Below are 273,476 nucleotides of genomic sequence, written 5' to 3' on the forward strand. Positions count from 1 at the left end.
GGGCTAGTTTCCAGAAGCCTTCTATTGACTCAGTTGCCTCCTCCACACGGCTCCGGTGGTTGTTCCGGCTCAGTTTAGTGGTTTCTCGGCCCAGTCTGTGCCTGGCCTGATGGAATGCCTTGATATCTTCCTCCTGGCCAGAGGTAGCCCAGCGCCGTGTGCGGTTAACATTGTTGCGTAGTCTCTTCAGTTCCGGAGGGTATCCTGGGCGGGAGTAGGGTCAGTACAATACATAAACCTTACAAGTTGTAAAGAATAGTGTGGCTCCAATTTGTTGTCACGGGCTTGCACTAGTAGATGCTGGCGAAGTGATATGACACCCTAAACTAGTGTATCCATCGATGAGAATATTCAACCTGGAGAGGAAGAAAAGTAATAAAAAGCCAGCAAGCCAACAAAAGAGGGCTTCATATGTTGCATAGCTAAATTGTGGTGTCCCTAGATACCAGGAAATATAGCTAACTTAGTAAACGATTACCGTCTCCCGGAAAACCATTCCGAAACAATTCTGAGTAACTCTTAAGGCAATAGTTGTACACAACCAGAGGCCACATCTACCTGTTTCAGAGGTTTTCGGCATAGCTCCAAAGCAGCTATCCCTTGACCCATAAAACGGCTCATAGAGTTCAGAGATCCCATCACAAGTTGGGACTTACCCCCTCTTACATCGGACAGCTTGCTATATAGACACACATTAGTCTTGAAGAAAACCTCCAGGAAAGATTCTAGAGAAGGCGATAATTACTCACCACTAGCCAATCCATGCCTTCAGTGATACCCATACCATCAGTTGCAGAGCATGCAATAATTTTCCAACTTCGATTCCGAAGTTGTCCTAGTTTCAACGCCTCTGCTATCTCCTGCGTGCTCTTCGCTCCCTCTAGATCCTGTTTGTTGGCATACACCAGTAGAGGGACGTCACTGTCCTTACGCGTTCCGGTGAAGTCAAGCAAGCAGGAGAGATTATAAGCTGCGTCGTCCAGCCGCCCAACTTCCGTAGAATCAACGACGAATATGACCGCAGCAAATTGATTGAAGTGATCTTTCCACACTGGACGCAACTTGTCTCTACCTCCCAAATCCTAGATAACGGATAGATCAGCAATAGCTTGGTAGACAGATACTTACATGCTAGACTCGGAACATCGAAAGGCATACCCAAAAGACAAAGTGCATATTCGCATACGTCACTGACTCGACGTTAAATCCTACTGTGGATACAATATCAATAGGCCCGGATAGAGGCTCTGCTACTTAGCAACTCAACCAAATGAAATTTTTTTCTTCGACTTACTCTTAGTTGTGTATATAGAATAGTAGTCTTTCCAGAATACCACTTCTCAAAGAGGAAAAAAAAAAAAGCGCGGTAGTTAGCAAGCAGCATCTACAAGAGTCTAGTCTTAAGGGACGAACGACATCTCACATACCTGTCCACAAATGAGTACCGGATGTTGCTTTTTCAGTCCAAGCGAGGACCGTATATGCGATATCAAGGCGCCCATAGTGATGTTCTTGAAAAACAAAAGGAGAGTGAGAAGAGCGCTTGCTACAGAGAAGTGCAAAACCAGCTTTCATCAATTCTGGGCCCCACCCACCAAGACGCTAGTCCAGAAATTGAGTGCGGATCAGTGGACTCTGGTATGCAATATCATAATATGTGAGCAGAAAAAAACAACTCCTCAGTGGCGAACCCCCCTACCTTCTGAGCGAGTTCCCGCACTGCGGAAAACTCGAATCTTATATTTAACTTCACGCGGAATCGATTGATACTACTTTCAACGTTGTTCTCCCCAGTTGTCGCTGACAATGGGGGGTGCAAGGAAGAAAGGGGTGGTCGGAGCCGCGTCTCCATGGCCTGACCACCCATACAATCACAAAGACCACGACCAATGCGCCCATGCAGCTGCCATCCTCACAGAAACGGCAGAGCTGAAGCAAATAGCTGACCGGACCCAGGGACTGCCTCCCAGGGACCTATTCATCCGGTTCATGAGTTCAGTCGAAGACCTCGCAGCAAAGGTGCGCGACCGCCAAAGCAACAACGGCAGCGAAGACCACAACAGCCAGAAAGAGGCGCTCCAACAGATCCAAAATATGTTAAACAAGCAGACAGAGGAGATAAAAACTCTACAGCACTCTACACAGGCCCCCAAAGTGATCCACAGCCCCCCATCATACACTCCCTCTGGCCATGCAAAATCTTATTGGAATGCGGCTCTAGCAAGTCACCTGACATCAACAAAGTCTTCTTTGGTCTCAGGATGGATGCAGGGCAACACCAATAGGCCTGTCAGTACAAATGGAACACTAAGCACCTCTCCAAGCAGCCCAGCAACACCATTCCCGCTGAAAACAGACCTGGAGATCCATATCCAAAACACTGATCGCCAAATCGTTGACCCATTGCGCCACCAGAAAGAGGCCAGGGTTGTGGAGCAAGCAGACCGTGCTATTAAAGAATCAAACAACAATATCATTGCCCACTGGTCAGTCTCTACAGGCTGCATCCTGCCCAGTGGAGACATTATCCTACATGCAGAGAGCCTGGAAGATGTGGAACAACTGGCTAGAGCAGCAAAAGACTGGTGCCTTGCCTTTGGAGACAATGCAACCATCAGAAGGAGGACTTATCGTGTTGTCATGAATGGTGTCAACTGCCAGCTTGACCTAGTGTAACGGGCTAGGCCCGAAAGGCACCTCGAACCATAAACGGTTCTCGATTGAAGCTATTCACAAGAGCGTGCCGAAGTCAGGTGATCGTAGATCACCTGATCACGAGTATATAAATCCACCGCCAGCGTGTCTTTCTTTCTTTCTTTCAACCATGGGCGCCAGGAAAAGAATGGGCCCTGCTACCAGAGCGCAAGATCGCCTGCACTCTATGCGATTGAGAAGTGAGAGAAGACTCAACAAGCACAATGGAAAGGAAGATGCCAGCATGGAGGATGCCCCGGAGGTCTGCGAGACCCCGACCGCGCCTCCTCGAGAGCCCACCACCCCACAACAACCACCAGAACAGCTGAGACGTGAGATACCGATGCAAGCTCAACACTTCCCTTGCAATCCTCCTGAAAACCAGTATCCACCCACACAGCCTGAACGGGATACCCCTCCTACAACTCCGGCCCACGAGTCCCCCCAAAGTCAACTGGGCTTAGAACTCCAAAGCCACATTGCAGCAGCAGTGGCATCGAAAACAGCGCAAATAAAGACCACCGGAGATGAAGTTCTAGAGCTTGTCTCCATGGTTAGCCAGAAGGTCATCGATTGGGAAAAGCAGAGCCTACAGGGAGCAGCCTCCTTGGGCAGAGACATTAGGACCCTGGTCCTCAACTTTGGAAAGAACCTAACAACTGGAGATCCTTCTGAACAGGAGAATTACCACCCCCCGCACCCGGCACACAACAGCTATGCCAAAACTGTTGGATCCCCATATAACGCCCCCAGGCCACAGCCCAAGCTACCCAAGGCCACAGGCAAGTCACCACAACCAGAGAAACCTCTGCGCATTTTTCTCCGCCTCTCCAAGGACCACCCAGCCCGTCAAGCTAGCCCGTACGCCACATTGGACATACTGAGGAAACACCTGGACGGGACCTGTTCTGCAGCCATTAAAGAGATCCAACAAGTGCCCTCGGGCTTGGCAATCTGGCCTAAGGATGGCCCGGGCCTCCAGCTCCTCATGGAACATAGGGAGCTCCTGGAACGCCTTATACAGGGAGCCACAGCCGAAGTTGAACAGAAATGGGCTATCTACGCCCTACCAAACGCGCCCCAGCAGTATAACAGTTATGATGGGAACCAAGTGCCCATAACCGAACAGATGGCTCTGGAGGAATTTAAGCTTCAGACAGGCCTCTCCCCTCTGAAATTTTACCGCTCAAATAAGAATCCGCTGTCTGGCACCCTTGTCATGGCAGTCCCAGAAACTCAAGTTCAAACAGTGCCCAAATGGGTCCAGCTCTTTGGCAAGAACACACCAATCAAGCATAAACCCCCCGGGCCCGCATAGAACAGTGCACACAGTGCTGGGACTATCACAACCCCCGGACCTGCACCCGCACCCCTAGATGCCGCATTTGCAGCCAGAAGGACCATAGTGAAGAGCTGCACTCCCACCATAACCATGAGAAATCACCAGAACCAAACTGTGCCAACTGCTGTGGCCCCTTCCCAGCAGACCACTCAAACTGTCCCACCAGACCTACTATACAACAGGGAGTCATCCAAAGACTAACAAGGTCACAATACATTGCAGTCAGGAAAGCAGGAGCGCGCCAGCATATGTTAAAAGACCAGACCAATGCAAACGAGCCCTCTGAGAACTTGGGCTCATCACCTACAAGAGAACAACCTCTATCATGTTAGATAGACTATCTCATCTACAGATCCTCCAACTCAACGTTGGCCGAAACTGGGAAGCACATGAAACTGCGCTTCAACTGGCTTTTGAAAACAACTGTCATGCAGTGCTAATTCAGGAGCCCTGGATCTTCACAGACCGTTCCCGTCGAATATCTAAACACCATCCATCATTCCACCAACTCGCCCCAATTGAGGACTGGTCAAACAGGCCCCGAGTCCTCACATACATACAGAAACACCCACACTTGAAAGCAGAACTAGTTCCTCTTGGACCACCATCCAGAGACATCCTGGCCGTCCGAATCAACACCCCCCAGAAGACAGCACTCCTGGTTAATATCTATAACGCCCCCCGGAGTGCCGTCGATGAGGGCCAAGGCTTGGAGTCTCTCATGACACAGACAATTCCATCCCTCCCCTGCCTGATAGCTGGAGACTTCAACCTCCAACACCCTATCTGGCAGTCTTCTGCTCAACCTTCTCTCAGAGCAGAACCCTTCCTAGCTTGGGCAGAGTCCCAGAACCTCACCCTAACGCTCCCACCAGACTCACCAACTCGTGGACAAAACATGATTGACCTATCTTGGGCCAATAGCGCTCTGCTCAGCCTTGGGATATCCTCAGAAGTCGCTGCAGACCTCCCACCCCTTGCAGACCATGAACCCATCCTCACAGCCATCCAATGGAGCATAAACAACCTACCCCGGGATGCTCCGCCATTCCGCTGGTCTACCCACAACGACAAGTTATTCCAGGAGACATTACAAGGGGAGAAAAGACATGTGGATGGAATAACCTCTACTCTTCCCCCTTGCCCCTCTCCCTCCCAACTAGATGAGCTTGCACTTAGCATCACCCAGGCAATCTCCACCTCTCTGGAGGCCTCGACCAAACGAGTATATCCCCGGCCCTGTGGCCACAAATGGTGGAACCAGGACTGCTCCAGTGTAGTCAGGACACTCCGCAGGACTGTACAAGACCCAATGTCCACCCCAGAAGGCATTGAGGATGCCAAACGGACCCTCCGCCGTGTTGTTCGGCATAGCAAACGCCAATTCTGGCGCTCAAAAGTTGATGAATTTGAAGAACCCAAGGATGTATTCAATGCGGTAAAGTGGAACAGAACTGAAGGAACTTTACCCATCTCCCCTTTAAAAGAAGGAGACCAACTCCATACCTCTACAGATGACAAGGCAAGCTATTTGGTCCGGGCACTTCTGCAAAAGACCTCATGCTCAGAGGATGTGGAGCTCAACCTGGAACCTATTAGCAACCCTACTCTGCCTTTCCCTGCCATCACAGAGCAAGAGATATATACTGCAGTCGCCAAGCCCAAGAACAGCACCCCAGGAAAAGATGGCATAACCACCTCTATCCTTAGGAAAGCATGGCCCGCCCTAGGCCCCGCCATCTCAACACTATACCGACACTGCCTAGAGCAAGGTTGGCATCCTACTCCATTCCGAGACGCTTCGCTTGTAGCCATTCCAAAGCCAGGGAAGAGGGACCGAAGCTCCCCCCGGGCCTACAGGCTCATTGCTCTCCTGTCAGTTCTGGGAAAGGGACTTGAGCGCCTGATCGCACGCAGGATGGCATGGATTGCTATCAAATATAAAGTCCTCCACCCTCAGCAATTTGGAGCTCTCCCACTGCGTTCTGCAACAGACCTAGCCACAGCCTTGATACACGACATCGAGGAGGCATGGTCACGAGGTCTGAAGGCCTCCATGCTCACCTTGGATGTGCAAGGCGCCTTTGACGCTATCCTATCAGGACGACTGATCAGGCGTCTCCGAGAGCAGGGTTGGCCCACAAATGTGGTCCAATGGGTAGCTAGCTTCACCCAGGGACGAACTGCCAGCCTCCGCTTAGGGAACCATACAAGCCAGACATATCAGGTTCCAGCAGGTCTCCCACAAGGCTCCCCAATCTCCCCAATCCTCTTCATGTTATTCATTGAGCCCATTTTCAAACAGGGCTCAGTTTGCGCCCAGCGCGGCCGCTTTGGGTATGCTGATGACATATGCCAACTTGTGGCCTCCCCTTCCTTGGAGAAAAACTGCACTGTGCTTCAGCACTGCACTGAGGAGCTCAGACAATGGGGAGCTAGAGAAGGCCTCACATTTGACTTCAATAAAACCGAACTGCAGCACTTCACACGTGGGACCAACCATTCCAACCCCACATGCTCTATCCACACCTCTCAAGGCTCACACACAGTCACACCCCCCCCTCCTGGCGGCGCAACGCGTTGGCTAGGCATCTGGTTTGACCGGAGGTTGAGCTTTAGCAAACACTGCAGAACCTTAGCTGCAAAAGCCAAGCAGACAACTGCCGGTGTCAGATCATTAGCCAACACAGTTAGAGGGACTAGGGCACACCTACTGCGACAAGCTACAGTTGCCTGTGTCATTTCAGTTCTTTGCTATGGGGCTGAGGCCTGGTGGCCGGGCCGAAACAGGCCCAGACCCAGGAATCAGGGCTCTGTTTCAAATCGAGTTGACTCATCCCTTTCTTGCCTTGACCAGGTGCTCAGAGATGCTCTCCGTGGTACTCTCCCAGTATACCGGACCACTCCTATTCCAGCCCTCCATCGAGAAACTGCCATTCCCCCAATGGAGATCATCCTGGTCCAGAAACGCACGTCTGCCAGACTGCGTGTTGCCCGACTGGACAACCGCCATCCAGTTCACAGGCGCTTATTCCGAACACGACCCTTTCCTGTGAACACACGTCTAATCCATAATCACTTGCCATGGCTACAGGGGGTAGAACAGACTGACCCTCTGGTATATCCCCCCTGGCAGACAGAGGATTCCAAGACTATCCAAAATATATGCCCGACTCGAGACAGGGCAGGTGAGACCTTTCAACAATGGGCTGACACATGCCCCCCACTCTCCATGTTCCTCTTCACTGATGGCAGCCGCTTAAGCAACAATGCTGTGGCTGGTGCTGGATGGTATGGACATTGGGGTGCTTGGAAGCAGGAGTCCACCTGCGGCCATCTCTGCCTCCCCAGGCATGAAGTTTTTGATGCAGAGGCCACTGCGGCATATGAAGGGCTAAAGGCCGCCTGTGATAGTGCCCAAGCCCCCTACACACAGAATCTGTATGTCCTCCTTGATAACCAGGAAGTGGCACAGCAGCTACAGGGCTCCCCCAGAGGCTCCAGTCAACGAACCATCTTGGCCTTCCAAAAGGTTGCAAATGCCTGGCCCACCCAGTCCCCACGATGTCAGGCCATTCAGCCTGGACAAGTCTATGTCCACTGGATCCCTGGTCATGCTGGCATCACAGGGAATGAACTGGCTGATGAACAAGCAAAAAAAAGGTGCCAGACTGATCCCACAGACCAACGCCCCTCCAGCAAGGTATGCCTGGGCTCACCGGACTCTGAAGGAGATTTTCTGGCGACGATTTCAATCATACTGGATTGAGAATGCGCCACAACAATATCAGGATCTCTCCATCAGCCTGGATAAACGACCCCATGAACTATCCCTTCCCAGAACCACCCTCAGTCGTCTCCTTGCCGCCCGGTCGGGCCATGGGGACTTCGCACAGTATCATGAGCGCTTCAGACATGAAGACGCCAAGTTGGAGTGCTCCTGTGGACGCCCGAAGACCCCCCACCACTTCTACTACTGTCGAAAAGGCCACAAGGCCTCCCCACAGCCATGGGGTAACCGGCAGGTGGATGAGATTCTGCGCTCCAAGTCAGGAACAAGGGATCTCCATGGATGGTTGCAGAGGTCTCACTTTTACAGCACGATATGTCCGGCACACTGACCTCAAACCCACCAACCCCAAAAAAAAAAAAAAAATCTCCTCTTCCTCTCCCTTTTCACCTCCTTCTCCCCCTCCTCCCCCTGAATGGATATATAGTGCTGGTTATTCAGCCCAAGAGTTTTTCAGCAAGTTCCTGCGAGGGAGTCTTCGCCAGTGTATGATAGAATCAGCTTAGCTACCAGATAGGCGGTTTTGCTCCGCCCGTCGTATGTTCCGTTCCGGGATGATGAGGATCTATCGGACAAATAGTTGGCCCGATTACCGAGGCCAGGGGATCTTTATATAGGTCGATATTTACACGTATTTAGATAGTCAAGCACTCAAGCACTTGTTCTACGTGTGGTTACCATAGACTTCAATATTATTCCCTTCGGCGTATAATATACTCTCCATCTTCTGTACGCCATATAGCCTCGTGCAGTCGGATTATCGGCTCCCGATTCCCCGAACCTGAGCTACCCGCTTCATTGGTTATGAGCCCGGGCCTGCCCAAGATATTTGGATATATCAACGCCTAACCAGCGTGCGGCATCCTGGGGGTTCTGTATATCGCTTTACCGCATATATAGACCGACCGATCAATCGACGATTGCGAGCCTCACCCTCGAGACCTTCCCACATGATTAACGGCCAAATAATCTGCTCGGCGAAGCCCATTGAGTCGTGAGAACGCTATCATGGCTGGAAGACCTGAGAACCCGACATTGACGCCGTCGCAAGTGAACGATGAGGATGTTAGGAAGTCTGTACCAATCCGGAAGAAACCAACACAGGAGAAAGGGATCAAGATATATCCTTTTACAATCGACAAGCTGTGCGAGGAAAACGCAAGGTACTGGTTTCATGTGATGGAGAACCAGTTGAAAGCCCAGTTCTCTTGGGAGGCGATTGAGTACTACCATGAGGTAGGAAGGAAGGAATTCAGCACTATTCTGAGGGAGGATGTTGAGTGGTTCAAAATCAACCTGAAGGCAGACATGATTATTGAGCAAGGCCTTCAACCAGTGACCATACTCGATATCAAGGACCTAGACAATGCTGGATTGAAATGGGATCGCCTTAAGGAGATCTTCTTGAAGTCATCCAATGCCAAAAAGGCCATGAAATTGATGAAGATGGCCAATTGGACATGGGATTCCACAAGGATGAACGAGAAGGAAGCATACCGAGAAATAAAACAACTGGGAAAGGAATTTGTTGACATGAACGGTGGTAATAAGATCACCATTGAGGAGCTGGTCGTGCTTTGGTATCTCCGTGGCTTGGGAGATAAATATGCGACTTTGAGAGATACTGTGATGAGCTCGAATGTGACACTAGATGAAGATTATATCCTCAATCGAATTGATGATATGATGCACATGAAGAGTGGGTCAACTGAGAAGGGATCACGGGTCTCCAATCATGGCAACAAGAAGAAAAAGGGGTCCAAATGCTATGTGTGCGGCCGGGCCGGACATTTCGCGAGGGAATGTCAGAGCAAGCATGAGGACAGTGAAAGTGATATAGAATGGGATCAACAAAAGCCCAAAGGTCGACGAGAAGGTCGGCAAGAACATCGGCGAGGAGGTCGACAAGAAAGTCGGCGAGAAGGTCGACAAGGCAAATCATCAAAGCAGAAGGGTCGACTTGCTGGAGAGCAAGACGATGATTCTTCCCAAGAGGAATTGTGCGAGTTCAGTTCATATGCAGCTGAGAGGTCAGAACTGGGTCGTTTCACGAGTGAAAAGGGAAGCCAGGCAAATGGCAGCTGTCCATCAGTATGGTGTTTTGACAGTGGAGCAACAAGCATGTCAACAGGCAATAGGGACATTTTTGAGAAATTGGACATGAAAAGCCGAGGAACACTGACTATTGCAAGTGGAGTTCAAATGCCAATTTTGGGCAGGGGAACAGTCAAATTTAACCTGCCAAATGGCTCTGCAACTGTCCGATTAAGCAATGTCATATATGTACCTGGGTTGACAGAGAATCTTCTATCTTTGGAAGCTCTCCATGTTGCTGGATTTGAATCAAGGGGTTCAATTCGAGGATACACACTACTGAAGGATGGGAAGATAGTTGCTAGAGGACGGCGAATTGGAAAATCGACCTACCTAGATACGGTATCATACACGAATGCTCTGTATGTGAAGCCAGAGCAAGCAAGGAAGTGTGTGGAATTAAATGCAAAGCCTGATGAGAGGACAATATTGCAGCTGCTTAGCAGGCGAGCTGTTAGGGCTGATGATGAAACTGAACAACGCCGTGAGATCATCCATCAACGATTGGGACATCCTGGAAGGAAGCGCTTTAATTGGTGTGTTGAAACCATGGATATGGATGAATTGAAAGTGCGCAAACGAGATAAACTGCTGGATGATGATTGCGAGATATGTGTCAAGGCGAAGCAGGTGAAGAGTCAGAGTCATCTCCCAGTCCCTAGAGCAAGGAGACCGCTCCAACGAGTGTATATGGATTATTGGGGTCCATATGTTGGAGGCGTAGGAGAAGAGAGATACTACCTGTCGCTGATTGACGATTGCACGAGGTATTCATGGGTCTTTATCAAGAAGGACCGGACGTCTAGCTCAGTACAGAATACACTGGAGCTATGGCTGCGCCAGGCTGAGCGAGAGACTGGCAAAATGTTATTGGTCATAAGGACTGACAATGCAAAGGAGTTCCTAGCCCTGGAACCATGGGCCCAGTTGAAGGGCATCCAATTGGAGTTCACTGAGCCTTATACCCCTCCGCAAAATGGAGTTGCGGAGCGATTCAATCGGTTTATCCTTGAAGTCACCAGGGCATTGCTGTTCAATTCTGGAATCAGCAAGAGGTACTGGAAGTACGCGGTAGTTACAGCTAATTACCTGCGGAATCGGACAACAGGAGCTAAGGGTAGTGGTGGTAAGACGCCATATGAGCTATGGCATGGGTATGAGCCAGACCTAACCCATCTGCGAATTTGGGGATGCCGGGTACTCTATCACCAGAGATCGAATGATAAGCTTGAGAGCAGGGTGATGGAAGGAACTTTCCTTCTGTATGGGAAGAGCGACAAACAATATGCTGTATTGCCAAAGGGCGCTGATGAAATTCGATTGGTCACCAATCCAAAATTCCGGGAACGGGAACCTGGATATTTGACAATGGATAAGGATTCTAGTGCATTTGAGGCACCAATGATGGAACCAGCAACCAATGTGAATGATGCGCCAAGGCCAACACCAATGGCTATTGATGTGGAAAGTCAGCAGAGAGATGCTGCACCATTGGGTGGAAAGGAGGCAAGTGATCAGCAAGGTGTCGCAAATGGTCAGTCAAGGGAGACCAATGAATCCACACCGGAGGTGGATGGATCACCGCTGAAATCTGCAAGCAAGGTAGATAATGCGGGTAATGAAGCTGATACTCAGTGGGAAGAACAACGTGAGGTTGATGCCCCGCTGGGAGAAGGACATCAGAAGAAAGTTTTACTTGAAGGGGAGAAAAGACAAGAAAATCTCCCACAGAGTGACACTGGTGCAATTGATGAGCATCAGGTAGAGAGACGACATTCAGGTCGTACACGCCAGCCATCAAGTACATTGATGGAGAGTCGCCAAACTGAGAAGATTTATGGTCGCAAGCGCAAAGCTGAAGGGGAGGACACTGGGAATAGTGATCGTCCAGCTCAGCGCTTGCGAGCACATTTGGCGAGACTTGCAGTAGCTACTGAGCTACTGATTGGAGATCGAGAATATGAGGCTACAGAAGGAGCACGTGCTGCACGTGAGAAAGCTGGAATCCGCATACCGAAATCATACAATGAAGCCGTTAACGATCCGATATATGGCTCAAAGTGGAAAGAAGCTATCCACAAAGAGCTAAGCACCCTAATAGGCTTTGGCACATGGGAATTGAAGCCCCGAAAAGAAGCCGAAGGAACGATCTCATCAACCAGATGGGTGTTTGATGTGAAGCTAGGCCTCGATGGTCGAATTGATCGCTTCAAGGCCAGACTGGTTGTCAGAGGCAATGAGCAATCGGATGATGATTTCGATGAAACGTTCGCACCAGTATTTCGGCTAGATAGTCTGCGGATTCTGGTGGCTATAGCAGCCCTGTTCGGCTTGGAAGCACATGTGCTCGATGCTATAAATGCATTCGCCGGTTCCGATCTCGATAAGCCTAATTGCATGGAAATTCCAGAGGGACTGCAAGACTTTGATCCAGAGGCTACTAGAGGTTTGGTTTTGGAGTTGAAGAAATCACTCTATGGCCTCCGTCAGTCTGCTAATCTATGGCATCAAAAGATTAGCAATTTCCTGAAGAATATAGGCTTTAAATCCATCACTGCAGACCCTAGTATTTTTCTCAACAGCAGGGGTCTGATTATCGCTGTGTATGTAGATGACATAGTGATATTTGGCAAGGATGTCAGGGACATCAACACAGTGAAGCAGAAGCTCAAGGAGTTCCATCCGATGACTGATTCAGGGTTAGTTAGGAAACTATTGGGCATTCGCTTCACATGGGGAAGAGACAGGTCTATACGGCTGGACCAGGAGCCCTATGCACAGCAAATTCTTGAGGAGTTTGGCATGGCTGATTGCAAGCCAGCAAGCACACCCATTGGCCCAAGCGTTAAATTGGAAACACCAGATAGCTCACTGCTTGGACGAACTGAGCATAAGCTATTTCGGAGATTAATTGGGCGGTTGATTTTCTTGGTGATAGCCACACGGCCTGACATTGCTTTTGCGGTCAATCAACTGTCTCAATATCTCGCGGAGCCAAGGGAGGTTCATTTGGCAGCAGCAAAGCATGTGCTTCGATATGTTAAAAGCACTATAGGCTATGGCCTAACGTTTGGTGCAAAGGGGAGCCAAGGGTTATATGCATATGCTGATTCTGCGTATGCCAATTCAGCAAAGAATCGGTCAACTACTGGTTTCGTTTTCTCCATTAATGGGACGCCAATCAGCTGGATAAGCAGAAAACAATCAGTCACTGCACAGAGCTCAACAGAAGCTGAATATATGGCCGTGTCGGAAGCAGCCAAGCAAGCAATTTGGATTAGACATTTCCTATATGCCATAGGGAAAGGGTCTATATTTTGCAACGTTCCGACCACCATTTATGAGGATAATCAGGGCGCCATAAAGATCGCTGACAACCCGGTTGACCACCCGAAGACGAAGCATATAGCCGTACGATATCATGCCATTAGGGACCATATAGGCAATGGAGAGATCCAGCTTGCATATCTCCCTACCGACAAGATGATTGCCGATGGCTTGACGAAGGCTGCCAACCACGTGAGTCAAGGGCGGTTGGTTGAGGACCTGGGCCTTGCTTAATCAAGTAAGGAAAGGATTCAACACATGTGAGAGTTGAAGCGTGCGTCCAACCGCCGCTTATCAAATTGCCAGATCTGTTATTTTGATTGATTTGAGAGAGCGGCGATTGTACGAAGGGGAGTGATGAGGATCTATCGGACAAATAGTTGGCCCGATTACCGAGGCCAGGGGATCTTTATATAGGTCGATATTTACACGTATTTAGATAGTCAAGCACTCAAGCACTTGTTCTACGTGTGGTTACCATAGACTTCAATATTATTCCCTTCGGCGTATAATATACTCTCCATCTTCTGTACGCCATATAGCCTCGTGCAGTCGGATTATCGGCTCCCGATTCCCCGAACCTGAGCTACCCGCTTCACGGGACCCCCGCGGCACGTGATCTTAGTTGACATGTGACCGAATTTCCGACGTAAAATAGCAACTACTACTACTACTACTTCTAGGGCTTACCTCTGGTTCCCTCCTCTCCTTTCCTCCTTCCCCTCCTCTTCTTCTCACTTCTCCTTGTTTCCATATCAAGAAAACTCGAAGATGCCTAGATTGCTTTTAACAGCTGTGAAAACCCAAGCAGCTCCCCGCGCGGGGAGCTACCTGTATTTAGATGATAGATGGTAGTTTAGCTAGGAGATAGGCAGTTCCGATCTGCCCGTCGTATGTCCCGCACCGGGACCAGGGCTTTTCCGCTTCCGAGGCTCCCAAGGAGCCGTGGAGGCGTGGAAAGACCCGACCCTCGACGTTAAATAGAGACACACACACACACACACTACTACTACTTCTTTCTTTCTTTCTTTCTTTCCTTTCCCCAACGAGTTCTTTTGTACATATCTATATATTAGATAGCAAGGCTTCGGCCCATTACACGGTTGTGTGTGGCCTCGCTAAGCAGCTGTTTGTCTCGATTGCTTTCATGGCATTGTTTGCCATGTTGACAATGAACGTCCATAAAGGCACTGAGCTGAACCGTCACAGCCACTTATCTTTAGACTCTCCAGGGTTTTCTGCACAGATATATCTAATTCTGTGAGAATCGGTATGTGGTCTGCTGCATGCATCCAGTCCTGTCGGTCTTGACAACAAACCAGAAGATCTGTAACCTCAGCGGTAGCCCATGCCAGGTTGATTGTAGTCCAGTGGCTACCTCTGCCTGTATGCTTCTCATATGTAATAGTGCCTGGCGGTGTAAGCAGTTCTAAGCCATGGTCTTCAGCTATCCTGATGAGATCATCTGCTTCCTCATGGCGGTGGTTGTAGTCAGGTCAGGCCCACATTGGATGACGGAGGTTAAAATTGCCCACTACCATATGTTTCTGATTGGGATATTCAGCCAGTGCGTTGTGCAGTGCACCAATGACACCAAGTTGGCCTGTCACAGTGTCACGGGCTCGGAATAGTAGATAATAACGAACTGAATTCCTATCTAGACTATTGTAGCCATCGACGAGAATATCGAATCTGGGGAAGAAAAAGGAAGAGGAATTCTATCTACGGGAAAAGGGGCTTTTATATGAGTGCTGTGTGGCCTCGCTAAGTGCTTTTCTTTGTTTGCTCAGGTGGCATTGTTTGTTGATGTCTTTCACTGAGACGCTGAGCCATCACACACAGGGCTGGGGTTATATGCATTATGAATATGTAATTATGTATGGGGCTTATTCTTGTGCGCAGTGTCAAGGTGCTCAGGTCCTTGGTATGATGCTATATCGCCCACTTCGTTGGATCCAGTGCCTTGCTATCAAAGAAGCATACCTGTGGCATATTAGCCACATTAGTGCCCTTGCCAGTAGGCTTGTTCAGGAGGTGAAAGCGGTTTCCAAGCATTTGTGAATAAGTGGTCACTTGGTCTGTGTGTCTGTTGATGTAGGGCTCCTGGATAGCCAGGATCTCTAGGTTGCGCACCTCTTTCTCACCAAAGAGGTGTATCATCACTTTCTCTTGTGATTTCCAACAGTTGGCTTGCAGGATTCGAATTCGTTCAAGATCCATTTTTGATCATAATTCTTCGTCCATTGGGTCTTCATTGGAGTGGTACTGGCTTTGCTCATTGCCAGACTCTTGACCACGGTGCTGGGTTGGTGACTGTATGTGGAAAAGCTTTCAAACACAGATGAGGAACAGAGGCATCTGCACTCCCTAATAATCGAATCAATCCATTCATTATATTACAACAAGTTAATACATAATATAAAACCCCTTATTATCAAGTTGTCTTTAAATCAATACTCTGTGTGACGGTCTCGTTCAACATAAATATATTGGTAGACTATCTCACGGAATACTAGCATGAGGAGGAAAGAAGAAAGAACGCTGTGCGGCCTGTGCCTGCCAGCGTTGAACTATTTAATGTGCGAGGGGCCCTGGCCCTAAAACAGAACAAAGAAATTGTCACGGCGCTCTACTAGGATAATGGAACATCCAACTCATGGGTTCTACCTAGGTAGCTCTCGACGAGGATAATTGACATGAGGAAGGAAGAAAGAAGGTAACGCCATATTTATCAACAAAGCAACAAAGCAAACAGCCACGCCTCACGTGATAACCAACCAACGTGACCAGGCCGTCACAGAAATCAACACAAAGGACTCAAACATGTCATGTGACTTAGCGACCACTCATGCTCCGTGACACTCTGTGACCCCAAACTCTTCAAGTACTCTTACCACACGCGGATGTCCAGTAGACCTGGCAATCTTCAGGGCACATTCCCCTTTATCAAAGCGACCTGGCACCTGATGTAAACCTCTTTCTAAGAATACCCGAACAACATCGGCTTCTCCATACTCTGCCGCCCTCTCCATGAACCTGGAGTAAACAGGATGGACTTCAGCCCCCTGATCCAGAAGTAGTGTCACAGTCCGGGCGAAGCCATGGCAGGTGGCCATGTAAATTGGATGAAGGGATCCACCATTGATATCAGCCCCCTTTTGTAGGAGGAACAAGATCGTTTCATTATGACCGTTGAAAGCAGCAAGTCCCAATGGGGTACTGAACCCCAAGTTAATCTCATCCTCATACTGTCTGTTGATATGGGCCCCTTTATCCAGCAGCAGAGGGATTGTCTCTGTTTTGCCGCAGAATGCTGCATATCGGAGTGTACGGTCCCAGTATGTTTGAAGTGAGCTCCCTGAGAGAGTACCAAAATTTGCACCCCCAATTAACATTTTGAGTATATCAGCATCCCCTCCCATAGCCGCAAAGACGATTGCCTTTCGATAGCTGGAGGATGATCTTGATATGTGAAATTCTGGCTGTAGAAGAAGGTGCACAACCTCTTTATGAGCGTTTCGAGCAGCAGCCTCAAGAGCAGTGCCAGGACAGTCTAGAATATCAGGGAAACATCGCTCAAGGACATCCTTTCCACATTGCCTCTCTACTTTCTGGTAATCCTCTTCAGTGCGGGGGTAACTTCCACCATCAGGATCTGCTCCTTTATCTAGGAGCAGTCTGACAATCTTAAAATGACCTCTCAAGGCAGCATTTCGCAATGGTGGACCAAAAATATTGCTTCTAGCATTCAAATCCACGCCTTCATGTTCAAGCAGATGTTCAACCAATGATATATTCCCAAGATAGGCTGCAGCGGACAGAACGTGCTCTAGTGCATCACACGTTTGGCCATCTCCCAGGCGCATTGAGCGGTCGAATTCATATTCGTCAATGTGGCCAATATAATCCGGGTCGTCTTGACAGGGTGGACTAACTTCCCTGGTTGGTTCTCCTCTTATTACATAACCCAGGCCAGGAACCATGAAGTCGATGACTGCATGCGATACAGCCAAGCGGATTCGTTGATTTCGGCCATCGAGACTCGATCCTTTTTGCTCAGAATTATCGTATTTGATGAGCTGATTGGTGACATGTTTGATGGTACGTGCAAGATAGTCGTCCCTTTCGTTTGAACTGACCACATATTGTAAATATTCAGGGAGAAAAGGCTCTGGATTGGTGAAAGCAAATAAGTGCCTCATAGTGCAGATGGCTCTTGTGACTTCTTGGTAGAAGAACTCTGCATGGATTAGTCTGAGTTATCACAATCGACCACAGGAAATACTCACTGTTGACAAGCTGTAAATTTTTCAAATCACATTCGTAACATGTAGAGGCAACATAAGCCTCAGTGATCAAGTGGAATACCTCAGGCGGTAGGTCGAGGAGGTGCATCTTCACGACAATAGATTGTTTAATTTTGCTAAGCCAAAATTCAAAGTAATTAGTAGGGAAGCAGCAGTTTTGTCAATTTATTGCTAAGAACTTGAGATCTTGCGGCCCGAAAGGGACCGTTGCAATGTGGGTCTGGTAATCCGGTTTGGTTTCTGCCGCCGAAAATCAGCCTTGACGATGGGGCCTAGGGCCAAAATGATAGCCCCCAGGGGCGTAACGTGAGGCATATTGCATGTTTCAAGGAATTATAGAGCTGGAAATAAGCCTAGTCTGATCTGCGGTGCCGAAGAGTCGCTGTTGATGGCCCAAATATAGGTATATAAATTGGTAGGTCTACAACCATTCCAATCAATGCCCATAATCAATAACGGTCTCCATCCAAATCATAATACAGACATTTCTTATCCCCTAGAGTCACAATGCGTTTCAACATCCCAGCCCTCCTGACCAGCTTGGCTGCTGGCCTCCTCATAAACCAGGCTGGTGCTGCTCCTATTCAAGATATTCAGAATACGGATCTCAGGAATTGTAAGATAGATCGACACTGTGGCCATGTGATTCAGAATCATATTTTCTTTGCTAATTTTTGCATTCAGCGAGTTCCAGCCTACCCTTGTACAACTTTGATCTTCCCTATGATAAGGCGCTGCAAGACGGACTCGTCAAACGCAAGCCACCATCCAACAACGACCAACTCTCCTGGAGCGATGCTATATTGACTGGTAAACGCAATATAGCGAAACTGGAAAACCCTGGGACATCTACCAATTATGCCAACTACAAAACCCATTACCATGAAGGTGGTGGCAGACATGCGACGAAGGAGCTCCAGTTTGGCTCAGATAATGGATACTGGCCTCCTGCAGTCCTGGATCTCCTTGGACTCACAAAAGAGGATAAATACCAATCAGTATCGATATTCTCCAATGACCAGATCAAGAAGCACAACCTTCAACGTCCAGTGGCACAGAACGGTTATATTCCAAGTCACGGCCTCATCCTTGCAAAGTCTAACTTCAAGAATCAGGACCATAACGAGGTAAAAAACCAACTTCCACCAGCTGAAATCATGCTGCAAGTATGGGATGAATTAGCTGGTAACAAAAAGGATGATCTCCATTGGATTGTTCGCTCCAATATTGTAAATGAAGGGACCAAATCGATAATCGACGAAGCATACCAAAGGCTTGGCAAGAGTGACAAGCAAATGGTCAAGGTCACCCAAGCGGAACACCTTGAGGTATTTCAGGCATTGTCAGGAACTCCAAACTGCAAGGGTATTTATCCCACATTTGCCAATCATGGCAACACACAGGGCAAGGAAGTGACGGCCCTCTGGATATACAAGGAACCAGGTCAATATTTTATCGCCATGGAGATGGAAAATAGTAGCTGTTAAGCAAAATCATTGTCAGAGCTGATAAGAACCTTAAAATGCTTGTATATAGACTGCGATGTTATTTTTTGGTTTTTTTTTGTGTGCTATAAGTTTTCGGTAACATGGAAATTGGTATATGGAAAGAATGCTCATAAATACAGCAACCCAGAATGATAATATGATGGCAAGATAGGATTGAGGGGAAAATTGAGAGACAAACTTAGGAATAGACCACGATAAAAGAGTGGGTGCCATGGCAGCCTGGGCTCTAATACAGTGCCATGAGACCATTCTCGGCGCTGTCACAGAACGGCGACTGCAGCCGTGATGGCGAGGCAAAGGTGATCCTTCGTCGAAAGACGGAGAAGGATGGGAACGCCCACAATGGGGCCCCTGAAACAAGGAGTCAGGGTCGTGGTGCGTGGTCGTAAACAAATGGCCGTGGTAAAAGGCACAGATCACGTGTTACCAAATGACGACCGGGAATGGCAGCCATTCGGTAAATAGAAATTGTTATGTAACGTATCCGGTAAGCGAGTCGGCCACGCAAGCGAGTCGGCCACATTTGTATTGCATATAAAATGGCACTTTTTGAGACCACAAAATCTCAGCCCATATTCCTATTTATGCTGCTGATAATACAAACGGCCTACTATATACACACCACAGAAGGTCTGTATTATTTTTCAGAATTTTTATTTCTTTTTCTATGGCCTGAAAAACAGTATATTTTTAAATACAACTGTATTTGAAGCCTGTTCTCTGTAATATAAGGAATCAAAAGTTCTGCGAGGTCCTAGGCTTAGTATCTGTATATGTACCATCATATAATTCTATTTTCTAGATTTTAGGTGCTCTTGACATGTTGTTGTTAAGATACTGGGGTCTTAAAAATTGCCATTTTATATGCAATACAGGTGTGGCCGACTCGCTTGCGTGGCCGACTCGCTTACCGGATACGTTAGTAAAATTGATCATATGTATGACTAAATGTTCCAGGGTTCATTTCGCAGAGTAAGATCGACATTACATGTACTACGTAGTAAACCAATCTCAGGAACCATATTTTGTGAGTACAAATGCAAGTAGTTACATATATAGCAGGTATTACCTGCTCTATTACATGATGATCATACAAGGTTTTCGCCGATACTGATTAAAATAATTAAGTCTAGTGCAGGGCTGCCCATATTCAGACGGGTTATGGGCCCAAATTCCTCCCTCCGATAGGTCCATACTAGCCGAACCGCACAGATAAAAGTACTATGGGGCCGGCCTCGCCTCATCCATCCATCATATTCGCCGAAGCTGAACCTTAGTGGTTTCGAGACGGCGGCAGTATTTCCGATACCATTGGCCATTGCGCGATGCTTAGTTGGGTCTTAGCCTGAAGCTCCGTTTACCACGCCATCACTCTCGTCCGTCAGTTACCATCCCCTTTCTCAACCATGTTCAGCGCCATGCTTCGGAGGTGGAAAGCAACTACTCTGATATATGCCGTCCTGCTTTTGATCGTGGGCACGGCGTTCTTTCAGGAACTGTGCAAGGATAATTCATTCAACCCGTCCTCTACATTGAATGAAAATGCCGTCGCCACCGACGCCGACGACACCGCCGCCGACGACACTGCCGCCGCTGAAGACGAATCGGACTTCTGGGAATGGGAGACCACGACCCGGTTCTCTGCCAGGAAGAAGGACATGAAAGAAGAAGATCAAATTTGCGATTCATTCCCTTCCCACATGCTATCGCAAGTTCAAGTCATTTTGAAAATCGGTGCATCTGAACCGGCCGATCGTGTAGATACCCAGATAACTACGGTCACCCGCTGCATTTCGAACCTCCTAATTGTCTCTGATATGGAATCTGAGCTCCACGGACATCGCGTTCATGACGTCCTCGCAGACCTACCGGAATCAGTTTGGTCTAATGAAGCCGATCTGGAAGCCTACGAAGCACTGAAACAAGGCAGAGTAAAGTCTGTCAACAACCAGCAGGGCTGGAACCTCGATCGCATGAAGTTTCTGCCCATGCTGGAAAGAGCATATGATGTCAATCCGACGGCCAAATGGTACGTGTTTCTAGAATCGGACACTTACTATGTCTGGGACAACCTTTTCCGGTTGTTGGATCAATTTGACCCGACAGTTCCATTGTATTTCGGTTCCCCATCGCCGGGGAAACCAGATGAGGGCGAGACTACGTGGTTCGCATATGGAGGCTCTGGATACATTATCTCGGCCGCTGCGCTTCAAAAGCTCGTTCATCGAGAAACGGGCCCTTTTGGAGAATACATTCAGCCGTCGCTGAGTGCGCAATATGCGGACCTGATCAGGGGCACTGACTGCGGCGACACGGTGGTTGGTTGGGCATTGTATCAGAAGGGTATCAACTTATCCGGCGCATTCCCCATGTTCAACCCACATGCGCTTCATAGCGTACCATTCGACGAGATGCACTGGTGCCGCCCAGTAATTAGCATGCATAAGACGAAGTTGGCGGACATGAAAGGGCTGATGAAATGGGAAAATGAACGGGATCGGAGGGTCAGTAGACTCCCTCTTTTGATTATAATATCCGTGATTTCTAACCAGAAACATGCATACAGTATCCCCTGTTGTACGCCGAACTTTTCAACTATACCGGAATGGGAACATTCGACAAACGACCCGACTGGGACAACGCAGATTGGGGCGGATGGCAAGAACCCCCTGAGTCACCATCCCACACTTCACTCAAGGCCTGCGGTGCAGCTTGTCATGACAATGCAGACTGTCTCTCGTACACATACAGTTCAACGAGACACTGTTTCTTTATCAGAACCATGCGGCTGGGAGACAAGAGGCCACTAAACCTTGAGGAACGACAAACAGCTGGATGGGACCTGCAGAAGATGCAAAATTGGATTGCAAACCACCAGTGTGAAAAAGCGCAGTGGGTGAAACCGAGCCTCAGTCGGATCTTTTAGCGATTTGTGTGGATATATTCATTCATTTGCCTTATATATATTCATCGATGCGGATTTCTATTCTTTTTCACTGGTGCTTGTCTACAGAATAATGCGCGATGTTTCTTGCATTCTCAATGTATTCAAACGTAACACACTATACAAAGCTAAGCCTAATCTAGTAATTCATTTGTACATAGTTGGCTACCCTCAAGTTGCAAATGTATACTCTGACAGTTGTGGCGTTGTCTTAGTTAAAATGAACTACAGATACAATGGTTGACTACTTGGAGTACCCTTTTGCGTGAATAAAGTACAATTATTGGAATGACATCGTCCCGTTCTTCAACCTCCCTCTTGTATTATATTTATATCTAACGACCTCATTAGATGCCTTGTAGGACGTACGTAAATATATCACGTACCAATCAACCATGTACAATTATGGAGTACACCCATACCTTATTGTTATGGTATGCGGTAATACAAGTCCCTTATTAATTCCTAGTCTGCGAGCCATCCATCTCTGGCAACCAATTTGTATCCGCCGGAAGTTCCTGGCGCTGCTGTTGCTGCTGTTCTTCGCGAGTCGGATCATCCGGCATCTCAGCGACAGCAGCACCCGTCCCAGTCGCCGCCAATTCGAAAGGCCTGTCTTGACCATGAAGCTCAGCCCAACTCGGCTTCTTTTTGAGAGGCTCATCAGTGGCGGAATCTTCTTTCGCATTGCGGCGTCCCTTATAAGCGACCAGGAAGAACGCAAGCCCTCCAATAGCGGCAGCACCAGCCACTGCACCAATGGTAGCGCCCGCAATGCCACCTTTTGAAATAGAGTTAGAGTCCGTGTTGGACGGGGATGCGCTGGGGGTGGATGAGGTTGTGCCGTTGGATGTTTGATCGCCAGACGAAACCACGTGCTTGTTTTTAAACACGTTGGCCAGATCGGTGCTGTTCCATCCTTTTTTGGGTTCTGTCGCGGTGGCACCGCCGGTTTTTCTAGATATAGGGATGCATTAGCGACGAGGGACCTTCGAAGAAAAGGGAAAAGACCATTTCAAATACCCTCCACCGATAACATCGGAAATACTGGAATGAATGGTGTACTTGTCGTCATCGGCATCGTAATTGGTTTTCCATTGATGCTTGTTGAGGTCAAATATACCGATGCCATTCTCGAAAATGTCACTGTCGCAATTGGCTTGCAACGGTTCATATTCGTTGCCATCCACTGGGACTGTGCCTCCCACTACTAGCATGGTATGTTGCCCTGCAAGTTGACACTTATGTTTGATTCGGAGAGCATTGCTCCCTTCAAGCTGGATCCATTGGAAGGAAGGTATGGAAAGGACGTACACATTCCCATCAGATGATTCAGTGTCGTTGGACGAACCACCAAAGACGTATCTGAAATTTTCCGTTAGAGAAGAGCTCCACTCATTCCAGGTAGTGGCAAACTTACATGGAGAAAGATGAGAGGTCCTGTGCGGGAGCAACGACACTACATCCAGACATTCGCCAACGGGGGATATCTCCCGTGCTTTGCTGAGTGTACCACTCATCGTTGGCAATATCATACACGGAGATATTCTCCATCGAATTCTAAACTTGTTAGACTGTTCATATAGTCAAGGAACAGAAGAAGGTTGGTAGTTCCATACTCGATAATTCAAGTTCATCACAGAGGCGGCCAAAAGATCCATGGGCTGTGCCACAGGTCGTGTGCTACCACCGAAAGCAAGCAATATTCCCTCATCGCCAAAGTTCTCAATCAGATTCATGTATCCGTCGGCGATCGTTCCGAAGTGGTTCATGCTTTGGGTGGACAGGTTGGACCATGTGAGAGTCTCTTGATCAAGCACAACCATCCCAGAGTCAGGATAAGGTCCTGCTCCGTCAGTGCCATAGACATCGGGATCACCACCGGGGTCCAATAAACCGCCCAGATAATATGCCTTTCGATTGACGTTGGATTGAGCTGTGACTCCTTCGCTTAGTCGCTTGACAGGGTAGCCCTTGAACCCATCCGACGTCCATTCGTCATTTTCAATGTCATACCTCCAGGTTGCCAGCGGTGGAACTATGTTTGGCTCGAGGTGGCCACTAATGTAGCCACCGTAGAAGTATAGATTGGACCCATCCGAAAAGGTTGCGCCCTCATTCATCACAGGTGGGTACTGAGCTGGTTTCGATGCATTGAAGGGTTTTTTGATGGTGGTGAACAAGTCCTTGTCATAATTCGTGAATGGCTTGGAGAGATCAATTGCTAGGAGATCGCGGGCTTAGAAATAGTATTCAATTGTGTTAGTATCTGCGCTATTGTTGCAACATGGGGAAGAAAGCGTAAGAAAGAATACCTGCTTCTGCTATGATGCTCTGATTCGAGTAAATATTCCTCACTTCACCACCGTCGATATAGAGGGTTTGGTTATTGATGACAGCTGGAAAGGGCATTGGAAGTTAGTCTACCGTTATCGGCATGGGCAGTTGAGAAAAGTATTCATTGTCCAACCTACCTGAATTGAATTCGCGAGTGCAATATTTCTGAGCCAACCCCAAAGCTGTCCACAGGGACAGATATAGCAGAATGCCAATAAGCATATTGGCACTCTCTAATGCGATACAGACGCGGAATGTATACGCATAAGTTTGTGTACGGCGTAGAATGAGGGTTGGGCCAGGAAATAGTTTGGAAGTAAGAAGTACTAATTATATTCAATAGCAATGCAGAGGGTTCTCGGTATTAAGTCCGCTGCGGCACCAAAAGCAATTAAAAGAAAAAAACAATGGGATTCGTTGACTCAATGAAACGATACTAGGCCCTAAACTAAACCGCACACTTGCCGCTGGCTATTCCGAAAGGGTAAAAAAAAAAAAAGCCTGAAAGCTCAAGGCCCGTGCTCATGTCGTTCCTTCCGTCATGGCAAAGGTTCATGATTCTCGTAGTGTACAGTAACTTTTGCAAAATAATGTACAACTTGTCACAGCGTACTTAAAGCATATGGTATGGAATTGCATTGTGATTACTGAGCTGCTGTGATATCACGCAGCTCCTGAGCCATTTCTGATCCGTATCATCTCGCTTACACTACGCGTGGAGCGGATGAGGGACCTTGTACAGAGCATGGAGTACGGAGTACGGCAGACGTTAAGCGCCAGGATTACAATTACAAGATACTTGCGGGGGTTTCCGGTCCATGAGTACATATCAATTACCAGGTATGGTAGCAGTACGGCTTTTGCGGCGCAGTTCAATGTCAATAAATTAGATCTAGCTAAATCATGTTAGTACGGAGTACTGCGTATTACTAGTAATGTACTTCGTACATATGTACGTACTAACCGAGATGTAGATTAGGATTGTCGAGGGACTCACGGGCCGATTATGATAATCATCCGCAAAACCTCGCTTGACCGTTACTACCTCGGCCCTACGTTCAGGCTACTACCCCTGTGTGCTAAAAGGGTAGCATGCTTCTTCTGAAGAATAGCAGAATTGTTGATCTAATCTGTGTGAGCTATATGGTACCTGTAGATAGTAAGTAATACTTTGTAGATCTACTACGGTACTTACCATTCACGGTCTCAAGCACCGAACGTTTCCCCTTTTGGGGACCCACATGAACAAGTCAAATTAAAGTTCTTAGGCTATCTTATTGGGCGGATATCTTGATGGATAAGTACTAACGTAATTACAGCGTTCCACGTGTTCTCCACTTAAACTGTTTTACAACAACCCGGGTGGTTCCGCTAATGCAGCGGCTGACAGTTTTCACAAACCAAACAGGAAAGTCGGGCATAGTTCGGGTACGAACCGTGGCTCGTCTTCACCTTATCGATGAGTGAGATTACTCAGCAGAGTACCCCGTTGCCGTCTGCAGCGGCGGTGCCTCGTGACTTTTGCTCTTTGGCTGTTGTTTCTCCAACACTTACGCTCATTCTAACATCATTGTATTGTGTCTATATGAAATATACTATATCGCCCTATTTATCCATTGATAATGCGTCTTCGGTCGCTCTCATCGTTTAATTTGCGTTGGTTTGTTTTGGCTGTGACTGCCACCCTTTTCTTTGCCTTTAGCTTGCTCCGGTTATATTCCAACCGCAGTCTTTACTACCACAATGCCAGCAACGATGCCCTGCTATCAGAGGAACCCTACGAGATAGATGAACGAGAGAATCACCCTATCAACGATCTAATTATTAACGCAAATGTGCAATGGCGTTCTCTCCTCAAAAAAGAAACGCACACGCTGGCGGCTGCTGCAGATCAGTATCGTTCACGGCGTGGACGCCATCCTCCCCCAGGATTTGCAGAATGGTTTAAGTTCGCCAAGTCCCGGAATGCGATTGTTGTGGAGGATTTCTTCGATCAAATTCATCATGATTTGAACCCGTTCTGGGGGTTTGAGCCCCGCGAAGTGCGTCGACGGGCAAGAGGATATGAACCGCGCATCGAGGTTCGCAATCACAAAGCTAAGCTCGTGGGAGATGGAGTCTGGACAGACACATGGCTCGACTTGGTGAAAACACTGGAGATATACCTTCCAGACCTTGACATGCCTATTAATCACATGGATGAATCTCGAATGGTGGTTCCGTGGGGAGCGGTTAATTCGTTCATCAACAAGGAGCAAGCTAGTCGCGGACTGACTGAGACAGACAAGACCGTCAGTGAATATATGCGTCTCGAGAAGGAAGTGGATGAGGAACGCTTTGAGCCGCGCTTTCTTGGTCCTGTTGACTCTAGTGTCTGGGAGATGACTTGCCTTGGCTGCGCCCCCGACACTCCATCGCGCAACAGTTTTATCCCCCAAATCAACTTTGCGAACCCGCCGCTGGAGATGGACAACTATCTTCGCTTGGGATACAAGGGCTATGTGAAGAACTGGACACAGACAATGGATCCATGCCTCCGGCCCGAGCTTCAGGCTCTCCACGGGACCTTCATTGAGCCTGTGTCCGTTTCAACAACACATGATGCGTTCCCGCTCTTTGGAGGGTCCAAACTCACGATGAACAACGAGATCCTAATCCCACCGGCAATGTACTGGGCCGACAATAAGTTGTACAACGGAGGCGAAAATGAACACGGTGGTAACAACTGGGACATGAAAAAGGACTCTTTCCTCTGGCGCGGTTCCGCCACAGGTGGCCGCAACAAAGAGGAGAATTGGACTGGCTTCCAGCGTCATCGTCTGCTTTCCATGTTAAACCGAACCTCTGTAGAAGCTGCTCAACAAACGCGTCATTTCGCCAATTTTATCCTTCCTGACTACAATTACTACAACCTCACTACTGGAAAGGAAGGAAACCTCCCCGCGTTGCTCGAAAATCACACAGATATCGGCTTCGTCCACCTCCTTTGCTTCCCTGGTGATGGTGACCCGCACTGTCCCTACACAGACCCATACTTCACTGTCACTCCTGGAATGCCCATGAAGGAACAATACAACTATAAATACTTACTCGATCTGGATGGTAACTCCTTCAGCGGCCGCTACCGCAGCTTCCTCCGCTCTACCTCCCTACCCATCAAAAGCACCATCTACAAAGAGTGGCACGATTCCCGCATACTCCCCTGGGCGCATTTCATCCCCATCGATCCCACATTTATGGATATCTACGGCATCATGGAGTACTTATTCGGTGACGGGAAAGAACGTAAAGGCCATGATTCCATGGCACGCAAAATGGCCTTCGACGGCAAGGCATGGGCTGAGAGGGTTCTTAGACGTGAAGACATGCAGATCTACGTTTATCGATTGCTTTTGGAATATGGGCGACTTAGCGATGATCGTCGTGATATTCTTGGATATGTTCAGGACCATTTTGATGAGGAGTCAGGGTCTCAAAATACCCTGATATCTTGAACGATTTTTCTTTTCCCTATACCTTTTTGCTTAGAAATGGATGCTGGTAATCCATCAAATTAGTTGAAATTAATCTCAATTGCACACATCGAAACTGATCGTGCAGTGGCTGCTTTTTAGCAGCCACGATTCCAATGTACGCAGGAAGGTACAAAGTCCTTGCTTGTGGAATTGCTACATTGGTGCGATAATCATTACATTTAACAAATTTTCAGCCGCCGAAAGCCATCAAACTCCCATAGATTGGACGAGCAGCAGTTTCTCGTGGACTTGATATTTGGGCCGTGCCTCCCCATATCAGTGAGCCTATACTGTCTTTGACTAGGACACCCGACGGGCCGACGAGAGAAACTCACAAAGAATTCATAGTGTCGAGAAAAACCACGTCCTTTTCAGACGCCCGAACCGGCGTCGTGATCCTTTCTAGCCGATGAGCTAGGTCTGATCGTCGCTATATCATGCAACCCACTTGTAAGAGGTCATGGGATGCGCTGGTCCAGGTTGCCTGTGTCTAATGAGGTCCTGGGTCCAGAACCATTCCATGTCACTCCCAAGTTGCTTGCACAACCCACTGCTCTACCAGTTGTATCCTCCCTCGCCGCTTGACAAAATGATACACATGTGTGTATTGGAACAATTCGTTCGAAATGTCATGGGGTGTCACGCGATCTCAGAGTGTTCAAGCTCAGAGCAGAGTATTATCCAATTAGAAGAATATTATATTAAAACCTATTGACACCATTGATAGCAGAATGAATGCTTAACCATCTAAAGCGTATGGCTATAATGTCCCTATTTAAGTACAATGTATGTATGTATCTATGTAACTATTTACGTCGAGGGCGAGTTTCTCCACTGAGGCGATGAGGCTCTGGTCCCGGAGCGGGACATACGACGGGCAGATCGGAACTGCCTGTCACCTAGCTAAACTACCATCTATCATCTAAATACAGGTAGCCCCCCGCGCGGGGGGCTATTTGGGTTTTCCCGACTGTTAAACAGCGGAACGGGCATCTTGGGGTTTTCTTGAAAGGAAACCGAGGGAGGGAAACGGAAAAAAGGGGAGGATGAACAAAAGGGAAAATGGAGGGGACGAGAAGCAAATAGGGAGCCAGAGGTAAGCCCAGCAGTTCCCGTATTTGATGCATTTCAGCATCCTAATGGCGTCTGCAGATGGCTGTGTAAAATTGCGATTTTTCCAGCCAATCCGCGTATGCAGTGAAATCTGTCTTTCTCGTGAGAGTGTCTGCTACTGGTTGTTGGCCCCATAGATGTGCCGCTGCTTTGCGACCCTCTCGGCAGAAATAGAAGTGGGAGGGCTCCTTTCTGTGGCCACATGAGCAGGTCAATAAGGCATCATCATGCTTGAAGCGCTCATGGTACTCTGCAAAGTCACCATGGCCACTCCTGGCAGCTAGGAGGCGACCCAGAGCTGGTCGGGGAAGATGGAGCTCCGGTGGTTGTTTCTCTAGGCCTATCCCGAGGTTTTTGTATCGGGAACGTTTTCTGACCAATACTGTGTAAAGGCATGCCAGTGCACCCTCTGGGCTGCGCGCTTGGTCGCTGCTATTGAGGCAGGTAGTAGGGGGGGGGCCAGGGGAGCCTGGAAGCCCATCTTGGCCTCATTGTCGGCTGCTTCATTGCCTTAAATGCCTGTATGACCAGGAACCCATTTCACTTGCACCCTGTCTGGCTGTGTGTTGGGTGCTTTCAGGCAGAATGGCCATATCTGGGCAGCTTCTTGAAACTGTTTGAAAACCGATTGGCTTGAACCTGTGGGTTGGCCTTGGAACTGCTGTACCACTTCCAGGTTGTCCAAGCAGATGTATAGGTTTGTGGAGTGCTGGGCATTGGGATCCTTGAGGGCAGTCTGTAAACCAAACAGGGCCCCTCTGACCTCTGCATCAAAGACCTCATGGTTGGGGAGCTTTATGTGTCCACAGAAGATCTTGGTTTTGCAGCAGTCCCAATAGCCCACTCAGCCGGCTCCTGCAGTGTTGCTGTCCTTTCTTTTCGATCCATCTGTATAGACGACCATTGATCGTGGTGTGACGGTCCCGTTCAATATAAAATATATTGGTAGACTATCTCGCGAAATACTAGCATGAGGAGAAAAGAAGAAAGAACGCTGTGCCTGCCAGCGTTGAACTATTTAATGTGTGAGGGGCCCTGGCCCTAAAACAGAACAAAGAAATCAACACAAAGGAATCAAACATTTCATGTGACTTAGCGAGCACTCATGCTCCATGACAGTGACAGAATCTCACGCAAGGCTTGCAAGGATGGAGTATTCATGCTGATGATCCCTCCAGTAGATCTGAGGGTTCACTAGTTGATTTCCTATAGAGATCAGTAAGAGAGAGTTCAGAGGGAAGGGGATATAGCTTACTACTTCCCAGATACCGTGAAAATTCATCATGAGTGGTTGTTTGTGGCCGTAGAGATGCAGCTGATGTCACAAGAATATCAACTTTAGAGATTCCCCCTATTAAAGATCGAGCATCTGAAGTTGACTGTGTTTCTGAATAGTGCTGCTGATAGGGTTTAAGGTACTCCCCAAAGGCCTTTTTGTATTGTTCACGCCAATGTGGCTCTCGGTCCTTGGTAGAAAAGAACTCTAGTTTGTTTTGTGGTGCTAGGATTGTAGCGATTGCATAGAATTTTACCATCAATCTCAGCAGTCTTCTTATAAATACTCTGAATCTTTGTTTGTCTTTGTGGACCGTAGGGCAGATAGCATTACTTTCTTCCAACCAACCTTCTTTCACGCAAGCTGTTCCATAGGCTTCTCTAGATGGCTAAACAGGGTGTTGTAGATTGCAGAAACACTATGAATAGTGACCTCCTTGGTCTTTGAGAGGGATTTGTGAAGGTAAGGAAGGTTGTGTGATTGAAAGCAAATAGTCGATTTGTTGCCATTCCTCTTTACCAAGCTTCAGATCAGGATGGCTGTATTGAGAACAGAACTCATCAATGGCAGACTGTAGCTGTTTAGTGTCACGAGCTCAGAATAGTAGATAATAACGAAATGCTATTCCTATCTAAACTATTGTAGCCATCGACGAGAATATCGAATCTGAAGAAGAAAAGAAAAGAAGAGAAGAGTCTATTTACACAAAGAAGTCTTACTCTTATATGGTTGTGTGTGGCCTCGCTAAGCAGCTGTTTGTCTTGATTGCTTTCATGGCATTGTTTGCCATGTTGATGGTGTTTGCCGACAAAGGCGCTGAGCTGAGCTGAGCTGTCACATTTAGCACGACAAAGCATAATATGTTGAGTTCCTGTGTGTCTGAACATCTTGAATTGGAACAAGCTTTGGTTCTTTGGTCTGAAGATCCAGGAAATTCTCTCGGCGTTGGGGACTTTTGATGAAGACTGCTAGCCGTCAAATCTAATATATTATTAGTAGAAAGGATGGTAGAAGAGATAGAATCTTACCTTATCAAGAGTATGCACAATCTCTTGGTTCTCTTGCTGGGCCCTATTAATGCTCTCAGTCCATTATATCTCTTCTCTGTCATTCCTTAGATTCACTTCCATCTGACCAAGAAGCTCTTTTAAACTGAGTTGAATGACATGTGCAATACATGGTATACGAATGGTTAGAATCTGGTTAGGCAGTTCAAGTGATTAGAGAGACTTTTGGGGGCTATTATTATTATTATTTAATCAAGTTTATTGTCCATACCGAGCCCTAGAGCTATGATAGACCATGATCCGTGGACTCGAGGTCAGTGGCTATTCTACAGTCTCTTGTCCCCATAGGTTCCTGAGGCGTTAGCCCCCTTCTGTCATCTTTCCGATCCTTTTCCTCGCCCCAGACCGCCTGTATGCGCAGGGCTTTTGAGCACAGTGCTCTCCTTGTGTTTTGGAGCAAGATGGGTGTGGCCTAGGCTGACTCTCAGCCTTGGGCTACCCTCCCTGCTACCCCTCTCCTGTTCTAACTGCTTCTTCCAGTGCTTCCAGTCCCCATTCGTCATCTCTTCAGGCCCTTTCTGCCGTCTGCTGTAGGTGCGCCCGGGGTAGAGCTATGCTGGCGCTGGCTAGGAGTTGTAGCAATGCCCTTGTAGCTTTGGGCTCTCCTAGGAGTCGTCCTTGTGGGTATTCTTCTGCTGTAGTGGGCCTCATAACTCCGTCTGTCTCCAGGTCCTTGTAGAGCCTGTTTCGTTGGTGTCGCCATTCCCAACATTCAAAGAGAAGATGGTGTTGTCACAACCTGGCTTCTCTCGTGTCGTACCTAGGGTTCTAGTTAGTTGTATTTCGAGACTGGACACTTACCCTAAGTGTCTTCCAAGTAATCGTATGCTCAATGCCCCTCCGGGTCCGGTTCGGTATGTCGTATGCGTTGATGGGTATATCGCCCCCTCCAGGCTCCGTAAGATAGTCAATAAGTAGAAACGGTAAAGGTAACGAATAGAGAAACAAGGCCAACCGAGTACGTATACTGGGTTGTTGGTTAAGTGCGGACGAGTCAGAAACTAGAAGGTAACCAGTGCTTGATTAACTAGATTGATCGCGGAAAGCTAAGCTAAGTACATGAATGAACGTCCTTATATATCCTTCCTCCATATACTTATCCATCTACCTTCAAGAGGTATATCCAGAGTATAGCCAATCAGCGCGTCGTACTTCATATACTCAGCGGTATACTTTTCCAAGTAGTCAGGAAGGTATACGATCACGTGATATGGTCGCTGATTATCATCCCGATCCCGGTTTTCCGTGCGACTATCCTAGTCCTTCCTGCGCCATTCTCTCGTGAACTGTTATCCAATGATTCTATCTTGACCCCATACCATCACGTGAGGCTGATACGTTGGGTCCTGTAACAGGTGTATTGTCTCCCTTGATATACCGCATCCCTCACAGGTTGCATCCTCCCGGACCTGGATCCGATGTAGGTATGTTCCTATGGCTGCATGTCCTGACTTCAGTTGAAAATAACGGCTTGCTAGGTGTCTGGGAGCTATTGCAGCTGCTGGGTCGAGCCGCCAGTTCCTCTGTGGCCTGTATGTTCGTTGACCTTGTTTGGATCGCTGTCCAAGTTCTTTGCTGAGCCATCTCTGCCTTTGTGCTATAATGGCTTCTGTTCGGGCTCTACAGGTGAAGGCCAGGGATATCTCTCTTGGGCCTCTTCCTGGTGGCTTACTGGCTGCCTGTTTTGCTGCCTGGTCAGCTCTCTCATTCCCTTCTATTCCTGCATGTCCCGGCACCCATTGGATAGTGGTTTGGCAACCTCGGGCATGTAGTCTCTTGGCTATAGCATGTGCTTGGATCACTAATGCTTGACCCGGCCCTGGCTGGGTGTGTCGCATCCTTGCAATGGCTGCTTGGGAGTCCAACAGGATAGTGACTGGTCTTTGATCCCCCACTTTCTCTGCTAACTGGAGTGCTCGCACAACTCCCAGAAGCTCTGCATCAAAGACCTCATATCCCTTGCCTAATGGGAACCCCCAGGTCTTCCATGTTCCTCCCGGCTCTCGCCAAGCAATCCCTGCCCCACTTTTGCCATTCTCTAATCTTGATCCATCTGACCAGATTGCTAGCTCTGGAGGGAGAGATTGCGCTGCTACTAGGGCCTCTGGACCTGGTAGCATCTCTATTTGGCCTGGGAACTGGCTACTGGTTGTCTGTGTTGTGCTCTCAAAGCCCCCAGATGGGTCCACTGGTAGAATATTGGCTAGTTGTCGAGCAAGGTGTTGTCCCAGGGACCATCGGCCTCGGTTGTTTCTCTCAGCCCATTGTCGGTTCCCTGGGGTCTGTTCCCCAGGTTGGGTGTGCTGATCCCCTTCCCGGAAGCTCACTGGGTGTCACGGAGCATGAGTGCTCGCTAAGTCACATGACATGTTTGATTCCTTTGTGTTGATTTCTTTGTTCTGTTTTAGGGCCAGAGCCCCTCGCACATTAAATAGTTCGACGCTGGCAGGCACAGTGTTCTTTTCTTCTTTCCCCATGCTAGTATTTCGCCAGATAGTTCACCAATAAACTTCATATTGAACGGAACCGTCACAGTGAGCTCAGAATAGCTGGTTCCACACTGGTCATTTGCTGAGGTCTCTCAGCCAGTTGGGATATGTCCTTAGACTCCACAGTTCTCTTTCTCAGTTCCTTCCTCACTGCTTGCTTGGCTGGGCAATTCCCTACTGTTGCGGGGTGTGGGCCTCCACAGGTGCCACATTTGGCCGGGATGTGTTTACAGGCGGTTCCTGGTTTGGCTGGGCAGTCTACCACCCGGCAGACATGTTCAGTGCCCTCATGGGGCCCCGCGCATATAAAGCAGCACGGTGGGTGGTCACCACAGGCCTTGAAGCTTCGGTGGCCTAGCTGGCAGCACCTGGGGCAGACTGTATCCACTCCTGTTTCCTGTCATGGACTCGGAATAGTAGATAATAACGAACTGAATTCCTATCTAAACTATTGTAGCCATCGACGAGAATATCGAATCTGGAGAAGAAAGAAGAAGAGGAAATCTATCTAGGTCATGAAGAGGTTTTAAGAGGATTGTTGGCGACATGACTGGATGGTGTTTGTGATGTATCATCCATTGCCGTAGTGTTGAACCGCCATGTGAGCTATCATATGTGAGCCGTCACAGAGAGGGTGCTTGCAAAACTCCACGTCAAGATGAAGACACCAACACCACCATCTTCTTCAAGCAGCAATCAATCCTTCTATTTAGGGAAGACACCAGCCAATCTGTATCAGTTGAATCAGCAGAAAAAGCAGATCCAAGACCTTCGAAACCAGTCTCTATCTTCAGTTGTTGCGGAACAGATGCTTGGAAAGTTCATGAAGAGCACAGAAGTTGCAATGCAGGATGCCGTTCTATTAAGACAAGGACTCCATCAGATTTGCACATCAAAAGAGCATCAAAAAGAGAAGAAGAAGATTACACGAGCCTTTATTCAAGATGGAGGGAGCTTAACTGGCTCTGAGGGCCAGCAAAGATTGGAGGAGAGGGAGATGAATGAATCATCGTCATCAAGGCCACGGCGGCCAGCAAGGTGCAGTAACTGTAACCAGGAAGGTCATAATAGATCAAAATGCCCTGTTAGAGCGCAGTAGATTGAATAGATTAAATATGCGTTGATAGATTGACTCAGTAACTTGTATGGTCGGCGGCGGCGGCGACCGCGCCATTCGGTGGTGTGCGCCATTCGGTGGTGGATCACGTTATATAAATTATAGGTATTTCAGGCTAAATCCCAGTATAAAATAGTACCCTCACTGTGGCGCCGAAAAAGAGTCAAAGAGTGGAATTCATGTAAAAGCCAAAATTGTCCGACACTGTACAGGGACCAGCAAACCCAGTTTCACCACCAATCATACTTTTATTTCTCCTGGGCGCCACAGCCAAGAGTCTAGCGCTGAAATTGGGTGCCTATGAAACTACTCGTCTACATTCCATACCAGAAACATATTGTACCATGCCGTATTCACGTGTTTCTCTATTTAACCAGTGATATTTTATGCCTTGCCGCTGTTGTTCCGCACTACTCAATCGAGCCTAGTCAGTGAGCCTCATGAGAGCGGGGTTGACGATGCCAACTCGGCACATTCTCTCTTGCCATCTTGATGACATTTTCTCTTTAAGACCTCATTTATTCTGACTGTTTTTAATCTTCCATCCGCTTTGATTGAGATGAGGGTGCTCCGACGAAATTGAGGATTGAGTTCTCCCGGTCAAGGGAGAGTGGATAGCACCAAGAGCGAACATCATAGCAAACAGCTTACCTGTATCCGTCTTCCATGGGCAAACACTTGGCACTGGAAAGCGGAGAATCCTCAGTGCAAACCAGAGAAGCTAAGCTTCGTTGCGGGTCATGTAGACTAGCCATTTGTCTTTGATTGTATGGAGTACTAACGGCAGCACTATACTTATATTCTTCTAGCAGGCTTTGCTTCAGCAAAAGCAATAGGTTCCTTCTATTAAAGTGGTTTGATGGGTCATAAAAAGCTATAAATATCATATGAGTCATGCATGTGGCTGCGCTGCATTGTGCCCAACACCTGCCCGATGCTTTGCCCACGAGGCTGAGTCGTTCCTTCCACATTATATATAGTCAACGATGTAGCATAACACGAAGATTATCTTGAACATTTAGTGTAGCCGACCAGTCTCAAATTTGTGCCAACACCAAAGGAACGCACGCCTGAAACAAAGTGATCTCTGAATAACCAAATAAGCTGTTTTCAGAGGAATTCGACTCTATTGATACTTTATGCTTTGCGAGGCAATGCCAGGCAAAAATAAGGAATATTATGCCGTTCGTACTGGACGAGTTGATGAACCTACAATATTTTCATCGTGGTATGATTACACTGACATCATGTGAGCATCTTGCTAAATAGTTTTGTAGGGGCGATGCACACCCTCGCGTGATTGGATGCAAAGCAGAACACAAGGCCTTCGACGATCTTCAAAAAGCAAAAGATTATATGGAGGAGAATGGAGTAAAACAGCCTAAACCGGTATTCAAGGAAGGGGCCGGAGAGACTATGCCATTACCAGGAAATGAAGCCTTCTACGCAGTTGCCAATGGCAGAAACCTGGGTATCTATCCCTATTAGTATGTTCGCTTAGCACTAAATGATAAAAAAGATTACTCACAAACAAAATCAGTGGAAAAGCAAAGCCAGAGGTCGATAGATCCTCGGGTGCTTGTCATAAGCACTTCAGAACACGTGCCCAGGCAGAAGCTTTTATCGAAGATTGGAAAAATTCCTATGCTGACGTTTGCCGGAGAGAAATAAAGGCAAAGTTAGACCAAGGATTCAGGTCGTCCAATATGAATCTGGAGTTCGATATCTGGCGAGCAATTTTTGAATACGATATAAGCGAAGATATTACGAAGAAGACTGAGAAGTTGAACGTGAAGGAAGAATAGTGGGGACACTCATGTACTTATCTCAGTTCTTCAAACAACTCCTCAGTGGCGAACCCCCCCTACCTTCTGAGCGAGTTCCCGCACTGCGGAAAACTCGAATCTTATATTTAACTTCACGCGGAATCGATTGATACTACTTTCAACGTTGTTCTCCCCAGTTGTCGCTTCCAAAGAAAGTAGACTCTTGTTGGCTATTCAGTCTATCAAGAAACGCGATGGAATTAGTATTCAAGAAGCTGCTCGGATCTATAATGTGTCTCAGACGACCTTACGCGCCAGAATGAACGGTAGAAGCAGCTCGACAGGATCTTCAGCCAAATTCAACTAGATTAATAAAACTGGAAAAGGAGGCTATGGTACAACATGTTTTAGATCTGGACTTGCGAGGGTTTTCGCCTAGATTGGCTGATGTTGAAGATATCATGAATCTTCTGCTCGCAGATCGCAACGCAGGATGTGTTGGGAAGCGCTGGGCATTGAACTATGTCAAGTGACAACCAGAGCTCAAGACATGCCTAAATCGCCCATACGACTACCAAAGAGCCCTGTGCAAAGATCCTGAGAGAATTCAGGCATGGTTCAATCTTGTATGGAATATGCAAGCCAAGTACGGCATTGAAGATGCTGATGTCTATAACTTTGACGAGACTGGATTTATGATGGGTGTTATACTGCCATCAATGGTAGTGACACGCGCTGATCGACGTGGACGAGCAAGAAGAGTCCAGCCTGGTAATCAGGAATGGGCTATGGTTATCCAGGGAGTCAATGCAGATGGGTGGTGCATCCCGCCATTTATCATACTTCAAGGAGCTTACCATCTGGCGAACTGGTACTCAGAGAGCAACCTTCCGCCAGAATGGGTGATTGGAACCACCCATAATGGATGGACTGACAATGAGACTGGCCTTGAATGGATTCAGCATTTTGATAAATACACAGCTTCCCGCGTGAAGGGTGCATATTGGATGTTATTGCTTGACGGCCATGAGAGCCGCCATTCGGCTAAGTTTGACCAATTTTGCAAGGACAGGAACATCATCACCATCTGTATGCCACCTCACTCATCTCACCTTCTTCAGCCACTTGATGTTGGATGCTTTAGTCCACTCAAGCGGGCGTACAGTCGCCAGATAGAAGGACTCATCAAATCACACATTAATCATGTTACCAAACTTGATTTCCTCATTGCGTTTCGTGAGGCATTCTTTACATCTATGACCAAAGAAAATGTCAAGGCAGGATTCAAAGGCTCTGGTTTAGTACCTCTGGACCCTAAATCTGTTCTGTCGAAGCTAGATGTCAGGTTAGGGACACCAACATCATCTGACTTGCCTCCAACTTCTGCCAACCATTGGGTTTCTCAAACGCCACACAACTCAACTGAAGCGGTTTCGCAGTCTACATTCATCAAGACTTGTATCTCCAGACACAAAAGCAGCTCTCCAACACCAATATATACTGCTGTTGACCAACTTGCAAGAGGGACGCAAGCATCAGCCCATACAATTACCTTTTTGAACGCCCGAGTCCATTCACTAGAGAAGGCAAATCAGGAACTCAGCAAGCGCCGACGGGCAAAAAAAAAACCGTCTGCAACATGAAGGGGTACTTTCTGTAGAAGATGGACAAGGTTTGATTAACCAGAAGGATATTGATGCGCAACTGGAGCATGCAATACGCGAGGAAGGTAGTCGGAAAATACAGACTGAGCCAACTCAGCGACGCTGTAGCAGGTGCGGAAGGACTGGGCATAACTGTAGGACTTGCAAATAATATGGAAAAAGGGTTTATGATATATACTCATGAATAAAATCAATTGATCACTGTGATTTAGTGATGTAATTGATGCTTGAATGTGAGGATCCGAAGAAAGTGCGCCGTTCGCTTATCACGTACCCTTGGGTATGGGTAAATTTACCCAAGCAATATCCTTGGGTATCGGTACGAGACCTGTACCCAAATGGGTACTGTGACGGCTCACATATGATAGCTCATATGGCGGTTCAACACTACGGCAATGGATGATACATCACAAACACCATGCAGTCATGTCGCCAACAATCCTCTTAAAACCTCTTCATGACCTAGATAGATTTCCTCTTCTTCTTTCTTCTCCAGATTTGATATTCTCGTCGATGGCTACAATAGTCTAGATAGGAATTCAGTTCATTATTATCTACTATTCCGAGCCCGTGACAGGTACCCATGCCCAGGTCTAGTCCCTACTCCCAGGTCTGTCCCTACTCTCCTCGGTAATTAGAGCTGGCGATGAATACAGAAGATGAGTTTTTGGCTCAGCTAGATAAATTTATCTCCTATCATTCTATTTGCCGCTTACAAAGCGCTGTGTTGGAATTTAATTATCTTCACAAACTCAGCTGCTGAACCGGATGCTCAAGGGAAGTGCACTAAAATAATGTTGCTTTATGCTCCATGCCCCTTCTGGTGTTTCTAGATACGAAAATTCATCCTTTCAAGTGATCAACACCTTTCTCAAAATTGACTGTAAAATAAGGGACAATCTTATTCAAAAGCTTCCTTAGCTGACTCCAATTTCACTTTTCCATGAAACCACGAGCTGGACTTGATGCGCAATCTTCAAAGGAACAATTCCTGAAATCAAGACAGTTTTGTCACTGAGACAGATGACAATGAAGCTAACAGCTGTTAGTTTGCCTGAGAAACCTTTCCATCCCCTCTGCGGTGAGTTCAACCAGAGAAATCAGAGGTCCACCGCAAGAAAATTTCTGAAGGGAAATTTGAAGATCCTTGAACTGGAGACTCAGCAGCTGTTTCTCCAATGAACAGTGAACAGACCCAGGGAATTGAACAGGCACACTTGGATACACTGGAACCCAAGGTAGGACTCCTTTTCTTGTATAGACAGGATGGGTTCCTTGTGACCAATATCCTCAATATAAACCGGCGTCTTCTTTCCAGGTTGGGTGTCTAGCCCGCGTCATGGCTTAGAATAGTAGATAATAATGAACTGAATTCCTATCTGAACTATTGTAGCCATCGACGAGAACATCGAATCTGGGAAAGAAAAGAAAAAAAAAAAGAAATCTATCTACAGGAAAAGGGGCTTATATGTGTGGCAGCGCTAAGTACTTCCGTCTGTTAGCTCAGATGGCGTTGTCGTCTGGTGAGATGGCGCTATCTGTAACGCTGCTCGTAGGTTCCGAAATGGCTCAGCGGATTTCTCTTTGGAGCGTTAGGAACTCGATTCGCTGAAATTAGTTATGCTGCTCACATCTAGGAGACTGGCGCAGGATACGAGACGGGTCATTGATGAGGAGAGAAGGCTGTTCATGAGGTTTACAACTGTGCTTTCTGAGCACTGGGGTATATGTAAATCGATCGCACACATAGGCCTATATCAAACAACAGATCTGATTATTTTAGCTATGGTACTGATTCTTGGTTCTGGTGAGCTCGGTTGTCTCGAATCCATTCTTCAAGTGGCTGTTTTATAATTAAATCCACCGCTTCCGCTAGGATCCCCAAAGCAACATCCATCTTTGGACCTGAGTAATTCACAGTCGATACTCTGTCACCCCCCTTATACCGGTGAGCCATGAAGTCAAACCTTGACCCTTGCAATTCATCAACCACGGGATTTTGCAACACGCCCGGAAAGTGGACATAATCCCGCATAGCCAGACCCGACCATAATAGACCAATATGAATGGCTTGCAACATGGGAAAGTCCGTGCCCAGCACCTGAAATATTCGTTTGAGGCCCTCCTTACTGGATATTATTCTCGAGCAGTGCAAGCTCAATACACGCAGGCTTTGCTGGGATTTCCGCAGGACTGTGGTAAGATCCTCACCTGTTGCGCGGATCATGTCGAGACTAAGTTCTTGTAGCTGGGGCCAGACCATATCAGATGATAAAGCTAGGCAGCGGAAAAAGGGCACGCCCTTCAAATCATTGCATGATTCAATATGTAATGTGCAAAGGTTGCGGGTGTGGTGGAGCAAGTTGACTGTCCAGTCATGCACGATGTCGTGCTCAAAGGTATATTTCAGGGTGAGGTTCTCAAGATGCGCTCCAAGCGCGATGAGCTGAGCTTCATGGGCAATTTGAAGGCATCTGGGGTCCGGGTTGTTGGGGCCGCTTTGTCCCCAGCCCATGAAATTCAGTGTGAGAGAAGTAACTGGATGACCTGTCTGAGAGATCACCTCTAACATGGTTGGAATTGCATCTGTTGGTTCGAAAGCCTTCAATGGATGTACGACAATTTCGGTGATAGGGGAATAGATCTCAATGGACGTGCAGTTGATGAGTTGGCAGAAGATGTTGCAGAGCTGTTTGACGGCTGGATGATTGTGGAGGTTGACGAGATGACCGGAGGCATGGCGGTCCCATTGGAATCCTTCCCCGAGAATTGTCTCGGTCTTGTCGAAGCCTTTGGTGGTCAGGTGATGTATGCAATGGCGGAGTTGTGGGTCTGTTGAGATTGTTTGGAGTTTCCCTAAGCTGTCAAGGGAGACGTCGGTCTCAATACTGTTAAGGGACGTTCTCCAAAAGATGCTGTATGTTTTCTCAAGGAGAGTTTTGCACGTCAGTCGGAATGCGCACATGTCAGTGGGATTGAGGAAGGATGCAACTGTTTCGACTAGTTCTGATGGTAAGGCACATAATGGAGACTGTTTCCGACGAGAAAGGCTTAATGATTTTAATGTTTGGAGAATTCCTTTTCTTTTGGAAGCCATTATCCTTTGCTTGGAAGTTAGTTGAGTTGAGGAAGAATGCGAGGTTAAGTACTGAAGGATTTCTAGACTGTGTACTGGCTGTGCTAGTAAGTAGTTAAGTGGGGTTCCGCTTAGCTAACGTATCAAGTGGCCTCAGCCCCTAAATATTCACCCCCTGATCAACCAACGGGTCAAAGCCTCAATGGGTTCCAAAATAAGGCTGAATGATCGCCCGTGCTGGAAGCCCAAGTTCACTTGAACGCCCTGTCTACACACGATGGCTATGGGACCAAAAACTGTTGATCAGGCAGACTTGGTCAACAACACCGTCTGTACCGCCATTGGAACTGTCGTAGCCCCCATATCTTCACTGCCATCAGCGATGGTTCTTAGTTTGTCCATAGCTTCGAGGGCTTCATGGATATCGGCCGGCTCAAGACATATAAAGACCGAGTGGAATTCGATAGATTCTGTTCCATTCCGCATCCGAATCGCATTACAATCACACCCTCCTCAATTTGAACCAACTATATCTTGATTATCATGAGGCAGAACAACACTTTTCTGAGGCTATGCATCGGGCTTCTCCTGTCGATTTGTCTCCTAGCATCTCTCATCCAGGCGTCACCTCTTCCACAGTATGTGATTGATCCATTCCAAGAGTAGAAGAACCTATCTAATCTAGCTCAAGGGATGTTTCAGGGCCGACGCAAGCTCTCGAGGCCAGAGGCAAGATCAAAGAGAACCTGAAAACCCTATTTAAGCCAGCCAAGAAGGGAAAATGCAAGAACCCCCAGAATGAGCTCCAGACCACCTCAACATCAAATTTGGAAAATCTCTGGAACAGTATCCAATCCAAAACTCAGACCGGACATGCGGATTCATGGGCCTTGGACCCGAACAAGCCCCAAAGATTTGCCCCAACCGAATTCTTTGGCTGCACCATTGTGACCATCATGAGTAGTCGTGCAGTTGTCATCGGTCACTTTGCGGAAGAAAACCACCGTGAAAAAATATTAACCAATGAGGAAACGGTTGAGAACACCATCATTGAAAGGTTGGAGGACAAGTTGAACGGGAAGCCATGGACAACCGATGCAGTGGCTTACATACTGTATAAGCCTCAGGGACCCTCTGCCCCACCTGGAATTAAAATGATCCAAGATACACTGAAAGAGATGAATTTGCCGGCAGCCAATATCCACACAGAGACATATCGAGCTACTGGAGGGGCCTTGGCTGATACCAGGGGTCCCAAGGGAAAGATTGTGGTGGATTGGACCAAGCGGATTGGAGGAGGCAATCGTATAACATACTACATGCAAGATGACACGCCTGTCTGGCATCGCGACTACGATGAGGACGGGAACGCTTGTGATGCTCAAGCTCCAGCTGAGGAAGAGTGCGGTTAAACTACTGATTGGTAGGCCGCCAAATTTGTGTATAAGCATTGATAGCGCATGTTTCTTGTTACTGAATGTTATTAAAGAAATAAAGAGTGCGTCATGGGTGAAATAGCTTGTGAGTCAGTTATCTTCGGTACTCAACGCTTACATACTATATGGATGAAGTATGGATGAAGACTACTTGCGTTCCTGAACGATTAGAGGACCAAAAACTGCCAAGTTGCTGTTGTTTGGTTCTGTTTTTTCCTTGCTTACATATTTTACTACTATATATAGGGAATTGCTAAGGACACCCCCGACTTTGCTTATCTCAGTTTCTCAGACGGTGAACAGAGCCAGAGAATTGAACGAGCACACTTGGATCCGCTGGAATCCAAGGTAAAACTTCTTTTGCTGGGTAGACAGGACCGTTTCGTTCAATGGACCGACATCTTCTATATAAACTGGAGTTTCTTTTTCGGTTGCGTGTCTAACCCATGCTCGACAACCAAGTATCTCATACCCTATAGACGGTTAGACGAGACGGGCAATCTGATCGGAAGAATAAAGAGTTATGCTACTAACCCTCTGTACTTCTGAGCCATCCCCATCGTCGATTTTGGTCTTCGTAAGTTTTTGGTAGTGACCGCGGAGGTTCTTCCAGTCGGTGTTCAACGAGCTCGACTCGTGGATGCCTTTTAACTTTCGACCCTTCTTTCCTCGCTTGAGTTTGAGACACTAGCCCAAAATTCGGTACATGTTATTATTCGTTGCCTGGTGTAGGGCCTCCTCAGCATCCCGCCACTTTGGCTCGTTGGGTTCCAGTCGTGTTTGGGTGGCACAGTACCTAAACCTTCGTCAGTTGACGGAGACAGCGATGTAGCTCAACGAGGACCACGGACCGTTTCCACCGGGTCTCAATCCGCTCGCGTCGAAGGATGGTTAGATCTGATTTATCAAAATCCTCTGGGATCTCAGAAAGGTCGATCCCAGTATCATCAAGAGGGTCTTCGTAGAGCTCTTCAATCTCATCGGGAAGTTCTGAATTCAAGATTAAGCTGGTCTCATTAGGCCGGGGACGTTTTCGTACGGTCGGGTATCTTCTGGCTCGGTCAGATCAGTCTCGTAGGTGGCATCCAACTGATCATCAGTATCTGTGTTGGCAGTGGTGGTGTTCTCAACACTACTGCTTCTTGTCATGGTAGGTCGGATTTGTCGTGTTCGAGGACGTTTCATCGTTGAGGTCACAGGAAGATGCGGGAGGACGGTGGTGTTTAAAAGGGGTCTGAAAGGGACGGCACTGTGGGAGCGGACGACTCAAGCACTGAATGAATGAATGAGCCTTTTGTCCTGTTTTTAGAATGGTATAAGGAGCAAGCAGGGACCAAAAAGGCAGGAGCGACCGGGGCGACTGACCAACAGGAAGGATAACTGAGGTGAAAGGATGGGGGCCATGGCAGATGAATTGACACCATCTTAGCGGGGCCTGGATCATGGAGGGTAGTGAGGCCATTTTCGGCGCCCTCATTCAGCTTCTGGGGGAGAGAAATGGGATGGAAAGAACGCTGTGGAAGGGAACGAACTCAGATTCTCAGGAACCTGAAACCCAAAGATTGAAGACTGCCCGACGGGCTACAACGGGCCCTAAGTGCCTGCCCGGCGGGCGGTCAAACAGTGCAAACATGGGGCACGCATTATTTATGCTCTCTTTATCGGTAACTAACTAGTTAACTACTTCTGGGGGACTATGCAGGGATAAGTGTCGGGTTGGCGTTTGGGATAAGGCGTTTAACTTAGCAGCTGAGTCATTAAGTTATGCTTCCCAATTAGGAGAAATATGCACGAAATGGGCCAAAACGGGCGGCCCTATGCGGGCACCCTGGGTGGGCGCGGGCGCCCAGTGGCCGCCCTACGGGCTCAAACGGGTGGGCAATGGGCGGGCGGTGCCGAGGTCTAAGTCTGCAGTTCGGTTTGAGGGGCTTGAGTCGGTTCTGTCTTTGTGGGGGTTTTTTAACAGTATTTTCTGGTGGCACAAGATTGGCTTTCTCTCCATTGCATGATTTTTGCTTTGGCTGCTTGCTGCAATGAAAGATACATGAGAACAACCTCTTTCCTACCAAGGCTGCCATGATGCTTGATACAATAGGCAAAAGTTGTTGGTGAGATTGTCACAAAGAATAAAAACACAAACAAATTTCAGCCCAAGCCCGTTGGCGGCTAATTTGTGGGGCAGTGCTTTGACTGATCGCCCAATCCCAACAGACGTGAGAACTCCCATTAGTTGTTTGGGCCTAATGGAAGTCAAACCTCAGCTGGTAAGACTTCAGTCATCGTCTTTTCTCATGATACCTACAGTGACAAAATCATCTCTGGCCAGCATAAAGCCATAAACTATAGTATTATGATGGTAAAACTGGTAATCATGCTCCATCTTCTGGTGTCATTGACAGACCTCACCAAACTCATAGGCCAGATGGGTGGACTGTGGGATCTCCTCATGATAGCCCCACCTTTCTTACTCCCGGAATCTCTCCCGATCCCGAGAGTCTAATTGTATCATACCAAACTGTTACAACAAATTGTGTAATATTACACAGAAATACAATACCATGAGAATAGGGATGGTATCGAAAATATCTATATATGGAATAGCGCGTTTCATGGTAGGGTTCGGAAACCAAGAGTGTCCGAGGGGGAAGCTGATTTCGGGGACTACTGTATCAAGACTTCCGTAAGTTAGACATGGTTTTGTGAATACACAAATTTAGTGATCATGATGTCAAAGAAAGCGGTTCCTTGTGATAGCTTACAGTAGTTGTGTAGGAAAGAGCACCTGTCTTTAGATCAGATATTTAAGACATATTCACCTTAAAGATATGAATGAAGATGATCACAAGTCCAAGATTCCCAAGATCCTTTCCTTCTTTTCCTATGCACCACCAAAGACCAAAAGGCTTTGAACATTGACTCCGCCAAACCCATGCTGGCGCAACAGTTCCCGGCCACGGTGAACAGGGAATTCGGCCACGACCATGATGTTGACATTCTCAGCATCGATGCCAGCTTTTTCTAAAAGCTGTAGCACCGCACAAAGTGTCTTCCCCGTGGCAAGCACGTCATCCACCACTACCACTGACGCGCCTCTGGGGATCAGATCCCGGTCCACCTCAATCCTCTCTTCTGAATTGTCGGATGTTGAAGACGATATATGCGATGTAGACTTGAGGACAGAAACGGTGGGTGGGGGGAGTTTTCCAGCTTCGCGAATTAGCGCCATGGGTACATCGATCCGCGAGGCCAACGCTGAGGCATAGACAAAGCCGCCTGCCTCGCAACATGCTACCACATCGACTTTTGCCCAGTCACCAGTGAAGTAAGTCTGCAGCAGAGATGTGCACAGAGCCAGCCCACCCGGCTGCTGGGCGATGTTGAGCACATGGCGGAATTCGATGCCCGGGCATGGAAAGCCAGGTACCGGGCGCACCATGTTGGTCAATTGCTGAAAGTCCTCGTGGAAGAAGGGAAGCAGGTAGTGTTCAGCAAACCTTTTTGCTGCCTCGTTTCCGATTGCGTCATTGTCAAAAATGAGACTGGGCTGATATTCCAAGGCCGTCAGTTTTGACCTGCCATTGTTGTCCTTGTTGTCGTCACCATCATCATCACCACTCTCACACCCTCGGCGAGCACGCCGCGTCTCTTTGTTAGCTTTGACGCGAATCTCGAGCAGTCTGCTGTATGGCACCAAATGCGACAACGCTGCAACCGGTGCCTCATCTCTCATCCCGGTGATTAACAGCACATCAACATCTACGGCGCCGTACACCACATCTAGAAAATGCTCCTCTGGCAGCCGAGGCCGACGCTGCACCTGGCCCTGGAAGAACGCTGTCAATGCTGGCCGGTGCTGCTCTTTGTAGGCACGATCCTGAAGCAGGCGGTGCAGGTCAGCACCGGTAGCCGCCGCGTATTCTCGCTTGGTCACATCACTAATGCTGACTGCCCGCGCCTTGAGACTTTTGTGGGTGCATGTGAGGAATACAGAGACCCAGATGTCGGCACAAAAGTCCTTACCGGCGCAGCTTTCACCTGTGATAAGAATGATGAGCTTCGGCGCTTTCAGGAGCGGGCAGGCATAAGCCAGCACATTGCGCGGGTCCAAGCTGTGCTTGAGGCGAGCCAAGCGCGGCTGGTTCAGTCCAAAAGCCTTGGCCGCCAGCGCGGCGTCTCTGGGGTCCGGTCCGAGGTCTGCACTGTAGGCTCCGCTACTCACGGGCAACAAGTCCTTGGCGACGTTGTACACCCACCGCACGGCAGCTTGAGCGACTTCGGTTCCATCCTGGTCACGGGGCCAGACACCAGTTACCACGCAGGCAAAGTCCCAGTCTCGACAGCCGAAAGCAGTGGCATCAGCTGCCACATCGCTGACAGTTCCGCCACCTTGCAGCAAATGGAGATAGGAGAGTGGTGAGGGACGAGTCTCAATGGCCGCCACCAAGATGTCAGCGACCTCCAATGCTCCGATGTGTTTTAAGAATAAGCATCGCTTGAACGAGGAGGTCTTGCTGCCGCTGTGCCCGCTGTGCATCCCAGACATGTACATCTCAGCCTCAAACAAGCCGACGCTGTCCACAACCTTAAAATTGTGTTCCGGTCCCAAGATTGTGTCTACGGGTATGGGTGTGGGCGTGGGTGTTTCAGAGGTGAGCCTAGCCGTAGAAGATTCGAACATGGTCACTCCAAGATGCAGTTGGCCTATGTCCCAGTAAAGATACGCGTCTGCAGAACAGTTCTTGGGGAGCTTCCTGGCAACGAAGTTATCAAAATCGCTAAGCTTGAGTCGCGCCTTGAGGTTATCACTTAGTGGGACAACCCAGTTTCGAGTCAAGTGGGTCGGAGCCATGTAAGCCTTGAAAGTGACGCTGACTACGATGCCAATATTAGTCCCAGCGCCTTTTATCGCCCATAACAGATCGCTTTCGTTTTCTGGCCGCACGGCACCCGCTGGACAGTGTTGGCTTGGGACACAGCCGATGCAGAGGACCTGGCTAGAGTCAACGCTGACCACCACAGCACCAATGATGGCATCGCATGTGAGCCCGTACATCCTAGCCAAATGCCCGATGCCGCCTTGTAGCCACAGCCCCGCGCCTACGCTTGGGCGGGACCCCAAGGGCACTGTCATGCCCGCCGCCATGGTCTTGCGGACAATATCCCCCGTTTTGCAGCCGGCCTCAGCGACGATCAAGGGAATGGATTTGGAGCCGGATACTCCACCATTCTCGTCCGTGAGAATGTGTACTTGGTCAAAGGCGCCCATGTCGACCGAAACGACGTTGGACCATAGACAGTGGCCACTGTGACCCCCACCAATGACGATCAGGCTGAACCCGTGCTTCAGAGCCCATCGAACGCACTGCTGGACGTGTTGGACCTCTGTCGGCCTAACAATCGAGGCGGGATGGTGGAGGTGAGCCTCACGGTTTTTAACCATCTTTTCCCCCTTCGACAATGGCACCTGTGCTGTCAGCTCCGGCAACGTGGTCGCATGTCGGGTGAATGCCACCATAACGTTCGGCGCGCTGAACAGGAGATGGTCTGGATGGGCCTCCTCACAACGGCTCAAGGCGCGGCACACCTTACGCCATTCGACTCGGATAGCCCTATCCGCCTCCACACCCTGCATGACAAACCCCGCCAAGAAAGGAGCAAGACAGTCCAATAAATCATCATTATTCGCCATGCTAACGGCTCCGGTAGGAAATGAAGCTGTTTGATGGCACACTAATCCGTCGAGTTGTAGAGTCCCGTCGCGATGGAAAGCCACCACCATTCCGCCTTCGGGCCGCTCAACAAGCATTTCCAGCGCCCGTTCAATGAATCTGGCTTTGGGCTTCATCCCGTACATGCTGTGACAGAACAGGATGACGTCGAACTTTTCGTCGCTTTCACGCGTTGCGGTACCAGCACCGCTCCCTGTGTTTCTGTTCAGAACGAATGGGATTCGATGAATGTCGGGCGGGCTCTCGAGACAGGGCAACGGGGACTCCGTCTCCGAGGTAGGGCAAAGCCATTCTTTCACCTTTGTAGCAAACAGGCTGTTAGGCTCAAATGCAGCGTATCTCCTGACCTTGCGTCTCAGGCGACCGGGAAGATATCCAAGTACGCTTTTTGGGCCGGGTCCGATTTCTAGCGCCGATATATGCGTACGCGAGTCGAAGAGAGGGGCTAGCAGCTGACAAAGTTGAGGGATAATGAAGTCTTGATACGTGATCCACCCTGAATCCTGCACCAAGATCTCGAAGCCAGCGCTGTATTGTGTGTCTGACAATGGCTGCTTCAGGGCTGATCCCGTTGCCGTGGCTTTGTGCCTAAGGGCCGACTTGAGAGAGTCGAGAGTGGCCATATCAGTTCGACATGAGTATAGATGACAAATATGGATAGCGAGTATGGATAGCAAGAATTATTGGTGTTGTCATACACCTCATGCAACAGAAGGATTTATTGGGAGGCGACTAACTAGATAGAGCAGCAGCAGAATGTAGAAAGAAAGTAGAAACGAAGGAAGGAAAGAAATGAAAGAATAACCAAATAAAAACAAAGAAAACTATCTTCGTGCTCCCTAGGGTCCTTGCCCTATGCCCCGCCAATATGAAGACAAAGGAAGCAAAGAAAGCAAAAAGCGTAAACAAAAATCGTCCTGTCAACATACTTCGCCGTGCCATTCTCCTTATTTGCTCAGTAAGAGGCGTTTGCAGATGTCAGCATCCATAATTACTGCTGGCCGTGCTCGCAGGTGTCAGCCGTTGCTAGCCGTCAAATTATTGAAGCCATATGTTGGGCTCAGCCAATACCTATTTTTCCCTTTTGCTCACTGCCCCTTTTGGGTGAACTCTGGTTGGGTACAGATGATTAGGCGCAAAGTGCATGCAGTCCAACATCTGAACCTATTTACCTTACATAATGACTGGCATGTACATCAGTTGCAGTAGCTAGTTCTTGAATACAAATGTAGCTACTGAAACAACACCAAAACAAATCAATAACCAGAAATCTTGTTACATTACTGTCTCACATTGAGTAACGTATAAAACTCTTCTCTTGTCCTTTGATCATCTTGTAGAAGTCCAATCCTGCTGCAAGTGGTGGTCATCGCACCTGTCTTTTGTATTCCCCTCATCACCATACACATATGAACACATTCGACAACCACTGCCACACCCTTGGGCTGTAGCACTTGGTTGATTGCATTGGCCACTTGCTGTGTAAGACGCTCTTGCACTTGTAACCGGCGAGCGAAGATTTCTGTGATGCGAGCTAATTTTGACAGACCCAGAACGCGGTTATTGGGAATATACCCGATGTGTATCTTGAATGTGTCAGCCGGGCCACATATCAACCGTTGATATATATTAAAGATTGGCATACCTTTCCCATAAAGGGTACCATATGATGTTCACACATGCTGAAGATCTCAATGTTTTTTACAAGAACCAGATTCTGATGATCCACCTCAAAGATAGCGTCGTTTACGACTTCATGGATATCTTCCGAGTATCCCTTGGTGAAAAATAGCAGCGCTTTAGCATATCGGTCGGGAGTCCTAACAAGGCCATCTCGTTCTGGATCTTCTCCAATGTATTGCAGAAGTTTTTTTGCTGCTTCTGCCATTCCCTTTTGACTCTCAGGGTCATTTCTCTTGATTTCGTTTCTTTCACTTTCGCCGAGGTATTTGCTCTGTATGAAGACTAGTATTGGTTAATAGGCAACTTGGTTCTCATTCGATTGAGGACTTTAGACAATATATACCTTGGTTTTCCACATTTGTTCCCCTTTCTGCACTGTCGTTTTGAATTGTGGAATTGATTGTCATTCTGATGTTGAAGAAGAGAGAAAAAAGATCAATAAATCAGTGCTAGATGAAATCAAGCTAGTGGTGACGGTCTCACGCAATATGAATCTGTTAGTAGACTATCTGGCGAAATTCAAAGCATGAGAAAAGAAAGGAAAATAAGGCAGGCCTGTTGGCGATGAGCTATCTAGTGTGTGCAAGGGTTTAAGCGAGGCTCAGTGAATGACCTATGCCAAACAGGCTAAAGTAATTGAATATTCCATATGGTGGACGAGTGTTCATGTTCAGTGACACTTGTTTGTGAAGATTGTCTCGAGCAATTTGAAATTTATTTTATCTACATTCAGTTGCTAGCAAAATTTGCTTCACCAGCAAATTGACCAAATTCCTGGAAAATCGAAGAGGTAGGCGGAGTACCCCCTTCAAAAGCTGTGATTATTACTATGAGCAACAAATGTTACATCATTTGAATGTAGACTGATGTATGCTTGGTAGCTATCCCTCATAGGATGCAAATTGTGTAGGCTTCGCCTGCTCCGCCCACCACAACGTAACTATAACCTGATGAAGGTGATGGCGTCGTGAAATTCGCTAGAATAATCAAGCAGCTCTAGGTTTGAGCGGCTAGAATAAACTGATCATCTACTACATTCAGCAACACTGGGGATTTGAAAGATAATTCGTTGCTTCTTATCATATCATCAATAAAATTACAATTTGGACAGTGCAAGTCATGATGCCATTATAACTATGCTTTTATTATAGTCTTTAATATTCAATCGTGTTTAGAAGGTGAAGTAGTAGAGGGGTAGATGTATGCCAGGGGATTATGCTACGTATAATTTTGTGCGCGGTTTAGTACTATACAAACACAGTACCAATACCAAGGATTTTCACGATTCTAACTACAGATATACTAGTTCTTTTAGTAGCTAATTGATGGCCGCCAGATTGTCTATTATTAGGCCCCTAGGTTTAAAGTTCTCACTGTTTTCTAGATCAGAATCCTTCATCTATTCACTTGAAATAATGTCTAAGACGTCCTTCCATGCTATCGTTGTTGACAAAGTGACTAGTTATTAGTATTTAGTAACTTCAAATGTTACGCATGACTTGCCTTTGCAGCCGGCTTTTTGAATCCATTAGCCCCACAGGTAAGGGCTTTTCCCAAAGTGGAAGTTACGATGCCATTACTACTTTACTACCAAAAGGGGAATGAATAATTTTAGACAAAAAGAAAAGTAATTCATACTAAAGGCAGTAATCACTCATAGTACAAAATAAAATGATTTGGTGTCCTTCGCTAATATTCTGACTCGCTCTACTTCTAAGAAGCTCTTAAGCCTAATTCTCCGATTCCCTGGTGCTTTCAAATATCAATTAGCGGTCCTTGTCTCGTTCTCCATTCAAATGCAATTTTAGCATGTATTTGATATAATTTGCCAGTCCAGGTGGCTTTCCTTTTTGCAGCGCTGCAGAACAGTCGACTATCATAGATCGATTTGTGGTTCTTCAGTTCAGTCTAGGGTCCAAAAATTGATATGATATTAATTGATCTATGTATAACTGGCCGATGGAAGTGATGCATAGGGCTCTATTGCCTCATCGAGGTGTTTGTAAATCTTCTCGAAACGTCACAAGATGACGTTTTCCGCAATTCAGTGCCGCTATCATGATACTGAATGGGAAAGGGAGAGGAACGCTTGGAGACATGGACAATTGAGAAACCCAACAATATCTCCGAGACACTGAATATTGAATAAATTATCTCGATGATCCTTTCGATATTCCAGAGACCCTAATTCTAGGGACTCCAAGTCCATTTCGGGAAATTACACCTGCTGCCAAAAAAAACTGGAAAACGTGCTATAGTTATCCTCCGACGAAGGATTAGCAAATTGTGAATTCCGCCTTAGTTATCTTCCTGAATGCGCTGACCATCCGCCTCAAATTTCGCAACAATTGGACCATGCACAGAAAGGCTTTCAAAGCTATGTTTGGCGATGCTAGTTTTGAAGCAAGAAGTGATGGATATCTCGATGACCGACAAGGCAACGCCCAGGCTATTATCGAGGTGAAGCCAGTCACATGAACAAAGAAATCAACTCTTTTCCAAATGCAAGAGAGCGTCCAATTGGTGGCTTGGATCAAAAGTGATGGTGAAAAACCAAATGCACTCAAGAGAGTGTATGACTTCCTCCATCGAACCGTTTCTACTACAAAGTAACATCTGATGCTGATTGAGAGATAGGTGTCTTTATGCCTCACAAGACCGGCATGGGATGTTCCTGACAGTTGCTCAGTACAATGGCGACTCGACTACACCAGGTACTTGGAAGATAAGGATCATCAAAGCGAAATCCGGACTTTTGTGACTATGCATCAATTTGGTCCCTGGAATACATTGGATGCAACACACATGAGCCATCTGGGACCTATTATGCTGGCAATATCACTCCGTGCAGACGATGGAATTGGAAAGAGCAAATCCTGATCAGATCAAAAACTTATTTCTCAGTCTGGAGGTAGTAATAGGCAGTCTGTGAAAGGCATATGGTTAGAAAGTGGCTTTATTCATCTGCTTCATGTGTTAATATCTTTCATAGATGTCTTGTAAGATGCTCGTTAATCTGAGATATCCCATGCATTCAGATCACACATTGAATTCCATAACTTGATCATGGCATGGCAATAGATTGACCCTTCGCGAATCGATAAGCTATGTCCTATATCCCATCTAGAGACACTAGTAACTCCTTCGCAGGACATGACACGAATTAGTTTCCAGCACCAGGCCCTGCATTGAAGAAACGAGTCTTTCACTTATCACACTAAGAAAGAGACCAGTATTTCAAGCTCAACGCCTCAAGCGTTTGAACAATGCCATTAACAAACCCTGGAATTTGCCTCTCACTCTATTCATCTGGTTCGTTGAGCTCGAATTAGTGCTTAATGAAGGGTATGGAGAAACTGGTGCAATGGCCACTCTCACAGCGTGCTTTGACATTTCTTTCCAGATACCAGGTAAAGCGGTCTTGTAGCTGCAAGGGAACCTGCCTTTCCCACAAGAACAGAGTGGCTGTTGTCCAAATTCAACAGAGGTGGGGACTTTGCCGCTTGTTAAGCATTCGCAAGACGGCTTATGGTTCCAATCACAACAGCGCTCAACCATGACTGGTAATGCATGTTTCCATTGGAGGAGTTCGCTTTTATTTGCTGTTATGGATAAGAAGCCCTGTTGTTGAATCGTGTTGAGTAGTGGTACCATTTTTGGAATGGTATCCAATAAAAGCGGCAAGACGGCAACGTCTAGGACAACATGCTGACAGGACATGTCCAGGTGGAGAGAAGACATGAAAATGAGTATGTGGACCCCTCCCTCCTCTGGACTGCCAAATGCCAGAACATCATGACGTCGGACTCCATTCATACCTGTAGAGCATGAAAATAATGCTAAAAGCGAGTCTTTGAAATTTCCCAATCATTGAAGGAGGCATCGGGAACCGTGTATCGCGTCAGACTGACGGAGAAACTCCCATAGACATGAAGCCGGATCCTTTAATGAGTTACTACGAACAGAGGGGATCTCGTTGTACACCATCCTGAATAGAGTGTAGACATGAGAGCATGTTAGCGAGTTGTGGTGTCGGTCAAGGCTTGAGTAGCGTTGGTCGCGTTCAAGCGTATGGTCCTCTGCCCCAAATCCACTGACACAGACTGCAGATGATCGAATCTGCTCACGCTCAGGCAGATCTGCTTCTATGTGTGGTAGTGAAGGGTGCGTGACCAATATCTCAGGGTGAAATATTCCCATTCGGCGGTCTTGCTTAAGTATCTCCGCTGCCTCCAGGTAGAAGCCGCCATGTTGGGCCAGATATTCAATCATGGCACCAATAGACACTCTGCATGACGCGTTCATTTTCAAGATAATAACCCTCTCCCAGCGGTTAGCTCTGCAATTCTGGCGAGAATCACGCAATTCTCTGGTTGCAATTGATCAAACGATCTCACCGACCCAGAGCGAAGGATTGACAGAGCCTCTTCAGTACCGGTCATCTGTCAGTGGATCAAGCAAACAAAACGACGTTAGGGCATGTGATGTACAGCAGTCTGTGCTCGTCTGGCTTGGATGCTGGTCGAATGAGTACGGTTCACACTAGATTAGGGGCCAGTGTAATTATTCAAATATATTCTCTCCCAAATTTGTCCACTAATTACATATTCCTCGAGCAACTTCAGACCGTGTATGCCAATGTTTTCCAGTTTCCCTTTTCTCATCAAGCGCGGGTCGGTGGGGTATCCTGCTGTATCATACGTCGCAACAGTGTGGTCAACAATTCCTCTGTCGCCTGGAAATCAGCGTTGGATGCGGAGAACAATCGTCGTAGCAATAAGTACTTTTGCCTATATACCTTTGCCCCAATTTCAATAACCTCGAATTTTCATTGCACCATTCCTGGTTGATCGAATTGCTCCCAGAGAGCACGTTCCGCAGCCAATTCATCATTGTATCTAGGTACAGCATTCTGAAACGCGGCATACCAGCCCGGCATGTCGAAAAGCCCAAAATGCGCTTTTGTGTATTCCCAATATTCCGGATACCACCCAGCGAATTGCCAATCAACAATTGCAACAATATGGCCATTGCGTATGATGATATTACGTGGGCAAAGATCTCCATGGGTGAAGCAGGTCCGGTATTGGCGAGAATGGCACTGCGTGACAGATTCACCATACATTTTTGTACAATCCTCCAATGGGATTTGTCCGCGGAGAAAAGGATAAAATTCTTCATTGTTGAAAAAGGGGCCAAAAGCATTGTACCCCACACGGTAGTCAAGACATTGTCCTAGTCCTGCTGAAGCAACAACCCCTTTCTGTGGCGGCTCGAGAAGTCGGAGTTGATCGATGTAAGCAGCAACTTGTTTAACAATGGCATGCTTTTCAGTGGATGATAAATTGAGACTAGCCCATATAGCTTGGAGGGTAACCCCCTGGATGTATTCCATTTCGATATGAAGGCGTCCGCCAACGCAGTAGGTTCGATGAACTTTCGGAACAGGTATAGAAGTGTACTGTGCAACGTGTTTCAGGCCTTCAAGCTCTGCCGACTCACACGGGCCTTTGATTATTCGGGTTTCGCTCACTCTCACTACGCTCGGTCCTAAGGAGCCAAAGCGCTTCTTGCCCAACCAAAGCCGAGCTCGAATAAAAAGAGATATTATTCGCTCAAAATATTGGCATGATGGAGATTTTTAAATGAAGGCGGATGTGCAAGTTAAAGCTGGCTATCAAAGGTCAAGATGAATGGGCTTTCTCCTGGCCGGAATCCTGCATCATCAAACAAAGCAATACTCCGCTAACCCATTCCAAAGCAGAGGAATCACTTTCAGCACCCTCAACGCACTACCCGTCGAGGAAAAAATTGCAACAGAAATGGAATCACACCTATAACCCAATCCGGCCTAAAACAACCCGAATAAAACAGCCTAAACCAACACGCTTTCCCCCTCACTCCTCTTCTTACACCCACACGCATCCACCCCCTTCGCAGCCTGCGACGGTGTCCTCGCAAAACTGGGCGGTACATCCAACGCCGGGTTCCTCGTGAAGAAGTTTCTCGGCCTTAGCAACACGGTCATCGGTTCTGCGGGCATGATTGGGAAATCTTCAGGGGATGGGAAATGGGTCAGGCCAAAGGTGTGCCAGAGGACGATGTCGGTGTTGTCGATGCTGTTGGATGATGAGGCTTCGGCTTCTTCGATCCAGGCGGGGAGGCCTTGCGAGGGGTCGCCGGAGGTTTGGGGAACGTGGCGGCCGGCGGGGTAAAGTTGTTCGTCGGAGTCTGTGTGTACCTATTAGTAAGTGATCATTGTTTTTGGGAGGTGAGGGGCTTACACTTGGTAACATGTACAGCGTGTCTGGCGAATCCAGCTCGCTTCCAAGCCAAACCACCCGGCTTGGGGAGGAACGGCGGAACCTCGCGACTGACCAGCTTATAGCACACGGGTTTCTTGCTGTATTCGTTCAACTTGTTCGTGTTGGCAATTTCCCAGGTACGCCCGGTATTTCCGTCATAATCGGACATTGCCTCGCGCGGCGTGGTGTACTTCGTCTTCTTCGCAAAGAATGCATTACCGTATTTGTTCTCTGCGCTTCCAGCTTCACCAGGGCCGCGTGTCGCATCGACCTGGAACACGGTGTTGTTTGGCCCGTCGATGTTGGGATCCAGGCGCAGACAGAATAGATGCTGATGGTTATGCGCGTTAACACCCGGGTACACTTCCGTTCCCCAGCCGTTTGTGTCCTCGCCTGGGTTCAGAGAATACGTATTAAGAATGCCAGTCAACTTAATATCCAATTGCACGGTTCCGTCCTGGTGGAAGATCCAGTACACGCAGTACTCGTAGTTCGCAGCTGTGAAGATGTGCGATATGATCAACTTCCGTCCACGGGTAACGACCATCGATTCGTCACGGAAATCAGTATGCTTGAAGAGAATGCCTGCATCTTCTTCGTGGATACAAATCGCGTTCTTGATAATCGTGCTCGCACCAGCTTTGTTGACGAACGCCGCATCCATGTAGTGAATGGCACCCTTGCAATCGCAACCTAAGGAAAGACTGTTGGTCATGTAGCCACCGCCATACTCTCCAAGATCGAACGCGTGTTTCCGCTGGTGAGGGTGCTCCGGGTTTCCGTAGGGAACAACCATCTCCGCGAGAGACAGACGGTAGAACACAGGACGGACCGTTCCTTTGTCGTTGAATGTGATGTTGTTTAATACGATGCCTTCGCGGTAGTTGAAGCCAACATGGATGTTCCAGTTTTGCCAGTCGATAATTCGGTTATTGATTTTGAAAGAGACGCCTTCGGGCTGCGTGATGTGGATTGGCTTCAGGTCCTTCCGGAAACCACCCTCCCGTTCGATGGCTTCGGGATGGTAACTGTTCGGGGGCGCCTTGCTGAGCGGTCGACGCACAGACGGGATATCAATGTGGATGATCTCCTTGGTCTGGGCATTGTAGATTGGACAGAAGTCTAGCGGGTAGGTATACTGCGACTCATCAACACTAGGCCGGTAGTACATCAACGCCTGTTGTAGCCGGATCCCAGTGCCAAAGCGCTCATCGTATCCAATCGTCCATGCTGAACCTAATTAACACCATCCAATCGCCTTCCAGAAAGAAAGAGGAAACTCACGATCACAATAAACCTTGCCCATATCCTCCCTCGGAATCCCGAGTATCCCACACTGCTCAATAACCCTCTCATCCTTCCTTACAATATGCTCCACCTCCTGCAAATCCTCCATCGTAATCAACGGCTGCACGCCCTCCGTGTGCTTCCAGCTCACAATCTTCTTCTCTCTCAAATCCACAACCCCATCATACAACTTCCCGCTCGCATCAATAGCAACGACGTCAGCAGCTCGCATCGGTCGGGATGCTGTGGAGGGTTCCTTGAGCCAGGCCATCATCTGCGCCTTGCGGGGCTCGTAGAGGCTGACGGCATTGAAGTTGAGATTGCCATACTGGCCACGGACGATGGAGACTGCGATGTCGATTTCGGTGGTGCTGAGGGGGTCGAAGGGATGGGGAGGGGGGTTCGTTGCGGTAACTTGGTGGGCGAGTTGTTGGATGCGGTCGAGGACCATTGTGGTTCGTTTTGCTTTCTTTGCGGGTAGTGACAATGAGGGAAGGAGAAGTTGGGAAGGTCAAATATCGAGACAAAGGGGTATTTATATTACGCCTCCTCTCCTCATCCATGGCTGGATGTATATAGCTACAACGCATACATATCAGTGATAGTAGATAAGACCCGGATCGCTTCTCCGCATTGGGTATAGCGTGCAGTATCGCATCACATCTTCCAAAACGGAAACTGGTCCCTATACTGCAGAACACCGGGTTGTATGGCACATAGCCGCCGGGATGAATTGCCCGGTGGTGCTACTGCTCACTGAAAAATATCATCTAGACTCAGCTGCGCAGGGATAGTCGTATCATGATGGTAATAAGCCGTTTATGTACGACCCATAATACCCCGTGCAGGCCTACCAACATTCAACGGAAGAAATAATCCATTGCCAGCCCTAAGAACTAACACCATACACCCCCTCCATGAACACCTACCTGTCCAAGGCAAGCCAGTGACATCACATCAAGACCACGGGACGATGCCAAAGGCATGGAACGGTAACAAAAGAAAATGCAGACAGGAAATGGCAAGATCAGCACAATGTGCCGTGCTATGTACATGCATCAAACCGTATGGATTCCACGTTGCCCAACCAGTCATCGTGACTAACAAAAGATCAAATGACGACAATCGTCTCAAAAGGAGACAAGATAGAGAAAACTGGAGAACAAAGGACGAAAAGAATCATAAACTCCTCCCACCGGATCCAAACTCAGAATACTTCAACAACGCCTGCCTACGACTTGGCTGCCTGGAAAGCCCCCATAAGTCCACCCCCAGGAGTCAGGGCACTCATACCGAGACTATGGTGCTGAGGAGTGTGCGCATTAGGTGTGCTAGGCGTCCCGGTGGCTGTGTAGATGGTAGCTCCGTTTAGGTTGGGGGTATGGTGAGGTCCCATGTGGTATGTAAACGCAGGCATCTGGCCGTTCAAACCCCAGATCTGCCCCGAGTACTTGTTCTCGTCAATGCTGCCGTTGAAGACAATCTGGCGCATCTTCCAGTAAATTTCTCCGGTGACGAGAGAATCCGACCCAGCCTGATGGGCGATGCCAACCCGCTTAACTCCCAATTCATCGGCAATATCTTGAAGACCGGACTTCTGGCCGAGGTTGGTGAGGATCTGTGCGGCAGTGGGTGTTAAAGGCGTGTCATTCACGGCTTGATTGCGACCGGCGTGCTTCATCAGGTATTTAATATCGTACAACGACGGGAAGAAGATATTAAGGAGTTTGTGGAAGTCCTCTTCCTTATCCGGAAGGGGATTGCAAAGCATAATCTTCATCAGGTAACCAAAGTCGTAACCAGAATGGAAAGAGATCCAGTGGGCGTCATCCAACAAGACCAGACCCGAGCTGATCAGTAATGCTCCAAACTCGAAAGGATCAATTCCGTTCTTGTCATGTGTGGCAAAGTCGATACCAGCCTTGGCGAGCATGGCCGTCGACTCCTGCGCGTACATATCATCTTCCAACGAGAACTTGAAGTTGAATTGCCACGTGCACGGAGCGGGCACCAAGCTGTTCCCGTACGGCTGTCCATTGGAGTCTGTCGCGTTCGGCGGAGGAACCTCACCCTCCGGGGAGAAAAGCGTAATACCAAGCTGGATCATCTTCAACAAATCAACGTTACACCGAAGGGTCTGGTAATGGTAGTCCGCTTTGTTCGTAAAGGCACCGATAGGACGAGCGACGATTCCGGGGAATTCAGTATCCTGCATCACCATCAGATCAATATCGATATCGCTGCACACTACAACACCCCAGATTCAGTCACCGACAACCTACCATACTAATGTACGGATACTTCTCGACCAAATGCCTCAGGACCGCCATCTCCTGTGCCAAGTTATGCTTCCACACATCCCGTATCCGCGTTTTGACCGCCGCCCCGGCCTTACTCTCCAACGCCAACCGCCCATCATGCCCCTGATGTAATTGCTGCTGCTGCATCTGCGCCCCTCTCGCAAACCCCATCTGCGCCGCATGACTCGCCAACCCAGTCCCGCCGCCATCACCACCAGCACCACCAGCGCCTGCAGCCGCCGCCGCTGCGCCCGCAAATCCAGCGACAGACATGCCGTTTGTGATCCCCGCTGCGCCGGACAGCGTGAACGGGTTGATGTTGGTGTTTGGGTTTGCCGCGGCGAAGCCCGGGTGGCCGCCTAGGGAGGGAGGGGGAAGAGCGGAGTTGGTGGATTGGGCGTGGGCTGCTGTGGGGTGGTGTTGAGATTGTTGCTGTTGTTGTTGCTGTTGCTGGTGCTGGAGGTGGGCTTGTTGGAGTTGTTGGGCGTAGGGAGCGCTTAGGCCTGAGGGCCCGTATCTGCCGACAGGAGGGGGCATGGTCGTGTTATCGTATTGTGTTGCGTGGCCAGTTCGTACATCTGAATAACAGAAGAAACTGTAAAGGACTGCGGTCTCGTAGAGATAATCCAGGTAGGCAGACAGACGTGTGAAGAGACGAGGTTCCGGCACCCAAAGGCGGACAAGCCTGTATTCACCGTATCGGGTTTAGCGCGCCAAGCACGTTCTCCCTCTCAACTTCCGTAGCTTCACTTCGCCGTTTATTCCTAGGCCCTCTATACCTCGATTGTCGCAATTGCTGCCGGAACGTGTGCGGAATCACGATCTCCTCTCGTCCTCCATATCTATCCTCTAACACACCACAAAAGCCCCCCTCCTCCGCACCCACTACCGCAACCATGGCCAACCCCACCGGCTTCGACATCAACGAATTCAAGCGCGCCGCCTCCCCCCGCTCCATCTACGCGAAAAGAGACCCCTGGGCTCGCAAGTATGTCTCCCTGGCTCTAGCCTGCCTCCATCCCTTCCACAATCCATGGCGACCCACAACGCAATCTGGATACAAGCTAACAAACACAGCGAAATCTGGAGATACACCGGCCCGTTCAGCCGATTCAACCGCTTCAAGGGTCTTTTCCCGGGTTTCGGGGTTGCGAGCGTTGCGTTTGCGGGTTACTGCGCTTATGAGCATTTCTTTCTGAAGGATGAGCATCATCATGGGGAGGGTCACCACTAGGTGGTTTATTTGAGGGGTTGAAAAGAAGGGATGCAAAACAAAGCAGAACTGGACTGCATTGACCGACATGTGGAAGAGATGGATACCCTGAGATTTATGGATGACTTCTCCGTCCAGGCTGAACGGCATGCTTGTTTGTGTATGCTGGGAGATACCGGGGCTGGTAGAGGGTTATCTGCTACAGACGGCGCTTGGGTGGTTGATTTGTCGGGTGTATATAGTGTATTATGTTTGCATGAATGCTTTTGATTCATTTCATTACAGTCGAAGTGTACAAGTATGACTCGGGTACCCATGGTGGTAACATAAGCATAAGCATAATTCATTCGCATATGGTTGGTCCATCATATCTATAAACAAACCCATAAACCTAACATAAAGTGTTTATTCTTCAAAAACCAACGCAACCCCATCATCACCAGCAGTAACCACTCTCTTTCCATCGCCACCCTGCACAAATCCCATAATCCCCCCACTTTGCTCACCCTCCGAATTCTCCATCAATCCAGCATGACCCTTCCACTCAGTCAACAATCCCTGTCCAGCAGCAGCAGTGCCACCACGTGCGTCCCACCGTCTCACAACACCGTCCAATCCAACAGATGTAAGGAGCCAAGAGCGCGATTGACCAGTTGCAGCAGAGACAAGCGGGGAGGGACGGCCGAGCGGTTGGCCCGTGGCCGGGGCAGAACCGGGAGTCCGGTTCTGCAAGAACTCAACCTTGACGACGGCGGTGGCCTCGTGGGCCTCTTTGATATGGCGACGGACGGCGAAGCGGTGGGCTGTGTCGAATAGGGCGATGGAGCCGTCGACGGAGCCCGCGGCGAGGAGGTTCAGTGGTGGGGAGGAGAAGGAGAGGGTTTCAATACCGTCTGCCTGGGCCTGCAGTGAGGCGAGGAGGGTACCCGCGGCAGAGGCACCGGTCGAGGACTGCGGAGCGGAAGCCTTGGTCTTTGCCTTGGACGACGACGCAGCGCCGGGAGATGAGGGCAGACGCGGCAGACCAACAACCTTGATATGACCCTCTGCACCACCAACAGCCGCAAAGGCACCAGACGGCGCAACAGCAACAGAGTACAATCCCCCATCAACAGCAAACCGCTGATCCTCAGGCGTCAACCCAACAACCGCACTGCTCCCAGCAGAGTACGAAATCCCCACAGCAGCCGCAGCCCCGAACACATCATACACATAGAACGTCCCATCCTCGGACACCGTCGCCAGAAGCTTCCCATCCGGCGTCCACGCACCCGCCGTACAAGACATCGTATGTTGGAAAAACGACTGCACAATCGCAACCGGCTGCGCCGCATCCTCCCCATCAACCCTAAACACCCAAACACTTCCATCATTCGCCCCAATCGCAACAACATTCCTCTTCTCCTCATCCCCCTCCCCACAAGGACACACAGCAACCCAGTTAATCTCCTCTACCTCCTGCGCCTCACCAACAAACTCCCACTTCCTCCCATCCCCGCCCGCAGACCCATCCCGCCACGCACGCAATTTCCCATCCAACCCTGCCGTAACAACATACTCCCCCCGCGGCTCCGTAAACCCAACCGCATTCACCGTATCACTATGCCCATCTAGCCTCGCAATCCCCTCAAGCCCCTTCCTCTCCGCTCGCGGCTGTGGATCAGACTCGTAACTCGCCGGCAGCACGGGCCGTTCGTGTGTCGGCGTAGAATCAAAAATACACGCGCTGTCATCGCCCGAGCCTGTCACCACGATGTTATTGTGGAGTGGGTGCTGGGCGATGCAGAAGATGGAGTCTTTGTGGTGGTCGAAGTGCGCGAGGGAGTCGTTTTGGAGGACAATTTCTTGGGGCTCGAAGTCCATGTTTTGGTCACCTTCGGGGTCGGCTTCGCCTTCGTCGTCGGATTCCATGGGGTGGTCTTCATCACGCTCGACGATTTCTTCGGCGTCTTCGGCGTTGAGGTAGGCGTCTTCTTCTTCGTGGTGGTTGTTGGCGGACATTTTGAGGGTTTGGGGGGTATTAATGGATTAAGAGGAGAGGGATGTGGTTTTGGTTGTTTTTTGGAGGATTCCTGCCTCTTAGATATATACAGGAAGAGTAATTCACAGGATGTTGACAATCAGAGGCTGTAGAAAAAAATCAATACTCCGCTTAGAAATTCAATCTCCCCGCGGAGCAAACACTGCAAACATGCCACCAGGTAAACAACTAGGGATGCTACATTCTTCGCAGAGATTGTAGAGATAACCTGAATCCTCTAATTATATTGAGATTGATTATGCTATTTACAACGGCATTTGCCAAAGCCGAATTGTATACGAAACGACCAAGTTTATATCGCAAACGCAACCAAAATCAAAAGCAAAACAGAAGCAAAGAAAGTCTACAGCCTAGGACCACTCTTCCTCAGAGCCTCCTTCTCCTGATCCCGAAGCAATCTCCGCAGAATCTTCCCACTAGGACTCTTAGGAACAGCATCGATGAACCGAACGCCGCCCTTGAGCCACTTGTGCCGAGCCTTGTGCTCCTCGACGTGCTTTTTGATCGCCTGCGTAGTAGCCGCATCGTCGGGACCGGCTTCAGCGGACTTGACGACAATGGCCTTGGGGACTTCGCCCGCTGCGTCGTCGGGGATGGCGACGACGGCGCAGTCCGCGACGGCGGGGTGGGTGAGGAGGTGGGCTTCTAGTTCGGCGGGGGCGACTTGCAGGCCCTGTGGACGGTCAGTTGCCGTTCTACGTCGTTATTAGCCCGATGAGAGGTACATACCTTGACCTTGATCAATTCCTTGATACGGTCGACAATGAAGATGTGCTCGGACTTGGTCTTGGGGTTCTGGCGGATGACGGCCTCGTCACCGGTGTGCATCCATCCATCCCGGAAGGTCTCCTTGGTGGCCTTGTCGTTGTTGAGGTAGCCCAGGACGACACTGGGGCTGCGGACAACCAGTTCACCGGGTGTGTCGTAGGATTTGATTTCCTGGCCTTCGGGAGACAGGATGCGGACTTCCGCGCCGGGCATTAAGCAGCCCGACGAGCCTAAGAGGAAGTCCTCGGGGTGAGTTGAGCAGACGACAGTCGATGTCTCCGTGAGACCGTATGCTTGCTTGATAGTCACGCCGGGGTAAATCTTGAGGTATTCGTCGACCGTTTCCGGGCCCAGTGGTGCGGCACCAGTGTACAGGCTCGAAACAGAGCTCAGGTCATACTTGGTGCACTGGTCCTTGTTCCGGAGCATGTTGATAATGATCGGAGGAACCTGCGACAAATTAGCCTCTTTCTTTTGTCACATTAAGAACCGTATATACCACAAAGAGACAGGAGATCTTGAAGTTTTGGATCGCTTCGAGGTACGACTTCATTTCGAACTTGGGCAGCACGACAATCTGGTCACCACGGTAGACACCAGTATGGCAAGTCGCTACCAGCGCATAAATATGGCTCTGGGGCAGAAGACCAAGCGAAACATCGGTGTAAAGCGGCTTTCCGGCGGGAGTAACAGATTGCCGCCATTTCTTCTCGTACAACGTGAGTTGAAGAACGTTCGCAATGACATTCCGGTGAGAAATCATAACACCTTTCTGTAACGGCTGTCAGCTTTTGTCCATGTTCTCAACGATCTGGCAACCTACAGGCAAACCAGAAGTGCCACTAGAGTAGCAAAGGAACGCCGTCCGACGAGCAGCCTCCCCAGCGTTCCAGTTCAACTTTTCAACTTTAGGAAGCGACTTGCCCGCCTCCTCAATCTGAGCCAGTGTCTTGTATCCAGGGGGTGTCTTGGGGTTGCCCATTTGCGGCGGCAGATCGATCAGGTAAATCTTGTCCTTTGGGAAATTGGCCAGCGACGCAGCCTCGAGAGCTGTTGGGAGAAGAGGCGTAGAGGTAAACAGGGCCTTGGGCTTTGCATCCTGCAATTGGTACTTCAATTCAGGGCCCGAGTAGACGGCGTTGGCAGGGGTCACCAGACCGCCCAATTGGTGGACAGCCCAGGATAGAGGCAGGGTATCGATCTGTCGCAAAAAGCATGATTAGCTCGGTTCTTTTTCCAGGATGTGGTAGAAACATACCGTGTTGTAACAGAAAATACCCAACACCTTATCCCATTCCGAACCCTCGTTAGGCTGGAAGCCCAGCTCCTTTGCCAATCCGCGAGTCAAATGCTCGACCCGGTCCACGACCTGCAATGCGGAGTATGACTTGCCGGTAAAACCGCAGGTAAAGGGGTCACGGGCCTGATCCAGGGAATACCGGCCGTAGGATTCATTGAGCATGAACTCGCTGATTGGGATATTATCCGGGACTTGAGGGAGCGTGGGAGCCCATGTGGGAGGTGTAAAGACCATGTTGGCGGTGCGGAGATTTATTAGCGGAGATTATAAAAAGGTATGGAGCAGAGCACCGGCAATAACCGAGAGAGATTGGATGGGATAATCAAGTGAAATGTATGTAGACTGTGTCAGAGAAGAGGATGAAGGAAGGAAGAAGAGGACAGAAGGAATTGAAGAGGAGAAATAGCAAGTTGGAGATCTTCGGCAGATGCGATGCGGGGAATCATCTTTATATGAACGGGAAGAAAACGCGCTTACCGGGGTGAACTATATACGGGGCACCGTTACTATGGGCCACTGCGAGTCCCCATTAGTTGTGCCAGTGATGCACTACCAATTCCGCGGCCACTGCAAAATGATTACTATTCGCCGAAACAGTCCTCGGCCAGGCTGCGGATTGCGGAAAAGCGTGAAATAACCGAGGGCGTTTCTTTTAAGAGTTAGTGTCCCTGCACTCCACTGTCTCCACAACCTTAAAGTACTCTGTACTTTCGCAATTTGTCCATATTGGTCACTGACCGTGTCCTTATGCGGAAAAAGAAGAAAAGGTTGATGAGGATGTTCAACAGGGCCCATACTGCCCCCATAACACGGCCGAGATCTTGTTCCTTCATCTCAGGAGAACGCCACTCGGTTACCCGAGGCTTCGGAGTGGGTGTGCTGGGTCGTCATAAGCTCCAAGTTAATTCCGCAGGGTTCTTTGTCCTCTGGCCCTAATGCACTCTTCGCAATACAATTACGACGCGATGTTTATCGTATGCAGGATTATCTATATTAAGGGCAGCATAGGAAGTGAGGTGAAAAACATCCCAGCAAAACGTACGATGGCCAGAGGAAGCGGTCACTCCGCAAAACTTAATGCATTTTGGCCGACAAACATGGCAAACTGTACAAGTACATCATCGTCCAATCCAGGTCTCTCCTCAGGAATGATGGCTCTTGCATTCCAGAGGCACTCTCAGAATTCTCTCTAAGCGACTGTAACAGGAAAACCGAGAACATGATTCGTCTATTTTCGAATGGTTCCAGAAGTAACCCATTGCGGCCGCACTTGTGGAGATATATTCCCGCTCCTCTGAGCACCAAGCCATTTTTAGAAGCGACAATGAAATCAATCGTATCAGTTCAATCCAAGCTCTTATACTTGTGTGTTACTGTGAATATGCATCCTCAATAATAAAAAGTATTATGCAATTCAGTGGTCGAGTGCTCAGTTTTCTTTTCGTCATGATGGGATCAGAGAGCGTGACCAAAAGTCACGAGACCTCACATCTCTAACTTCCTGAGGCCACCTATATCAGGCCATTTCCATCGTGCTCTTAGTTTTGTCACCCTTCAACGACGTTTTCTCCTTTAATTCGATGAATAGAACCGTTTATATAGACATGGCAAGACCAGTTAGGAAGCCTCGCAGTCCATCTGGTCCATCCGGGCCTGTGAGAGCGGGTCGTATAACTAGAGCCCGAAAAACTACTCCGGGTATGTCAGTCTAATATAATCAATATACTTGGTCACAACCGTGCTAACACTTGACAGTCTCACCTATCAAGATCCAAGCAGCAAAGACAGTTGTTGACCTTGATTCTGCTCCACCGGTCGACGGAGAGCCACCAGCTTGGGCAGAGGTTAGTCGCTCCGATTTATATTGGAGTAGTACGACTGATGATTGCTAGACTCGCCCCGAGCTATGCGACGCTCTTCCTTGGTTCCGGTCTGTCCAAGGTGGAGTATATCATAATGGCGGTTTTTGCTGGGGCTTTCTCGTGGATGCAGACTGCGGTATACGTTCTTATATTGGTGACGAGGTCATCATTACTCGAGTGTAAGTATATCATCCTTTGTTTCTAAATCTTGTTTAACCCTTCTAGCGGTGGTGGCTGCACCAAAGATGCGGACGGAAACTTGGTCCTCCTCAGAGACCAAGACGAAAGTTGCTTCATGACCAGCATTATAAATAGCAAGGAACATAATGTTCCAGTCGGTATAATTATAGGTAAGATGTCTATACATGTGAAGCAAAGATGACTAACATTATAGGTAACCGCAACGTACTTCTGGGAAGAAAGCTTCCCCATCGATACAACGTGATGGCCTACTTCCGCGTCACGGATATCTGGTTTGAGAGAATCGGTGGAAAAGCTGGAGGGAAGGTCCGCTTCGAAAAAATTGACCTTGAGAACAAGAGTTGGTGGGCAGAGAAGGATTCCCCTCCACCATCGCCTATTGAGAAGCGGGGACCTGATCTCAAGCCTGAGAAATTGCAGTGCCCAGAATGCTCCCAATTGAGCACCCGGATCTACAATGAAGGTTGGATGTGCCTTCAGCCATCCTGTAAGTCCTTCTGGGCCATGGAAGACTCAGCTTCCCCAGCGTGCCTCACCTTCCACCCGGATTTCCTGAATTATCGTGCCGCTCCGGACCCAAGTTTACAACCACACTACAGCTTGGTCCCTAATTTACTGTCTACCATACATGAGCATGAATTTGGCACCAGCCTCTCACGAATTGCTTGGAGAGGCATCGTATGCCCTCAATGCTCAAAGTGCATATCACGCAGATTCTGGAGAGGCTGGAGATGCACAGATAATGTTACGACTGGGCCAGACTGCAATGCTTGTTCGTTCGAGAAAATGATGAATATCCAACCCATCCCTTTACGCTCAGTTATAGATGATTTCGAGCTGGGTCCGATCAAACGAACCCTTTTCTTCGATCCCAAGTTTACGATTCCGGAAATCGACGATTCATCACTATATCCGTATCGAAAGCTCACATATCGCATACCGGGTGTAGGCTCTCTCACCCATTTTGTCTCGAACAAGGCCATCAATAGCCGTCAAAACGGGCCCAACGATCTCTTTCAGCAGCTTCAGATTTCTGACCTGGGGCTTCGACGATATCCACTGCAGCAGAGCGTCGGTAAGTCTACTACTCCAATCACATCTGCTGCTAAGTTGACCCTTGTCTGCAGTTCCTGGAACGCTTACTGCGCATTTTGCTGTTAACTTTGTAAGTTGCGAATACCACGCGCCATGCTATTGAATTAGCTATTTATTGAATAGGGAATGCCATATAAATACGTGGTTTCCGTGGACTCTAAAGGGTTTAGTGAAGCACCTGATGAGATCTTACGAGCGCTGGGCCGTTTGAGCTGGGCAACTGAGAAATCGGTTGTGGATGCAGGAGATCCGTTTCTCCCACCGAACGAACTGCTTATGCTAGGTTATTTTGAAGACATGAGAATCGGGGTAAGTGCTTTGACTTTGTAGAACGCTGCTTGTTACTGACATGCTCAGTATCATGATGACGGGGAATCATCATTGGGACCTACCATCGCAACGCTTTCATTGGGCGCAGCAGCAACTATGTATATTCGGATGAAGTACAAATACTATCATGGATTCAGCAAAGTGAGAAAGCTTCTCGACGATGACCCCGTTTTGCAGGGTTGCCGGTTTGAGAGTGAACGAAGCACACTGAAGGAGCAATTCAAAACCGGTGAAATTACGAAGGACGCCTACGATGCCTTGCGTCGAGAGGTCCTATTCAAACACGGCAGGAACGGAGAAGCGCCTCCGATTATCAAGATGGTGTTGAATCATGGCGATTTGGTCGTGATGCATGGAGAGAAGCTCCAGAAGTACTACGAGGTATGCACCGTGACTGTGTACGGTACCCTTGCTGACTGTCCAGCATTCGGTGGTTCCCGACAAGAAACTGCGATTTGCATTGACAGCACGATATATCAAGCCCGGTCACGTCGACGAGCGAGAATTGAAGAAGGGAGAATTCATGCTTTCACCTGACCAAGTCTATGACGGAAAATAATCTATCTCAAACGCCATGACTGGTCTATTTATACTAGCTCCCGCGGGATGCCGGCAGCCAGCTAATCTCAATTGCTCTGACCATACCTCGGAGTATTTCCCAGCTAGTTAAGGGATCTCTATATTTTCTTTTTTTCTGATATCACTGTTCTAATAATACCGCACGATTGCATGCAGAGATGGTGGATCCCCGGCCATTTATTGCTGGCTATATCGTTATTTCTACTCCGTATTGTTACTCCGTTTTTATTCCTGTGGCTCAATGTCTAAAATGGTTCCCTTGCTAAATGAGCATCCTGATACGGGCACAGCAGAATACGAGCCATTGATGGAGAGGATGTCCTTGGCAGCGTGGCAGAGGGGTTGCAGTGAGGATTGGCGTGGCTATCTTGACCGTTTGTAGAAATGGCAAGAAGATAATTGAAAATAATGATAGAGGCAATTCATATGGGCCACTGGGATATTTGCCCGACGCAGTAAACATCTATGTAGCGGTACCTGTCGACACACTATAATCACCGCCACGTCGCAGGTACCGGTACTTGCATAGGCATAATTTGTATAGAGATTGATGCTCTTTCTTGTATTTAAAAGTAAATATCGCAGCCACTACCGTTGTCCCGCTCTGCTGGGTCCGCGTCATTTATGTGCACAGCCGCGTGTGGAGGAGACGGACTACACAAGAGAACATCTTGTGGCTGTTATCCCTTCCTCCTTCCCTTTCTTTTTCTCTCTCTCTCTGTTGACGACCTCCGGATGAGGCTCTTCCTCGTCCAGTTCTCTATGATATTCTTTATATTCGGTCCTTACTTGCCCTTTAATTATCTTCAGTGAAGTATCTCTTATCTCGACACGCACGCACAACACACACACCCGAGCCCGATCCCCTCTGTAGGGCGACCGGAAAAGGCCCACGCAATTCTCCCCTCAATCGTCCTCATCCCTCGTTCTTTTCGCCATTCTTCGCTGCCTCTAGTTATTCCTTTCCATTCCGACTGCGCTGAATTCGATAAGCGATTATGTCGTATTCGAGTGGCCGTCAGGCCGCCTCCCCCAATCGCTACGAACTCTATACCCCCCAACAGACCCAACCACCCCCGCTTCAGCGAATGCCCAGTTACGACGCTGGAGACGACGCTGGCTTCTTCAACTCGCCCCGTTTACAATCTCTGCGCACAATGGATTGGGATACGAGATATGGCGGGGGTGTAAACGGTGAGACACAGGGTGCGGATGCCTGGGAGGACCGGTATGGAGCAGGGACCTCCCCTCGAGCCTCTCATGGCCGGAATCTATCGCAGGGCTCGTCTCGGTACCAGTATGCGCCGTCCATCTCGACCTCGCGCCCTTACAACCCCCAGGAATTCGCCCTCCCGCCGACCCCGTCGCAGTTTGGATTCAACAACGTAACCTACTCGAGCTCGGGTACACTCAGCAATGCAGGCCACCAGCCGTACAATCCCGCGGCATACCAGCCAGCCGGTCTCGCTGGGTATGGGGGTTCGCAGAATGTCCAACGCCAGGCTAGTACCATGGCGTCGCCCTATGCACAGACACCCTCGACTCCGCTATCCTTCGGGCTCCCTTCCCAGCAAATACCGCCCCCGCCGCCTCCCCGCGGGCCAGATCATCCCTATGGAAGCCGTCCATCGGTGTCATACTCGGCTGGTTCAGCTGATGGTTTATATGGTTCGGGTGCTGCAGCACCATCGCAACTGGCTTACAGCACGACCTCTGGATCTTCGTTGTCGAACAGCACTGCGTACGCTTCGAGAGATTCGATTACCGCGACTAGTTTGGGTTCAATATCTTCGCGCTCGTACTCCCGTGGATCACAAGGAGCCGCCTACGTACCGCAATCCCCCCGTCGCACCGCACCGACCACCTACAACGAACTACCTCCAGAGCCTCCAGCGCACTCCACCCCCACCGAGGATATCTTTGCAAAACGACCCAGTTTCTCTCGTCCGGCCTCTGGGCGGTCCCTCCCAACACCACCAGGGCAGCAGTCGCCCCGCCGGACAGACACCTTGACGCGGCACCCGCAATCCCGTCCTTTACCTGGTCCTCCAGTGGAGACAGATCTCGATGCAGCGCCAGCCCCTCTGGCTGGAACGAGTGGGATAGGTGATTTACATACTGGACCAGAGGAGGAGATGAACTATGACGACTTGATGAAGGAGGTTGAGGCCGCAGTTATGGACGGGCGGATTGGCTTGGCGGGGCGACATAACTCAGGAGGGTCGCGTTCTGGGCATCCGCAGGCGATCGAGGAGGAGGTTGACGAGATGCTCATTCCATCGCCCCAGCATGCGTCCGACGACAGACATACCAATGGCAACATGGCAACGGGGACGGGACAATACGTCAACTACGATGCATACAGCGACGAGAGTGATGCGGAAGCCGCGGCCGGATTGGCAATGTTACAAATGGCAGAGGAGGAAGAACGAGCGGAGGAAAGTCGCCTGCGCGAACGGGCACGACGGGAGACAAATGATTCGATTTTCAGTGCATACGCAGCCCGTTCCTCGGACCGGGCACCTTCGCCGCGGGACGATCTCTATGCGCACTATGACAATGGTTACACGCCCCAAATGCACTATGGACATGATGAGTATTACGATGGACCCGAATACGTCGATGAAGTGGACGATCACGACAGGGTTGCAGCGGGGGTTTCGGGGTTGTACAGAGACTCCGAGATGTCTACTGATGAGCATGGTGATTACTCTGACGATTATGACTACCAATCAATGCCTACCGAACCTCGCTACTCGATCAACCATGCCCGAGTGGACGCTGGCGGAACTGGCGGCCTTGCAGAACCTGGTGCTTTCACTCGCCGCATGAGCTTTGACTATGGCGATGAAGGTGATGTCGCTCTGTCTCAAGGTGCTGATGTCTATCGCTCAGGTAGTGAGAGTTCCGACAGAGGAGATCATAGGGAATTCTTCTTCCATCCTGGAATGCGGCCGCTGCCGCCTGCACCTGTTGAGCCGATGAACAACGCCACTGTGGCTCCGCATCTGATGCCGGCAGGCACGTACCGTCGCCAGGAGCCAATTGACCCTCCGAGCCGCACGCAGTTAGCGCAGGCTTACACCCCAGACTCGTACGAACAGGCAATGCCTAGCCCGACGCAGGTCCCGCGCTCGACTTCCTTGTCAACCCACCCTATCGGTCCCCGCACCGACCCCCCCATCCGATCCAAGACTGACGCAGACCGCATCAAGTACAAGCAGCAGCAGGAGTTGATCCGCCAGTCACAGTTTGGCGGTCTCCGGGCTGACGCCTTCCCCCAGGATTCCGACCCTGCGCTGCTCGATCTCCCTACCATCCCCGCAGCCCGACGCAAGAAGTTCAACCCGGCCAAGTTGTCGTCTGACCATTTCAAGAGATGTGCGGAGCCGTGGGCACTCAGCGCGGTTGTTGCTTGGATTCGAGAGATGGGCGAGGGTGAGACGGACCTAAAGGAGCACGCTATCGTGGATGCGATTGTGGCGCTCTTCACGCACAAGGTTCCGACAATGAACATCGCCGATGCGGAGACGCTAGCTGCTCGCGTGGTCAAGAACATGTTGGCGGAGGAGGCCTTGATTAAAGATGAGGAATGGGTTAAGTTTGGTAACGGGACGCTATCTGGCGTGCTGTTCCAGATCACAGGGACAGGATGCTACTCGTCGCGATTGCACGAGCAGGAAACGGAAGTGTTTGGTCGCTGTTACTCGCACCACTGCATGCGGACGCTGAAGAAGGTCAACTTGAAGGCGCAGATGATGGAGCCGCAGAAGAAGATCGAGGACTGGGTGACCTTCTACAAGGTTCCCAAGGAGGTATGGGAGTCGTATCCGAAGAAGGAAATCGATCGCCAGAATAACCTGCACGAGATTGTCACCACGGAAGATGCCTATATCGGACAATTGGATATATTACGGGAACTGTATCGTGATCAGCTGGCAGCTATACAACCGTCCATCATCACGCCGAAGCGACTGAACAAGTTCTTAGCCGATGTCTTTGGACGAGTCGATAGCGTGAAACGCGCCAATGAGGACTTTCTTCTCGCGCAGCTTAAATACCGCCAGAAAGAACAGGGCCCGTTCATTGTTGGATTCAGCGATATCTTCCGAGAATGGATCCGGAAGGCCAAGGCAACGTACGTCGAGTATGCGGGTACTTTCCCATATGCCAATTTCCTTGTTCGCCGGGAGTCCGAGCGGAATGTGCATTTTAGACAGTTCTTGAACCAGGCGCGGGATCACAAGTCGTCGCAGCGTTTGTCGTGGGATACGTATCTCAAGGCTCCAATTACGAGGATCCAGCGGTATACGTTGTTACTTTCGACGATTTATAAGAACACAGTCAAGGACTCGGAGGAGAAGTCGAATCTTGCGCAAGCGATCGAGGAGATCAAGCAAGTTGCGTTGGAGTGTGATAACAAGGTCGGTGAGATGAGCAAGAAGGTTGATCTTGTTGAGCTTTCGACGAAGCTGCAACTTAGACCGGAGATGAAGAAAGAAGTGGAGTTGAACCTCGAGCACCTGGGTCGCGAGATTATCTTCCGGGGTGACTTGCAGCGGCCAGGGACGAGAACTCGGTTCCTTGTCGATACGCATGCCATTCTGTTTGACCATTATTTTGTCTTGGCGAAGAGCGTCACGGCCCGTGATTCATCTAGGACAGCCAAGTTTGAGTATTTCGATATCTCGAAACTGCCTATTCCGATGGACCTGCTTGTTCTCGAAAGTACCAATGATGATCCAGTTGTGAAATCGTCTGTCCGTGGTGTTTCCACAGTCACGCCTCCACATGCTGCGCGCGCAAATACAATGGGACCGAACCCTTTAGCACATACCAACAGCACCAATTCTCTGGTCCCGAGTACGGTCCTCGAAAGTCCTAAGGACGACAAGATCCTGTACCCGTTCAAGATCAAGCACTTGGGTAAGAACGGGACGTACACGCTGTACGCCTTTTCCGCCCAGAACCGCGCAGAATGGTGCGACATGATTACCGAAGCGAAAACGAAGCACGCTGCTGCGCTGTATGCCCAGAATGCAGAGCCATTCCGGCTGCGGGTGTTGGCGGACACTGCATTCGCGAACTCTGATCACCACGCCGGGTCCAAGAGTGTGACTATCGAGGGCACGCCGCTGGACCGCGCCATCAAGTCTGTGGAGGAGAAATATGCGGGCCCTGGACCTAGGCCGCTGCCGATTTGCAAGACGAATGTCAACTGTGCTACTGTATTCCAGCAACCGCCTGGGCGGATGATGTGTGCTATTGGGACGGATAATGGTGTTTATTTGTCGGAGTATAATGACCCCCGTGGTTGGGTTAGGGTATGTCACCGCCCCCTTTCTACCGTAGAAAGAAGCTAACAAACCAGACCATCCCCATCGGCCGAGTCACCCAAATCGCCGTCTTCGAAGAATTCAACGCCTTCCTCCTCATCTCCGACCGCTCCCTAATCGCCTATCACCTTGACGTCGTCTGCCCCGCAAACGGCGTCTCCCAACCTCCCAACGAATCCGCCCGCCGCGCCCCCCAAAAGCTTTCCGGTCGTGAAGTCGGCTTCTTCGCCGCCGGCCGCATGAAAGACCGCCTGTTGATCATGTACAAGAAACGCGACGGTCTCTCCTCCACCTTCAAAGTCCTCGAGCCCGTCCTCCAGAAATCATCCTCCTCCAAACACCGCTTCTTCACACACATCCACGCCCGCCGCTCGCAGACAGAGTTCTTCCGCGAATATGACGAGTTCTACATCCCCGCCGAGTCCTACGCTATCAACATGTTCCACTCGTCCCTCGCCATCTCAACACACCGCGGTATCGAAATCCTAACCATCGACAAGAAACAAACCTGGTCCGTCCCGGACTTCCGCTCCGAACAACCAGACACACAAGCCTACCTCTCTTCCATCGCCCAGCGCATCAAAGACCTCCGCCCCCTGGGCATGTTCCGTCTCTCAGACAGTGAATTCCTAGTCGCCTATGCCGAATGTGCCGTCTACGTCAACAAACACGGCGATGTAAGCAGAAGCGTGGTCATGGAGTTCGTCGGCCGCGCACATACAGCCTGTCTGTATGGGAAATTCCTCATCCTCTTCAACGAGGATTTTGTCGAAGTCCGCAACGCTATGAACGGCCGTCTGCGCCAGGTCATTCCGGGCCATAACGTTGTCTGCCTTGACGATGGCAGTAGTCTTCCTGGTTCTGGAGCCGGAATGGGAATGGGGATGCCGGCTGCGGGGCTGGGGAGTGGGCTGATGATTGGTGCCTCGGGGGCGATGATGGGGCATACGGTTAAGATATGCATGCAGCATCCGGAGTACGAGAGGGGGCAGCTTGTGTTGGAGCTGGTGGAGAATGAGGGGCAGAAGGATTAGCCCCCTCCCCCCTTTCCTGGTTTTGAGTTGCGTTGGTGCTTGAGGCTGTTGATTTGCATTTTTGTCTATGTATGAATGAGGCCTGCTTATGTTTTGATGTTTTATTTTTGGAAAATACCCCGCTGCATCTTGTGTCTTGTCTTGCATACTGCATATCTGCATATCTGCATACTGGTACATACATACTTATGTGTATATACGAACTTCTAGAGTTACTGGCAGTTTCGCCTTCTGGGTGCCGCTGCTTTTATGAGGGTGCTCTTGTGAGAAAGATGCACACTGGGGACGCTTTACTCCAGTCCACAATGAGTATTCATAACTATTGTACACATGCGAGTGCTTGAGCTAGAGTGCTTGCTCTATCTAGTTACCGTATACACGCTAACTTCTAATACCTCGCTTGTCTCGTCAACGTGTTAAGAATCAAGTAGGCTCGACGACTTACCGCATTGATTATGAATCTCAGCAACCCTCAAGTTTTCAACTGCATCTCTTTAATGATATTGCCTTAACTATGCTTATTATCACCTTTTGTGTGTTATGACCAAGAGTCAGAGACCCCTGCAAAAACATGACGAGGCTGAGACTGCGATGCACAGCCTTGCAGATCAGGACCATTCCCCTTAAAACTGGCATTCACGGATCCTGTCACAATCATGGATTTTCTACACAACTGCGACATACGACGAGATGGATATGGCATCGCTGACGCCAACATGGCATCCGCGCGTGGATGAGAGAGAAAGCATCGATAGTCGGGAGCCTTCAACAGTCATCCCATCGTCCCACGAAGACGCCGACCGAAATCCTGACAAGCCAATTAAGTCATTGTCCAGCAAGATTAATGACTACTGGATCTGGGAAATTCTATCATGTATTCTCAGTCTGGTTGCTCTGGCTGCCATTGTTGTCGTTCAAGAATGAGGTGTGCTTCTTTTTTCTTTTTTTTTCTTTTTCCCTTCCGGATACCAAATAGGATTTAAATTGACCTGGGCTTCAGACAATCTGCCGCAATTGGTGCCATGATTACGGTTTTGTCCATCGGGGTAGGGCCTTTTGTGCAACAGATGGCTACTGTTAGGAATGCCCGCGTTGACTGATATCCCGGCAGCCACATCCCGAACCGAAGTATTCAGAGATATAGGACCTTTTGGCACGCGGCCAACATCAAACATGATTTTTGGCATTTATAATACCGTATCGGCTGATCCAGACAATACAACCCCCAATGCATTTCATACTGCCGTCACACCGTACTGTCCGACTGGAAACTGCGACATCCTTCCATTTAGAACACTCGCCGTCTGTTCTCAGTGCATAGATGTTTCGCATCTGCTGTCTATGAGGGAAGAAAAGCGATCGTGTGATTCATCATCGATTGCCAGCTTCTTCCTGCCCAATGGCGTGCACCTGAATAGGACCATCACATCCTCAAGCTTGGTTTCGACTGGTACGGGAACGAAACCTCGCCCTGGTATTAAGAACTATGGTGAAAGTGTCCTTCTGAATCGTTCAATTATTAGTATTTCTCAGGAAGCACCCTCGTCCAGTGCGACTGCCAATCATTGCTCATTGTACTGGTGCATCAACACATATTCCACCAGCGTGAAAGACAACAAAGTGAAAGAGACCCTGCTGGATACCTACCATGATGCAGGGGCTCGGTACTATCTAGGGCACCTTGACCTACTCCTACCAGCCAAGGGAAACTCATCAGCATCCATCTTCACTGTCGAGGATGACGCCTCCAAGCCTCTCACCCAATGGCTTGTTGATAAACTTCAGTTCAACAATACCCCTCCAGTTTGGTGTAGTCCGCGTGGCACAAGCATGTTGGAAAAATCAAAAGAAACCGAGTTCGTCCAAGTTCTGTTAAATGCCTCCATTCCTGATTCCTTCAGCAAGATTGCGGCAGGGATCACAAAACATGTGCGAAGCGAAACAAGCAAATTCCAGGAATCAGCGATTGGAAGTTCCGGAATAGAATGGAACTACTCACCTCTCGAACCTGCGCGTGGGACATCTTGGACCGTGCAGACCCAGCTCCACGTCCGCTGGGCGTGGATAACACTTCCTGTCGTGTTAGCAATCTTGACCATGATCTTCCTCCTCATGACTGCATTGCAAAGCAGGAAAAGGGGTCTGGATGTCTGGAAGTCGTCGACTATCCCGCTTCTTTATTCAGGGTTGAACCCAGGCATTCAGCGAGAACTACGGGCGGTTGTTGATCCGATGCAGACGGAAGGTCTTGCATGTCGAGTACGCGTGTGGCTTCTCAAGCCTGAGAATACCAGTGAGACATGGCGACTTGATGCAATGGACAGCATGAAGCGTTCGAATGATGTTTGGCATGAAATATCAACATCTACTTAGCTATAATACTCCCCTCCTAACTTCCCATTTCAATACGAAGTGAACGCCCACTTCGGTAGTCTGATACACTGTAGCCCCTATTGATTACCGAGCTTTCTTTTGGCGACCTTTCAGCACTCCTTAATACCCATATACCACTTGATCTTGGGACTCGAGTCCCAAGATACATACATGAGGCATAGGATATACAATGCCACCAGATACCAAGTGAAAAACGATGTTACCTCCAAAACCCTGGACAACCATGTCGCTGCGCTATGGTATACCACCGAAACTCGAGCTAGTAATCAAGGGAACTACCACTGGCCAACACCAGGGACTAAAAGATCCTCGGGAAAGATAATACATGTAAATTCTGTTCCGACCAGAGTACAACGCAGTTAAGAAACAGGAAGAAATAGGAAAAGAAAATAATCTAAACGACAGAGAGGCTAGATAAACCAACAGCGACAAATTCAACGATGGCACCAGTATTAACATAACAACACTTGAAAGAAAAGAGAATCCAAAAGAAAAGGGAGGGTAAGATTGTGAGTTTGGGAGGGGGAGAGGATGAAAGAAAGGAAAGACGGAGATCTGCAAGAAAGGCAAGGAGAATCACGACTCAAACTCAACAACCTTACTAACAACAGTCCCATGTTCAGCAGAAGGCGACTCACTGCCCTTTGGACTTCCACCATTACTACCTTGTGCATGACTCTCCGTCTTCTCCGCCTTCGCCCCCTGCTCCTCCTGCTTATCATCACTATCCAACAAACTCGCTTCGTCCTTTCCCCGCACACTAACAACCTCCGCCCCCTCCAACAAATCCCGATCTGCCTCGCGCACACTCCGTCGTTCTGGATCCGCGCCGTACGCCCCAGCGCCCCAGCTAGAAATCCCGCCGACGATAGCAGGCGAGGGAGTAGTTTCGCTGCCGCGCAGGTGATGGTGCTCATCTTCCTCGTCTTCCTCGTCGTCCTCGTCTTCGCGGTGTACGGCGCTGCGCTCGAGATCGCGTTGTGCTTCGTCCATGCGTTTCTTGACTTCTGCGGCCATCCGGATGCCGTCGGAGACGATGTTGTCCAGGACACCGCGTAGGCCTTTGCCTGGTGGGACGATGCCGCCTGAGGCGCCGGCGACGGAGACGCTGGAGGAGGCGGAGAATTGGGGCTTGGGGATGTTGAGGTTGGAGAAGGTGGTTAGGTTTGAGGAGAGGGAGGAGGAGGCGATGGAGGCGGGGTGCGAGGGGTGGTCGAAGAGGTGGAAGGAGGTGGGGAAGAAGGAGTCGAAGAATTGCTCGAGAAGTTCGTCGGCGAGGATGACCATGCGGAATGTGGGCAGGGTGATGTGGAGGGGGTTGTTGGGGTCGAGTGCGAGGTTTGCAGATTCTGAGGCGGCGCGGTTGCGGGCTTCTTGGTCGTCTTTTTCGGGCTCTGGGGTGTCTGTTGCTGAGTCGCGGTTGGGATTTCCGCCAACGTCGATTAGATCTTCTTCGTCTTCACCAATGCTGAATGAGCCCAGCTTATCGGCTGCTTCGTCTGCCCTCTCAGCAGTCGCCTTTACGTTCTCAGGATGACTAGGGTCGGCATATTCGAAGCAACGACGAATGAAAGAGCTGACGCTGCCCAAGAACCGCTCCTCGGTAGACAGCTTATCATTATCGATTTGCTCCGCGTCATGACCTCCATTTAGTTCTTCCAGAGGCTGACTAGGGGCAACCGTGCCTTCAAAGCCTCTCCGTGAGAGGAAAAGCAAGGTCTCCGAAATTCTAAGGATACCCTCCCGATCAACGGTACCATTTCCAGTGTCGTCGTAGAGGTTGAAGAAGTAATTGATGTTGTTCATGATATCACGAGGACCCTTCAGGCGAGCCAGTCCATTGACCACGTTCTGCAAACTCAAGCCTTCCGATGGGTCAGTTGCCCATTTGCGGTACAGACGCTGCATGAACTCATGGTCTGCTGGATCAGGTTTGTTCAGAGAGGACGACGATCTGTTGAAGCCCCTAAAGCCCATGTAGTTCGGCTCAGCCGTTGACCCCTTCCTGGATGGTCCGGAAGAGTCAGAAACTGCCCATCTGCATGTGGCGGCAAGGAAGTCTTGGAAGGCGGCATAGTCCATATGCGTTGGACTGGGGCCAAGGCCAACCCGTCCAACCTCTCTGTCGACAGGAGGTCCAAGAACCGAAGTCCGCTCGATCTTCTTCTTTTCCTGGCGTTTCTTCTCTTCGTCAATGACTCTTTTTTTTTGCTGACGGTCGTAGAGAACCTCGTAGAAACGATCGTAGATAACTCCCAGATCATCCATGCTGAGGCGCTTGCTCTCTGGGCCGAGGTTTCGGATAGAAGTACGCTTGGCAAAGCTTTCGATGTTTTCGAGAACAGCGTTCTTGTGCTTCTCACGTAGCTCCGTGACTGTACTGTGTGTGATGCCAGAGAACTCCTTGAATGCAACCACCATCAACTCCTGGAAACGAGTGATAGCTCTGAGCTTGGGGTTCTCAGATCGTGGGTGGGCTGACTCGTCCAGACGGGAGAAGTAAGACTTCAGGACTGAGATGAAGGAACCATCATCCTGGACGTCCAGAAGTTCTTCACCATTGATCCGAAGGATGGCCAATCCGATCTGGAATAGCACTTTAGGACCCTCGAGGAAGAACACATCCAAAACACGGAAAGCAAAGACGAGAGGCATAGAGTTGATGTAGAGGGAAAGGAACCAAGGCAAGGACACGACAGAGAGCTGGACATCCGACTTCCCAAGGTGGTCCCAGAGTATCGGCATTGTCTTCTCAACCAGGGACTCAAATACCTTCTGGTCAAGCAGCGTGCCGTACATAGTTGTGGAGTAGTAGCCCGGTACTAGGCGATCGCAAAGGACAGATAGGAGGAAAAAGGCTTGCGCTTCGGACATGTAACTTCACAAATCAGCCAGAGTTCAATCAACAACTGCCAAGTAGACTCACATTAATAGGGCTGCGACGACGATATTCATCGCCTGGCAGTACCCAATCTCCGCATTGGTCCAACTGTAGGCCGTAAGGACTCTCCGGAGGCGCCCAATACCCTCCTCACTCTGGAAGCCAGGGTACTCGGGTAAACTTCGATTCAAATCCTTCTCGATCTCATCGATGGCCAGTGACTCTTGACCCGAAAACTTCGCAAGAGTCTCCTGGTATAATTTTGGTGACCTCATCCGAAGATAGACAGAACCGGAGGTCAACTCCCAGATCTCTCCTCGCAACCGATTGGGAAGGCCAACTCTGATCAACTTATGGAAGGTTGGCTGTCGAACAAGAGTCACATTCCGACCGTTTTCTAGAGCACAACACCTTAGAACACACTATCAAACATAATGGGGGAAACCGTACCTCTGAAGTATTCACCCCACAGCCTCATCTTACTTCGGTCCCGGAGCTTGCGAGCATCACCGGGATAGCGGAAGATCATGCCCAGTCCAGCATCAGGCGGCTGACGCACTTCAGCAGGGTTACTTTCATCCTGCGTCTTGGACTTGGCGCCAGAAAGCAAGTATTCCGAGTAGCAATCGTTGACTACCATGCGCAAGCTCTCAATATCCTTCATGCACTCCCGCAGCCCCTTTTTCAGACCATCACAGAATCGTTCACAGGCCTGCCTGCTTCCTACCAGCTCGATGGTGAATCGCTGTGGAACAAAGTTCGGTTCCTGCGTCTTGCCCAGTGCACCGTTCCACGTGGTCAAGGCAAGGGAGAAGACGTGGCTGAGACTGTTCAGTCGCTCGACCCGACGAATGCAGCATAGCGGCAGTGTGAAACCATTCCCAAACGGCCCCGTTCCATGCGTTTGTCCGGCCCAATTAGTCGAAGCACTGGGGGCAGCAGAAGGCACAAAGCTCGTGGGTTGGGTGGAAAAGCAGAGGAATCGCTCGCTGATATGGAGTCGGCCGACGTAGCGGTTTCCGGCCCGGTCGAAGTCGCGCGAGCGGTCTCGGTTTGCGGAGCCGTGGGGGATTGGAAGGATTAGTTCTGCGGTGATTTCCTGCAATGGATTTTGAGAGTCTGGGAGACGGAATTGCTGGCGGAAAAGAGAGGACTTGGATGGATTGCGATCCGTCGAGGTGAGAGCGGGAAGGCTGAAGTTGGCCGGATCAATCAGGGATTGGGCCTTTGAAACGATTGACGACCACTGCATCATGGCGCTGGCTGGACAAAGGAAAAGATACTATAGGGAGAAAAAGACAGGCAGGGAATGGGAGGCTGTCGCCAGCCTCTGGTGTTAGTCTGGTGGTCGGAGGAATAGAGGGAGAGGAATGAGGTTCGGCGGAGGTGTCTCGAACTAGAAGCTTAGACGGCACTCGAACCCGTAAGCAGGAATGCCCATATGTGAAAGAAGAAACAAAAGGCAGTCATCGTAGAAGCATGCGCAGCAACCTGACAAGCAAACTGGGGGCTGCGATGCGCCTTGGGGCTGATGTCGACGTAGACGGCGATGGAGGGGAATGCGTGGAGTCCACGTTCCTGACTGCACGTGATCTGTCCACTTTATATGACACGACTTTAAAGTATCCAGGGAGCATATCGCGTCTATTAAGGCTCATAGTTATAAGGAGAATAAAAATATTGATTTACTGTGTCTATTTGACCTAATAGGTTAATCAAAGTGGGTTGAAAGTAAGAGAATCTAAGAAAATACAAAACACCCAGCAGAACCCATAATCCAATACCAAAAGCACCGAGAGAGAAAATAGAAGGTCATGAAAGAGATGTTCAAGGACTATCGCACAGCACAGCCCGGGTTTGTACATAAAAACATAATTTGAATCCGCCTTGGCGATTATTATTCATTGCTTCTCGTCCGAAACGTGGACGCCCTCGTCAACGTAAGCAGGAGGGATATCATCAGACTCCTCCATCAAGCCCTGCTTTTCAGACGCGGTTCCCTGCTCCAAGTTGGCAGTTGCTTGCTTGTTGCCCGAGCGGCGGTAACGCAGCCAGAAAAAGATGACGACCTGGCCGAACAGCATACCAAGGGCACTTGCGAGAAGACCTGCCAGAACACCGAGAACAGCAGGAACAACAATGAAACGGAAGATACGAGAAATGGTGCGGTTCAGGCCACCGTGGTGGAAGTGGTGCATGTGCGGCGGGGGCGACGGACGGAGATGGTTACCGGCGTGCAAAGGACCACCTTCAGCCCAGGCACCGTCGCCGTGGTGGTGGTGAGGACCGTGGTGCATAGGACGAGGGAACGGAGGACGACCGTGGCAGCCCTTGGGTCCAGCGAGTCTAGACTTCATTCCCAGCATGCGGGTCTTGGCGGCAGCAAACAAGTCGCGCATACGGTCGAACAGAAGCTTTCTCAAGCAGCTGGGCTTTCCGCGGCACTGCTTCCAGGACACGCGGTTGGGAGCGGTCTCTTCCACGTCGGTCTTGGCCATGTAGATGCTGCCATCACGGTCGTGAATCAGGGAAATCGCAACGGTATCAAGCGGAACGGGATGGCTGTCGAGGTCGAGAATCGTGAAACGGATCTCTAACAATTCAACCTCCTCTTCAGGAGGGGTAGGCAAAGGCATGATTTCAAGGGCGTAGCCCAGAGGAATCGGGTCGGATTCTTCGCCATCGGATTCGCGACGCTGAACGGCGTTGATAGTGGTAGGTGGTGGTGGCGGGAAAACCTGGTGGCCGTTGGCCAGGAGCAATCCATCATCGACCGAGAAATTCAAGGACTGTCGATCTGCATGTCAGCATGAATTCTGCATAATTTCTAGTGGTCAGTGCAACGCACGAGAGAGGTCTTGAAACCGTCAGACCAGCTGACTTGGCCGTCTCCGTCGACTTCGCGGAACGGACATTCAGTACAAGAGAGTTGAATCAGTTGCTGCTGTGTAGATTGCGCCTCCAGAGGGCTCAGCGCGGAAATGCCATCCTCAGGAGCGATTCCCTGAGTCTCCGGGAGGACAAGCACAGCGCTAGACGGCAAAGCTAGGGCGGTAGCCCCTAATAAGAAAGAACGAAGGAACATGGTCGATAGTGCAGATGAATTAAAGGAGGAAAAGAGAAGATGAAGAAAAATAGAAGAGTAAGGGGTTTAAAAGATGGACATAGGGTGAGATAAGAAAAAAGAGTGGCAGAAGAGGAGACGAGATGGTTGGGATGGACGCCGTTCCGAAGATAGAAGAGGGAAGAGGAGTGGTTGACGAATGCCACTAGTCGTTAATTGGTTGTGCTGCTCGGCGGCGGAGTGGGTGACGCAACGGCCTGCGTGGCGCTAGTCCGTTTGGGGATAGTATGACACCTCAGGCATAATTGTCAGGTGACCTGGCTGAAACTTGTTCCGCCAGTGTTTTGTTAACAACAACAGCTAGAGGATGATACCTCTCTCATTACCACTATTACTACGGAGACAATATGGAAGAGAAGCAGAGAGAAAAATCAAAATGCAATCTATTCTAACACCAATATATCCTCAGTGGCTTGTTCTAAAAATGCATCACAAACACTACACCCAAGGCTAGCGCTAGCCTCCATGGGCCACGCGGTCATTCAAAATTTTCACCACTTGAAAGTTCCATACCTGTACCCAGTCATGCTCATTGCCGTGGCCTCTCAGCATTTCGATAGGGATACACCGTGGGGTCCTGTTGGCTGTCGTCCACTGCCACTGGTCATCGCTCCACCACACGTACACCAGCCTTACCATCAATACTCCGAGAACGCAGCTACACAGGAGTATATATTGCACTAAGCGCCTGAGATGTCCCTCGGCCTTCTGGACGGACGTCGTCATGGGCTCCTCCGGCCGGTGCTGCGCCGTATCATCCTGCTGGCTCGGGGATGTGGCCATGGCCCCGTGGATCTGACCCCGAGGTCTTGCCTTGACGTATTCAACGTCGGTCGGGAGATCAAATTGCTTTCTGAGGGTCACCTCGAGGCTTATTAGTCTGTTTATCATACTGCCCAATAGTATTATTAGCATGTAAAGTAGGTAAAGCAGAGGGTGCAGTGTGCTGATCAGCCGCTTGTGGTTTTCTTCACTGGAACCCGGCTCGAGGTTTCGGGGCATATCCTCCGTCTGAGTTCCTTGCTCAAACGTTTCTCGCTTCTGATATGCGCTATGGTCAAATTGTGTCATTGCATACGAGGCTGTGTGCGTCGGGACATATTTGTCTGTCCAAAGGTGTCTCGAATTCGACGGGATCCCGGAGGGCTGTCTCGGATGATCGACCGGAGTTTTCTCGTGCTCGCTCGTGCTGTTTACGAGTAGTGCGCTCTCATAGATGCTCTTTGCGTCTTCCTCATAGTCAGCGTCACTCTCTAACTTGTTTCTGTCGGAAACTGGTGCTTCATCGTCTACCAGTTCTTGGATAGCGGACTCACCATTCAAGTCTATGCCCACGCCGGGGCTTAGTTCAACAAAACCGTCATCTTCATTGTCTGAAGCGCCCATCCACTCATCCTCCGAGTCGGACATGCTTCCATCATGGATCATGTTTCGTCCATGACCGGGAAAACGGGACTTGTTCGGGTTCAACGAAGAATCAGCATTGTCGCCTTGGGAAGCGTCAGTCTTATGATCAGAACTCTGGTCTTGGATGAAATAAAAACCTTCTGTTTCGCTCTCCAATACATTCTCGAGTTCCGCATCCAGCCGCGTAGACTGCGGCAGGTCATCATTTCTGCTGGGAGCCCTGCTATCATCACCATCAAAGTCAGAGTCGGTTTGCGTATCCATGGCCTCGTGTCGGACCTGCTGAAGCAAATGGTTCGACCTGGAAAGCTGTTTCTCTTTCTGACGGTATGCGTTCTCGCAATCATTCAACGCGTTAGCTATTTCCTTCAATTCATCCTGAGCCGACTCGTATTTTCTCTTGTACTCATCTTTGTCACTGTTAGCCCTCGCCAAGCGCTTCTCAAAATCATCGACTGTTGCATTCATTGCCTTGTCCATCTCTCCTTTATGCTGCCGCATATCTTTCGATTTCTCATTGCAGGACTTGAGCTGCGCGCGCAAAAGCTGGTTCTCTGCCGCGTCGCTCGCGCGCTGCTCCTCTGCCTCTTTGAGGTCTTTCTCCAGGTCTGACTTTTGGCGCTGAATATCCTTGATTTCGGCTCTGCAGTTCTTGACGTTATGTTGCTCCTCCGCTAGTGCCTTCTCCAAATCCTCGATCGCCTTGGCCATCCGGTCGGTGTCTTTCGCAAAGGTTGCCTCGGCCAATTCGAGATCAGATTCGAGCTTCGCGATTCTCCCAGCTTTCTCTTCATTCCCCTCTCTTTCTTCGCTTAGTTCCTGGCTGAGATGATGCACCCTATCCTGAAGAGGATTGTCACTGTCCTTGGCGCTCAAAAAGTCAAATTCTTTAGTCGCCAGCTCCCGTTTCAACGCTTTAACCTGCTCATTCAACTGCTCAGTATCTCTCGCTAATTCACCCTTGCTCCATTCAAGCTTTACCAACTTCCCATCCTTCTTCTCGTTCTCTTCATTGGCCTTCGCAAGCTCTTCCTGGAGGCGCTGCACTTCACTCTGCAGTTTTCTGTTGCTGTTATCGTGCATCCCCGCCAAATCTTCAGGTTCAGACTCGTCGTCAGACACGGCGTAATCCTCGTCGCCGTGGTTGTCAGTGTCCGGCACGTCTTCCATGTCTACGACCTCTGCGTCGTCGCCGTGCACGGAGTCATGGTCTGCGTCGACGATATGCGTGTCGTCTTCCATAAAGCCGGGGACGTTGTGGCGCGAGATGTCGTCAGAGTCGGACATGGATATTGTGGAATGTATTTGTGTTTGGGTCTAGTAAATAGATGTGTAAGTATGTGAACTCGTAAGAAGCTTGTAATGTTAACCAAGATGGTTAAGAACAGCATCCTTTTATATATTGTATAGTGGACAACGAGACATTCGTCTCGTTGTTGTCTTGGGTGTTAGGGGAATATCCATATATTTCTTTGGACAGGCGGACAATGGTTGTATATAATGCATCCTGCATTTTAATAGATGTGCCCTAGGGGCTCGGGAATAATGCTTTGTGGTTGTCTTGGATAGCCTATGGAAGTGTGAGGTTTCTTTGGGAATAGCCGGTAGGCAGGCTTTTATTTAATGACAATACAATGCATTGTTTGTGTCGCAGACAAGTAGTCATGATTCATTGTTCATTGTTTTACTGAATGACATATGCCCTTTATTTCTTGATGCTTTGCCGGCGCTTCACGCTAACATTGAAATCCACCGGTTTTACAAACCAGAAGTTCTCCGTCTCCCAATCTCGCTCTGTATTGACGAGTTCGAAATCAAAGTCCCGCACCAACCGAGGAATCAACTTGGACATCTCGAGAATGGAAATATGTTTCCCCAGACACGTTCGAGATCCGAGGCCGAACTGATTCGTTAGCATCCACTGCCTATCCCACTGGTATTATTAAATAGACTCACCGGCATATACATATCGTTCATAACCTTCAATCTCTCCGGACAGTTTTCTGCCTCAATCCACCTCTCCGGCCGGAACGCCTTCGCATCAGGAAAGATATTCTCATTATAATGCGCAACCCAAGTATTAATCCCAACGACCGTCCCGGCGGGAAAAAACCGTCCACTAATCTTCGCTCCACCAGCAGGAACTTCCCTCCACAACGGCAGCCCAGTTGCACTGTGCATTCGAAGTGCTTCTTTGATGACGGCTTGGAAATACGGCATCTCCTGGCTTTCCTTAAACGTAACTTTCTCACTGCACCGCCCCTGCTCGGTAAACGAGTCGATTTCCTTCCGCAATTTACGCAAGACATCCGCACTCCGAAGACAATGGTACAATATCGCAGACAGACTGATCGCAGTCGTATCAGACCCCGCGATCACATTCGACTGGCCCATCATGAACAGATGGTAATCAGTAACTTTCTCGGGGTCCTTATCCCTCGCCAGAACCATTTTCTCCAGGAAATCCTGCGTTTGTATTCCGGGGCCAGCTTCGGGGTCTGATTTCACCTCGCTATGCCGTGCGATTTTCCCCTGTACGTATTGCATGATGTACGCCCGTCCACCGGCCCCAGACCAACTGAACCGGCTTAGTGGTCCGAAGAGTCGTGGATGCCATTGCGGGTATATACCGACGAGAGTGCTGTACATCATTAGTTTCTGGAGAGCAGCCATGGCGCCTTCGATGTCTTTGCCTTCGTTTAGGAAGCCTGTGCTGTTAGCTACTTGAACTAGAAGAAATAGAGGAGGGGTGGGGTATACCGAATCTCCCACCAAATGTAATGCTCGAAATAACATCAAACGCATAACACTGGAACCAATGCCCCATATCCAACCCCTGCCTCTTGTCCGCGTGTTCCTCAAGTCGCCGCGAGAATATATCTGCGCAGTCATCCACAAACGCCTCATAGTGCACCAACGAGCTCATCGAGTATAACCCCGAAAACCGCTTCCTCGTTTCAGCTGCCATTGTTAAACCACAACCATAAATTTAACCCATCCCATATCCAGTGAAAAGCAAGGCTTACCATGCCGTCTTACATCCCGATCCGGAAACAAAGTCCACCTCTCCGGACTCGGATGCTTCCACCCCTCGTACCAGGCTGATTTGGTGAACTTGGTTCCCGTTCCGTAGATGGTCTTCACGGCGGCGGGATCGGCGATGCTGTAATGATTTGGTGAAATGCGCACGATGGGGCCGTATTTCTGGTGTAGGTTGATGTTATCGGTTTCGAAGTGCGCGGAGCGCACGCGGTTGAAGTACCATAGTTTTGTGAGGCGAGTCCAGAATGGGCCGGGGAGAGTTAGGAGGGGGGAGGTTAGGGATTTGTAGAGATGAAGGAGGAGATAGAGCAAAGGTGGCAGGAGGAGGAAAAGAATGTGCATTGCGGTGGACTGTGGAAGATGTGGTTATTTGTTGGACGGTGTAGGCAATTGACAAGAGATGGGTTTATATACCTGTTGCGCTCGCTGGCTCGATGCTATGCCCATGACAGTGTGGAGATATAGATCTCCGCCTCCACCTCCTCCACCTCCACACTTTCTTTGCCGCTGTTATACAAGAGCCATGTTCTTACAGTAACAATCCAAGACAGTCATGCTGAAGAGAAATTACGATAGAATTCATAAGAAAGCAGACACCGAATTTAGATACATAACTCATTACTGACATAGAGCTGAGAATAACACTAATACATCGAGTGAAGAGCCCAGCAACACAACATAAATTATAACCACAACAGCCCTCACATCACAACAAGACATCACTTCCTGTCCCCCCAAAGCCCAACAATCCCCATCGCAAGCGCCACCCCCGAAACAATCCCCCTCACCAAATGCGCAACCCTTTCCTCCTCCATCTCCTCCTGCACTCTCTCCCCATTCACACCCCCCTCCTCCGCCTCTACAACAACAATATCCTCTTCCTTCTTCCCCTGCGCACCCTTTCCGAACAGACGCGCACAGCAACTCTCCTGCCAAATGCCGGCTACCCAGTTCTTAATCCCGGCCTGTCTGTTGAACCAGTAGTCGACGCCATACGAGCCCAGAGCAGAAGTCAGGCACATCCACACGAGGTAGGGATGTTTGCGGTGGCGCGGGGAGACGAGATAGGCGAGAAGCAGGGTGGTGTTGGCGATGTTGGTGAGGCGGAAAGAGTGGCTGCGGGAGAGGCGTTTGGCTTCGGCGAGCGAGCGTGCGGCGGAGGTGGATGTGGGTAGGAGTTTTAGGGACGGGATTGTCACGGTTGTGGTTGCGTAGGAGAGGCCCTGTTTTTAGTATTAATATGGCATGATAGGGAAGTTTGTGGATTGGGATTGGATCGGATGATAGCTTACGGTCAATAGGCCCAGGGAGACCGTTCCCACGAACTTGGAGACGGTGATGGGGCACGGCATGATGGTGGACTGGCTGTGCCACGCCGAAGCTCTTTGAGTACAGATATGGGAGGTTGATGGACAATAATGTACTCCGGAGTAGAACGTCAACTGGAGGAAGAAAAAATGAGGGACAGCCGGAAGTGACGTCGGAATTAGCTGATTATCCGGCCAATGGCAGACGTCCGATTCCAAGCAAACAATTGGGTTCCGGGATATATTGGGTAGCAAATATGATTGTTCTAGATCTACAATAGACACCAGTCAAGCTCAATTTTAAGATGGGTTGGGTAACTATGGTTGGGATGTTGATGCCTGAGTCATACTTGGGCTTATGCGCGTTCATAATGTGATTACTGATCCTTGCATTATTGACTGCGGATGCATGTACAACGGCGTACCGACAACCGCGGCTTTTCCCCCTTTGGGCAGTGGAGCCGTCATATCAGGGGACTCCAGACTGATAACTTCATGCTCCCTACCTCTATCTATTTTCTATAGTAAAATCCTCCACTCATACCACAAAATGTCCTCCAAACTAGACTACATCAGCGATACCTGGAAAGACGGCATATTTGGTACACCATCCCACCCCCAGCTACCTGTTATGCATCACTAAACTAACCGGTCCCAGCCAACAAGGTCGTCTTCTGCACCGGCGGCGCAGGAACAATCTGCAGTGCCCAAGTTCGCGCTCTCGTCCACCTAGGTGCAAACGCATGCATCGTCGGACGGAACGTGGAGAAGACAGAGCGTGTTGCTAAGGACATTGCCACTGTTCGGCCGGGTGCGAAGGTCATTGGCGTTGGGGCTGTGGATGTGCGCAAGCTTGAGAGCTTGCATGACGCGGTTGCGCGGTGTGTGGAGGAGTTTGGGGGGATTGATTTTGTGATGTGCGTGCGTCCCTTGGATTAGAATTGGGAGGGTTTTTTTGATACTGACATGTGTCAGTGCCGGTGCCGCAGGCAATTTCCTTGCTTCTATCAACCAGCTCTCTGCCAATGCTTTCAAATCGGTGATTGACATTGACGTCCTGGGATCCTACAACACCCTCAAAGCAACCCTGCCGTATCTGGTGGAGTCAGCCAAGAAGCACAGGATTGACCCGAACACTCGTACGTCACCAACCCCCAGTCAATACGCATCCGTACTGACAAAGCAACAGTCAAACCTTCTCCCGCCGGCACAGGCGGCCGAATCATCTTCGTCAGCGCGACGATCCACTACAGAACAATGCCCTTCCAGACGCACGTCTCCGTCGCCAAAGCAGGCATTGATGCTTTGTCGCACAGCGTTGCTATTGAGTTTGGTCCATTGGGTGTTACTTCGAATATCATTGCTCCGGGACCTATTGCGGCGACTGAGGGCATGGATCGTCTCCTTCCCTCAGACGCCAAGCAAGCGTACATCAAGTCCCAGCCATTGGGCCGGATCGGCTCCGTTAGGGATATTGCAGATGCAACGGTCTATCTCTTCGCGGATACTGGAAGCTATGTTAGTGGACAGGTATTAGTTGGTATGCATCAATCCATCCATTTTACGAGCCAAGATCGAAATTGATATACTAATTGTTTTGCTTTAGTTGATGGCGCAGCCTGGCGTATGTCTGCTGGCGGTGGCTCGTTTGGAAAGCTCGAGTACCCCGATTTCCTGTTGTCGGGGGATGCGGTCCCGAATGTGAAGGGGTCGAAGGAGAAGTCGAAGTTGTAAGAATGTTAGATGTGTAGTGGTGATTCAAGAGCGACTTTACTTTATGTTTGGTTTTATTTGTTTGTATGTTTCTGACAATAGATGCGTTTCTTTGTTGCATATATTGGTCGGGAGTGGGTAGGATATGTAGATATATAAACCAGGCTCTCCGCCGATTTGTCTTTGATATCATTGTAAATTGTCCTCGAATGGGCGAACAATCACATACAAGTCCCCAAACTCATCCTCCTATACTCCTCAATCAACCCATTAACATCCTCCATATCCGTATGATCATACCTCTCCCCTGCCCTTCTCTCCCTGTCGCCGTTCCCATATATCCCCAACTCTAACCCATTCTCCTCCCCCTCTCCTCCATCCAAAGACTCAGAAGAACAAGCCAACCTCATAACCAAAATCCGCGCCAACTGCCAAAACTCCGGCGCATATCGCGCAAAACCAATCTGTTTCCACAACGTGTCTGGACGATGCGGGATATGCGAATCTTCTGGTACTCGCTTGTTCCATGTGAGGCGCCAGTTTTCGAGGCCGGTTTGGAGCGGGGTGTATGGGGAGGGAAGAGTTATGAGGGAGTTTTTGAGGTGGAAAATTAGGGAGTGGAGGCCTGGTATTGTTAGTGATGGGTGTTTGAGATGGGGGAGGGAGAGGGGGAGGAAAGTACATTGGACTGTAGTAAAGAGGTTCAACGTTCCCATCTGTGAGAATCCCAGAACTGGTTCTTGTTCTTCCGATGCTTGAACTTGGGGTTGAGGTTGACACATCCTCCGAACCACAGAAGCCACTGATGACCTCTCGCGCCAGAACACGCTATTCGACCATTTCTTCAGCTCAAATAAGCACTCCTCAGCAGATTCAGCCTGGAAACAGGCTTCCGGACAAGCCATATCCATTTGTAGTTCGGAGACGACCATGCGCGGAGGAGAATTGTGAAAGATTGTGAGGGCGGCGTCGAAGAGAAAAACGTATGTCAGGGTTCTGACCATTTCCTCTTCAGCAGCAAACCGTCTCCACCATCCGTCGGATGCTTGCGTTGGAGGGCTTCGTGGGTGAGTCCCTGTTGACAGTCCGATTTCTCTCGCGAGCTACATGATTAGCAAGGTATACTGTGCTATAATGTAGGTGGCGTTGGCATACAGAAACCATCATCGCGTGTCGATACCGTCGCACCCTCCCCTGCGCCTCAATCGAGCCTTCGCGCTTCTGTAACGAGCAGACTAAGTATGCCGTTTGAATGCACTGCAACCTCTTCTTCCATTTCCCGTCCCCAGGTTCAGGTGAATGTTCTGCATAAGTAAACCACTCCTGCCGAAACGTGAGGACCTCAACCGGATCAATCCATTTTCTTGCTCGTTTTCCGTCCTCTTCGTTTGGCGACATGCACGCCCCAATAATAACCATGACGGCTAGTAGTGCTGGTGAGGAATTGGCGGGGTTGAAGAACGGACGATGTACAATAGGACAGTTTGGATACCAAAGAGCCCAGAAAAATGTTAGGAAACGGCGGATGCTAGGCGCAGAGAAGAATTCTACAGCTGCGTGGTTTGTTTCCGGCGTCCAGGATGGAATGGATGCTGTAACGATTGTGGATATGTCGGTAGTGACGGTAGATTTTAGGCAGCTGATGATCTCGGTAGATTTGGGGAGAAGGTTATCATCGTATTCTTCCTCGTTGATAGTGCTCGCTATTGTGTTGTAGTATTCAGAAATCATATCTTGTTTCCGTCGCAGTGTCTCCCGATCAAGAAACGTCGCCATGCCTCGTGCCGAGGTGAAATAGGCGAGATACTCCAATCGTTCCGCGAGAGTGATATCTGGTTCAAGGGATGGCGGATATAACCAGTCTAGTGCGGTGAAATCTAGCTCGGGCGACATGTTCAAAAGAAATTCATTTTCTGGTGTTTGGATAGGTTGGTTGATCAATCCGCCTATGTCCGGAGACCAGCCATGAGGGTAATGATCTGAATTTGGCTCAATAGCATGGCATATTCGTTTCCATGGTCTATTATCATCCTCGGTGGTGTCGTCGGGGCTGGTGAAGAGTGCTTTGCAAGTTCTTTCGTGTCGTTTGAGTGCGTCGCTATGGCAATGTTAGCCATCTGCCTTCGTCGATGACGAGTCGGCAGTACACACCTCCTTTTGAATGAGCGTTTACAAGCATCGCATTCATACGGTCTCTGGTCTCCATCTGCGTGGTGTTAACCTGACGAGTTCATAGTGTGAGGTGCAGTCCATACGTGACGCGGAATGTCGCCGGAGATGATCCGGGCGACTAAATTGTGCGAGACAGATATCGCATTGTAATGTATTCGCCGCCATTTCAATGTCTTGATCCTATGTTGGCGTATGGGTATTTTGAGGTGAGGTCGCGTTTCCGATGTGGATTCCGCCACGAAGCCGGGATAGCCTCGGAAGACGATCAAAGGCAAGAACCATGGTCGTGTATCGCAACCAACGGCGTGATGAATTGTTTTCGCTTTTGTTATTGGCGATCTTTTTTGTGGAAGGGCTCCCCACAATGTGCCGGTTAACTTGAGAGATTGGTAGGTATAGGCCGCGTGTCGGATTTACCGGATTTGGTAGGGATGAAGCTATACAGATTGTTTCTACAGTGTATGCTTTTCAGGGGTTGATTTAACGGCGTGACCGTTGGAATGGTTTGTCTGAAAGTGGTATTGTGGGTGTTGTGCTATGTGACCACGCGCGTTCTACCATGTCCGCCCATCTGATCTCCAATCTTGAGATTCAGTATTCTCGTAGACTTGCAATTGAATCCTAGTGCATTCTGCTGGCTATGCAGCTTTACTCATTTCCCTACTTGGAAATGTGGACCATTAAAGGGGAATGAGACCCCCTTTTACATACCAGCCATGCTATGCCGCATCCAGTCAAGGAGGTCTATTCTCCAGAGCAAACTACGCGATGCAACGACCTCATTGCCAACAGTATTGTTAACATCCATAATGCCCAGAAATGATTGCCGACACCCTATACAAACCCCGGCCCCGGAGAACTCGACGATTCCGGCTGCCACGCCTTCTCCACGCGCTGATCTCTGTCTTCCTCGTATGGAGCGCGATTGAAACATATTCCCTGTCCAACCATTTCGCCCGGATCGACCGCGCCGCCGAATACCAAGACCATACTATGGCCTCCTCGGCACGTATATTCATCGCCAGCATCCACTGGAACGACGAGGAGGTTTTGCGCAGTCACTGGAATAATGCGGTTCTGGACTTGGTGAGGGCGTTAGGCCCCGACCGGGTGTTTCTGAGTATCTACGAGAGTGGGAGTTATGATAATACCAAGGGTGCGATCAGGGAATTGGATGCAGATCTTGAGGATCTGGACGTCCCAAGGAAGGTCGTGTTGTCGGATGTGACGCATGAGGATGACATCCAGGCGCCGGATGCGGAAAAGGGCGAGGGTTGGATTGATACTGACGAGGGAGAAAGGGAGTTGCGACGGATTCCGTATCTTGCCCGTTTGCGGAACCAGAGTCTGCAGCCATTGGAGGAGTTAGCTCGGGTTGGGGTGGTATTCGACTCGGTTCTGTTCTTGAATGATGTCGTATTCACAGTAAGTTCTCTTTCGCTTGTTATTGCCAGCGAACGAACCGGGCTAAGGATGTTAATGTCAGCCCGGGGATGTGCTGGAATTACTCGACACCAATGGAGGCGACTATGCAGCGGCCTGTTCGTTGGATTTCTCAAACCCGCCGTCATATTACGACACCTTTGCTCTTCGTGACTCGCACGGCAACGGCCATGTCACGCATTCTTGGCCGTATTTCCGATCCTCAACGTCCCGGCGAGCAATGAAGGTCCTCGCTCCGGTACCGGTCTCCAGTTGCTGGAATGGAATGGGTATGCTTTTCCACACTTTTTCTTTTTCTTTTTTTTTTGCACGCTTTTCTCGGCGGAGAATTAACGGACGATTAGTGGCCATGCCAGCCCTTCCCTTTTATGAGCACCTCCGCTTCCGGGGGATCTCCGATTCCCTGGCCCAATCGCATCTCGAAGGCTCCGAATGCTGTCTTATCCACGCCGACAATCCCCTGGCGCTGCACCGCGAGACCTTTCTCAATCCACGGGTTCGTGTGGGCTACCACGGCTCCGCTTATGATGCCGTGCACCCTGTCACTAAGTGGCTCTCGCCGTGGCAGATCTTCAAGGGGCTGTGGGCGAATCGGGTGCTACGGTGGATGACTACCGATGCGTTTAAGGAGTGGAGAGTGCGTAGTCGGGTCCGCAGGTGGGAAGAGAGCGATGGGTACGGGGAGAGTCTTGAGCCGGGAGAATTCTGCTTGATAAATGAGATGCATGTGTTGAAGCCGTGGGGTTGGGCGCATGCATAGTGTTTTGTAGTTCTGCAGTAATTGATATTCATGCAATCGTCACTGAATTGTCCTGCCTGACATCTGACACCGACAGACGGACGCTGTATCCGGCGTGGTTGATATTCGGCAAATCATCGCATGACAGCAACCACACTTCTTAGCAGTTTTTCCCCGCAGATCTGCAATCTTCATATAATCTCTTGTCTCCTCTTCAGATTTTACTTGGATTCTCATAATTCACATTTTCCGTCACCACAATGGAGCCATCACCCCCGAAAGACAAAAAACGGAGTCGCATCGAATCCAGTGAAATCGAACCAAACATCGCCGAAGAAACCCTCCGCGACTCAATCTCGCTCTACCCAAAAATCATCTTTTACTGCATCGGCCTTAGTTCATCATTTCTACTATCTGGCTATGACACCGTCATCGTCGGCACCGTAACCGCCATCCCGCGCTTCCAGCAGGACTTCGGCGAGCCCTTCGAAGACCGCCACATCATCCCATCAGTATGGATGTCACTATGGAGTGCGCTGGGTTTCATAGGATCGATCATCGGTGCAGCAGCTGCAGGACCATGGCAAGACCGCTCTGGCCGCCGCTGGCCACTAGCATGGGGCAGTGCGATATCGGCGGCAGCGATCGCGATCCTGTACATCTCGAATGTCCCCGTGGACATCAACACGCGGCGCGGGGTGTTCTTGTTCGGAAAGATCGTGCAGGGTTTCGCAATCGGTGTTGTGACCGCGGTCACGCAGACATATATCTCGGAGACCGTGCCGACGAGTCTGCGTGGGCCGACCATGGCGCTTTTCCCCACGTTCACGCAGCTGGGGCAGCTGGTAGGTGCGATTGCGATTTATGTGTCTAGTCGAGATACGTCGAGTAATTCGTATCTTGTGTCGTTGGCGTCGCAGTGGCCGTTTTCTGCGGTGCCGTTTGCTATGGCGTTGCTTGTTCCTGAGTCGCCGGCGTATCTTGTGCGCAGGGATAGGAGTGCTGCGGCGTTGCGCTCGGAGAGACGGTTACACATTTCTAAGATAGACGTGGATGATGTGGTTGAGCAGTTGCAGCAGTCGGTTGGGTTGGATAGGGAGTGGGCGCAGGAAGTCACGTACCGGGATTGTTTCCGGGGAGCGAATGTGAGGCGGACGTTGATTGTGGTGTTTTCGATGGTGATTCCGGTGCTTTTTGGATTGCCGTTGTTGTCGAATGCGAGTTACTATTTGCAGGTTGTGGGGATGTCGGATCAGTATAGTCTTGTGTTTTTGATATTGGGGATTGGGCTGGGTTTACTTTCGAATGGAATTGGGGTTTGGATTACCAGTCGAATTGGGAGGAGGCCGTTGACGCTATCATCGCTGGGTGTTACGACTGTCTTATGGCTGAGTATGGGTATCGCTGGTTGTTGGAACAGCGTCGTCACCATCTGGTGCGCCCCCCACACCACTCTATTCACCCATTCCGATGCTAACGAATCCAGGTATACCGCCGTAACCCTAATGATGATAATAATAATCTGCAGCCTAGGCGCCTGGCCCGCCTCCTACGCCATAGCCGGCGAGACATCCTCCCTACGCCTCCGCGCCAAAACCCAAGGCCTGGGCATCCTCTTCCACAACCTTGCCAACATCATCTTCAACCTGATACTGCCGTACATCTACAATCCGGATTCTGGAGATTTGCGCGCGATGACAGGATTCGTGTATGCGGGTTTTTGTGTGCTTGCTGTTGTCGGGACGTGGTTTGGGGTTCCGGAGATGAAGGGACGGAGTGTGGGGGAGATTGATGCGATGTTTGAGTTGAGGGTGAGGACGAGGGATTTTGTTAGGACGAGAATCAAGTGGGGTTTTTGGTGATGTTGTTTTATGCATAGTGCACGTGGATATATTTGGATTGTTTGTCTTGATTTAGCTTCGCCCGCAGAGAGAAACGCCTTGTTGAAGCACCACCTACTGCCCCCCCTTACTTAATGAGCACCATTGGCCATGGATTACAAAAACATACACATACTGGGCGGGATAAAATGAACTGGGTGAGATAGACAATACTATCTCGATTGCAAATTACTAGACCAACAGCGAAAGCAATTATGCATACAAAGCAGCCAGAGTGAGTTAATCTTAGCCGGCCAAACACGTCCATATGCAGTCTGTGCAAGCAGATGCGCAGGGATTGCTGGATGGGAGTTTTTGATTATCTGGAATCAGATGACATCGTGACTGTGCTTTCTATATCTCGGGATCTCTATGCATCTATTCGGCCTTCGATTTATAGCACTATCTCCTGGCAGTGGGATATTGTCCCCCGAGCATGCATTCCGCGCTTACTGCGGGCCATTCTACAGTTCCCAGAGCTAGCCCCAATTATACAACATGTCTCAATCTTGTCGTCTTTGGAACATTTTTGGAAGGAAGGCTGGAAGGATGATGATCAGGATGGCCAGGATGAGATACTTTGGAGTCAAGATCTTGAAAGCTTCAGTGATAGTTAATAAAGTAGCACAAGATGCATAATGACTCTTGATGTGTGGACGCGCTAGGGAGCATTGATGCAGTATACGATGAGATTCAAGCCATGGAAACATCATTAATTGGCGCCAACGACATTGCAGATACTGGTTCTGTTCTTACGCGCGTTGATAGCAGAAAACAACGAGCCAGGAGGGACAAACTTCTTCATAGCTCTATCCAAGGAAGCTTTGGCGGAGTATCAAATTCTAGATGACGACAAACAGAATTCCATGAATCCTGCTTGGGTGACTTTTAACAGGATGTCAAGAGGGAGGGAACATAATGATGCTGTGGTTTGATTTACGTTCCTTACGAATTCAGCGAGTTGAGAAGGGAAGTCTTCCCTATCAGTGAAACTGGCTAAGGGAACAATCTTGCAATTAAAGGCCCATGGATCATAAGAGAGTAAATCTCCATCTGCATAAGAGTGACAAACAAAGACATACTGACAAGGCCTCTGACTCAAGTGGGTTTACAGGATGAACGATTGACCGCCGCTTCTCAGATACAATGTCGAGTGAGTATTATCATCGGAAGCCACACTGGGCGCCTAGGGGTTCCATGAGGTCAGACCCTGAGGGAAAATTTCTGCATTTCATGATTCTCACGACGGAGATGACAGCTATCTGCTTCGCGAAGTACTGGCCATTCTTGCTATGATGAGGAACCACATGGAACATCAAACTTTCAGGAAGCATTCCATTATTCCAGTATGTGCTACTGCTTTCCTATGATTTATGCCATTCTTATGCTTGGGACAGGTCATGCTCTTTTCTTTCATGAACATGAATGGCAGAATAATTCAGGCTGATCATGACGGCCAGAACATTGTTTCAGAAAAAGCAACCTGTTCGAACTCGCCAACAATGAAACAGCTTTCTTTGACTTGTTCACACGATATCTTGCTAGCACGCCAGTGGGAGAAACCAGGGATGTCCCACGGAAACTGAAAGTATACCCAACCATCTCAGCCAACTGATACTAATACACCAGATAAAGGCTTTGCCGATCAGCAAATGAAGTCAAGTGAGTGATCTAGCGAAGCGGAGTCTGTGTCCTGTTGCTCTTCCTTTCGCCTTCGAAGTCGGAAAATAATGGACAGATTACCTAGCGGACACGCTTCGTAGGGAAAGCGAGATTAATCAGAAGGGACGCTGGTAGCACCTACAAGCATGGCAAGTTGTACGACATTGATATTAACTGTGTATTTGTTATCACAAGGCATCATTATTCGCATGTTATATGAGAACGATTGAGTAGCGCCTAGGTACCGGCGCTATGTTGCTCTGTGCGTTGTATATTTTGCCCCTTCAAGCTAACGAAACACTAGCCCAGAAACTATCATCTCTTGCTGTATTACGATAGGGAGAGACCTCCTTACGCTTACATAGCTATACAGTATTTATTTTGAGAGTATAACGTAGGCAACCCTGCATATGACCTATAACATCCAAACAACATTTAACCACCTCCATCTCCATCTCCATCCCCATCTCCATCCCCTATACATACCCTCTACCAAGTATTTTTCCCAATCCCATCTCAAACAAACCAAAGCCAAGCTGTTCTTCTCCCAAAGCCTCCAAAATGAACCTGAACGCCCTCTCCCTCATCACGCTCACCCTGACCCTAACAATCGCGCACGCACTCCCCTCGGACAACGGCATTGGCCCGATAATCATCGAACCCGTCGACGAGCGAACAAACCGTTTTGTCGGTCCGGGGTCGGATCTTGAGAAGTGTGGTTCAGATACTGATTGTCAGTTTTTGTCGGTACGCAACGCTGTTCTTGTTTCTAGAAATTAGGGTGCGAATGCGCTGATGACTGATGGTTGACTGCAGTGCGCTGGGGGTATGAAGCCGAAGTGTGAAGTGGAGGCTGCTATTCCGTGAGTATTGCTCTGATATTTGGGGTGTGGGTTTGGCTGATGCGTGGTAGGTTCTGTCGTTGCAAGTAACCATCTAGACTTGATAGACGAGATTAAATATTATCAATTTGCAAAGCTATATACAAGTCCTGCAAATTATACATTCCAAACCTCCCGACTAATTACATGCACCTCGCCCAACGCCTTCTTAACAACGAGCACCAATTCATCCACAACGCCCAGGAACCGCACATACGAACTAACCGCCACGCAATATTTCCGATAGTTCTCGTCCCGGACCAGATCCACGCCCAACTTGAACTCCCCTGAGCGCTGCATCCAGTACTCATACGATCTTTTAAGCAGTGGTGTTGGGAGAACTTCTGGCAACGCGTCACCCGTTTTCAATGCCTGTTCGACAACGCCCAGGACGGCCATTGCATCGCCTATTTGTCTGTGGTCGAGGATGCCGAAGCTATGCGCGAAACGGGACTGCAAGTCCAGCGGTAGGGAGACGGAGAGGAAGAGCAATCGGCCGAGGTTCTGGTTCAGCTCGTGGCAGATAGATTGCACCTGGTGCAGTGTCTGAGAATCAAACCGAGAAGATGAAAACTCGAAGCGGAGAAGAGCAATGGGGCCGGTTAGGGTGGTGAGGTTCTCAGCGAGGTCGATGGAGATTTGTTCCGCGATTTGGCCAGTTTCGCGGTGTTCAGGATGCCCCCAGCAAGTGAGGAGAAGGGCATAGTGGTCAGACAGGGAACGGATGGCGTTGGAGAGAGTGTGAGAGATGTGTCGGGTAGCGGATGGTGGGCGGGGGAACAGTTGGACAACAGTTGCTGCTGCGATGCCGACGAGGACGAGGACAAGGCGGCGCCAGAAGACGTTGTAGCCCACACCTGGGTTGCCGTATTGGGGAACATGTCTATCATCAGTTAGTTGCTGTCTATGAATTGTAAGCGGATGGTACTCACGTATCGTCGTAGCTGTAGCCAACAGTCAACACAAACGTTGCAGAACACATGATGGTCGCTTGCAGCAGAGCCGGAGAAAAGAACAATCGACCCCACATCAACACTACAATGATCGCCCCAGTGATAGCGGCCAATCCATAGGGATTACCATCTCCATGACCCGACCCAATATACCATGCCACCAAACCCAGGACACCACCAACAACCGTTCCAATTGTCCGGCAAACAACCGAAAACGTAAAGTCCGCCATGTACACCAACATGGTTGTCTGTGCCATGATCAGTCCCCACAATCCCTTTTCGCGGTAGTAGAAGCCCGCACTCGTAGGAATCACGGCAGGAATGCCCAGAGCAATGGTCACGACGACCATCCGCAACGCATACGACCCCTCAGCGCTGATGAACCAGTGGTACGTTCCCAGGAATGCCTTTGCGAAACCGTTCCGCTGGCGCGGTCGATATCCCCGACTAATTCGAAGTAATTGCTGAGCTTCGTCGGTGGAGGTTGCATTATTATCGGGATCGGTCATGGCGGCTTGCTCTTCGGGAATAGGAGCAACAGCATTCTTCCGGGATATCCACGCCGCAGCGTATCTGAGGCTCGTGGGGAACCAGAGTCGTGTCTTTGGGCGTTCCCACAGGAGCGTCAAAGTATGCGCCAGTAACCTATCCAGCGCATCGGTCACTGAAAGCAACCGTTCCTCAAAGACCATGCCCGTCATGATTCCCCGGACGGAATGTCCCACCAAGGCGTCCACCGGCTTCAGGTTACCCTCTCCATCAAAGATCGCCCCATGTGTTTGAATCAAAGCTTCAGTAGTGTTGGTTGCGAATGCGGACCGCGCTTTCCGGAGAGACTCTAATATTTTCGGGCCCTTATCAAGGAGCTTCTCGTACTGTTCACGAGACCGTGAGGGAATCCAGCGGTTCTTGTTGACAAGATGAATACATTCCACAATTGTCGTCACTGCATCCAAACAGGCAGGAAGGATCTCCGAGCTGGATTGTTTTAGAGTCCGGACGTTCTCCGATTGAAGACTTTCATGCTCTGGGCTTTGTATGGCCTGCATGAGTTCAAGACTGTCAGTTAATTGCCGGCGACCAACCTCCCGTAGTCCCTTTTCATCAATATCATGTTTGTCTGATGGCATCTCTTTCAATTTCTGCAGCTTGGCGTGTCCACCCACTCGTGCGATGTGAAACTCCAAGAGAGATAAACTTGACAACAACATATTCCGCACCGGCTGCTGGAGACTCTTGATATCCTCCGGACTCCAGCGACCGATTGAGAAGTCCAACGGGAGGAATCCGATCGCGGGTTCCAAGGCCTTATAGGCTGCGATAATCTGCCCTTTGATCTTGACAAGGTCTTCGAGCGAGTAATCATCGCTTTCTTTGGACAGGCTGGTTTGCGTATAATCAACAGGGTTTCTAGCAAGTTGAATGAATTTCTCCATTCCCAGCAAAACTGTAGATGAAGTAGACTGAGGAAAGAACAGGATAGACGACGCCAAACCTAAACCGACACCAATGGCCGCCGGTTCAATCAGTGTCTTTGGCAACGTGCCCGAAAATGACGGCAACATGGGCGCAATAACCAGAAATAGGTCCGAAATTATCGTCCCAAACACCTGAACCAGCGCGAACTTGGGGTTCTTCGCGCGCAAGCGTGCCTATTCCATCTTAGTACGCGCATGCAGGGTCTGGCAGGGAAAAAGCAAACATACCAAAAAGTAGATAAACAGACAAATCATCACAAAATAAATCACAGTAACCCGCGCATCAAGCATAAACCCATCAAAAATGAGTTCCTGCTGAATAGCAGCCGCAGGCTCCCCCGTCGCATTCGCACGAGAAACAACAGTCTGCTGCAATGCCTGCAACCGTGCCTGAGTGTCCGATGCAGGTCGCGCCGCGAGAGCCGCCTTCATCGTGATAACTCCCCAGGCCCATGCGAGACATATCCCGAGCAGCATGGTGACGGTGGCGAGCATGAAGATGAAGACGATTCCTGATGGCGGGACGATGAAGATTACCAAGCTGAAATACCATGTTAATAATGCGATCGCGAATTGGGAACTAAAGGTGCGCACCAAGCGAAAAACGTCGCTTGGCCGATGACAGCCAGCGAAGGGCCGATGAATATCAACAAGGTCGCCACCCATGCCGCGACGGAGCAGCGAAAAAGCGTCTGCAGATCGCGGGCGTTGAAATGGTCAAGCCATGGGGGTAGCTTAACGCCATTTTTGGGCGCATCTGAACGCAACTTGAACATTGGGGGTGCATGTGGATGTGTCAAGTAGGGGAGAAGAAAATCCGGAGAGGGAAGATGAGATTAAGTTGAGGCTGAAAGGCTGGATCAGGAGAATTGCCGTTTCCGGAAGGATCCGCAATTTATTCGGGACTATCGCGATATGTCAATAGCGCTAGATTAGATCGAGATTGGAGAACAAAATAACGCTCAATAGATGCTTCTACTATGGTTGTATGTTTCACAAGTGAGACTATAGCGTACTGTTCGAACGCCTACTCTTTATGAACCCCGGAGTATTACTGTAGAAACTCTGGACCGGAAACATACGGATCAAGCAAAAACAGGCTGAATCTTCCCAATCGCCCTATTTCTCAATCTCTCCCTCATCAATTCCCCATACATACCCTCTGCCCACCGACAACAGACCCCCCTCGTATCCTTCGGATCAATAATCTCCTCCACCCCAAACGCATTCGCCGTCCGTACCGGATTCATCAACCTCAAATACTCTTCTTCCAATTCTCGGTATCTCTCCTCCTTCTTTCCCACCTTTTCCGCCTCGCGCAATTCATGCCGATGGCCTACTTCAATACCCCCGTCTAATGGAAGGGAACCCCATTGCCCGGAAGGCCAGGCAACTTGCATTACCGGGTCGCGGGAATCAATCATGACGCCGCCTGCGACGCCGAAAACGCGACGGGTTATCACATTGAAGATTGGGGTTGTGGTTGTAAAGTAAGCTTTGGCGAGCTCGACGCCCCAGCGCATTGTGGCGCTTCGTTCGGCGACGGTACCGATGGCGTAGCCGGCTACATGAGTTAGCATTCCATAGAACCAGAGGGAGAAATTATAAGAACGTACGAACATCGATGAATTGCAAAATAGGCAAATTCATCACGTCGCACAGTTTCAGCAATCGGGTCAATTTCTGACTCCCAGCTGCGTCTAATGCACCACCGTTCACCTCGCAGTTCAATGAAACCACGCCTACCGGTCGACCACCCAGTCGCGCGAGTCCTCCAATCGCCGTTCTGCCCCAGAGAGATCCGATCTCGAACCACGACCCGCGATCCACCACGCTCGTGATAACCGTGCGCGGGTTATACATGCGCGCGGCCCGACGGGGAATAATCTGGCGCAATCCCAAATCCTCACGATCTTCTGGATCCTCACATGCAATTACAGGAGGTGCCTCCGTTCCAGTGTTGGGAAGATAGCTTAGTACCGTGCGTAGCTGCTCGTAGCATTCGGCTTCATTGGCGGCCAGGTTGTCGATTGTTCCGTTTGTGCAGTGAACCATTGGTCCTCCCAGATCCTGGAAATCAAGTCCCTCTTCGAAAGTTGCGCCTTCAACTACCTTAGGCCCTGCGTTGAACAATGCCCCTATATCAGCTGCCATGACGGAGAAGTGGCAGGATACAACACGGGCAGCTCCAAGACCAATCTGCAATCATCAGCTTCCCAACCAACCAGTCTTTAGAGCTTGAGTAAAACGCACAGCAGGCCCAACAACAGCCCCCAAATTCGGAATTCCCATATTCAACTGCCTCACCACATGCTGATACATAGGCAAATGCGGAATATAGCTCCACCCTTCCTTCCTAATAGTCGTCACACTCCCACCCCCCGAACTCCCATCTACCAACTTAACAACCGGCAGCTTCAACGCAACAGCTAGCTTCTCCAAATAAATGGTCTTCTCCGCTGTCGATCCATCCGCGTGTCCACCACGGATACTAAAGTCGTCGACTGTAAGTAAAACTTTGCGACCCCGGAGCTTGCCCATTCCTTGTACATTATTACTGGGGATGAATGACTCCGGTGTTTCGCGCATGGGGCCGGTCTTGCGCCATTTTACCGTCCCTGATATTGACCCGATTTCTTCGAAAGTATCGGTGTCTAGGAGTTGGTTGATGCGTTCGCGGACCCAGAGCTTGCCGGCTTGTTTTTGGCGGATATAGCCTCTGTTGTTCGGGTTTGGCGTTGAAGCTATTTCGCGGAGAGCGTTGATTTGGGAGAGGACATCTGAGTAGTCTGCTGGGAGGTTTGAGGCGTTTTTGGATTTGGATTTTTGGTTGGGCTTGATCTGTGAGGAAAGTTTGGTGAGTCGATCGTTGGCTTTCCGGGATGAGTCTCCCTTGTTTGGGGTGTCGTCGTCTGCCATATTTCCTTTTCTTGATTTATTCTATTGTCTTCATGTCATAATGTATCTGTCGCAATGCTTGGAGGTGATGTTGAGCATTGATGTAGACATCTCCACGTTCCGAGGTCCGACGAGGTCCGAGGTCTGAATACCCCACGGGGTAACCGATGCCATCTCTTCCCAAATTTATGCTCTGGGCCATTGGTAAATACTAGCGCGTACGCCCTCCTAGAATCAAAGCTATTTGCACTGAACAATGGCACCACAACGACCCATAAAGCGACTTCTAGTCGCAAACAGGTACATCACCAACACCACCCATCCAAGCAACCAATACTAAAATCCGTTGTAGAGGCGAAATTGCCGTGCGCATCATCCAAGCGGCGCGGGAACTATCCCCATCAATTGAAACATTCGCACTCTATACACCAGATGACCGGTCCCACTGCCAAATCGGGCGGCCGCATCATACGCTGGAGATCCCCTCCGTCGCAACCTATCTAGATATCGATCTACTAGTTGATCTAGTGAAACGGCATTCCATTGATGCAGTGCATCCGGGCTACGGGTTTCTCAGTGAAAGTGCGGAGTTCGTGCAGCGTATGTGGCAGGATGCCCGTGCGGTCGTCATTGGGCCGGGATGGGAGACACTTGCGAGGACGGGGGATAAACTGCAGGCGAAGGAGTTGGCGGCGGAGTGTGGCGTGCCTGTTTTAAAGGCCCTTACAACACCTACGGCTGATTTGAATGAAATCAGGTCGTTTGTGAAGCAGGTCGGGTTTCCTGTTATGATCAAGGCTGTTGATGGAGGGGGCGGCCGAGGAATTCGGCTGGTGTGGAATGATGGGGAGCTTGATAATGCCGTTGATCGTGCGATTGGAGAGTCTCCGTCACGAACAGTATTTGTTGAAAAAGCTGCGGTGGATGGCTTCCGTCATGTCGAGGTGCAGGTGGTGGGTGATGGAACAGGAAATGCTCGGCATCTCTGGGAGAGAGATTGCAGTATTCAACGTCGATTCCAGAAGATCGTCGAGTGTGCACCTGTGTTATCAAAGAACAGAGAATTTGTCAGCCGGGTGATTGATGCAGCATTGAAGATTGCAAAGACAATCCACTACCAGTCACTTGGGACATTTGAATTCCTGGTAAATGACCAACGGTCTGAGTTCTATTTCCTCGAGATCAACCCGCGACTTCAGGTTGAACACACTATTACTGAGAGTATCACCGGTGTCGACCTGGTGCAAACGCAGCTCCTAATTGCCCAGGGCCACTCCCTCCATCAACTTGGACTGGATTATGTCGACCTAAAAGACTTTCCTCCAAGGTCATTTTCGATCCAACTTCGACTATGCGCGGAGGATCCGAATAACAACTTCTCTCTCGGGATCGGAAAGATTACGGAATTCTTCGTCCCGAGTGGCCATGGTACCCGGGTCGACACACATGTTGACACAGGATATTCGCCATTGATCGTCGGCTCTAACTTCGATAACCTCCTGGCAAAGATCATCGTTACAGCCTCGAGCTGGGAAGCAACCGTTCGGAAAGCACAACGCATATTGGCAGACACGAGGATCGCAGGTGTCACTACAAACATTAACCTCTTGCGGGGGATTGTGGCTCACGGTGATTTCATGGCCGGGGCAATTGACACACAATGGCTGGGGTCGAATCTAGGACAGACTCTCCAGCTGGGTGAGACGGTGTCTGCATCCCTCCGGAAAGACAGTACACTGTCTTCACCTGGGAGCCAGGCCATTTCTATGCCATCATCAAACCTACTATTCCGCAAAGGCGATGCGTGGTCCATCACGCTCGAACCTATTCAGAAAGGATCCTCCCAGAAAGGGCAAGAAACCCGACATCACTTGCAACTATCCCGTGTCCTGCGTAACGAATTCCCGTTTTCACTTACGGCAGAGATCGAATATACCACCCCAGCTCAATCCGCTACACCGTACCGTATGCAACTAGAATCGACCTCGACCTCAGCGTCGGCCCTCGTCTCTTCGTCTCATCGACGCGCGGATCCCAGAAATCCGGCGCATATCGCTCTCCCGCTGTCAGGCAAGTTGATTGAAGTTCTTGTGTCAGAGGGAGACCACATCGCAAAAGATCAAGTTGTCGCTTTCCTAAAGCAGATGAAAATGGAGCTGGAAGTTCGCAGTCCGCGTGCTGGAACGGTGAAATGGGCGTTTGAAATGCAAGGGGACGAGGAAGACGTGGCCGAAGGGATATTGCTGGCGGAGTTAGAAGAGGCCGAATGGGGACCTGTCGATGTCCGGGGGAAGTTGTAGCACTCTTTCGACGTTGGTACTTGAGTTGAACAATTTGAAGAGCCCAAAAATATAAAAAACAAAAACACGACCACCACGGGGGTCGAACCCGCAACCATTGCTTGGATCCAAACGTAGGAGAGCAACACTCTACCATTGAGCTAAGCGGCCGATTTGGACTGCAGCGCCGTCAATTTTCGTCATATCACCATTTTGCATTGCAGCATGCAACGCCGAATGCATGCCTAGATAAATTCATTCGCGAGCATGTATGGCTGTCGGTCGCAGCGGTGATACCGAAGACACGACGATCAATCAATTCAGGAATACTCCTAAGAATAAGTAGAACTGCATGACTCAACGACTTTATACATGCTCGCCTGTCTCCGAGTAAGTCCGTAAAGTCCGAGATAACAATGCATCCTCCAGGCAGTGACATGTTTTCTTTCCCTCATTCTTTCTCTGTTGGGTTAGTTGCTCATGCGGGGTTAAAAGAGACCGTAATGGAGTATTCGATCGTATGTAAGTACGTCTGTTTGGTGTGGTCGGATTCGCGTACTCCAGGACATATAAACCCAGGCTGTCTCAGTTGGACTCCGTCAAGCAACTATCAGATATCTCTACCATATTAACGGCATATCAGACTAGCCCATCGCCCAACATGCCTCAAGTCTGGCTAGTCACCGGCGCGTCCTCCGGCTTCGGTCTCGAACTCGTCAAGATAATCGCCGGCAAGGGTGATTGTGTACTTGCGGCTTCGCGAACCCCCGAGAAACTATCCTCTTTAGCCTCAGACAACGTGAAGCCTGTCCTCCTCGACCATACTGAGCCTCTGGACCTGATCCAATCTGCCATCAAGGACATCCTAGCCAGCTATGGCACCATCGACACCATCGTCAACAACGCCGCATACGTCCAAACCGGTATTCTCGAAGAAGTCTCACCAGAGGACTCCCTACGCCAGTTCCAAGCGAACACTCTTGGTCCCCTCAACCTCTACCGTGCCCTCCTACCACATCTCCGCGAAAAGGGTACCGGAACTCTCGTCACCATCGGCTCCATGGCAGCATGGTACCCCATGGCAGGTTGCAACTTGTATAACGCATCCAAGGCTGCTCTTCGCTGGTTGGCGATTGGACTGGCTGGTGAGGTCGCGCAGTTTGGTATCCGTCACTGCCTAGTCGAGCCTGGATTCTTCCGCACAGGGTTGTTGGATCCATCTGCCAATATTGCTGGGACTGATAAGGAGAGTCGCCTTGATGCGTATGCGGATTTGAATTCAACGATTGAGACTAACTTCGCGGCGTTTAATGGTGCGCAGTTGGGTAATCCTGTCAAGGGTGCTCAAATCATCTATGATGTGGTGACGTCGTCTGGAGTCGCGGCAGGAAAGGAGCTACCTGAATTGCTTCCGTTGGGAAGTGATGCGAGCGCTGAAATTTCGAAGGCTGCGTTGAAGGTGCAAGCATCAGTGGAAGAGTGGAAGGATATCAGTGCCCTGAGTGACATTAAGAGTGACATTCAGTAGTGATTCTGCTGATTAGATTGTCAGGATAATAAACTACCTATAGTCCATGGTTGACTGACCCGTAGAGTCATTTTTTGACTACCTCTGAGCACCCGTCATGGAACTGTCACGACAACCGGATTCCCTAATCCCTATGTCTCCGTAAGGCAGTTCTACAACTTGATGTGCTCTCCAAGTACCAAACTTCTCTGACTCGCTGCCTGTGGCCTTGATCGAAGCCGATGGGATTCTTATCTGCAATAGCTCATTAATCAACACCGCCCTTTCTGGACATTTTTAGTCTTAGATGTGTTTGGTTGTGCGGTGGGCATTTGTGCTCTGATGTTTCTGTGTATGAGATCATAAAAATAATGTATTAGATCTAGGCAACCAATCAGCTCGCATGGCTTAGTTGGTAAAGCGCATGACTAGTAATCATGAGATCCTCGGTTCGAATCCGAGTGCGAGCAATTTTTGGCCTAATTTTTTTATGCTGCCTTCATAAAATTCGAAAGGCAGCACTTTATGCCAGGGAAAAGTGTCAAAGCTTTTTTGTATGGTCGTGTTTTCACATACCTTTTCGTAGAGAATTAGTGTTATCCACCGATTATAGAATGCTAATGCATATACATTCATCGCGGCTCTACGCACTTAAAATATCACATTCTCAAATGCTTCCTGCAACCCTCTATCCTGCAACCACGCCTCCAAGGCCTGCATATCACCCCTGTTGGCTCTCTTTCCACCCCGTTCGCCCAGCGAATCCGTGATCTCCTCCATCCTCGAGAACACCCTCTGAACATCAGTCTCGCGAAATCTCTCGCTGACCTTTTTCTGATGACTAGGGATATCCCCCCATGAGTGTGTCTTGATAAAGCTCATATAAGCATCAATATCAGTCGATGCACCCTCGAGACACAACATGCCTGGTTTTCCCGCCAACACGAAGCCTGTGAGAGAATAGCCCGGTGCGTTGTTGACCATATCGTCCCTTTTTTCGCGAGTCGACAGGGATGGGAAATAAAACCATACTCTCACGATTGGTCCGCAACTAATTATGGCCTCGGTTTCAGCAGACAAGGCCTGCTGGGTTTGTCTTTCAAGAAATTGCGAGGCTTCTTCTTGGATGTATTCAAATGCGCCAAACAGGTCATCCTGAGGCATTGCGGCAACTAACCCAGCTACCTCGGCTTTGGACATCCATTCCGGTTGTCGTAGCGAGTAATTTAATGACGGTGGCTGGTCAATTGCTGGATTCTCGCATTGCAATGGAATTGATACGTTGACTTGGATCGCTTTCTCACCATCTGCGATTGGTAAACATACAGCGAGCAACAGACTTGATGGTATTCCAGAGAGCTCTGAGGCTGGATCTTGGCACCAGTCTCGGAGTTTTTCAATGCATTGAGTTGTGGATTCTGGAATGTCAAGCTCTCCTGACGACGGGAACATGGCCGTAAGGAGGTCGACAGTAGACAGTTGGCACTCCATGAGGTCCGCCGGTAGGAAGGATAATTGTTTTTGTGCCATTTTTAATATTCAGTCTTGCTGACCTTCAATTGATTGAGATCACTTGAATGTGTATCAAGCAGCTTTTGTGGTCTCCGGCCTCGGATATCTCTTGAATAGGGCGGGCCAATGATATTCCGCGGCTCTTGCCTGAGGCAGGAACCTTAATCGAACCACATCCTGCAATCGAAACAACAATACATACATTCCTTGCATGGAATCCTCGTGGAATTCACCACGATGCAAGCGAGGTCTAGAATGACTGGCGGCCCAACCCGAAAGACAATGGTGACCTTACCGTCTTGGTGCATGGACCTCTGTTATATTAAGCACGTCATTTCGTCTTTCGATGAGGGTTCGACATGCGGAAAAAACATGACTTTGTATGCCATATATATACCATTATGTAGCGCTGGCACTTGCATTTTAATCCGACCATTATTTTCACCATATAAACTGTGCTAGCTGTGCTAGAACAACACAATGACAAAAGACACGCCTGTCTCAGTATCCTCCGATACGGATAATGTTTCAACACAACCACCACCAAAACGAACATGGTACCATACCACCCTCTTCAATGCCTTCATCATCGGTGGTGTGGGCTTTATGGCTCCGGGTTTATGGAATGCAATGAACTCGCTAGGTGCCGGAGGTGCGGAATCGCCGTTTTTAATTAACGCGGCGAATGCGTTGGTTTTTGGTCTGAGTATGTCGTTGTCCTTATACTGATAATGTACACACAGTGCTGACATAGTAAAGTGGGTTTCCTGTGTCTTTTTGGTGGCCCAATTGCCAATCGAATTGGCCTCAATTGGACCTTGTTGCTGGGGGCGGTTGGATATCCGATTTATTCGTACGTACCCTGTACTCGGAGAGCCTGATTGAGTATGACATGCTAATAATTAATAGGGCTGCATTATATACGAACAACCGCTATGTATACATAATTGCTTATCTAAAGGTGATGGAGATTGGATACTAATAGCTACTAGGGAAATGAATGGTTCGTTCTTGTCGGAGCAGTGGCCTGTGGGTTGTCGTAAGTATTATCCTAGCCTAAGTCTCTTTATTACAGAAACTCACAATGCAGCGCCGGTCTTTTCTGGGCCTCCGAAGGCGCCGTTGCTCTGGGGTATCCGGAGCCAGCTAAACGCGGTAGATACATGAAGTGAGTACTTTCCTGCATACACAGTGTGAAGAGCTGACTAACGGAGACAGTATCTGGCTTTGGTTCCGCACGGGTGGCCCTATACTGGGTGGTGCTATTGTGCTTGGGAAAAATAAGTGAGTCATACTTGTCTTCGAAATACCGCTCTGAACGAGTACTTACAATTACAGTTCTGCAAACGCAAAGAGTAAGGGAAAGATCGATCCGAGTATGTTGAACGCTCTTTTACCTATTTTAAGTATGTTAATAAAGTACAGAGACATATCTCATCTTCGTCGCATTGCAATGTCTTTCGGCTCCTCTAGCAGTCTTCCTATCACCACCCGAGAAGGTCCAACGCAATGATGGAAGCAAGGTCAAGATCATCATCCAGAATTCATGGCGTGCAGAAATGCGAGAGCTGTTTAAGCTTTCCATGCGAAAGGAGGTTCTTCTACTATTACCGGTATTCTGGGCCGCCTATTTCAATCAATATAGTTCAAGTACGCATTTGACCTTCCCTTCAGCCGCGGACAAAACTAACTCGACCAGACTTTGAAACATACTATTTCGGTGTTCGAGCTCGCGCTTTGATTGGATTTGTTGGTATGTTTGAGTGTCCTTATCACCTAATTGGACAGTTGTACTAACTTCGCCCAAGTGAACTTCGCAAACCTCTTCTCATCCGGAATCATCAGCCGATTCTTGGATTACCGAGGCATTTCGACCAAGAACCGTATTATCTACAGGTCAGTTGGCTATATTACATCCCATACGACACGAATACTGATTCTGTTAGTTACTTCTATGTTATCATCGTGCATATCATCGCCTGGGTGTACGGCTGGGTGGTTCAGGAGCAGTTCACTGCGACTTCGCCCGTATACGACTGGTCTGACAAAGGCTTTGTAAAGGGTCTTTTCGTCATTTTGCTTTGGCGTAGGTGCTAATCCAAGGGTCCAAATTTGATATTAGCCAATCGCTAATAAAGATTATAGAATTCTCCCAACAAGCTCTGCAGAACTGGCTGTACTACCTCGTTTCAACAATGACGGACAACATTTCTGAACTATGTATGTCAATTGAGCGACCAGAAGGAAAAATATCATGACCAAGAGCTAACGAATGTGCCAGCTCGACTATCCGGTATTCTCCGTGGCCAAGAGAGTTTCTCCCAAGCCGTCTCGTTCGGGCTGAATACTCGGGATTGGCATGGAGGCAGAGTTCCTCTTGCCGTGAATACGATTCTTCTTGGTATATACCTTTGCTCCACCAAAATTTGAGGAACATGTACTAATTGGCGTGACTAGGACTCGCGGTGCTTCCTACTTGGCTGGTTGTTCAGGGGCATACTCCTATTGAGCATGATAAGAATGAGGCTAGAAGTGAGAGTCGGGATGAAGAGCGGGGGGTTGTGCAAAGTGTTAATGTTGCTGGGAAAGGGATTTGAGCTTTGTCAATAGTGAATGTCAATCGTGTTGAGTCAAAAGGAACTTGTTCATTGTATAGATCCTTGCAATATTCGTCGTCTGACAGATTGTGGGTTGCAATAGACGTATGATTAAACACATTCCTTGGCTCCGAATAATGTGATTGATGCTCACGTTTGTCCGAGTTTGCCCTCGAACATCTGCAGACATATTTATACGATATGCAACTGGGCATGAGATAAAAAATTGCGAACGGTGGATTACATTATCCATTTCTTTTGTCTTTTCTCGAGCATTCTCACACCCCATGCATGCTTCACTGTCGCATCCATCTTAGTGTTCAATTTCGACTCTGTGACTCTCATCACTAAATGAGATGTCGCGAAGACACTGTGCTGGCGACTCCGGTACCTATCTTACTGATGAGAGGAGTCAAGTTCGAAGAATCACTAATTGACAGTTTGAGTCAAATCGCCAAATTCTGCAGGTCACTGTTGGGAAAAGCTGAAAAATTTTGCGCTCAGAGAATGCCATTGAAGGATAACTGTATCTCATTAATACACCGAGAAGACTACCTAAGCGACGGGTCAGCCAACAACAAGACCATCTCGGTTTCCATCGGAACATCTGGTCCAATCCATCATGAATAACGTGGGCCTATGACTGCAGTACGAGAACTTCCGCACGAATCATACGCCGATATCGCGCTAGCCGACTTTTAAATCTCGTTGATTATCTAGTGAACTACCGCTCAACACAGGTCCGCGAAAGTCTTCAGAGCCGTAATATTCGTGCCCCGACAGCAATCCGTGGTGTGAAGATCTGCTGCTATGGCGAGATCAAGCTTCATGGGAAGGATACCTTCGTTTCTGTTGATGTTGTCAGAGCTACGCGGATTGCACCCGGCGACGGGGCTATATCACCGATTTCTCCCCGTCCTGGCATGCCTCTCGTGCTCTGGAAAGATACAGACCTTGAGTTCTGGCTTGATCCTCTGGGATGGCCAGAGGGAGCCATTACGGCAGCCGATAATCCAAATGTTGCATTTCTGATGATGGAGACCGATCCTTCAAGACCAGAACGGAGCTTGGCGCCCCCCTAGTGCAACATAGAAATCGGAAATGTATTGGTCTTTCGTGAAGACAGAAAAGATCTCAACCTAGACGATGTATCAATTATGTGTCACTTCAGCAGGTATAATCTGCAGCGCAGGTCCGAGGATACCATGGTCTCAGACCTAAGTTTAGAGGAACAGCTAAGAGTTTTGGAGTTTATCACATGGGAGAACGTGGTCAAGCATTGGAAAAGAACGATAGTACTGCCTTGGGTGAGGGACAATCGGGGCTGAGCGAGTATGGCTAGGGTGAGCTAGCCTGGCCTCGGAGATCGACAACAGTGGAGCTGGCCTTGAAAAGTATTAAGATAAGCCAAGGCAATGGAAATAGGCAGGAGAAACAGATAGAGCATATATTGCACGTTCATGCCAAGCGTAATAAACAATCATGAAGCATTCCTAGTGCTATTGCCCACCACGTACGCTACTAGGCTGCACAGCCTAGTGTGGCGCGGCAAGGCTGACCTCGTCGATATTTAGTATGACTCCGTGTCCAGCCTGACGTGCCATATTGCAACTTCAGTGCTACCATGTCCCCTTTCAACTCGCTAGGAATCGAATATGCAGTCTCCCACAATCCCTCAGAAAAAGAACAAGTAATCTTCGATTACTTGATCACATACCTCCCTGCAGACTCCTCAATCACACCCGAAGAAGCAGTCCACCACATCAACACCCTCTTTCCCGAAGATCATGATGCCACGGGAGTCAGCCTCCTCTATCAGTTCTGGCAGTTGGTGTACTGTATTGGGTCTCAATTGGATTACCAGCAGGAGCCCATGCAACGTTTTGTTGCCCTCCTGGAGGCCCTCGAGATACTACCGGACATCCTCCAAGGGGGTGCGTATCCAGGCCGGAATAGTCATGCAAACAGAATTTATACCTGTTTGGCCTTTGGCGAACAGTGGAATAGTATGTTTCTGTCGCATTTTCTGTCATCCGGGACCACTAATACGGAATGACTAGGCCTCCGAGACAACAAGGAACCCAGCGCCAAGTCCGCACGTCACTGGCAGAATATGAACGGGTTGCAGGCATATATGGGCACACGCGGGCTTGGTGACAGCAGCTTATACGCTCTGGAAACCATCAGCATGGCTCTGGAGGACGAGGAAATGAAAGAACCACAGGTTCGAGCCGCAGCCACTTGGTTCACGTTGCGCGCGCTCTCGATTTACTGGTTTTGTCAGAAACGGAAAGGTCAACATTGTGATAAGCGAGGGGCTCTATGGACGGGCAAGCCAGAAGAAGGCTATTCGATTGCACGATGGATGTTTTGGCGGCGGCGGCTTGCAGAGCTGCGTGATCGTCCGGATGTGGAGGAAGAGACGACACACATCTGCAGGGATGCAACGCAGGCGATGGATAAGGTGTCTAAGCAGGTGAACAGCATCCGTATAGTAGAAAAATTTATGGCATTGTTACAAAGGATGTTTGATCGAAAGGAATGATTGCATGAAGTCCAGAACGGATGGATCTGTATATATATTGTCAGCTGGACAGGATATAAGAGTCTTACTTTGATTGTTGCCGGTGGCTCGACAGTCTGAGACCTGAGTATTCTTGGTATGATAGCATCTGATACACAGTGTATTTGCCGATGGTAGGGCATCCTAGCATTGTTGGGACACTCACCTCTCCTGTTCATGGTGCGTCTGTTTTCGGTCCCATGCGTTTCACAGAAAGCATTGGTTAGGAAGATCTCATGAGAATGTCCGAATTTATCATTGCTATGATGATCATATTGCAGCACGGAGGTCAACAAGTGGCTGCGGATGGTAAGGCTTATTTCCACTGGGGTAATTATAAGCGCCTTGAAACTGCGCCAATTCTTGGACTCCCTCCTTACCAACCCTCCTACAACTTCATCTCACACCGATAATTAAGATGCGCTCTCTCGAATTCCCCGCCTCGAAAATGACTAGCGCGACCTACCTACTGAACGAAAAAGTTTCGCCATCCTAAAAGAATATCACCAGCCTGACAGTACAACTGCGCTCGAAACAGCGGTCACTTACCCAGCTACTAACCGTATACATGAGCAAGGACTGAATAATGCTATTTAAAAATTTATTGCATTTGTATATTTTATCCTGGAACCATTGACCAATCTATATCTTCCAACCAGGCCCATTATCCAAGACTAGTCTACAGGTTAGCCGACAACGCCCCCGAAGCCTTGGCTGTATAAGTCGCAATCAAATCCATCAGCGCCGGCGACAAAACATCATACGTCTCCAACCCATTCTCCTTGAATTTCCCCCTAATCTCCCCCATCCCCTCAGGCCGATATCCCTGCTCAATAATCGACGACACAAATCCCGCAAATTGCGGCTCCTGCCAACCCTTCGTATCCGACAACTCAGCATGCACGAAATCCAACCCCTTAAAGGGATGATCCTTCTCAATGCGCCCGTACAAATGCACGCCACAGTCCTTGCACGCGTTACGGATGATGCTGGCTGTGTTGTCGACAGTGATGAGTTTCTGTGGGTTTGCGGTCACGCTCAAAGCGTCGCGGGGGACGACGCCGACAATTGAGAATAGGGAGCCCGCTGGTTTCCAGCATTTGGAGCAGCCGCAGGCGTGGTTGTGGGCGACGTTGCTTTTGAGGGTAACTTTGACTTTGTCTGATGGGCAGTGGCAGTAGAGGTCGCCGCCGGAGAAATTGGGGTCGCCTTTGGTGATGCCGTTGTCGATGAGGGGGTGAATGGAGGGCATTTTGAATAGATTCTTGTAGAGTGAGAGTAGACTTTTGAAATATGACTTTCTGATATTTTGGTAATGGACGAATTGCTCTTGTTGACGCGGATTTGGCGAGATATATAACGAGTAGGTCATACAAGCCAGTCCACCAATCCTTCCCCTCATGAGGGGTTCGATGTGCGAAGGGCAAGCATTCTTGTGTTTTCCGTAATCATGGTATCTGTGCTATGGCATGGGTCCCCATACCGAGACCGGGAAGAGATTCCACCGGTGCGGAGCACCGATGGACAGCCGTCTTGCACACCCGGGCAGCCATGGTAGCAAGCAGAATGCGGAATATTTCCTTTTCGGACGAATTTGTGTTAGCGTCTTGAAGTGTTCAATGTAGAGGTGCTTATATCGGGAATGTGAATTGTTGTCGAAATTGGCTATGAACGAAACTGGTAAAGAATCACATCATGCAACGAAAGTGTAGAACATCGAAGGCGGACGTCCTTCAATTTATAATTTAACTGAGACTACCAAGGTACTCGTCAAATATCTACCTTGGTAGACACCTGTATGCAATTTAACTATTCGCTATTTGCAGATATTTTAACACGCTTTTCAACGACAATCTACGCCGTATCAACAACACATCGAATACAATCACCCTGCTTCATCTGCTCAAAAGCCACGTTAATGTTAGCAAGAGACTGACGATGAGTGATAAATTCGTCGACCTTTAGATCGCCATTCAAATAGTCTTCCACGAGGCCGGGCAGTTGAGACCGGCCCTTGACACCACCAAATGCACATCCCCTCCATACGCGACCAGTAACTAGCTGGAAGGCTGTTCCATATTAGCTGTCAAGCCGGATAAGTACCTGATTACAGGGATAGGGGCTTTCTTACGTCTGGTTTTGATTTCTTGCCCACTAGCAGCCACTCCGATGACGATACTCTCGCCCCATCCCTTATGGCACGCTTCAAGAGCTGCCCGCATTACGGCCACATTCCCAGTGCAGTCAAATGTGTAGTCACATCCACCATCTGTCAACTCAATGAGCTGCTCTTCAACGGATCCTTTGACCAGTTTATATGGATTGACGAAATGCGTTGCTCCAAATTTGAAAGCCCAGTCCTTTTTGGCGTCGTTGATATCGACAACAATAATTCTTCCAGCTTGTTGTTTCAATGCACCCTGCACAACTGACAAGCCAACGCAGCCAGCCCCGAAGACTGCAATGTTCGATCCTTTCGTAATCTTTGCAACATGTGTTGCGGCGCCATAGCCGGTGGTTATACCGCATCCCAAGAGACATGACCGATCTGTAGGACATGCCCTTGTTACGTTGACTACAGAAATATCTGCAACAACCGTATATTGCGAGAAGGTCGAGCAGCCCATAAAGTGCAGTAGGTCTTTCCCACGGGCCCTGAAGCGAGATGTGCCATCGGGCATTACACCTTGTCCTTGAGTGGCGCGGATTTTACCACATAGGTTGGTCTTGCCGGATTTGCAGAACTTGCACTGCCCGCATTCGGGAGTGCTAACGATGTTGTCAGAGGCCAGGTCGTGTCAAGGGGAGATGAAGCATACTATAGAGCGATAACGTGATCACCAACTCGAACATTCGATACGTCCGGTCCTACCGACTCGACGATCCCCGCACCTTCGTGGCCGAGAATCACGGGGAATGCACCTTCTGGGTCTTTCCCAGAGAGCGTGTAGGCATCTTGGGCCAATGTCAGCCTTTACAGTTCGACTTAAAGATGTTTTGGCATACTCACCTGTATGGCAGACGCCTGTGTGGAGGACCTTGATGCGAACCTCATGGGCTTTTGGCGGTGCGACTTCGACATCTTCGACTGAGAGTGGCTCCCCGGCAGCCCATGCGACAGCGGCCTATGCCGGTTAGCGTTTGTTTCTCCATGTCCTGATCCAGGACATGTCAAGTGTCCATGTCTATAGGACTCTGGTCTCATACCTTGCAAACGATGCTCTGTATATTGTCAGTCCTTATTTCCTCACACCACAGCGAAGGCATCGCTTCTGACATACCTTTCCCGCACTGCTAGCCATTATGATACTGGGATATCGATGAATATAGATTGAATTATGTTCAACGATCAAGGACAACAAATAATCCAAAGAGAAGCAAGCAAAAAGGCCACATGTCTTAACTCATTTCCCCTCCCTCACTTTTTTTCCTTTTACGGTAAAACAAATGCATTGCTTATCGATGTGGGGTGAGGGGTGAGGAGAAGCGATAACCATGCCAATATTGCCATTGCAGTGATACAAGCACACCTTAGCTCATACTATTTCGTGCCCACATCTCCTCGGTACGAAAACAGCAGAGGATAAGAGAATATAGTAGGTCGTCGGATCGGATAACATACCCGGCTGCTGATATCGAGCTAGTATTAGTTCGGGCCCACCGGGTATGACATTTCACTCCTCACTGCTGATGCGGGGATCTCGGAACCGTAGCCGCGCATCTTGTATCGGAGTACTAGACGGAGAGACTCTCAAATCACTGAATATGAACAATGCCGTTGTTTTTGCATTATTGCACAAGCGAAACCCGGCATTGCATCATCATGGTTAGCCAACGCATATCGTGAATTGTTATGGGTGTAATAACTACAAGCCACTGCCGCAAATATGTATCCTGATGGACAAATTTTCACTCATTTTAATCCCATCGGGAAGGTTTGATCTATAATCAAAATTCAATTGGAACACATTCGTGTACTACCTGCCAGGTATCACTAGCCATATTGTACTTGTTCCGCGAGAATCGCAAAAATCCTGATCAAGGTCTGTGTTCCACTTCGCGGCGTCTTCTTCCCTGATTACTGGCGGAATGCCCTCTCTTGGTCAAAAGACACCAATGGGTTTGATACGCGCTTCTTCTGGCACGAGAACTTCTGTTGACATACCCGTTGGCGAAAATACATCACTGCTCTTTGCTCGGCTGTGAGTGAGATAGTCAACGAGTGCATCCGTTGATCCCGGCGTCGTGGAATATGTCAACTCTTGTGCTTCATTTATTGCTGATCCATACGTCTCTTCTAACATAATGACCTTTTTGCCAAAGGTTACCAAAGGAGGTAAATTTGTAAACTCCCTGGACTTGAGGCGCACGACGAAGCAGGTCTAGTGCCATACGTCGGATCCCAGCTTCGTGGCACCTAAGACAGGTGTACCAAATGGTAAGACCGACGCTGATTCCAATTGTGAATGCTGGTTGTGTGCCGTTTGGCTGCGTGTAAGCATCTAGAGCAACGCTCGATTGTTCGACTATTGTTTGGAAATTTGGTAGATAGACATCGATTAGGACTCGTGATGGCGATATGCAAGTTTCGAGTATTATAAACACCGTCTCGTGGCAATTCCAGAAAAGAGCTATGGGTGAGCGGTTTGTTCTGGCAATAAGCTGCCTTTTGAGTGTAGGCATGCCATCAATTTGGTGAAGGCATGTGCCAACTCTTGAGCTTGGCTGATAGAGTCATTTGTCGATTTATCAATTCCAGGGGTACGTGAGAAGCGCTAGTCTGGAATACATGCTCTTCGCAAATGCTTTCAAGGAGCTGGGCCTCTTTGGATAGCAGGACAATGGCATCCTGGGCAGATTTGAGAGAGACGAATTCTTGCGTCAGAACATGTTCATTTTCTGGCAGTAAATAGGCCACTGGAGCCCCAGAAGCTGTAAAAGCTATTGCCTCAAGATGAACAAAGATTGGGACGATTATATCCCCTAACAAAAAGGCTTTATAGCTGGTGGCATGGCACCGGAAGCAACTTGAGCGTGCAAAGCCAGAATGAGTTGCACACCCTGACCATACAGCCGCAAGGCCTCTGTCGTAGCACCCTGCAAAAACTCGATGGAAATAAACAGTACATAGCTGAAAAGCCCAACATCTCGGTGGTTCTGTGTGAGAATGTCGGGATTCTTCGGCCGGCAGGGACAAAATCCGGGAATGGTTCAGGGTCTTCAAATAGTGTGCTGACGGAAATGATAGCGTCCCACGAAGCAGGCTCACTTCGGCAAACTTGTGGAACGATAGTGCGCCAGAAATTACCATCTAACCCACCACCAACGAATGACGCGGCATGTTGAAGGTAGTAAGCGAAGGCGCGACGCTCGCACCATGCTGTGTTCGGGGATGATGAGGGAGATATCGTGGAGATCGTGGCACCAGAAACTGTGCATTTGTACTCGCACTTGCACCCCGTACTAGTGCATCGATTGCAGTTTGGCTTCTCTTCTCCGCGTTTGACTCATCGAGCTCTATAACGCGCTTTGTATCGCACTCTTTCTACGGAAGAATTGCTAGTACATACTTGCAAGAAGAGCGCCACATGTTGTTTTAATGATGTTTGTGAGAAGTAGTAATACGAGCAAGTGATAGGGGATGTCCAGGTCAACCCGCTAGGATAAACACTTGGCCTGTATATCGGGGAACACTTTTCGCTATATTTATTGCTGTCTTTTACGATAGGTACATGCAGAATTAGGCCACTTATCAAGGATTTTTCAACAGTCCATAATTAACCACATCAAGAACCCTTTCCTTAACTACTCCAAATTGGAGAATGAAAGGATTCATCTCCACTCTCTGTCCACCTAAATAAGAACTCTATAGCGAGACGGCTCTTGGTATTGTCGCAGTAGCATGGATATTCCAGGTCATGTTTTCTCAGAAGAATTCAATAGATTGATTATATCCCCGCTTCCCCATTTGGCTGCCCGTGTGAGCAGATTCTGCCCTTTGACGTTTATATTCGGATCAGCGCCATGATTCAATAACAGCTCAGCAATGCCCACATTCCCCTTCGCTGCACAAATCAACAACGGCGTCTCGCCCTTCTCATTTGAAGCATTTACATCTGCTCCATGGTCAAGCAATATCCAGGCCGCTGAGAGAAAATACTCACCGAAAACAACAGACAAGAGGGGTGGAAAGTAACCAGGCCCTGTGATGTTTACGTCTACCCCATATTCCAACAAGAGCTCAATGACAGAGACGTTAAGATACCATTGCCTGAGCACCCATGGAAGCAGATATTTTGGGCCCTTCGGAGTGTGAATAGGCGCGTTTGGATCTGCTCCGTATTCAAGCAAAAGCTTTGCTCGTTCATAATGATCGTCTCTTTCCCAGTCTGACAGGGCCTCGAAGAGACATGTTATATCAGGGCGTGCACCCCTGCCGAGAAATTTCCTCGTCAGATTTTCGCTGCCCTTTCGTACCACATGGAACAGGACTGTTCGATTTTCCTTCCCGGCCAATTCCAGGTTTGCTCCTCTGTCAAAAAGTATCTCGAGTGCGTCGAATTCGTGGTGTTTTGCCGCGAGCAGGATCGGTGTGTCAAGACTACGACTCGTCTGGGCGTCAATTTCCGCACCCGAGTCAAGCAGAAGCTTGACAACGCTCAAATGGCCAAGCCGCGCTGCCCAATGGAGGGGTCTCCAGCCGGTGCTCATGTTAGGCACTTCAGTATCAGCTCCATTTTCAAGTAAAGCCTCCACAGTCTCGAAATTTCCCTTACGAGCCGCGACAATGAGCGCCGTCCGCTCCAGTTCATTTTTCGTGTTGACATCCACACCGTGTCTCAAGAGTTCCTTCAAGGCGGAAACACGATTGCGAGTTGCAGCCCAGAGAATCAGTCGTTCTGGCTGGCCCGCGCTGTTCACACCCATCGATTTCTGATAAGCCCCGAGTTCTAGCAGCATTTTGGTGATCCCGGGTTGATTCCACATAATGGTTTGGGTAAGTGGATCTTCAACCCAGTATTCCCCTCGATTATGCTTTTTAATCGACGGGTGTCGGTCGAAAGGATATTCCCTCAGCCAGGTGAACGGCCATGGTCGGGGATCAAGAGAAGTGCCGGCTATGACTGACTTGCGGGCTGTAGTGGCATTTCCATATCGTGCTGCCCAGTAGAGGGCATGGCCTTCGTGGTGTTTGGCGTTGTATTTGTATCGATACTCATCGAAGATGCGATATAATCGATTGTTGACCTGGTGGAGACTGTTCAGGTCACTCTCGGAGGTGACATATTCCCCTATGCTTAGGAGAAGCTCATCGGGAAGATCCAGGATACCCATGTTCCGTGTAAAGGGAGTGGAGTTTGTTTCCAACATGGCAGCTTAATCCCATTTGTATTCTTTGGTGTGGGGCAAAATAGATGCCATCTCACAATTAAGGAGGCTGGTACACAGCCTCATTCCTTCTTTGTCGTCCGATGAGTAATTGAAATTATGTCAGGGAGTCGATCTAAAAATTGAATGTCGAGTAAAATCAATCGGCCACCGTGTTTTCACAATGAAATTGGAGTTGAGAAACCATGAGGCAGAGAAGGGGAAAAAACAACGTGGAACCTGAATTCCAAAGGCGTGGGTCATTTCCAGGGCATGCACTATATCCCATATCCGCTACATCCCAACCTTCAGATCCGATATATGTATGAAATGCATAGGGGAGCACATTATTTTACAGTCCTGACTATAACCTCCGGTGTCTGTGCTGGCATATTGAGTAAAGTAGAAACTCCGGCTTGCGGAGTAGCAGTTAAATGAGGGTTGCCTAGTACGCCGTTAATTTCTCGACAAATTGTAGAATCTCTTCCGGTTCCTGACAACTAAGCAAATCATTTAGCTAATGCACCAAAGCATGAGAAGTGTCTTGTGGTCTACGACTGTCTTACAGACACTTGAAGTCTAGTGTAGCGTCCTTCATACTGAGATCTCAACAGGACTTTCACACATCTGACAGGCAACTGATGAGATAAAAGGCGAGGTCATTCTCAGGCTTTAACGGGACTTGATGACCCGGGACGTTATTATTTCAGTGCCATGCATTATCCCACATGCCGCAGTTTGCATCTTCCAAACATCTTACTCTCCACTAGCTAGCTCGAGCCATTGACCGTTGGCTTCCTGATCCCAACTAGCATTAGACTACTTGGCATCAGCAGACCGCAAAATCAATGCTTCCTTCCCATAATAGGTGTCGCTTTTGCTCTTCTCTTTTGATGTCGTGCTAATTATGCAAGCGGCAAACTGCGGACCTCAATAGCTTTCCTGTCAACGACATTTGCAGATAGACACCCAGACGTGCCGCAGTTATGGAATGCTTTTGGTGTTGCACTTATTTGACCCTTTTGTGCTTGGCAAAGGGCCACTTTCTCGATTCCAAACGGTCTTAAAACAACACGAAGACTAGAGTTCCCAACAAAGGCGCTTGCTGGAAATTGAACCTCAATGACGTCTCAAGAGTTTCCTACAACTGATTCGATCACTGAAACTTTGGAAGTGAGAATGTTCCCATAGATGTGGTTTGGAATCAGCGGGTAATAAGTCTAGCCCTCTGGGAATTGTCTTCGTATTCAATGCCGTGAAAAAGCGTGCCAGTTAAGTTGTCAGTGTGCTCGTGTTACTTGATGTCAAGTTTATATGTTGTTGTTCGTATAATGGGAAGGCTTGGTTCTATCCGAGCCTGACAGAAAACCACGTCCGCAAGCGGACATGGTTGACCTCATGCTCCATGGACAACTCCAGATGACACAATGGGATTGAACTCTATTGTAAATAGTGCATGGAGTCTGTTTAGAAGAGAAAAATGTATATATAGCAAGAGAAATCACGGCTAGGAAATTTTTATCACTCATTCCCAATTCACTTTCACATCCCGGTCACTTTAACCACCAATTTAAGCTTAGTTATTCTTATCCCATTATTCTTATCCCAACTCCAAATGAAGTTCTTCAGCGGCCTCTCTCTCACCCTGGGTATCTTGGCCAGTGGAGTGACAGCTTCACCTCCCGTTGGGACTGTGACAGTCCAACTCGCCAATGACCAGTCCGGCGCCAACGCCAATGTCAAAGTCCCAACTGACAACTCGCCCCACCCCATCGGAACCCTCTGGGCGCACACTTCTGTGGCTTCAGGAAGCGTTGTTTCTGCCTCGAGCGCCCAGCTCAATCAGTTCAATCAGGATACTGTGTGCAAGATTGTGCAAGCGCATTCACATGTGGATGCAACCTTGAATTCGAGACAGACTTGGGTCTCGCTGACTGATGGTAACGTGATGGATTTGACTCATGGATTTATTGTCTGTCACTAGCTATTGACTGAGACTATCCATAAGACCTGATGATGGGTTGAGGATATGTATTAATTTATGGTCGATTTGTTTATTTAGTTGGTTATGCATAGTTATATTATAATCACATATTAATATGACTAATGTTGTTCCCTTCTGTTGATCATTCTTGATAGTCAGCCTTAGCCGAATCTACTGAAGCTTTGCACCCGGAGCTAAACCTCGCACACACACCACATCAACAGCCAGGTTACTAACGCTAAATACTCTGTACTGTATTACCCTCCATCCGTTTTCATCCTTCATATATCTCCATCAAGCAAACCTCATAATTCAACTATGAGTACCCTCTCCACTGATGATGAAGACGAAGCAACCATTGCTGTTACTATAAGCACTTCCTCTCCAACCTTCTTTCTGTCTCCAGACTCACCAATTTTTGAGATCTTTGTCCTTTTTGAGATTGCCCAAATAATCCAATCCACACGCCCAGGTCAATCAATCACCATGGCCATCGATGATTGCGGTCGTGGCGCCGTCAATCACCAGCATTGGTCACTCAGCCATCACCCTTAAAGTAGAAACGAGAACAGGGCAAAAATAACTGGCTTAAGTACGGCGGGGAGGATGGGATGCCCTATTGTCCTGGTCTTATGTACTGCTCTTGAGTAGAACCAGAATATGAGCATAGAATTGGGCAACTAGCTGAGCTTTCAGCCCTCAAGGGTATGGTAGCACAGCCTACTACAAGGCTAATCAGAAAGATCCCACCAATTCCCTAATATAAAACCAGATCTCATCTCCCACCCCAGCTCCTCTCCAACCATCTCAAGCTACCAAACACCACAGCACACATCCCAAACGTCAACTCATGTCCCAAATTTGCACCACTCCCAACCAACGCTGCCACTGGTCCAACATACCACGCAACCTTCATCCCCAGCGCGGCACCCACGAACCCTCCCAGGAAAGACCCGATAGCCGCCCATCCAAACGGTAGTTTCTTCGGATCGTCCCAAGCATCCAGGTCATAGCCAACCGAGCCATGGCGGAAGAAAACATGTTCCATCGCCACAACAGTGATGTGGATAACGGTCCAGTAGCCGATGACACTCAGGAAGGTCTGCAGCGTGTCACGGAAGTAGACGGCAGCGCAGCAGCCGACTATAACCGCGGCGACAAATCCGAAGGTAACGAGGACGATACGGGGGATGCGGAGCGCCCAGGGTCCAAAGTTCTGCGCGTGGAGAGCGAACGAGTAGTTGTTTGGGATGTTGTTCTTTTGGGCTAGGTTAGCTACATTATCCAGGTTTATATATACATGATTAGGTGAATGGGGGAAAGGGTATATACCGGGACAGCACTCAGCGCCCCCAAGACCATCAGGATCTTGCCGAACCCGCCAGCGGGCTCCAACGCCATCTTCAAGAGCCCTCCCACGCCAGCCTCGTTATATGCTGGCTGCCACCCAGTCCCAGTGATGGTGCCAGTGTACAGCGCAGCTCCAAGGCTCTGTACGAGGACTGATGGCACGAATATCCCCACGTACGTGGCGCCAAAAATCTGCCATCGCGGCGTATCCACCGGCATCCGCACGTTGTAGTCGGCAGCACAGTTGACCCACGAGACGGAGAAGGAGAAGATGACTGCCATGAAGGACAGGATGGCAGCTGCGTGGTCCTCGTGTGTAGAGAATTTCTTTACCTCTGCTGCGGTGAAGTGCTTTGCACCGGTGCCTGCAGCAACACACCAGACGATCAACAGTGGAATCCAGATCACGCTGTCCAGGTAGTGAATCCAGGTAATACCGAGGATACAGACCAGCCAGACGGTCATGCAGATGATGATGACGCCCGCCCAGGTTGGGCATTTTCCGTCTGAGACGGCATCGAGCACTGCGGCGCCGGAGATGCTGTTTATGGCGTTCCAACCGGTCGTGGCAATCATGGAGAAGACTACGACGAGGAGGTTACCCCAGTATCCGAAAGAGTATCGTCTATATCCTATTGTCAACATGGTGTGTTATTAGGTGGAAGTCTAACTTACGAAAAAGTGGTCATGCGCAGCCCCGTTAAGCCGAATGCTGCTGTCCAGGCGGGAAGAAGATCACTGAAGAGATTCATGATCAGGATTACAATGAAGCTGTCCCAGAAGGACAGGCCCATGGAGCCACCGAGTACCCCGGTGTTGAGTGTCGCAACGGCCATATTCGCACTCAGCCTGTCACATAAATAAACCCACAACTCAGTTATGAGCAGGGGTCATACCAGAAAGTGCACGCATTCCAAAATTTGGTCGTATTCACTTGCCGCTCCTCATCTGTCACCCGCTGGATTCCCCCTGTTTCGATCGAAAGTGTCTGCATCCATGATGCTTCCTTCTTTTCGGATGTGTTCAAGGCGGGTACGCCCTTCTGAGGGGCCTCCGGGTGTGTTAAGACTAACTCCATTGTGAGCGATAGAAATAACCCACATAAGCAGAGAAGCGGAATGTACCCCATACTTCCATGAATTGATATACATGAGTCTCCGCGGTATACCGATCGCATCATCACTGCATATCTTGTCCCATATCTATGGCGTGCTTCATCGTGGTTTGAATTCCTATCTTACCGCGGAGATGCCGCGGCATGCCGGTCGATTGGATTAGGGCACGATATTCTCAAATTCGGCTCGGATATTTAACCAACATTATTCCTCTGAAAATACTTTTCTGTCGAGTCACTTGTTAATTTCATTTGAATTTACGACGAATACATTGAAAAAAAAAAAAAATGGAACAACACACCCTTCGCCGCCGCGGCCTCGCCCTCCGAGGCGTCGACCATGACCGCGTCTCCCCCGGCTACGTGCTCTACACACCGCTCACCTCTCGCACCGTGCACCTTGTCTCAACATCTGGCGAAGAATTGCACCGATGGACCCTCCCTTACCGCGCGGGTCGCCACGCGCGGATCCTCCCTGACGGCAACCTTGCCTACAACGGTGTGCACCCAGATCCGCCGAAGATGTTCCCAATGTGGGCAAAATACCGCGGCGGGGTTATGATGCAGGTGTCACCCAGCGGGGAGATTCTGCGCGAGTACCAAGACCCACGGGCTCACCACGACCAGAACCACCTCGACGACCGGACCCTGCTGTACACAACCCTGGAGTCGCTGACCGCGGACGAGGCCGCGCGTGTGCAGGGAGGTATACCGGGGAGCGAAGCACCGGGCGGAACAGTATACGCCGACTGTATCAAATTGGTAGATCCCTGGAGCTCATCAACCCGGTCGTCAGCAGCGGACTTCGAGGGCAGCGGGACAGGCGGTGCAAAGCTGCTGTGGTCGTGGCGTGCGATCGACCATCTGGATCCGCAGCGCTTCCCTCTCCTCGCGGACTATCCGCGTGAGCACTGGCCGCTGATTAACAGCGTATCCTTTGACTCCGCAGGGAACATTGTCGCCTCGCTGCGCAGCACCTCCGGGGTCATTATCATCAGTCGCCAGACGGGCCAGATCCTCTGGCATCTGGCCGCACCAGTGGTGAGTCAGCAACACTGTGCACATGAGCTCTCCTCGGGCGATATCCTAATTTTCGACAATGGGGTTTACCGATCTGGCATCCCGGTGCCGTTTTCACGGGCGATAATCGTGTCTCGCGCGACAAAAGAGATTGTTTGGGAGTACAAAGACCGCAGCACGGGAGGGATTGGCTTTTTCACGCCGTTCATGGGATCGGCGCAGAAGCTGGCAAGCGGGAATGTGCTGTTGTGTGAAGCTGCCACGGGCCGGATACTTGAGGTCACGGAGACGGAAACGACGGTATGGGAGTTTGTTGTGCCACAGTTGAATGATTATAAAGGCGTCATGGCGGAGCGGGAATTGCACGAGATGGAGCAGATGGGCTTTGCGTATCAGAGCAATGCCATCTTCCGGGCGTACAAGTATCGACCGGAGGAGGTACCGTGGTTGAAGGCAGACTGAAGGTATGGGTAAACAAGTATCAGAAGGAATTTGCGTCAATGTATACATATCTTATATTTCGCACTAGGACTTTCTTAGAGTGATATCGTTCGTCTTCTTACTTCAGGTCGAATGAATGTATTTCTCGTCTCCATGCTCTCCAACCGGTATAGAAAACTCATCCAGGGCTAAATCCCCAACTCGGTAACAAATCCCAGTTCCCATCCGCTGTAGGCTCCACCCCCAGAAACTCCGGAAAGTAACTCAATAAGTCCCCTCCAAGCCAATTATCATTCTGTTCGGGACGCTGTGGTTGCTCCGCTCCAGGCCGCACCTTCTGATGGACCCTCGCAATAACATGTCCTAGGGTATGTGCAGCATGGCAGGGAAGCCCAATGGATTGGAGCCATGCCACCAGCCTGAGGATCAACGAATCCAATTCAGCGATATTATGGTTCAGGGACAGCTGCTCCGCGTACCCATTTAACAAGCGGCAAATAATAATCGCAGCGAAGGTGATCATGTGGTAGATGTGGTCGCTTAGATGGCGCGTTCGCTCATCGGTCGTGTCGATTGCCAGGTGGATAATATGCGTGGAGTGGCGAATTATCTCCGAAAGCACCGATTCACGGGCTCTGGCGGTTTTTGTTTTGAGGGATTGGTCGTAGAGAAGGAGATGGGCGAAATGAAAGCCCATGAGGAGGAATTGCGCGCGTGGTTGCACTGCGTTGTTAGCATTGGCCCTGTCAGTCTGTGGTTTGGTAACATACACAAGACAAATTGCCACTCTTTCTTCCAGTCTTGCAAACGAGCGAGGGACTTCAATAGATCAAGGGCATTGCTGGAGATGTTCTCGTAAACAGCCCAGTAGAGATATATCTCCGCTACCATGCGCAACTCGTAGTTTGTGGCATGGTCAGAGCCGAGAACGGCTCGACAGCGTGCTATCTGGGAGGCATGCAACATAGACTGGCGGCTCGTGCCAACGCAGTAGTGAAGATGCACAAGACATAAATGATTCCAGAGACACCAGTTGTCAAGTGTTGTTTTCGAGAGCTGTGTGGCGGGTCCAGCATTATTTACTGGATCGAACAATGGGCTGGATTGGCTGTGCTGCAGGGAAAACCCACTTAAGAGCCAACTATCAATGCTCAGCGGCACTTGGCCCACGGTTGTGGACCACATGGAGAGTACGAGGGCCGCCTGGAAGAACTCGATCGGCTGAGGCGCGACCAGCAGGGCAGCCGAAATCAGCGACCGGGCATATTGGTAAAGCTTTGGGGCGAGGCTGTTTGCCAGGGCCTCGGTCGTATGTCGGACAGCGATCAAGAAGCAGGCACAGAGGAGCAACGGGGAACGACTGATTGTCCTGAGTAAGGCTTTAGGATCGCCTTCCGAGTCTAACAGGACCCATCGGCCGTAGTGTTCTAGGAAGCTGTGTGGCTCAGTTTCAGATCTACAGGCTGTCATATTGTCGAACTCACATGGTGAAGAGTGATAATGCTAGATCAGGCGCTATTAACCCGTCCAGTCCGGCAACCTGGGAGCTGGTATCAGGTGACTTGACCCCAATATCCGATGCAAGATCTCGGATTACCATGACGGGGGGAGCTGATGGATAGTCTGATTTTGACAATGTTCCTGTGCCATTTGAAGACAATGCAGCTACTGGAAGCGTAGGGCTGGGGTGGGTTGTCGGCTGCGTTATACTAGTTGAGTCCTCTCCCAGTCGCTCTAGTAGAGCACCGATGGTTTGTTCAAGCCGAGCTAATCTTGGCCAGTTTAGCTCGGGATCCTCAGCATTGATAAAAGTCCACGAACCTGGCGTCGGTATCATTGTTTGCAACTTCCGGGCCCCGCGGTGGAGTCTGGACAAACGAGCACCGCTGGCGAAGCCGTTCACATCGAAAACACGGCCTTCCAGGTACCCCCGATTCGTAACATCGCGTCTTTTGCTTTCTGCATGAGTCACAGGCACGTGAGGCTCGACCTCTATTGGGAGGCATTCTTAGTCCGCTACAGTCATATGAGTATGAAAACGGTGATAGGGAAGAGAGTAACTTATATCGCTATTACTGGGGAAGATGGCGTCAATTGATAAGATAGGAGATAAGATAAGCTATGTCGAGCATGAGTATACAAAGATGACATTCGTTATATTGTACAGTAGACCAGAACATGAGTGTTTCTTGAGCGCTTTGGCTACGATGCTCGATAGAACGTCTTGGACATGATTCGGAATGAATAGAGGGAGAGCTCCCGTTGAGAAAAGTATTGAACATATCAAACAGGGCATCACTGGATATTCCTGCATGCTCAACATCGACCCTGTTGCAGCTCTTCATCTATCTGGCTTTTGCACACATATTTAAAGCGGTATTACTGCAGAAAACAAGACCTGTAATAGCTCAATGTATTAAATACCTGGCGCCAATTGTATCTTAGGTAGAATCCATCTTCAGCCAGCCACTTTGCAGGGTTTCTCTAATGATCCACCGAATACAACACAGAGCGTCATGTGAGCATTGAGGTCACTAGGGAATTTATGGATACAAAAGTCCAGTAAACACAGCAAAGATCATCCAAATGTTCAATTGACAACACTTCAATTTTTTCAGTTACCCCCCACCCCCTCATTACATTTACGCGATTGTTTCCCAATATCCAACATCAATATCCCTCCACCCAAACGCAATGGGCTACACAGAGCGGGCTGAGATCAACTGGATCAGCGAGCATTCTCCGATACCCTGAATGTCAAAAACGGTGCAACCAATTGGTCAAAATTGCTTCCTTTCCCTATCAAAGCCTGTCTAGTCTTCTCGCTAACCAAAATCCAGGGGAAATTTCTACAAGAACATCAATCATCTGGAAATGTCTCCCCAGTAAATCAACGACATTATAATTCCTCCAAGCAGTTTTGCCATTATCGGCGCCTGTGGCCGTGAAGACTCACCTAGTGGAACACAGGGCAGCGTTGAGCTGTACAATGGCGGCAGCGTAGAATCCAATTAACATAGCGCTGAAACGTGCTCAGTGCATTAGCTAATCCAACTGGTGTTACAAGCCATTCAAACAGTCCAAATCGAGTCCGGAAAGCAGTTAGCCATTCATCACCAGCAGTAATACGGATCTTATGAAAAGCGGCGATAACATTCAGTTTCGTAAACCATCTTGCCTTTCCAACTCTCTCTAGCGTTTCATTGATTAGAGGCAATGAATAGCGATCCTTCTTTGTGATAGCATTCAATGCTCGATAATCAACACAGAATCGTAATCCTCCACCAGGTTTCTTGACAAGCAGTACTGGCGCTACAGCAGGTGAATTGCTAACACGTATGAAGTTTTTTCTCCAATAACTCTGTCAAGGTCTCTCGTAGGACAAGCAGCTCATCTCTCGACATATTGTAAAGGGGGCCCCATGGAGGTTATCGGCCGTGTCGATGTTGAGATTAAAAAGAATTGAGGTATGTGGTTCTGATCGTCTAGAATGATCATACATGCTATGATAGACTACGGGTCTACACGAGTATGCGTCAATTTAGTCAGATACCCAACTTCACGTTGGGTATACTCAGTCAAACATTGCACTTGAGTAATTGCATCCACTTGTTCCGATGCATCTACGTGTGTTTGAGTTAGTTTATACAGGGGGTATGAACGGGGAAAGTCTCTCTGACATGGCTAAGGTGAGCCATAGTGTGCAAATTCCAATAACGATAGAAGATCATCACAATGTTGAACTGGTGGCTGTGATCCCAAAAATGTTCGTTCTTTCATGTATGTTTAGTTTGTTTTTCTCCACAAGCACGGCACCGACAAGTCCCCATTGACATAATTCTTCAGCTCATTCCAGCCACTCGGTGGGTGATCGATCTCAATTGTGAGCTGAACATAATAACCGATGAGCAGTGGGATAGAATCTACCGGCGAGTGAGGCAGGGTAAGGTTCAACCAGCCCCAAAATCGGACAGCGGCTGAGTTTTGGAATTAGGCCTTGGTGCGTAAAAATGTAGAGTTGATCCTGAGCACTCTTCAATAGGAGTGAAGCTCTGGAACCCTTCTGGAGGTCAAATCTCTGCGCTGGTTGGTTGACTGATGCCAGTCACCATTCTTATTGGCTTAACTCCATACTCACTTCCCATTGGTGTAAAGCGAGACTGGGGCTAAGAGTATTATATATCTCAACCTCGATATCTTCCTGCTAATCTGCAATTGCTTCAAAATCGAATCCTGCCAAGGCGTAGGGCTGAAATGGAGCAACCCGATCCATCCAAGATTCCAGATTCCCGGAGATCAACACTCGGAGAAAAATCCTGGATCTATTTTTCACCGACGCCGCGGAATCATATTGAACTGCTGCCTAGACAGTTATGTCAATCACTTGTGAAAAACTATATGAAGGATCATTTTCCACGATAAAAAAAAAATACCAACGCCTATAACCATCATCCCAAACCATGTCCCCAAACGCGCTGGAATCCCGGCAGGGATACTTTGCGCACATCCTCCGCGAACTCGGCCTCCTCACTGTCTCCCAATCCCCATCCGATGTCAAACTGCTCATCGCACAGCGCTTCGTCCGGCTTTTCGCCTATGGCGGCTCAACTCTCATCCTGGCCTCTTATCTGTCTGCCCTGGGCATTTCCGATGACCGGATTGGGCTTTTCATGACCCTGACTCTGGTCGGGGATGTGGTGATTAGTTTCTTCCTCACCCTTTTTGCGGATCGAATGGGGCGGAAGGCGGTTTTGATTCTTGGGTCCGGGTTGATGGCGGGTAGTGGGGTGGTTTTTGGGTTGTTTGGGGAGTTTTGGATTCTTTTGCTGGCGGCTGTTTTTGGAGTTATTAGTCCGAGGTAAGTTTTCCTTTTATTCCAACTAGAGTGACTCAATCGAGGGCAGTGGTTAAATCGCGATAGTGGAAATGAAATCGGTCCGTTCCGCGCAGTCGAAGAATCAACACTCGCGCATTTAACACCGGACGATGTTCTTCCTGACATCTTCGCGTGGTACTCGCTACTTGGTACCGGTGGTACGGCGCTAGGAATAATGACCTGTGGATGGGCTGTCCATTTGTTGCAGGAGCTTAAGGGCTGGGAGTTTACTGCTGCTTGTCGGGTAGTTTTCTTTATTTATGCTGCGCTTGGTGGCCTGAAGCTTCTGTTCACCTTGGGGTTGAGTGGGGAGGTTGAGGCTGTTGCTAAGAATCCGACGGAGGAGCAAACTGCCAATGAGACGCAACCTCTGCTTGGAGATCAGTCTACGTCTTCCGCTCAAGCGCAGCATGAGAATCCTTCGAGGAAGGGTTGGTTCGGTATTTCTCTTGACAAGAATCTCATTCCGTTGATCACCAAACTATTCGGGCTGTTCGCCCTGGACTCGTTTGCTTCCGGATTAGCATCGATGTACGCTACTCAACCCTTCCCTCTGAACTATACTAACAACAGACAGGTCCTGGATGACATACTTCTTCCGCAACAAATTCTCCCTCCCAGAAGGTAACCTCGCCTCCATCTTCTTCACAACCAGCATCATCGCCTCCATCTCAATGCTAGTCGCATCCTCCATCGCCAAACGAATCGGCAACGTCAAGGTACCCCTCCTCTTTTCCCCATTAACTCTACTCTATACTATTGATAAACTAACAATGAAAACAGACAATGGTCTTCACCCACTTCCCCTCCACCATCTTCCTCTCTCTGATTCCTCTCCCCAACTCGCTCCCCCCATCCCTAACATTCCTGATCCTCCGCGCCTCGATGCAAAATATGGACATCGCTCCTCGCTCCGCGTTCCTGGCCACCGTTTTACCGGCAGACAAGCGAACGGCGATCATGGGTGCTGTGAACGTAGTCAAGACCTCGAGTCAGAGTGTAGCGCCGTTTATTACGGGGGTTCTAGGGGCGAGAGGGCATCTGGGGGTGGCGTTTTGTGTGGCGGGGTTGTTGAAGGGGATTTATGATTTGGGGATGTTGGTTTGTTTTGCGGGGAAGGATGGGAAGAAAGATAGGGGTGGGGAGGAGGAAGGGTAGGCTTGAGGGTGCGTCGATAGAGGAGTGGTATCATTTCGGCAGAATGGAGTTGACCGTTGGGTATTGTCAGTCTGGGTATGTATGAATGAAGGGAGTGGCAGCGGAGGACAGAGATAGACAGACTGTATATATATCAGAGCTTTAGATCTATTTCAAAATCAATTTGTGTATGTCAATCCACAGTACCAATTTTAAATGCAACATCCATAACATCATTATCATAACCATGTCCAGAGTGTCAAAATTACCCATCCCTCTCAGCCTCCGGCTGACTCTGCCCACTCGACAACCTCGGATTCATCATCGCGCACGCAAACCCGATCATCGGCACGCACAAACAAGCTCCCGCAACACAAAGCACACTCTCCACATGTCCATAGCTATCGATAATAGCAGACCGTATTTCCGTGCCAACAGGGTAGCTCGGAACAACCTCGAACGGAGAGTTGTATATCTCCCGTGCAAGTGTCGTGTTTGATTGAAAACTCAAGTTCGATTCGAGTGTTGGAAGGAGATTCTCGGACCATATTACCCCTGAAAGACAAGTTCCTAGTGCATTCCCAATATTGAAGGACGCGAGGTAAAGACCCGTCAATGCGGAGACGTGTTTGTGGCTCGTTGTCGCTTGGATAGAAGCTTGTGTTGGGTACGCGCAGAAACCCGCTGCAAGACCCAATAGGATCTGTGCGCTGAGCATTCCGGTTGCTGCGCTTTGGGACGTACCGCTGTTGAATTTTATCAGGAGGATGAAAGAGATCAGGAAAAGGACTGTTCCCGTGACGATGAAGGATTTCAGTCTTCGCACGCGGAAGATAACCACGCCGATGATTAAGCCGCTGATGACGCCGAAGAAGGTGAAGAATGAGGAGACTTGCGTTGACAGCGAGACGGAGAAGTCGAATGCGACAATGAGTACTGTGTAGAGGTAATTCCCCTGCACGGCCCAGGCGATGTTGAGGAGACAGCGTACGGCGAGAGCGGTTCCCACGCCGCGGTCTTTAAGAAGGTAGCCTGGGATGAAGGGGTTTTTGGCGCCGTATGTTTCCCAGTAGATAAAGGCGGGTATGCATAAGCAGCCAAGGATTAATGGAGTGATAATGCTGGGGCTGCGCCATTGAGAGAGTTGGCCCTCTGCTAGGGTGAGGGGTGTCAGGATGAGGATCAATACGGCCATCATGATGCTTATACCGATGATATCCAGCTGGTGATAGATCTCGACGGCTTTTACACGGAGTGTCGACTGGAGAGTTTCATCATGGCTATCACCGCTGGTCTTGCCATAAAGACTCGTCCTGTATAGCCCAACCAGCAATGGAGTCGCAGAAACGGCATATACAGGTGCCCACATGCCAATACCCCAGCGCCAGTCCGTTATTTTCAACGTTGCAGAAGCAAGACTCCCACTGATCCAGGTGTTGAACAGAAACGGTAGCGCGGGAACATAACTGAAGAAGACACGGGAACGCATAGACGTGATATCGGCAATGATTACTTCAACCAGCAAAATGATACATGTATATCCTGTCTGGTATAGTGTCGCTCCAGCAATGAATGCTTGAATTGAGCACGCTGTGCTCTCAATAACAGTTCCGATAATATAGAATACAACCGACACCGCTATAAGCTCGAACCGGCCAAAAACATCAGCCAATTTGGCAGCAGGGGGGTAAACAGCAGCCGCGATGACGCTCCTCAGTACATTTATCGTCGATAGGAGCGTGTGTACGCCGAAACTCGATGCTGCATAGGACTGATACGTTGACCGCAAGAGACCATCCAGACCATAAGACCAGCCGATGATGAGGATACCCGTCAATATATATCCCTGTTCCATCGCGGAGAGTCTCGAGGAAAAAGATTCGATACGGGCAACACCTGGTGCGCTGGCACCAAGTAGATTTGCGTTGCTCTCTGGTTCGTAGTGCTGGTCATGATACCTGCTTGAGTCCACTCCGTGCTCAATCAAGGGTGTGGTCTCGGATAATCCCACATGTTGTCCCAGTGTTTCTGGTCCTCTCTTATCTGGTGAAGTCTCCATCCCGTAGCTGTGGATAAATCCAGTCGTACCAATACCCGCAAGAAACACTTCCCTTACGGAGAAACAGGCGGTATTTGTAGGAAAAAGAGCGGCAATTCGGAAAACAAGGGAGTATGCGACCCACACCATGTCAGGTGGGGGATCAGATAAGATGACTCGGCTATGCGGAAGGGGTTTCCCGACTGGTACAGGGTCAAGTGGGCCATGATGCTGTCTTGCGTCGAAAAAAACCTCGTGTTTGATTACAGGCAGTGTGCTCCATGCTCTTCAGCGATAAATATGAACATTGAACAGGATTAGACATGCACATCACTACTAGTATTAAAATTAAGCATTATAAGCATTATGCTTTTTAAGAAAAAAAGTACCAGCAAGAGATCAGATAGTCCATTGGTCTATCACAGCATCGTTGGTCTAGTGGTAGAATTCGTCGTTGCCATCGACGAGGCCCGTGTTCGATTCACGGACGATGCACTCTCTTTTTTTCTTTTCTTTTTTTTTTTGCCTCTCTCCTTTCTCCCCGCACCCTTCAAACTACACAAATTGTAATCTACATGCTTTGACTCCCTTTTTACCTTCCATTAAGTCATCGGAACGAACCAAATATGAAAATCAACTCATGGTTAACAAGTGTATTCTGTACGCACAGATCCGCATCGGATCTCAAAGAGATCGCCGGGACACGTGGGTACAGGACGTCATCAGCTGAACTCGATCTCCCTCTTCCGTTTCTCCCCCTTCTCTTTCTTGATTTACATCTTTTGAAATACTGAGAGCATTATTACAACGGTCATGATGGACTCCCTCAGCCTGTACATGCTCACCTTCAACTGCGCGCGAACCCCCGTCGACATAGATCTATTCGCATCGCATTTCTTCGACGCTCTACCCCACACCGACACTTCAGCCGACGAGCCCCTCACACCCCCCGAATTGATCGTGCTCTGCCTCCAAGAAATCGCTCCTATTGCCTATGCCTTCCTCGGAGGCTCATACCTTGATACTTACTTTAATTCTTTCCGACGTGTGATCGATCAAGCGGTGTCGAAACGATGGGACGGTACGACCTATGATGTTCTTGTGAGGGACAATTCGGGTATGACGGGGCTGCTCGTTTTTGCTCGCTCGGATATTGTCGATAAGGTGTCATGGATTGATTCTGCCCGTGTTGGGTTTGGGTTCCAACAGATGGGGAACAAAGGTGCGGTTGGTGCGCGGCTGGGATACTCTGCGAATGGGCAGCCTGGAAATACGGTGGATTTGACTTTCGTTGCGGCACATTTGGCTCCAATGGAATGGGCCTGGGAGCAAAGGAACCGGGATTGGAGAAGTATTGTCGAACGTTTGGTCTTCTCCAGAGAGCAGGACGCGAAACAGAAGAACGTGGAAGCTGGAGGCGACTCTGAAGAGAGCGCTGGCCTGCTTCAAGGGTCAAGCGCTGAGAGAGACGGCAAAGATGGCGGGGTCTTCATTCCTACGACCTACCTCTTCCTTGGCGGGGACTTGAACTACCGCACATCCAACACCAGCCCACTCAAAGGAGACCATGCCCGATTCCCTCGATTCAACGCAAACCCATCCGATCCCCAGCACTACTCGCAACTATTGAAGGAAGACCAGCTTACGCGGGAAATGCGCAAGGCTAGATCCTTCCAGGGTATGTCGGAGGCCCCCATCACCTTCCCTCCGACGTACAAGTATACATCAGCAGCCCGCAAATCCGCGCGGGAGGCGATATACAGCGGAGACCCAAAGATACAGGAACAGATTTGGACGAGCAGCCGATGGCCCAGCTGGTGCGATCGCATTTTATACTTGGATACGCCGTCATGGATGAAGGGCAGTCGAAAGGTCCAGCCCCATAAGTACGATGCGCTACCTCTCTTCCCGACATCCGATCACCGTCCGGTGGCGCTCTCAGTTTCTGTGCCGTTAGATGCGATCCAAGTCCCCAGAGATATCGACCATACGAACGACGTACGACTCGCTGCTCCGTTCGCCGTTGATCCCGAATGGAAATCTAAGCGAGATGCCGCAAGGACTAAGGAACTCCTGGTCGGCTACTTGGCGTACGCTGGGTGGACCTGGGAAGGGAATGGATACTTGCTTGCAACAATGCTTGGACTGTTTGGAGTGTGGCTCGTGCTTGGATCGATGCTGTATAGCTAAGATTGCGATAAAAGCGAAGGTGTTTCAAAGAATGATCCTGGACATCCCATGCAAGCTTATGGAATGTGCTATATTTGGGTGCGAATAAACAATCCCCGGATCTTCAGCCCGATTCATTGAGCCTTGTCCGATGGGGTCCGATTCATGCCTTCCACTGGAAACTTCTCGAAATCTTTGATGAGTTCTTGAATCCGTAACATGGATCAAACATTTCCACTCTTCGGGCAAAAATACGATTCGTACGACTTGTTCTGAGGCGTTGAATTGTTCTAGAAGTACAGAAATGAACGAAGGACTCTACCGAAATCCCCGAATTCGAAGTCCAAATTTAATCCTCACCAACTTGAATCATCATCCATCCACTATCCTTCTAGTCAATGCTATGACAACCTACATATTGGCAAATACCAAAACCAACAAATAAAATCGCCCATGAACAATCATTGAGCATGCCTCGAGGATCATGAAACCTAGCCCACCGCACTGAAACACCAACCGAAAAAATCTCCGACTGACAACAACCTGGCGCAAAAATCACCGAGTGTATCATCTATTATCGCGACCGAACGGACCAAGACTTTTAATCTTCAGACGTTTGCGGCGGATCTCAGCTAGTTGGTTTTATTGTTTGATCATGGTTCTTTTTGATTTGGTGCGCGCGGCTAATTAGATGATCCTGTGGGATGTAGTTCAGACTCGCTTATCGAAACGACCGAGCATGGAGTTCGTTTAGGTCGTATTCAGGTATATTAAAATTAAAGTGTTTATGATATGATTCGGGGATATTAGGGATTAGGGGACTATCTTATGGTCTCTTTAGTAGGCTATATCTAGTATTCATATGGTGCCATACGCAATGATAGATCTACCTTCTATTATCCGTCAAGTGAATGATTGTAGAACAATCTCGTAGAGCGCTCATGTGTGAATAAATGGACTGATCCTCAAGCACGCTATATAGAACTCAATCAAGCCGCCATGCCCCTATCAGCTTCAACATCCTCTCTGCCCGTTGCAACCATGATACTTTAGTGAGCAGCAATACCGCTCTACAGGTTACTCAAGTCATTCAAGTCCAAAAAGTCGGGAAAACAACTCTTCTCTTTTTACAGAGCCACGTCTCAGCTACGAACAAGGTCAACCAGATCTGGAAAACGACCAAGAAGCCTTTAGCCACAAAGACGGCGCATGTGGAGGACAGACTGAGTGCGGCAGTCTAGAAACAGGAGAAGCGCGACGAAGCAAAAACTCCCGGATTCAAGTCCATCAAAACAGAAGAGTGGAATACTCTAGCAGAGAAAGCTAAGCATAGCAACAGTACATGGATGGGAAAGGATTTTGAAATGCAATGCATGATCGAGAGCTGCTGGAAGCAAAGCTCAGTAATGGATCTGCCGATTTGAAGACAGTATCCATCGCTTCTCCCCAACGAGCGCAGCAATTGGGCTGCACTCATTGAGTTTGGGCAGTTTGTATCAACAACCGGTCGCGGCCGTTAACTTGCCTTGTTCTGCGGATTGAGCAATAATCCGTCATCTGTATTGACTTCTTTGCTCGCATTCTTCGAGTGAAAAAAGCACATGCTAACCATACTTCGATGTGCAAAACTGTTCTTCTGATAGAAGTGGGTTTTTTGATATCTTCTTCGCACACCAACAGACTACAAAGTACTACTCAAATACTGGGATAAGGACCTGGTCGATGGCCATCTTTGATTATTGCCGGTAATTAAGTGCCGGTGTATTCAGCCATCCGAAGCCCCTGGTATACGCGTTGACGAAGTGGCATCGCAAAAATAAGTGGTGCATCTTCAAACAGCACCTACAAATACGAGTCCCATCAGCAAACGTCTGATGAAGAAAGCTTCCCTTCACCGCAAAGCTTGTACTCGGTGTCTGGCCTCGAAGTGCGTGGCATCAACCGAATACCATTACCAAGAGATAGAGGCAAAGGACTCACCGTGACAATAACTGGGGTCGATGAGAGACTCCATCGAAGCTTTATTGTTATGGCGTTTGAGCGTGCTTGGCTAACAAGTCTTCGCACATGCCATTTTCCAGAAATAGGTTCGCAGAGGTACGAGTCGCAGCAAGACTATTATTCTGACTAGAAGAAAGGATCCGGTATACCGCACCAGGGGCTTGCGTCTCATTGGGGTGACATGGGCCCTTGCCATGCGAGGGCTATGTTGCTCAAATAATAACCGAGTCGACAGACCACCGCCTCTTCCTTCTCTTCACAAGAATATCCGGTAAACGCTGAGCGAAGGACGTGAAGCCACGACATCCGAACATCTCGGGCTGCTGTGTATCTTTGGCAACAAACCACACTTCATACTCTTTGATATCATGGGACTGCTACCGTCCTCATTGGGTCCCGTTCCTGCTCGCACTACGAAAGACAACTTCAAGTTAGCACGTCCTGTTTTCTTCAGGTTTCTAAATACAGTTAGTGTCAACATGACCTGAAGATAGTTATATGTAGAATCAAAATCACCAGGTTCTCCTCTCGCCTCCAGCACTCAGCTAGAGCCCACATAACGTCAACAATGCCATCCAAAGACGCAATAATATCGGACCTCGAAGCCCTCGCCCTCGGGGACCCTCCAACCAATTCATCGACATTGAAGGCATGCTCGAACAACTCGGCGATCGACGAAGGGAAACAGATCAGGAAAAAGCAGATGAAAGCAACTACATGTCCTTTAACAACATCCCTCTAAGAAAATTCGCCGCGATCGAGACACTTATCGTCAAGATACCGACGGCGAAATGTGAAGCAGCGCATAGAAGTTTGAAGGTTTTCTCTCCATACCTGCAAAGGAACTGGGTGTAGAAGGTGGAGAGTTCTGTTCGACGGGCGCGACGCCGTATACATATCGCTATAGATCGCGCGCGCAAGACCGCTCGTTAAAGAAAGGCGACTCACCATACAAGAACAGACGTCTCTATCGCAACGACGAAGATTGGCCGTATCTCGTAGAAGCAGGCAATTCAGAAAAATCCCTCGACCATCTCAAAGCCGCCGCAAAGTAATGGATAGAAACTTCGCAGGGCGAGGTCCGCGTCGTCCTGATACTAGTGGTCGATCAAAATAAAAAGAAGATTCGGATTTTGCGCTATGCTCCGCATACATCATCTTACATGGCAGGGTTCATTGCCGATACCAGGATTGACGTCTCTGGCAGGGTCCCGAGGATTCATGGAGCGCCTGTCATGATGGATTACGAGAGGGTGTTTTGTCGTGAGCCTGCTTCGCATGATCTGTCGTATCTTGTTGTGGAGGATCGGGAGTTGAAAACTTGAAGGAATGGGCGTGCAATGTTTTGTTGTGAGCATCGACGGTTCAACGGAGGACTTGTTCAATGACAGTTGTCATGTGCTCTCGCCCGACCGGCGTCTTCTCAATAGAACTTGACGAAAAGTTTAACACGGAATAGCTAGCTTTGAATACAACTTTTTGTATACTCAAGTCGGAGCACAGAGTAGGTGTAGCGCTAACCACATGCAGTAGTCCACTCCCTACGGTTCCTGCAGACAGCGCGCTCAAATAATGCTCCGCAGTTATGGAGAAGAGCTCATGTACAATTGCATCATGATTGACCGTTGAAAGGAAGCGAAATGATTGGTTTTAATCCGCAATCCCGCGCCTTCCGACGGAGGACAAGGAAAGACAAGGAAAACAAACAAAAAGAGGGGCAACTCCTGAAATGGGCGAAATTCCAGAAAGAGGTTGAAACTTTGATGGTGCGACAAACCGTCGGGCCCATGCGAGGCGTTTGCTTGTTGCTGTTCAGGAGAAAGTGGGCAATGCTAGGCTTTGTCAACCCGAAACCACGGATGGAGTCACTGCTGAATAGGAGGTGGGACTGCTGTAGTTATGGGATCATGGGATGAGGAACAGTTGGACTGTACGAGTACTACATAGAATTACTACAGTACTGTGATTCCGTGCTTACTTGTACAGAATCCCCCGAGGTTCCAGAGACTCCGGATCCTGTACTTGATCGTCCAGCAAACCCGGGGCAAAAAGAAAAAAGAAAAAAAAGTCTGACAGGATTCCCGATTCGGGTCTCCTCTCTCTCTTACTGTCTCCCTTGACCCATGTCCCCATGTCAGATCACACTGGCTCCGGTGCGACTGCGACTATTGGCAATTGAATCGCGAGGGAAATTTTTTATTTTATTTTATTTTTTTCAAGGGGGAGGGAGAGTGTGATTGATGTGCTGCGAGTCATTACGATACGATCCCGGAGTCAGACCCAGTTGATATCCAACGCGCCGGGTAGTATTATCATTCTGGCGTTGCTGATCCGACGTGTCCGGAGAAGAGTACTGTACATAATCAAACAAGTTGTCCAGGATACAGATTCGGATTCAGATTCAGATTCATTCGGGATTAAGGAACAAACATGACATGCAGACAGCAACACAGACATTCATCTTTCTCTCTCGGATCTCTCATGGACCAATCCAGAGCTCCGGGAACATCGGCGTTTCCACTAAAGGAGAAGAAGGGGAAAGATTGATATGCCCCTAGCCTAACGGCCAGTCACTTTTGCCCGATTTTTTTTTTTCTTTTGTTAATTTTTAGCGGCTAATTTGATAATAATTATTTCGCATTATTATTCGATTATTCCGGTGTGATTTGTGTTGTTTCGACCCGGACTCCGCCTCTGTACTGTATACCCACTGGCTGCCGGCATTGATGGATCCCAATGTGAAATTTCTTTTCTGCTAATTCTCCTGCCTGGCACTACGCACTAGCCACTAAAGGGATTTGACTTTGGCCTGGAATCCCGCTGTTTCCTTCTAGAAACCCCGTTTCGGTGGGTTCTTGTCAGGCCCCGTCGATATAAATCTCTGGTCCCTTCCGGCCTTTTCTTTCTCGATTACCGTTTCCCTTCCCTTGGTTTCGTACGTCGTTCCTTGACAGCAGTCTCTTCTCGTCATTCCTTTATTATATTCTCTACTCCCAAAAAATCCACGCCAGTCGTCTACTTTCTCGCACAACTCCCAAGTCCAGCAAGTGTCGGTCTATCTATCGGTCATCGGCATCGGTCTATTTCCACTGCTACTAGTCTAGCCTTGTGGTGTTAATCTATTATCTGCAAGAAATCCAAGCATCAGCCTCGCTCCATACAGTTTACTAGTCCGACGTCATTTCTCCTATTGCGGCTTGGTCTACCTTTTTTTTTTTTTTTCTTGCACCGATTTGGGCTGTGTTTTTCTCAACATCTTTCACTGTCTACCGCTTCCACTCCTTTAATACCATCAATCAACCCTAAACAACGAAAAGGCTCCCTTGACGGGATCTACGATATTTATCTACGACCTAATTCGTTTCTTATTACCAAATCCTACATCGCATCATCATGTACTCCTGCGCCAACTACCCCCGCGGATGCCGTGGCCGCGTTAACGTCGATGGAGGAAAGTGCGCTGACTGTGTGGTATGCATTATTCTTTATAATTAATCTCGAAATCAAGACCAAATCAAAGAAAGTATGCTAATGAACGCAGAGCCTCAAACTCCGTCGCCCATCCGCCTTCTCATCCCCCTTAGCGCAGTCCAGGGATTACCGCAGAGCTCTCCCCTCAGAGATCTTAAGAGACTCTCCATTCCGGGAAGCCCGCCTTGAATAAACAACAAAATAATGAGTCGATGAGATTCCTTTCCGGCGGGATACACGACGACCCAACCGATATCCTACAGGCTAGGACCCATTTGCCGAGTTGTGGTTCTTGTTCCGTCAACGACTTCGATTTTCGTTCTATTCACTGATTCGCTATTTGCTACTACTCTCGCTTTTTTATTCATTATTTCACTTATTACCGAGATGCATCGCCGGGAGTTTATTCGTTTCAGTCATTCGTTATACATATTTCAGGGCGGCTATCTTCTGGTTTTCATTTTGGTTGCTTCTTTCGGATCGGTTCGGTCTGGGACCTGCACTGTTGTTCGGTGCTAAAGAAAAAATCTTTGAGGGGGAGAAGGAAAGATTCTCGATTGATATCGGGAATCGCAAAATCTCGGGTTCATACTGGTACATGGGGTTGGAAACCTTGAATCTGCTGCTGGCGAGCAGTAGCGCATGCTGTTCTATTCTATGGACATTCGTTTTAATTCTTGTTATCAAATTTTTGTTGCATTTGCTGGGGTTAAAGTTACCATACCCCATTACTATAGCCATCTACATACCAGCATCTATTGAAACAAGTCTTCGCTTTTCATGCTTTGACAATTCGGTGACCCTATATCAATTCTCCATAGCTACTCTGGATCCTGCATAGAATATAACCGAAAGACTGCTCAGGTGAGACATCAAACTTAGATCCGAAACCGTCTCCTCTCCTGTGTCACTTGTCTAAGCGGTTCCGTATTCATCGGGCCTTTGCATTTCACTTGTAGCTGTCTGTCCCTGTACACTGCAAGTACCTTTTTTTCCCGTTGCCCTGCAGATCAACAGCAAATACCGCATCCTCACCGTCAGATAAACGACACGGAGACCCCGAAGTAGCCCGGCAATAAGCCGCCACAGCCACAATTCGCATCGCCAGCACAATTTACTTCCAGGGCTTATCATTGGTCATGTTGATTAAAGGTGGGGGTGTGGCTTGTGGCGGTGTATGCTAGCTTTGTGGAGATGGAGATGGGATGGCTGTGCAGCTAACCGAGCCGATCGGGACGGAGAGCGGCACACACAGCCACAGGTAGCTTTTGGTATGGTCTGGTTGTGGTTACTGGATGGAGTAGGTGTAGGCGTGTGATGTACTTTGGTGGAAGGACGGATGGATAGCATAGCATAGGCTGTCGCATATACGCGATACGCCAGCACAGTGATAAGTGCTTTTTCCTTGCTTATGGGTGAGAGTGGGATGTGTGATTTTCGGAGAGACAGATGGGATGGATGCGCGATGCGCCCAGATTGTACTTTCGTAATGGCAAATGAACAGGGCATGGGCCTCTTCTTTATGGAGTGTCCCATGCTATAAGCGCGAGTTCATAGCTCCACCCCAAACCTCCCCACAGACCCATTGTGCACTCTTCGTATGCCGACTCCAATACCGTTCATCTTCTGTAGTCTTAGTCTCAGGCCCTTTCTTCCACGATGCCAGGACGGCCTTCGATGAACGGCAATGAGCCAAGATGGCTATGTCTTTTTTGGTCTCCATTCTCGTCTTCGCTTTCCCGAGAAGGGTTTAGCTGACCCAGCACCTCGAAAATGACCAGTTGATTACGCATATTCTGGTCCACGCAAGAGGGGCATGTTCCCTCTCGAGGCTGGTATTCCTCATAGAAGGTGTGGTATAGTTCCATGCTGAAGCCGAAGATGCATGAATCAATCAGGTCGTAATGTAAGAATGTTCTAGTCCTCGTCTTCGGGATCGGGCAGAAAGATATAGCATTTCTTTGTGGTACACGTCGTACGACAATCAAAATGTAGATAGACGTGTGTGGTGAAATGTGCACTCAGAGATGTGGATCTTAATGGGGGGCCTTTTCTTCACCCCCAGAAACCTGGTCGACCAGGATACTTTATCGTCTGGGGCAAGGACGGTAATATCCATTTTGGTAATTTGAAATCAACCTTTCCATCAGAGTCCCTAGTTGAGGGAAGAGGCTTGATCAAATTCTTCACAGACCCTAGTCTGGGTGATCCCTTGTACCGCCGCTCGAGCACCTCAATCAGCAGCTCTGGATACCCCAACATCTTCATATTTGATATTAAAACCTAAGAGATAAACTCGAACAATAGCCCATCCCTTAGATTTATATGCCTCCGAATCCCCACACAAATCGGCCCTTCTACCTCTACAAGACCCCCCTTGTTGCAAAAGGTACGGATATATTCTCTGGAATACCAAGAATACAGACCCCTGTACCTTGATACTACGGTATTCCGTCTTTATCAACTGTTAATGTCTTTCTGGAGAACTTTGCCGCCTCCATCAAGCGTGCTACCGTCGATCTGAAGGGGTGTCTTGTTCGTTGAGATTGACATAATTATGGCTGCTGATAAGGAAGATTTGCATCAGAGTGGTGGTTGTTGAATGTAGTCGAAGCATGCCGAGGCTCTAAATATCGGTGGGTTCATGGAGCCTGGTAAACAGAGTAATCTACAAGATGTCAAAGTATATCGTCGATTTACAGTCAAGTAGATCAATCATTCCGCATACTGGTTAATGCGTGCAGTACCTATAGGCGTAAAGGAATGTATTTATACTGGTAAGATATACATGTGCTTTTGCTCTGTACATACGGAATACGCTGTGGGTATCAATGCTTTCAGTCGTCGGTATAGAGTAAGACAATGTGATGAGAGGGATGCATTGAAGCTGAGCACTGCGGATATAGTGATTAGAAAGTCTCCGAGAAATATTCGGGGATTAGACTATACATCACGGTGACTGGTTGCTAGGAATAGAATCTGCCGGCAAACTAGCCGGGCACTTTTTGTATGGCCGCTCCAGTGTCCATCGGTCATCCTCAACGCTCTTTTCTTCCTCCTGACTCTTCAATTCTTCCATTCTTCCCTACCCTTCTGCCCGTCTGGTTTATTCCCGTGATCAACCTTTTGTCCTCCGTCGTTCTCGGGCTCTGCTCTGCTCTCTAGGCCGTCCTTGCCGTCCTCGTGGTTGCGTTGCTGGCCCTCCTCGTTCCTGTCACCTTGAGGGAAGTAGAGCCTTCCCAGTTCTTCAAATATCATCAATTAATCACGCATGGCCCGGCTCACTCATGGCTTGTGCTTCCCTTCTCGACAGCTAAATTCCTCCAGCTTTCGGCCGTATACTTCCTTGACAAAATGCCTAACACATTCCTTGCCTATATCTAGAACGAGAAGACGTTTGTGTCTTTCGTTGCACAGACTGACAAGGTAGTGTAAGCCCGCTTCGAAGAGCTCATCTTGCTACACGGAGCCGGTCGTGGTATGGCCCACGATCAGAACACTATCTGGAGCGAGGATGGTGGCATCAATCTTCATAACTTCTCCCCTTCGATATTGATCTAGGTCAATCGTCGGAAAATGGCACTTTAGTCCTCCGTCAGGCCCCGTGCTAGATGGCAGAGGATAGATAATTATTCTCACGGACCCAGATTTGACCGGGCCTGTGTTCCAACTGCGTTCGTACAACTCAATATCCAACTTTGGAAAGCCCAATGTCTTCACGGTTGGGACCAGCACTTGTGATGCGGAATCAAACGTTGGAGAATAGTGTATATTAGTACCTCCCTGGATGTCCACACAAATTGGCTCCTTGTTCCCAGAAAGCGCCGCTGCATGGAGTAGATACGGATACAACGTCTGAAATATCATGAACACTGACACTGGCGTTGTATGTCCGCTATAAACCTTCACTGCTGCACCATCGATCCTGGCAGGCGGGTAGAAAGACAGCCTCGTCTACCCGATTTTTGCGCTTTCAACGATGCTGTTGTTTACTTCTGCATGAGACTCAATGGCAGCGACATGCGCGTCTCTGAGGCTTTTCTGCCCAGGTCGTCTGATGGGGATCAAGTGGATCGTGAGAGGGTGGGAAGTTACGGCTGCTAGGGTGACGGCGTTGCGGATGACCTGGCCACCGCCCTCGTAAATGCTGCCGTTGATGTAGATGTGGCTGCTTCTGGCTGTTGGCTTGCCAGGCACTTCTGTATCGAGTGGCTTCTTGTCCGTGATCAGGGGCGTGGAGCAGACGTGGGTATCGAGTGGTTTGGTATTCGCGACTGGTGATACGCTCGAGGGGGCATCGTGAGGACGTTTGGTGTTCGCGATTGGGTATGATAGAGTTGCGAGCTTTGGATGTTGTTTGTTGTTAGTATAGCTGGACCTTCGCTTATCGGACAGTGGACTCACTGAAGTTTGGGTGGCCTGAAATGGTGAAACCGCTGGTACGGGCTCTGTTCATGAAGGCATTATTGCAAAGCAATCGATGATTATGGTATGCCGTACACAGTAATCAAAGAATGAATAAATATCGAAACAGTGAATTCCACAGTCAAAATATCAATTGAAGAGCACAATGCCTGGACTTTGACAGTCTCTTTTAGTTTTCTTGACGGGCGGTGTCAGGCCATGGCAGAACGTACTTGCCCTAACCGAACGCCCATTGTTCCTTCCTGTTTAGTAAGTCCCTGACAGTTCCTTCCGTGTCGACATACCAATTGCTCTCCATTTCTATGACAATACCTCTACCCAGCTTCATCGATCATATTGCTTCCATTCTATCCATTTGCATAATTTTGGCAATATGCTTCCCTCATCTCTCAGCGCAAGAGACCGACTGAGAAGAACAAAATCCACCCGTTCTATCCGCAGAACCCGCCAACCTTCATTCTCCTCAGAGCCCTTCGATCCCGACCTCGCCAGATCTCAGGCCATGGCAGCCGCTACTCAAGCCATGCGTCGCTCCAACAACCGATCGTCGATGGACTATAGACGCTCTTACGATCGATTGGGTGGCCCTGAGAACGTGGCTGTTCCTTCACGACGTCGGCTAACAGAGACTGCGTCTCCAATGGATGAGCCGTCGCCAAACCTGTCAATGGCCTGCTATATGGAGAACCAGGATACCTACCCCGCTGCTTTGCCGCCGATCAACGAGTTTGGGGGACTTGATGGGCGCATGGCCAGTCAGCCGTCGTCATATCGGAAGCTGAGAAAGGCCAAGTCTATGTTTTCTACGAGGCAGCGGGCAGCTCCTGTTCCTTATGGCGGGATTTCTTCGGAACAATACAGCAGTCCGGTCGCCAGTCAGGAGGGGTCGGCTGATAATGCTCGTCCTCACGGCACGCTGCGACGATCGATGTCTTTTCTTAAGGGCGGGAGCCAGCGGACTCGATCAATTCGACATGCGAAGAGTCAGGATGTTGCGATTCAGTTGGCCCGTACACAGTTTGCTCAAGGCCGCAAGCCGTCTTTGACTACGCTGAGGCCTAGGAAGGAGCAGAAACCGTTTAGAAAGTCTTTCCGTAACCCTAGTGAGTCTATCACGGAGACTGGTGGTACGCCAGTCAGCGAACGGTCCAAGAACGGCGGTGCGATTCACGGCAAGGCACGGTCTCTGTCTTCGTCCATCAAGAAAGGATTGAAGCGTGTCTTAGGACTTTCGAAGCCTGCTGAAGAGCAAAGCCAAGCACCGGAGTCGCCCGTTGTCCAAAACCAGTGGAACTATGCGCATTCTTCGACTCCGTCCAGCGCCAACCAAGACTACGTGCCTGACAGCGACTACTCTTATTTCAACAGTCCCGAAGAACGATTTGTCAGCCCTGCCCGGCCACCTACTCTGCGTAGTAGCCGCAGCTCTGAAAGTCTTGCTACGTCTCGATCGCGTGTCACAAGCTGGGCTGACTCGACCGTTCCGAACACTGTCACGACTAAGAGGGCTGGCGACATGAATTCATTGTCGATTATCGATGAGAATGGAACACCCGGTGGCAGGTCTAGAGCGGGATCTCCTAGACCCAATACATCTATTGAAGGTCAGCGGTTGTACTCTGCGTTGATGAAACACATTGGTAGAACCCAAGCGGAAGTTCCTGACGAACAAATTGTGCTTGGTCGTGTGAAGGAACATCGTCCGATTCCAGAGCGTACTTCGTCGCTTCGCAAATGTCGTAGCAAACAGACCATCCGCCAGATTCCGAGCGACGAATCATTGCATTCTCGATTGTCATATGCCACGGCCAACGGCGGCGCGATCACTCCTCAGCGACTAAGGCCACGCCAACCCAAATGTCATGTTCAACATGGATCGAGATACTCTCAAAACAAAGAAGTTGATCGACCCGACGATACTTCGAGTGTTCGCAGACAGCCGCTGGGCTCACTCTACGAGGCTGGAGAGGATTCCGACGGCGCTGGGAGCGTCATTGTTGATCGGTCGAAGAACGTTGATGCAGATTCCCCTAGTATATATTCCCGCACGACAAGTGGAGACTCACCTACAAGGAACGACCAAGCCGCTGGCCGTATTGTCGAAGCGAAAGAGGAACCAGGAATGGCGATGGTATACGAGAGCCAAAGGACTGTGTACAGGTCTCCGAAACGGGCAGCTCGTTCTGGATCTACTGCAACTGTGCAGCCGAGTGCTGACTGGCAGAAGTGGATGAACTCGCAGATTGCGAGGATCGAACATACTCCAACGCGAGAGCATTACCGAGAAGACGCGCAGATTCACGATGATGATGAAACTGATGAAATCAATGCTCTCACACGTGGTATGGGGAGCGGCAGCGACACGGTGAAACGCTTCAATCCTACCATCAGCCTTAGCGATACTGGAGAGTTTTCGATCAACATGAACGCCCCTGCGACGAACAACTTCTCCCGACCGTTCAGTCGATCTTCAAGTGTCCGCAGTACAACAAAATCCCAGAATCAATATGCCGCAGACCACAGAGATCTGGAATGTGGATCCTCGCTGTCGCTAAGGACTAGTAGCCGACACCAGACCCCCGAGTCTCCTACTCCGAAAAGAAACACGACAGAATCTCCACAGCAGAGAATGGCCACAAGGCAGTATCGTCGTTACCAGACTTCCCGGATGCCGATGGGTCGCGATGCCAAATCAGTACCCTTCCGATCCATTCGCGACCAACGGGGCTACGGACCAGTAACAGACGAGAATCATTCCCCGATCTCCTCCAAGAAAATGGTTGATAGCTTTTTGGACAGCCGCCGGAGACCGATTGAAATGGAGATGCCGGGCGATGATGGTACAGGGGCGTTCATTTGATCTGGGAGATTCGTGTTGTCATACTGGGTATCTGTAACTTATGTCTATTCTTTCTGTTTCTTGTTAGTCATTCCCTTGGGTTGGTATAGTATGAGTACTCTTAGTCTGTTAGATAGTATCGAATGAAGCATGTATTCTATTAGTTTGAAGCTTTAGGCAAGATGTCGTGACCACTATATCTAGCATCGACTGCACAGAAATATCATTCCAGTAACGCCAATCTATTAGATCCATGGTATATTACCAGTAAATAGCAGGTATCAAAATCAAATCTATATCCCATTCACTGCACATAATTCGCCGGAAAATACCCCTTCACCCCCCTAAGCTCCCCCTGCCACCAATCATTCGAACTCGCCGTCTTCTCAATAACCCGAATCTTATCACCCTCATAAAAAACCAAATCATCCTCACTCTGCCCCTGAAAATCATACAACGCCGTCACCAAATGAACCTTCGGCTTTGGCGGAGGCGGCGGCCTTTTCTTCGTCGCGGCCGCTGCTGCCGCAGCGCCGAGCGAGGAGATCCGTTGATCGATTGAGTTATTGCAGACTGGTGCCTGAGGTTTAGAGGACGAGGTTGTAAGTGCTGGTTTGGGGGTTGTTGGCTTTGACGCGGCTTGGCGGGTGAAGTAGTCCGCGCTTGGGCCGGCGGGGGAGTAGCCCGTGCTCATTGGGGTTGTGGTTGCTGAGACCCCAGAGATTGATGATGCTCTGGAGGAGAGGGCTGGGGAGAGGGAGGATTTGGCTGTGTGGAAGGATGTTGTGGAGAGGTTTGAAGAGGAGGGTTTTGGGGTGAGGGGTTTTGGTGGGGAATTGGAGTTGTTGTAGTCGGGGGTGTTGAATGTTGGGATCGTGGATGTGGAGGGGATGCGGGAGGGACGATGGGGTTGGGTATTCGTGCTGGTGCTGTAGACGGAGGGCGATTTGGGGCCTGTCTCTGGGGACTCTGGGATGGTGTATGTTGTGTCTATGCTGTTGCGGGGCTGGCTGAAGATTGTCTGGGTGTAGCTGTTTGCGGGGCTTGGGGGACGGGTGCTGTCATTGTCGTAGGTGGTTCCGGGGGAGAGGTAGTCGTTCGCGGGCGGTGGTGCGCGGAGGGAAGGGGGGCTTGGTGGGTTGTTTGTGTTGGCAGCGGTGCTGCCTTGTCTGGCTTTGCCGTTGATGAGACACCGGAAGTTTTCAATTTCTTCGCGAACGGGAAGGTGTGATTCTTCCCATTCGAGGATGACTTGGTCCATGGGTGGTGGGGGAGACATGAATTGGTAGTCTTCTGCAAAGGTATGCAGGATGGTGTAGTAGTGTGCCAGCATGGTGTTCTGGAGACGGATCTGGACGGCGAGGATGCGTGGGAGCAGAGAGTAGATTGCTTCGAGGATTCGAGGGAGACGTTCGCGGAGGGTGTCGTCTGCGCGATTGTACATCTAGAGGTCTCAGTATGGATCCATTACTCCGAGCGATTAGGGGGTAGTACATCTTGGGCGTTGACCAGCTCCTGCTCTGTCTTTGCCATGTTGGCATTGTCCCGGTCCGATCGCTTGGGCTTCTTTGCGTAGCCATCGTATTTCGATTGGTAGTGTTCGTAGTCCAGCTGTTCTAGTTAGCCTGACTCATACCTCGTACAGGCCGCGAAGGCATACCTTGCGATCCTGACGCTGCTTGATGGTCTTCTTCATTGGTGTGATATAATCCTTGGCCGCTCTGGCGGGCCTAATCATGGAATCATCGACGGCATTGAGCTCTGCCAGGAGGTCCTGGCGTAGCTGGACATAGTCCTCATGGAGTTTGGTGGTGCGTGACGTCACATCATCCGGGGTAGTGGAGGTTTGCAAGCCTGAGGTATTCCCGGGGATGGGAGCATACAGCGATTTGAACTCGCTGACGACACGCTCCTGATGGTTGAGAATAGCTGACCAGCCATCGCGCCAGGCGGAGGTGTCCTCGATCAGCTAATATCCGGAGTTAGTATCCAGGGAATCCAGGCACCAAAATTTTCGGTTATTGTCAGCAAAGTGGGTTGCGTACCTTGGACAGCAGGTTGTCGGCCTCGTTGAAATCGTGAAGAAGGATTCCGACATCGTTCTCATCGGCTGACCTCTTCCTGAGCTTCACGAATTGTCTGTTTAACCGGTTCATCTTGACGGGAACCCCAGATAGAGGGGTTGCGGGGGTGAGTCAAAGAAATCAATAGACAATCGACTTCAATAAGAAAGTTGAAAGAAACAAAAAAACAACACCTCTCTTATAGTGGAAAAAGATGGACAAAATAAGGAGAGAGAGAGAGAAAAATGAGATGAGATGAGGGGATGAAAGAGCGAGAGGGTTTCAGCCTTGCGCCCTCAGCCTCGAGCGATGACTATCCTTGCCCTGCCGAGTGTTTGACCATTTTGCAGGTATCCAGCGTTCATTCTCCTATGAAATACTCGACTGAAAGAGGCTGTACCTCGTATTCCCACTCTTTGCAAGGGTCTGAGCGACATTTCGACTCGAAGGATCCACGTCGCTACGATAGTTCGTTTCATCCGGAATATTTTTCTTCTATCGTCGCGGATTGATTGGTAAAGGAACATTTGAATGCTGTGCTTACAGGCTTGGCCATGGTTAGGTGTCAGGTACATGTCAGCGTCCGTGGATTCGTTGGTCGAGTCCCTGATTCGTTCGTGTCTAAAAATACACATAATTATGCGCATAAGATAAGCATATGCTTGTAATCATAACTGAAGGCTTCCCATGGTTCCGCCGGAGAGCCTCAATCCTTAATTCCGCGTCTTCTCCGCGACAACCTTCACCAACACCTAATGCCTAACGCTTAATGCTCTCCAACTCGTCCCCCGGGTGCACTTGACAGCTGTCATGTCATCATGGTTTCCGGTTCCCCCAGCCTGACCGTGCCTTTAACTCAATCCACCGCACAGGTCCTGAAATTCCGATGCTTGTTCACCCACGATCTCCGCCGCAAGGCCAAACGCTGGCAAGATGGCTTCGTTCGCTACCACACCTTCAACAAACGCGTTATGGTCTTCGATGACCAGGGAAATTTCGTGGGTGATCTACATTGGCGACAAGAGGAGACGATCCAGGATGGGGACGAGTTGGAGTTGGATAAAGGAGTGTTGATCCAGGTCGGAGAGTCCATGGAGAAAACCGAGACGGATTTATCACCCCTGTTCGAGAGGAGGAAGGCTAGTCAGACTTCGCCGTCACAGCCGTCGCAGTCGCAAATGAGGAATTTTCCGACGCGATTGTCCCAGCCGTCGTCGCAGCCCTCGCGGTCTTTGAACGATCTCTTGGGCATTAGGCGGACTCCGATAGAACGGTTCAGATCGCCCCACGAACAACGTCCCACGCCACGACCGATTCAAATACCAGAAGAATCCAGACCCGCGAAGCGACAAAGAACAGTCCCTTCGCAACCTGCACAACGCCCAGCCGTGATCGACCTGTCTGGGCCGTCTTCCGTCCGGGCGCCCACAGCCAAAGAGCCAACAAAACCGACTTCACGACCTGAGCGCGCACAACCTCCACAACCACCGCCTACAGCTCCCAATCGTCCTACACCTACCCCACCAATCACACAACCACGAGCGGGAAAAGTACCAGAAGAACCATCGCCAGCTTCCATTCGACCTACACCTGCCCAGCCAGCCACAGTACAACCCCGAAGGAATCCTCCACCGGTATCCGCTCGACTTACACCTACACCAACCACGTCCCATGTTACCAGATCCGAGCAGACACAAACATCTGAAAATGCACGGCCCTCCGCGCACTCCTCATTCTCCAGCGACTCGACAGCGGCCACCCCGAGAAACACACTCCAGCTGTCGAGAGAAAAGCCTCGTAAGAAGTTAATGTACCGTGCGCTGTTACCCGACCAAGCAGACGCGTCGGAAACGTGGCCGTCGGAGCAAAGAGAGCCACAGTCAGTATGTGACAATGTGGATTCCCGCGAGGATGGGACTAACCGATTTAGGGAGGCAGCAAAACCCGTGGATCCGGGTCCGGTCTCCACTGATGTGCAAATGACATCGGGTGATTCCACTCTTGACGTCCTGGCCGAGATGATAGAAGACTCGCCATTTGAGTCGGATGTCGAGAATGAAACCAACGCTGTAAAAGAGTCTTCGAATCAAGCAACCAAACCAGCGCTTCTTAAAAACAATCTTCCACGACCAGCTCCACCAGATCCATGTCCGGAAATCCCCCCTGCTGCAGTCAACCACGCTGCACGCTCTATAGCAATCCCGCCAACACCTGCCAAACAATCTTCGCGTGGTTTTCAGAAATCCTATTCAGATCCTTCAGCCTTTCACACCGTCAATAGCATCCAGTCGCGTCAATTGCCATCAAGCACACTTGAGCTGCTCGCAGAGGATTCAGACGAAGATGAAGAACGAGATGAAGAACAGACACGGGATCAAGTTCAAGAACAAGGTCCGTGGACGGCTGAGGCGTTGGATCTATTTGATTTCTGGCCGCCGGAGAGGCCTAGGCCTGGTTAACATGTTTTTTATGATATCACTGTACTATATGTTTATGTTCTCTAATGATAATGATACCATAATCCCAACGTTATCTACATGTTTTCATCACACACATTCCATCGTTAAACTCCAACCAATGTCCGTAGACTATTTCTTAACCCAAACCCCCGAAATATACGGCAAAGCCGACCACCCAAAAGACCTCTCCATATCCACAGCCTCCCACCCTCCATCCCCCTCCGCAGCCCTCTTCAACGCACCCTCCGTATCCCGAACCATACAACAATCCCCCATAAACCACCGCCAGCCCAAAAGCTCGTACACACCCTGCGCGATTCTCGCAATGAACGACCCCTTCGGCGTTCTCCACGGATTAACCACATGCTCCGCGACAAGTAACTGTCCACCAGGTTTGAGCAGGGCGTACAATTCCCTCGCGCGCTGCTCTAGATCAGGCACAGAGCAAAGCACGCGCACGCAGATGATCGTATCAAATACACCACCCTTTTCCTTAATCCGTCGCATCTGTTCCTCAACACCACCATCCCCATCCATAGCATGCAATAACCCCACCCTCCGCAACTCCGGAAAAAGCTCCCCCGCCGAAACCCCACACCCAAGAACATGATACTTCCCATCTAACCCCTCCATCGACGCCCTCGCGCTCAACTCCCCATGTAACCCCTTACACGGCTCAGCCCCATAAATACCCTTAACATCCTCCCGTCGCGCAGACAGATACGGCATCTGCGTCCCCGTCCCGGGACCAACATCTAATACTGTCCCTGAGACCCGGGACAGGAGTGGTGGGATTAGCGCTGCAGAGCCTTCGAGTTGGGCTGGGTTTGATCTTGTTGGGGTTGCTGTTGCGCGTTAGTATACATGTTACTTAGATATGTAGATCGAGTGGGGGATTAGGAAAGGAGTACAGCTAAATCCCAACCAAAAGCGACTGAAAGCTTCGTCGCGGAGGGTTTGGGGGTGGATAAGGAGGGTTGATATTTGGCCGCTGGGGATGGATTCGAGAAGGACGTGGATGTATGCTATTTTTTTTTTTAAGTTAGTTTTTTATATCTAGATGATGGTGAAATGGGGAGATACCTTTTACAGCCATACTGAGGATCATGGCTGGTTCGGTGAGGGATTGGATGCGGTCTTTTGTGGATGGTGTGGACATTTTGGGCGTATTATTTGTGGTTGGAAATCGAGATCGTGTTGTGGGTTGAAGTGTAGATTAGAGTGAAGATGTACTCCGTACGACGAGGTTAAAAGAGTTGCAAGAAAGGATCAGCGGGAAAGTCTCCGATATGTCACCGATCCGAGATAATGCCGATAAGATTAACCCTAGCCATGGGACCCTCAACGCCGAATATTATCTCTAATTCCCATTTTATGTTTCAGAGAATAAGTTATATTGGTAAGGAAGGACGAATGAAAATACATTTTGTTGACAGAACTAGCACGTTGTAACATAAACCGAATATACACGTGTAACTTTTCTACCCGTTCACAAAATCAGAAGTAGCAATTAATATACAAGACTCATTTACGTATCTTCCGAATCGAATTTACATAACCGTCTTATCCTTAATATTCGACTCAAGAGGAACCATGATATCGAAGCGGTCACGAGAGACAGACCTTGGCCTAAGAAGACGGAGACAAAAAGATGTATAATGGGAGAGCCACCCAGCACAAGTACGCAGACGAATACTGAATATGACAGGGTCGATGGAATTCATAGCAGCCTTATCCACCCTCTCGACCAAGCACAGTTGTGACTTGGTTGCAAGGAATGAAATTGTACGTCATGTGATGAGTGAAATAGATTTGATTTGAAATCAGAGGAATTCTTTGTGCATTGAAATTTTAATCTCTGTTTTCTGATCGTATGGAGTGGAGTTCCAACCTGGCGGGCTAGTTTAAGATAGAGAACCAAAACTAAATATTTAAAACCGAAATCCCCCTCTTCCTTCCCCGCTTCAATTTTGCCATCAATTTCTTTTACTACATGCACACCATGGAATCTTCCCATGAAAACAATCTTTTTAATGAAGAATATGAAAATGAAGACTGCCGCTTGGCCATACAAGGCAAAAGATTCCTAAAATGGAAGAATCGGAAGATTTTCCTTACTGTATTTGGTACCCTGAGACGGCAGCTGAAGAGACATATCGGGCCCTGGCTACCCGCAGATCTGCATCCTGGTTGATTACCCAGAAGCATAGGACAAGGTCGACCTGGACCCAGACCTTAACTTGATACGCGATGCGCGAGAAAGCCACAACCCAAAGTACCTCCACGATCTTGAGGCCAAGATCAAATACCGTGGATGTTGCGAGTACAGCGAGCGTTAAATAAACCAGATCGAGCCGCGACACCGCATGTTCGAGTATACTGCCACCTGTATTGATCCCGATGTTGCGGATAGACCGCGCACCCAGTATGAGGGGATTCCTTACAACGGGAAGCGGGTCAGTATGTCTCATATTGAAGTGAGTGTGGCGATACCGGACGATTTGAAGACGTGGTGTCAGGAGCTTTGGAGTCGGGAAAGGGAACAGTTTCATCTTGACGAGTGTTATGACTACGGTGGACACAAATGCTTGGTTCAGAGTGGTGATCCTGAAACGTGCACCCTTTCTTTTTCTTTTCTTTTTTCTTTTGACCTTTGTAAATTGTATTCGCAAATAATCGCAAGTCATCTGGAGACGTTTCCCCGGAATTCAGAGCAAATATACAAACACAGAAAGTCCAGCCATGCCGCATAGACACTACAATAAAGTAATACAAAATGCGCTGGACATGGACAAGGCGTCGTGCATATGTTTAAATAGAACAATGTATATATTTGCAGCCAGCTGCAAGTCGTCCATTAGTTACCCTATGCAAACATGCATACATGTCCCTCGCGTTGACAACTCTAAGCATCACGAGTCCTCCGCCTCATCCTCCTCTTCACTGCTCACCTCCTCTCCAGCAGCGATAGCCTGCTCACGCCGCTTCCGCGCGCGTTCCCGCTTCTTATCAAGCAACTGGCTCAATTTCTTGGCCGTATTGAACACACCGCCCGTCCCCGCACCGCAAGCCGCGCAGGATGGACTCTTGCGGTAACGCTGCAACGCACACGATTCGCAGAAATAATGCCCGCACTTGGTGACGATGGGGTTACTATATGGCTTCCGGCAAATAATACACGCAAACGGAATACTTTCAAGAAACTCGTCCTCCTCATCTTCGTCGTCCTCTTCGTTATCATGCGCTGCCCCACCTTTTCGCGCCGATACTACCTTGCCACCTAGCTGTTTGCCCTTTGTGCCGATTTCCCAGTCGCGGTCTAGTTCCCAGCCTTGTTTGTAGTCTTCACGGGCGTGCAGAAATTTACACGAGTCGCCGAAACCGCAGAAGCCGGTCTGTTTCCAGTCCTTGCAGACGTCGGGCGCAAAGTCCATCACGGTGATTGTGCGGATATTCGTAGGGGCTTTGATGGGGCCGAATTGCTTGTTTGGCGCATTGGGGTTCTTCTGGATGAAAGACTGGTAATTCGCCGCGCCTTTGTAGGTACCAACCGGGGCTGCTGATGACCCCGGCTTGGGCCGGGTTGTGCCTAGCAGATTTTTCTCACTCAGATCTTCCTCATCGTACCAGTTGGACTGTTTCGTCGCGTCGTTTGTCTGATTCAATGGAGCGGTCGTGGTGGCGGTACCGGTAGGTTGCTCGTCTGCGGCCGCTACTTTCCTGCTATTCGCATCTGTAGCTGACGATGCCGTTACGGCGACATTCTTGCGACGACGCTTGACCTTGCGACCTTCTTCATCGTCGTCTGAGGTGAAATCGGAGTCGGAATCGGAGGCAGCGGGTGGCGGCGACTCGGGCTTCTTTCTGAAATTGGCCTTGGCCTTGGCGGAGCGTTTTTTGAAGGAGAATTGGGGCACGTCGGACGGTGGTGCAGCAGCTGTTTCCTCGGTCATGGTGAGGGAGAGTGAGTTGTGCTGGTAAGGCTGGTATTGATTCGCGGCGATCAGAAGATAGTTTGTACGGAAAAAGGGCGTGGCGATAGTGCCATTACATCAGCGTCACATGACCCGCCATCACATGATGGACAAACAGCGCAAACAGCGTAACAGAGCCGGTGGGACGGTATCGGCCATCCATACGCGTATTCAGGAACAGAACCAAACAAACATACGGATCACCTTGACTAGAATGATAGATCCATTCTCGAAGACAGATGAATGACAATCGTACATAGCTCTAGTGCCTGAACTACTACCCCGTAAATGCACAATAGTCACGTATCAGTAGAGTCCTTGGTCTACTATTGCCCGCACGGTCCCGCGCGCTGGTCTCATCCTCTTTCCGTCCCTCGTCTGTCTCTTTCGCTCTCTCCCTCTCCTCTCTTCCTCCATCCCCTCTCTCTACTCTATACTCTCTCTTCTTCTTTTCATCTCTATCTTCTCATCTTCTCTTTATCTCTTGTGTGTCTTTCTCTATCTTTCTCTATTTTGTTTTTTAATTGTTTAATTTCCCCTCCCCCCCTCCTCTGTCGCAGCGAGTCGCTTCGTCCCGTTGTGAATCGGACAGGCTGCCTCGATCTGTTTCTCTCTCTCTCTCTCTCTCTCTCTCTATTTCTTCTTCTTCTTCTAATAATCTCGACGATTCTCATTTGTCTGTCACTCATTTTTTTGTTTCTCTCTTGTTTAATACTACTGATATCACCTGCATGGCGTACGCGCTGCCCTTACTTGCCGCTCCGTTCAGCTCGTAAGCGCCTCGGCTTTCTCGCCAAATCACTGCGACGACGACTTCCAACCGATTCCTGCGTCTGTCTTCCGCCTCGCTGAATTGTCCGTGGTTGGCCTGTACGCACTGCCTCCCACCTTACGGCCACAACGTGTTTTGCTGTTGTTGTCGTTGTTATTTGCGTTTGCGCTGCTGTCGTGGATCTCGCCTCCCCCAGACCGGAAGAGCCCCTGTTAACGACTGATCTCTCTCCGTCCTTTTGTCTCCCTTAACCCGCAGCTTATTACGGTTTCAGTTCTCCGTTCTTATTTATCTGCCTCGTGGCTGCGACTTGCGCTTCCTTTACGATCTTTTTCTTCACTTCCCCACTCGGTGTTTCCCGTGTCTTTATCGTGGGCCGACACCGACAGAAAAAATCGCAACCACTTCGACCTCGTTTTTAGCGGACCGGTTTCGCCCCCCAACGGTAGCTATTTTTAAGCTTGTTTTTACTGTCGCACATACAACCCCAGACGCATCTCACCCACCTCTGGTCGCTGGACGGCTCGTTACAACATTACCCGCTGAGGAAACCCGGTACACGAGGACCCTTGGATCGCGAATCGACACAGGTCGGATGATGACCGTGGTTTGAAAAGTGGAAACAAAGAATACGACTACGAACATCGAGGCGACGACTGTGCGGGAAACTTTCCCTCTCCAACGGCGGCTGTAATCCTCGACCACAGGGGATCACGGACCGTTTGACGGTACAGAACTTGTCTGAAGATGAGCACGTCTTTGTACGGTAATGGTGCGGAGGATGGATCTCCAACGGGGGGTGGTTTCGCCATGAATGACCCTTTTGTGTCTAACCCAGCGGAGGGCACCGGTCCTCGCGAATCGCATCGCTATTCATCGTTCGACACCCAGCTGTATAGCCTGAATGCTGCGTCGCCAGCACAGGCCAAGCGAGCCCTCGAGGCTCACCTGGCGGAAACGGAGCGCAGGCTCGAGGAGGCGTCCAAACTGGGAACCGCCCTCATCGAACAGCAACGGGAGCTCGAGGACAAGTTGAAAGAGGTGGAACAGCATGATGAAGGAGAGATCGGACCGGACTTGCGCCGCAAGCTCGCGGATTTGGAAAGAGAATACAATGAAATTGGACGGGAGTCAGCGCGGGCCTTCCTGGGTCCTAAGCGCATGGGTGCTGACGGCCATTTGGGAACTCCCTCTGCAGACTCAAAGGTACTGACCGCTTTCCATGCGCACGCTGAGAGGTCTACTCGAATCGCTAATCATTACTCTTGTTTTTATAGTCGCCGCTCACTGCCACCATGTTTGCCGACCAAGCTACAAATTCGCCCAGTAAAGTCAGTGTCCCTTCACGAAAGCAGCGCAACCAGCCATCCAATCGCGTACATGATATCGAGTTCGCGACAGAGATTTCGACCTCGCTTCTGGCACAAGTTCGACAGCTGCAGGCTTTGCTCGCTGAGCGTGAGGATGCCCTCAAGACCATCAACCTGGAGAAATCACGCCTTGAACTGGAGGCTGAGGGTTATGCCCAACGCATTCGCGCACTGGATGAGAGTGAGGAGCGCTACAAAGACGAAAACTGGGCCCTTGAAACACGAACGCAGGAGCTCATGGCCACAATTCGGGAAGCAGCTGATCGCGAGACCAAGCTGAACAGCAATCTGAGCGCCCTCACCAACGATAAGGGCTTGGTCGAGCGCGAATTAGAGGACATCAAACAGGTCAACGCGAGACTCGTTGAGGACCACATGATGGCCCAGAAAGCCAACGATGCTGAAGTCCACCAACTGCGCCGGAACCTCACTTCTGGTGACGCTGAACGGGTTGCCATGCAACAAAAGCTCGAGGAATTGAACTCGCAGAATGAGGAGCTTGCCAAGGCTGTGGCGATGCGTTTGCGACAACATGAAGAGAACACTCGCCAGATTCCTCAAGACAACGACTCGGACGACCAAGGCAATGAAACGCCCGATAACTCGCCCCCACCGTCCCCGAACAAGTTCACTCCTCGCCACAACCAGCTAGAGACGGAAACCCTGCGGAGCTCCCTGGGTCATGCTCATCGGATGATCCAGAACCTCAAGAGCACCATCCATCGTGAGAAGACCGAAAAGATCGAATTGAAGCGTATGCTCCAAGATGCACGGGACGAGGTGGAGCAGAAACGTCGCGAAGCCGCCACAGCCGGAGGTCCTTCCAACAAACGCCAGAAGACCAAGCCTGAGAATCTCAGAAAGGCCCCACGCCCGGACCTGCTTGGTGCTGGAAGAAAGGGCAAGACGGAGATCGAAGAGGTCCAGGAATCCGATTGGGAAGACAAGAGCACCAGTTCCAGTCCACCTCACAAGACTCCACCCGGACCTGGCCGCACCCATCCTGCTGAACGATCGTCCGATGAACCTAGCGACTACCAAACCGCGACTGAGGCCTACGACTCATTCGATACTGCCAACGAGCGGGAGACGACAACTGAGAGCGAAGCTTTCCAGACTGGCGTTGAGAGCATGGCCGACAGCTCTGGCTCCGACACCGAGGAACTCACTGAGACCGAGGAGACGGTCCGCCGCACCCCACGTAGTCGTGGTGGTCGCATGTCTTCGCTGATGATGGGCAAGACCCGGGACCGCTCTCCCTACCACAGCACTGCTTCGACGTCGACCAGTGAAGACGAAGATGCCGGATTCTCCTCGCCGACTCAAAACCATACTCCTCGACACCGCCTTCGTATGAAGAGAAGTATGGTACGGAAAGTTAGACCATCTGGTGAGGCGCCTATGGCCTTCAACAGCCGACCCTCGAGCGCCCGGAATTCCCCCGCGACAAGCTTTGTACAAGAGGAGCCAGCGGCTCCCGAAGGACAGAGTCTCTTTGCGGAGCTGGCTGAGCTGGATGGTGACGAGAGCGAGGAGACCGTGGATGCCAACTTCGGACAATCAGCCTCTTTCGATGCTACTTCTCAGGCTTCCACTCCTCATATGGCCCCTGCTCCCGACTCGCGGAGACCATCTGAAGCCGCCCTGGATGCACCAGCCAAGCCGACTATGGTTGACTCTGGGGTGATGACCGACCCCTGGGAACCGACACCCGCTGAGGCTGGCACGGCTTCTGTGGCGGCCGGTGCTGGTGCCGTTGGTGGCGCTGCTCTTGGAAGTGCTGCAACTGCTGCGGATTCCGAGACGACAGGGAAGTCCAAGGAGATTCCGGCAATGGCCAGCTCTGCAACGCAAGGAACTCTTGAAGCAGATGGTGAACAAACCTCGACGAACGTGCAAATGTCAGACGAGCATGCTACTGAGGCAGACGAATTAGAGAGAGGCGTCTCTGCTTCCGAGCCTCCTCAGCTGGAGCTCTCTTCGATCTCTACTCAAGAGACTGCGCCAGTGTCACCGGCCTTCCCTGAATTGAGCACTTCATATATCGTTGGAGGTACGATGGACCCTGTCGAGCCACCCGCGCCGGAACTCCCAGAGATGCTTGTGTCATCGATCTACTCGCAGTCCACGGAGCCTATCCAACCACTTGCGCCTGCAATGCCAGAAATGCTTGTGTCGTCGATCTACTCCCAATCCACAGAGCCTATTGTTGCTAGACTACCTGAGCCTGAGGTCTATGTGCCGGAAATGGTATTCTCGTCAGTCTTTTCGGCAGCCACTGAGCCTGTTGTGGCAACTCTTCCCGAGCCCGAGCCACCGGTTTCCCTTGCGGACCGTGGTACAGGGACGGATCTTCCCGAATTAGCGGTATCATCCGTCATGTCGGAACAGACCGAGCCGATCCCGGCTAAGCTTCCCGAACCAGAGCCGGCACCGGTGCCTGTCCCAGTTCCTATTGAAACAACTGCCAACCATGGCACTGCTGAATTGGCTGTTTCCCCTATTAGCTCCGAGTGTACTGAGCCGAAGATGCCCACCAATCGTGACGTCCCCGCGCTCGTGATCCCCGAGTTGTCATTCTCCACCATCCGTTCTGTGGAGACAAGCCCTGTCGAGTTCCTGTCAAACGGAACCGGCGCTCCCGCACCCATCGTGTTGGATGAGGAGAATGTGCCCCCAGTTGAATCACGATATGTCTCTTCTGGTGTCATGGCTTCTGAGGATGACAAGCCTGGAAATGCTGCCAAGGCCACCGGCGAGCAGGCACGGCCGCTGAGCGCAATCTCTGGCAATGCTACACGCACTCACCGACGGACGAAGTCGAACCTGGCAGACCAAGGTGCTCAAACAATTCTGTCATCCAAGCAGATCGATCAGCTGCTCATGGACCGGGTCTCGACCCGCCCATTGTCGCCTCCTGACAGTGATCGTACGAAGGAGTTGGGAGTCTCGCCTTTTGCGACTCCCAAAGCAAAGACACGCCCTACCCACCGCCCATCGGCAACTTCCTTGCCAAGTGGATTCCGGCGACCTGACAGCTCTGCTAGTCACGTCTCCAGCACTCACAGCCACCCGCCTCTGCCTGCAGATCACCGGGAAGCCATCTTGGCTGCCGAGAAGTCGGAGCAACGCCCGGTGTCCCCCAGTGTTATGGGCCCGCCTCTTGCTCCTGCCTCCGCCTATCGCTATCACGGTACCCCGTACCAGCGTCCTCGCACTCCCAACGAGCAAGGTGTCCAGGCCAGCTCTTCCCGGGCGACTTCTTCACGGTCGAAATTGAGGCGCGAAAGCCAAGGCCAAGTATCGCGGAGATCATCCGTTTCTTCGTTTGCTTCGGAGATCGAAGAGCGCTTCAACATGTACCCCAATGGTGGTGGTGCTATGCCTCATGGCTATGCAGAGGGCACCGATCCTCGCATGATCCAAGCGATCACGCAGACGATGATTGGTGAATTCCTTTGGAAATACACGCGTAAGAACATCTCTGGCGAGATGTCGAGTACCAGACACCGTCGTTACTTCTGGGTCCACCCCTACACACGTACTTTGTACTGGAGTGAGTCGGACCCGCAGCACGCTGGTAAGAGTGAACTCCGCACAAAGAGTGTCCCTATCGAAGCTGTGCGAGTCGTTGCCGATGACAACCCCTATCCACCGGGTCTCCACTGCCGGAGCTTGGAGGTCGTCAGTCCTGGTCGTCGTGTGAGGTTCACCGCTACCACGAGCCAGAGGCACGAGACTTGGTTTAACGCGCTGTCGTACCTGTTACTCCGCAACTCGGATGAGAATAGCGAGGAGCCAGAAAACAGCATCACGCTGGAAGACATTGACGAATTCAACCCCGGTTTCCGGGCCAGCTCGCACCAAACTCAGCGCATGTCGTTCTCTTCGTCGCAAAGCCGGACGCTACGCAACAACCCTCCACCCAAGCAACGGGCGGCGTCCGCCATGTCGATGCGACAGGCCACAACACCCGGCCGGGAGTCCCCAGCATTGAGTGCGCATTCCCAGAACTCACCGTTTCTGGTGCCAGACCAAAGTCGACAGGGCTCTTCCTCTCGGCTCAGCACGATCTTGAACACGACGATCAAGGGGTCTTTCGGCCGTAAGGGACGCCATGGGTATTCGAGCTCGAGCGTCCATGATGGAAGCGTTAATGAACATGTTCATGAGCATCCGAGCATTGACGACTTGAGGCAGACGATTGAGAGGGAAGATCGTGAGATGGACGGTCTTGAGAACGTCCGCGCATGCTGTGATGGTGAGTTCTATTCTTTCTCTTCGATTTTGGTCAGCTGAAACTCATAATCCTAGGCAAACACGATGTCAGCTCTCTCTCTCGGACAAGCAAATATAGCCCTCGCGTTAACCGGATCCATTCGCATCATTGATTCGACTTCGCGACTGCGCCATGTATTGAAAAGTTTCTCAACGAGTCTCCTTTGTGTATGTGTGTGCATCTTTTGGTCCATGCATCATCGCTTCCATTCACCTTGCACTTGATACATTGCGGATTTGCAGCGGATTTCCAACTTCACCAGCGCGATTAGCATCTTGTTCTGCGATCGATTTTGTTTTATTCTGCTTTTGCTTTCACCGCTTGGGTGACCGATCATCCACCCCGGCACTGGCACTCTCAAAACTACGCCACACTGCATTATTTTTAATCGCGACGGAAATCCATCCGTCATCCATTGACCTTCCTTCATTTTTTTTTTTCTTTTGAGTGCCTGGTTTCTTTTCTCGACAGCACTTGTCATTCATTCTTTTCCTTCGAAAACCTACCGCATGACTTATTAGACTCATTTCGTTTCCTTTTCCTATGTTAATCGATACATTACACTACACATTGCCAGCTTGACTTGAACTTGACACATCTTCACTCTTGCTTAACTCTTGAGACTGGTCTTGCATTTCGTTCACTTTCATTTGGAATTTTCTTTTTTTATATTTTATTTATCTCGTTTTTTTTTTTATAAAATCGCGAGTCATCTTGCTTGCAATTTTGTGACTCTTGTGCACTGTGTACTGCGTTCTGTGACAGAGCAGAAATTTGTAATGACAGTCAGACTGGTTGATTCGATTGATGTGACTAGGTGGTGGCTTGCGGATGCTAAGCTATTTGGCAAGTTGAAAGAGAGAGTGAATATACAGATAATGGAGCAATCGATAAATATTTCAGGATATTCGTTTGTATGCACCGTAAGCTATTTCTGCGTTTAGATAAACCACCCAATGCAATAACAGCGGTCAGATCACACTTTCTTGATATTCCATTCCTCGATAGTATGGCGTAGAATACTAGGTCTAACCCCCAATGTTGCCAGACGTTCATCTCTATGGTAGGCACTCCGGACCCTGCGATGTTCAGCGACTGTCTGCGGAACCAAAAACGATGAGAATCAATATGTACTTATATTTGTTTGAGTTTGCATCTTTCATACGTTGAATCATCCATACAGCTCTTCCTTTCGCTAAATCGAGCTATTATCGGACGATGGATTCGGCTGGAGCACCGCCATTTCCTGCTCGCGCTCTGGTTGAAGTATCAGTTGTAGCCCTTGTAGTCCGGTAAGAGAAAAAGAAAGAAAAGGGAGGGGGGGGTGTTAAACGGCACATGCCCGAGGCATAAAATATCTTGGTTTTGTTAATAATATATCGACATGGAGAGAGTGGGAAAAATACCAATAGATATGTGATATAAACCCTCTTGAAGTGAAGAACTCCACAGCACGAGCCTTGAAAAAGCCACATGTATTCGCAGGCTATCGAGTGGAGAATAAACAAAGGTTCTATATAAGACAATCACCTCAAAGCAGCTAGCTCTTTTTCGACATTATTCAGTTTCTTCTCCATAGCCTCATAACGTTCAATTTTCAGGCCCTTGATTGTCGTCTCCCATTGGTTCAATTTTGCCTGAATCTCCTTATACTCAAGGATATCCTCCGTCACCAGTTTAGCGTTCCGTATACTCTGGAACGTCTTTTCCAGGTTATGCGATTATTTCTGGAGCTCCTTGTACTTGGAGGCGTTCTCGCCATTATGTCCGTCGGTTTCGGATTCAGTTCCTTGATGGTTTCTCCCATTCACCCGTCTTCGCCTCAACTTCCTCGTATTTCAAAGCTGTTTGTTTGATTTCCTCTTTTGTCGCGCGGGGCTCGCTTCCCTATGAGAGTCCAGTATCTGTGCCATGAACGCATTTAGCCTGAAGAAGTGTTATAGACATACCAGAAGAAGCTGACGAAAGAGCGCCGGGGTCAAGTATACCCCGACACGGTTGAAATCAATGGCGATTGTAGGGTCATCGGAGACGGCGTTGGCCTTGTATTCATTATCAGCCTATCCTTCTTTGCGATTTGAGAACGGTAGAATATACATACCTCTTTGACTATTCGGATCGTCTGAAGACGGCAATCACGCCGTGCTTTCTTGTAATGTAACTTTGATATCAAGGCTTTCGGACTCTGCGCATCATGGATGCAGTCGACGCAAGGATGCCTGCGTCAGCACCAAGCTGCAAACTCTCCATATAGTAATCTCCGTATTTCACCTCAAAATCGGAGAGATTGTAATTGCATCGAGCCCTGCGAGTATCGGCCAGAGCATCCAGCGAGAACCGGAGTCCGTCGATGTAGATAGTCCCCGTACGGCTTGAGGATCGAATAACGTTAGATGCTTTCATATCCTGTATCGTATTAGTCCAGGTGTCTGGATCAAGCGTAGAGGAAGAAATTCGCACCCTTATTATCCAAAGCATCTCTATTATACTTCCCACTCACAGTCACACCCAAAACCTGTCCACTGAGTCCCACCTTGCCTGAGATACCCATGTGCTCCGACCGTGCATCCTCGCTTGACATAGTAGCCTTATGAAACCTCGACGCAGCTCCGACTTTCTTCCGAAACTTGATGTTCTCTTCGAGCGTCTTGTCTGATATAGCTCGCTCAACGGTGAACGGCGCATGTGCTTCTTCTCCCTGCAGCGTGGATGTTTGGCAGCCGGCGCTGAGAGTGGCTAGTGGCTATCTGGTGGTGCTGGCTGGCCATGGGAAGGAGGTTTGGAGTAGCGAGAGAGAGGTAGGGTTGTGTGGGGTCCTCGGGGAAGTGGTCTGCCATGGGGGGCTTCGTAGTTGGGGGCATTGTTTTGTGGCTTAGTACCTGCTTTATTGAATGAACTTCTGTCAGTTGAACGGGATTGGCGTCCTTATGTATTTGTCGCCATAGTGGGGACGACTTGTCGACTAGTCACCTGACTATCCATATCGGAATATGTTGTTGTCACAATCAGAGGATCAAGTAATGATTTTGAAATAGATATCTTAACAAGCGAATACGCAAAAGCTATAAAAACAATACTAAGCTTCGTATTCTTTTCCAGCCTCTTCGTCTAAGGCACCTCTCACCTATGGCTATTCTTGAACTCATGCGGGTCATCCTCCCCGGTCCCATTCTCCTATTCAGCCATGCCGTTCTCCATCAAAGATTCAACAACAGCTTGGGACCGGACAAATCTGACATCGCATTCACAACTCTCAGGAGACGAGAGTTGCGGTCGTGTAGCACGATTGTGTAGTCGAATTTCTCTCTTGCTAATCGCGTAGCGGGGTGGGAATTCAGGAAGCAGGTCCGTTGTAAAGCTTTGCGATTGACTGTTCCCAGATAAGCATAGAAAAAGGTTGGGATGTTAAGGATCAACCCTGGCAAAAACGGCACGGCGGCTGTTACACAATACCAAGCCATTCCAGAGAACTTTGGTCATATCAGAGATAAGAAGATAGAAAGATGAGACAGTATTTTCAGAACTCAAGGTAGTTGGATGATATTCACTCCATGTTGAGTACTGCTACCTGAGTAGCTGGATCGGAAAATGTCGTCTTCGTATACGGGGTAGCATCGAGACTCAGAATGTTGTACACGGTGGAACTAGGCAGCTGTTTGTACGTTATATATATCGAACGTTTGCTTTCAAATCAACATTCTGTTTCGCTTTCGCATATTCAACTAATTCCAAAGTCATAAAGTAGCCATTTTATCAATCAGATGCTGCTTATCTACAATGCCGTCAGCACCGGACGACAATGTCACTGAAATAATGCAGGAATACCAGCCGTACCGTGCAAGAGATCGCTGCTGACTTCTTCGTTTGGTTTATCAGCAAGCAATGCATCGCCACGATATCAACAGGATCAGCAACAATCCCTGACGAAACGATGTCTCGACAGTGTCCATTACTGGGCAGAGCGCCAAAGTCCCAAAGCCCCGGTTAAAGCCTCCCCTAAATCCAGTTAAAGCTGAAACAGGCTTTTAATTAACTCCCGCTAAGCCGTCAACGCGTGGCCGGCGGTGGAGACTCGGCGGTATGATTTGTGGGTTCTCCTTTTTCCGCCTCAGTATTTAAAACTAACTCTTTTAAGCCTCACGAACGCGCATTTAGTGCCAATCGTCGTTCCTTAATCTGACTTACCCACTGTTGACGCTTTTCAGTGGCCGTTCCGCTTTCTTGATTGCCTCCCGTCCCGTCACGCCTTGGCTGTTCCGCCCTCACCTTTTCTCTCGCCCCTCGCCTCCACGCTCTATGATTCTCCGTGGTCCTCTCCACTTTCACGATTTCCGTTCTCTTTCTTCTCCTTATCGCATGAATTCGTCAGTACCCTGATTTCGACCCCGGCACATGTACCACTGCGTTGGCGGACTGTCTTGATTTTGCGACGTCCGAAAACACCTCCGGTCATTGAATCCGGACCCGTTGCATCATGCGATGCGGACTACGATTACTATGCTGCGGTTTACTAGTCATCTTCGTCCCGCTATACCTCCTCGAGCGGCATCTTCACGATCTGTATAATCAGTATCACGCTGGAGATTATGTGGTTGATTGGTGGAAATACAAACAACCCAGCTACAAGGATGTGGCTGCGCAGACGACTCCCGGGGATAAGGTGATTGTCATGGCCAAGTTGGAAGAGGAACAGACGAACTGGGTGGAGGAAGAATTGCCGGAGTAAGTGTTTCGCAAACTCCATCCATCGCACTTGCAAAAATATAATAACGCGATTTTTCAAAATAGCTGGCAACGTGCGATCTACATTGTGAACCCCTCGAGCACCGATGAAGACATACTCACAACACCCGTGAACAAGGGCCACGAGTCCATGGCCTATCTAACCTACGTGATCGACCACTACGACAAACTTCCCTCGACCATCGCCTTCCTCCATTCCCATCGCTCCGGTTTCCTAATGGCATGGCACGTGGATGCGCCACTCCACGACAACGTCGCCGCCATGCGCGCCCTCCAAACCCCTTTCGTCCAACAAAACGGCTATGTCAACCTCCGCTGCAACTGGAACCCGGGTTGTAAGGAAAATCACCGCCACAACAAGCACATCACGGAAGAAGTGTGGACGGAGGTCTTTGCGGGAACGAGCACCCCTCCGCTGAACGCTAGCGAGTCGGCCAGCATTGCGACTGATTTGCGATTTGGCCAGGATCAGAAATACATGCTGATGCCGCAATTCGTCGGTACTGCTTGTTGCGCGCAGTTCGCTGTGTCAAGAGATCAGGTGCACAAGCGTCCGAGGGAGGATTATGTCAAGATCCGGCAATGGATTATTGATACGGATAAGTCCGATGCTGTTAGTGGACGTGTTATGGAGTTTTTGTGGCATGTTATTTTTGGCATGGAGTCGGTTTAGTAAGTTATTCCTTGCATGTTATACGACGGCCAGGTCTCTAACAATCGACAGTTGCCCCGACGAGGAACTCTGCTACTGCCAAGTCTACGGACAATGTTAGGCGGCCCCTTTATTGCAGCATGATGTATCATATTGTCACTGCCTGTTGTCTCTTTTTCTCGTCATTATTTTCACATTGGGATATTATATTGGATAGGCGTTGAAGAAGGATCTATATTTTATCTCTTTTGTCATACATACACCGGATACCCGCCACTGCGCCTTGTACATTTACGCTCTCTTCTATCAGACCCTAGTGCGTTTCTCTGAGAGCAGTTTCGGATATAGTCAATCATATACATATTATGCGGATATAGGATCTTGTTATATTGATATAATACAGGGAAACTTTGCAGCTAGATACTCCCCTTTCAGACCGTCCCAGAGGTGCAACTTTGCCGTCAGGCCGTAGTGCGTCCCAGAATAACTTTCATATCCTCTTCAATGGCAGATTGCAGATGGGTTTCATCGAACTCAGGCTTCCAGCCCAGCTCTCGCGCTAGATCAGACCTTGCTCTGGCGCTGTATCGCAAAAAATTCGTCAGAATACGAGCCTCGTCTCGCCATCAAGCAATGAAAAAAAAAAAAAAAACCACTTACTTCGAAGCAAATACAGTCTCCGTAAAGACCGGATTCCCACCCAACCACTTCCCAGCCGCATCCTCCAACGAAACATACCTCACCTCCTCACTCTCCAAGATCCCGAGCGCACGTCCAACCCTCCCAATCCCCTCCGCAATATCCACCCACCGATGCTCTCCAGCAATAGTAAAATAAACCCCCCTCTCCCCAGCGGGCATATTCTCCCCAGCCAAAACTCTCCCAACAAACAACTCATATAACCGCCCCAAATCAGCAACATGCACATTCCCCCACCGCTGGCGCCCATCACCGACGACCTCCGCGCGACCCGCCTGCAAAGCTCCGCGGATCATAGCGGGGATCTGAATGGACTGTTTGTTGAACAGGCCCGTGCCGATGCCGTAAATCAGCGGAGACATGAGGATGTACGTGGGGACGTTTAGGGCACGGCTTTTTTCGACAATGGCGACATCGCTGCGGCGGACGGGGAGGTTTTCGGTTGACTGGCGGGACTTGAGGTAGGCGTAGATATTTTCGGTTTTGTCAGAGAAGATGCGATCTTCATTTTCAATATAAGAGCCTGTGATGGGGCGGTCGGCCATGCTGCCTGTTCCTGCGGTCTGTGGCGCGTTAGAGGATGTCTGTCTCGCTCGTGAGCAATACATACATGTATGAAGAAGACATCCCTCCCTGTATCTCTCTTCCTAGCGCCTAAGCCTGCAATCATCGCCTGAATTGTCTCTGTATGCAGAGTCGACGCGGTATGAATGACCACTGCCCCCAGGTGAGATCATCTGTTACCCACACCCAGCTTCTTAGCTTGTAGAAGTCATTTTCTTACTATCATAATCTTTCGCAAATCTCTCCATTTGAGCAATATCGTCCAGGCCGTTGCATAGCAAAGCTTTGACATCTGCCTTCTCAAGGACCTGCATCTGCTCTTGTTTGCGGACCAAAGCGGTGATCTCGATGCCGTTCTTGATGGTTGAGTTTTGGGAGGTTATCAGAGCTGTGAGGACAGATCCTCCACTGGTTTTGTATCAGTATGGGTTCGTTCTTGGTTTGGATGAGTGGCATACATGTAGCCGGTGGCTCCGGTGAAGAGTACCTTAACTTGAGCCATGATCTCCGGAATTGAGGAAATATGGGTAATTAAAACACTCTAGAGAATTGAAAATTAATAGTCAATTGATTCCTGGCTTCATATATTTTCAATATCTCATGTTTTGATTTTTAAGCATGAACTTTTTGTCAGCACTTAATGGAATATGTATTCCGTGACATCGTACACTTCTGGGAACTTCTAGTTACAACCGCAACAATTAGTTAATAATTAAGTCAATAAATAAGCAGATATTATAGAAATATCCTCAATACAAATATTCCACTGCCCCTGAGTCCTCTTTTGAATCATTGCCATCATTCGATTCAATTCAATTCCCACGTCTGAACAACCATGTCCCACCTGACCTACTACAACTACGACGGCGTCGGAAAGCGCAATCGCGCACAATACAAGTACAGTCAACCCGTTCGTATAGGCGATCGCATCGAGTGTTCTGGACAAGGTCAGTACAATCCAGCCTGTACAGTATATGCCCTCTGACTAATGACCGAACAGGTGGATGGGATCCCGCCACTGGCGTATATTCATCGTGAAATCAACGCTCAGATCGATCAAGCCTTTGTCGATGTGGAATTGAACCTCAAGGATGCCGGGGGAATGGGCTGGGAGCAGGTGTTTCGGGTTAATTTTTACCATGTCCGTTGAATAATGAGGCGTTGGAAGCTATGATTCGAAATTTTAAGATATATGCCTAATCATCAGCCTCTGGACTGTTGTTGGGGTGCCGCCTTTGGGCGAAGATGATATACGTATGGAGATTGAGGTTGTTGCTCATGATCCTTAATAGATTGTTATTGTAGGAGGCTTGCGTCTTTTTTTCTTTATTCAATGTCATTACTCGTCACGATAAAATCCTGAAAATACGTTGCTCATTATAGCAAAGCCAAAACCCAGCCATTACGCCTTCTTCTCGAAGTACTCTTCGACTCGATCAACGAGATCCGCCTTCTTTCCGGCAGTAGAGCGGCCATGGTTGGTGAGAAATTCCTTGAGGATGGGTAGGGTGAGCTACACCAATAGCGCGTTAGTAACAAGGCCCGAGAGAGTTATGCAGAGACGGAAGCGCACCTTAGCTATTGTTCCTTTCTCATAATGCTTCAGGACTTCATCCTCAGAGCCCTTGGGCCCAGCATCTACCTTCGCTCTCTTCGTCGCGTGGCCATCTTCCGCCGCCTTTGCGCCTCGCTTGACGAAGGTTGTTTTGGCGGAGAAAGCGGCAGCTAGGTCTGCGTATTCCTTCTCCCATGCTTCAATGTAATCACCAGCGCGCTGGGAGAGATAGTGTTAGCCCACTAAATCTGGTATGGTATCTATAAAACGCTCACAGGTCACTGCTTACCTTGTTTATCTGTTTGGTTTTTGGTTTTGTTTTGTCTTCAGGCTTGTCGGGCAGGTCTTCATCCAGCGCAAGTGCTTGTAGGATGCGATAGTGCCATTGGAGAGCTGGTCTAAGTCAGTATATTGCCACAATGCATGAGAAGCCACTACGCGTTGGATACTCACATGGGTTGGGATATTTGAGGGGCTCATAGACTGCCTTCGGGAGCTGCAACTGCTGGATGACAACACGCATCTTGTCAATCAGCGACTCTGGCGCAGGCTGCATAGTCGTCTCTGGGTTCTGTCGAACGTCATCTGCGTAAGGAATAGGGATAATCCACATTCCTGGTGGGAACTTTTGCACGTCGCTCTCATCTAGCTTTTCCTCGCCAGCCATCATCGCACCGAGAACGGGCGCTGCATTCTTTCGAGGAATGAACCAGACAAGCGCAACCTTCTTATCCCGGAGAAGCTTCTGGTGCAAAGCAGAGAAGACTCGTGTCGAGCCTACAAAGTCTTCTTCCGACGGGTAGATAAATGTCGGGTGCTTCACGTTGGCCCAGAAGGGCAGCGCTGAAAGAGGTTTGAAGCCGATAATACGGATGACCGGGTCACCAAAGTTCCGCAGTGTCAGCTGCTCTTCAGGTGTGAACGTGACCTGCTCGCCTCCGAATTTGTATGCCTTGCGGATTTCTTGCTTCTCGACCGTGCGTGCAGTATCATCTGCAATCCGAGTCGAGATTCCCTGGGCAATCTGAGGCTCTTCGCCCCCGAGCCAAACATAGCAGCTTCTGTGCGGTTCTTGGCGTTTGAAGAGCAAATAGCCGTTCACGGAGATTTTAAAGCCAGGTCCGATTTCGAAGGGAATATTTGAGAAAGCTGAACGGCGAGGAACCGACCTAGAGTTGATACTCGACAGAAGAGAGTTGAGAAGCGTGATCCCGTCTGCCCCTGCCATACTGGTTTTCGTGTCGGATTTAAGGTAAGCAGGAGCTTCTGGGTCCGTAGGAGAAGTCCTGTAGATGATATCCTGGGGAGAGTGAGTGCAATATCATCGCAGGCGATCAGGCATTCTTACGTCATAGAATTTGGAACCGTCGAACTCTTGCTCCGAAGGAGAAATTGGAAAGAGTTCAATGGTTACCCCGAGGTCGTACAAGTCCTTTGCACGGACCGTCGCAGCAGACCGCAGAGACTTGTTGTTGCTATGGGGATTGTCATTGTCCGTCACTATGAACAACCGTCTAGATAGAAGGTTAGGGGCCTTGGAGGTGAAGATCTGGTTTGCACAGAACAATACGTTGGCCATAGATACCTGCTCCGTGGAAGGTGCAAGGATATCTCTAGCTTCATCTTCACCCTCAGCAAGTGCTCGTAGATCCTTGACTTCCCGCGCTGATGGGACGTCTAGATCCGTGAAAAGGTAGCAGTGTGGGTATGAGAGACCTCCCCGGCTGTTCTCATCCTCATCATAGAACTTAGACGCCTGCGTTCCGTACAACAAGACTCCTATCATATCATGTGGGTTGGAGATAATACGCTGCTGCATCAAGTGGTACGCACATTTCAGGGCTGCGGTCGTGGGTGATTCCTCGGTGGACTGCTTGGGGTCTGAAGAGGAACGGGGCGTAAGCATTGAGTCGCTGACTTCGATCGCGAATAGAACGGCATCTTTTACGGATTTGTGCGCCTAGTGCAGACTATCAGCATTCGACCCCAACCAAGCTGCTGCGAATGGCGTATGCTAACCGACTCATCAATCTCCTCTTCCTCCTCCTCCACATAAATCCCTTCGTCGCGCTTATCGTCAGCCATGTTGCGCTACCAGACGGTGCTCACAGAGACGGATGGTGGTGGTTGACATGGGGATAAACAGCCCCGTATATAAACGCCATGGGGGCTCTGCTGCCTATTTCGTCACGGGACACGCGATGACCGACGCGGCAGAGACACGAACGTCATGTGACCGCGCCAAGACCTGATTACCGTCACTTGTCTCTGATTGGCTGATGGTGCTGCTCCGTCATCAACCCGTTCTGGACTTCATCTTCAGCTTTCCGGCGGTGCCATACCATAAGCTATTATTGATCTTGTTGCCACTGGATTCTCTGGATTTAAAGCTGGTTGAGCCTTTTACTTTTCAATTACTACAAACACGTTGTCTTGCCGCAATTGGCTCGACTCCAAAAAGCTAGGTGGCATAAACAGACTCGACTATGGCTTTCCGCCCTCTTCCCCGGGCACTAAACAGTGCTCTTTCGGGAGCACACCCGGTTACTAGGAGTTTTCTAGGCCAACGAGCAGGTTTGGCAACCGCAGTTCCCCCAGTGACGCAGGATGCGACATCGTCAAATGGACCTACTGCCATGGTTTTCATGAACATGGGAGGACCATCAACGACCGATGAAGTGGAAGCCTTCTTGAGCAGGTTATTTGTATGTTTTCGTGTGGGAAAGCTATATTGGGGCAATACAGCTGACTTCAATTTCTCTCACAAAGGCCGACGGTGATCTAATTCCTCTCGGACGACTTCAACCCTATCTCGGTCCGCTTATCTCAAAGAGAAGAACACCGAAGATCCAGAAACAATATGCAGAAATCGGAGGTGGATCGCCGATCCGGAAGTGGTCTGAATATCAATGCACGGAGATGTGCAAATTGCTAGACAAGATTAACCCCGAATCCGCCCCGCACAAGCCATATGTCGCATTCCGCTATGCCGATCCTTTGACCGAAGAGATGTACACCAAACTGCTTGACGATGGGTTTGGGAGAGGGAGAGGAGGACGTGCAGTCGCCTTTACACAATACCCGCAGTATTCCTGCTCGACCACTGGCAGTTCGCTTAACGAGTTGTGGAAGTGGCGGAATCGTTTGGAGGGCAAGCGTGCAAATGGCGATATGGACCCCACTGGCACGGTGCAATGGAGTGTCATCGACCGCTGGCCAACTCACCCCGGTTTGGTTGAAGCGTTTGCGAAGAACATTGAGGCTCAACTTGCGACTTACCCGGAGGAGAAGAGGAGTAGCGCGGTGTTGTTGTTCTCGGCGCATAGCTTGCCTATGAGCGTCGTAAACAGAGGTATGAATGAAATACCCGGCATTTTTATGGACGGCTGGCTAATGCAACCATAGGTGATCCTTACCCGGCAGAAGTTGCTGCCACTGTCCACGCGGTCATGCAGAGATTGAACTTCAGCAATCCCTACCGTCTGTGCTGGCAATCCCAGGTCGGACCGTCCGCCTGGCTTGGTGCCCAGACAAGCGATACTGTCCAGGAATACGTGAAGCGTGGGCACACTGACATCGTTCTCGTGCCCATTGCATTTACCAGTGACCACATTGAAACCCTCTACGAGCTGGATCTCGAGGTGATGGAAGACGCCGGCCACCTTCCGGGCGTCAAGCGAGCGGAGAGTATGAACGGCAACCCGGTCTTCATCGAGGCTCTTGCAGATATTGCGAAGACCCATCTACGGAAAGATGAGAAATGCTCCATGCAGATGACTCTGCGCTGCCAGGGTTGCCGCAGCGAGAGATGCTTAGAGCAGAAAAAATTCTTTGCAGGCGAACAGGGTGCTTCGCTTGTTTTGTGAACAATCTTTTATCTTCTGATATAATCATCTCTTTTGGGTTTTGGTGCATTTGATATATCGATACACCGCTCGTTTGGCGTTCTTTACTGGTTCATGATGCTTGAAAACGACATCCCTACACATATCACTTTCTTCTCTAACTGTATATTTTTCATAGCATACATATGATCTTCTGTCTTTGGCCCATCTTAACTGTCAAATAAAAAAATGGTTTTATCATCTTCATCACTTGCTATTGAAAAAGACCATGTACAGCACAAACTTAGACATATAAAATGGTAGCAATGCAAGAAACGATTTACACGGTATTCAATCAACCAGAGCAAACAATCAACCACTCTGTAGCTAAACATTCATCTCGGACTAGACAGTCATCAGTGTACTTCGGCTGAATTAAACGGAAGGAAGTACTGATTGAGGTACCTGATCAAACACTTGGCCATACATCTGCATCGCAGAGATGCTTTGGTTCTCGATTCCTTTGCCAAGATGGTCTTGCCTAGGTAGGGCATCGCTGATGACAATTGTACCGGGTTCTTGCCACTCTTTGACGAAAGTCATCCAGTGATATGACACAGGTGCATATCTGTACTATGATGCCATACCCCGCTCGTCTGCCGATATAATCCATTCCTTTAAAATACTTTCATCCAACAAACCAAGTTTTCAATCATTTGCAGTGGTATCTTCGCGGGCAGTTCGTCCTTTGAGACGTTTTCCAAGTGTTGCATGAGAGATATCAAAAGCACCCGCTGCAGCACGTATACTTTTAAATTGACCGTGTTTAAAAGCGTCAATTGCAAGTGAGATACGGCCCTCTTTTTTAAACGACTCTCTGCGCACCTTTGTGGCCATTTTGGTGGGCTAAAAGGCTCCGTGATGGTAGAGGAATGGAGGGTCGGAGAAAATGAATCCAGAAAGATATATATGTGAAAACTGCTATTTCAAACAACAATCATACCCTTTCAAAATTTTGTCTCAGGCTCCCATTTGAGATATAAATTATCTATATATTTAGAAGTAACGTGCATGATAAGCGGGTGAGACAGATAAGTGAGTGAGACACTTGACCGCACCACCATTAAATAAAACTAGTATATTCAACTCTAACACCAAAAAACCAATCGAAACTATTCAGAATCATTTTCCTCAGAGGTCCCTACATCTTCTTGACAGGTTTGGATGGAATGTCCTGGATTGCCGCATCTTCCACAGCGCCGTTCTTTCTTCTTAGTCCTCCTTGAGCGACCAGTATTTTGACATGTTTCCTCTTTAAGTTGTGCCTCTACATCAATTTGGGTCTGAATGTCTTGTCCTTCAGCTAGAGTTATACTTCCTCCTTGTTGAAGACGTATTTTCTTAGCTCTGCGACGTTTGCTAAGCATCTTGTTTTGCTCTCAAAGAATCCAATTCTCTGACTGCAGCAAAGCTATCTTATGCATGATTCCTTGCGCTCCTTTGGAAAATCGGTCAATAGTGTTATAAATAGACATTGGTGAGCTATTTTGATGTTGGGCAATTCGATTCTTTATATATTCTGACTGTGAGGTCGCCTCTGTTGGGTTGTTTGGTGTCCTAGAAACCCAAGGAGTAGGCATCTTGGGGACCCCCTCAATAGGTGTTGGCGTCTGTGGCTTCACATCTAGCCTAGAAATCACAGTCTCTGGGTCTAAAGGCACAAGTCCTGCCCCTCTAAAACCACCTTGAATGTTTTTTGCTGTCATTGAGCTCTGAAATGCAGCAAAAAATGCAGGCAAAAAATCTTCTTTGGTGATGTGTGTAACATGAGAGCGCATTAGGCTCTCAATTTGCCAACCATATGCTTTCTTCAGAGGGCCAAAGCAACCAAATTGAGAGGCTGAAGAATATGTGATGAATGAGGAGGCATACAAAGCGTGATAATGTCATTTTCCTTACAGAAAAGCTTGAAGTTTGTAGAGTGATGACTCTCATGCCCATCTAAGATAAGGAGACGATATTGACCTGTAGAATGAGGCTTAGTATATTTGTCGAAATGCTGAATCCATTCTAGGCCTCTCTCATTTGTCGTCCAGCCATTTTCAGATGTAGCAATCACCCAATCTTTTGGTAATGGGCTCTTATCATACTAGGTTGAGAGGTGATATTTACCCACAACAATGATGAATGGTGGGATCATCCATCCTTGTGAATTGATCCCCTGGATCACTGTGACCCATTCACGGCCTCCAGGCTGTGATAATTTTGCACTGGAACATTGGTCTGCATTGGTGACCACCATGCCTGTAGAGATAATGCCCATCATAAACCCTGTCTCATCGAAGTTGTAGATATCTGATTCCGCCACGCCATACTTTGCAATAGTATTTCATACAAGTGCAAACCATCCACAAATTAGCTCTGGATCATCGCATAGAGCTCTCTTATAGTCATATTTTCAGAAAAAGCGCATATTGAGTTGTGGTTGTCACTTTACAAAGTTTGAAGCCCAGCGCTTGCCAACACATGACGCACTGCATTCTCTGAGTAGTCGATTGGCCATATCTTCAACATGGCAAAGCCAAGGAGGGAATGCTCGTGCATCCAGGTCAAGGATATGTTGAACAATTACTGTCTCTTCTAAGGCAGTGAGTTTCCGCAATTTAGGCTTGATATCGCGCTGTGATGCCATTCCTTTGAGTTGCCGACTCAGAGTTGCATGACTGACTGATCAGATCTTTGCAGCAGCTCGGGCACTTAAATTTGGGTTGCTTCAGATAGCTTGGACAGCTAAGATTACTATTTTTGTTGGTGAGGGAAAACGCGGTTGAATGTTTGGTGATCGCGTCGCGGCGATTTGGTGTCTCACTCGCTTATCATGCACGTTATTGCAATGTTATGATGCAAGTTAAGATACTATCTGCCGAACTGTTTGGTGTCGCAGTCAGTCAAATATTCTACTGTGAACCCAAACGGTTCAGTATCTGCTCTAGAAAAAAATTACTATGCTGTAACTATTTCAGTCCAATATAAGACAGCAATCTCATTTCTAAGCTTCCATGTTCATTACCCTCCATTTCTTTCCGGTCCTAAGAATTCTTCAAGAAAATCTGCTTCCTAGATGGCTCCAGCACAGAAGCTTGATAGTTTTAGGATCCCCCTAGCATTTGTGAATTTTTCTTTTCTCAAGAATAGTTGCACTTTGTGATATGATAAATATAAAATAAAATTACTAGATTGTCTATGCGCGTTTTGAAGTTGGTGAAATCGCTAAGGAATAAAGCTTTAAATACTGACGCTCTTGGTTGAACGACGGTGCTATAGACCCCTGGTGCTCAAGTATATATTTCTCACAGGCTGATCTCCTGACACCACACATTCTCAAGTCTCCTAATTCCATTGTCGACCAGCAGTACCGGAACCTTCCAGCATATCGTAGGACAGAGTTTGTCTAGTTAGTTTGTGTGAATAAGTCATTCATATATTGGTCCATATCAGAAGTTTGGCGTGCCTCTTCCTCTTGTAGTGAATGATCAGGTGTGTATGGCTCTTTTCTCATCCACGCTGTCCATTTTTCAATCACTGCTATAGCCTCCGTAGGTGACACCTCAAACCATTCCTGATGTGTTTTTAAGCAGCTGTAACAATAAATAATAATTCGGCGATGTCTCAATTCCGCATGACACAATGCTTCAACACGGCGGGCTTTTGGAACGCGCGTTGCCTTATCAGCAGGTATTGGAAATAATGGTATTGGTTGCCGGTTGCAGTCAAAGAGCCACTCTTTGTGGCGCCGCTCGATGGGGTGAATAGTGTATCCAATTTTGACAAAACCTTTGTTTCCCTCAACTTCATAGGCATAAAGGTAGCCCTTTTTCAGATCATCATCATCCAATTTTCTTTTCATCTGTTTTCGTATCTCATTATATGAAGCCTTATGATCATCTGGCTGAATGCTTCTTTCCACAATGTCGAAAGGGGTCGTATCATATCGGTCTGGGCAATGCACAACCGGTCCTTTGATGGAATCGGTAAATGGAGACGGTGGCATTTTTCGATTCGATTTTTTTGTGGATAATATATCCTTTGGTTTAGTTGAAACATTTCGTGTCAGCGGAGAAGCTCGAGTGGAATCGTGTCTTTCAGAACCCTCTATGGCGTTGCTTTCCTTCAAATGCCCTGGAACCCAACAACCCATTTTACAGATGTCCTTAATCCTGTCTTTCCACGATGTCAACCTCTCTGATGAGGTCTGCTTTGTATGAAGATGACAAAACATATATGCCTCAAGAACCTGAAGAGCGCAGTCCAAACTGTCCTCGTTCAGGCAGACTTCGGCCTTGGAAATTTCTTTGATTGTTTCAGTACAATGCTGGACATTTAGCCCTCCAATCCTTTTCCTGCAGCGCTGTTTCTCCCGCGTAGTTCCTATACACTGAGGGGTAAGTCGACCAAAGGAAAGTTCAATTTTCCTTTTGACTGATGTGCTATGCGAGGCCAGGTCCGGTCCAGAAGGGAAGACAGCCGTCCATTGATCCAGCCGTATCTGCTTTGCGTACCCACGTCTGTGTTGAAAGCAATGCACAAGGTCGACCAGCTTCTCCAAGTTCGCTTGTAGCTGGGGGGATGACTGATTGAACGCAGTCATTGATTGGATGTGGATATCAATATCGTCTCTGCGATTTTCTGCTATGGGCCGTTTGCATGGCCTTTCATCCAAAGTAAGACCCCCACACCTCCATCCGTCAACGCCAAAGGAAACCTTCAAGGCTGATGCTTCAACCTGAACTGTTTTATTTCTCGAATTCGTGCCCGCCAATGAGGCAGCCGCCGACGAGCCTTCTTTGCCAAAATCCTTCACAGCTACAAGAAGATCGCTCTTAGTTCTAAGCGGCGAGTTTGGAGGGCTTGGATAAGCAGTTGGAGTCGTGGTTTCTCGGTCATCAGGAATACCGATGGTATCTGACGGTAAAGTATGTGATGTTTCTCTGTTCGAATTCATGACCAGAAAAAAGATGTAGTGATGCAGTTTATGCGAAGTGAGCCAAAGCCTCTCAGTAATGGTTTAATTCTTTTGAGGCTGCAAGCCGGACGCCTGTGGTGTGGAGAGACAAAATAGGTGCTGCAACTTGAAATTTTAAGGCAGTGGTGATCCTGAAATGAGGCAGTGTAATATAGGGACGTCCAGCCGTCTATCGAGGATGAATTATACCGTAATCAAGCTGGGGAAGATGAAACACACAACGCAAGAAGGGTGTTCTTATCTCCTTAAGGGCAGAGCTGGCTGAATGGGGCAGATTGTGAGGGGATGACGTGGGGTTTGGCATCAAGGTGCGGGGATGTTTGTTAGGGAAACAAAAAAACAAGCCTTTGGGGTGACACTGCTTTCGCATCTGAGTGTCCCCCCGGGCCAAACCATTCTTGAAGCTAGAAAGCCGACTGGAGATACTAAATCAGCGACTTGACAGGCATACCGACCTGGTCAATATGGCTAATGCGCCATCACCGGCTTCATTAGCCGAGGCGGTCATATTGATCAGCTCGCCTCCTTGTCAGGACTGCATCGTATTCAAGGACAAAGTTAGACCTAGACATGGGTATCCATTTGGGTACAGGTCTCGTACCCATACCCAAGTTCTGTTTACCCATACCCAAGGGTACGTTTATACCCAAGTCTACACAATTTTCCTGCATAAAAATCCTTAGTCACTAGCGTGTATTTTTCTCTGTTCCTATCCCGTCACAGCATCAACGATTATCATACAATCCAATAATCTATCTCTCTTCCTCACCTACCATCTAGAATATTACAAAAAGAAAGCTACAAATAATAACCTACAGCGTAAATTAGCCGTATTTTAATTTCAAAGTATTTCCGGTCAGTGGAAGTCGGTCGATTTAGAAAGTGGTCTTTTCGCTGTGTATTCAGTTAGAATATATATTTTCTACTCTATGGATAACATAGTACTACCATATTTCGATTAACGCTTGATATATGCGTGACTTATCTTAAAAAAGCCGAGAAAATTCTGTCAGTGTCTAGGATCATAGTAGTAGTAGTTATATAATGTGTAAATACTCTGCCAGATACGATTTTTACATGTTATATCTTATACAAAACTAGTATATACAGCGCTCGAACGGGTTGAATATTTTTTTTTTTAAAAAAATACTCAGAAATTGCTCCCCCTCGGAGCGTTAACCGCAGCTCACAGAGAGTACCTACTCGGTGGCACATTGGACCGGAGTAGTGGAGCATGAGGGGCTGTCCAGCGCAGACCCCGCCCGCCTTGAACCCAGCCCTATTCTACGGAACACGATCGCCGCGCAGCCAGGGTAATTAATGTTTGAGATGGTTCTCGGTCGTCCCAGGACACATGTCGAGCAGGAGAGGCATGGTCAAGGTTTATAACAATACGGCCTACGCGCTGGAAAGTATGGGAGTGATTATTGCCTTTGTTTTGGTACGGCCGCTTTCATTGATTCGGGCGACTGCAAGGACGATGCCACCCTAGGTAGCATGGGCTTGCTTTTCGTTCCGCTCAAGATCTAACATACAACGTGCGACATCCAAAACAGTCTCTTCAAGACTTCGGAACTCCACTCCTAAAAATTGTTTCACTTTGGAATTATCGATGGAATATGCCCCTGCCGGTAAGGAGCGTGTCCCTGGTTTCCCAAGCGGCGTGCGTTCACTCAGTTCAGGGAAGTGTGATCGGAGAATATCGCAAACATCCTGGAAGTCAAATTGCCTGGCGCACACCACAAACCGTTGGTTGCCGGCCTCTGGGACAGTCATGGCTCTGAATTGGGCATCTGCAAGATCCTACAGAATGTTGGTTAGATCAAAACCAGTGTCAAGCTGGGCGACTTACTCGGACGTCGACATAAGTGTGTACCGGCATGTACGGCACGGGAGCATCCTTGGTCGAGTTGAAGCAAAGTTTCCACAACCGAGAATTAGATTCGTTCAGGTCCCGGATGCTTGTGATGGAGTGCCGCAAAGGACCAAAAGTCGCCGGCGGAGATAATGTGACCAAGTCAAACGCTGGCTGTTCTTCCTTCATAAACTTCCATGCTGCGTAGAGAACACCGTCTTAGTACTGCCTCTGCTAACAGCAAGCAGAACAATCGACGTACCTTCTCGTTCGGCAAAAAGCTTACTGGCCCTGTATGCTTTCGACGGATCCCCGTGCACTGCCTCTTCCCATGTAACTGGATTCCAGTCCGCTTCTGTATAAAGCCTTGCTGGGTCCGAGACAAGGTTGTCGTAGTCAATCACGCTGGCGCAGCTACCGGTCCAAATGACTCTTCTCACGCTCGGGGCATTGTCTTTCACGGCTTCGAGCAGGTTCAACGTCCCCTTGATCGCCGGCTCGAGGAACTGAAGATTGCTCCCCACGTTCGTGTACGTGAACGGGGATGCCGTATGATAGATGGTGTCAAAAGAGGGGGTGCCCTGTACCGCCATGTGGTATGCTCCGGGTGCGACGATATCGGGGACGATTGTGATAGATATCTGAGATTGCTGCGCGGCGAAGTCCCTCAAAATCTTGTCGCCTTTTTCTTGTGTTCTAACAGCGCAGCAGACAGTGCAGCCATGGCCAAGAAGCTGGGTTAGGATGTGAGATCCAATGAAGCCGTTGCCCCCGGTGAGGAGGACGCGACGGGCCATTGTCAGTGTTGAATCCAATGCGAAGCGAATCGATGTTTAAGATCATTAATAACCGACTCGTTCCTCTGGCTGAGCTGGCTGACAGCTATACTTAATCTTCTTTAGCGTGGACTCGAAGTCCACCCCGACAGTCCCGTGATGCTGTAACACACATTCCAACATGAACAGATGTCAACCTATATAAAAGACGAAACGTACTGTGGGACTACATCACAGCGACCATAAAGACCATCTAGGAAAATTGTACCCTCAAGAAAGCGAGACCGAGTTATCTCCTAACTCCGGCTGCTTGTCTAGCCCTTCCCATCATGATAATCTCAGAAAACAAATGAGGCTGGGCTTCATATACCCTGTAGGACAAGGATAGCATACAACAAGCGCCGGACATTGCACGGTCTTAAGTCAGTATAAAGGATTCTACTCCACCAGTGGGGTAATCCACTGATCGACTCGGCGGAGAAGGTTGGCTTGATTGACACTTCAAGATCCTTCTGAGGCAAGGGGCGTCTTGTAGCATGCTTCATTTGGAATGAAGTGCGTTCTTTTGGCGGAGGTAGCTTCTTATCTCCCCTTATCTCCTAGCTCCGGGGCTTCAAAGGATGTTGATTGGTAGGCTTTGTAATTGAAGTAGGTAGTCTAGCCTAGCACAAAATCAAAACGAATAGAGTTTCATTCCGTGATTCGGTCAGCATCTATCCACAAAACCTTAGGAATCAAGATGGTAGACACCGAAGATATTGACCATGCTTCGGAGCAGCGGTCGTTTCATGAGAAAAATTCCTCGGAAGTCCAGAATACGAACGGAGCAGAGCAGTCAGTCTCAAATGGCGATGACGGCGAGTACCCCACAGGCTTACGATTGATCTTTGTGGTGGCTGCTTTGATCCTGGCAATATTTCTAACTTCATTGTTTGTGAGTTCCTCAAGTTCTTGAGAAACCCATCAAGGTTGAGAAGTTCTAATAAGCACCTTCACCCTTAATAGACAATTATTGCCACGGCTATTCCGCGGATCACCGACGACTTCCATAGTCTTGGAGATATGGCTTGGTATAGCTCGGCCTTCTTTCTGGTTACTGCTAGCTTTCAAACAGCCTGTAAGTTCCATGTCCTTTCTGTTCTCAACCCCGGCTAATAGGAATGGATAGCGGGCAAGGCGTATGGCTTCTTTAGCCTGAAATACGTTCCTGCTAGCCATCTTTCTTTTCGAAGTTGGGAGTTTGATATGCGACGTCGCCCCTACTCCATTTCGAGACGCTTCGCTTGTAGCTATTCCAAAGCCAGGGAAGAGGGACCGAAGCTCCCCGGGCCTACAGGCTCATTGCTCTCCTGTCAGTTCTGGGGAAGGGACTTGAGCGTCTGATAGCCCGCAGGATGACATTGATTGCTATCAAACATAAAGTCCTCCATCCTCAACAATTTGGAACTCTCCCACTGCGCTCTGCAACAGACCTAGCCACAGCTTTGATCATGATGTTGAGGAATCATGGTCACGAGGTCTGAAGGCCTCCATGCTCACATTGGATGTGCAAGGCGCCTTTGATGCTGTCCTACCAGGACGATTGATTAGACGGCTCCAGGACCAAGGATGGCCCGTAAATGTGGTCCACTGGGTAGCTAGTTTCACCCGAGGTCGAACAGCCAGCCTCTGTCTAGGGAACCATATGAGCCAGACATTCCAGGTTCCGGCAGGACTCCCACAGGGCTCCCCAATCTCCCTGATCCTCTTCATGTTATTCATCGAGCCCATTTTTGAAACAGGGCTCAGTTCGCTCCCGGCGCGGCCGCTTTGGATATGCTGATGACATATGCCAACTTGTGGCCTCCCCTTCCTTGGAGGAAAACTGCACTGTGCTTCAGCACTGCACTGAGGAGCTTAGACAATGGGGAGCTAGAGAAGGCCTCACATTTGACTTCAGTAAAACTGAACTGCAGCACTTCACACGTGGAACCAACCATTCCAACCCCACATGCTCTATTCACACCTCTCAAGGCTCACACACAGTCAGTCACACCTCCCCTCCTGGCAGTGCAACGCGGTGGCTAGGCATCTGGTTTGATCGGAGGCTGAGCTTTAGCAAACACTGCAGAATCTTGGCTGCAAAAGCCAAGCAGACAGCTGCTGGTGTCAGATCATTAGCCAACACAGTCAGAGGGACCAGGGCACACCTACTGCGGCAAGCTACAATTGCCTGTCTTATCTCAGTGATTTGCTATGGGGCTGAGGCCTGGTGGCTGGGGCGAAACAGGCCCAGGCCCAGGAATCAGGGCTCTGTATCAAATCAAGTTGACTCATCCCTTTCCTGCCTTGACCGGGTACTCAGAGATGCTCTCTGAGGTACTCTCCCAGTATACCGTACCACCCCTACTCCAGCCCTCCATCGAGAAACTGCCATTCCCCCGATGGAGATCATCCTTGACCAGAAACGCGCTTCTGTTAGACTGCGTGTCGCCAGACTGGACAACCGCCATCCAGTTCACAGGCGCCTTTTCCAAATGCGATCCTTTCCTGTGAACACACGCCTAATCCATAATCACTTGCCATGGCTACAGGCAGTAGAACAGACTGACCCTCTGTTGTATCCCCCCTGGCAGGCGGAGAACTCCAAAATTATCCAAAATATATGCCCCACTCGAGACAGGGCAGGTGTGATCTTTCAGCAGTGGGCTGATACATGCCCCCACTCTCCATGTTCCTCTTCACTGACGGCAGCCGCTTGAGCAAATCAGGTGCCGTAGCTGGGGCTGGATGGTATGGATACTGGGGTGCATGGAAGCAGGAGACTGTCCGCGGCCATCTCTGCCTCCCCAAACATGAAGTGTTTGATGCAGAGGCCACTACAGCTACTGAGGGGCTGAAAGCTGCCCTCAATAGTGTCCAGGCCCCTACACACAGAACTTATACATCCTCCTTGATAACCAGGAGGTAACACGACAGCTAATGGGCTCCCCCAGAGGCTTCAGCCAGAGCACCGTCCTGGCCTTCCAAGAAATCATGAATGCCTGGCCCAATCGGCCCCTCAGATGTGAGACTATCCCTCCTGGACAAGTGCATGTCCGCCGAATCCCTGGGCACGCTGGTATCACAGGAAATGAACAGGCCGATGAACAAGCAAAGAAAGGAGCTAGACCTATCCCACAGACCAACACCCCTCCGGCAAGATATGCCTGGGCTCGCCGGACGTTGAAAGAGGAATTCTGGCGGCGATTTCAAGCATTCTGGGCTGAGAATGCATCACAGCGGTATCAGGACCTCTCCATTGGCCTAGATAAACGACCCTCGAACTATCCCTCCCCAGAGCCAGCCTCAGTCGACTCCTCGCTGCCCGGTCAGGTCATGGAGACTTCGCCCAGTATCATGAGCGCTTTGGACATGAAGACGCAAAATTGGAGTGCTCATGTGGGCGCCCAAAGACCGCCCACCACTTCTACTACTGCCGGAAGGGCCACAAGGCCTTCCCACAGCCATGGTGAAGCCGACAGGTGGATGAAATCCTGCGCTCCAAGTCAGGAACCAGAGATCTCCATGAATGGTTGCAGAGGTCTCACTTTTACAGCACAATATGCCCAGCACACTAACCTCAACCCCCGACATGAAAATCTCTTCGTCTCCCTTTTCACCCCTTTCTCTCCCCTTCTCCCCCTGAATGCATATAGCCGTTCTACAGCCCAAGAGTTTTCGGCAAGCACCTGCGAGGGAGTCTTTGCCAGCGTGTACGATAGAATTAGCTTAGCTACCAGATAGGCGGTTTACGCTCCGCCCGTCGTATGTTCCGTTTCGGGACCCCGCGGCACGTGGCCTGTTTTGACACACACGACCGTCTTTTCCGACGTAAAATAGCAACTTACTTACTTACTTACTAGAGTAGAGTAAGCTCTGGAGACACGAACAGGAGACAGGGGTGTTTCTGACAAACTGCTTGACCCTTCATCTGCCAGAAAAGGTTAACGAGGGCACATTCTTGGTTATCGGAATGGGCTATCATGATGGATACAAAGTCTCCGATATCTTAGGTCTTGGTGGTTTTGAAGACTCAGGAATGGGAAACAGAGGGGGGGAATGGCTGATGCAAGCCTTTGAATAATGACCACTCACTTTTAGGAGCTATCAAGACTCTTTTCTCTCGAATTTAATATTTGCCCTCATTACATAGCACTTATAACCAGCCATAACGTCTTTCTGTACTTCTCCATCATCTGGGCCATATGCAACGACAAGCTTGTCTTTGTTGTCAGTGATATTGCATGAACGCCCTTTGAACGTCATCAACATGTCCTCCTTTATCTCGAAACATTTAGCTGATATCCTCTCGGATTCCCCGCCAAGTGCCCTTTTCCCAACATCAGACATTGCTTATTCGGTGATAACAGCCGAGTGGCAGTCTATTGGCGGATTATATCAACGGAGGTAAATTGTGACTATCTTGAATATATCTAACTCAATAATGCGAATATCCTGGACTGTCAGTTGTCAGTATTTGCACTTGTACCAGTTTCAAGCGAGAGACATTTGACGCGCTGATATTGAGAATAACCTACCAACCGATTTGAATATTTTCTTGGTATCACGGCAACGTGATGTTTAAAACGGTGGATTTCGGTGTTGCTTTGACTGAGATGCAAAGGGCGATGGTGCTCAGATTTTGCGGACTTAATGACATTGCTAACCGTTGATGCCCAAGGCGTTGCTGGTCGGTCTGACCGCTGTGCACGCGTCATTCTGGCAATTAACTAGTGGACCTACAGCACATTTGTCAGGAAAGACAAATTGAGTTTTCCCATTGTATACAAGTACACAATTTATCTTGACTGAAAATGCTCTACAAGTAGTTGGTATGTTAGAAAATGCCCACTACTCTGAAAATTATGAAGTTGCTAAAGTCGTTTAATGGGTCGATCTTTTTCTCTGTCTTGTCATATCTGGCTTTTCAGCTGTTCTAATCACCCACAATAGCTGGATTTTTCAGCCAGCCTCCGTCTCGGCGTGGACATATCACAGCTGAATCGGGCTTGGCCAATGGTCCCCGAATTTTTCTCAAAATAAAAACAATTCGTGCAGCTTCGAGCTGAACCCACACCGCAATATGCAATAGTGGACGAACTTTAATGTGATCCCCAATATAATACAAGGTGAATGCTTGTAGGGTGGTAGCTGGGGTATCAAGTGCAACCTGGAAGGGGGTATAAGAAGGAGGCTTATCCTTCACCTCTTGATCGCCCTTGACTAAGTTTCATCGGAATTCAATACAAATCCGATTGTTTGTGTATTTCTGCATAGCATTGGACGAACACACTTTTATATCCCCATAAACCCTCTATTGACGTTGACACATACCCAATATGCCGATCCTTTACTTTCCTCCAGCAAGGAAGCGACTTTTCGAATCAACATACTGTCCGCCCGATTGTATGATCCCAACTGGCGACACTCAGGCTTACAAGCTTGCTCCACAAAAGTTTCGCTGGGTCTACAACAAGCTCACGGTCGCCGAGCTACAAGGCCTTAAATGTGGGCCACATGCAATTGCGCCAGATGAACAATATCCAATTTTCAGTAAGCCCTTGTTGAACCTCTGGGGCTTGGGGACAGCTGCACGAGTGATTGAAACACCAGAGGAGTACTGGCAGACCATTATGCCAGGGCACATGTGGTGTACTTTACTGTCCGGAAAACATTATAGCACGGATATCGCCGTCGCTGCAGGGAAACCCGTCTGGTTCAGCCACTCAATAGGCGTGCCGGGTCCACGGCAAACATTTGACTACTGGGAGGTCAACGTCGCAGTAGAGGATTATGTACAGGCGAATCTTGCTGCCTTTGTTGAGGCTCACCTGAGTGAATATACCGGGATGTTAAACGTGGAATCAATTGGGGGGAAGATTATCGAGATCCATTTGCGGTTCACCTCCCAATGGCCGGATCTATACGGGCCCTGGTTCCTGCCTTCCTTGGTGGGCCTATACTGCAACAAAGGTTGGACAGGTCCTGAGACACAAGGACAAACGGGCTACAGTGTCGCACTATTCGATGATGAAAAATATGCACCTGTTGGCACTACCATCTCATCGGAGACTCTACAGGAAATGGAAAAGGCTTTTGATGTCAGCAGTATAGTGGTGGATTATGATCCTGCGGTTCCCCTGGAATCGTGGCCCAGGCCTGCAGGCGGTTTCAGGTTAGCAGCCATCAATGGGTTTGACTTGGAGAAATGCATGGTCGCAAGACAAATATTCCAAAAGTATCTGCACGATATGTATAACAACCAGGAGACTGTGGATGTCAAAACATGGATGAAGGATGGTACTCAGGTTTTACACGAGTATGTTCCCGAGTCTACGGCTGCTTTATCTTGAAACTGGCCACTAACTGTCTATAGGCAGAAAGTAGTTGCGTTCGACACGCTAAAAGCTAACGCCACACACTAGCCTGCTGATGAGGATCTATCGGACAAATAGTCAGCCCGATTACCGAGGCCAGGGGATCTTTATATAGGTCGGTGTTTACACGTATTTAGATAGTCAAGCACTCAAGCACTTGTTCTACGTGTGGTTACCATAGACTTCAATATCACTCCTTTCGGCGCATATTGAACTCTCCATCTTCTGTACGCCATATAGCCTCGTGCAGTCGGATTATCGGCTCCCGATTCCCCGAACCTGAGCTACCCGCTTCACCTGCCAAGGCCAGTCAGGCGTGTGGAATTTGGCCCGTGCACGCAAGCGCCACACGTAACTCAGGTTATAACTCAGGTTACAGGTGAGGTTGTAGGTCGGAGCGCCCCGCGCTAGCGCTCGGAGAGCCCCGGAACGCCCTTACCGAGTCCCGCTAAATCACATGATCCACAACACTGAGCGTGCCCCAAAATTACACCTTCTTTCTTATGTTGAAATCCTTCATCTGCCTAGTGCCTACACAATTGATATACAACCCCCCTTCCTGCCGTCATAATGCCTTCTACGCTTGCAGATGTGGTAAGGAAATATCAGCCATGCGTTTAAGAAGCACTTAACAAATGCATATTAATGAAAGAAGCCCGCGTACAAAGCCTATCTTGACCGTGTGCCCGCTGGAACCCTGTCGCTACCTCTGATTAAGGAGGTATGAATTAAATGTTACTGAGATGTTTGGAAGGTGCTAACAAGTGTTTAGGGAGAGAATGAGGAGACTATCATTCACGTTGATGAGCTGTTCTGTCGTGTGGAAGACTGTATTCGTGGAAAAGTAAGTTATTACCACTTCTTTATTTTTTTCTAATGCTAAATATGTACTTAGAAAGCATTTCCTGGGACCAATGACCTGCGTTACCATGTGAAACACTATCATAATGTTAATGTTGCGCGTCCTGGAACCGGACGGCCAAAACCAGAGGCAGTGAAGGCAGCAGTTAGTAAGTATATTCTAAGTACTTCACAGGCACTTTGCAGGCACTTACAAAGGATAACAGAGTTTTTCAAGAATATTATTGAAGGCCCTCCTTCTGAGCCTGCCCCCAGCCCTTCAGAGTCCACTTCTCCTGAGCCTACCACACCCCCTGGCCATACCAAGCCGCCATTCCCTCTCACGAAGAAAGGCACTGTAAGTACATTCAAAGCGCTTGTTTTATACCTTTTTGATGTCTGATAAGTGCTTAGGTATCATGTGCTGCCATGCAACGTTGGTGCAAGGACAATGGCCATGCTGTTCCATGTCCTAGTTGTGCAGCGAAGGGATTGAGAGCAAAGGGTAAGTAAAAATATTTTTCTAAACGCTTGATATATGCTTATTAAGTGCTTAGACTGTTGCAAAAATGAGGGGCATTGTGATAACTTTAGTCTTTTTGACCCAAATTCACTTCCCACTGATGCAGAGTAATAGATCGCATTTGTATTAGATCTATTTACAGAATGGATGATCTATTAGCTAGATAAAGAAAGATTCATAAATCTAAATCAAAATATTAAGTTATTCTTTAGCAGATAGAAATTCAGTATAAGCTCAATACATATATTTTTGATAGCTAATAGACATATCATGATGGTATCACAACTAGACCACAGATCTGAGCTAACATTATTGAACCCTTTACTGCTTTAGTGATTCATAAGTACTTTAAGACTGCTCTTCTAGTAATTAAATATAACTAGTGGAGAGCAGTTATTAAGTGCCTATTAGTTGGTAATTCATCACATATTTTTAAACATTAAAAAAGCACTTTGAAAGTACATAGCAGACCTGAGTAATATTCTCTTTGCTATTTTTTGTATAATTCTCTCTCCCGTTCTAAATTCTGCAATTCAAGTTGTCGAACCTCAGCCTGTTCTCTTGCAAGCTTTACCCGTTCTTGTTCAAGCTTCAATCTTTCTCTTTCAATCTCAACTTTTTCCTTTTCAATATCAAGTTGAGCCTGTTGAACTTCTATATTTGCAGAAGCAACCCGTCGAAGTGCTGAGGAAGAGGACCTTGGTACTTAATTAGTATTTTTATGGTGTTTATTAGGTGCTTGATTAATGCTTACCGGGTTGGAGTTCTTCCACGGCTTGAGGATTGCCTTGACCATGATCGTTCACGAATTGAAGATTGTCTTACTGAAGGTGATGATTGTTCATTCCTTAAAGATGGTGGTATTATACCAGAAGTGCTTGGTAATTGAATATTATCATCATCCATAGTAGGTGAACTGAATGAGTGTTGTCGCTTGCGGGAGACTAATATATATAAATTAGGACAAATATTAAACACTGGTCAAGCACTTTTTTAGTACTAGCTAGATACTAATGTAGTACTTACAATCCCGTTGCATATGACGCAAATAATGGGTTTCCATATTAGTTGTCCGATTGGCATGAAATATACTGAAGGTTTCACGTCCAAGATACTGTTGAATATCTCGCTTATCAAGAATCCAGGCACTAGGAAACTGTAAGTACTTATAGATTATTAGGAAGATATAAACCAAATACCTTTTTACTGCAGGCAGTAGTAATTGCTGTCTTCCAAAGGCATAGGATTTATTATGAGTTTGCTCTGCAGTATTGGTTGAGTTTCGGATAAAATCCCAATGTTCAGATGGAATTAATGAGCAGTGCTTATTTAACCCAGCTGCAATTACTGGATCTCGCTTGTGTTGTGCCCAGTGGAAGACATTATCAGCATTATCAGTCTCATGTGCTAGTTTTGTTGTCAATAGAAGTGCTAACATAGCATTTATCAAGTAATAATCAGTACTTACCTTGCAATAAATCAAGTAATTTGTAATAGTCGTCCATACATTTACAGGTTAATAAACCTGCCATTCTTTGACGGACTCCCTGCTGATTGGGATGATTTCCAACAGCCTTGACAATATTTCGATGAAAGTGGACCTGGCAAAAGACTATAGTACTACGAAGATGTTCTTCAGTAGTACGTGAAGGATCAAGCTCATATAAGTACTTTCCAAGCCCTTAAGAAGCAGTATGTTAGCACTGATTAGGTACTATAAAATTTCACTTACCACTAGTTTGTTTATTATCCATGTCACAAATAATTCCTTGAAAGCCTTCTTGATGGATATGCCAGAAGCAAACTGATTGTCCAGTCACATTGGCAATAACTTGAAAGACTCTTTTAAAGAGTCGATAGTATCCAATTGGGCTCTCTTGATTGGTGAACACTCGAACTAAGGTAATAACTGAAGTGATTTTTCAATGTGTTAGTGCTTAAAGGGTGCCTATCAAGTACTAAGTACTTACTTTTGCCATGATTTGGTAAATAAGTTGTAAAAACAACTTCATTTAATTTAGCAGCCTTGAGCCGCTTATAAGACATATCAACCTCAAATGACTTGAGTGTTAAAAGGAGCTCTAATTGCTCCTTCAATGCACAGATTAACATAAATTCACTGTCATCTTGGTACTTTGCCTGAATATATTCCTAGAATACTAGTTTAACACCCTGGAGGCATTAAAGAAGCGCTTGCAAAGTACATACCTTGATCTGAGGATTGATCTGCATTTCAAAGGCAACTCCATTATAGTGCTGCCCTTCAGGAAAATGTAAAAGCTTCTGTCTTTGAATTATAGCAGTAACCCGATCAGTGTTATTCAAACTTTGATGAACATCTGCTAAGGTAAATGCATTATTATCATGGCAGAACTGCTGGAGAGCAGGGGACTTCAAAAATGTGGCTAACAATTGTTTAGTACTTTTTTTGTAATAGTCAAATGCCTTAGAAGCACTTACATGTTGTCATATCAGGTGTGAGGGTATTGAAAATGATTTTTTCAAGACACTGAATGATTCGTGCTGGGGTCTTGGTTAATGGTGGTGGTGGATGTTGATGAACACCTTGTGAAAGAAAGATATAGTAAGGACAGGTTTTTTGATCAATAGGAAGCAGTAGATAAAAATAAACTTCACAGCCTAGTTTAAGTAAGGCTCCAGATCCTTGTGGGTGGTTAATCCCTGCATAAAGTGTTTAGAGAAGCACTTTATATGTAGTAAATAAGTATTAACATACCACATTTTAGGCGCCTTGTTTTTTGATGTAGTATCATACTACATTCTTCTGGCATGGGATTGATATTATTGTCAAATAACCCTTTTAGGAGCTCAACATTCAGTTGAGTTCCTAGAAGCCGGCGGTAAAAATGATATCGAGGGTTGTTAAGATAATGAACACATCCAACAAAGGGTATTAATTCACCGTTCACATCCTAGTCATATCAGATAAGTATCTCGTATGTGCTTGAAAAGTATTTGATAAGTACTTACTGGTTCCCGATGGTACTGAACGCCTGGACTACAGGTATCAAGTTGTTGTAGACATCCTTTTTGCCTTTCAAAACGACTCAGAACTGAATGATAAAACCTAAAAAGACTTAGTGCACACTTTTCAAGCACATAAATAGCACTCCCTAAATATTAGTATAGTACTCACGTGTAAGTGTTCCTTCGATTTTGATCTGGCTCAGTCAAATCAACAGCTTGTTGTGCTTGCCGCATTTGAGACCAGATGCTATTATTATATGATGTATGAGTGATTGATTTCAAATCAGAAGATAGATATTCACATATCTTTACTCCTGAACATTTCAATCGAACTTTTAGCACTGGGGCTCTTAAAAATGCACAATATATATTTTTCCTTGAGATCTCATCTTTAGAGTATTGCACCTGTCAAGTACTTAATTAATATATTCCAAGCACTTAACAAGTACCTTTCACAAACCTCATCAAGAATTGTCTTAATACCATCCTTTCCGTTTAAAGAGTCTTTCTTCTCAACAATATAGGAATATCCATGGGTGCTTGTCTTCGGATAATCAGGTAAGCATGTAGTATATTCAATATAGTCTGAAGCAAGACTATCTGGAGCTCCCTCTGTTAAACGAATTAAAGGGACTTGATGCTATGAGTAAATGTAAGTACTTTATATAAGTACTAGGAATCTTTTTCCTTAGCACGTACATCAAGATCTTCTGCATTCAGAGGAGAGTTCGGAAATGAAGCCATGATGTGATAAATGCTTAAGAAGCGCTAGATAAGTGCTATGAGGAAGATCAGGTTTTGATGAAATAAAAAAGGAGGACAAGATTCAATTACGATACTAGTGGTACTTGAAAGGGCTCGCTAATGGTAGTGGGTCATGTGATTTAGCGGGACTCGCTAAGGGTGTTCCGGGGCTCTCCGAGCGCTAGCGCGGGGCGCTCCGACCTATGTACTCGTTACAGGTAAGCCGCCCCTTGGAGAAGGTCGGGTGCCCCCAAACTGATCATGTGATTAGGTTAGCGGATCACATGTCCGGTACCACTTATATTTTTAATTACAGCGCAAGTAGGCTTTTCAATACATAACAGACTTTATTTACTCCTAGCAAGTAGTAGAGAAAGTTTCGAAATCCATAATGAAACTTATAAAGTACTTGATGAGTGCTTGATGAGTGCTTGAAAAGTAATGTAGAAAATCGTCGGCTAGATATAAGGAAAAGTGAATGTGTATTTCACTGTATACATGACAATATTTAAAAGGTGAGGTGCCTCGTTGTGGGTTGCCAAGACCTGAAGCGAGCGCGGACCTTTTTCAAGGGGCACCTGACCTGTGTACTCCACGGTATGCTTAATGGGAGAGACGATGGGGGGATTACTAATAGGATATCCACTCCGCACGGCACACATATGTATATAGAGTCGTCCAAGTGGACATTCGTCCTTTTCTTCTTCAACGAAACCTCTTGTGTTATAGCTAGTTATTAGCACTGCAGGCTTAGCCCCTAACAGAACCTGAATAATAAACTGCTATGACAACTGGCTAGGAATGGGCCATTGCTGGCACGGGGAGAGTGAAAGACAGAGGAGAGCGCTAGAGGACGTGCAGTGGGACCAGGTTATTGAGGGAAGATGCCTGCTTGTGGGAGATTTCAACGCCAATAGCCCACTATGGAACCGTCTTGCAAGAGCCCGAGTGAACGCTGGGCCATTGGAGGACCTGACAGACAAAACAGGCCTCTATGTCAGGGTGCGGGGTCAGGTGCAGGAATATGGTAGGGATTGACGAACAGATTAAGCTACAGGTCAGGCTATCTACAGGTTCATAGACAAGACGCAGCTCGAAGAGCTGCAACGGGATCGCGTTGGCGCAGATAGATAACTCTGTGGGTCACGTGCCCGGTCACGTGCATAGATCATGGACTAGCACCGTGACAGTACTCCCCTCCTCAAGGCCGAGCTCTGTCGAGGCCAGGCCCAGGCTTGTAGGGATAACGGCGATGGTAATTTGCTACGATCTCTTGAGCATGCTCCAGGTATGAGGCAGGTTCTTCAGTCAGCTCATCATAACCAGTCCATTTGACAGTGTACTTCAGGCGAGGTCCTCCACGGCCTCTTCTTTCCCAACGGGAATCCAAGATGTCTTCAACTTGCCATTCTTCGAGTCCATCAACTTCAACAGGTGGTGGGGGCTCTTGTCTTTGGCCTGGGGCAGGATTTCTGGCAGCAGGGTGAAGTAGGCTGACGTTGAATACTGGGTGTATCCTCATGCTGGCAGGCAGGTCAAGCTCATAAGCATGCGGACTGACAATCTTGGTAATGCGGAATGGCCCTAAGTTCTTCCAGTCTAGCTTCTTCTGCGGGCGAAGGGTCCGGATATTGCGAGAATCTAGCCATACATACTGACCAACTTGGTAACAACGGGCAGGTTGTCTCTTCCGGTTGGCTTGTTCCTCCTGGCGAGCCTGGGCAGATATAATTTCTGTACGAACAAACTCAGTGATTAACTTCATCCGGCAGGCGAATTCCTCTGCATCTCTGGTGGGCTGGTTGGTAGGCTGGACAGGTTCAAATCCCATTCGCGGATGAAATCCATAGTTTGCAAAGAATGGGGAAACACAGGTAGTCTCAGAGCGGGTAGAATTAGCAGCAAACTCCGCTAGTGGTAGCCATTCAGACCAGTCATCTTGCAGGTAGGATACATAGGCGCGGAGGTATTGTTCCAGAACAGCGTTAGTCCTCTCAGTCTGGCCATCAGTCTCAGGGTGATATGCAGTTGAGAGCAAGTTTGTGATTTGCAGGCGGCGCATCAGATGTTTCCAGAATTGGGCAATGAATTGTGGTCCTCGGTCTGATACAATAGTTCGTGGCAGGCCATGGAGTTTCCAAACATTGCAAGTGTACAAGTGGGCAACTTCTTCTGCATTGCAGGTTCCCTTGCATGGAATGAAGTGTTTCATTTTTGTCAGTCGGTCTACTACAACCAGGATTGCATCATACCCATGGCTTGGCGGGAGATGTGTGATGAAGTCCATGCTAATGTCTTGCCAGGATCTTTCAGGAACAGGCAGAGGGCGCAGGAGGCCTTGACGGGCTTCTCTGGATGGTGTTATACGGCGGCATGTGTGGCAGTTCTGGGTCCATTGCTCAACATATCGATACATTCCAGGCCAGTAGTATTCTCGGGACATGAGCTCATAGGTTTTGGATCGACCAGGGTGTCCTGCAGCTGGCTTATCATGACATTGTCTCAATAGCTCGGCTTTTAACTCTCCATGATCTGGAACATAAAGTCGATTTCGGAAGAAGAGATAGTTGCCTCTTCTCTGGCAGTCAGCCAAGGTGATCTTAGGGTGTTGTGTGGCATTCTTGTCCAGGGCTTCCAGGATTGACTGTACGGTCTCATCGAGTGGGTATGCACTGTCCAGCAGATTTTTGATATCTTGTGGTGGTTCTGGCACATTGTGATTGGTCTCATCAGCGAATCTAACTCTCCTGGTTTGAGCAGGTGTTCTGGGCGAGTTCACAATAGGGTTCTCAGCAGAATGAGCTTGGGCTCTAGTTGTAACATTCAGGGTAACGGACGAACTGTCAGGTGCAAGCTCAAGGTTCTCTTTCTTCAGAACAGTCTGGCTTTGGTGTAGCAGGCGCTCATCCCCCTCCTTAGGGAGATCCTCTGACCTCCTGGTCAGGGCATCAGGTTTCACTCCTTGTTTGCCTGGGCGGTAAACAATCTTGAAGTTAAAACGGGACAGGAACTCAGACCAACGGGCCTGTCGACGATTCAAGAGCTTGGTTGTCATGAAGTATTCCAGATTCCGGTGATCAGTGATAACTTTGACAGGAGATGGGGTTCCTTCCAGCTCAGGGCGCCATTCTTCAAAGCAGCGGATAATAGCCAATAACTCCTTATCATAGATCTCATAATTGCATTCGGTCACTGAGTGTTTCTTGGAGAAGAAAGCCACAGGGTGTAAGACACCATCATCATCATACTGAGACAGGACTCCGGCAGAAACGTAGTCAGAAGCATCAGTTTCCAGAATAACTTCCTTATTCCAGTCAAACGGTCTAAGGACAGGTGCAGTGGTGAAGGCCTTTTTCAGCATATCAAAGCTCAGCTCACAGGTAGTGTTCCATTTAAACTGGATGCCTTTCTTTGTCAGGTTCACTAGGGGTGTAATGATCTTGGAGAAATCCTTGATGAACCTCCGGTAGAAGTTTGCAAAGCCAATAAATGCTTGGACATCAGTCACACAAGTTGGGGTTTCCCAGTCAACAATAGTCTTCACTTTGTCAGGATCCATGCGTAGGCCTTCTCGGCCAACAATGATACCCAGGAACTTGGTCTCAGGCACAGCAAATTCACACTTGGACAGTTTGGCAAAGAGGCCTGCATCTCGCAGTTTCTCAAGAACCAAGCAGACATGGCGGGTATGCTCCTCACGGGTCTTACTATAGATCAGGATGTCATCCAGATAGGCAGTGCAGAAGGTATCCAAGTAGTCTCGCAGGGTGTCATTCATAAATCGCTGGAATGAAGCAGGTGCACCAGTCAGACCAAAGGGCATCACAAGGGATTCAAATAGCCCTAGTCGTGTACGGAAAGCGGTCAGGTATTCAAGTCCTTTCTTGATTCTCAGGTTATTGAAGGCAGAAATGATATCAATCTTGGTGAAGTATTTCATCCCTTTCAGGTTGTTCAGGGTCTCCTTGGTCAGTGGTAGTGGGTAGCGATCTTTCACAGTGATGGCATTCAGGGCGCGATAGTCAACACAGAACCGGAGGCCTCCTCCAGGCTTCTTCACAAACAGGACGGGTGATGCAGCAGGTGATGAGCTGGGGCGAATAAACCCTTTCTTCAGGTTTTCCTCAATCCATTCCTTCAGGGCCTTCAGCTCTTCTCGGGACATTGGGTACAAGGGCCCAAATGGGGGTACTTTCCCATCTTGCAGCTTAATATCATGGTCATATGGGCGGTGGGGTGGCAGGCGCTCAGCCTCCTTGGGTGAGAATACATCTGCAAAGTCTTGGAACTCAGGCGGTAGTTTCGCCATTGGGTCTTCTTCATCGGGCACAGGGTTCAGGGCAGCTTCAATATCATCAACGGTGACAGTAAACAGGCGGTAACTCCTTCGGGCATAGGCACAGCAGGCAGACATGGATACAGCAGCAATATCTCGGCGTTTCAAGCGCTCAGGTCGGGGAGGCAGGTGTTTTGGGCGGGTCTTTTGTGGAATATCATGTAAAGCTTGTATCTTTGCAGGTCTCATGGGCATGTTGCAGTGTTCCTGGCAGTACTTGCTATCAAACAGGACAGTATGCTCAGCAAAGCCAATTCAGGGATCATGGATCTTTAACCAGGGGAGTCCTAGTACAACAGGATAGTGCGCTAGCTGTGTGACCAGGAAGCAAGCCCTTCTCTCTTGGTGATCGTTAATTCTCATATGCATTTGGGCATAGTGGGTGATTGGTCCACTCTCAGCTTCTTGGCCGTCAAAAGTCTCCAGGCGGATTGGTTTTTTCAGTGGCAGTAACTCAAGGCCTTGGTCTTGGGCCCATTCCTTATCAATAAATCTCTTTCCTTCAGCACCAGTGTCAAGCATGGCATAGCTTAGCAGTTCTTTTTCATGTCGGGACAGGGTTATGGGCAGAATCATCAGGTTTGAACGGTAGGATTCCTCTTCAACAGTTAATCCTTGGGTGGCAGCAGCAGAGATACGGATAGTGCGCTCATTCATCGTCTGGTCGCGACTTAGGCCAGACTCACTCCTTTTGCTGACAGGTCTGGAGATGGGGAACGGTATCGTTCCAACACAGGTGTAGGTTCTGGGCTTGAAGGGGAGTGAGAATGGGGTGATAGATAGGTTGGGCGGACTCCCACAGGGCGATTATCAGGTAGTGGGCAGTTTCGGACCAAGTGGTTTTGGAGCCACAACGGAAGCATTCCCCACGATCTCGACGGGAGGTTGTATGACGGTGAGCAGAAGACAGATCCATAACATCAGTATTGTTTTCAGCAGGCTGCAGTGTAGCAGGGAGTTCAGTGGGTCTGACAGGGTTGGTGGGTTTTGTAGCTGAGGCATAGGTTCGGGCAGCAGGTGGAGAGTTATTCTCATAGTGACGGCGGCGGTTTTCCAAGTCTTGCAAGAAATTGGCAAACTGGTGATATTCACGGTTTGGGGGTTCATTATGCATGAGCATTCCTCGGAGTTCTCGGTTGATAGCTTGTTCCAGCAGGGTAGGCAGAACATCTTCAGACATTTCCCCTTCTAGAGCGAGGCGCTGGAACTCAGCAAAGAACATACCAAACTCCTTGTTGGCTTGGCGCAGGCGGAACAGTTCATTACGGGCATTGTTCACACGGTTTGGGTCACCAAAGGCTCGGTCCAGGATTTTTAGGATTTCTTCATAATCCTTTAACTGGCAGATTCCTTTCTTGATATATGGCAGAACTTGGGCATATGGAGCCCCTCTCAGGCGATTGGTAACATAGGTCATGCGGCTTTGCGGGGTGGGATAACGGTCATGGTTGACATTCATCTTCTCATGGATTTGGGAGATGAATCGGCGAAGATCCTTCCGGTCACCTTCAAATCGGTCTGGGTCAGGTAGGCGTTCAGAGAGTCTGGCAGAGCTGGTAGATGGGGGATCAACCGACGCAGGCGTTCCCACCGGAGCAACTGTGTGTATTTCAGCAGTGGGTTCAGGAGTTCGGGCAGGTGTATTAACCACAGGAGTTGCTAGGCGTAGTGCTTCATCCTTTTCCTTCAAGGCTTCAAGATATTTCTGCTGTGATTCCCGTAGTTGTTCCTTCTGATATTCAATGATTCCCTGGTCTCGGGCTTGGTTTTTCTCTTGTTTGAGGTGTAGGGCAGAGAGTTCTTCCTTCAGGCAGCTCACTTCCGTTTCAGAGGCTTGAAGCTTCAGGCTGGTCTGATCAGCTTGTCCTCTTGCTTCAGTAATAGCAGCCTCTGCCTCCTCAATATACTCATAAGCAAGGCGACAGTATTGAAACCATTCAGAGTGGTGGGTTGCGGCATGTTCAGTGAACTCCTCTAAACTGCCCGGCAAGAATGGTGGACGCGGGGCTGCAGACATCTTCAGGCGTCAACTCCTAAGGGTAGGAGCTGCGTAGTGTCAGGGTGCGGGGTCAGGTGCAGGAATATGGTAGGGATTGACGAACAGATTAAGCTACAGGTCAGGCTATCTACAGGTTCATAGACAAGACGCAGCTCGAAGAGCTGCAACGGGATCGCGTTGGCGCAGATAGATAACTCTGTGGGTCACGTGCCCGGTCACGTGCATAGATCATGGACTAGCACCGTGACACTCTACATCAACTATGAGCTAGGAGTCTCCACTCGACTGAAAAGAACTCCAAGGATATCATTTATCGACTTGTCTCTGGAGATGTGGAGTGTTGACCAGGAACATCCAACCAGCTCAGACCATGAACTGATAATCATGGAATGGACCTCGCTGGAGCGAATATCCACAACATCCTCACAAGATGTAACAGGGTGGCAGATTCAGACGCTTCAAGCCAACCCAAAAGCCCTAGAGGAAACCAAAGGGGATTGGCAGACAAGAACACAATCTAGGGCCCTGTTTGGGAGAAACTTGCTCATCAGAAGACCTAGCTGGGGAAGCCATATGGATCCGGGAGGCCCTGACAGCAGTACTAAATCAACATGCAAAACAGCTACGGGTGACTTCACTATCAAAACGCTGGTGGGGAACGGAGATTAAAGAGGCCCACAGGACCTAAAGTCAGGCAAGACAGGCATGGCAGGGACAAGAGATCTCTACAACAGAATTGAGAGAGGTCCGCAACAACCACTATCGAGCCATCCAACGAGCGAAACGTACCTGCTGGGAAACCTTCTGGAAGGGGCAACAGACCAGCCAGGTCCAGGAGATACCGCTAGATGCTGGCAGGCTCTGGACTACACAAAGCCCAGGACGGTGACAATGACTCCAACGCTGCGCGGGCCCCAGGGTCAACTTGCCAGCTCCATTGATGGGAAGGAGACCTTATTCGTGAGACAGCCTTCCCCCAGGCGCCAGGAGATAGCCAGGAAGTTGAGATCCCCCAAGGGTCCTGGTATGGCCGGGTGGATGAGGAATTAGTTAAGCGTGCTCTGCTTCACCAGGCGGTCCGGAAGGCTCTGGGAATCGATCGGCTGAACTTTCGGGCTCTCCGGCTCTTGTGGGAATGGGTTAGCCCCAGAATTGTTGCTCTAGCCCGACAATGCTTCCGGTTGGGTTCTACATCCACCAGTATGGAAGGTGGCGAAGGGCATCCTGTTAAGGAAACCCAATAAGCCAGACTACACAGCTGTGAAGGCCTACCGGATTATTAGCTTACTAAACTGCTTAGGGAAGGTAATTGAGAAGATAGCAGCAGATGCAATTGCCCACCACTGTGAGACTATGGGAGTACTACACCCGGGACAGATGGGCAGTCGCAAGCAACGGAGTGCAATTGATGCAGTGGCATGCCTGATACAGAACACCCATGAAGCCTGGAAGCTCCAGCAGCTTGTGGGAGCGATGATTCTTGATGTGAAGGGAGCATTTGATCATGTTAACCCAAGCCGACTGGTGACCCGGCTGATCGAATTCGGCCTAGACGGAGATCTAATCTGATGGGTGCAGTCTTTCCTGACAGACCGATGGGTCCAGCTGCAAATTGACAACACACAGTACCCAGCACACCTGATTGATTTGGGGGTGCCACAAAGCTCAAGAGCACTGTGCTCGAAAGCCCTGCGCATACAGGCGGTTTGGGGCGAGGGAAAGGACCAGAAAGAGTATAGAAGGGGGTGCAACCTCAGGAACTCATAGGGACAAGAGGCCAGAAACAGCTACGAGCCTCGAGTTCATGGAATATGGTCTGTCATAGCTTTAGGGCTCGATATGGACAATTAACTTGATTAAATAATAATAACACTACATCCTCAGTCCAGTTGGCCTTTGAAATTTAGGAGGGCGTATGTTTTAGTATTGTGGATTGAAAAGAGTTACCTATTGATACGAGTACGACGCCTACACATCGAGAATACGAGCAAGCCATGTTTTTGATAGAGATCAAAGCCGATTTAATTGTATTACTTACCAGGGCATGTGGAAGTGATGAGTGGATCGAAGCTCTGGAAATACTACACTCTTGTTACGCGTACTTGAATATGATCAATTCATGCATTTAGGTCGAAAGGAAGCACTTTATTCCATTTGTCTTACGTCTATATCCCTGAGACTCTTCTTTCCCTGAATCTGTACTGCAGCCATTACGGACCTAAGTATGACGACGCTACTCAACATCTAGGCCTGGGCAAGCCGCAATTTGCATCGCACTCATGGCTCGAACCAGTTGAAGTCTGATAAATTGTTGTTGTAGATATCCTGCATGTCCTCCATGCCACGGATGCTAATCAAAACACGCAAGATCGTCGTGAGTATCATGATCGGTTCATTGATTGTGAACCGCCGCAGACACTGCAGCATCCCAAGGAGCAGAAAGTCCACGGGGATGGCCGACAATGAATCCTACACCCGCTTCTTCCACCCAGGCGGTTGTCCATCTGCGAGTGATGCCTATCATTCACAAACCAGTGGAATTACATCGAGGTCCTGGACACATCTCGCTGGGTCAACCACATACATCGATCATCTAAATATCTAAATACAGGTGTCTGCCACTGGTCGGCGATCCCATCAATGTGCTGCTTAATCTCGGCCCTAGCGGCAGAAGTAAAAGTGGGAGGGCTTCTTTCTGTGACCGCATGAGCATGTCAGCAGGGCATCATCGCGTTTAAAGCGCTTCAGTTCCAACACCGACTATGAAGATGAAGGAGTTACCCCAGGGCGCCTTGAAAACTCGGACTCTGTGATAATGGTGTGGATGATGATGCGCCTCAGTATGCGACAGTGTTCCAGCGACACCAAAATAACAAGCAGAATTTTAGGAACTGCGTGGTTTTGCCAGCTTTTTTTTTTTTTTTTGGAAGCCTCCACGTTGAATTTCAAGACCAACTGAGACACAACCGGGTGTCCGCATGAGCCCGAAATGATGATTGGAGTTGAACCTCCATGTGTTAGATTCTGGCTGCCATATGAGCTGGGGCGTGATAAACGGGTTAGGAGAGAGAGTTAGGGAGGCATTGAGAAAGGCTAAGGGAGTGGACAAGGAGTTCAGAAATATACTATGCCCCCCCTCTCTCTCTCTCTTCGCGTGCTTGTTGCTGATTCTTAGTGGAGGATTTCTATGAGATGCCCGCACACCGCAACGGTTCGACAGTTGGCGGATATTCTAGATGAGGAGTACATGGTTCAGCTGCACGACACACCCACGAGTGGCAAGACAACCTTAACCTGTTTCCGCATATAACAAACTCCATCATCCAGTTGAGTGTGTATGATGCCAGCAAAGTCTCTGTTGCGGGTTCTTCATCTTGGCCAGTACAGGTCCAAATGTAACTTTATTGGCGGTAAAATGACTATAGAAAGCCTTTGTTATACTATGTATTAGGATATCCTTCTTGTAAGTAAGATCTTTTCACTATGGAGAGCGTCCACTCAGTGTCCATCTTAGACACTTGCTACTGAGCGTAGGATAGTCTCAAAATCTCCCAATAATTCGAAGTATGTATGTTCCTCATCCGTCTCACTTCAAATCCCGTGTTAGGTTACCGCATCGGGTGACGTTCACCCTCCATACGGACATACTTTATACGAACACGACAGCCGCTTGGTCGGATCCACAAGACCTAAAAAGTCACTACAATACCCACTTGTGGCCGCGGGACTATGCGTTACTCCACATGCTCTACCAAATATGCAAGTCGGGCTGGTCTGTAGACCTATTGGATCCCACGTTCGTATTGCATACCAGGCCAGACTAATACGAGGTCCTACAATTAGCGTATCGGAGCTATCTCGGTGGACCACCGAAATGGCCTAGTCATATACTATACCATGATAAATTGTGTCCAAGTTATGGAATACCCCTGGAATTTTCGACATGGTTACCACGGAGTTTGACCAGCTTGGTCGGAGGCGGCGATGCCCACAGCAAACCTAGACCGAGGACAAGAAAATACAGCAAGCCGAAATGCCAAATGATTACTTGGATGCTACTACTATCGGCACTTGAAAGCTTTCCACGTGCCTCGGAGGCAAAAAGTAATCTTTTTTTTTTTCTTTTTCCATTTATATACTACGATGAAAAGTCTCTAATCTGAGTGACAGATCCATTTTCTTAACAACTGTCTCTTAAGCAACATCTCCCTCCTTCGCTGCCTCGCTACACCTATATATTTGTTTCTTGCCTAGAACGCGTCTGTCATGGCTAACGATACGGAACAATATGTCGATTTCCAATTGTACCGTTATACACCCTCCCTTGTTGCGGCGGTTATATTCATCGTCCTATTCGCCTTGATATCCATGTACCACTTCTACCAAGTTGCTCGCTCACGGTCTTGGTACTTCATAATTTTCATCCTAGGAGGAGTTTGTGAGCAACATCCCCATACTACTCTATCTGTTCAACAAGCAATATATTGACGGTTTCTTCCAGTTCAGGTTATCGGCTATGTATGCCGTGCATTGGCGCACTATAACAAAGAATCTATCCCAATCTATTCTGTTGGGACAATCTTGATTCTCCTTGCGCCTCCACTATACGCTGCATCCATATACATGACCCTAGGAAGACTCATCAGACACCTCAAGGCAGAGTCCTTAAGCCTAATCCCGGTCAAATGGTTAACCAGCATCTTCGTGACGGGTGATGTTATTGCATTCGTTGCACAGGGCGCAGGTATGTATATTCTTCTGATTTTGCCATTATCACAGTATTTATAAAGCACTCTCAGGTGGCGGTATTATGGCAAGTGGAACCATAAGTGCAATGCATACCGGCGAAAAGATCACAATCGCAGGACTTGCTGTTCAGCTTGCCTTCTTTAGTGTTTTTATTATCGTATCTACAATATTTCACTATCGCAATCGTCTATATCCAACAGCTTCACCTGCCTCTGCATCCCTCAATCGGCACAATGCCAGCTGGGAAAGTGTGATGTTGGGATTATACGTTTCTAGTGTTTTGATCCTTGTGCGGTCAATATTTCGCTTGATTGAATACGCTCAGGGAAATGATGGATATTTGATCAGCCATGAAGTCTTCATGTATGTGTTTGATTCGACGTTGATGTTTCTCACCATGGTGGCTATGAGCTGGTTTCACCCGTCCAAGGTTCTCTCTCCTTTGCCGAAGGCTCAGCAATGTTAAAAAAAGGAGCCATGCTCAACAAGCACTGGATTGAATCATGTTGATAGACTGTTTTAGCACTAGCTTTCTTGTGTTTTACTGTAGTCATGTTTAGACTCATTACTACTTCTTATTCTCAGTCATGCCAAGTCGCTGCGTCTCCGATACGTGGAGTTACACCTACAGCCAGTGATATACAAGCCCATGTCACCTAAAAAAGTGAGGGACAACGACACACAGTGAGTAAAGATCGCTGGTATAGCAGACATGAAAAACCAAATTACAGTAATTGTTAGCACTTGACCTCTCATGCACTTCTTCACTGCCACTGCCTAGGCTATATAGATAGTTAGGGAGGTCTACCAACCTGGCCCTCAATCAACTATGCACTAGTCCCACGTTCATATGGGTAACGCCGGGGCGTAATACTTGGGCGTTATAGACTATGAATCGCTATCGAGGCGCTAAGTCTTTGATTAATACTAACGAGGAATGGTATCTCTATATTTGTGCGATGAAGAGTTCTTAGCGAGGGTTTTCGGCATTGTCACTCAGACTTTTACCGGTGGTTGCTTTAGCATTCAGGTTACCGTATCCGCGCCGTGATGGCCTTGACTCTTGGTGGACGTAAAGCCATATCCTACAAAGACCCAGAACCTTGTATGTACGCCAGCCTGAGCCCCTGAGGGATTGTCTCTGTCACAGTGAAACATCGAACCTGGTTGTTCGTGTGTAATGCTCTCTGCAGTCTTGCTCAACAGCTATAGACTGTGGAGCCCCTATGTCCTATGATGGAGCTGAACGAAGATGTACGAATACGAGCGGGGCAGTGATCCTTCTGGAGCGATCGCAATAGGTATGGAGATTCGAAAAACCAGACCCATAGACAAGGTTCCCTCTGCGCAAGCATAAAACAAAAGCCTTATATACTTAAGCATACTCCTCGACTACACCCGTCCCTAAAGGTTGGGCGTTCTTAACATTCGGCATGGCACGTTGGAACGAAGAGACAAAGAATATGCACATATACGCCGGCAGTTAAAACAGGCAGTAGGTTACGAGGTATCTGGCAGGGATTTGATAGGGAAAGGAATCAAGAAAGCGTAAGTTTCTTGTTGATTCATCCTCAAAAGGTATATATACTGCTGATCTTAGCCACACATGCATCGGCGCAAATTTAGCATAGCGGGTTACGGCAGACCCTTCATCAAGAGTAGGCTCCCTGGGTTTCCACGGCGCTGATGGTCTCTGCATGACTGTATATCCCAACCCTATGGACCATGGAACTAATATCACAGACGATCGACATGAATATTTGCGCCAGGGTACGTCTGTGAAGGGGGAAAAATACTTCATAAATTGAGTGGTGCCAATCCGACCAATCACTTCGGTCTCATTTGATCACGACCGCAGCACTTCAATTGGCCATAGCATGAGCGCCACCAAATGATGGTCGTTCATGTTACGGACGAGATGGTTGATTTTTAGAATCTCCCCTTCCAGCGAGCCGTTCAAGAACCAGCGGTCGATCAATGTATTAACCAGATAAAAATGGGCAGCAATCGTAAGTGAGTGCCCATACACTACATTGCTTTGCTTGCCTGTCTCCAACAAAGCAATAAAGCCACTGGGAAGCAAAACTGGCCAAGATATTACAGCCGACTCTTCAAAATTTATTTGAATGTCGGAGTCATCCGGCTGGTCTTGCTCGCTGACCGAGCAATGCAACACAGAAATAATTCGAGTATATATTGACTCCAAAATGTCGATCGCTTTGATCTGTTCAGTGAAGATCCCATCTGAGGTCGTTGATGACGAAAGAGATTCCGGGGACCTTACACAGTAAGATGCATTTACAGGAGCAAAAGAAGATATCTGGGGGAAGGCCTTGAGTTTGGAGATTGCTCGACTAGCCCCTTGAGCAAATTTCAAGAGGCGTGGGGAACAGTTGCTGAGTGAGAGCGGGGACGAGGTAAATGGTAGATCATTCCAATACTCATCGCCATGTAGGAATAGCACCATTTGCCGGAGACGACTAGCCTTTAGTCTTGGCCATTCGTCAGTGATTACTGTTGAGACCCCACAGATCAGGTGAAGCCAGCTGAACTGTATTGACTGAGGGTTTTGCATTTCTTCCATGGGACCTGCAGAAGGGACAGCATGAACAACCATGACAGTTGGGTTGAGCTCGGGGACTTGGAGAGAAGCGAAGATGAACGCGACAAGGATAAGAGAGCCAGCATAGACCACTTCAGCGCTTGCAGATGAGATTTCACTCACAGCTTCGCGAAAGCCCTGTAACCCTCTCTGATGATGCTCAATCACAATCTGTAGGTCCACCGTATCCGAGTCGCCATGCTCTACTCCCTAACGCGCGCGGCTCAGTCGGTGAGTAATCATGTGAATGCCACCTAAGGCCAAGAGTAGATGCATAAGATAGCGGCTTTTGGTTGCGAGCTCGGGGATAGCCCGCTGCCAGACCTGGCTCCTCCTTGAATGTAAGGACATTTGCTTAGATGTATGCAGATGATAGAACTGCAGAAGTTGGAGGTTTTCCATACCCAGAGAGTCCTGCGGCGGTTGGAGAATCCTGGCTGATGGTGACACGTCCATTGCCAATGGTCACGGGTGGGACTGACATCGCTGCGAATCGCCCTCTTCAACTGGCAAGTCCTCATCCTGCGCTTGTGATGGGGGAAGGCTGTAAGCACGTCACGATCGTTGTTTGCTCGGGGGGTTGGAGGAGCTCTTCGTCTTGAACGTAAGGGTCGGTGGGGAGGGGGAAGGAACATGGTTCATCTTGCGAAGAACATGCGCCGCAAATCGGTTGGACTTCGTCACACTGGTGGCGTGGAGAGAGAATCAGTTCTGCAGCCCAATTTCACTGGTGGATCAAAAGAAGTTTATGCGGACTTTAACCCTTCGAAGCTTGCATGAGAAACACCCATTACGAGATTTTGTATGACGGGCGCGGTGTCTTCTGCGTGCACGCTGCCCATCAAAAGCTGCCTCGCCGTGAGACGGGGCGTGTGTCAGACCTGCGCCCAACATTGCGCATCAAATGGAGTACACCACCGCGAGATTAATGTCTACTCAGATCTTAACGAGCGCGAGGAAAGACGGCGGTTGCGGTGACATCAGAAGAATACAGCGGACCGCCGCGACTGCCAAGTGCACGTTTTTGGGTCCGCTGTCTATTTCCGGAAGATGGGTCATGATAGTCGGGATGGACGGATACGAATACGGGTGGGTCGACTACTCTACGGAGTAACTCTGGGTGACGGCGGAAAAGACACGCTTGTTATCAATCGATTCCGCGTGAAGTTAAATATAAGATTCGAGTTTTCCGCAGTGCGGGAACTCGCTCAGAAGGTAGGGGGGGTTCGCCACTGAGGAGTTGTTTTTAGTGCTGTGAATATATATAGGGTCCTACTAGTGCCACACCCCCCTTCGTTCCTGCCACACTCTTTGTCCCGCTAATGCCACACCCTCTTTCCAAAAACGGCATAATATAAGTCACATGCTATGAAAGCCTCTTGATGTGAGACATCTCTGACGGCACATATTAGATAGACATATTAAGACATCTACTCAACGCTATTTTCTCAGTCACCTAAATGCTTTAATTGCCTGGTTTTCCAGCTTATGAGAAGCGCAATTCAGATTTGAATACTTGTTACAATATGAGTATCACACTAACAGTCATATCACTGCTCTACTCCTTCCCCTGTGACCCTGTCATACACTCCATTATCAAGCTACTTCTCTCCCAATAGTTGACTTCTTCACAGCTCTCCTTGTCCTCCTTGTACTCCACGCCCACGTCCACGCCCACGTCCATGTTCACATCTCAGGTTCAAATTCTCATCAGCAAGGACATACTCATGCTGTGAGGGCTCTCTCTGTGTTGATCATCAGGCTCTGCCTGTGTTTGTCACGGGCTCGGAATAGTAGATAATAACGAACTGAGTTCCTATCTAGACTATTGTAGCCATCAACGAGAATATCGAATCTGAAGAAGAAAAGAAAAGGAAGAAGAGTCTATTTACACAAAGAAGCCTTATATATGGTTGTGTGTGGCCTCGCTAAGCAGCTGTTTGTCTCGATTGCTTTCATGGCATTGTTTGCCATGTTGACAATGAATGTTCATGAAAGCACTGAGCTGAGCCGTCACAGTGTTGATTCACCAGTCTCAGTAGAGGATGTGACAGCTCAGCTCAGTGCCTTTATTGACATTCACTGTCAACATGGCAAACAATGCCATGAAAGCAATCAAGACAAACAGCTGCTTAGCGAGGCCACACACAACCATATATAAGACTTCTTTGTGTAAATAGACTCTTCTTTCTTTTCTTTTCCTCTTCAGATTCGATATTCTCGTCGATGGCTACAATAGTTTAGATAGGAATATCATTTCGTTATTATCTACTATTCTGAGCTCGTGACAATTCTTCTTTTGGGCCTCTGCAGTGTCATTACCAAAGACAGAATGCAATACTTCGCTAGCCATGATAGGCCAGACTTTTGTTAAGATATTTTGATGGATATGCCAAACACATATCACATTTCTTGCCAAGGGGAAGACCTTTTGGATTGCTTGCATCAGATTTAGTTCCTTGTCTGTCAAAATGGTCATTGGATGGCGGATGCCTGTTTTCTCCATGAGAGCAAGCAGACAACCCAAGAGGAACTCATAACTCTCTTCTTTCTCATTTGCAATGAAACCAAAGCCAGCAAAAAATGTCTTATTGCATGCAGTGGACCCTACAATATCAAGCAGCGGCATCTTGTACTTGTTTGTTCGATATGTGCAGTCCATGAAGAGAACACTTGGATACCGTCGAAGAAGCTCGAAAGATGTCTTGTGTGTGCAGAATACTGCAGTCAAGACATGAAAATCATTTGTCTGATAATGGATGAACCAATCCCCATTATTTGGGACTGTATCAAGCAGTGCTTGGACTGGTGTTTTCCCATCAAGAAGCTCATGGTGTATTTTCTGGAATTTGTTGTAGATGTCCCGTGGTTTGATTGCAGATGAATCATCCTCATTGTATATGGCAGAGAGGACTTGGCCAGTATTCATGTCTGCTTTAAGTTGAGCCTCAACCTGAGAGCCTTTTTCCTCCATCTCCTGACAGTGAAGTGTCGGATGGGTAGAGGGAGGCGAGGGATGATGATTATGCTGTGAATCTGTCAAATCAAGATGCCATTCATTCTCTTGTCCAAGCTGTAAGACAAGTCTGAATGGACAGCCCGCTAACTTTGTCTGCCCTTTTCGAACCCGATGATCCTCATCAATCTGAGACCTGTACTCCCCTCCATGACTGCATTGCAGATATACACAGTGTAAAACATTGTCTGACTTGTGCTTCTTTGAGTTCTTAGTTGTCAGTGAGTATCCATGACAGCTAGTGAAGTCATTAAGGAATCTCATTGCAGCGTCTCGGGAAGGAAAAAGTCTCATTAACAGGTGGAGGTGGAATCTGGGTATGCAGTTCGCTGGGGATGATGATGGTGGATTCTGATGGCTCATGATTGTCGCCGTCATCAGAGCTTTCATAACTGACAAGATTGAAGGCCATACTGGGCCTGGTTTGGCTATCACAATGGCTATACGCGATTCTTTGTTTACTGCTTTGACACTGAACCCTATAATCTTACCCTAGCACTAGTACGAAAATGGGAATTTATAGCACATGACTTATATATTATGCCGTTTTTGGAAAGAAGGTGTGGCATTAGCGGGAAAAGAGTGTAGCAGGAACGAAGGGGGGTGTGGCACTAGTAGGACCCTATATATATACTTTGGCTGCATGATTCGATTTAAACTGGGAGAAAGATTTATACGGCCAATAAAAGCTCGAACCTGCTTCATTTAACTAGAAATAAACATGCCAGGTCATAATATATGTGGATGAATCTTTCCCTGATTTTTGCTATTTTTTAGACAATTTTTTTCATGGCGTTTTCGCTACGAAAATGTTTGATGTTTTAACGAAGTACTCTTCCGGGGGGTTCAACTTGAAAATTGAGGTTTATATTTAGCCAACCGTCTCTTATCGTAGTTAACTCCAGGTCCAGGAGGATGCAACCTGTGAAGGATGCGGTATATCAAGGGAGACAATACACCATCTTCTCTTTGAATGTCGGGAATGGCGACACCAACGAAACAGGCTCTACAAGGACCTAGAGAACAACGGAGTCATGAGACCCACCACTGCAGAAGAATATCCACAAGGACGACTCCTAGGAGAGCCCAAAGCTACAAGGGCATTGCTACAATTCCTAGCCAGCACCAGCATAGCTCTACCCCGGGCGCACCTACAGCAGACGGCGGAAAGGGCCCGAAGAGATGACGAATGGGAACTGGAAGCATTGGAGGAAGCAGTTAGAACAGGAGAGGGGTAGCAGGGAGGGTAGCCCAAGGCTGAGAGTCAGCCTAGGCCGCACCCATCCTGCTCCAAAACACAAGGAGAGCACGGTGCTCAAAAGCCCTGCGCATACAGGCGGTCTGGGGCGAGGAAAAGGATCGGAAAGATGATAGAAGGGGGCTAACGCCTCAGGAACCTATGGGGACAAGAGACTGTAGAATAGCCACTGACCTCGAGTCCACGAATGATGGTCTGTCATAGCTCTAGGGCTCGGTATGGACAATAAACTTGATTAAATGAATAATAAATAAATAAATGGACAACTGCGATAACACTTGTTGCACCAGAAAGAGGATCCATTATCAATCAGCGTTTCAAAGCATAGAAATCTAAGAAATCATGTGTTGGAAGGATGAAAAAAAAAATAATTCTCGCACCTTCAGGAGGAGTAGGCGTCAAAGTAAGGCAGAACTCAAAACTGCATTCTGATTGGCGCTTACCCGAACCGATATTGGATTTGAATTTACCACGAATTTACCACGGAGAGTTGTGTCCAAAGCCGACACAGTCTTCTTTTTTTCCGTCACGCCATGGAATTTGTCATGAAGCGCGCAAACGTATGTGGACAAGAAGGTCACCTAATATGTTAAGACAAGCCTCGCTATATTACCGACTAGATCATGGCTTATGCGTAGCAGCTTCTTGCAACATTGCATTGCCATATGGTTCTTTATATTAAGGCCGAGTCCCTTAACAATACGTCTCCGTGGCGCAATAGGTTAGCGCGTCTGACTGTTAATCAGGAGGTTGGAAGTTCGAGCCTTCCCGGGGACGACTTTTTTTTGCTTTTTCTTTTTCGTAGCTGTTTAGCTAGCATAGCAATTGGTTTGATGATTTCTTTCTTTTCTTTTTTTTTTCAGGGCATGTTCAATAGAATCTACGGTTATACAGCGACGTCTGGATGGAATTGCCGATCGATCAACGATGCAAGATTTCTATGCCTTCTAACTATAAGATCATGACGCAAATTCCTCACAACCAAATCCCATAATTTAAGCACCCTGCTCAGGAACAAGCTCCTCGAAGCGGCGCAAGTCCATCTCCTTCTCAAGCAGAGGAATCACGTAGGGGTCAAAGGTCTTCCAGTAGGGGTTCTCAAGGTGGTATTTCTGCGAGCTCTCGTGGAGATAGCGCTCGACGATGCAGAAGTCCTGGGGGTCGTGGACGGACTGCATGACGAACCACGAGAGGGTTTCGTGATCCTTGGAGTAGACGGCAGAGGCTTCGAGGAGTTTGGCGTGGAGCTTTTGGATGGACTCCTGGTCGGGCTTTGCGCGCATGTCTGGTTTAGGTCAGTATGGAGTGCGAGGTGTTTGGAGGGTTTGGTGGTGATGGAAATGGAAATGACGTACGAACGACGATGTTGTAGACCATTTTGGCGGTTTAATGTGTGTTATTCTTTTTGTCAATTGAGCTTGAAATCGGGGAAGGTGGGATGTAGGGGTCGATGGAGGGGCAGGTTTCTTATATGGTTTGAAGCTACGGAGTAGACTCGCCCTACCATGGAGTAACTGACTGGAACATTGTGGGGCGATCCAATTCTGTGTTCTCCGATGAGGTTTTTTATGATTTTATGATGCCAATGATGTCGTCTTGCCTAGGTTGGGCTACGGTGAAACGCGGGACTGGCGGGTATACCTCGGAGTATTGGAAGTTTACAGTTGTATTGGCGAATCGGATGGGGAACGACAGAACGTTATTCGCGCATATGCAGAGCTATCCGGGGTGCTTTAAGTCTAGAATGGATTTTTGCGTTGGAGAAAAAGAAAAATGGGCAAAAAATAACGTCCCCGGGAAGGCTCGAACTTCCAACCTCCTGATTAACAGTCAGACGCGCTAACCTATTGCGCCACGGAGACGTCTTCTTAATTTTCGGCCAACCAGAAAAATTATATGTTTTCAACTTTTTAAGACAAAGCTATTGTTCGGAAGGCAACTACATCCTTGTGCTCCATACGACAATACACAAAAGAGCGCGTAATTACAACACGTAACGAATTTAAAAATATCTCAGTCGAAAAATGATTGAGCACAATGCAAGCCGAAACCCCTCAGTGGCCTCCTTAAGAGTCAATATGCAAGTCTTACGCGCAGATATAAATGAGATGCTTTCACCATGGAACAAAGCGCATGGACACTAGAGGATTAGCATACAAAACAACACAATCGTCACCAAAAAAGCTGAATGGATGAAGGGGGGGGGAAGGAAAGGGAGGAACCAGAAGGTCAGAACTCTGTATATAGCCATCGAGAAGTCGACTATGCTCAGAATCGGCAAATCGACAAGTCGCCGAAAAAGCATCGGCCAGCACTGATCGGTATTCTCTCTGATTAGACTAGTTTTGTGGAATTTGGATTATCCTCACATTCAAGTACCATGATGACTCCTGTTCTTTCTCGATCTCGAGCACTTCCAGTCCGTCTTGCTTTCCCATCGCGCATTCGACCGTCCGCATACTCTATCAATACATACATTCGAACGCCCCGTTTAGCGTACGCGCCATTCCAGCTCCCAAATTACTTAGCACGAAATCTAGAAATATAACCTAGTCAGCGATGCTTCAGTACCCCAACCCCCGAAATGCGAATACAAAAATCGTCAATGCCCCCCAAATGGCCGAATCTATATTTGAGGGCGTCCTCGCCTCATACACCAAGCAAGTGGGCGATCATGTCGAAATTGACGAGGAGCTGGCTTCACTTGAAACGGATAAAATTGACGTTGCGGTGAATGCGCCTGATTCTGGAACAGTAACTAAGTTGCTAGTGCATGGGGAGAAACAGTCACTGTTGGGCAAGCCCTCATCGAGATCGATGAGAAGTAAGCCTCATCAGCAAAAGATTTGAAACCACAGAAGATTAAAAAAACCTTCTGCGTAGCAATATCCAATAGGACAAAAGCAGGAGAAAATAGAAGAGGCACATGTACCACCGAAACAACAACAACTGATGGCGGCGGTATCTTGTCGCCATCTCAGGAAGAATCAATGCCCGCATACAGAGGCAGCCGTGCTGATAGCAAGGTTACTAATATCTCCATATCCCTTAGTCAGTTATGCAATGCTCATTGATCGTTTCCTCGTACCAGGTCAAAATGACAGGAATGCGCATGCGCACAGCGGAACGTCTAAAAGAATCGCAAAACATCACCGCATTTCTCACGAGCTTCAATGAAATCGATATGTCCCAGGTCATCACCATGCGGGAGCAATATAAGGAGGAGGTTCCCGACAAGCATGGAGTGAAGCTTTAATTTATGGGCCCGGTGGCTCGTGCTTCTGTTCTAGCCTTGAACTAGATTCCGGCCATGAACGCTGCCATCGAGAATGACGATACATTGTCTTTCGCGATTATGTCGATCTCAGTGTCGCTGTTGCTACGCCCAAAGGCCTTGTGACGCCTGTTCTCCGGAATATCAAAAACAGGAGTGTTGTGGGCATTGAACAAGGGATTGCGGAACTGGGAGAAAAAGGTATATGCTCGGGTCACCTCTTGATCGCAGCTCAATAACTCATTTCCTTACTCAGGCCCGCGACGGAAAATTAACCATGGACGACATGACTGGCGGCACCTTCACCATCAGCAACAGCGGAATCTGGGGATCTCTTTTCGGAACTCCCATCATCAACATGCCGCCAAGCCGCGGTCCTTGGTATATATGGAATCCAGGAACGGCCCGTTGTGGTTAATGGCCAGGCAGAGATTCTACCGGTAGGTCCAAGCCTTTTCTTTCGATAATCATCTTCCTGCTGATTTGTGTAGATGATGTATACCGCGTTGACGTATGACCACCGACTGATTGATGGTCGTGAGGCTGTTACCTTACATTGGTGAAAAAGTATTTGGAGTATCCGGCTAGTATGCTTCTTGTTTGAGATTTTTTCTTGAAGTCGTAAGGTAGCGATCGAATTATTTTTGGGGCTAAATCTGTATTTTGCATATAATCTACGTGAAGATCCGGCATGTCGTACTTAGATATACACATTCGGAAACCGAGGGAAAAAAGAACCACCACCTCCGCGAGTAGCGATCCATCCACAATTATAGAATGGTTTCATTCTTTCTCCTGGTATTCGTACTCCTCATATGTTGTATTCGTTATTCTTACTGTACTATCTCCAAAATGTAAATATCATAGAATTCAATTCTCTTCAATTGAGCAATACGGAGGCGCGGAGTCACAAGACCCAGAAGAGTGTCTTCAAAATTCCGAGTATATGCGTCAATGACTAGCAATACAAACCATTCTCGGCACCATTGGTACTCCGTAGTCCATTGTAATTGCAACTTACTACGATGGTGCCAAACTTACCAAACTGGGAGACTACTGACACTGGAGCTACACAGCCAATGACTCACAATCTATAGTACTTTGGTTACCATCTCTGACTTCTTTCTTCTATTACCTTCAACCGTCGCTTCCTATAATTTCCCTCCTTCAACATGTCTCAGAATATCAGCGTATTGGGGCCCCCCGAGCGTTATTGAAAAGCACCCCTCACAAAATCAAATCCGTTCACCACATCCACCAGCTCAGTACCAGTGACTAAACCATTTTATGCAGGTAGAAATTGCTCTTCTTGGTTTTCCATTCATACTGAGAGCGGAGTCGAAATTCTCCTCCTGGATGTGACGTCCACATGGGACGCCCGGGAGCAATAGAACCGAAGTGGAAGGCAAAACTATTGCTTTTAAGCGTTAAATATTCTACACTGATCTCAGAAGAATCTCCTCAACGGGTTCGGATTGGCCCAGAATGGGGCCTTTCAGGTTAAGGGCGATTAGGTCTTCGCAAGGAGCTTGGTCGAGCCAAGGTTCATAATCTGGCTTGACGAGGCATTCTAGAGTATGATCGTAGGCTAAAAGTTTATTGGTTTCTTCATCAGTTAAGCCGGAGCCAAGTCAGGTTCGTCAAGAGCTTACAAGTCTAGAGGTGACCTAGGACCTTTTTAAACCAACCAAGGCTATCCATCCAGACAGTATAGGCCTTGAAAACAGGTCTTTTGCCCTCAGACTTGCCAAAATTAGCAGATACTTCCAAATATAGCTTAATGGCCGACAGCATTGGATTATCTCTTTCCGTCTGGATGCTGTATAGAAAAATCTTGAAACTTTGCACCTCCAATCCCTGAAAAGTTGTACCCGGGCCAAATGGAGCACGAAAAGAGGTTGGATTCAGGTCAGCCACATATTCTAGCCATGTGATGATGTGATATAGCATCCCGGATACCGAATTCACTTTGATTGTGACCCCAATATAATCGATAGGAATTAAGAGGCATAGAGATGGCGCTCACTCAAATACACAACACAGGTGGACTGGCATCACAACTTTCCCATCAGACCTACATGGCAATCATTTTTACAGACAACCAGGCGGTGATACAAGCGTGCTCAGCCCCGGGAAGGTCTTCTGGCCAATATATCCTGAGCGAGATTACACGCACTGCATCTCAACTACAGGAACACGGCTGGGATATACGGCTGTATTGGCTCCCGGGTCATGAAGGCATCTACGGCAATGAGTGTGCTGACGCTCTTGCAAAAGAAGCTGCTAATTTCCCGGCACCCAATGGTGTGGAGGAGCTCACTCTCATGGCTAGCACTCGAAGAGCCCTCCGCATAGAAGCAGCAAGCGCATGGAAGTCTGAATGGGCTACCTCCACCCACGGGAACTCCCTCCGTCGTTTATGGAAAGAACCCTCAAAAGCACCAATGCAACTATACCAAGGCCTACAAAGAGCCGCCACATCAGTCCTCATTCAAATGCAAACTGGGAAGATTGCGCTAGCTAGTTATCTTGGTACCTTTAATGCTATGGAATCGACTGAATGCTCTTGTGGACGTGGTCGTCAAGATATACGCCATGTTCTCCTCCACTGTACAAACCAGGCAGACCCCCGAATGCGCCATCTTACACAGGGGTCAAGGCGGGAGTTGGATTACCAGGCCCACCTAACACGGCCAGACCTGGTACTGAAGGCAGTGCGCTTTATGCTTGACACAGGCCTCCTAGGCCAGTTTCAGACCCTACCAACCACATACCGAGTCACAACAACGGACTTGGGGCAACCGGCAGCATAGCGCAGCCGAGGTTACGCGCTTGCAGAAGTAAGGAAGGAAACGAGATAGTATCCAACAGGCCCATGGAACTTCGTGGCCATGGGAACAGCAGTATGAAAACAGCAGCACGAGACATACAACATGCGGAATAACATATCAGGATGTATGTAGAGAGGCGACGATGTACATAGCGATTACCACTACGGCGGCTTACCCGGCCGCCCCGCAGGACCTGCCGCCACTCGGCCTATAGGGCTGACAGATGCGGGTATGAACAATAATAATAATAATAATAATAATAATAATAATGTAAATGATATCGTTCTTCCCTTCGTTGCTGTGTTTTAGGAAAGTGCTGTACCACTCTGTACTCCGTACATAGTAGCGTAAAAGTGTCACATTATTCTGCGAGTGAATCCCAATTGGTAGTGGTAGTAGGGTGTGTATGTATGTATGTATGTATGTATAATTCAGTTCACGCATGTGTCAGCCATATGGGCCGATTGGCAGCAGGTCACTGTAGGTGGCTGGGCATGGCCACAAATTTTTATCTATATACAGGATATAGAGCCCGTGGTCTTCTGTACCCGATTTGCAGACTGTCTCGTTTTTAATATACAGACAGATCCAAAGCCATTTCCTTAACCCACATATGGGACTCGTCCCTCATTGCGGATACACCTTTCAAAAACGGGTCGAGAGGTAATAAGTATATCACAATATCCTTAGGCCATGTCAGTACATGACTTTGTCTGTATTCCCCTCCCATCCAGCTCAGGCCCGCCCTACTTTGGTAGGGCGCGACGAGCGACCGTGGTGAATAATGGCCGGTGTAGGATTCGAACCTCGGTCACTCCAGTAGACTCTTAAATTCTAGTAAGGAAGCCCCTCAATCCCTACTGTCCAATGAGAGCCACTGTATGTGACCACCCGGATGGCGTTCTACCACTACGCCATCCCGGCCTCTAATATCGGGGTATAGTCACTGGGAATTCGTCTAGATATAACCTTAACTGCAAGTGGTTATTAGGGTTAAGATAACAAACTGTATGGTCAGTATCCACTGATCTGAATAACAATGCGCCGTTGGGTATACCGCCCTGCCAGGTTCTGTGAGACAAGTAGAATCAAGTAAGGCAGCAAGGTAGCGATAGCGCCTGAAGTAGCGCCAGCAAATATCCAGGCATCTCAAGATCCTATCGAACCCGAGCCTGAGCTTATGATGGATTCCCAGACCTCTCTCCAAGCCGAGGTGGATCAACCAGAGGATGAATTCACGCAATATCTTGCTGAAGGATAGCACATCTAATCCATTATACTATGCTAATGCTAACTCATCCCCTAGGACTTACCAAGGGGCACCCTCGTCTCTTTTGGAAAGAGCATGAACACGTGTATACCGTGCTTGCAAAGATAGCGCGGGGTATCCTCTCAACGCCTGCCAGTGGTGATGGCTCTTTAATTGTGCTTCATTTCCTCGGAAATCATTGAATAAAGAGCTTGGCCATCATTTCAGCCAAAATGCATTGAATAAAGAAATAGTTTACAGACTGATTCCCTCGTAAATCAGTCTGCTACACACTGAATACTCCAAAATACTGCGAAAAATGCATAATCTATGCAGTTTCCTCTAAGTCACGAGTCTTGGCATATTTGTATTGCTATACTGTCGGTGTCACGGTGCAAGCCCGTAGGTCGTGCACGACACTAAGCACTGTCCCTCAGGAGATCTCTCTTCCCGCTGAAGCCACTCCTGTTGCAGCTCTTCGAGCTGCGTCTTGTCTATGAACCTGTAGATAGCCTGACCTGTATCTTGACCTGTTCATCAATTCCTACTATATTCCTGTACCTGACTCCGCACCCTGACAGTCGGATATCTATTGGATGCTGCCGCAGCCTAAGTCTATACCTCACCCGAAAGGGTGCTAGAATTCCGTATATGAATTATTTTAATTAAAATAATATGGGAGACTAGAGAAAAAAAACAACTCCTCAGTGGCGAACCCCCCCCTACCTTCTGAGCGAGTTCCCGCATTGCGGAAAACTCGAATCTTATATTTAACTTCACGCGGAATCGATTGATACTACTTTCGACGTTGTTCTCCCCAGCTGTCGCTGACAATGGGGGGTGCAAAGAAGAAAGGGGTGGTCGGAGCCGCATCTCCGTGGCCTAACCACTCGTACAATCATAAAGACCACGACGAAAGCGCCCATGCAGCTGCCATCCTTACAGAAACCGCAGAGCTGAGGCAAATCGCTGACCGGACCCAGGGACTACCTCCCAGGGACCTATTCATCCGATTTATGAGTTCAGTTGAAGACCTGGCAGCTAAGGTGCGCGACCGCGCCAGCAACCATGGAAGTGACGACCATGATGGCCGGAAAGAGGCGCTCCAACAGATCCAAAATATGTTAAACAAGCAGACAGAGGAGATAAAAACTCTACAGCACTCAGTGCAACCCCCCAAAGCAACCAGCAGCCCCCCTATGTCTAGCCCCTCTGGCCATGCAAAATCTTATCGGGATGCGGCTCTAGCGAGTCACCTGACATCAACAAAGCCCTCGTTGGTCTCGGGCTGGATGCAGGGCAATACCAATGGATCTGTCAATACAAATGGAACACTAAGCACCTCGCCAAGCAGTCCAGCAACACCATTCCCACTGAAAGCAGACCTGGAGATCCATATCCGGGGCACTAATCACCAAATTGTGGACCCACTACGCCACCAGAAGGAGGCCAGACTTGTGGAGCGAGCAAACCGTGCTATTAGGGAATCAAATAACACTATCATTGCCCACCGGTCAGTCTCTACAGGCCGCATCCTCCCCAGCGGGGACATTGTCCTACGTGCAGAGAGCCTTGAGGATGTGGAACAACTGGCCAGAGCAGCAAAAGACTGGTGCCGTGCCTTTGGAGACGATGCAACCATCAAAAGAAGGACTTATCGTGTTGTCATGAATGGCGTCAGCTGCCATCTTGACCTAGCAGCCGCACCAGCTCGCATTAAGGCTGATAACCTAGGGCGTCTGGCCTCTGCCCCCACAATGATCACATATACTGGATGGCTTCTTGGCCCCCGTCACACTGCAGAACACAAGCCAGAAACATCCAAGCTGATTGTTGAGTTTGATAATGATCGAGCTGCCAACATTGCCATACTGCTTGGTCTGGCACTTGATGGCCGTGACCACCCATGTGAATACTACGACCAGACTCATCGGATTCAGCAGTGCTTCAACTGCCAAGCATATGGCCACATAGCCCGAAACTGCAAGCGACCTACCTCATGTGCATACTGTGCACAAAACCATTCCTCTCAGAATTGCCCTACAGCAAGAGACCGCACTAAGGCTCAGTGTGCAGTCTGTCAGAAACAGAACACTAAGCGAAGTGAGAAGGTCTCAGAGGACCACTTTGCCTTTGACTGCAGCTGCCCAGCTCGTGTGGAGCGGGTGGAGATTGCACGCCAAAACCGAGCAAATGGACGTGGATGGTATGAGAGTGCTCCAATCTCCCTTGGCTCTGAAGCCCCTTCGGGGGAGAGACAAGGCCAAAATCCCACCCCTGCAGAAGCCACAGAGCACCACACCCAACGCCGCGGCCCAGGCCGACCCAGGAAGAGCAATAAAAGACCTCGCACAGAGGACGAGCCTGAGCTAAACAGTGTTATGGCGGATACCCAACTAGAAATGGAGACAAATGCCCAGACGCAAACTTTACAGCTCAGGGAGGGCCCTCGCCAGCAATCTAGAGCAAGAGCCCTCAGTGCCCCAGGTACTGGTGCTGTTCCAAGAGTACTCAGACAGACTCGAAACCGACACAAAAGCTACAATCAGCACCATGGTCAAGAGTCTGGTGATGAACGAAGCCAGTTTCACTCCAATGAAGACCCAATGGAGGAAGAACTGTAAACAATAATGGACCTTAAACGAATTCGAATCCTGCAGGCCAACTGCTGGAAATCACGTGAGAGAGTGATGATACACCTCTTTGGTGAGAAAGAGGTGCGCGACCTAGAGATCCTGGCTATCCAGGAGCCCTACATCAACAGACACACAGACCAAGTGACCACATATTCCCAAATGCTTGGAAACCGTTTCCACCTCCTGATCAAGCCTACTGGCAAGGACACTGATGTGGCCAATATGCCACGGATCTGCTTCTTTGTCAGTAAGGCACTGGATCCAACGAAGTGGGCGATAAAGCACCGTACAAAGGACTTGAGCACCTTGACACTTCACACAAGAATAGGCCCCATACATATTCATAACGCATACAATCCCAGCCCTGTGACAGGCCAACCCAGTGTCATGAGAGCTCTGCACAATGCACTGGCTGAATATCCCAACCAAAAACATATGGTAGTGGGCGATTTTAACCTCCATCACCCAATGTGGGCCCGACCTGACTACAACCACCGCCATGAGGAAGCAGATGATCTCATCAGGATAGCTGAAGTCCATGGCTTAGAACTGCTTACACCGCCAGGCACTATTACATATGAGAAACATACAGGCAGAGGGAGTCACCAAACTACAATTGACCTGACATGGGCCACTGCTGAGGTAACAGATCTCCTGGTGCGCTGTCAAGACCGACGGGACTGGATGCATGCAGCAGACCACATACCGATTCTCACAGAATTAGACATACCTGTGCAGAAGTCTCCAGAGAAGCTAAAGATGCAGTGGCGAGAAGCTGACTGGGACACCTTCCTAAAGACACTGGCTGCAGACCTCCAGCCTATATGCCCCCTAACCACCACCAAGGAGATAGATGCCACAGTTGACCACTTGATTAAAACCATCCAGCAAACTGCGGAGACCACTGTCCCTACAGCCAGGATCACTCCCTACTCCCGCCCAGGATACCCCCCGGAATTAAAGAGACTACGCAACAATGTCAACCGCACACGACGCTGGGCTGCCTCTGGCCAGGAGGAAGATATCAAGGCATTCCGTCAGGCCAAGCACACACTAGGCCGAGAAACTGCTAAACTGAGCCGGAACAATCACCGTGCCCGTGTGGAGGACGCAACTGAATCAATAGAAGGATTTTGGAAACTGGCCCGTTGGGCACGCCGTCGCGGAGGCGTTCAACCAACCTATACGCCAACTCTTCACGCAGGGAATCAAACATATGAAACTCCAGAAAGGAAAGCACAGGCACTGCGGGAGACTCTATTTCCCCCGCCTCCTGAAGCGGATCTCTCCGACATCCCTGGTTATGAATACCCCGAACCACTACCGATGCCTGCCATCACAGAGAAGGAGGTCTGTCAGGCAATCCAACGGGCTGCGCCAAACAAGGCTCCTGGTCCTGATGGTATACCGAATCTGACCCTACATCGCGCTCTAGCCATTCCAGTCTTCCTAGGCCATCTCACTAACCTGTTCAATGCTTGCCTGAAGTTGGGCTACTGCCCAGAGCACTTCCGAAAGTCAACTACAGTGGTATTGCGGAAGCCTGGGAAACCTGACTATACAGACCCAAAGGCGTACAGGCCCATCGCACTGCTCAACACAGTTGGGAAAGCATTAGAAGCAGTTATTGCAACTCGCATAAGCTATATGGTCGAAGCGTACAGTCTCCTACCACACACCCACATTGGTGGCCGTAAAGGACGATCATGTGAACATGCTATTCATCTCCTGCTGGAACAGGTCCATGCATCCTGGCGTTCTGGCGCATTGGTAGCCACACTGCTTACCCTGGATGTTAGTGGTGCATTTGACAACGCTGCACATAAACGCCTGATTCATAACCTCCGAAAACGAAGGGTTCCAATCAGTGCTGTTAACTGGATAGCAAGCTTCCTCCGCCACCGCATCACAGATATTTTACTAATAGAAGGTGCGACGGGCCAGTTTACCACGGACACAGGCATACCTCAAGGCTCACCTCTCTCTCCAATTCTCTACCTGTTCTACAATGCTGATCTGATCGACCAAATACATGAGGCTTACCCTGGAAGAGCTCTGATCACTGGCTACATTGACGACATATGCATACTTGTCTGGAGCCGGGCTGCTACGACTAACTGTCGACGCCTTGAGCAAATACACAAAATAGCAGAACAGTGGGAAACCCAGCATGCCTCCAAGTTTGCCCCAGCAAAATATGGTCTGATACATCTGTGGCGGAAGGTCCGAGGCGTTCCTAGACCCTTGAGCTCAACCAATGCTTCAGTCAAAGTGCAAGGGGTAGAGGTTAAGCCAGTGCCTACCCTTCGCTACCTCGGTGTCCAGCTAGACCAGCATCTCACCGGCATGAAACAAGTTGAACACGCCCAAGTCAAAGCAACTGAAATGATAGCAGCGCTTTGCTCCATAGCAGGATCAACCTGGGGAATCACCCTATCCCATCTCCGCCAAATGTACACAGCAGTCTTATGGCCGCAGATTACATTTGCCTGTTCCACATGGTTTGTACGGGCTGGATGGGGCTTCAAGGCGGCAGAAAATGCTGCTAGGAAAGCCATGGAATCTATCCAGCACAGGGCCCTCTATAGGATTGCCGGCGCATTTAGAACGACCTCTCGAGCTGCTTTAGAGATATGTCTCAACATACCTCCTCCGATGATTGCATTGGAGCGTGCGGCTAAAGAATCATATCTCCGGGTAGCCACCTCTCCCCTTATGACCACCCTCATTGAGATACGCCGCTCTGGCCAACGACCAGCACCAAGGAATGCACAGGAGCGACGCATGCGATGGTTTACCAACCCAGACCAAGACCCCCTGACATCTCCACTAGAACAATGGGGTCGGCGAACTGCAATCTCTCAGGACAGACTGGAGGTTATACACCCACATGTGACCTCACCATGGTGGTCAGGTCTGGAATCCCACATAGCAGAAACCCGCGAAGATGCCTTAGCAGCTCACCAAACCGCCTTACATAGCGGCGCTGACATCATTGCATACACAGATGGTAGCATGACAGAACAGGGAGTTGGAGCAGCAGTGGTTTCACCTCTAGGGCGCCAGGCAGTTCATATTGGCTCCCCAGCTACTCATACTGTATATGCAGCGGAATTGCGAGGCATAGAAATGGCTCTCACCCAAATAGGCAACACATTCAGACCGACATCACAACGTTCCCATCGGGCCCATACCGCAATCATCTTTACAGACAATCAGGCGGCAATTCAAGCGTGTTCAGCTCCAGGAAGGTCTTCAGGCCAATATATCCTGAGCGAAATTACACGCACTGCATCTCAACTACAGGAATGTGGCTGGGATATACAGCTCTATTGGCTCCCGGGTCATGAAGGCATCTATGGCAATGAGTGTGCTGATGCTCTCGCAAAAGAAGCTGCTAATTCCCCGGCACCCAGTGGTGCGGAAGAGTTTACCCTCATGGCTAGCACTCGAAGAACCCTCCGCATAGAAGCAGCAAATGCATGGAAGACTGAATGGGCCGCTTCCCCCACGGGAACTCCCTCCGTCGTCTATGGAAAGAGCCCTCAAAAGCACCAATGCAACTATACCAAGGCCTACGGAGAGCCGCCACATCAGTCCTCATTCAAATGCAGACTGGGAAGATTGCGCTGGCCAGCTATCTTGGTACCTTTAACGCTATGGAATCGACTGAATGCCCTTGCGGACGTGGCCCCCAAGATACACGCCATGTTCTCCTCCACTGCACAAACCAGGCAGGGCCCCGAATGCGCCATCTTACACAGGGGTCAAGGCGGGAATTGGATTACCGGGCCTACCTAACACGGCCAGACCTGGTACCGAAGGCAGTGCGCTTTATGCTTGACACAGGCCTCCTAAGCCAGTTTCAGACTCTACCAACCACATACCGAGTCACAACAACGGACACGAAGCAACTGGCAGCATAGTGCAGCTGAGGTTAAAACGCTTGCAGAAGTAGGGAAGGAAACGAGATAGTATCCAACAGGCCCATGGACCTTCGTGGCCATGGGAACAGCAGTACAAAAACAGTAGCACGGGATATACGACATGCGGAATGAGATATCAGGATATGTGTATAAAGGCGACGATGTACATAGCGACTACCATTACGGCGGCTTACCCGGCTGCCCCGCAGGACCTGCCGCCACTCGGCCTATAGGGCTGACAGATGCGTGTATGAACAATAATAATAATAATAATAATAATAATAATGGGAGACTAGACGGAAAGTTTTCAATTAGTACATCACTTTTCTAGGTAATATTCATTACACCTGTACTTTTGCGTTTTCAAGATTATAACGTACTCCACACGCGAATGTAACACACGGGCGAATGTAACACGAAATCGCTCCGCCGCGATGTTAACTCCAACATTTCCACCAATGCACTAAAATTCCATTAATACTATTCAGAATCATCTTCCTCAGACATCTCTACTACTATCTGACAGGAACGCGCATTGTGTCCGGCCTTTCCGCAATTGCCACAGCGCCGCGCGCGTGTCTCAGTCCGTGGTCGCCGACCAGCCCTAATGCGTGTTTCCTCCTTTAGTTGCACCTCAACCTCCATTTGATCCCCTAATTCCTGAGCTTCCAGTATAGAAAGCGACCCTCCTTTCCTTAGACGTGTTTTTTTAGCCCTCCGGCGTTTGCTAAGGGCCTCGTTTGCCGCCCGAAGATCATGAATCTCTGCTTCCATCAAATCCATCTTATGCATTATTCTCGTCGTGCCTTTCGCAAGGATGTCAACAGCATTCAATATTGATGTTGGAGAGCTATCTTGGTGATGAGAGATTCGGCGTTTTATAAGGTTTGTCTGGGATGATGCTTCAATTGGGTTATTTGGCGTTTTAGAGACCCAGCTATGGGAGGTACTCGGTCGTGAATTTGATGGTGTTGGCGTTTTGAATCGGACATCAAGCTTAGATATTACCCTCTCAGGGTCAAAGGGGATAAGTCCAGCCCCTCGAAAACCACCTTCAATATTTTTTCCTGTCATGGTGGCTTGGTACGCGGCGTAAAATGCAGGAAAGAAATCTTCTTTGGTGACATGGGTAATATGCGCCCGCATCAGCCCTTCAATATGCTTACCATAAGCAATCTTCAAAGGGCTAAAGTATCCGACATCAAGAGGTTGAAGGATATGGGACGAATGTGCAGGCATACAGAGTGTAATAATGTTGTTATTCTTGCAATAAAGCTCGAAGTCGGTTGAGTGGTGACTCTCATGGCCATCAAGGATCAGGAGACGATAACGACCGATTGTTCGGGCCTTTGTGTATTTGTCAAAGTGCTTGATCCATTCCAAGCCGAGTTCATTTGTTATCCAACCGCTTTCTGATGTAGCGATAACCCAATCCATTGGTAGTTGATTATTCTGATACCAAGAAAGAAGGTGATATTGACCTTTGACAATGATGTATGGCGGGATCGCCCAGCCACGAGCATTAACTCCCTGGATCACTGTGACCCATTCGCGATTGCCAGGCTGTTTTGCTTTTGCCTTGCCATGTCGTTCAGAGCTTGTGACAACCATTGTAGTCGAGATCACTCCCATCTGAAACCCAGTTTCATCAAAGTTATAGATATCTGCTTCCTGGATGCCATACTTCGCAATTGTGTTTTGAACAAGTGTAAACCAACGACCAATAACTTCTGGGTCTTCGCATAGAGCCCTCTGATAGTCATATTTCCGATTGAAACGAGTTGTGAGCTCTGGGTGCCGTTTGACAAAGGTGCTAGCCCAGTTTACCCCAACGCGTCCCGCGTCGCGCGTTGTGAGTAGTCTGTTGGCCATATCTTCCACACCAGACAACCGAGGAGGAAACCCTTTGGAATCTAGATCAAGTATGTGTTCGACAATTGTTGATTCCTCTAGATCAGTGAGCTTCCGTGAATTGGCTGATATATTGCATCGTGATCGCATGCCACCCCGGCGGCGACTAAGCTTCACATGATCCACGTGATAGATCCTGCCAGCGGCTCGAGCGCTTAGATTTTTATCATTTTGCATAGCTTGAAGGGCCAATATTACTTGGCTTTCATCATGTTTCTGAGGCATCGTTGGGTGTGGTGAAATTTGTAGTAGAAATCGGAAGTCGCGGCGGAGTGATTTCGTGTTACATTCGCCCGTGTGTTACATTCGCATGTGGAGTACGTTATCACATTACAAGCCCCTGAAAATTACAAAAAAAAATCTAAATTATAGTGACCTTGTTCTTATATTTACATATTCTATGGCAGTAACAGTTTCCTACATATATTGGTAGTTGAGATATTTGAGCGTTGAAGGGTGGGTTAGTTAATTCATGGTAGACTTTCGAATACGAATAAGAGAATTCCATATTCGACCCCACCTCTAAGCTTTAGCGTATTCGGGAGTATTAATGGCGCCGGGTTGGTTCTCCTGCTCATATAGATCCCGAATAAGGGATAAAGATCATACACTTTCGGCATGGGCTTGGGTGGCGACCCCCGAAGTGGGCCGCTGGGCTGCTGGTGCCTTGAACTGTAAGAACGACCTCAGCATCCAACCGCTAAAGACAGATTCGTGGTTCCTCGAATCAGAGGGCGTACTCGTTTTCGTATAGATACCAGAGCCGTCGTGTTCGTAGCCTGTTCCGATATCATAGTAGGGCCGATATCATAGTAGGGATCGAGCCACGGGGTGTCCACGGCGTTGATACCGCGTCGTCATCGATTTTCTCACGATGACCTATAAAAGCCCTTAGGGATGTTGAGATACCGGTCACACATCACTCACCGTTGAATACTAGGGAGACAGAGAACAGTTCGTCAGCCAGAACCATGAAGTCCATTGGTGCCGCCTCACTCATCGCGCTTCTCGCTGCTACCGATGCGTTCGCCTGCACCGGAACCACCTCGCTGAGGGAGGAGGCGGGCAAGAAGGACATTCTCATCGGGTCCGGAGCGATCAATCCAACCTACCTCGACGATCCTCAGTTTGCGACCGTCCTTGCCCAGCAGTTCAACAGCCTCTCTCCCGAAAATGAGATGAAGTGGTCGTTCCTTAACCCGACCAGAGGGCACTACAACTGGGACACAATCGACCGCCTCGTTGACTTCGCGGAAGCCCACGACATGGTGGTCAAGGGCCACGGGCTCATCTCTAGCTGCTGTAACCCTGACTACCTGCTCAACATCACCGACCCCACAGCGTTTCGTGCTGCGATGACGGCTCACTTCAAGGCGGTCATGCACCGGTATGACGGCAAGGTAGATCGGTGGGACGTGGTCACTGAAGCCCTCAAAACGCAGGGCGGCGGCCTGAATGCCAACGACTTCTACAAAGTACTTGGTCCCAGCTACATAAACGATGCCTTCCGCATCGCCCGGGCAGCAGGCCCGGACGCCAAGCTGTTCATCAACGAGGGTCTCGTCGAGACACTCCCCGGCAAGCGTCAGGAACTCTACGACCTGGTCTCTGGACTCGTGGCGGACGGCGTCCCGATCGACGGAGTCGCCCTGCAGATGCACGTCACCGAAATAGCCCCGAAACCGGGCGTGATCACGGACATGGTCAACTCTTACAAGGCGCTCGGATTGGAAGTGACGATTGCTGAAATGGATGTCCACACGCTTAACGCTACGCTCCAGGCCGATATCTACGGCGCCGTCGTTGGCGAGGCTCTAAACGCAGGAATCACCGACATTAGCTTCTGGGGCTTCACGGATAAGCACGCCTATACCTGGCTGCCGGGCGCAAAGCCATTGATGTTCGATGAGTCCTACCACGCCAAGGGTGCGTTCTACGCCACTCACACTGCCCTAACGAACTTCGTCAGCGGGCCTTAGGGAATTCGAGTACCATCGAGCCATCAGAGATTGCGCTTTACTCGACTGCGGTCACAGCCCTTAATGATGTCGACAAAGAGAGTCGCGATCTTACTAGCGCGTCCGAGGAATATTCAACACTCCCGAATGCCTGATTTCTTCCATATTCATAAGGCTCTTGACAGCCTTTAACTTACACAACTTTACTAGTTAACTTATTCTTATTATTATTTAATCAAGTTTATTGTCCATACCGAGCCCTAGAGCTATGACAGACCATTGTTCTGAGTACTACCCTAGGCGTAGCCTATCGTTGTACAACTCTCATGGATCACAAAGCACTCAAAATGGGAGGGACAGACATGCACTTATAGCTTTATCGAAATCGAGATGCCCAGTTCATTTATTACGGCCTACAGATGTGTACACTTGCTTTGCAGTTTGCCACTCAAGCAAGATTCAAAACGTCAATTTCTGGCTTGCATCATTCAATGTGACACCAGGAACGGGGTGGGCATTTGGGATGATGAATATGGCGCTATGGTCAAACTAGGATCAGACTGCCCGCAGAAAATATATGACCGGGTGAGCAGCTCAGGGTGCACATGACTGATCACTGAGCGTGCCCTGAGCAGGCCCTGGGTGCTCACTGGGTATTGACTGGTGACAGAAAATACTCACTGAGCAAGCCCCCGAGTACCTCATAAAATCCGTGGCATCCAGAAGGGGATAGTTCCACTGGCTCTAGAAAATCAAGTTCGTATAGCGACATACACACATACATACATACACCGATATTAGATCAAGTTGGGATCTAGCTGCGCTTTCTCCGTAATGGGCACGCTTGCATGAGTCGCCCGAGTAGGTGTGAATGGTATGGATATAACTAAACCCCTAAGCCTATATATAAAAATGACTCATATCATGATAGGAATGGCTTTTCAAATGAAGTTATGAGAGGACATGAATAAATAGTCTAGCGAGAAACAGACAAACAAAATGAAGAATGGGACGGACTGGAAACGAAATATGATAGCCTGGTTAGGATAATGAAGGGGAATAAAGACAACAGCTTTCTCACACGCCAGAGTATCCGTCATATGTCTTGATAGCTTGTTCCTCTGGGATGCGCGTCAATTCATAACCGGGGACACGAACCAGAAGTTGACCAATTTCATGCGGATGAACAACGTTGAAGATGATCATGACGATGAACATCAGCGCTGCATCAAAAACATATATATAGACCTCATGGTGCAGAAGATACCCGTTATTTCCCTCGATGTATTCAGCCAATCGAAAGATGGAGCGGACCATGATCAAAAGGCTCGTCACATAGAGCACGTTCAGATGTTTGCGCCAGGGGATGTCTGGAGAGCAGGAGCGCGGAATTGGGAATTTCTTGAGCTTCCAGTTAAAATGGGTGGCCGTGATGATGAAGAACCCAAAGAAGAAGATCTGAACGAATAAGCCAACGATGATGATGTGTTCGCCGTTCTTTAGACTATCCAGGCCTCCACTGCTCTGTATGCCGCCACCTAAATCTGATCAACAAACTGGTCGATGCTACAAGTCATCATTATGAAATGCCTACCAGCTCCTTGCAACAAGAATGAAAGCACGTCGCCAGTCACAAAAATCTTGGTCAACCACTTCTTCTTCAACAACGAATGTGATTCGGCTTGTAAAACCAGGATAATGCGACCAAGGAACATGTATATCGAGGCCGCTAGGAGAGCCGGTGCGAGCAAAAGGAACAATGTCTGCACAATATAGGGTCCCAGTGTCCAATCTGGGCTTTCCTTGCTGGACACGGCACGTCCAATATATCCGACAATTTCAACTAGGCAGATCAGCACGGCTCCAGCCTAACAAATGTAACAAGTGCACTGACAGATTCCCCCGATAACAAAGGGGATGAAAAACCACATGCGAGTCTTGAACAGTTGAAAAATATGATACCCCGTGGTGCCCATAAAAAGCAGGATGAAAAGAACGGCGCCGCCCATACTAGGATCGTAGCGATAAAAGGCAAAGACAGCGTCGCTGGAATCCCTCGAGTTCAACATTTTGGCGTGAACAACAAGCGAGCTCAAAACCGATTCACAAAAGGAAGGTAACTGGAGTTCCCAGACACATGTAGCCAAGGATACCGAAGTAGGATAGAGTGTGTAGGTGTGAAACTGTAGAAAAGAGCGGAAAGCCTCCTAGAAGGACAGAGAAGAATCTTGTTGCTCTAAGAGACATATCCAATCTTCTAGTTGAGTGTCTTATATGACACCCAACGGGTACATTGGCTGTGAACAAAAATAGTTAGCGGATCCGCACTAGCAAAATAGAGCAATACTGTACCATGTAGAGGTTTGTGACTACATAGGCTAGTTAATGCTAATCGACCGATCTAGGAACGTCCAATTTGCATTGCTGCCAGACCGAAGAATACGAACACGGGTGGGGTGGTGGATCCGTGGGCACTAGGCGCCATCGACTATAGGTTTAAGAAAGCTAAGCACTATGAGCGACCAAAAGATCAGATCAGAAGCCGTGCTCGTTTTCGTATAAGTTTGGAGTCATCTTGTTAGTACAATCAATCCGCATCAATTCCGAATGAAAGTCCATGGGGTTAAAATAGGAAATAAAAAAAATAAAAAGACCCTACTCCGGCGTGGCGAAGAACAAAGTTTAGAATCAGGGGCTGGGGTTATTTGCACATATGATTGTTCACTAGGCCCGGTCTCTTGTTCGACTTTGTCTTACCGAGAAGACAGGATTGTCGAATTTCAATCATCCTCTTGACATTTCTATGTCGTCGATTCCCCCTCGACTATTCGCCTACCTCATTGAGACCGGCAACCTCTCTGGCCTTCGCCTGTAGAGCCCGAACAGAGGCCATTACAACACAAAGGCAAAGATGGCTCACTAAGGAGCTTGGAAAGCGATCCCAACAAGGTCAACGAACATACAGGCCACAGAAGAACTGGCGGCTCAACCCTGCAGTGGCAACGGCTCCCAAGCAGCTAGCAAGCCGCTATTTTCGACTGAAGTCGGGACATGCAGCTATAGGAGCACACCTACATCAGATCCGGGTCCAGGAGGATGCAACCTGTGAGGGATGTGGTATATCAAGGGAAACAACACACCATTTTCTTGCTGATCTTACCTTGGTCATGTGTCGGCAGACGGATACACTGTTTGAGTATAGCATCGACAATAAACTTTGCACCCAAAGTCAGAAATGAGGAAGTCGGGGTAACTATTTTTCTGAATCAGGTTCAGAGTATCAATCTCGGGGTGGTGATGCCGCCTGCTAATAGCACCGCTAACTCCACAAATTCGACTCTAGCACCTAATTTCCACTTTCCGGTCACTGGGCTTTGGAAGTGACGAGAAGAACATACTGCGTTATCCATTGCACCTGTCCCAACCACTTGGCTTCAAGATCTCATTCGCCTGATCATCCACGCGGAGAGTGAAATACACTACATATTCTATGCTGCTTCTAGCGCTCGCCCTAGTGAAACCCATAGACCAGGTTACGCACCGGCAACCATCGTGAGTGGTGGCGATGGGCCATTCACAGGTATGTGACTTCGTATTGCCCTGTGACTTCGCTGTATGTATGAGACCTTGGACTGACGATTCGCTTATAGGGTCTCTTATAGGAGTCTATGCGACTAGCAATGGCGGAAGTGGGACGACTTCGTCCTACAATTCTCGTTGGAGACATCAGGGCATTAGGCAAGCGATCGCAGATGGACATTATGAGATGGCTATGTAGATCTGCGGACTGTCAAACCCACAAGCGAGCCGACCACCCACCACAATTGCAAAAGAAAGCCTTTTTCCCAATTCAAAATTCGATTTAGTAGCTTATAGAAAGCCAAATTATTAATGTGATTGGGACATCGCATTGTTTTATCGCGGATACTGATTCTGGAGATACTGTCAATATGGCCTTTTTAGTCTAGTTCCCACCTTGTATTGATTTCAAATTTTCCCTAGACCAGTTAGGTACTCGCAGCACCCGCCAACCTACTTATCATTCCTACTGCAGACACAGAGAAAAGAAAAAAAAAGTATGAGAGACAAAATATAGCCCTGTGCCATAATTGGAAGACACTACTAGAAGCTGTCCACTCTTGAAAGTACACGTTTTCGTCGATGATTACGTGACGAAGTAACCATAATATGCAAAACTTGAGGCGTATACCTAGTGGGTGGTCAAGGATATCTCTGGCCGAATATTATAATGACCCAGCATTGCTAGATAAACTTTCTTTACGATATGCGCATCGCTTTCAATCCAGCCAATATGACCGAGAATTTTTCCCCTCACATTCCAATGGAAAAGCCTTCTGGAAGGCACAGATCTGAGATAGGAAATTCAACCCAACCTATATTTAACTCCTGGCTGATCATCCCAACGTGACCGCAAATCTTGGCGGTGCACCCCTCCAGACAAGGAACTGGGAACTCCATAATTAGTGGAAGTGCTGCCGGGGGACATGGAGACGGTAATGACACTTTATCGTGAACTCACCGGCGGGCTACACCGCTACAGCGTATGACCCATCAGCCTGGCAATCCAACTTCACTGAATGTCCGAGGATTGACTGGCGTTACTTTGATGCTCAAGACGTCTCCCTGCTCTGCGAATTTAGCTATGGCTTGAACTACGCCGGCCTTGAACTGGCGCAGCCAATCCGTAGTTAGTTATCCGATCTACGAGCCAAAGATTCAAGGCATACCTCTCGGCATCGAACTGCATTCACCCAGGCGGCACCCAGTGCATATCCCAGAAACTCGATGACAGTATTAAACAGATGTCATTTCATCATTGATATCATCATGTCCAAATCATCATCGCAACGAGAGACAGGAAAAAAGGTAGTACCGTTAGGAATGTGAACCCCTCGGGATGAAAAAGACATTGCTCTACTCTTGGCGGCCACCGTCCGCCGTAGCTTCCGCCTGGATGATCGGCGCACTCGTCCCTTAACTCCCTTTTTCCCTTGTACTCCTCTACTCCTCTGGCCTCCCTTTCTCCCTAATTGCTCTCTTGCACTGATAATACTCTCATTTATATGACCATGCTGGTTTCGGACGTGAGACATGCCTCATCTGTGGGCGAAGAAGTAGCAGCCCCCAACAGTCAAAAGGCGCGGAAAAGACACCGCATGCGCCACACTAAATCTCGCCATGGGTGTTTGACGTGCAAATCCCGAAGGGTTAAAGTAAGTTTGCATTCTTGATCTGCTTCATCTAGTTGCCGGTCCTACACCTACGGCTATTTACTGACCTACTCTGGTCGTCTCCCTACAGTGTGATGAAGCTCGTCCTGTATGTGGCGCCTGCTCTTCTCGTGGGGAGCCATGCTCCTTCCCTGACAAAACCGGGATTCCCTGCAAGCCAAACAGCCCCTCTCGGATGCGAGAAGCAGGGCCACGCGCCCGGAGTGGCGGTGTTCCCCATGATCTACAACCCTATCTAGAACCATTGGAGGCCGATACAGCGGGGACTCCCCAGTCAGTAAACGAGGACCTACTGGAAATGGGCAATCTCCTCATGATGCAGTTTTATCATCTGCACACAGCCAAAAAGATGTCCGCAGATCAAAAACGGGCCCGGGTCTGGCAGCGGGTGATTCCCCACCTCGCCGGAAGGAATCGTTATCTTATGCACCTGCTCCTCGCTTTGGGTGGCATACACATGATCACAGAGCGGCTGAGGCACAGGACTGCTGAAGAAAGCGACTTGTCTGAAACAGTGGATCTTCGGGCTGTTATGAGGCATCATCAGAAAGGGCTAGAAGACTTCAGAGAGGATATGGCGCAAATATCCAACTCTAATGCTGAGGCTGTCTACGCCGGCTCTCTACTTCTGGCTGGATTTATCTTCGCATCCCTCCAGGTCCCTGAGCTCAACCCAAATGTTACAACTGCCAATTCGGTCTCTGTTCCCCATGGTCCGACCTTAAACAGACAATTTCCCCAGACATCTGACAGGCTCCAGCTAAGCTGGCTGCATCTGATCCGAGGGGTCTCGAGCGTGATCCAGGATCAATGGTCAACCTTGAAGGCTAGCTGCTTGCGGCCAATGGCGCTTCACTTCCACGGGGATGAGTACTGGAAAGACCTGCCTTTTGCTTCCTCCTTGTCCCGGCTCAGTCATTGTTCACCGCGCCTGTTGGTATTTGTTCAGGGAGCTAGTCAAGCCATTGCAGATCTGAGAACCTCCTGGGCCGCCACTTGGCTTGTCAGTAACAATGGGTCCGACTTAACTGACTCACCTACGTCTCTTCCTTCATCAACATCTGATGGGGCAGTTGACGAGCAATCAAGAACTATTGATATCTTGGAGAAGTTTTATTCGCGCATCATTGAAGCCGTGCAGTGCTCAATCAATGAGCATATTTTCCCAGACGAGTCTGACATTCAGGCCAATTTTGAAGAAGCTACAGTGGTCTCTTGGCCTTCTCTGATTTCCAGTGACTTTATCAGCTTGCTTGAGACTCACGACCAAGTGGGTCTTATCTGGGGACATTCCTGGGCCATCCTAGCTCATTTCTATGTCATCAATACGCTGATAGACCGCTGGTACTTGAAAGGCTCCTTTGAAGGGGAGATCCTCAAGATTTGTGACTCTGTCTGTAGTTCATTCAATGCTCAATTGGGTCAGCTCACAATGTGGCTTGTGAAAATTGTGACCTCATGACCAAATCCAATGTATCGTCTGACTTATTGAAATTGGCCATGCCAATAATCAACCTGCTTCGTCCTTTCACGGACCCAGCTGCGCGCAGAGACCTGCTAATGTGTCCTTACGGAGGATACGCATGGTGCATATCCAGCCTTGTGTTCTTTCATTTTTGGGGCACTTGAACCTCGTTAAACCACTCAACGTTCATACTACGTGATGGAAGCAATCAGGCCCTCCGCTATCTGCACTATAAAATGCCTTGGAAATTCCTTGGTGTTGAATATAAGGTCTCTCCTTGTTATGGGCTAAGCCCGTAGTGCTAATGACTAGCTATCACACAAAAGATTTCGTTGAAGAAGAAAAGAACGGAGGTCCGATCGGACGGCTCTATATACAAATGTACATCGTGCGGGGTAGGTAGCCTGGTAACCCCTCCGATCATCCCTCCGAATACCATATCATTTATTCTACAGGCGCAGCCTGTGACACTCCTGTCTCTCTATTCCCACTAGGAGATCACCCTTCCCGCTTGGCTTTCATTCTGGCTTTATTCTGATTGCGCCCGTCAGTTGTGTTCATTTACTGTTCCAGTGTCCACCATGCCTGAACTAATATGGGTTCATATCGAGGCGTGTGGTGTGACTGATCCACGAGAAGATTGGACCTGTAGCGGGATCTCGCGCAAAGGGGAATCGTGGTTCCAATGGGATGTTTTTCCGTCTACAGAAGAGATAACATTGAGTACAAAGCGCGCAACCCTCAGCATAAATGGAGATGATGCTGAAGATTAAACTTTTGCTTACCCAACTGTCACAGGCTACTGTAGAAGCGAATGCTGAATAAGGAAGTATGATTGATTGGTTGTTCCTAGAACGAATTGTAGCTATATACACATTGGCAACAAGGGGGCGGGGCCGCCATGACAGACCAATCAAATCATATCACAGTATAAGAGAGCCAATCGGATAGACCACTAAATGGAGCGCTATATCAACCTCACTCCGACAGATGACTACGCGAGATCGACCCCAGGGGCAGGCGGTGCCCATAAACAGTATGCTCCGACAGTAAGTCCCATGATCTGGTGCCTTGGTACAGCGAATCAATTTCCCGAACGCCATCCTCGACACGCATATGCAAGCCTTTGCTGCAATGCCAATTCTGCTAAACGTGTTTGGTTACCTGTGTGTATAACCTATGCAATGATCGCTCCTACAGGATGAGTAAGCTCGGATCCAATTTGCTTGAATCTTGCTCCCGAGTCTCTGGAAATGATATATTCAAAGCAAGTCATGGTAATCAGAGCGAGGGAGTCGGCTGGTCGAACTGCTGTAGTTGTCAATATGGCATTTCAGTATTAAATATTAATATATAATCCCGCCCCTCGGAACTTCAGTGCTCCTTGCCGAACTTGGAACGTGACCACTTATTTATATTTGACCGACGCAGAAATATGAATCAAAACCTGGGAATTTCATCCCAACGAGAAAAAGCCACCATATCAGGAGAGGTGAGCACAGGTTTTTGAACAATCCCAATCAGCGAAAATTCGTAAAAAATTTGCTATGTTCGGGGGTATGCTGCGGCTTGGGCTAACATTCCTTTCCCAGACTGTATTCACCTCTGCCTAGCCCAGTAAGTGTGAATAGTATCAATGGCAGCATAAGCCAGAGCGAATTCGATCTTTTCAACTCATCAAATGGTGAAGACCCCGGAAGTCTGGCATGGTCTCTTCATAGCCACAGAGGCGATGTACAGCAAGAGAACCATTTGTACTCCATAGAGAAAGTGGTGGAAAGGCCATTGCGAAGGCAGCAGCAAAGGCGTAGGAACAATTTGCTAGGACATTTTCTAACGTTCGTGTAGCTGTAAGCCGAAGAAGAAAATTCTTTCACTCAGAAAATCTAGATCTCGAGATTGACTTCGACTCATCGACCGGGAGCTAACCCAGATTTAGAGAAGATCCGGAGCTACCAGGGATTGAGCCATGAATTGCCTAGTAAGAGGAAAGACGGCTGCCTGCCACAACAAGTTAGTCTCCGTGGCGCAATAGGTTAGCGCGTCTGACTGTTAATCAGGAGGTTGGAAGTTCGAGCCTTCCCGGGGACGACTTTTTTTGTCTTTTTCCCCTCCACACATCTTGTTTTTGGCCTTCTTTTCTCCTACAATATCACGTCCGGCAACACTTCTTTTTATTCAACTCTTTTCTTCGATTTATTTTTATTTTCTGATATTATTCACTTCCCGCGAGGCGTGATCCGGAAGGGGGCAGGCAGTGACCAGTGACAGTTACATACGAACTGCATGGCAGACCAAGCAACCTTGAATGAAAGCCCATGTTTCATCTTGAGCAAGAACACAGAGGTCATGGTATATCGTCCGCCATATCCTTATCATATCTGATTAACGCACTTTCCCGGACACCCATATCAGGCGATTCGTGGTCATTGCGATAACAGCCGCTAGCGATGCGTCCGTCCTCTTTGCGAGTCTCATGGGTACGACATAAAAGACCGAACATTGATACGGGTACTCCTTTCAAATTGGAACTCAGGGCGGCGGAATGGATTCGATTATGGGCCACTGCTGGACATTTCCCGCGTCGCCCGTTCGCCGGAATTGAGACCCGGATAAATTGACATGGGCGGGGGAGCAGACCTATCGAACACCATCATATGTGTCCGATCGTGCTATGATGCCCCACGATCATCCAGTGCATGTATGAAGACGTTCCTTTATGCCTTAACGGAGCAGGCTAAGATCATTCGTCTCCGTGGCGCAATAGGTTAGCGCGTCTGACTGTTATGCTCAAGGGCTGTTATCAGGAGGTTGGAAGTTCGAGCCTTCCCGGGGACGATTAGGTTTTTGTTTTTTTTACCCCTAAGGGTTTGGGCTGGTGTCTCTTTGCGCTAACCCATACAAACCCCCAGGCTTGCGTTTGTTCATGCGCGCAAAGGTTTTCCAATGAGGCTATCCCAACGCTTCGTCCGCAAATCTTAATATTGCTCGGCTCGAGTGCCATGTTATCAACGACCTCAACTGTTTACGGTGATCGCAATGGCCATTATCGTGCTGACCATAGTGAGGTTTGAACACTTCGACATGGCCACATAATTCCACGTCCGGAAAAACACCGTTCGCTCAACCTGAGCTTTCCGTCGCCCCTGGAACAGGGACCGTATGTGAATTCAAACTTACCACAATGCCATTCACACATCAGTTCTGTATCACAACGGGATATCAGATGTGCTCGAATCGTCGTTTTTTGATAGTAGTTACGAGGGTTTTTAGAACGTGACAATGTCATTGAAGAGTTTTTTCGGATGACGTTTTTTTTGTACCACACCTTGGCTGCATATGCTTCGTTGGCTGTAACACTGGAATTAGAATCTCAACTATATATCTCTCAATAAGCGAGTGTGTAGAGCAAACGATCTGGGCTCATATCAACGTTATCTTATCGATAAATTTTATCGAAAGAATCGAGATCGCCGATTCATCTTGAGCTCACCTCCGTTAGCTTTTCATCCTCCTCACTTATTTTCTTCTGCTTCACATCCCAGTTGGTATTCCGGATGAAGCTGAATAAAGATTAATCTATTGAAAATCTCTCAAATTGTTGTATAAAAAGCAATGGAGAGCGAGGCACCGTTCACCGTGGGCACTGACGTCGACGCGCAACCGCGGTCCAGACCAGCTAGCACGAAGAGTCCAGTACAAGTGCATGTTGATTCCCAAACACCTCTGCTACAGGGAAGCAGTAGTCCGCCAAGCTATGAAGAACCGAGACTCCCAGAGGATACTTCGGATGCGCCCGTCACAGAGCCCAGGAAATCTTGGAGAAGTGCCAGTGTGAGTAAGACAGCCATTTCAGTCGGTATTCGGTGCTGACCCAGTACTCAACTAGATCTTCTGGCTACTACCATTCCTCTTATTATATATGATCGGTTTTGGTGGGACAGTTGTACCGAAAGTCAACCTGATCCTTACGCTGCTTTGCAGAGACTATTTCGCGGAGAAAGCGGCCAAAGATCCAAACTTTACATATCTTCCAGTCCTACTAGGTGATGATAACGCGCAGTGTCGCATTCCCGAGGTCCATTCTCTCGTGGCCCAATTCCAATTGTATTTGAATTTGCTGGCAGGAATTTTATCGGCTCTGGCTAGTCCTAAACTAGGTCAACTCTCAGACCGCTACGGCAGGACTAGAATAATCGCGCTGGGCACGCTTGGTGCTGTACTGTCGGAGCTGATTACCGTTATTGTGGCAGCGAAGCCAGAGACTGCGCCGGTGAACTTGCTTTTGCTGGGTGCAGTCTTCGACGGGCTGGGCGGCTCTTTCACCGGGGCTGTAGCTCTGGTTACTTCATATGCTTCAGATTGTTCTCGTCCGGAGACGCGCAATGTGGCTTTTGGGTATTTCCATGGGGTTTTGTTTACGGGAGTTGCGGCTGGCCCGTTTCTGGCAGCCTTGGTGTTGAAACAAGGTGGCCGCGTATACGATCTCTTTTCTGTCACATTGGCGTTCCAGGTACTCTATTGCCTGATAGTATGGCTGATTGTCCCTGAATCTTTATCAGAGGAGCAGCAACAAATCGCTCGAGAAAAGCATCGGATGAAGCGTATGCACGAGGAGACCAATTGGATCTCTCGCTGGAATCCACTAACCCTCATCGCACCTCTTGCAATCTTGGTGCCACCCGTTGGCCGGCCAAGTACCTTCTTTCCAAACCGCGGAGGCGCAAGTCGAGACCTGTGGAGAAACCTCGTTCTTTTATCCACCATGGATACGGCAGCGTTTGGAGTGGCACTAGGCACCGCGCAAGTGGTCATCATCTATGCAGAATACATGTTTGGATGGGGCAACGTCGAGTCAAGCATGTTCGTCTTCATTGTCAACATAGTCCGGGTGGTCAACCTCCTACTCATCCTCCCACTTGTGGCCCGAGTATTCCGCAAGCCTGCGACCGAAGAACATTCGGTTGCGGGCTCAGACATGTTGGACATCACCCTCATCCGCCTATCAGTTGTGTTAGATGTCATTGGATATGTTGGCTATGCTTTGTCCAAAAATGGTTCCGTGTTGACATTCTCGGGCATCATTACAGCATTGGGAGGCATGGGGTCACCCTTAATGCAAGCTTCGCTGACGAAGCACGTTCCGAAAGATCAGATAGGGCAAATTCTCGGGGCTATCGGCTTATTGCATGCCATTTCTCGAGTTACTGCTCCGGCGCTATTCAGTCTGATATATAGTCTTACTGTAGGAAAGTTCACCCAAGCAGTGTTCATCTGCTTGACCGGTATATTCGGTCTTGCATTGATCTGCAGTTTCTTTATCAAACCACACGGTACGTGTGCCTTCCTCTCATTCTTCTGCCACTTCGCTAATGTCATTCGCAGTGTATCTTGACATTGATGATGATGTCCCTGGTGGCAATGATGACGTCCATGAAGAGGAAAGGGAAGATGATGCCCTGCTGCGTGCTTAATGCACCTATAAAAACTCATGGCGGGCCATGTAGCGACTTGTCGAACTAACTATGTGTATTCTTGCCGTTGTTATAAGAAGTGCGATCTCTTTTAGATATCTACAAGAATGTCATGAACAATGAAGCGGTTAGATGAAAGGGTATCGACATAACATCTTATGCACTTGCACTACATGCATAATCCCAAAACGGAATAGTGCCATCGTATGATTTTACGGCTGGCGAGAGATCCCACTCCGCCACGCCGGGCAAAGTTTCCGACACCAAAAAATCAACATTGATCCGATCACGGCTAACCGCACGATCCAATTCCCTCCCAAAACCCTGAGAAATTGAAATCTCGCCAATGCACTATATCTGAGACCTGTATGAGCCCGCTGTCCGCGCGGTTCACAGGTCCCTTTTCACCCAATCATGGTCACCAAACCGACAAGCAGCACCGCCGGCACTCCGGCCGTTCCGTCTCGAAATGCCCTTCGGCTCCTACGGCGATTAGCACTCGCTGGCTCGACGGTGGGGAGCTTCTGCACCGTGGCGGCGATTACATATGATATGCACCGGAGGGTCCGCGTTGCAGAACGGATTGTTGAGAATAAGCGGGCACTGCAGACTTCCGCGCCGAATTACGATGCGACTTCTGCGGCGAGACGACTGGCCAGGATGATGGAGGCGGCGGAGGCGGGCGAGTTTAATGGATCTGAATCGGTGAGGGAGGATAGTCGGAAATTGCATGATGGTTTTCAGGTTGATTCTCCTGTCAATGCGGGGTCGCATGGCCTGGAGATCGACCCTGCTATTGAAGAGCTTAAGGCTCTGGAAAAGGAGGATACATTACCGGAGGCTACGCAGTTGGATAGACCGGATACTTACTGGCAATACCCGAAGCGATTACGATTCAAATATACGAACAAAACGGGCTTTGGGAGTGTCGTTAAAAAGCCGAACACAGACCGAATAGGCATGAAGGAGCTCACGTCTTCAATTGAGGAGGGAACGCCTGCCGCCCAGCAAATGCAAATCCTATTGGATCACGACCGGCCAATCGAAGCCGCGCAAATATTCCTGGAAGCTCATCCCGCCTCGCTGAAAGGTATATCGACAGGAAGAAAGGAGCTTGCGAAACGAGCATTCTACGTCAATTGCAACCAGGAAAACGTGTTCATGGCAAGGAGTATCTTTGAGCGGCTGGAGGAGGTGGATCAGAACTCGGTCACGCCACGGATGTGGAACGAGCTGTTATTTGCGCTGGCGAAAAAGGGGTCCATTGAATCCACTGCATCCCTCTTCTCTCGGTACCGGACTAAGTTCCGCCTTCAGCCTGAGATGGTGGACATTGTCCTCCGGTCCCTGCTTGAGTCCCACAGACTTGCGACTGCGAAATGGCTTATAATGAGAAACTTGCATGTGGATCGTGACTGCGGGTTGTGCGGTGCATACCTGACAGGTCTTTGGAAGAAAACGAGGAGCATTGAGCTCATGAACACACAACTGATGAAACTATTGGCTGCCTTACCAAAAATAGACAAGCCGCCTACTGACAAGCTCTTTAATCCCGTGGTCAAAGCATATATCGAGTTCGGCCGCTTGGGTGATGCCGAAGCTTTAGTACAGAAAATGCTAACCACATGTGATCTGCCACTTAACTGTCGGACTATGGGTTTGCTGGTGCACGGGAGGGCTCTGCGGTGCGATTGGGAAGGTGTTGAATATGGATTGCAAAAAATGCATGATCTTGGATTAACCAGACGACGGTTCGACTTTGTTCGGATTTTCGATCGCATATTTCTGGAGTATTGGGTTTCGCATTCGGGACGGGAGATCCGTGATTATGTCTTCCGTTGCATCGACAAATTTGATATCGTGCCGGATCGAGTCCTATACAAACACATTCTAGAGGCTTTCGTGGAGAAAGGAGATAGGGATATGATTGCCGAAATGATCGACATGGCGCGTGAGCGATCCTGGAAGATCAAGGTCAATGAAGAAGAATTCCTCGAAACGTTACGGGCTCGACGCTTGGCACTTGAGGATAGCCCGGTAGGATTCTGGCAGATGCTCCAAGCAGCGCGGATACGACACGGCCAGGCGGCTGCATCACAACAGATACTTGGATACGACCAGCGATCCTTCCCGTCACCAGAAGTGAACAAGCTGCCCTTCACGCAGCAACCAATGCCTTGGTACGAACGATCACTTAAGGAGGTAACGTCGTCCAGGTCTGTCGATCAGTACCAGAGGCTTCACAAGCAAATGTCGCATTTCATGCATGCAGGCAAGATGGCGGAGGCTCTGAAATGCTTCAACACTGGCAAAAAAGCAGGATTCCACATGAAGCAGATTCACTTGGAACTGGCGGCAATTGCAACCTTACTCGAGCATGGCATCACTGCCACGCGGGCCTTCATCGATGTTGAACGTCAAGGCCTCCCAGAATGGTCCAACCCAAGATTCTTCACTCAAATTATGGAGGTTTCCGGTACAGCAGAGAGCGAACAAGTGAAAATGGCGATTTTCCGATTCTACCAACTCTGTTTGATCAACAAGAAGATGAACCTGAAGCACCATATCACAGTAGCCACCAGCCGGCGACTGATCGTTCTGGGAAAGCCAGACATCGCTCTTGATCTCCTCACAACGGTTTACATGTCACGATACCGAGCTTTCGCAAAATTTGACGGTATATGTCTGAAGATGTTTATGCGTGTTTTTGCCGAACTAGGGAGCCTTGCGGGTATCCGATGGGGTATTTTGAGTGGTCTTGCGCGGCGTGGTCCGGTTACTTGGGACTTGGTTGTTGAGGCTCGTCGGGTATTGGGTGCTTTGCATCGGGAATTCAGCGCTTCTCCGTCGCCAGCGAAAACTGAACAGTTGGAGTATTTGGATCACATTGCCGATCTGCTTGAACAGAAGAGTGAGAAGGATATCAGCAAGTCGGAACCCGAAATAAATCGCGAGGAGTCAGCACCAAGACAAGACAGACTGGACCGGCCTCTTGATGAAGCAAGTCTCTATCGGAAGGAGAATATCCATGATATTCTCGAGGGATGGGATGAGAAGTACGAATTGGAGTCTGTTTTGCTGACCATGGATAAGTCCGGGGGTGAAAAGAGGTCGAATGATCTGGGGCAGAAGATACCTGCTTGTTAATGAGAGAACAATCGTTGTCTCTCTTATTTATGTCATTATTCAACTTGTATATATTCGTGAAATTGTACTTTTAGTGTACTATATAGGTCAGCTGACCAACCTAAAAAGGAAGATCATACAATGTCAGTTCCTGGATGCCAAGACCGCCTCTTCACATGTCACGCCACTTAAAAAAAGTTCCTATGTTACCCCCTTAATCCGACACTCCAGAAGCCATCATCTCAATTCCTTTCTTTTAAAACTATTTTTCACGAGATTATGCTCCAGTATCCGTCATTCGCTCGCCAATCCCGTTGACCGTTAACCAATCCTTCCCCCGACCATCTTCCGCAACATGACCTCCGTGGTCTCGAACGGCCACGCAACTCCTTCGAAGCCTGTCATCAGCCACGCTGAACAACGCAGAGTCATCCATCATGACGCAGACGTCTTAATCGTGGGCGGCGGAATCCTCGGCTGCGCTCTCGCAGTAGCTCTAGGCCGCCAAGGTCGCAGCGTCCTCCTCCTCGAAGCCTCCCTGAAGGAACCAGACCGCATCGTGGGCGAACTCCTCCAACCCGGCGGCGTACACGCACTCGAACAGCTAGGATTACGAGATTGTCTCGATGACATTGACGCGATTCGCGTGGAGGGATACTACTTGACATACTTCGGAAAACCAGTGACCATCCCGTATCCCCGACAATCGCCCTCCGAGCCGGTCCCCGAGGGCCGCTCGTTCCACCATGGCCGATTCGTGATGAAGCTTCGTGAGGCGGCGAGGACGTGTCCGAATGTGACTATTGTTGAGACGAAGGCGACGGAGTTGATTACTTGCTCACATACCAAGCAGGTTCTGGGTGTGGAGTGTGTGAATAGGGATCAGAGGCGGGATTGCTACTTTGCGCATCTCACTGTTGTCGCGGATGGGTATGCATCGAAATTTCGGAAGCAGTACCATGCGCATGCGCCACGGGTGAAGTCACGGTTTTGGGGGTTGGAGTTGATTGACGCGAAATTGCCGATGCCGCATTTCGGACATGTGCTGCTTAGTGATAACCCCCCGATTCTGGTTTATCAGATCGGTTCTAGGGAGACGCGGATTCTTATTGATGTTCCTGAGAACTTGCCGTCTGCGTCGGTGAAGAATGGGGGTGTTAAGAATCATATGCGCAATGTCGTTCTGCCGTCGTTGCCGGAGGGTATTCGGCCGTCATTTCTGGCTGCGCTGGAACATGGTACGCTGCGGTCAATGCCTAATTCTTTCTTGCCAGCGTCGACAAACAAGACGCCTGGTCTGATGATTCTGGGTGATGCGTTGAATATGCGTCATCCTCTGACCGGTGGTGGAATGACGGTTGCTTTCAACGACGTGCTGTTTATTCGCGATCTCCTCAGCCCGGAGAAGGTCCCTAGTCTATCAGACACCAACAAAGTCCTCAAGCAGTTGTCCACCTTTCACTGGCAACGCAAGCAGGCATCATCTGTCATTAATATCCTTGCCCAAGCCCTTTACTCTCTTTTCGCTGCAAATGGTACCCTCCCCTCAAACCCATCCATACTGAAAACATCACTAACAAAGAAAAAAAAGACGAAAAGCTCCGCGCCCTCCAACGCGGTTGCTTCCATTACTTCCAACTCGGCCGCGTCGAAGGCCCTGTCAGCCTCCTAGGCGGTCTCGTCCAGCGCCCCCTCGTCCTCTTCTGGCACTTCTTCTCCGTGGCTTTTCTCTCCTTATGGCTTATTATCCGCGACGCGCCGCTGTGGAAGCTGCCGCTCGCGCTGATTCAGTGTGTGCTGGTGTTTTGGACGGCTTGTGTGGTTATTTTCCCGTATATGCTTATTGAGGCGTTTTATTAGGCAGGACTGGTTGATCTGGGTTTGATGGGGTTAAGTGGTGTATTACTATCACATATCGTGTTTTTCTTGCATGGTTGTTTGTTTAATTACTAGTACCTAATTTTATTATACATGATAGATGTACATAATCAAGTGTCAATCAGTGTCTTTGATGTCAGTGGTCAAACTACCCTCATGCAACTCGCTCATATTATGTCGATTCCTCACTGTCCCAATCAACCACCTCACGAACTTCTCCGTGATATAAAATGGCGGAAAACGCCCATCACCACCATCTCCACACTTCCCGCTCTCAACTATCTCCTTGAATGTATCCGCAATACTCTCTAGAATGTTTAGATCTTCTTCAAATGTCTCCGCGGAGTTTGCGGCAATCATATACCAGAAGAGAGTGATGATAGAAGTTAGGAGTGATTGAGCGTGGATCCTATTCACAAAGTTAGATTCCAGCGGCTTGAGTAATAAAAGTGGGGAGGGAAGAGAGAAGACTACCAGAAATTACCTGGCATGATGAAATGCCTCGTCCGCACCATAAACAACAACGTCGATCTAGCCGCTTGATGACACAGGTTCATACTCGATGACAATAACGGCGACTGCACTGCACCACTACCACTACCACCATCACCTCCTCTGGTGGCGGTAGTACTGGCAGCACTAGCGTGAATCCTCCCCAAACAAAACCAATACTCCAGATGAATATTATACCCCCTCAGACTCATATCATGCAGCAAAATATCCGGCACATCCCGTCCCATCCCGGATAGAAAACTATCCAGCGGCAGAGTAACCGGGAACGCAGCCTTGAATTCACTGAGTTCCTGATCTAGTTCGCGGATATGTTGCAGTTTTCTCGCCTGTGCTTCTGAGGATTGCGCTGGATGTGTTGGGGCATTCTTTGAGTAGAGAAGTGTGTAGATCTTGGATTTTATTAGCGACAGACGGAGATCAGATGGGAAAAGCAGCTCGTTTGGCGACAGCGGCTTTGAGAGGAAACGGTGCGTTGAAGATTCGGAGACATATGTGTCTGGTAGGGAGAGAGTGCAATCGCCATCGTGGATCAAGGGGGGTTGGAATTGTCGGAGGGAGAGGTCTTTGTCGATGAAGTAGATTAGCCAGAAGAGGGCTCGGGTGTGTTGCTTGTTCGTTTGGTGGTTGGCGCGTAGGTTGTAGAGGACGCGGACGGACATGGAGAGCAGGAGTTCTGCGAGTTGGGCTTGGCCGGTGGGGAAGATGTAGAGGGCCTGTTGTCGTTAGACCATGGTTCTTGATCGTTGTGGAGGAAGTTTACCAGTAGAACTAAGCTCTCCAACGTTCTTAGATTCTCACTGTCCATCATTAACTGCGGTATCAAGCCCAATGCAGTTTGTATATACGCATCAGGTTCTGCATCTGCGAATTCAGGTTCATGCCTGTGAATCCTCCCAAGAAGCGCTGTCAACGCAACCGGACGCGCTATATCCGCTGCCTTCATATTATTCCCAGGTTGACAAATGATACTCGGATCAATGTCCGAGGATAGAGTCTCCGTTTGAACGACAGGAAAAACAGAGTAAAGCCCCGTTCTCGAGAAATATTCAATTGTGCGCTGGACTAGCTCCTGCGGAGGCCATTTTGGGAGAACGGTTCTTGATTGATGCGCTGGATATTGTGCTCTGAATGAGTAAGATACCTGGTCTAGGAATTCGTCAATGTTGAATATATAACCCGCCCGGTGAATAGCAGAAGAGAATGTTGGGTCACAGTATGACAGATGTTTTCGAAAGGCCTCTTTTGCTGCATCGAAGCCGTACGAATCCAGCCCGTCAGTCGAGCCTGGACCTGGCCATGCCGTTGGACTAGGAATTAGCCACGGAGTCTGGCTCTGATAGCGCGCTCGCTCTGCTCTTAATGCTTCTTGTAATTGCTGTACTTTGGCTGTTGTCTCCGCCAGCTCCCTATAGCCATTAGCCCAGCGTTCCTTCCAAGGAAATGATACGGTTCAATTCTCACCTGCGGATATCCTTCCGCTGCCTAACTCGCGGCGTAAAAACACACTCCACCCTCGCAAGCCTACAGGTCTCACATGCTGGTTTTTCACCATCGCAACGGACCTGTCAGCATCAGTACAGCGCACATTTTTTCCTCTCTGTTGGTTGGTTTTGAACGTACCCTTCGGTACCGACATAAATCGCACGCCGTCCGCGCTCTGCCCCGTTGGGAACCAGCACCAGGGTCCCCGTCCATGAAATAAATTACTCCCAATTACAGCTGGAATCGAGAGTAGTATGCAACGTTGTGGAGATATCTCAGCCAGGTTTTACTCCGCAATGGGTTAGGGGTTGGTTTCCGGGGGAGCCGTCACGGCCAACTCAATCTAACTTTATCTTGACGGGGTGGTTTGGCTTGGCTCATCCGCGATTCATGTTCAGTGCCATGATGATATTTTTCAATATCTTCAAAGAAATTCGAGTCTGTTCTGGGGTAAAACAAATTACGCAAAAAGCTTTAGGGCACGGAGCTGTTACGTGGATATAGCCACGCGTAACTGTAAACAAACGTGATTGGTCAGTGCCCTTTGGTCACGGGACTTTTTGAGATTTTGATGATGAAGCGGGTAGCTCAGGTTCGGGGAATCGGGAGCCGATAATCCGACTGCACGAGGCTATATGGCGTACAGAAGATGGAGAGTATATTATATGCCGAAGGGAATAATATTGAAGTCTATGGTAACCACACGTAGAACAAGTGCTTGAGTGCTTGACTATCTAAATACGTGTAAACATCGACCTATATAAAGATCCCCTGGCCTCGGTAATCGGGCCGACTATTTGTCCGATAGATCCTCATCAGATGAGATTGAGATCTCAAAAACATTCTTGAAGATGATCTTGAGATGCAACATTTTTGAGATGAGATGAGATTCAACTTTTTGATATGGTATCTATATCTCATCCCAGCCGGTAATTCCGCCTTTTGATAGGTAAATGGCTTATTCCTTGCAGTAGACAGTTCGGCCACTTGTTCGCCGCCACCGCACATATCATGCGCATGCGCATTAAGGCCATACACGTAGGCGGGTATACATCATGTGAAGGCACAGACGACGCCTGTCGAGCTTTCCGTTGCCGGAACCAGAAGAACAGCGCAATGATCGCCACAGCGATCACACCGGCAGCGACGCCAACCCCAATTCCTACTTTTGCGCCCGAGGAAAGCCCTGCGGAACTGTCTGACCCGGCAGAATCTTGCGATGGAGAAATGTCCTGGGTTGCTGTAGCAGAGGCTGTGGCGGGTACGCTATTGAAATCAGTCAACTGCCACCGGATTTCGATACCAAAGGCATTGAAGTAGCCGGGAGAGCTCATTTCACCCGGGGTGCTTGTTTTGGAGCCATCTGTACCAGACCAGGTGTATGTATATTTGGTGGTAACATTTGGAGCAGGCCCCCAAACGCACACTTCTGTCCCCAGCCCACTTTGGGATCCGGTCGTCAACGGAATCGGGATACTTGTTGTGGTAGACATAGATTCCCGTGCTTGGTATAATACAGGGACCGGACGAGTTCTGGGAGAAGAAAGAAGGCAAAACAACCTGCATTGCCAGTATTCTTTGGATCAGGATCACAGTGCACAACATTCCTTTGAGCCCCTAAATGCCCGTGCAAGTAGCTTATTATAAGGTTTTACGATATCCGAGTGCTAATTAGATCATATTAAGCATGTCTATTATGTCGAGAGATATTTTAGGGTACATAAATTCAAGTATAAGTTGTGACGGTTAGCGGGGCGCCAGAAACGGCTCTCATTGAACCACGCTTCTGCCGAGCCCTACCGCCTGCTGTCGACGGGAATACCATTGCCCTTTGCGGTATGGCGTCTACTGTATCAGGGATAGCGCCGCCTCAACACATCCATTGCATCTATAAAAGCCCGGCATCTCCCCCTCAAAGGACCACGCACTTTCTCTTCTCTTTTTCCCTCTCCTGTCTGCCTCGCCCGGTGCACTGCCCTCTTACCAAGATGCCGCGTTACCCGACGATTACCCTTTTCCAGTATGGCGCCGGAGTGGCCGACGGTCATCTGAATGATTGAGACATTGAGACCTTGTTACTGTCGCTTCATTGGAAATCGACCTATCCACATCACCCCCCTGATGCTGTACTACTGCTTATGATTGCAGTAATGGGCCCTTTCATGCTTGGTCCGCCAACTGATCAGCGACTTTTGAGTTTTTGGCTGTTGCTTCCGGCCATGCATCCTATTTGGGCTTTCCCTTGAGGACACCTGGATGCTCAGCTGCCTTGCTAAAGTCTTTTATCTCAAAACCTCATGGTTTACCCTTCGGCCAAGCTCCTGAGTTTCTACATGGGATAGGGAACTTCCTGATTATCCGGCATCCAGGTCTGGCTGTGAACTGGATGGCAACTCTCCCCCTCCACAGCCGTCTTTCGACCCCACCAGGATCAATTCATTTACGTATCGTCACCCTGACGTTGCCCAGCCGCCTCTTCTCATATGTGCCCGAGTTCCAGTTCATATTCGCGCAGACACGGCTTAGGACTGCTGTGCCTCCTCCGACTATCTGTGTATCCTTAGCCATTATTCTGCACATAAGAATACTGGTGGACATACCACATAATCGAGTGTTTTGTTCTGGCTAGCGAGACCGAACGCGGTGCTAAATCGTGTCTCATGGGTGAATTGAGCTTGTGTCTCTAGAGACAGGGAGATGAGAAGAGCGCTGGATTGTAAGAATCCTCGCATTCTGGGACGCCTGGAATTGCTATTACTGATTCTGTCATTATTGTTGAATATCAAGTGCCAGTCATGTTATACTATTCATATTCAGGGGTATGCTCGGGGTTAGTCTGGTCCCGGGCTGGTCCAGCCAGGATGCAGCTATCTCGTCTTATAGGATCGCTAGATTAATCACACTACTGTATGCGCTAAAAAAATCCACTGATTGACCTCGCGGCCAGACGAGGAAATAGTGCTTTTTTTTTTGTTCAGAACTTCGTGTTTTCGATACTTCGGAGGGGTTAAGCGGCGTTAACGGAGTTTAAAGGCCTTTTCCTGATCATAAATAGAGCAGTGTTCACGCTCTCGAGGTATGGAGGACTAATGTATGTACTTTTCCTTGCGGCGCAGGCGCATGAGCAGGTAAATGGCTATTACCAATCTCTTGATGAGCGCGATCCAAAGCAGCCTGAAGCGCTTAATGCTTAGGTTGATTGAACTTGGCTTGTGTAGATGGGTCAGGAGTCCATCCAGCAGGTCTTGAGGCAGGATTCACGTATGGGCAGCCAGTGAAGCGGTGGTTGGCGCCACATAGGCAGTTGGTTCGTTAACCAGCACGTTTAGGAGCCTCGCTGCTCGACGATCCATTTCCTTCAGAGCGACCCTGGAAGATGCCAAATGCATTGTACTACTTCCGGGATTGAGCTTTATGGATAACGTATTGTTGTTCAAACTGGTGGATCTCGTTTTGTAAACCTATCTGATCCTCAGAGCAGTTAATAGTTGCGGCACCCCGGTCTGCTTGAGCCGGTGCACTGCCTTAGCTACCTTGTTGTCGAGATAGAGGTCGAGCGGGCAAATATTAGTTTCCGCTTCCATAGTTGAGATCGGGGTTGCCATATATGCTCCTGTGATCGTCCTCAGGCAATCATTCTGTCTTGGCCTGAGTTTAGTTGCGAGTCCCCTCGGTGTGGAAGCACCTGCACTCTTCCCTGGCTGGTGCCACGCTAAAGCCCCATGAACTAGAGCGGGTAGAAAGACCATCTTGTAGACAAGGCGTGCCTGTATTAGCGGGAGGCCCCAAGTAGAGGCGGAGAGACATGTCAATGCTCGGGTTTGGGATCTCAGTTTTCGTGCGGGTCTCCTCGAGGTGACTACCCCATCAGAGGGCTGGGTCTAGCCACACCCCTAGGATTTTCATAACCTGGGCAGGCGTCTCCGTTTGACCACTAACCGCGATTTCCGCTTCCATATTATAACACCACCGCCGAGAGAAATGCATGAGTTCATATTTCTCAGGGGCGAAATTCGCCCCATACCGCCTCGCCCAGTCCATGCAGCGACCGTGGGCTCTTTCTAGGTGTCTGCAGTTATCCTCTGTGAACCGCCCAAAAGCAACCATGTTCATATTGTCGGCAAAGCCAATCCGGTCGAGCCTAGAGTCATGCTTCCCACACTCCTCGATTAACTCTGCGTTATAGAAGAGGAAGAGAATCAGGGAGATAGGGGAGCCTTGCGGCACGCCCCCGGGTAGCAGAAAGTCATCGGTTTCCTCGTCGTCGAAGGCAAGCGTGGTCCGTCGCTCTAGCATGAAGGAGTTTACCCATCCACAGATGCTTCTCGGGACCTTCCTGCTTCTTAGTACGTGGATCAGACGCTCCCGGGTCACCCTATCAAAGGCTCCAGACATATCTAAGGATAGCATGGTGGCCACAGCGCCTCAATGGAATTTGTTAATACACATCATCTGTATATCTCACGACGACTGTACGAATACGACTGTAGTTGATGGATTACAAGGGAAATTGTATCTTAACGAGTCATTGAATTCCTAATCCTAATTCGAGAGCACTGACACTGTTGGGTAGAATCCACAAGTCACATAGTCCTCTTGCAGGCAGGACTTGATGCATAAAAAGGCCTCGATCATCTGTCTACATAGTATATTTCGCTGACTTGAGGTTATCCCCAAGATGAATTACGCTACTATTATCCTCGAGTGTACCAACTTTGTGTTGGTGGTGGGGAGGGACACAGCTGTCGTTAGAGACACTGTTCCAAATGCTGCATCTCGAGCGGGATGGTCGACAGGGTCAGGGAAATTCCATCCGGTTAGAAGGGCATTCAAGCCTTTAGTGGGAATCTCTCCATTTCAACAAGTCCTGCCCTCTCAGGGCCTATAGTCATTATGAGTACCTCCGCATCCCGTCATTGTTCGATCAATGTGGTTTATTAGCGCATCTGTCGGACCGTCCTTCATCACTCTGTCTTAGCAATTTGACAACAACTAGCTATACCACCGTATTTCCCTCCTACAGCCACGTGAATCTAGTTTTCGATGCAATATGCTTGACGATAAACCTGCAGTTTCTAAGTACCCAGTTTGCTCCCTACCAGAGCGATTGAGTTATCGAATTTGAGTAAATGGGGGACAATTTATCCGAGAGACACATGGATGGAGCTTGCTACCGCGTACTTGCTCATTGCGCATGCTGTTGTACAATTAGGGGAGGTCTGTCTTCGATGGTTTAGTGCTTGCATCATCAGTTCGACGCTCTACGGCCGAGGTTGTCTTCCATTTTGGTGAGAGGTTTCATGGAACGTCGTGGACGCGTGAAGGGCAAGATGTTTGGATGCAAAAGGTGAGCGGATGAGAATTTGTAGGACTATTCCTAGCCAAGAACAGACTGGCCAGCGTAAAGTTGATTCCTGTATAAAGGTTGTATATCTTTGGTCAATTTGCGATACAATAGCTGATAGTATTCAGTTCAATCTCTCTGCTTCAACCTGAGCAATCCGTTCCAGGGCAATTCTAACAAGCTCTTGTGTCCTCTCATCTCCATAGCCAGCTTGAGTGCGGACCAAGCCCTGTTTCCAAGCATGCCACCTATCCAAATCAAACCCTCTTTCCGGGGGATCATGGAGATCGTAAACCCGTCCAACTTTGCAATTTCCCAACATCGATCCTGCGGCATATATGAACCACAAACATGCCGTTCGCACAGCAGATTTATACTGATTTTCTTCCTCAAAAGCATCACGGCATGCATACAGTCCATAGATTGAGAAATCCATCCTGTGTGTGGGTTTGCCGTTGCGAGTGATAGCAGCAGCAGCCGTGCTCTGCGCAATAAAGGCAGTATTGTTCTCCCACTTTTCTAGCTCCTTTGGCGTGTGGGAATGATGATGGATAACTGAGAGTAAGTGTTAGTGGGTGATACATATGTGTATATAGTGCAGGATGCGATAAGTCCCCTTACAGGAATTACACATGTCAGCAGCATGCATCCCAAAAGAATGCAAATCTGTCCAAAGATAACCGAAATTCCCACATCCAACCTTCTCCCCCGTCCTCGGGTCGGCCACGGTGACTTTTCGAATCCGTGAGACGAAATCAAGAAGCTTAGTCTGCCGCGTTGGTGCAGTGTTTGCGGCGATATCGATAATTAAGACACAAATATTCCAAGCAACATCGCTGTCGAAGTTGCTTCCGGGTGTGTCATTTTTGGCTAGGATTTCTGTTGTGGTCAGGTCAAGGACTTGTTGTACTGCGTCTGCTGCCGATGCATCTGGATCCGTGACGAGATTGTGTAGGATCTTGAATTCTTGGGTCGGGACTAGATCGGGGTCATATTCTTCCATGATAGATACTGCCTTAAAGATAACAATTGCCAGAAATTGAGAAATAGACAAGAATGGGAGCCCAAGGACTTTTGGTCGTTATATACGATATTCAGCCCTGCACAGCCTTGCGGCGCGGCGCTAGACCCTGATTAAGCAGCCTTATTGTTAGTTACTACTACTACTACTCCTCCTCCTCACCCTTTATCCTTTCATTCCTCATCTTCATCATTATAGCCTGTTAGAGACATTGAATACACGAGAATACTACCCAATATCTTCTAGCTGAACAACACTGCTTGCTTCGATACAGAGAGGCAAACATCCGCCGAAGATGCTCTTGCCTCATCAATCTCTTCCCTTAGCGACGCAATTTCTGCTGAGCCTCCCTCAGACCCAGATCTAATCAAAACAGCCACAGAGATCTCACTTAATCGACTCAAGGATTACATACCCCGCAAAACCCCTGATGACACTGCAGAGGTGCTCAGCGCGTTCATAAACCACTTACCACTCCATGGAAAGAAAGTCATGCTTCACTTAGTTCGGGAAGACACACCTGACAATAGACCCTATGACATTGCTCTTCATTTTACAACTGCTATTCTAATACCAAGTAAGTGTTCAACCTGAGCTGCTTGAAAAAATCAGACTTACAAATGGTTCTCAATAGTGAAGGCTAGTGGTGGCAGAACACCAAATGTGTCGCTCTCACCATTTGAAAATGCAATTGAAGAACGTGACTCCTGGGTTGCAGCGATGTTGGCTTCGCCCACTCGGAACGACCAGAAACGCCTGAAGGAAGTTTGCCTGATGAGGGATGGGTATAAATGTGTACTGACTGGCATCTGGGACGTGACCTCAGTGGAATCAAAACCTGAACTCAACTCCAACCTGCCATGCTCACCAACGCAGCTAGTGCACATTATTCCTTTCAGCCTCGGGTATTATTCAAACAACGCTGGTGAAGTAATGGCACCATCCTCCCAAGGTATGATGACAGAATGCTGATTGTCAAAACACAGGAAAAAGATATTGGTCGACTGGAATTTGCCTTGCATTCGACGGTTAATTAAACCTATATAACCCCATTTTGAGTTTATATTAACATAAACAGGAAATCGCAAATACTTACCACGTTGAAATATATCCCAGATTTCAGAAGTCGCCACTTTCAACCTTCTTGCCTTTGCCTGATCAAGACGGTAGAAGACTGGTCCAATTTACCACATCTTCTAATGAAGAGTTGCCACATCCCACGATTCTCAACACCCACGCTGTGCTAGCGAAGATCCTTCACGCGTCCGGAAAGGGGGAACAAATTGACAAAGTCATGAGGGATGAGGGACAGCTGCGCTGTATGGCTGCTGATGGGAGCACAGACATACTTCAACTGTATGTTGCATGTGAATTATCTGTGCAATGATTTGTACAGCAAAATTGCCCAAATTCGTCTCGAGGTATTGATACCTCGGGTAGAAGATGACACATGTTATACGTGTGCGTTCTCTTATATTATCTTTTAAAGGAATCACTGATCTCCGGCCTTTAACACTCATGGGCGTGGGTTCATTGTTCAGATTCCGATCGCTCCTCGCACTTTTGCACGTCAACTGTCAATTTCTAGATATCTTTCCATCTACGAAATATGTTGAGATGATGGCTATGAGAGCCCTTTCCTGTTCTCAAGGTGTATTGTCCGTCGGATACGGCTATTATATTATTTAATCAAGTTAATTGTCCATGTCTCGCCCTAAAGCTATGACAGATCCTATTCCATGAACTCGAGGCCGCAGATAACTTTCAGACTCTTGTCCCTATGAGTTCCCGGGGTGGGACCTTCTATAATATGTCTGGTCTTTTTCCTAGCTCCAAACTCCTGTATGCGCAGGGCTTTCGAGCAGAGTGCTCTCCTTGTGTTTTTCAAGGCAGAGTGGGTGTGGCCTAGGCTGACTCTCAGCTCAGGCTACCCTCCCAAGGCCAGTTTACTGAGGCGAACTACTCTCTGGTCCATACTAAACAAATCATTTGAAAGCGTGTGTGAAAGGAGAAAGTCGATTCCATTACATGCATAAATGCAAGTTCATCCATCCCATCCCATCCCATTCCGTCTAGGTTAGCTCAAGCTAACCCTGACCCGACCCGACTCCAGAGGTCCTAAACACATCGAGGAAACAAAATACAGAGAAGAGAGAAAGGAAGAACACACCAAGGCATTTCTATACATAACCACAATGCCCAGTTCCGGGAACCTGGAGCTGACAATGTAACCGGCAGAGAAGGCAGTCGAATCCGGATCAAGAAGTAAAAGCGTTCAATACACACAGATGCAAGAAAATGGATTTTCCGATTCCAGTGCAAGTAACACAAACCCCGGGAACAAACAAACGAAGTGAAAGCAAACATGATATCTAAAAATGCCAAAAATAAGACAAGAATAAATGTGTAATGAGAAAAGGTTGATAGCATGAGAAAAAGGTACAGGAGAAGCAGAAACGAAAAAACGAAGAAAGAAAAAAAAAAAAAAACACCGTCACTTCATCTGGTATCTAAGATAAGAAGTCGGAAAACGCAAAGACACGCAAAACAGACAGGTATCCTGACAACAGTTCGCTAGGGAATAGGGATATATGGTTATTGATTTGTGCAAATAAACGCCGATATGTATGGATGCCATTCAAATGAAACATAAAAATGAAAAAAAAAAAAAAGTCAGGGGATCAACTGCCTTCAATGCCGTATTATTTCATCTCAATTCAATTCTCCTGTTCACTGCTCGTCGTGGTTGTTGTGTTGGAGGACTTGGCCCCGATGTTGATCGAAATCTTCTTGGGTGGTGCGCTGACGTTGCCGGTACTTTGCGTGTTTCCCTTTTCTATGCTCCTTTTTCGTCGCAAAAACCCTGAGCTTCCCGAGTTACTGCTCGTCGAGCTTCGTCGTTTCGGTCCGCCAGAGGTTAGCTTGACTAATTCGTCTTCGTCTTCCTCTTCACGGCGACGCTTCTCTGATAATCGTTCAGGGGGTGGCTGGGATGGTGGTGTTGTAGGTCTGATTTCAGGAGATTGTGTAAGGTGAGGCTCTTGCCTCGAGGGCTTTTCTTCTTGTTTCTGGGCTTGTGTCGAGTCCGATTGTGTATCCATCGCATCTTCATCATCGTCGTCGGGGTAGTCAACTAATGGTTTGGCGGCTGGAAGAGGTGGAAGAGTAGGGGCATTCTGCGCGGCATCGGAATTGGTTTGCTGCCACTGTAGCTGATTAGCATACCATGAAAGATATGACTTCATGATGTGGCTCACCTCCTCCTCATCATCTGATGTATTAAAGTAAGCTTCTTCGGCAGCATCCATCTCCCCAACTCCTGGCCACCGCTGTCCATTAGGCTGCACTCTCGGTGTCTGCACTTCCTCGCCCCGCGCAGACAGCGTGAACTCAGCGTCAGCCCCGTAGCCCTGCATCTGTTCGTACCGGTTGACCAGGTTGATGAATGTATCGACATAGATGATGCTCAGGAGCTTTTCGCGGTATTTCTCAACCACGTGCACAATCAACGTTTTGATGTTTTCCCTTCGAATGCATTCGAAGAGTTCGAGACATGCTGAGTTTAGAAGGTTGTCACGGGGCATCGTCTCACGAACAATGTCGAGGATAAGGCCGAATGTGTTGTGACGTGTCAGAATTGCTTGGTAGAATGTGTCGTGGAGGCCAATTAGGCCGCGGAAGAATTTCACGGCAGCTATGCATAGTTAGACATGTGTCATTGAATCCGTAGCTTGTGTGCTCACCCAGTTTGAGATGTTTCTGGGGCACAGTGAGCAACTGTGCTATCCGTGGTGCAATGGCTTCGGTTTGGAGAACATGGCGATTTCTGAACATGTCTTGGCGAATGAAGAAACCAAGAATATCAACAAGATGAGCGTATAATGCCACTTCGTGGAACGTGAGGTCATGAACTAGGCAACTTATTAGCTCTCTTCAATCGCAGTTGTCAGTATAGGAACATACAATTAGTACGATGCTCGAGATTCCCCATCGGCATAAACAACTTCTTGGCCGATTCATCAAAATGGTGTTGTACAAACGCATCAGAGAGAATGTTGTTGGGACGGAGTTTGGCAAAGTAATCGGGGCCAGCCCGACCCATCGCATCCTGCATGGTTACTTGAGGATCAAGCAGGACTTTGATGGCATCTGCCAGTTGGTTCTTAACGCCAAGGTCGGACTCCATATGTAGCAGGTCAATCAAGGTATCCGTGAGAGGTGTCTTCTTCTCGTTGACGGCCTTGAGCATATAGCCGCGCATCAAGATAGGATCATGGTCGAGCAGCGCCACCAGAATGTCGATACCAGTCGTTCTCACTGACGGTCGTGGGTGTTTCACAGCAAAGGCAATTACGGCGAAAAGGCCATGGCCGATGAAGTTGGCGTATAGACTTGCGCGGCCTTGAGGCTGCAAGTTCTTCGCGATGACCGCACATTGGTGGAGGAATTGTACCGCGTCTTCTTTTCGCCTCATGTCTGGGTTCCTGGGGTCAAAGACCGAAAAGAGCTCCTTTAAGAATGCCGCATTCGATTGGATATGGTTCACGATTTCGACCTGGTTGAAGAAAATCAACGAATTGAGGACGGAAAACGTCGGGTCGTCTAGAATCCGTGCTAAAACGACGTCCTTCAAGTATTGTAGGCGCCATGTACAACGGATCTTCTTGCGTATGATAGGGTCCTTGATCGGAACGACTTCCTTGAAGCGGGATTCGTCTGCGAGGTATTGCCGGTGGTTTGCTTTATGAGTAGGGAACTCGGGATCGTCTGGAGAACAGTCAGTACTAATATCGAATTCCATGATGACAACACGCACATTCTAGAGCTCCAACAACTCCGAGGATAAGAGGATCGGCAACGACATTTTCGATGATAGTGTTGTCATTAAGGAGAATGACGGATTTCATGATGCTACAAAGGCGATGTAAATCGGGTAAGCTTTCGAGGTCTTCTGCGACGGAAACGAGAGGGATCAATTTGGTAACGTAGTCGTCGCGGATCACGATTTTAGATAGCGTATCTCGACCGGGTTGCGACATGCTGGCGACTCTCATAATCTGTTCAATTTCTGGTAGGTTCCCGAGCTCCGGCGCGGGTAGCATGACCTGGTGGTAGCTATCAAGGTCTTCTGATAAGTCATCTAGCAGATTCGCATTAGCCAAGAACCGCGCGACGAAAAAAAAAAGCAGCAGGTCCTACCTGTTGTTGCCACACCCATATGGTGTTGGACACTGTGGACGAAATCCCTTAACGGACTGTCAGCCACCCGAATCAAACCCGTCCCAGCAGAATTGGTCTTTACCAGATAACCGCGCAGCCTTCAGCTTCTTGAAAGCTCAGCGCCATATCCGTCCCGGTGGGCTCCGTCCATACGATTAATGTCTCTGTAGTCGCACAACCATCAGTAACTCATCATGTGAAGCACGCCGTCAAGAACAACAAAGCACACACCTTGCTGCTTCTGATACCCATCATCTCTGTTTATTTTCGTTTCCAAGAGCACCCGACCAGGCTCATCTTCAGACTCGACGAATATTCGCGGTTCATCCTGCAAAATTTTCAAAAAGCCTGCGTTAGCGACTGACCATCTTCCTCGGAGAAAAACAAGCGCGATCACAGGCGCTGTTGCGCGAATGTCTGGGGCAAGCGATTCTTACTTCCAAGAACTGGCCGGTGCAAAACCCCGTTCCCCGATCAAACCAGTCATTATCCCTGAGTTCGTAGACCTTGACGCGCTTGCGAACGCTGGGCGGTTGCGGCTCCAGCGCCATGATCGGGCAGGGTGGAAGAAGGGGATGTGGCAGTGTCTCGTCACTCCGGGCTCGATGTGAGTGTACCGGTGCGAGAGGAGAGCGAATGAGCGAGCAAGCGAGTGGGAGGAGGGAGAGCGACGAGATCGGAGGAAGCGAGAGCGGCGGTCGCGGGCGGTCGCGAGGAGGTCACGGGAGACGCGAAGATAAGCGGAGGATAGGAGAAATAAATGAAGCGATATAGGAGATGGCGGAGGTTGAAAAATGGGATGTTGATGGATGGAGATGGGGGTGGAAGTCGGGCGATGGGCGGTGGTGGTGGACGATGATGAAAGATGTTTGGAAGGGTTTGACTGCGATGGAGATCAGACACCAGCCAGACTCTCTCAGGCTGAGGGCGGGCCACCAGTTGGCCTCGGCGGGAATATTCAGAGAAAAAAAATAGTTAAATTAAGAAATACCAGTGAAAAAGCTGTGAACATAATTATAATAATAGAAAGAAGAATATCACACGCGACCGCAGTTTGAGAATCATCCGGAGAATCACCCGACCGTTACTCGCAGAGAGAGCGCACTGTGCGTGTTATTGTTGTGTATCTTAAACGCTGGGCAGCTTCGAGAATGTTTCTGACACTGCACTCCGCGATCTACAAGCGCAAAGTCAAGTTTCCAGTGATATTTTTACCCATGTTTAACTGGCCTTACCGGGGATTTCGTTAAGGGAACACTAACAGGGGGGACGGGTATCCCGAGGCCCGAGCAGTTTATGGTTATGGTTATGGTTAAGCTGCGTTGTTTGGTCCAGGGCTCTGTACTTAATCTCATTCATAGGGGAAAGCCTCACGGTCAAAGAATGCTCTTTATGCGTCCTCATCCATTCCCATCCATACGGTGTGCATGTTCCTCCATACGTATAATATGTACAAGTATCTGCTAGAAAGATTCCAGAAGCAAGATGAAGTCATTCCGGCAGAACTTATCATGTGACCATACTCAAACAAGCCTCTTTCTTGACTCAACCAGATCAGGAAGACTGCAGACTCGACCGAATCCTGGCGAGTCCAGCGAACGGTGATTGTCAATGCAAAGACGCAAAGCGGCTCTTCGCATGCATCTTGTCCTGTCCGTGCTTGCCTTACCACCTTATTTACAAGGCAGAAACAACTACAGGAAATCATTGGCTATCGGCCATTCCCGCCAGCGGGACCTTATCTGATAGGCCAGAACGATGAAAGACTGTTATTATTGGCCTGAGAGGCCCCACAAGGCCTCGGCTTCTTATCGATGACGGAGCGATTCCCGATAGGGAAAAGTGCAGGTTGGATCGAGATTTCTCCTCTTTTGATTTTTTTCTTCAGCCATTGGATTTTGGGCTGTTGGAATTGGCTATCGATTTTGGATTTATACCCCTCTCCTTGGTTTTTCCAGCGCTGTCAACTTCGAGAGCCTCCAGCTCATCGCACCTGTCGGCGTTTGAAGCCTGCCGTCTTCCCCGCTTATCCGCAGACCGTGTGGTCACACCTTGAACTCCAGATTGCGACACAAGAATAGTACAACGAGCGTACAATGGCCGATTCCAAGGACCAGATCGCTGTTCAGACTACTTCCGCCGGACCCGACACCACCCTGTCGCCGCACCTCACACCGAAACAAAATGCCTCGGTGGTTGTCACCGCCGCGGAGGGAGAACCAGGGACATCTGGATCTGGGTCTGGAGATGGAGGGGAAGCAGAACCAACGGCAGCAGGGGACCAGGTAGACGAGCAGAAGAAGGGGTTTTTGGCATACTTCAAGACAAAGGAATTTTATATCACTTTGGTGCTGGGGTGAGTTGTGTCAACCAGGTTCTGGTCATGAAGCGCATACTGATAATGGGATAGACAAATACTGGCGATCACCAACACATCAACGAGTACATTCACAACACTACTGAACCTTCAAGGGACATCCATTCCTGCCTTCCAAACATTCTTCAACTACGTCCTGTTAACTCTCATCTTCACCCCGTTCACAATATACCGCTACGGCTTCAAGCGCTGGCTCCGCGTCGTGTGGTATGATGGATGGAAATGTACCTACCACCCAATATACCCTCTCCTCAATAATCTAGTCTAACAAAGCAAAGATATAATCCTCGCCTTCTGCGACGTCGAAGGCAACTACTTCATCGTCCTCGCCTACCAATACACAACCATGATGAGCGCCTCCCTAATCAACTTCTGGGCCATCGCCGTCGTCGTCATCGTCTCCTTCATCTTCCTCCACGTCCGCTACCACATCACCCAAATCGCCGGAATCCTGATCTGCATCGGCGGCATGGGCGTACTCATCGCCTCAGATCACATCACCGGCGGCGACGGGGCAGCTTCAAACGAACTAAAAGGTGACCTCTTCGCCCTCCTCGGCGCCACGTTCTACGGTCTCACGAATACCTTCGAAGAATACTTCGTCAGCAAACGCCCCATGTACGAAGTCCTGGGCCAAATGTCCCTCTACGCACTGATAATCAACGGCGCCCAAGCCGGCATCTTCGACCGCGCCTCCTTCCGCTCCGCGCACTGGAACGGTAAAGTCGGCGGCTATCTCACCGGGTACACCCTCTGCCTGACGCTATTCTACTGTCTCGCGCCCTTACTCTTCCGCCTTGCCTCTGCGGCGTTCTTCAACATTTCCATGCTTACCATGAACTTCTGGAGCGTGTGTATTGGGATCAAGGTGTTTCATTATACGGTGCACTGGATGTATCCGATTGCGTTTGTGATGATTATCGTGGGGCAGTTGATTTATTTCCTTGGGAGACGGATGTTGGCGGAGGCGAGGAAGCCGTGGCTTGGGAAGGATCAGGAACGCGGTGTTGATGGATTGTTTACGGCGAGGAGGAAGATTGATGCGACTGTTGGGAGGGGGGTTGTTGCTAGTTCTGGTTCTGGTTCTGGTCCTACTGGTGAGGATTTAGGTCAGGGTCAGACTCGAGATGAAGGTGAGAGGAGGGATGCTAATATCGTTTGATGTCCGGATATACCAGGTTTACCACGTTTCATTTATTCAATGGATTTAATATCATATGCCCAAGATACCAGTCACTGTCCAATGTATATCCAGAATACAATAAGTAAATAGTAGTGTAAGGCAGACACCCATGCAACTGCAACAACCGATTCAATGCCAAACAGCCCACCGCACCCCTTTTTTACACGTAAGAGACTTTGCCTTTGCCAAAACCAATAAACAATAAGCATCAAAACCAAAAGCATCAAAAAAGAAAAGAAAAAGAAAGAGAGAGAGAGAAGACAAATCCTTTTTACCCAGTCCCAGAAAACTAAATCTAAACAGACGACGAAAAAGCACACCTCGGGCAACCAGACCCGAACATAAAACACCGGAAACTCACTCCCAAAAGCCCGAGAGACAAGACACCACTCACAAGCAGATACAGGCTGCGGAGACAGTCCAAGAAAAATAAGTCCAAGATCCAAAATAAACGACAGATACAAAAGATCATGCACATCACACAAGACGTGAAAAAAGAGTAAACAAGGGAATACCGACTCCAGAAACCAACAGGCCAAAGATAAACCACGTTCCCATCGTCAGTAAACCAACCATGTACGAAGAATGAAATAGACAAAAAAACGCAATTAACCCATTTCTCCACATATGGATCAGACCCAAACGATAAAAGATCCCTTCATCATCTTGGTCGTATATGTACCATGCTCCTTTTGGTATGTCAAGCATAAAAAATGAAAATCGTCAAGTCAAACCTTTTCTCACAACGCCTCATTGGGGAAACGAACTCATGTTGAAATGAATGGATGCTGAGAACATGAAGGATATTTTTTTAACCCCAAACAGGAGCTTGAACGCCGAGGCCGTTCTTGGATCCCCACACTCCGCTGCCGTTACCCCAGCCAACTGGGGCACCGGTAGCAGAAGCAGGAGGGATGCCAGCCGACGAGACCGAGTGATCGTTGACAGCATCACCGGCTGTGAAGCTGAAGCCCAGCGGGGAGGGCAGCGGTGTGGTGGAACGCTTGGTCAAGCCAGGGTTGGGGACGGAGCTGGTCGTGGGGATCGGCCGCGAACCGATGGGACCCACCGAGCCAATGGGACCGGCGGTGGGCTTGGAGGTGGCTGTACGCGACGGTGAGTCGGCTCCACCGGGGGACGAAGTGGATGTGACTGGCTGGTCTGCGGGATTACCAAAAACGGGGTTGATGCCGGAGCTGGGGGACGAGGTGCTATTCGCGCGGGTTGGGGACTGCAGTGCGGACGCAGCGGTGGGAGTGTGCACAACTCCATCGGTGCTGGCTGGGCCCGGGGTATGGGCGTGGGACAGACCGAAGGGATCCACACCGCGGGGGGAAGGGCCTCTCACGCCGGTGGCCGAGGAAGGAGTTCCGGTACCGCCCTGGCTGTCAGGTCGCGAAGCGTCATCAGCGTAACCGCCCGCAGAAAAGAAGGCGGGACTATCATTGCCGTACAGGGCTCGGTGCTGGCGAGCAAGCAGATCTCGACGGCTTTCTTCACTCATCGCGGCGGGACTCAGAGAACGTTCGGGTTTGTTGTTGCCAGACATTTCGGAAAGCAGGCCTTTGGAAGACAGAATAAGAATTAAAACCATGTTCAAGAAGAGAGAGAGAGAGAGAGAGAGAGAGAGAGAGAGAGAGAGAGAGAAAAACAGAGAACCAGCCAAAAATGCAAGAGGTGATGTCGAGTCACACAATGTATTATACAAAGCAGCCGAATACACAAGATGCACGGGAAAATCGCGGGGAATATCAAAAAAAAAAAAAAAAGAACGGAGTGAAAACAATGGTCATGATGAAGAAAATGCGCTACCACGTACTTCGGTTGTACTGCTGCTCCTGGTGGTAATTGCGGAGTTCCCTTTCACGCTGTGCCGCCATCCGACGCTTCGCCTGCATCATCTGCTCTACTTCATTGGGACGACCTTGGAATCGTTGAGGCGTGTAGAAGCCTTGGGTGTTGGGGTGGGGGCGGGCGCCATCGAACTCGCTGATAGAGTGGTGACGCGAAGCCATGGCGCTGGCAATGCGAGTATCTGTGAAGTTTAGAATATGTGCCAGGTTAGGTATATCGACTGGGACAGAAGAGGCATACCGTAGTCGGCATAAGGGCGACCCATCATGAGGGGCATGGAGTCCCTCCGCGGAGCAGTCCACAGCTTGCCGCTCTTGACGAGGTTGTCAACCGCCCGATCGACCTCTGTGTGAAGAGGACATGTTAGCCGATATGTCCGAGAATACCTCCAGTATAGCCGATAACCAAGCCAGCATCACGACGTATGTCTTTCGAGACCAAAGAAACATTTCACATCATCGGATTTTCAGACCGAAACCATTTACCGAGGATCTGTGTAGGAGAGAATCGGGGCGAGCTTATGCATACCATCGAACTGGGACGAAAAGGCTGGGGTATCCTCGCGCTGGGAGATCGAGCTGGATCCTAACAAGCGAAACGAGTTTGAGTGTCTGACCGTATATAATTCGACCATGATACCGGACCTACCTGACCGAGAGGGAGGAACCGGCTGTTCCCAAGAAACCTGGCGCGCGGCGGGAGCCTGCCAACCCTGAGGCTCGTAGTACGACATGGCGATCGTTCACGGAGGATGTAAGAGGAGGAGGAACGAGGATTTAATGTAAGAATAAAAGATTCGGGGCGGCGAAGGGAAATCCTGAGAGGAAAGAAAAATAAATACAGCGTCAGTCAGCGTGGCCAGCGTGGAACGGAATCGGAGGTGATAAGCAGCGATAACCGAAAGGAGAAATGGACACGACAGAAGAGTAATGATATTCAAAAAGACATGATAAATGGTGAAGAGAAGAAAGTGGGAGGTGAGAGGCGATGGCGACGAGCGATGACGATTTATGGGGGGAAAATATGCCGAATTGTGCGCACCGCAGCAGTCATGAGCTCTTCTCTCATATAGAATTCCCTGCTAAGAGGCATCTGCACTGCAACCACCGTCATAATGGCCAAGGGTATCATGTCATTGGCGCCAGACGCACGGCCGTCGAGATGACCGGGATTGCCGGAGATGCAGATATAAGGTAGAAAAGAAAGTGAAGACCTACCAAAGAGCGACGCCTATCTACCACGAGTCAACGAGGCAGACTATGAACCGATTGGAAGAGGATTGACCGGACAACAGTCAATCCAAGATTCCAAAAAGAAGAGGGGGAGGGAAAGGGAGAAGGTGGAGGAGAGGAGAAAAGGAAGCAGAGCAGCAACCTTGGAGGAGGAGAAGAGAAGAAAAAGAAAATTAAGAGGGGGAAAGAAAGTCGTAATAATAATAATCAAAAGATACAGTAATACGAATTGAATCCCCAGTAATTAATGATACACCGGGAAATGAATCAATTCTGTGAGCGAAGAAGAGGGTAAAAAAAAAAAAAAGACACACAACAGAGTGGAGCGAGAAAAAAGTGGGAGACACAAAAAGACACAGGGAAACACTCGGAATCGGGCTACCGTGCGCTACGGATTCTTCCGTGGCAGTAGGAGATATGGATGTGTTACTATCGATTGATCTCTTTACTCTGTAGGAGATAGTAAAGATATTCTAGTCTAGTCTAGTCAGTCAATTGTTACATTCAAATCGAGAACCCGATACCATGGATGCAATGTTTATATGTCTCCGGACAACACTCTATTTGTACTCCCCTTTTGGTACGAAGACTAGGCGTAGACTCAATCTGTCACTGATAACAATGACCAGTATGATGCCAGTGTCATATTGATATTTACGAGCCTTTTATGAGGGCTGCCATAATATATCCCTCGGTGCTCAGGAGGTGGGGTCGGCGATATAACAAATTTAAAGATACAATGGTAAGAATACCACTGACAGGACAAGCACCTAGATAGACCGATTAAGGTCCTCACTGGATGATACCATTGCTGCACTCCATCCGGATCCCTGTCCAAACAGGAACAAGTTCTGTCCTGTACAGACCACGTGCAGAAGTGGATGCCCTAGGCATGTGCGTATACCGATAGAAGTACTCTATAGACATAGAGATACTCCGTACAGTCGACATAGTCAGGCATAGAAAAGTGATAGAAGCAGTATGGAACAAGATATGCTTCTTATAGATATTTACCCCGGACAATGAATCCCTCGAATACGAGTATCCCCGATCTTTATCGTTGTTCTTTATATTGACCGGACTCTCAGTATATATGGCCCTGTATAAGAGCTGAAATAAATCTCGATCTCTCTATTTCGTACTGCGACGTAACTCCTATTCTGTTTGATGTTTCCTCTCTGCCCTCGCACTGTTCTTTCCTTACTGAATCTGGTTCCTGGACAGGTCAGCATTCATTCCCTGTATCCGAATCATTCAGGTTTCGGCTTCTTTTATTTTTCCTGATCTTTTCCTTGGACTGTATAGCTTGCTTAACATCTCTAGATACTTTTCCTGTGTCTCAATTCTCATTTAAAATTAATTAATGGCTGACCACTGATCGTGCAGACTAGCATTAAATAAACGCGAACGTGGGCAACGGCGGATCGACCGCAGAGCGCATCCCCCGAACTCCAATCACCCTTTTCCTCTCCTCTTCTTCACCTCTTCGCCTTTCGCGGTGTTCTGTTACTGCTTCTTCCTACGACATTCCAGACCATATTTTCAGCCGAATTCCTTTTTTCCCACCCTCCCTATTATCTCTCCGTACCAAATACCTTTCTTCCTCCCCCCAGCGGGCG

General features: G+C 48.9%; 79 protein-coding genes and 7 non-coding genes across 86 annotated transcripts; 43 read left to right on the forward strand and 43 right to left on the reverse strand.

Annotated features, from left to right (window-relative positions):
• Positions 1-652: 652 nt before the first annotated feature.
• On the reverse strand, positions 653-1,502 carry ACHE_21262A (uncharacterized protein; the record flags this gene model as incomplete). The annotated part of the gene is made up of 5 exons (XM_043275326.1): positions 653-679; positions 750-1,082; positions 1,159-1,245; positions 1,295-1,339; positions 1,428-1,502. The coding sequence occupies 5 exons, from the start codon at positions 1,500-1,502 to the stop codon at positions 653-655; spliced, it is 567 nt and encodes a 188-aa protein (XP_043134326.1).
• Positions 1,503-1,806: 304 nt separating this feature from the next.
• Positions 1,807-2,676, forward strand: ACHE_21263S (uncharacterized protein; the record flags this gene model as incomplete). The annotated part of the gene is made up of 1 exon (XM_043275327.1): positions 1,807-2,676. One exon carries the CDS (start codon positions 1,807-1,809, stop codon positions 2,674-2,676), a length of 870 nt encoding a protein of 289 aa, XP_043134327.1.
• Positions 2,677-2,824: 148 nt separating this feature from the next.
• On the forward strand, positions 2,825-4,012 carry ACHE_21264S (uncharacterized protein; the record flags this gene model as incomplete). The annotated part of the gene is made up of 1 exon (XM_043275328.1): positions 2,825-4,012. The coding sequence occupies one exon, from the start codon at positions 2,825-2,827 to the stop codon at positions 4,010-4,012; it is 1,188 nt and encodes a 395-aa protein (XP_043134328.1).
• A 4,822-nt stretch (positions 4,013-8,834) lies between these two features.
• Positions 8,835-13,481, forward strand: ACHE_21265S (uncharacterized protein; the record flags this gene model as incomplete). Its single annotated transcript, XM_043275329.1, has 1 exon — positions 8,835-13,481. The coding sequence occupies one exon, from the start codon at positions 8,835-8,837 to the stop codon at positions 13,479-13,481; it is 4,647 nt and encodes a 1,548-aa protein (XP_043134329.1).
• A 2,612-nt stretch (positions 13,482-16,093) lies between these two features.
• ACHE_21266A (ankyrin repeat domain-containing protein) lies at positions 16,094-17,642 on the reverse strand (the record flags this gene model as incomplete). The annotated part of the gene is made up of 2 exons (XM_043275330.1): positions 16,094-17,487; positions 17,537-17,642. The coding sequence occupies 2 exons, from the start codon at positions 17,640-17,642 to the stop codon at positions 16,094-16,096; spliced, it is 1,500 nt and encodes a 499-aa protein (XP_043134330.1).
• Positions 17,643-18,061: 419 nt separating this feature from the next.
• Positions 18,062-19,041, forward strand: ACHE_21267S (uncharacterized protein; the record flags this gene model as incomplete). Its single annotated transcript, XM_043275331.1, has 2 exons — positions 18,062-18,170; positions 18,239-19,041. The coding sequence occupies 2 exons, from the start codon at positions 18,062-18,064 to the stop codon at positions 19,039-19,041; spliced, it is 912 nt and encodes a 303-aa protein (XP_043134331.1).
• A 1,427-nt stretch (positions 19,042-20,468) lies between these two features.
• ACHE_21268S (uncharacterized protein) lies at positions 20,469-21,988 on the forward strand (the record flags this gene model as incomplete). Its single annotated transcript, XM_043275332.1, has 2 exons — positions 20,469-21,566; positions 21,629-21,988. The coding sequence occupies 2 exons, from the start codon at positions 20,469-20,471 to the stop codon at positions 21,986-21,988; spliced, it is 1,458 nt and encodes a 485-aa protein (XP_043134332.1).
• A 476-nt stretch (positions 21,989-22,464) lies between these two features.
• Positions 22,465-24,565, reverse strand: ACHE_21269A (uncharacterized protein; the record flags this gene model as incomplete). Its single annotated transcript, XM_043275334.1, has 6 exons — positions 22,465-22,963; positions 23,030-23,371; positions 23,427-23,566; positions 23,626-24,245; positions 24,322-24,405; positions 24,481-24,565. 6 exons carry the CDS (start codon positions 24,563-24,565, stop codon positions 22,465-22,467), a joined length of 1,770 nt encoding a protein of 589 aa, XP_043134333.1.
• A 1,400-nt stretch (positions 24,566-25,965) lies between these two features.
• Positions 25,966-27,837, forward strand: ACHE_21270S (uncharacterized protein; the record flags this gene model as incomplete). Its single annotated transcript, XM_043275335.1, has 1 exon — positions 25,966-27,837. One exon carries the CDS (start codon positions 25,966-25,968, stop codon positions 27,835-27,837), a length of 1,872 nt encoding a protein of 623 aa, XP_043134334.1.
• Positions 27,838-36,059: 8,222 nt separating this feature from the next.
• Positions 36,060-36,725, forward strand: ACHE_21271S (RNase H1/viroplasmin domain-containing protein; the record flags this gene model as incomplete). The annotated part of the gene is made up of 3 exons (XM_043275336.1): positions 36,060-36,148; positions 36,198-36,407; positions 36,461-36,725. The coding sequence occupies 3 exons, from the start codon at positions 36,060-36,062 to the stop codon at positions 36,723-36,725; spliced, it is 564 nt and encodes a 187-aa protein (XP_043134335.1).
• A 3,408-nt stretch (positions 36,726-40,133) lies between these two features.
• On the reverse strand, positions 40,134-41,315 carry ACHE_21272A (uncharacterized protein; the record flags this gene model as incomplete). Its single annotated transcript, XM_043275337.1, has 1 exon — positions 40,134-41,315. One exon carries the CDS (start codon positions 41,313-41,315, stop codon positions 40,134-40,136), a length of 1,182 nt encoding a protein of 393 aa, XP_043134336.1.
• Positions 41,316-41,969: 654 nt separating this feature from the next.
• On the forward strand, positions 41,970-42,838 carry ACHE_21273S (uncharacterized protein; the record flags this gene model as incomplete). The annotated part of the gene is made up of 2 exons (XM_043275338.1): positions 41,970-42,064; positions 42,118-42,838. 2 exons carry the CDS (start codon positions 41,970-41,972, stop codon positions 42,836-42,838), a joined length of 816 nt encoding a protein of 271 aa, XP_043134337.1.
• Positions 42,839-45,740: 2,902 nt separating this feature from the next.
• ACHE_21274A (uncharacterized protein) lies at positions 45,741-49,214 on the reverse strand (the record flags this gene model as incomplete). The annotated part of the gene is made up of 1 exon (XM_043275339.1): positions 45,741-49,214. The coding sequence occupies one exon, from the start codon at positions 49,212-49,214 to the stop codon at positions 45,741-45,743; it is 3,474 nt and encodes a 1,157-aa protein (XP_043134338.1).
• Positions 49,215-56,149: 6,935 nt separating this feature from the next.
• CAO1 (peroxisomal copper amine oxidase) lies at positions 56,150-56,943 on the reverse strand (the record flags this gene model as incomplete). Its single annotated transcript, XM_043275340.1, has 2 exons — positions 56,150-56,505; positions 56,559-56,943. Coding segments are annotated over 2 exons (741 nt in total), but the record flags the coding sequence as incomplete, so codon positions are not given.
• A 2,154-nt stretch (positions 56,944-59,097) lies between these two features.
• ACHE_21276A (CCR4-NOT core DEDD family RNase subunit POP2) lies at positions 59,098-60,703 on the reverse strand (the record flags this gene model as incomplete). Its single annotated transcript, XM_043275341.1, has 2 exons — positions 59,098-60,075; positions 60,149-60,703. 2 exons carry the CDS (start codon positions 60,701-60,703, stop codon positions 59,098-59,100), a joined length of 1,533 nt encoding a protein of 510 aa, XP_043134340.1.
• A 359-nt stretch (positions 60,704-61,062) lies between these two features.
• Positions 61,063-61,400, forward strand: ACHE_21278S (NADH dehydrogenase [ubiquinone] 1 beta subcomplex subunit 3; the record flags this gene model as incomplete). The annotated part of the gene is made up of 2 exons (XM_043275342.1): positions 61,063-61,154; positions 61,244-61,400. The coding sequence occupies 2 exons, from the start codon at positions 61,063-61,065 to the stop codon at positions 61,398-61,400; spliced, it is 249 nt and encodes an 82-aa protein (XP_043134341.1).
• Positions 61,401-61,784: 384 nt separating this feature from the next.
• On the reverse strand, positions 61,785-63,380 carry ACHE_21277A (WD40 repeat domain-containing protein; the record flags this gene model as incomplete). Its single annotated transcript, XM_043275343.1, has 1 exon — positions 61,785-63,380. The coding sequence occupies one exon, from the start codon at positions 63,378-63,380 to the stop codon at positions 61,785-61,787; it is 1,596 nt and encodes a 531-aa protein (XP_043134342.1).
• A 383-nt stretch (positions 63,381-63,763) lies between these two features.
• ACHE_21279A (acyl--CoA ligase) lies at positions 63,764-65,722 on the reverse strand (the record flags this gene model as incomplete). The annotated part of the gene is made up of 5 exons (XM_043275345.1): positions 63,764-64,093; positions 64,150-64,638; positions 64,688-64,960; positions 65,012-65,389; positions 65,447-65,722. The coding sequence occupies 5 exons, from the start codon at positions 65,720-65,722 to the stop codon at positions 63,764-63,766; spliced, it is 1,746 nt and encodes a 581-aa protein (XP_043134343.1).
• Positions 65,723-67,068: 1,346 nt separating this feature from the next.
• Positions 67,069-69,535, forward strand: ACHE_21280S (uncharacterized protein; the record flags this gene model as incomplete). The annotated part of the gene is made up of 9 exons (XM_043275346.1): positions 67,069-67,186; positions 67,244-67,332; positions 67,381-67,529; positions 67,576-67,700; positions 67,745-68,626; positions 68,679-68,716; positions 68,770-68,955; positions 69,004-69,357; positions 69,401-69,535. 9 exons carry the CDS (start codon positions 67,069-67,071, stop codon positions 69,533-69,535), a joined length of 2,076 nt encoding a protein of 691 aa, XP_043134344.1.
• A 1,018-nt stretch (positions 69,536-70,553) lies between these two features.
• Positions 70,554-75,925, forward strand: ACHE_21281S (putative Rho guanyl nucleotide exchange factor; the record flags this gene model as incomplete). The annotated part of the gene is made up of 2 exons (XM_043275347.1): positions 70,554-74,879; positions 74,927-75,925. The coding sequence occupies 2 exons, from the start codon at positions 70,554-70,556 to the stop codon at positions 75,923-75,925; spliced, it is 5,325 nt and encodes a 1,774-aa protein (XP_043134345.1).
• A 1,341-nt stretch (positions 75,926-77,266) lies between these two features.
• On the forward strand, positions 77,267-78,298 carry ACHE_21282S (uncharacterized protein; the record flags this gene model as incomplete). The annotated part of the gene is made up of 1 exon (XM_043275348.1): positions 77,267-78,298. The coding sequence occupies one exon, from the start codon at positions 77,267-77,269 to the stop codon at positions 78,296-78,298; it is 1,032 nt and encodes a 343-aa protein (XP_043134346.1).
• A 597-nt stretch (positions 78,299-78,895) lies between these two features.
• On the reverse strand, positions 78,896-82,455 carry ACHE_21283A (uncharacterized protein; the record flags this gene model as incomplete). Its single annotated transcript, XM_043275349.1, has 3 exons — positions 78,896-81,197; positions 81,246-81,597; positions 81,651-82,455. 3 exons carry the CDS (start codon positions 82,453-82,455, stop codon positions 78,896-78,898), a joined length of 3,459 nt encoding a protein of 1,152 aa, XP_043134347.1.
• Positions 82,456-83,101: 646 nt separating this feature from the next.
• On the reverse strand, positions 83,102-84,285 carry ACHE_21284A (uncharacterized protein; the record flags this gene model as incomplete). The annotated part of the gene is made up of 2 exons (XM_043275350.1): positions 83,102-83,989; positions 84,049-84,285. 2 exons carry the CDS (start codon positions 84,283-84,285, stop codon positions 83,102-83,104), a joined length of 1,125 nt encoding a protein of 374 aa, XP_043134348.1.
• A 495-nt stretch (positions 84,286-84,780) lies between these two features.
• ACHE_21285A (uncharacterized protein) lies at positions 84,781-87,018 on the reverse strand (the record flags this gene model as incomplete). The annotated part of the gene is made up of 1 exon (XM_043275351.1): positions 84,781-87,018. One exon carries the CDS (start codon positions 87,016-87,018, stop codon positions 84,781-84,783), a length of 2,238 nt encoding a protein of 745 aa, XP_043134349.1.
• A 418-nt stretch (positions 87,019-87,436) lies between these two features.
• On the reverse strand, positions 87,437-88,699 carry ACHE_21286A (cytochrome P450; the record flags this gene model as incomplete). Its single annotated transcript, XM_043275352.1, has 3 exons — positions 87,437-87,634; positions 87,688-88,439; positions 88,492-88,699. The coding sequence occupies 3 exons, from the start codon at positions 88,697-88,699 to the stop codon at positions 87,437-87,439; spliced, it is 1,158 nt and encodes a 385-aa protein (XP_043134350.1).
• A 2-nt stretch (positions 88,700-88,701) lies between these two features.
• Positions 88,702-89,115, reverse strand: ACHE_21287A (uncharacterized protein; the record flags this gene model as incomplete). The annotated part of the gene is made up of 1 exon (XM_043275353.1): positions 88,702-89,115. One exon carries the CDS (start codon positions 89,113-89,115, stop codon positions 88,702-88,704), a length of 414 nt encoding a protein of 137 aa, XP_043134351.1.
• Positions 89,116-89,492: 377 nt separating this feature from the next.
• ACHE_21288A (uncharacterized protein) lies at positions 89,493-90,125 on the reverse strand (the record flags this gene model as incomplete). The annotated part of the gene is made up of 2 exons (XM_043275354.1): positions 89,493-89,996; positions 90,066-90,125. The coding sequence occupies 2 exons, from the start codon at positions 90,123-90,125 to the stop codon at positions 89,493-89,495; spliced, it is 564 nt and encodes a 187-aa protein (XP_043134352.1).
• Positions 90,126-90,630: 505 nt separating this feature from the next.
• ACHE_21289S (SDR family oxidoreductase) lies at positions 90,631-91,814 on the forward strand (the record flags this gene model as incomplete). Its single annotated transcript, XM_043275356.1, has 5 exons — positions 90,631-90,682; positions 90,739-90,997; positions 91,056-91,219; positions 91,270-91,620; positions 91,687-91,814. 5 exons carry the CDS (start codon positions 90,631-90,633, stop codon positions 91,812-91,814), a joined length of 954 nt encoding a protein of 317 aa, XP_043134353.1.
• A 200-nt stretch (positions 91,815-92,014) lies between these two features.
• Positions 92,015-93,686, reverse strand: ACHE_21290A (transcription factor domain-containing protein; the record flags this gene model as incomplete). Its single annotated transcript, XM_043275357.1, has 3 exons — positions 92,015-92,418; positions 92,476-92,896; positions 92,949-93,686. The coding sequence occupies 3 exons, from the start codon at positions 93,684-93,686 to the stop codon at positions 92,015-92,017; spliced, it is 1,563 nt and encodes a 520-aa protein (XP_043134354.1).
• A 1,272-nt stretch (positions 93,687-94,958) lies between these two features.
• Positions 94,959-96,168, forward strand: ACHE_21291S (glycosyltransferase family 69 protein; the record flags this gene model as incomplete). The annotated part of the gene is made up of 3 exons (XM_043275358.1): positions 94,959-95,390; positions 95,452-95,677; positions 95,753-96,168. The coding sequence occupies 3 exons, from the start codon at positions 94,959-94,961 to the stop codon at positions 96,166-96,168; spliced, it is 1,074 nt and encodes a 357-aa protein (XP_043134355.1).
• A 239-nt stretch (positions 96,169-96,407) lies between these two features.
• On the forward strand, positions 96,408-98,009 carry ACHE_21292S (uncharacterized protein; the record flags this gene model as incomplete). The annotated part of the gene is made up of 2 exons (XM_043275359.1): positions 96,408-97,582; positions 97,634-98,009. The coding sequence occupies 2 exons, from the start codon at positions 96,408-96,410 to the stop codon at positions 98,007-98,009; spliced, it is 1,551 nt and encodes a 516-aa protein (XP_043134356.1).
• Positions 98,010-100,250: 2,241 nt separating this feature from the next.
• On the forward strand, positions 100,251-100,556 carry ACHE_21293S (uncharacterized protein; the record flags this gene model as incomplete). The annotated part of the gene is made up of 2 exons (XM_043275360.1): positions 100,251-100,436; positions 100,506-100,556. The coding sequence occupies 2 exons, from the start codon at positions 100,251-100,253 to the stop codon at positions 100,554-100,556; spliced, it is 237 nt and encodes a 78-aa protein (XP_043134357.1).
• A 131-nt stretch (positions 100,557-100,687) lies between these two features.
• ACHE_21294A (uncharacterized protein) lies at positions 100,688-103,777 on the reverse strand (the record flags this gene model as incomplete). The annotated part of the gene is made up of 4 exons (XM_043275361.1): positions 100,688-101,453; positions 101,503-103,175; positions 103,230-103,542; positions 103,596-103,777. 4 exons carry the CDS (start codon positions 103,775-103,777, stop codon positions 100,688-100,690), a joined length of 2,934 nt encoding a protein of 977 aa, XP_043134358.1.
• A 309-nt stretch (positions 103,778-104,086) lies between these two features.
• Positions 104,087-105,920, reverse strand: ACHE_21295A (uncharacterized protein; the record flags this gene model as incomplete). The annotated part of the gene is made up of 3 exons (XM_043275362.1): positions 104,087-104,565; positions 104,618-105,200; positions 105,255-105,920. 3 exons carry the CDS (start codon positions 105,918-105,920, stop codon positions 104,087-104,089), a joined length of 1,728 nt encoding a protein of 575 aa, XP_043134359.1.
• Positions 105,921-106,155: 235 nt separating this feature from the next.
• ACHE_21296S (putative pyruvate carboxylase) lies at positions 106,156-108,199 on the forward strand (the record flags this gene model as incomplete). The annotated part of the gene is made up of 2 exons (XM_043275363.1): positions 106,156-106,199; positions 106,252-108,199. The coding sequence occupies 2 exons, from the start codon at positions 106,156-106,158 to the stop codon at positions 108,197-108,199; spliced, it is 1,992 nt and encodes a 663-aa protein (XP_043134360.1).
• Positions 108,200-108,266: 67 nt separating this feature from the next.
• ACHE_t20026A lies at positions 108,267-108,349 on the reverse strand. Its single transcript has one exon. It is a non-coding gene; the product is annotated as a tRNA-Arg (tRNA).
• A 490-nt stretch (positions 108,350-108,839) lies between these two features.
• On the forward strand, positions 108,840-109,706 carry ACHE_21297S (SDR family oxidoreductase; the record flags this gene model as incomplete). The annotated part of the gene is made up of 1 exon (XM_043275364.1): positions 108,840-109,706. One exon carries the CDS (start codon positions 108,840-108,842, stop codon positions 109,704-109,706), a length of 867 nt encoding a protein of 288 aa, XP_043134361.1.
• Positions 109,707-110,082: 376 nt separating this feature from the next.
• Positions 110,083-110,155, forward strand: ACHE_t20027S. The gene has a single exon. It is a non-coding gene; the product is annotated as a tRNA-Thr (tRNA).
• Positions 110,156-110,336: 181 nt separating this feature from the next.
• Positions 110,337-111,215, reverse strand: ACHE_21298A (DUF1115 domain protein; the record flags this gene model as incomplete). The annotated part of the gene is made up of 1 exon (XM_043275365.1): positions 110,337-111,215. The coding sequence occupies one exon, from the start codon at positions 111,213-111,215 to the stop codon at positions 110,337-110,339; it is 879 nt and encodes a 292-aa protein (XP_043134362.1).
• A 462-nt stretch (positions 111,216-111,677) lies between these two features.
• On the forward strand, positions 111,678-113,794 carry ACHE_21299S (uncharacterized protein; the record flags this gene model as incomplete). Its single annotated transcript, XM_043275367.1, has 14 exons — positions 111,678-111,903; positions 111,957-112,050; positions 112,107-112,134; positions 112,190-112,236; positions 112,288-112,365; positions 112,416-112,481; positions 112,536-112,573; positions 112,623-112,847; positions 112,897-112,950; positions 113,006-113,093; positions 113,144-113,283; positions 113,343-113,417; positions 113,479-113,598; positions 113,655-113,794. 14 exons carry the CDS (start codon positions 111,678-111,680, stop codon positions 113,792-113,794), a joined length of 1,419 nt encoding a protein of 472 aa, XP_043134363.1.
• Positions 113,795-115,418: 1,624 nt separating this feature from the next.
• Positions 115,419-116,339, forward strand: ACHE_21300S (DUF3632 domain-containing protein; the record flags this gene model as incomplete). The annotated part of the gene is made up of 2 exons (XM_043275368.1): positions 115,419-115,800; positions 115,855-116,339. 2 exons carry the CDS (start codon positions 115,419-115,421, stop codon positions 116,337-116,339), a joined length of 867 nt encoding a protein of 288 aa, XP_043134364.1.
• A 697-nt stretch (positions 116,340-117,036) lies between these two features.
• On the reverse strand, positions 117,037-117,609 carry ACHE_21301A (S-(hydroxymethyl)glutathione synthase; the record flags this gene model as incomplete). The annotated part of the gene is made up of 1 exon (XM_043275369.1): positions 117,037-117,609. The coding sequence occupies one exon, from the start codon at positions 117,607-117,609 to the stop codon at positions 117,037-117,039; it is 573 nt and encodes a 190-aa protein (XP_043134365.1).
• Positions 117,610-118,211: 602 nt separating this feature from the next.
• FLD1 (S-(hydroxymethyl)glutathione dehydrogenase/class III alcohol dehydrogenase) lies at positions 118,212-119,659 on the reverse strand (the record flags this gene model as incomplete). Its single annotated transcript, XM_043275370.1, has 6 exons — positions 118,212-118,426; positions 118,489-119,126; positions 119,177-119,312; positions 119,368-119,482; positions 119,565-119,579; positions 119,639-119,659. The coding sequence occupies 6 exons, from the start codon at positions 119,657-119,659 to the stop codon at positions 118,212-118,214; spliced, it is 1,140 nt and encodes a 379-aa protein (XP_043134366.1).
• Positions 119,660-122,273: 2,614 nt separating this feature from the next.
• On the reverse strand, positions 122,274-123,728 carry ACHE_21303A (ankyrin repeat domain-containing protein; the record flags this gene model as incomplete). The annotated part of the gene is made up of 2 exons (XM_043275371.1): positions 122,274-122,473; positions 122,522-123,728. 2 exons carry the CDS (start codon positions 123,726-123,728, stop codon positions 122,274-122,276), a joined length of 1,407 nt encoding a protein of 468 aa, XP_043134367.1.
• A 1,612-nt stretch (positions 123,729-125,340) lies between these two features.
• ACHE_21304S (uncharacterized protein) lies at positions 125,341-125,709 on the forward strand (the record flags this gene model as incomplete). Its single annotated transcript, XM_043275372.1, has 1 exon — positions 125,341-125,709. One exon carries the CDS (start codon positions 125,341-125,343, stop codon positions 125,707-125,709), a length of 369 nt encoding a protein of 122 aa, XP_043134368.1.
• Positions 125,710-126,484: 775 nt separating this feature from the next.
• On the reverse strand, positions 126,485-128,137 carry ACHE_21305A (purine-cytosine permease family protein; the record flags this gene model as incomplete). The annotated part of the gene is made up of 4 exons (XM_043275373.1): positions 126,485-126,967; positions 127,042-127,684; positions 127,735-127,908; positions 127,956-128,137. 4 exons carry the CDS (start codon positions 128,135-128,137, stop codon positions 126,485-126,487), a joined length of 1,482 nt encoding a protein of 493 aa, XP_043134369.1.
• Positions 128,138-128,461: 324 nt separating this feature from the next.
• ACHE_21306S (uncharacterized protein) lies at positions 128,462-129,655 on the forward strand (the record flags this gene model as incomplete). Its single annotated transcript, XM_043275374.1, has 1 exon — positions 128,462-129,655. The coding sequence occupies one exon, from the start codon at positions 128,462-128,464 to the stop codon at positions 129,653-129,655; it is 1,194 nt and encodes a 397-aa protein (XP_043134370.1).
• Positions 129,656-129,812: 157 nt separating this feature from the next.
• ACHE_21307A (fungal specific transcription factor domain-containing protein) lies at positions 129,813-131,471 on the reverse strand (the record flags this gene model as incomplete). Its single annotated transcript, XM_043275375.1, has 3 exons — positions 129,813-130,357; positions 130,405-131,069; positions 131,119-131,471. 3 exons carry the CDS (start codon positions 131,469-131,471, stop codon positions 129,813-129,815), a joined length of 1,563 nt encoding a protein of 520 aa, XP_043134371.1.
• A 2,623-nt stretch (positions 131,472-134,094) lies between these two features.
• Positions 134,095-135,668, forward strand: ACHE_21308S (putative MFS transporter; the record flags this gene model as incomplete). Its single annotated transcript, XM_043275376.1, has 4 exons — positions 134,095-134,492; positions 134,556-135,041; positions 135,088-135,229; positions 135,294-135,668. The coding sequence occupies 4 exons, from the start codon at positions 134,095-134,097 to the stop codon at positions 135,666-135,668; spliced, it is 1,401 nt and encodes a 466-aa protein (XP_043134372.1).
• A 244-nt stretch (positions 135,669-135,912) lies between these two features.
• ACHE_21309A (uncharacterized protein) lies at positions 135,913-137,706 on the reverse strand (the record flags this gene model as incomplete). The annotated part of the gene is made up of 1 exon (XM_043275378.1): positions 135,913-137,706. The coding sequence occupies one exon, from the start codon at positions 137,704-137,706 to the stop codon at positions 135,913-135,915; it is 1,794 nt and encodes a 597-aa protein (XP_043134373.1).
• A 403-nt stretch (positions 137,707-138,109) lies between these two features.
• Positions 138,110-138,180, forward strand: ACHE_t20028S. Its single transcript has one exon. It is a non-coding gene; the product is annotated as a tRNA-Gly (tRNA).
• A 318-nt stretch (positions 138,181-138,498) lies between these two features.
• Positions 138,499-139,875, forward strand: ACHE_21310S (putative inositol 5-phosphatase; the record flags this gene model as incomplete). The annotated part of the gene is made up of 1 exon (XM_043275379.1): positions 138,499-139,875. One exon carries the CDS (start codon positions 138,499-138,501, stop codon positions 139,873-139,875), a length of 1,377 nt encoding a protein of 458 aa, XP_043134374.1.
• A 9,405-nt stretch (positions 139,876-149,280) lies between these two features.
• On the reverse strand, positions 149,281-149,984 carry ACHE_21311A (putative RNA 3'-terminal phosphate cyclase; the record flags this gene model as incomplete). The annotated part of the gene is made up of 2 exons (XM_043275380.1): positions 149,281-149,670; positions 149,964-149,984. 2 exons carry the CDS (start codon positions 149,982-149,984, stop codon positions 149,281-149,283), a joined length of 411 nt encoding a protein of 136 aa, XP_043134375.1.
• A 140-nt stretch (positions 149,985-150,124) lies between these two features.
• On the forward strand, positions 150,125-152,611 carry ACHE_21312S (uncharacterized protein; the record flags this gene model as incomplete). Its single annotated transcript, XM_043275381.1, has 1 exon — positions 150,125-152,611. One exon carries the CDS (start codon positions 150,125-150,127, stop codon positions 152,609-152,611), a length of 2,487 nt encoding a protein of 828 aa, XP_043134376.1.
• A 283-nt stretch (positions 152,612-152,894) lies between these two features.
• ACHE_21313A (uncharacterized protein) lies at positions 152,895-154,746 on the reverse strand (the record flags this gene model as incomplete). The annotated part of the gene is made up of 4 exons (XM_043275382.1): positions 152,895-154,034; positions 154,085-154,201; positions 154,251-154,559; positions 154,636-154,746. 4 exons carry the CDS (start codon positions 154,744-154,746, stop codon positions 152,895-152,897), a joined length of 1,677 nt encoding a protein of 558 aa, XP_043134377.1.
• Positions 154,747-155,471: 725 nt separating this feature from the next.
• ACHE_21314S (uncharacterized protein) lies at positions 155,472-157,112 on the forward strand (the record flags this gene model as incomplete). Its single annotated transcript, XM_043275383.1, has 1 exon — positions 155,472-157,112. One exon carries the CDS (start codon positions 155,472-155,474, stop codon positions 157,110-157,112), a length of 1,641 nt encoding a protein of 546 aa, XP_043134378.1.
• A 129-nt stretch (positions 157,113-157,241) lies between these two features.
• Positions 157,242-158,271, reverse strand: ACHE_21315A (class I SAM-dependent methyltransferase; the record flags this gene model as incomplete). The annotated part of the gene is made up of 3 exons (XM_043275384.1): positions 157,242-157,957; positions 158,024-158,137; positions 158,196-158,271. The coding sequence occupies 3 exons, from the start codon at positions 158,269-158,271 to the stop codon at positions 157,242-157,244; spliced, it is 906 nt and encodes a 301-aa protein (XP_043134379.1).
• Positions 158,272-159,226: 955 nt separating this feature from the next.
• ACHE_21316A (uncharacterized protein) lies at positions 159,227-159,664 on the reverse strand (the record flags this gene model as incomplete). Its single annotated transcript, XM_043275385.1, has 1 exon — positions 159,227-159,664. The coding sequence occupies one exon, from the start codon at positions 159,662-159,664 to the stop codon at positions 159,227-159,229; it is 438 nt and encodes a 145-aa protein (XP_043134380.1).
• Positions 159,665-160,024: 360 nt separating this feature from the next.
• Positions 160,025-161,065, reverse strand: CWC24 (U2-type spliceosomal complex subunit CWC24; the record flags this gene model as incomplete). The annotated part of the gene is made up of 1 exon (XM_043275386.1): positions 160,025-161,065. The coding sequence occupies one exon, from the start codon at positions 161,063-161,065 to the stop codon at positions 160,025-160,027; it is 1,041 nt and encodes a 346-aa protein (XP_043134381.1).
• Positions 161,066-162,605: 1,540 nt separating this feature from the next.
• Positions 162,606-167,619, forward strand: ACHE_21318S (putative nuclear migration protein (ApsA); the record flags this gene model as incomplete). The annotated part of the gene is made up of 3 exons (XM_043275387.1): positions 162,606-163,064; positions 163,136-167,489; positions 167,543-167,619. 3 exons carry the CDS (start codon positions 162,606-162,608, stop codon positions 167,617-167,619), a joined length of 4,890 nt encoding a protein of 1,629 aa, XP_043134382.1.
• A 1,670-nt stretch (positions 167,620-169,289) lies between these two features.
• ACHE_21319A (uncharacterized protein) lies at positions 169,290-169,834 on the reverse strand (the record flags this gene model as incomplete). Its single annotated transcript, XM_043275389.1, has 4 exons — positions 169,290-169,394; positions 169,457-169,549; positions 169,609-169,726; positions 169,779-169,834. The coding sequence occupies 4 exons, from the start codon at positions 169,832-169,834 to the stop codon at positions 169,290-169,292; spliced, it is 372 nt and encodes a 123-aa protein (XP_043134383.1).
• A 2,147-nt stretch (positions 169,835-171,981) lies between these two features.
• Positions 171,982-173,023, forward strand: ACHE_21320S (DUF3431 domain-containing protein; the record flags this gene model as incomplete). The annotated part of the gene is made up of 3 exons (XM_043275390.1): positions 171,982-172,229; positions 172,296-172,922; positions 172,975-173,023. 3 exons carry the CDS (start codon positions 171,982-171,984, stop codon positions 173,021-173,023), a joined length of 924 nt encoding a protein of 307 aa, XP_043134384.1.
• A 340-nt stretch (positions 173,024-173,363) lies between these two features.
• Positions 173,364-174,667, reverse strand: ACHE_21321A (uncharacterized protein; the record flags this gene model as incomplete). The annotated part of the gene is made up of 5 exons (XM_043275391.1): positions 173,364-173,484; positions 173,563-174,164; positions 174,212-174,318; positions 174,386-174,573; positions 174,624-174,667. The coding sequence occupies 5 exons, from the start codon at positions 174,665-174,667 to the stop codon at positions 173,364-173,366; spliced, it is 1,062 nt and encodes a 353-aa protein (XP_043134385.1).
• A 900-nt stretch (positions 174,668-175,567) lies between these two features.
• On the reverse strand, positions 175,568-177,805 carry akuA (putative DSB repair complex subunit Ku70; the record flags this gene model as incomplete). Its single annotated transcript, XM_043275392.1, has 6 exons — positions 175,568-175,678; positions 175,739-175,939; positions 176,010-176,113; positions 176,174-177,020; positions 177,069-177,680; positions 177,740-177,805. 6 exons carry the CDS (start codon positions 177,803-177,805, stop codon positions 175,568-175,570), a joined length of 1,941 nt encoding a protein of 646 aa, XP_043134386.1.
• Positions 177,806-178,206: 401 nt separating this feature from the next.
• On the forward strand, positions 178,207-179,586 carry HEM15 (ferrochelatase HEM15; the record flags this gene model as incomplete). Its single annotated transcript, XM_043275393.1, has 3 exons — positions 178,207-178,425; positions 178,490-179,072; positions 179,126-179,586. The coding sequence occupies 3 exons, from the start codon at positions 178,207-178,209 to the stop codon at positions 179,584-179,586; spliced, it is 1,263 nt and encodes a 420-aa protein (XP_043134387.1).
• Positions 179,587-186,055: 6,469 nt separating this feature from the next.
• GRE2_2 (SDR family oxidoreductase) lies at positions 186,056-187,219 on the reverse strand (the record flags this gene model as incomplete). Its single annotated transcript, XM_043275394.1, has 3 exons — positions 186,056-186,370; positions 186,420-186,622; positions 186,685-187,219. The coding sequence occupies 3 exons, from the start codon at positions 187,217-187,219 to the stop codon at positions 186,056-186,058; spliced, it is 1,053 nt and encodes a 350-aa protein (XP_043134388.1).
• Positions 187,220-192,558: 5,339 nt separating this feature from the next.
• ACHE_21325S (uncharacterized protein) lies at positions 192,559-193,644 on the forward strand (the record flags this gene model as incomplete). Its single annotated transcript, XM_043275395.1, has 2 exons — positions 192,559-193,538; positions 193,596-193,644. 2 exons carry the CDS (start codon positions 192,559-192,561, stop codon positions 193,642-193,644), a joined length of 1,029 nt encoding a protein of 342 aa, XP_043134389.1.
• Positions 193,645-194,166: 522 nt separating this feature from the next.
• On the forward strand, positions 194,167-194,839 carry ACHE_21326S (uncharacterized protein; the record flags this gene model as incomplete). The annotated part of the gene is made up of 4 exons (XM_043275396.1): positions 194,167-194,190; positions 194,252-194,317; positions 194,369-194,440; positions 194,492-194,839. The coding sequence occupies 4 exons, from the start codon at positions 194,167-194,169 to the stop codon at positions 194,837-194,839; spliced, it is 510 nt and encodes a 169-aa protein (XP_043134390.1).
• Positions 194,840-195,449: 610 nt separating this feature from the next.
• On the reverse strand, positions 195,450-198,181 carry ACHE_21327A (uncharacterized protein; the record flags this gene model as incomplete). Its single annotated transcript, XM_043275397.1, has 12 exons — positions 195,450-195,657; positions 195,714-195,903; positions 195,986-196,107; positions 196,159-196,366; positions 196,428-196,640; positions 196,692-196,868; positions 196,930-197,110; positions 197,168-197,364; positions 197,420-197,641; positions 197,697-197,892; positions 197,951-198,047; positions 198,117-198,181. 12 exons carry the CDS (start codon positions 198,179-198,181, stop codon positions 195,450-195,452), a joined length of 2,076 nt encoding a protein of 691 aa, XP_043134391.1.
• A 19,173-nt stretch (positions 198,182-217,354) lies between these two features.
• On the forward strand, positions 217,355-217,428 carry ACHE_t20029S. Its single transcript has one exon. It is a non-coding gene; the product is annotated as a tRNA-Asn (tRNA).
• Positions 217,429-217,646: 218 nt separating this feature from the next.
• Positions 217,647-218,028, reverse strand: ACHE_21328A (putative quinol monooxygenase; the record flags this gene model as incomplete). Its single annotated transcript, XM_043275398.1, has 2 exons — positions 217,647-217,936; positions 218,007-218,028. The coding sequence occupies 2 exons, from the start codon at positions 218,026-218,028 to the stop codon at positions 217,647-217,649; spliced, it is 312 nt and encodes a 103-aa protein (XP_043134392.1).
• Positions 218,029-218,439: 411 nt separating this feature from the next.
• On the reverse strand, positions 218,440-218,513 carry ACHE_t20030A. Its single transcript has one exon. It is a non-coding gene; the product is annotated as a tRNA-Asn (tRNA).
• Positions 218,514-219,748: 1,235 nt separating this feature from the next.
• ACHE_21329S (uncharacterized protein) lies at positions 219,749-219,907 on the forward strand (the record flags this gene model as incomplete). The annotated part of the gene is made up of 1 exon (XM_043275400.1): positions 219,749-219,907. The coding sequence occupies one exon, from the start codon at positions 219,749-219,751 to the stop codon at positions 219,905-219,907; it is 159 nt and encodes a 52-aa protein (XP_043134393.1).
• Positions 219,908-233,449: 13,542 nt separating this feature from the next.
• On the forward strand, positions 233,450-234,457 carry ACHE_21330S (endo-1,4-beta-xylanase; the record flags this gene model as incomplete). Its single annotated transcript, XM_043275401.1, has 1 exon — positions 233,450-234,457. The coding sequence occupies one exon, from the start codon at positions 233,450-233,452 to the stop codon at positions 234,455-234,457; it is 1,008 nt and encodes a 335-aa protein (XP_043134394.1).
• Positions 234,458-235,513: 1,056 nt separating this feature from the next.
• On the reverse strand, positions 235,514-236,505 carry ACHE_21331A (RTA1 domain-containing protein; the record flags this gene model as incomplete). Its single annotated transcript, XM_043275402.1, has 3 exons — positions 235,514-235,974; positions 236,031-236,279; positions 236,331-236,505. The coding sequence occupies 3 exons, from the start codon at positions 236,503-236,505 to the stop codon at positions 235,514-235,516; spliced, it is 885 nt and encodes a 294-aa protein (XP_043134395.1).
• A 3,021-nt stretch (positions 236,506-239,526) lies between these two features.
• ACHE_21332S (Zn(II)2Cys6 transcription factor) lies at positions 239,527-240,519 on the forward strand (the record flags this gene model as incomplete). The annotated part of the gene is made up of 3 exons (XM_043275403.1): positions 239,527-239,670; positions 239,759-240,401; positions 240,449-240,519. The coding sequence occupies 3 exons, from the start codon at positions 239,527-239,529 to the stop codon at positions 240,517-240,519; spliced, it is 858 nt and encodes a 285-aa protein (XP_043134396.1).
• Positions 240,520-243,170: 2,651 nt separating this feature from the next.
• ACHE_t20031S lies at positions 243,171-243,244 on the forward strand. The gene has a single exon. It is a non-coding gene; the product is annotated as a tRNA-Asn (tRNA).
• A 658-nt stretch (positions 243,245-243,902) lies between these two features.
• ACHE_t20032S lies at positions 243,903-243,991 on the forward strand. The gene has a single exon. It is a non-coding gene; the product is annotated as a tRNA-Asn (tRNA).
• Positions 243,992-244,768: 777 nt separating this feature from the next.
• ACHE_21333S (putative tetracycline-efflux transporter) lies at positions 244,769-246,627 on the forward strand (the record flags this gene model as incomplete). The annotated part of the gene is made up of 3 exons (XM_043275404.1): positions 244,769-244,987; positions 245,043-246,486; positions 246,539-246,627. The coding sequence occupies 3 exons, from the start codon at positions 244,769-244,771 to the stop codon at positions 246,625-246,627; spliced, it is 1,752 nt and encodes a 583-aa protein (XP_043134397.1).
• A 414-nt stretch (positions 246,628-247,041) lies between these two features.
• Positions 247,042-249,774, forward strand: ACHE_21334S (pentatricopeptide repeat protein; the record flags this gene model as incomplete). The annotated part of the gene is made up of 1 exon (XM_043275405.1): positions 247,042-249,774. One exon carries the CDS (start codon positions 247,042-247,044, stop codon positions 249,772-249,774), a length of 2,733 nt encoding a protein of 910 aa, XP_043134398.1.
• A 334-nt stretch (positions 249,775-250,108) lies between these two features.
• Positions 250,109-251,613, forward strand: erg1 (squalene monooxygenase erg1; the record flags this gene model as incomplete). The annotated part of the gene is made up of 2 exons (XM_043275406.1): positions 250,109-251,288; positions 251,345-251,613. The coding sequence occupies 2 exons, from the start codon at positions 250,109-250,111 to the stop codon at positions 251,611-251,613; spliced, it is 1,449 nt and encodes a 482-aa protein (XP_043134399.1).
• Positions 251,614-251,748: 135 nt separating this feature from the next.
• Positions 251,749-253,839, reverse strand: ACHE_21336A (uncharacterized protein; the record flags this gene model as incomplete). The annotated part of the gene is made up of 5 exons (XM_043275407.1): positions 251,749-252,040; positions 252,106-252,857; positions 252,905-253,550; positions 253,606-253,706; positions 253,765-253,839. The coding sequence occupies 5 exons, from the start codon at positions 253,837-253,839 to the stop codon at positions 251,749-251,751; spliced, it is 1,866 nt and encodes a 621-aa protein (XP_043134400.1).
• Positions 253,840-259,094: 5,255 nt separating this feature from the next.
• Positions 259,095-259,973, reverse strand: ACHE_21337A (DUF3632 domain-containing protein; the record flags this gene model as incomplete). Its single annotated transcript, XM_043275408.1, has 2 exons — positions 259,095-259,525; positions 259,601-259,973. 2 exons carry the CDS (start codon positions 259,971-259,973, stop codon positions 259,095-259,097), a joined length of 804 nt encoding a protein of 267 aa, XP_043134401.1.
• A 2,735-nt stretch (positions 259,974-262,708) lies between these two features.
• On the reverse strand, positions 262,709-265,762 carry PSY2 (SMEK family protein; the record flags this gene model as incomplete). The annotated part of the gene is made up of 9 exons (XM_043275409.1): positions 262,709-263,197; positions 263,249-263,685; positions 263,735-263,902; positions 263,955-264,758; positions 264,808-265,131; positions 265,191-265,237; positions 265,294-265,375; positions 265,443-265,539; positions 265,649-265,762. The coding sequence occupies 9 exons, from the start codon at positions 265,760-265,762 to the stop codon at positions 262,709-262,711; spliced, it is 2,562 nt and encodes an 853-aa protein (XP_043134402.1).
• Positions 265,763-267,307: 1,545 nt separating this feature from the next.
• Positions 267,308-268,750, forward strand: ACHE_21339S (DUF914 domain membrane protein; the record flags this gene model as incomplete). The annotated part of the gene is made up of 3 exons (XM_043275412.1): positions 267,308-267,567; positions 267,622-267,812; positions 267,867-268,750. The coding sequence occupies 3 exons, from the start codon at positions 267,308-267,310 to the stop codon at positions 268,748-268,750; spliced, it is 1,335 nt and encodes a 444-aa protein (XP_043134403.1).
• Positions 268,751-269,582: 832 nt separating this feature from the next.
• ACHE_21340A (uncharacterized protein) lies at positions 269,583-271,358 on the reverse strand (the record flags this gene model as incomplete). Its single annotated transcript, XM_043275413.1, has 5 exons — positions 269,583-270,334; positions 270,591-270,806; positions 270,866-270,970; positions 271,154-271,210; positions 271,274-271,358. The coding sequence occupies 5 exons, from the start codon at positions 271,356-271,358 to the stop codon at positions 269,583-269,585; spliced, it is 1,215 nt and encodes a 404-aa protein (XP_043134404.1).
• Positions 271,359-273,476: the final 2,118 nt, after the last annotated feature.

This window comes from Aspergillus chevalieri, chromosome 2 (genome assembly GCF_016861735.1).
Source record: "Aspergillus chevalieri M1 DNA, chromosome 2, nearly complete sequence".
In the NCBI taxonomy this organism is placed as follows: domain Eukaryota; kingdom Fungi; phylum Ascomycota; class Eurotiomycetes; order Eurotiales; family Aspergillaceae; genus Aspergillus; species Aspergillus chevalieri.